At 37.8% G+C, this 272,459-nt stretch overlaps 27 protein-coding genes, 3 long non-coding RNA genes and 1 other non-coding gene across 58 annotated transcripts; 16 read left to right on the plus strand and 15 right to left on the minus strand.

The window, feature by feature from the left end:
* Positions 1 to 15,323: 15,323 nt before the first annotated feature.
* On the minus strand, positions 15,324 to 42,166 carry LOC136416231 (uncharacterized). Of its 7 annotated transcripts, XR_010752683.1 has the most exons (10): positions 40,426 to 40,598; positions 39,972 to 40,098; positions 38,077 to 38,206; positions 36,093 to 36,229; positions 29,609 to 29,751; positions 23,375 to 23,510; positions 20,864 to 21,029; positions 20,635 to 20,811; positions 20,377 to 20,582; positions 15,336 to 15,460 (listed from the first exon to the last, which is right to left on the minus strand). It is a non-coding gene; the product is annotated as an uncharacterized lncRNA (long non-coding RNA). The 7 variants fall into 7 exon arrangements; XR_010752689.1 differs by lacking the exons at positions 39,972 to 40,098; positions 40,426 to 40,598 and adding an exon at positions 42,113 to 42,166; XR_010752687.1 differs by lacking the exon at positions 38,077 to 38,206.
* On the minus strand, positions 18,714 to 19,426 carry LOC136416229 (uncharacterized). The gene is made up of 3 exons (XR_010752680.1): positions 19,188 to 19,426; positions 18,959 to 19,119; positions 18,714 to 18,906 (listed from the first exon to the last, which is right to left on the minus strand). It is a non-coding gene; the product is annotated as an uncharacterized lncRNA (long non-coding RNA).
* On the minus strand, positions 33,209 to 34,645 carry LOC136416232 (uncharacterized). The gene is made up of 3 exons (XR_010752690.1): positions 33,682 to 34,645; positions 33,459 to 33,629; positions 33,209 to 33,406 (listed from the first exon to the last, which is right to left on the minus strand). It is a non-coding gene; the product is annotated as an uncharacterized lncRNA (long non-coding RNA).
* A 4,582-nt stretch (positions 42,167 to 46,748) lies between the features above and the next one.
* Positions 46,749 to 48,847, plus strand: LOC136416085 (probable cytochrome P450 6a14). Its single transcript, XM_066401086.1, has 7 exons — positions 46,749 to 47,104; positions 47,158 to 47,424; positions 47,477 to 47,786; positions 47,842 to 47,954; positions 48,009 to 48,182; positions 48,241 to 48,492; positions 48,548 to 48,847. The coding sequence occupies exons 1-7, from the start codon at positions 46,873 to 46,875 to the stop codon at positions 48,709 to 48,711; spliced, it is 1,512 nt and encodes a 503-aa protein (XP_066257183.1). The 5' UTR covers positions 46,749 to 46,872; the 3' UTR covers positions 48,712 to 48,847.
* A 106-nt stretch (positions 48,848 to 48,953) lies between these two features.
* Positions 48,954 to 50,050, plus strand: LOC136416086 (TIP41-like protein). Its single transcript, XM_066401087.1, has 4 exons — positions 48,954 to 49,198; positions 49,246 to 49,425; positions 49,474 to 49,693; positions 49,752 to 50,050. The coding sequence occupies exons 1-4, from the start codon at positions 49,023 to 49,025 to the stop codon at positions 50,004 to 50,006; spliced, it is 831 nt and encodes a 276-aa protein (XP_066257184.1). The 5' UTR covers positions 48,954 to 49,022; the 3' UTR covers positions 50,007 to 50,050.
* A 51-nt stretch (positions 50,051 to 50,101) lies between these two features.
* Positions 50,102 to 50,820, minus strand: RpL21 (ribosomal protein L21). The gene is made up of 2 exons (XM_066401088.1): positions 50,552 to 50,820; positions 50,102 to 50,377 (listed from the first exon to the last, which is right to left on the minus strand). The coding sequence occupies exons 1-2, from the start codon at positions 50,785 to 50,787 to the stop codon at positions 50,134 to 50,136; spliced, it is 480 nt and encodes a 159-aa protein (XP_066257185.1). The 5' UTR covers positions 50,788 to 50,820; the 3' UTR covers positions 50,102 to 50,133.
* A 647-nt stretch (positions 50,821 to 51,467) lies between these two features.
* Jasper (JIL-1 anchoring and stabilizing protein) lies at positions 51,468 to 57,161 on the plus strand. The gene is made up of 13 exons (XM_066401462.1): positions 51,468 to 51,544; positions 51,743 to 51,890; positions 52,429 to 52,484; positions 52,542 to 52,722; positions 52,781 to 52,910; positions 52,973 to 53,029; positions 53,081 to 53,270; positions 55,491 to 55,632; positions 55,690 to 55,726; positions 55,779 to 56,392; positions 56,448 to 56,574; positions 56,634 to 56,683; positions 56,732 to 57,161. The coding sequence occupies exons 2-13, from the start codon at positions 51,816 to 51,818 to the stop codon at positions 56,744 to 56,746; spliced, it is 1,674 nt and encodes a 557-aa protein (XP_066257559.1). The 5' UTR covers positions 51,468 to 51,544; positions 51,743 to 51,815; the 3' UTR covers positions 56,747 to 57,161.
* LOC136416350 (small Cajal body-specific RNA 14) lies at positions 55,229 to 55,364 on the plus strand. The gene has a single exon (XR_010752701.1). It is a non-coding gene; the product is annotated as a small Cajal body-specific RNA 14 (non-coding RNA).
* A 50-nt stretch (positions 57,162 to 57,211) lies between the features above and the next one.
* LOC136416301 (KIF-binding protein-like) lies at positions 57,212 to 60,803 on the minus strand. Its single transcript, XM_066401423.1, has 7 exons — positions 60,620 to 60,803; positions 60,269 to 60,569; positions 59,957 to 60,217; positions 58,282 to 58,481; positions 57,932 to 58,178; positions 57,667 to 57,875; positions 57,212 to 57,619 (listed from the first exon to the last, which is right to left on the minus strand). Exons 1-7 carry the CDS (start codon positions 60,801 to 60,803, stop codon positions 57,393 to 57,395), a joined length of 1,629 nt encoding a protein of 542 aa, XP_066257520.1. The 3' UTR covers positions 57,212 to 57,392.
* On the plus strand, positions 58,870 to 59,933 carry LOC136416346 (uroporphyrinogen-III synthase-like). The gene is made up of 3 exons (XM_066401465.1): positions 58,870 to 59,323; positions 59,406 to 59,674; positions 59,751 to 59,933. The coding sequence occupies exons 1-3, from the start codon at positions 58,945 to 58,947 to the stop codon at positions 59,874 to 59,876; spliced, it is 774 nt and encodes a 257-aa protein (XP_066257562.1). The 5' UTR covers positions 58,870 to 58,944; the 3' UTR covers positions 59,877 to 59,933.
* Positions 60,804 to 60,913: 110 nt separating the features above from the next.
* LOC136416344 (uncharacterized) lies at positions 60,914 to 63,625 on the minus strand. 2 transcript variants are annotated; one of them, XM_066401463.1, is made up of 7 exons: positions 63,360 to 63,625; positions 62,492 to 62,587; positions 62,182 to 62,310; positions 61,986 to 62,129; positions 61,776 to 61,931; positions 61,534 to 61,710; positions 60,914 to 61,183 (listed from the first exon to the last, which is right to left on the minus strand). In XM_066401463.1, the coding sequence occupies exons 1-7, from the start codon at positions 63,556 to 63,558 to the stop codon at positions 61,110 to 61,112; spliced, it is 975 nt and encodes a 324-aa protein (XP_066257560.1). In that variant the 5' UTR covers positions 63,559 to 63,625; the 3' UTR covers positions 60,914 to 61,109. The 2 variants fall into 2 exon arrangements, with proteins under 2 accessions (XP_066257560.1, XP_066257561.1); XM_066401464.1 differs by having other exon boundaries at positions 61,986 to 62,123; positions 63,360 to 63,624.
* Positions 63,626 to 65,681: 2,056 nt separating this feature from the next.
* On the plus strand, positions 65,682 to 71,868 carry LOC136416214 (ATP-binding cassette subfamily G member 4-like). Of its 2 annotated transcripts, XM_066401285.1 has the most exons (12): positions 65,682 to 65,885; positions 65,940 to 66,086; positions 67,851 to 67,968; positions 68,714 to 68,903; positions 68,960 to 69,105; positions 69,163 to 69,286; positions 69,538 to 69,652; positions 70,296 to 70,703; positions 70,756 to 70,856; positions 70,909 to 71,064; positions 71,117 to 71,329; positions 71,389 to 71,868. In XM_066401285.1, exons 1-12 carry the CDS (start codon positions 65,750 to 65,752, stop codon positions 71,569 to 71,571), a joined length of 2,037 nt encoding a protein of 678 aa, XP_066257382.1. In that variant the 5' UTR covers positions 65,682 to 65,749; the 3' UTR covers positions 71,572 to 71,868. The 2 variants fall into 2 exon arrangements, with proteins under 2 accessions (XP_066257382.1, XP_066257383.1); XM_066401286.1 differs by lacking the exons at positions 65,682 to 65,885; positions 65,940 to 66,086 and having other exon boundaries at positions 67,865 to 67,972.
* Positions 71,869 to 72,105: 237 nt separating this feature from the next.
* senju (UDP-galactose transporter senju) lies at positions 72,106 to 73,788 on the minus strand. Its single transcript, XM_066401296.1, has 4 exons — positions 73,482 to 73,788; positions 73,182 to 73,299; positions 72,943 to 73,129; positions 72,106 to 72,885 (listed from the first exon to the last, which is right to left on the minus strand). Exons 1-4 carry the CDS (start codon positions 73,567 to 73,569, stop codon positions 72,226 to 72,228), a joined length of 1,053 nt encoding a protein of 350 aa, XP_066257393.1. The 5' UTR covers positions 73,570 to 73,788; the 3' UTR covers positions 72,106 to 72,225.
* A 383-nt stretch (positions 73,789 to 74,171) lies between these two features.
* Positions 74,172 to 76,706, plus strand: MSBP (membrane steroid binding protein). The gene is made up of 3 exons (XM_066401297.1): positions 74,172 to 74,627; positions 74,685 to 74,837; positions 75,785 to 76,706. The coding sequence occupies exons 1-3, from the start codon at positions 74,315 to 74,317 to the stop codon at positions 75,886 to 75,888; spliced, it is 570 nt and encodes a 189-aa protein (XP_066257394.1). The 5' UTR covers positions 74,172 to 74,314; the 3' UTR covers positions 75,889 to 76,706.
* Positions 76,707 to 76,948: 242 nt separating this feature from the next.
* LOC136416213 (uncharacterized) lies at positions 76,949 to 81,530 on the plus strand. The gene is made up of 9 exons (XM_066401284.1): positions 76,949 to 77,107; positions 78,262 to 78,426; positions 78,926 to 79,141; positions 79,211 to 79,406; positions 79,459 to 79,678; positions 79,917 to 80,184; positions 80,241 to 80,442; positions 80,495 to 81,229; positions 81,285 to 81,530. Exons 1-9 carry the CDS (start codon positions 77,105 to 77,107, stop codon positions 81,470 to 81,472), a joined length of 2,193 nt encoding a protein of 730 aa, XP_066257381.1. The 5' UTR covers positions 76,949 to 77,104; the 3' UTR covers positions 81,473 to 81,530.
* Positions 81,531 to 81,625: 95 nt separating this feature from the next.
* ArgRS (arginine--tRNA ligase-like protein) lies at positions 81,626 to 97,638 on the minus strand. The gene is made up of 9 exons (XM_066401287.1): positions 97,629 to 97,638; positions 84,261 to 84,377; positions 84,023 to 84,169; positions 83,550 to 83,757; positions 83,192 to 83,491; positions 82,875 to 83,141; positions 82,621 to 82,764; positions 82,359 to 82,566; positions 81,626 to 82,301 (listed from the first exon to the last, which is right to left on the minus strand). The coding sequence occupies exons 2-9, from the start codon at positions 84,306 to 84,308 to the stop codon at positions 81,626 to 81,628; spliced, it is 1,998 nt and encodes a 665-aa protein (XP_066257384.1). The 5' UTR covers positions 84,309 to 84,377; positions 97,629 to 97,638.
* LOC136416192 (dolichyldiphosphatase 1-like) lies at positions 85,602 to 87,674 on the minus strand. Its single transcript, XM_066401253.1, has 5 exons — positions 87,382 to 87,674; positions 86,654 to 86,754; positions 86,371 to 86,549; positions 86,060 to 86,287; positions 85,602 to 86,007 (listed from the first exon to the last, which is right to left on the minus strand). Exons 1-5 carry the CDS (start codon positions 87,485 to 87,487, stop codon positions 85,878 to 85,880), a joined length of 744 nt encoding a protein of 247 aa, XP_066257350.1. The 5' UTR covers positions 87,488 to 87,674; the 3' UTR covers positions 85,602 to 85,877.
* On the plus strand, positions 88,385 to 91,734 carry LOC136416216 (arylsulfatase J). The gene is made up of 9 exons (XM_066401289.1): positions 88,385 to 88,657; positions 88,718 to 88,877; positions 88,929 to 89,105; positions 89,156 to 89,455; positions 89,516 to 89,695; positions 89,745 to 89,868; positions 89,920 to 90,062; positions 90,431 to 90,698; positions 91,507 to 91,734. Exons 1-9 carry the CDS (start codon positions 88,550 to 88,552, stop codon positions 91,673 to 91,675), a joined length of 1,629 nt encoding a protein of 542 aa, XP_066257386.1. The 5' UTR covers positions 88,385 to 88,549; the 3' UTR covers positions 91,676 to 91,734.
* Positions 91,685 to 102,198, minus strand: LOC136416217 (uncharacterized). Of its 6 annotated transcripts, none has more exons than XM_066401294.1 (8): positions 102,042 to 102,198; positions 97,472 to 97,574; positions 96,464 to 96,595; positions 96,144 to 96,392; positions 95,121 to 95,360; positions 94,372 to 94,539; positions 92,318 to 92,494; positions 91,685 to 92,262 (listed from the first exon to the last, which is right to left on the minus strand). In XM_066401294.1, exons 2-8 carry the CDS (start codon positions 97,553 to 97,555, stop codon positions 92,197 to 92,199), a joined length of 1,116 nt encoding a protein of 371 aa, XP_066257391.1. In that variant the 5' UTR covers positions 97,556 to 97,574; positions 102,042 to 102,198; the 3' UTR covers positions 91,685 to 92,196. The 6 variants fall into 6 exon arrangements, with proteins under 6 accessions (XP_066257391.1, XP_066257387.1, XP_066257390.1 ...); XM_066401290.1 differs by having other exon boundaries at positions 96,129 to 96,392; XM_066401293.1 differs by lacking the exon at positions 102,042 to 102,198 and adding an exon at positions 101,875 to 101,993 and having other exon boundaries at positions 96,129 to 96,392.
* A 3,215-nt stretch (positions 102,199 to 105,413) lies between these two features.
* LOC136416302 (uncharacterized) lies at positions 105,414 to 108,468 on the plus strand. The gene is made up of 9 exons (XM_066401424.1): positions 105,414 to 105,512; positions 105,562 to 105,681; positions 106,331 to 106,531; positions 106,586 to 106,642; positions 107,015 to 107,077; positions 107,136 to 107,228; positions 107,347 to 107,409; positions 108,133 to 108,252; positions 108,310 to 108,468. Exons 1-9 carry the CDS (start codon positions 105,414 to 105,416, stop codon positions 108,427 to 108,429), a joined length of 936 nt encoding a protein of 311 aa, XP_066257521.1. The 3' UTR covers positions 108,430 to 108,468.
* A 3,624-nt stretch (positions 108,469 to 112,092) lies between these two features.
* On the plus strand, positions 112,093 to 116,732 carry LOC136416012 (uncharacterized). 5 transcript variants are annotated; one of them, XM_066400968.1, is made up of 4 exons: positions 112,093 to 112,237; positions 113,829 to 113,943; positions 116,327 to 116,527; positions 116,586 to 116,732. In XM_066400968.1, exons 2-4 carry the CDS (start codon positions 113,833 to 113,835, stop codon positions 116,730 to 116,732), a joined length of 459 nt encoding a protein of 152 aa, XP_066257065.1. In that variant the 5' UTR covers positions 112,093 to 112,237; positions 113,829 to 113,832. The 5 variants fall into 5 exon arrangements, with proteins under 5 accessions (XP_066257065.1, XP_066257061.1, XP_066257064.1 ...); XM_066400964.1 differs by lacking the exons at positions 116,327 to 116,527; positions 116,586 to 116,732 and adding exons at positions 114,732 to 114,821; positions 114,875 to 115,598 and having other exon boundaries at positions 112,111 to 112,237; XM_066400967.1 differs by lacking the exon at positions 112,093 to 112,237 and adding an exon at positions 112,244 to 112,449.
* Positions 116,733 to 116,866: 134 nt separating this feature from the next.
* Positions 116,867 to 120,866, minus strand: LOC136416011 (inositol 1,4,5-triphosphate receptor associated 2-like). Its single transcript, XM_066400962.1, has 7 exons — positions 120,557 to 120,866; positions 118,655 to 118,782; positions 117,934 to 118,165; positions 117,717 to 117,883; positions 117,466 to 117,663; positions 117,228 to 117,404; positions 116,867 to 117,173 (listed from the first exon to the last, which is right to left on the minus strand). Exons 1-7 carry the CDS (start codon positions 120,743 to 120,745, stop codon positions 116,957 to 116,959), a joined length of 1,308 nt encoding a protein of 435 aa, XP_066257059.1. The 5' UTR covers positions 120,746 to 120,866; the 3' UTR covers positions 116,867 to 116,956.
* Positions 120,867 to 121,536: 670 nt separating this feature from the next.
* Positions 121,537 to 126,803, minus strand: POSH (Plenty of SH3s). Of its 6 annotated transcripts, none has more exons than XM_066401319.1 (14): positions 126,561 to 126,803; positions 125,646 to 125,840; positions 125,459 to 125,590; positions 125,257 to 125,398; positions 124,849 to 125,199; positions 124,685 to 124,793; positions 124,478 to 124,626; positions 124,213 to 124,389; positions 123,811 to 124,014; positions 123,473 to 123,755; positions 123,198 to 123,361; positions 122,993 to 123,118; positions 122,671 to 122,857; positions 121,537 to 122,613 (listed from the first exon to the last, which is right to left on the minus strand). In XM_066401319.1, exons 2-14 carry the CDS (start codon positions 125,809 to 125,811, stop codon positions 122,500 to 122,502), a joined length of 2,304 nt encoding a protein of 767 aa, XP_066257416.1. In that variant the 5' UTR covers positions 125,812 to 125,840; positions 126,561 to 126,803; the 3' UTR covers positions 121,537 to 122,499. The 6 variants fall into 6 exon arrangements, with proteins under 6 accessions (XP_066257416.1, XP_066257415.1, XP_066257418.1 ...); XM_066401318.1 differs by having other exon boundaries at positions 124,679 to 124,793; XM_066401321.1 differs by having other exon boundaries at positions 123,623 to 123,755; positions 124,679 to 124,793; positions 125,257 to 125,590.
* A 180-nt stretch (positions 126,804 to 126,983) lies between these two features.
* LOC136416239 (uncharacterized) lies at positions 126,984 to 138,206 on the plus strand. The gene is made up of 12 exons (XM_066401323.1): positions 126,984 to 127,112; positions 127,183 to 127,225; positions 127,496 to 127,572; positions 127,645 to 127,768; positions 127,849 to 127,917; positions 128,018 to 128,215; positions 128,276 to 128,431; positions 135,626 to 135,757; positions 135,814 to 135,944; positions 135,996 to 136,186; positions 136,244 to 136,398; positions 137,307 to 138,206. Exons 1-12 carry the CDS (start codon positions 127,078 to 127,080, stop codon positions 137,481 to 137,483), a joined length of 1,488 nt encoding a protein of 495 aa, XP_066257420.1. The 5' UTR covers positions 126,984 to 127,077; the 3' UTR covers positions 137,484 to 138,206.
* LOC136416237 (immunoglobulin domain and leucine-rich repeat-containing protein 2) lies at positions 128,769 to 135,183 on the minus strand. 2 transcript variants are annotated; one of them, XM_066401315.1, is made up of 8 exons: positions 135,053 to 135,183; positions 132,381 to 132,717; positions 132,056 to 132,288; positions 131,414 to 132,006; positions 131,121 to 131,363; positions 130,487 to 130,646; positions 130,193 to 130,425; positions 128,769 to 130,120 (listed from the first exon to the last, which is right to left on the minus strand). In XM_066401315.1, exons 2-8 carry the CDS (start codon positions 132,685 to 132,687, stop codon positions 129,172 to 129,174), a joined length of 2,718 nt encoding a protein of 905 aa, XP_066257412.1. In that variant the 5' UTR covers positions 132,688 to 132,717; positions 135,053 to 135,183; the 3' UTR covers positions 128,769 to 129,171. The 2 variants fall into 2 exon arrangements, with proteins under 2 accessions (XP_066257412.1, XP_066257411.1); XM_066401314.1 differs by having other exon boundaries at positions 134,903 to 135,136.
* A 653-nt stretch (positions 138,207 to 138,859) lies between the features above and the next one.
* On the plus strand, positions 138,860 to 170,276 carry lilli (lilliputian). 4 transcript variants are annotated; one of them, XM_066401091.1, is made up of 22 exons: positions 138,860 to 139,036; positions 139,347 to 139,567; positions 149,629 to 149,737; positions 154,204 to 154,391; positions 155,148 to 155,409; positions 156,739 to 156,912; positions 157,107 to 157,143; positions 163,036 to 163,069; positions 163,473 to 163,565; positions 164,128 to 164,952; positions 165,004 to 165,270; positions 165,401 to 165,575; positions 165,634 to 165,782; positions 165,972 to 166,167; positions 166,221 to 166,520; positions 166,574 to 166,800; positions 166,850 to 166,994; positions 167,267 to 167,397; positions 167,453 to 167,884; positions 168,075 to 168,171; positions 168,226 to 168,526; positions 168,637 to 170,276. In XM_066401091.1, exons 2-22 carry the CDS (start codon positions 139,515 to 139,517, stop codon positions 168,750 to 168,752), a joined length of 4,311 nt encoding a protein of 1,436 aa, XP_066257188.1. In that variant the 5' UTR covers positions 138,860 to 139,036; positions 139,347 to 139,514; the 3' UTR covers positions 168,753 to 170,276. The 4 variants fall into 4 exon arrangements, with proteins under 4 accessions (XP_066257188.1, XP_066257189.1, XP_066257190.1 ...); XM_066401092.1 differs by lacking the exons at positions 138,860 to 139,036; positions 139,347 to 139,567 and adding an exon at positions 140,889 to 141,493; XM_066401093.1 differs by lacking the exons at positions 138,860 to 139,036; positions 139,347 to 139,567 and adding an exon at positions 148,374 to 148,860.
* A 2,204-nt stretch (positions 170,277 to 172,480) lies between these two features.
* RpS2 (ribosomal protein S2) lies at positions 172,481 to 174,664 on the minus strand. Its single transcript, XM_066401107.1, has 6 exons — positions 174,543 to 174,664; positions 173,970 to 174,071; positions 173,725 to 173,912; positions 173,299 to 173,532; positions 172,961 to 173,102; positions 172,481 to 172,759 (listed from the first exon to the last, which is right to left on the minus strand). Exons 2-6 carry the CDS (start codon positions 174,067 to 174,069, stop codon positions 172,593 to 172,595), a joined length of 831 nt encoding a protein of 276 aa, XP_066257204.1. The 5' UTR covers positions 174,070 to 174,071; positions 174,543 to 174,664; the 3' UTR covers positions 172,481 to 172,592.
* Positions 174,665 to 175,002: 338 nt separating this feature from the next.
* LOC136416069 (small ribosomal subunit protein mS27) lies at positions 175,003 to 176,401 on the plus strand. Its single transcript, XM_066401056.1, has one exon. It carries the CDS (start codon positions 175,066 to 175,068, stop codon positions 176,359 to 176,361), a length of 1,296 nt encoding a protein of 431 aa, XP_066257153.1. The 5' UTR covers positions 175,003 to 175,065; the 3' UTR covers positions 176,362 to 176,401.
* LOC136416068 (coiled-coil domain-containing protein 22 homolog) lies at positions 176,392 to 178,705 on the minus strand. Its single transcript, XM_066401055.1, has 8 exons — positions 178,571 to 178,705; positions 178,271 to 178,496; positions 177,949 to 178,219; positions 177,558 to 177,895; positions 177,293 to 177,507; positions 177,084 to 177,242; positions 176,717 to 176,882; positions 176,392 to 176,654 (listed from the first exon to the last, which is right to left on the minus strand). Exons 1-8 carry the CDS (start codon positions 178,618 to 178,620, stop codon positions 176,424 to 176,426), a joined length of 1,656 nt encoding a protein of 551 aa, XP_066257152.1. The 5' UTR covers positions 178,621 to 178,705; the 3' UTR covers positions 176,392 to 176,423.
* A 498-nt stretch (positions 178,706 to 179,203) lies between these two features.
* LOC136416196 (Golgi resident protein GCP60) lies at positions 179,204 to 181,827 on the plus strand. The gene is made up of 9 exons (XM_066401258.1): positions 179,204 to 179,393; positions 179,463 to 179,610; positions 179,667 to 179,807; positions 179,859 to 180,037; positions 180,091 to 180,242; positions 180,294 to 180,430; positions 180,828 to 180,955; positions 181,150 to 181,293; positions 181,348 to 181,827. Exons 1-9 carry the CDS (start codon positions 179,237 to 179,239, stop codon positions 181,539 to 181,541), a joined length of 1,380 nt encoding a protein of 459 aa, XP_066257355.1. The 5' UTR covers positions 179,204 to 179,236; the 3' UTR covers positions 181,542 to 181,827.
* A 3,939-nt stretch (positions 181,828 to 185,766) lies between these two features.
* Positions 185,767 to 270,912, plus strand: dac (dachshund). 2 transcript variants are annotated; one of them, XM_066401097.1, is made up of 11 exons: positions 185,767 to 186,692; positions 212,814 to 212,947; positions 222,727 to 222,934; positions 225,200 to 225,259; positions 236,735 to 236,814; positions 237,205 to 237,408; positions 238,171 to 238,398; positions 249,913 to 249,996; positions 265,082 to 265,225; positions 265,327 to 265,602; positions 269,941 to 270,912. In XM_066401097.1, exons 1-11 carry the CDS (start codon positions 185,782 to 185,784, stop codon positions 270,072 to 270,074), a joined length of 2,463 nt encoding a protein of 820 aa, XP_066257194.1. In that variant the 5' UTR covers positions 185,767 to 185,781; the 3' UTR covers positions 270,075 to 270,912. The 2 variants fall into 2 exon arrangements, with proteins under 2 accessions (XP_066257194.1, XP_066257195.1); XM_066401098.1 differs by having other exon boundaries at positions 212,820 to 212,947.
* The last annotated feature ends 1,547 nt before the right edge of the window (positions 270,913 to 272,459 follow it).

Consider the following 272,459-nt stretch of genomic DNA (forward strand, 5'->3'; position numbering starts at 1 on the left):
AGAGGGTCCTGAACTAACCTGAACTAACCTGAACTAACTGAACTACCTGAACTAACCTGAACTAACCTGAACTAACCTGAACTAACCTGAACTAACCTGAACTAACCTGAACTAACCTGAACTAACCTGAACTAACCTGAACTAACCTGAACTAACCTGAACTAACCTGAACTAACCTGAACTAACCTGAACTAACCTGAACTAACCTGAACTAACCTGAACTAACCTGAACTAACCTGAACTAACCTGAACTAACCTGAACTAACCTGAACTAACCTGAACTAACCTGAACTAACCTGAACTAACCTGAACTAACCTGAACTAACCTGAACTAACCTGAACTAACCTGAACTAACCTGAACTAACCTGAACTAACCTGAACTAACCTGAACTAACCTGAACTAACCTGAACTAACCTGAACTAACCTGAACTAACCTGAACTAACCTGAACTAACCTGAACTAACCTGAACTAACCTGAACTAACCTGAACTAACCTGAACTAACCTGAACTAACCTGAACTAACCTGAACTAACCTGAACTAACCTGAACTAACCTGAACTAACCTGAACTAACCTGAACTAACCTGAACTAACCTGAACTAACCTGAACTAACCTGAACTAACCTGAACTAACCTGAACTAACCTGAACTAACCTGAACTAACCTGAACTAACCTGAACTAACCTGAACTAACCTGAACTAACCTGAACTAACCTGAACTAACCTGAACTAACCTGAACTAACCTGAACTAACCTGAACTAACCTGAACTAACCTGAACTAACCTGAACTAACCTGAACTAACCTGAACTAACCTGAACTAACCTGAACTAACCTGAACTAACCTGAACTAACCTGAACTAACCTGAACTAACCTGAACTAACCTGAACTAACCTGAACTAACCTGAACTAACCTGAACTAACCTGAACTAACCTGAACTAACCTGAACTAACCTGAACTAACCTGAACTAACCTGAACTAACCTGAACTAACCTGAACTAACCTGAACTAACCTGAACTAACCTGAACTAACCTGAACTAACCTGAACTAACCTGAACTAACCTGAACTAACCTGAACTAACCTGAACTAACCTGAACTAACCTGAACTAACCTGAACTAACCTGAACTAACCTGAACTAACCTGAACTAACCTGAACTAACCTGAACTAACCTGAACTAACCTGAACTAACCTGAACTAACCTGAACTAACCTGAACTAACCTGAACTAACCTGAACTAACCTGAACTAACCTGAACTAACCTGAACTAACCTGAACTAACCTGAACTAACCTGAACTAACCTGAACTAACCTGAACTAACCTGAACTAACCTGAACTAACCTGAACTAACCTGAACTAACCTGAACTAACCTGAACTAACCTGAACTAACCTGAACTAACCTGAACTAACCTGAACTAACCTGAACTAACCTGAACTAACCTGAACTAACCTGAACTAACCTGAACTAACCTGAACTAACCTGAACTAACCTGAACTAACCTGAACTAACCTGAACTAACCTGAACTAACCTGAACTAACCTGAACTAACCTGAACTAACCTGAACTAACCTGAACTAACCTGAACTAACCTGAACTAACCTGAACTAACCTGAACTAACCTGAACTAACCTGAACTAACCTGAACTAACCTGAACTAACCTGAACTAACCTGAACTAACCTGAACTAACCTGAACTAACCTGAACTAACCTGAACTAACTGAACTAACCTGAACTAACCTGAACTAACCTGAACTAACCTGAACTAACCTGAACTAACCTGAACTAACCTGAACTAACCTGAACTAACCTGAACTAACCTGAACTAACCTGAACTAACCTGAACTAACCTGAACTAACCTGAACTAACCTGAACTAACCTGAACTAACCTGAACTAACCTGAACTAACCTGAACTAACCTGAACTAACCTGAACTAACCTGAACTAACCTGAACTAACCTGAACTAACCGGAACTAACCTGAACTAACCTGAACTAACCTGAACTAACCTGAACTAACCTGAACTAACCTGAACTAACCTGAACTAACCTGAACTAACCTGAACTAACCTGAACTAACCTGAACTAACCTGAACTAACCTGAACTAACCTGAACTAACCTGAACTAACCTGAACTAACCTGAACTAACCTGAACTAACCTGAACTAACCTGAACTAACCTGAACTAACCTGAACTAACCTGAACTAACCTGAACTAACCTGAACTAACCTGAACTAACCTGAACTAACCTGAACTAACCTGAACTAACCTGAACTAACCTGAACTAACCTGAACTAACCTGAACTAACCTGAACTAACCTGAACTAACCTGAATAACCTGAACTAACCTGAACTAACCTGAACTACCCTGAACTAACCTGAACTAACCTGAACTAACCTGAACTAACCTGAACTAACCTGAACTAACCTGAACTAACCTGAACTAACCTGAACTAACCTGAACTAACCTGAACTAACCTGAACTAACCTGAACTAACCTGAACTAACCTGAACTAACCTGAACTAACCTGAACTAACCTGAACTAACCTGAACTAACCTGAACTAACCTGAACTAACCTGAACTAACCTGAACTAACCTGAACTAACCTGAACTAACCTGAACTAACCTGAACTAACCTGAACTAACCTGAACTAACCTGAACTAACCTGAACTAACCTGAACTAACCTGAACTAACCTGAACTAACCTGAACTAACCTGAACTAACCTGAACTAACCTGAACTAACCTGAACTAACCTGAACTAACCTGAACTAACCTGAACTAACCTGAACTAACCTGAACTAACCTGAACTAACCTGAACTAACCTGAACTAACCTGAACTAACCTGAACTAACCTGAACTAACCTGAACTAACCTGAACTAACCTGAACTAACCTGAACTAACCTGAAACTAACCTGAACTAATCCTTTATATGATACCGAAATATGTTGTTAAAAACACTAGAAAACCACTATGAAATTACTAGAAAACCCGAGAAGTATCTCTGAAAATAGGAACAAACCCGAGAGAATACTACAAAATATCCTAATTCTTTATGAAATACTCTCAAGTTGTATCAGAAACACTAGAAAACTACTTTGAAAGTATGAGAAAACCCGAGAAATAGTCTGAAACTACCATGAAATTACTAGAAAACCCGAGAAGTATCTCTGAAAATAGGAACAAACCCGAGAGAATACTACAAAATATCCTAATTCTTTATGAAATACTCTCAAGTTGTATCAAAAACACTAGAAAACTACTGTGAAAGTATGAGAAAACCCGAGAAGTATCTCTGAAAATAGGAACAAACCCGAGAAATAGGCAGAAACTACTATGAAATTTACTAGAAAATTCGAAAAGTGTCTTAAGTATCATAACAAACCCGAGAGAATCGTATAAAGTAAAGAAACACCGAAAAGTATCTAAATTTACGAAGTTTATACTCGGTTAGTTCAGATCTCCTTTGTCCTTTTCAGAAAACAAGAAAAGTAGGAAACCATGAAAATATAAGCAAATCCTACAAAATATCCTAATCCTTTATGAAAATACTCTATGATGTTGTTAAAAACACTAGAAAACTACTCTGAAATTACTAGAAAACTCGAAAAGTGTCTTAAGTATCATAACAAACCCGAGAGAATCGTATAAAGTAAAGAAACACCGAAAAGTATCTAAATTTACGAAGTTTATACTCGGTTAGTTCAGATCTCCTTTGTCATTTTCAGAAACAAGAAAAGTAGGAAATTATGAAAATATAAGCAAACTCGAGAAAATCTACAAAATCCTAGAAAAGTACAAAGAAACACAAAAGTGTCTAAATCCGAAATAATCTCAATATCCTAACACACCCGAGAGAAGCATAGAAAAGTACAAGAAATATACGAAGAAACAGAAAAGTTGTTTGTACTCGGTTAGTTCAGATCTCCTTTGTCATTTTTAAGAAACAAGAAAATATAAGCACACCCGAGAGAATCCTAGAAAAGTACAAGAAACACACAAAAGTGTCTTAATCCGAAATAATCTCTAATGTACCAAGTTTCTAAAATTACCAAGAAACACAGAAAAGAGTCCCTTAGTTCAGGTCTCCTTTGTTATTTTTTAAGAAACACAAGAAATGTAGAAGTATCTAAATATCCTCATCCTTTATGAAACACTCTAAAGTTGTATGAAAACACAGTTAAAACTACTTTGAAAATACCAGCAAACCCGAGAAGTTACTAGAAAAAGTAATAAAAGTATCCCAAAATCGTTACAATTCCGAGAGACTTACTAGAAAAATGTTAAATAATCCCTCAAAAATCTCAGAAACTAGAAAATGTTCAAGTCTCTACGAATCACACACCGAAAAGTATCTCAAATTTCCTAGAAGCTCGAAAAAGTATGTTACAGTCGGTTAGTCTTGTTCTTTAAGAAAAATGTCAAAATCCGAAATAGTCTACGAATCATAGCAAACTACAAGAAATATACAAAAGTACCTAAATCTACGAAGAAACAGAAAAGTGTTTGTACTCGGTTAGTTCAGATCTCTCTTGTTCTATAAGAAACACTAAGAAAGAATGAAAAGTATCTAAATTCACGAAGTTTAGTTCAGATCTCCTTTGTCCTTTTCGGAAACGAGAAAAGTAGGAAACCGTGAAAATATAAGCAAATCCTACAAAATATCCTAATCCTTTATGAAATACCTAAATATGTTGTGAAAACTAGAAAAAATAAGAAATAGTCTCTCGTAATCTAAGCAAACCCGAGAGACTTACTAGAAAAGGGAAAAAAGTCTCCACGGATCGTAAGAATCTAAGAAACACAGTAAAGTATCTCGATTCGTCAAGAAAGTGTTATAAGAATCCTAGCTAACTTGAGAAATATACTAGAAGACGCATAAAAATATCCTAATTCGTAATAATCCGACACCGAAGTTCTAAGAAACACTAGAAATACCCAAATCCTACTCAAAATATATAAAATCATAGCAAATCCGAGAGACGCCAGAAAAAGTAAAAAAAAAGTCTACGAATCCTAGCTAACACAGGAAAATCATACGAAAGTATCTAAATTTACGAAGAAAGAAAGAGTGTTTATAATCGGTTAGTACCGGTTAGTTTTGTTCTTTAAGAAAAAATGTCAAAAACAGTCAAGTATCTAATTATCCTAGCAAGTCCTAGAAAAGTACGAGGAAACACAAAAGTATCCTAATCCTTCAAGAAATACTAAATTATGTTGTTAAAAATCACTAGAAAACTCGACAAGTCTCTCAAAATCAGTACAAACCCGAGAGAGAGAAGCATAGAAAAGTACAAGAAATCTACAAAAAATCAAGTGTCTATACTCGGTTAGTTTAGGTCTCCTTTGTTGTCTTAATCCGAAATGATCTCTAAATATCCTAGCTAACGCGAAGTCATATAAAAGCACAAAGAATGTACGAAGTATCCTAAATCCTTTTTCTAGTTTATACTCGGTTAGTTCGGATCTCCTTTGTTATTTTTTAAGAAACACAAGAAATGTAGAAGTATCTAAATATCCTAATCCTTTATATGTTACCGAAATATGTTGTTAAAAACACTAGAAAACTACTCTGAAATTACTTGAAAACCCGAGAAGTATCTGAAACTACCATGAAATTCCTAGAAAACCCGAGAAGTATCTCTAAAATCAGTAACAAACCCGAGAAATAGGCAGAAACTACTATGAAATTTACTAGAAAACTCGAAAAGTGTCTTAAGTATCCTAACAAACCCGAGAGAATCGTATAAAGTAAAGAAACACCGAAAAGTATCTAAATTTACGAAGTTTATACTCGGTTAGTTCAGATCTCCTTTGTCCTTTTCAGAAAACAAGAAAAGTAGGAAACCATGAAAATATAAGCAAATCCTACAAAATATCCTAATCCTTTATGAAAATACTCTATGATGTTGTTAAAAACACTAGAAAACCACTCTGAAATTACTAGAAAACTCGAAAAGTGTCTTAAGTATCCTAACAAACCCGAGAGAATCGTATAAAGTAAAGAAACACCGAAAAGTATCTAAATTTACGAAGTTTATACTCGGTTAGTTCAGATCTCCTTTGTCATTTTCAGAAACAAGAAAAGTAGGAAATTATGAAAATATAAGCAAACTCGAGAAAATCTACAAAATCCTAGAAAAGTACAAAGAAACACAAAAGTGTCTAAATCCGAAATAATCTCAATATCCTAACACACCCGAGAGAAGCATAGAAAAGTACGAAAATATCCTAATCCTTCTAAAATAATTCAAAATGTCAAAATTCTAGAAGAATACGAGAAACGTACAAAAGCAACTAAATTTACGAAGTTTGTACTCGGTTAGTTCGGATCTCCTTTGTCTTATAAGAAATAAGCCCTACGAATCATACATAAATATCCTAAGCCACTCGAAATTATCTCTCAAAATCAGTCATAGAAGAATATAAGAAACACCGAAAAGTACCTAAATTTACAAAGTTACTAAAAAAGTATATACTCGGTTAGTTCAGATCTCTCTTGTTCTATAAGAAACACTAAGAAAGAGTGAAAAGTATCTAAATTCACGAAGTTTAGTTCATAGGAAACCGTGAAAATATAAGCAAATCCTACAAAATATCCTAATCCTTTATGAAACACCTAAATATGTTGTGAAAACACTAGAAAAAAAATAAGAAATAGTCTCTCGTAATCTAAGCAAACCCGAGAGACTTACTAGAAAAGGGGAAAAAAAGTCTCCACGGATCGTAAGAATCTAAGAAACACAGTAAAGTATCTCGATTCGTCAAGAAAGTGTTATAAGAATCCTAGCTAACTTGAGAAATATACTAGAAGACGCATAAAAATATCCTAATTCGTAATAATCCGACACCGAAGTTCTAAGAAACACTAGAAATACCCAAATCCTACTCAAAATATATAAAATCATAGCAAATCCGAGAGACGCCAGAAAAAGTAAAAAAAAAGTCTACGAATCCTAGCTAACACAGGAAAATCTTACGAAGAAAGAAAGAGTGTTTATAATCGGTTAGTTTTGTTCTTTAAGAAAAAATGTCAAAAACAGTCAAGTATCTAATTATCCTAGCAAGTCCTAGAAAAGTACGAGGAAACACAAAAGTATCCTAATCCTTCAAGAAATACTAAATTATGTTGTTAAAAATCACTAGAAAACTCGACAAGTCTCTCAAAATCAGTACAAACCCGAGAGAGAGAAGCATAGAAAAGTACAAGAAATCTACAAAAAATCAAGTGTCTATACTCGGTTAGTTTAGGTCTCCTTTGTCATTCTTTTAAGAAACTAAGAAAAAGTGAAAAGTATCTCAATATCCTAGCAAACCCGAGAAAATCACATAAAAATCTAAGAAACACCGAAAAGTATCTAAATATCCGCATTCTTTGTAAATCATAAGAATGTCTCGTGAAACGCACTAGAAATAATCAAATCCTACTCTCCATATATATATATATATATGAGCAAACTGAAGAAGTTACTAGAAGTCATAAGAAATGGTCCCTACGAATCGTAGAATTATACAAAGAAACACCGAAAAGTACGAAGAAATACGTAAATATCCCAATCCTTCCGAATCCGACAGAAAGTTACGTCAAAAATAATCTAGAAACGGTAGAAGACTACGAATTCCATAAAAGTAAAAAAAAAACACAAAAGTGTCTGTCTTAATCCGAAATGATCTCTAAATATCCTAGCTAACGCGAAGTCATATAAAAGCACAAAGAATGTACGAAGTATCCTAAATCCTTTTTCTAGTTTATACTCGGTTAGTTCAGATTTCTCTTTAGTCTTTAAGAAACATAAAAAAAAAATCCTATCAGAATACAAGAAACATACAAAAGTGTCTAAATCTACGAAGTTACAGAAAAGTTGTTTTTACTCGATTAGTTCAGATCTCTCTTTAGTCTTTAAGAAAACACAAGAAATGTAAAAGTCTCCACGAATCGTTACAAATCCAAGAAAAGCACAAAAATGTCTAAAAGTACAGTTACTCAAAGAAATATCTCAAATTACAAAAAAGTGTTTGTACTCGGTTAGTTCAGATCTCCTTTGTCATATTTAAGAAACGCTAGAAAAGTAGAAAACTACGAATGTATGAGGAAACCCGAAATAATCCTAACAAATCCGAGAAATGTCAAAGTTATAAGAAAAAATGTAAATATCCTAGCTAACGCGAAAAGTCCCAAGTCATAAGAAATCATCTCAAAAGCAGTACATACCCGAGAGAATCCTAATCCTTCTAAAATCATTCAAAATGTAAAAATTCTAGAAGAATACAAGAAACGCACAAAAGCATCTAAATTTACGAAGTTACAGAAAAGTTGTAGTTGTAGTTGTTTGTACTCGGTTAGTTCAGATCTCCTTTGTCATTTTTTAAAAAACACTAGAAAAGTGAAAAGTATCTCAATATCCTAGCAAATCCGATCGAAAGTTCCGTAAAGTACACTAGAAATCCTAGAAAACTACTCTAATTATATGAGGAAACACGAAAAGTATCAGTACAATCCTGACAAGTTACTGGAAAAAGTGAATAAAGTATCCAAGTCACTAAGAAACACAGAAAAAGAGTTCTTTTCTTCGTTATCGGTTAGTGTCGTCCTTTAAGAAAATACGAGAAATGTCGAAAATAATGTGTGATCGTGTAAAATCCACAAGATAATAATAAGTATAAGTTTCTGTAAAATAATAGAAAACACGAAAGTATCTCAAATCACACAAAAGAGTTCTTTCTTTTGTTTATAATCGGTTAGTTTAGGTCTCCTTTGTCATATTTAAGAAACACAAACAATGTCCGAGTATCTAAATATCCTAATCCTGTATAATCCGACTCTGAAGTTATAAGAAACGCTCGAAAGAGTCATAATTTACTAAAATACAAGAAAAGACAAAAAGTATCTAATCCTAGAAATTCCTAAAAGTACGAAGAAAAGCGTCTAAAATTACAAGTTTCTGTAAATTCCTAGAAATATAATTAAGTATCCAAATTTACGAAGAATCACGAAAAGTATCTAAATTTACGAAGATACCGAAAAAAGTTGTTTATACTCGGTTAGTTCAGATTTCCCTTGTTCTATAAAAAGCACGAGAAATCTAGAAATATCTAAGAATCCTAGGAAACACAAGAAATGTGAAAAAGTATGCAAATATCCCATAATACAAGAAACTTCACAAAGTGTCTAATTTTAAATAAAGACGAAAAAGTATGTTTTAGTCGGTTAGGTTTGCTAGTCTTATAAATGCACAAAGAATCAAAAATAGTGTTTATCGTCGGTTAGTATAGATCTCGCGTGTTCTATAAGAAATCCAAATATCCTAGCTGACACGTAAAATGCAATAAAAGCACAAAGCATCTAAATTACTAAGAATCCGAGAAATCACGTAAAAGTACAAAGTCACGAAGAAGCACAGAAAAGTGTTCTTTTGTTTACAGTTGGTTAGTTTAAATCTCTTCTAGTCTTTAAGAAACACAAGAAATGTCAAAGAGTATGCAAATATCCTATAATATCCAAGAAATATCTAATTATCCCATAAAAGTACAAATATACTAAAGTATCTTAATCCTTCTAAAATCCAAAGAAAGTCTTGTCTTGTAAAGTTACTCTAGAAATTCAAAATATTCGAAGAATCACAGCAAATCCATCAAGTCCCATAAGAGCACAAATGTAGTTACTCGAAAAAGTATCCTAAATCACGAAGAAGCACTGAAAATGTCTAAAATCACAATAATGTGCGAAATCCCTAAATCACAGAAAATATCAAAAGTACTATGAAAAGTACAATTACTCCAAAAGTTGTTTATTCTCGGTTAGTTCAAGTTTCTTTTGTTCTTTGAAGAATCACAAGAAATGTCGAAAAGTGTCTAATTCTAGAAATCCTTAAAAAATATCAAAAGTTACAAAAGTACAAGTTCCTGTAAATTCCTAGAAATATAAGAAAGCGTCTAAATATCCTAGCAAATCCGAAAATCATCTCGATTACTAAGAATCACGAAAATATGAAATTCTCTACAAAAGACGAAAAGGATCTAAATTTACGAAGAATCGTAGAAATGCTAAAAGTACCGTAAAATCCCTAAAAGTCTCAAAAATTACTAAGTTTTTAAAAGTACGAAGAATCATAGGAAATGTCTAAAGTGCTATAAAATTCCTAAATCTATAAGAAGTGTGAAGAATCCTAGAAAATCATCGAGTTGCTCGAAAAGTGTTGTTAGTTATGTTTCCCTTCTTTTCTTTTAAAACTTCCAAATTCGTCTCTTCTCCCTTCTTCTCAAGAATAGTCGATTAGTTAAGGTTTCCTATGTTCTTATAAAATCACGAGGAAATAAAATAAGCAAATCCTAGCTAACCTGAGAATTCCTTCAAATTGTACAAAAAGTGTGTTCCTGTAAATTCCTAGTCGTACCGTTTCAGTCAGTTAATTCAATTTCCTTTGAGAATCCTAGAAAATCATCGAGTTACGAAGAAATAATCTAATCCTAGCTAACCCGAGAAAATATCCTTTAATCCATCCATCCCTTAAATTGTACAAAAAGTATGTTTCTGTAAATTGTTTACTTCGAGTCAATTTTGTCTTTTCTAAGAAATATCATAAATTCCAGAAATCCCTTAAAATTTCAAAGAAATAAATTAAATAATCAAATCCTGTACGTATCTGTTAATTCCTAGAAAATATTCAGTTACAAGTTACTATGAAATTCCCAAAAAGTGTTGTGTTAGTCGATTAATCATGTCTCGTTTCAAATCAAGTCAAGTCATCACGAAAAAATCCTGAAAAATAGCAGTCACTATAAATCCTAAAATTGCAAGAAATAGTCGCAATTTATCCTCATTTAGTCAGTTAATTCAATCTCCTTTGAGAATCATAGAAAAGTCGTGAAAAGTGTCTAAAAGGTAGTTTCCGTAAATTCCTAAGAAGTTTCAAAAAGTGTTGTTTTCCTCAAATATCCTAAAATGCTAGAAATGGTCTAATTTATCTTCTTTTAAAATTTATTGTTTTAGTTCAGTTTTCATTAAATTATGCAAGTTCCTATAATTACTTTGTTTCAATCAGTTGATTCACACTCTTCAAAAATAGCTGTTATCTTCCAAAGTTGTATAATCGGTTAGTTAGGGTTTATTGTGTTTCTTTTTCAGAATCCTAGAAAGCTCAAGTTTTTGTAAATTCCTTCGAAATGGTATTTCAATTATGTAGTTCCAATTGAATGCAGTTTCTTCAGAAGTCCCAGAAATCACACAAATGTTCAAGCATCTGTATATTCCTTCGAAGTAGTGATTTATTCATTTAGTTCCTATCTCTCCAATAATCCTAGAAGTCACACAAATGCTCAAGTTTCTTGTTAATTCCTAAAAGCACTAGAAGTTACAGTTTTAGATAGTTAGTTCAGATCTCCTTGTTTTCTTTCTTTTTCAATAAGTCCGAAATGTCCGATTCAATCATCAATACTAGTACTTATTTCCACCATCTCACATCTTCCTTATATTCCAGTAATTTCACACTATCCTATATCAATCTAATCCCTTCATAATATCTTCTGTACGTTTCGATACTTCCTTCCTTTCCATCAAATCCAAAGAAATACACTGATATCCATCCTTCCTTTCGAATCAATACTTCTCTCTAGCTACTTCCAAATAGTTCCTACATTTCTTATAATATCCATAGTTCGTTCATCTTTTCCTATGTTCTCATAAGTTAGATTAGTTATCCCCATCGCCTAATATCTCTCTCAAATTCAATACTAGTATCTCTATTCTCCTCATTCCCCACGCTGTAATATCTACAGTCTTCTTATAATATAGTCATCGGACCTATAATCCTTCTCGATAATCATCAATATATCCTTCTAATCTAGTAAAATATCAATGTTCTCATAGTTCTCTTAATAATCCATCATCTAGCTATCAATACACACTCTTATCTCTCTCTCATTTATCTAATACTTCACCATCCTCTATAAATCCCACAGTTCTTTTAATAATCCATCCGCTTCTTATCTCCCCTAATGCCTAAATCATCCGTCTCTCAGTAGTTCCCTATCCGTCAGGAATATAATCTCATAATAATATCCCATCAGTGTCTCTTCTAGTAGTTCCTTCTCTACAGTTCATATAAATCCCTAATCTAGTTCTCTTCTTCCTAAAATATCTTTCATAGCTATCCTCTCAATGCTCAGTAAACCATCTAGTCCCATCTAAATAGTCTTCTCACAAAGTTAATCATAGTAGCTCTCCTATAAATCCTTCACAAATAGCTTTCTACTTCTATCATAATTCAGTTACTTCCTTCCTTCATCCCCATCTCCTATCCCTACAATAATAGTTCCTTCAGTATCTCTCTCTCTCACAGCTTCTAATATCTCTTAATCCATCCCTTTCCTAGTTCTCTTCACTCTCTCATCTCCCCAAATATCAGTTCTCCCCTTCTCTCTAATCCCTACAATCCCCCGCTTGCGAGTTCCCTTGGAAATATCTCCGAATCCTTCCACTACATCCCAGTTCTCTAGTAATATCAATACTTCCTTCCCTAAAAGACACATCCCTTCTTTCCAATCTCTCCCCTTCACCCTTTCCATCTCATCTCTTTCCGTGCCTTCTCTTATCCCCGCTATAGCACTATAATCCCCTTCTCACTAGTCCCCTATTCATCATCCCTTCTAATAATATCTACACACTCCTGTCCCTCATCCCTAGTCCCCCCAGCTCACTTCTTAATCCCTTTCTTTCTCAATCTCTAGTTAGCTTACTCCTATCCCTCGTCCTCTGCTCCCCCCGTTGGAATACTCCGCACCCTCATCATTCTTCCCCCATTGTATCAATACTCTCTTCCCACACCATTAATAGCAATACTTCTTTCCCCCAATGTTCTAGTACTCCTGTCCCTCATCGTTCGTCCCCGATTGTATCAATACTTTCTTCCCTCACTGTAATATCAATACTCCTTTCCCTAATGTTCACAAATTCCTATCCTTCATCCCTTTCCCTTCCCAATTCAAATACTCCTTTCCCTCATCCCTATAGTCCCCCTTTCCCCACTCGCACCTTCTTAGCTCCCTTCCTAGTCCCCCAGTTCTCATCCCATTCCCCCATCCTTTCCTCGTTCCTTTTCCATCCCCTTCATAATCCCACCTTCCTTCCAAAAGCCTTCAATCCCCCTCTCTTTCTCTTATCCTCTCTTTTCCTACGCTCTTCTTATCCTTCATCCCTTCTAAAATACTCACCTTCTAGCCTTCCTTCCCTTTCCTTTAATGCCCCCCTTCCTTCATCCCTCATAAAAGCCCCCATTCCCCCTCCTAAAAATATATATCCTTCCTAGTCCCCCTTTTCTGCTTCAGCATCGTCGTCGTCTTCTTCTCCTATCCTGCCAATCCTCTCTGCTCCTTTCCTCCTTCTCCTTCATAATACTCACCTTATCTCTCATCCCTTTCTAGTCCCCCCTTTATCCTCTCTCTTAATCCCTTCTTTTCATCCTCTATTCCTTCCATCCCCTTTTAGTACACTCTTATCCTTCATCCTTATTCCGTGTACTCCCATCCCTCATCCCTTTTTTATAATATTCCCATACTCCTGTCCCTCATCTCCTTTTTTATAATGTTTCCATACTCCTCTCCCTCATCCCTTTTTTTTAATGTTCCCGTACTCCTGTCCCTCATCCTTTTTTTATAGTATCCAAATACTCCTGTCCCTTATCCTTTTTTTATAGTATCCAAATACTCCTGTCCCTTATCCCTCATCCCCCTTTATAAGTAAAACCCCCAATTTCCCTCCATAATGTCCCTTAATCCCCCATCTTCTTCTATTCCCTTTTTTCTAATATCCTCAGTTCCCCCTCCCAAATCTCATCTTCCCTAAGAATGTCCCTTTTTTTTTTAAATACTTTCCAAATCATCTAATCTCTTTCCCCGCAGTATCAGACAAATAAATAAAGTAATACATCATCTCAGCAATAAAGAAATACAAAAATTATCTCAATAGTTCTATCTAAATAATTACAAATTAATACTAACACCCGTGAAAATCTAAAAAATGCAAAATCACACTGGAAATGTCCCCCTAAATCTACTACACACTTTATGTCAAAAAATCTAAATCACTTGTTGGCCCTTTCCCAAAGAATAATCTCCCCTTTACTTCAAAATTCAAAGTTATTCAATTTCCCAATAGACAGTCAAATCAGCATCCTGACCCTCACAATACAATTTAATAATCAATATATACCACCCTTTAATGTGTCACTTTTTTTTAAATATCTAAACTATCCTCTAATTATAAATAAATAAGAGTACATGTCTTTAGAAACACTTTACTCATCTCTCAATATAATGCAGACCATGTATCTCTTCTTCATTCATAGAAAAACCAATAATATTCATCAATAAATACTAAATATACTAAATTTACAAAATACAAGCTCTAAATCAGTCATAATACTGCGGGGAATGTTTCCAAAAATATAGACAATACCTATAAAAAGTTACTACATTTCCACAAAATAAGACAATCCTCTCCCCAATCCCAAAAGACCACTTTCCTATTCGTCGGGTAACAGGTTTAGAAATAATCTCACACAAAATCCTTCAATTCTGCTTTTATTAGTTGCAGTCAGAAGAAACACCCTTCTTTTAGTTCTAAAAGCTTCTTAAAAAATAATAATAATAATAATAATAAATAATATACAGTTACCAAATATACCACCACTCCAATGTATCACCTCGACAAGTACTCTTTCGACTCATCAAAAGTAATACAAAAAGAGTCACAAATTTAATAAATATAATATCCAGTTAGTAAAATACAAACAGAAATGTTATCAAAAATCAGTTAAATAATACATAAACCATAGAAAATTAGTTATTTCAATTTTAAATTTCATCTTTTATCAAAAATAACACTTTTCATAATCATAAAATCGAAAATACACTCATTTCCTATCTAGGAACGAAAAGTTTCTTTGCACTTTTACTAAATTCATATGTTTCTCTCAAAAATTCATTAAGAAACTAGTACCCTGCAATGTACTTTCAAATCTTTCCATTTATTTATCCCTTAACCCCTTTTACAATTCAAAAGAATCCACCATTTCTACTTACACGAGCCATGAGCAATGCTAAAGAACCACACAATATCACAAACTGTACTGCTCGAGTACCAATTACACATCTACTCGACTCTCAAATTTAGAGGAAAAAGTACAATTCACTTTTCGTTCCTCACAAAATACTCTTCTTCTCAAATCCCTCGACCTATCACTACTTCTTACTTTTATCACTTACCTACCATTGGATCCTTCCATTTCTCCCTTTTTGCTTTCTCAGTTACTGTATACATTTCATCTGTTTTCTCACAAAATTAATTAAGGAGCTTCAAACCTCCAATGCTTTCTTGAAGACATTGTCCCCTCGACTTATCTTCTGGCACCTATCACCAAATGCAAGTGTTCCGAGTACTTCATCCTTCGGAATCTGAAACAATGACAATTCATTGCACCTAGTCCCATGAGACACCACATAATAATCTTTCGAATCCATCCCTCCTCAGTCATAATACCTACTTTCATAGCTCGGAATGTGCAAATTCTCAAACTATGCAAATCTAAAATACAAATAATCCTCAAATACTTCCAAAGGCACCTTTACGTGTTCCACAAATACCTTCATCCGCACACCCTGACAAAGTACGATGGGGTTATGTCCGAGGTGATGGAGCCATGGCTCGTATAACCTCAGTTCATCTTCGAGAATGTTATGTGGAATCCTTCGACCAATTCCAATTTACACCAGTGGGTTACTTCTTGTCCCCAGTTTTCAAAAATTACTTCCGAGACAATCGACACACGTAATCAAAGCCCCAAGGAACGAATTGGGACAGTGTGCAATTTTCACCCCACACAAGTTCTCGACAATGTCTTCAAAAGTATCAAAGTTCTGGTAAACTTCAACTTTCAAATGAGTGGACCGCGTTTTCCACAATTATTATCAATGTTTTAAACAATTACACTTCTTTTCTTAAAAAATTGCCTAAATTTTCAATCGAAATCTTCAAACTTAAAAATAGTAATAAATAAATTAATATAACCTCACTCTACTCTGTCATTCCAAATCGCATGATCGAATTGCGACTTACTTCTCATCTTCTATTTCTCTCGTGTAAATTACCACGGCTGACTGCTAATGCTAACCTAAAATTCGTCAATCGAAACCCGCCAAGAATTATACACCTACAGTAAATGTACAGTGTTGGGGAAATAACTTTGCTACTTTTCTACTACCTATTTTAATCGTGGTTAGTTCCGGTTAGCCTTTCTAATTTTCTAATTCTAAATAATAATTCCTCAATTTACAAACTTTGCTTTTTCCCTTTCTCTTCTTTCCAAATAAAGTTCTCGATCGTCGGTTAAATTTGACAAAGTTATTTCCCTATACCCTGTACAATTCACATAGAACCTACGTCCTAACAGTCTATTTCACACAAGACTAAAGCACTAATAAATTTCTAAAATAATACAAGTTATATCTCACCCACACAGTACGTGAACTACACAAAGAATCTACTACTATAGGAAACGCAGTATAAAATACTAATCAATCCTAAAATGTAGTACAAATTTGGAAAAGTAAACGAACAATTCCCTACCTCTCTTTTTCTTAACTTTCCCAGTTCTAATAAATCCTTTAGAACCGTAAAAGTACCTACTAGTAGTGCCAGTTTAATAATACCCCAATAATTTGCACACGTGGCCCACTTGTGTGCAAATTATGTGGGGCGTCCTAAAAAGGCCCCTTCAGTCTACATAAATATCCTACTTATACATAATTAACGCTATAAAAATATTATCGTATATACACAATATCTTAATTTAAAAACAATTAAGACCATTTCTTTAAAAATCGTTCAAATTCATCTTTCTTTCAATGCTTTCTTAAGAAGACCTTATTCGCTATATCGTTTAAATTCATCCTATCACTTTGCCCACTATATTCAAACCCTCCTCAAAATAAACCAATCATGTTTTCCACCTTTTTTCTTATCTCTTCTCTTCTCTTCTCCAATGAATACTGCACCACAGTGCTCCAATCTCTACTTCTCACTTGACTTGTCCACTGCTGGAAATGCTTTTTTCTTCCAAGTCTTTTTCCTCATCTTTCAGAATAAATCTTATCTCCATTCACCAGTTCCGGCCCCTTCCTAAGCCTCTTTCAAATCTTCCCCTTTGTCCTTAGTTCCAGTTACATCCTTTCTAAGACCTCACAATTTCGGTGAATAAATTTCGTTCACCATTTTGTCCAAGGATCCCCAAGTATTGCTTAAAAACAGACTTTTTTCCAAATATCCTCCGGGAAAAATTCCTCAAATGGCTTTTCTACGCCCTAAAGTTCCTCTACAATTTTAGGAAGCTCCTAGCTGACACATATCTAATGACTACATACTAACACTAATGAAATATAATAATGCAACTTCCCTTATTCTATCCCTCCAAACGTGTTTCTCACAAGTTACCTAATACCCTTATAAATATCACTAATTTTAATTTACATGTTCCTTCTAAAAGCTCTAATTACTTCCCTCTGAAATACATGTACTTTCTTACTCTTATCCTTGAAATTCACAAGAAATAATCTTTACTTTCTTATTAACTATAAATACATAAATAACCTAGTGGCAAATTCTACTTTTCCAATATACATTCCTTCCCATTTTTCTTACATATGCTCAAGTTATCCTTCCATATAATAAATAATGTCCTATTCTTATGTTTAAATCCCTCCTCTTCTTTCGCACCCACCATTTACTTCTAATTCCTATCTTTTCCAATTTCTCTCGAGTTTTGCAGTTTTACATTCTATGTGCATGTTTCTGTTACATTTTTCCACCTACATCCCCTCCCTCAAAAGAAAAATTGCCTAAAAAGTCCTTTCCTATGTCCCTACCTACTTAAACTTACTATGAATACCCCTAATATCTTAACAGAATTACTTCACCTAACATATGCATCGACAATTTCAAATTTACAATTCTCTTTTAAATACATAATTCCTGTACCTTCACAAAAATCACCAGTACCTTTACACTATGCTTTCCTATCTGATATAAATATTCAAATCATCTAAACAATTACAAAAATGTACCTAGTTTTTTCCCATAAAAAATAATATATCCAGTTTACTTTCTATCCTAAATTACTACATCTTTATCCCTAACACTTAAATAATAATCATAATGTAATTCACAATTCCTACAATATCTACTAATTTAAAAATAATATACTTTCCCTATGTTTATAATCTTCAATTTATAATACCCCCTGTTATCTTATCTTTTAAAACAATTATTTCAAATAAGCCAAATAATTCTTATAATGGTGAACATTTCACCATACATTTCCAAATATCAATCAAACACTCTATCTACTGTGCTGTTACAAATTCAAAATAAATTTACTATATACTTTATAATAATACCATCCTCTAATTAAATACTCTACTTTCTCAAATTTCAATTCCACAATAATCCATAAGTTATGGTACAATTTTTCACATATTTCCTTTTAAATTAATCAAATATCCTTCTGATACATCAAAATAACTAGAAACTAGGAAATTCTTAATTAACTTTCAAAATTAAACTCACAAATTACTTATTAACTACAAGCAAATTCCTATTCTTCTTAACATAAGAAAGCAATCTCGTAATAATCCACTTATTTGCAATCCTCCAAATCTCACAATCTCCTTCCTTGTGAAAAAATACTTTGGCCCTTATCTTTTTCCCTTTCCTGGGCCCCAGTCAGCTTCTTCGATCATTTTCACTTTTGCTGTTCTCGTAATTTCCTACTTCTCTCTTGCCAAAGTTCCATGTATCCATCTAGTGAGCTTCCTCTTTCCTTCCCTTATAAATCTTATTCTTTTTGCTAAGAGGAAATAAATAAACCACTGTCCTTCGATAAAACTACAAAGTACTACCTTGCTATCTTTTTGCCCTTAACTTAAGTTCTTTTGAATCCGACTACTCCGGTGAAAAATCTATCCTTCCTATCCTTGAATTTGGGCAATAATCCAACTTTCGATACAAGTTTTTGGTAAAGTTCCTTGTCTATATCTCTGGCCCCTCCGTCATTGGTGATCTGTCGAGGAAATCCACTATGATCTTAATGGTTCCATCATTTTATGTCAAAACTGTGGGGCAACCCACCTTCTTTCTTCCTAATTTGTAGGTTAAATGTTCGATCCTTCCTGCTGGGTTTTCTGTTGAAGAACCTCACTACTAATCTGGTGCTCGTAAACCTAACCTAAAAGGTATTTGCTCCAGACCCTTTCTTTCTGTGTTCTGTTTTTCGATGAGCCCCTCCGTTTGCTTCCTGGAAATTTATGCTTTTAGATCCTTAATTTACCTCTTTGTTGTAATATTTCTCCATCCACGATCCCATTTCGAATTCCACTGCTCAAGTTATCCTTCCATATAATAAATAATGTCCTATTCTTATGTTTAAATCCCTCCTCTTCTTTCGCACCCACCATTTACTTCTAATTCCTATCTTTTCCAATTTCTCTCAAGTTTTGCAGTTTTACATTCTATGTGCATGTTTCTGTTACATTTTTCCACCTACATTCCCTCCCTCAAAAGAAAAATTGCCTAAAAAGTCCTTTCCTATGTCCCTACCTACTTAAACTTACTATGAATACCCCTAATGTCTTAACCGAATTACTTCACCTAACATATGCATCGACAATTTCAAATACATAATTCCTGTACCTTCACAAAAATCATCAGTACCTTTACACTAAGCTTTCCTATCTGATATAAATATTCAAATCATCTAAACAATTACAAATCATGTACCTAGTTTTTCCTATAAAAAATAATACATCCATTTACTTTCTATTCTAAAGTACTACATCTTTATCCCTAACACTTAAATAATAATCACAATGTAATTCACAATTCCTACAATATCTACTAATTTAAAAATAATATGCTTTCCCTATGTGTATCTAAATAAAATCTAATCCTCAATTATTTCAAATAATACTTATAATGGTGAATCTTTCACCTTACATTTCCAAATATCAATAAAACACCCTATCTACTGTGCTAAGTTACAAATTCCAAATAAAATCACCCTTTACAGTAATATGGTGCCCCAATTAAATACTCTACTTTCTCAAATTACAATTCCACAAGTCAATCCATTAGTTATGGTACAATTTTTCACACATGTCCTTTTTAAATTAATCAAATATCTTTCTGATACATCAAAATAACTAGAAACTAAGAAATTCTTAATTCACTTTCAAAACTAAACCCACAAATTACTTATTAACTACTAGCAAAGTCCTATTCTTCTTAAGACAAAAAAGCAATCTCGTAATAGTACACTTACTTGCAATCCTCCAAATCTCACAATCTCCTCCCTTCTGAAAAAATACTTTGGCCCTTTTCTTTTTCCCTTTCCTGGGCCCCAGTCAGCTTCTTCGATCATTTTCACTTTTGCTGTTCTCGTAATTTCCTACTTCTCTCTTGCCAAAGTTCCATGTATCCATCTAGTGAGCTTCCTCTTTCCTTCCCTTATAAATCTTATTCTTTTTGCTAAGAGGAAATAAATAAACCACTGTCCTTCGATAAAACTACAAAGTACTACCTTGCTATCTTTTTGCCCTTAACTTAAGTTCTTTTGAATCCGACTACTCCGGTGAAAAATCTATCTTTCCTATCCTTGAATGTGAGCAATAATCCAACTTTCGATACAAGTTTTTGGTAAAGTTCCTTGTCTATATCTCTGGCCCCTCCGTCATTGGTGATCAGTCGAGGAAATCCACTATGATCTTAATGTTTCAATCTTTTTATGTCAAATCTGTGGGGCAACCCACCTTCTTTCTTCCTAATTTGTAGGTTAAATGTTCGATCCTTCCTGCTGGGTTTTCTGTTGAAGAACCTCACTACTAATCTGGTGCTCGTAAACCTAACCTAAAAGGTATTTGCTCCAGACCCTTTCTTTCTGTGTTCTGTTTTTCCGTGAGCCCCTCCGTTTGCTTCCTGTAAATGTTTGCTTTTAGGTCTTTAATTTACCTCTTTCTTTGTAATATTTCCCCATCCACGTTTCCATTTCGAATTCCACTGTTCCAGTAAATATTATCCAAAATTCCGGTATTTCTTTACTTTTTCTTACTCTGTAAATTTCTGGATCCCAATCTTCTCATCTCGAATCCCGTAGATCATCGATTCTTTTATTTTTTAATAAATTAACGTCCAAAATTTTACTTCTTTATTTACTTTTTCGGAATACTCGTGACGATCCGAGAGGTTATCCCGTTCTCGTCTTTTACCGTTTTAACTTCCTTTCCGAACCCTTAAAAGATGGAGCCACGCGAAAAACCCACCGCTTCCAAAGAAACGAGCGTATAGACATTCGCGATTTTCACGATTCCCTTCGTCTTCATCTACTCGGGATTCGAGACCAGTTAACGGCAACGACGCATGTCGCCGCCATCTTATCGGAAAGTGCCGGGAACTAAGGCATCTTTCATGCTGGCCCCATGAAAGATTCCCGCGTTCCCCCGCTTTCTAGGGGATGGCTCCGATGTGTTCTCGACGGTGTCGTTCTGCCGAATCCGAAAAACGAGGGTGAAGACCCCCAAAGAGGGGTCGGTCCAAAGTGGCCGACTCCTCGCCAGGTTACCTGGAGGCCAATCGCCTCCACGTAACTTTGCGTCGCGTCTGTCACTTTGCCGGGCCCTCTTTGGGCCCGGTGTCGTACAGTGTTGCCGGCTTGTGCAAGAAATCCTAAAATTTTAAGAAATTCTAACCCGGATCGAAATCCCCAGTTTCCTCTGCCAACAGTTCCCAATTCCCCCCTTTTCTCTCAAAATAAAAAATCATGTTTTTCAAACCTTCCCCAAATTCACGGTGAAATAGAATAGCACATTCGACAAATTCCTTGTTCCGGGATTTCATTTATCATCATATCTCAAATAGACAAAACCACCCCAGAGGTGTTTCGGGCAGTAAATCTGTTAAAAAACCACTAATAAATCGATCATGTATCAATTATTACCGTTCCTTCATCGGTATCCTTTCCTACACGTGTTTCTGTTTCGAAATTTTCATAATAATTGTCAAAAGATCTATTTAAATCGAGTAAATACAAATATTCATGACTCAACAGTAACAATTGATACATCTTCGGTTTATTAGGTGTTTTTTAACACGTTTACTGCCCGAAACACCTCGGGAATGGTTTTTCCTATTTAAAATAGGATGATAAATAATTTCCCTGAGCAATTAATTTGTTAATGTGCTATTTAACCGTGAAATTCAAAGATCAAATGAAAATTAAATCTTTCATTTTCCTTTTGGGAGAAAAGGGAGGAACTGGCAACGTCGCAAAAAAAACCGCGAATCTTCATCTAGGTTAGAATTCCTTCAATTTTAGAACTTGCAATAATAAAACACATCCATGCAATACTAAGCTAAATACTGTGGCCCACTTTTTTGTAACAAAACTTTAAGCGTACTTAGGTAATTTTAATTTAAGAAGGTTATAAATAAAAATAACCTCATTGTTCTAAAATTTTCCACACCCGATATCTTCAAAACAAAACGTTTACGAGCCTATGTTGGTTTGAAATGTTCTTCCCAGTAATTATTCTATGTACTCTTAAAGTCCTGCTACAAAAAAGCAAAAGAACGAATCCAGATAAAAGCTGTATCATAAATCACAAAAACCTTAAGCAATCTTACCTGCAAAAATTATAACTGCATGCAAGCAAATTCCAGTGAAAGCTTCGATAAATATCAAACTTTAAAAACAATTCACTTTATTCTTATTCCACAAATAATAAAGGCCCTTTGGAATAATTAACATCTTAATAAACAATTTTTCTTTGATACCTTTAATAAGGAAACATCTTTTTCCCAAAACATTTAGTAACGAAGCTTCTTTACTGTTTAGACATCATTTTTCCCAAAAACCTTTCTTAACGAAACTTCTTTACTGTTTAAACATTAATTTTCCTAAAACATTTAGTAACGAAGCTTCTTTACGGTTTAAATATCATTTCTCCCCAAAACTTTTAATAAAAAGACAAAACATTCTTTAAAAAATTAGGTATCACTTCACCTATTTAAAATCTTAGTGGTTGTTTCCACCTCTGCTAAAAAGTACTTGCAATTTAATAGAAAACCCCAAAAGAAAATCCTTTTGAAAATAAAATCCACTTATTTTTGTATATTTACACTTTTCCTATAACCCCAGAAATATCAGAGGTGGTTCGTTTTCATATTAACACCCTGTTAAAATACTCTTTCCAATTCTTTTCAATATTATTTTCGTCAACTGCTTAACCCTCAAATCTGACACAATAAGAATTTTAAATTCCTACCTTTGTCTGTCTTCTTCGGGAATACTTCCTTTGGTGGGCACCTTGCACTTTCCCAGATCACACCATCTTTATCGCTGCATTCGAGGTAGACACACACACACACACAATTTCACATCCTTTGGCTGCACTTCTTTTCCTGGAAGGAAAAGAGAGGCTACTATAGCACATACTTTCCACGAAGAATTTAATATTCAATATCCTTAAACATGAGAACTTTGAAATCTTTACATTTCATCGTGGCAAATCCCACTACATGACCCCAGAATATAAGACTCAAAACAATTAGATCTTTATCAAAAAGCTGCTTTACTTGTTAGACAAATTCCTTCATCCACAGCTCGAATAACCTTAGTTTGTCTTCGAGAATGTAGTCATTCCTTTCGTAAGTTCCAGTACCGAGCATATTTACCCACCTCGGCCCCCACGCCTGACGCCCCTGGGTGGGTTCCTTCTTGTTCCCAGTTTTATAAAATAACACTTTTACACCGTAAGCACACCTAATCAAAGTCTCAAAGGACGAATTTGAGCAGTGTGCAGTTATCACCCCACCGGTTCTCCGCGATGTCTTCGAAAGTATCGGAGTTCTGGTAAATTTGTACGTTCAAGTGAATGGACGACATTTTCTACAATTATTGTTCATTTGTCGAACGATTAGACTAATTTTGTTAAAAATTAGTCATACGCCTTAACTTCTTCGAAATACAAAGTAAATATGGCGACGTAACCTCTCTCCGCTCTGTCAAAAAGTTCTTTTTGACAGAAAATGGTCGAGCTACGCGATGCGTTCCTCGCGACCTACTTTTCGTCTTCCGTTTCTCTCGTGCAAACTTCGAACGTCAATTTTCGGTGCAGATGTCGGTTCTGATGGTTCCCTCGGTACGATAACTTCCGAAAATGCGCGGGAATCATCCCGTCCTCTTTCTTTTCGTTACTTCCTCGTCTCCTTGCTTATAAAAGCAATGTTGCAATTTAATATTAATTTCGTCGTCCTTCACAAGTAACTAACGATGACACCCACTTATCCTAATTGTACGGAGTGTTAGGGAAATAACTTTCCTACTTTCATTTCTCTTATTCTAAAGAAGTATCCAAATGAAACAAACTAAAAGACACATTGCCAATTCTTCAAATGTGTCTCTCTTTTTCCAAAGAAATCAAAATAGTTACGTTTACGAATCTTCTTCCTTTTTTCTATTCCGAAGTTATTTCCCCGACACGATGTATAATTAAAATAAAATGACAAATAATGATCTCTCTAACGAAAGACCAAAGCACTCGTGAAAAAATTCTTCCATTTAAAAATAATGTGTAAAACGCACAAATATAAAATACTTTTCCGTGTTTCTTCAAAAGCATAGAAACACAAACTAGCAAACTCGCCACCTGTTTTTGTCTCTACCGTCTCAACTTTACCAGTTCTAATAAATCCTTTAAAACCGTGAAAGTACCTGCTAGTGCCAGTTTAATGTTACCCCAATAATTTGCACACTTGGCCCACTTGTGTGCAAATTATGTGGAGCATCCTATTATCTCTTTTACCTTAGTTTACAATTACAAAAGTTAAAAACTAATAAATATCCTACTTATCCCTAAATAGTATTCTAATTTAGAAATAATTAAGACCATTTCTTTAAAAATCCTTAAAATCTCTAATGTTCTATAATCCATCTTCCTCTTAATGTCTTCTTAAGAAGACCTCTTTCCCCACTCTCCTCGAAATAAACCAATCTTGTTATTTGTCTTTTCTCTTATCTCTTATACAATGACTACTGCAATCTCTACTTCTCGCTTCACTTGCCTAATGCTTTTTTCCTTCAAGTCTTTTCCACTTCTCTTCTTTCAGAAAAAATCTTATCTCCACTGACCATTTCCCTTCCTTCCTGAACTTCTTACAAATTTTTAAAAGCACCGAATCCCTAAATCCTCTAAATTAATCATCCCTAGTTCCAATTAGACCCCTTTTAGGACTCCACAATCTCGGTTTTTTCCCATAGTCAATTTTCCTGACTCCACAATTTCAGTCAATAAATCCTGTTCACCATTTTGTCCAAGAATCCCCAAGTTATCCTGAAAAAACAGTGTTTTTCCAAAGATCTTCCAGGAAAAATTCCCCAAATGGCTTTTCTAAATCCTACAAATTTCTTCTCAAATTTGAAAAAACTCCTAATTGACAACGACTGCTTACTAATACTAATAAAATATAATAAAGTAATAACTTCCCTTATTCTATCATTCCAAATAGGTTTTCCATAAATTATCTCTAATTTTAATGTACGTGTTCATTTGTTCCTTCTAAAAGCTCCTCTTATTTACCTCTCAAATATACATAAGTTCTTCCTCACCTCTACTGTTACAATTCAAAAGTAATAATCTTTACTTTCTTATGAACTATAAATACATAAATGATCTGATGGCAAATTCTACTTTTCTAATATACATTCTTTCTCATTCATTCCCATTTTTCTTACAAATGCTTTTATTATCCTTCCATATAATAAATAAAGTCCTATTCTTATGTTTAAATCCCTACTCTTCTTTCGCATCCACCCTTCACACCTAATTGCTATCCTATCCAGTTTCTTTGAAGTTTTACTTTCTGTTTGCATGTTTCTCGTACATTTTTCCACTCCCTCAAAAGAAAAATACCCTAAGAAATCCAGTACTATATCCCTACCTTTACTTACTATGAATACCTAATATTTTAATACAATTACTTCACTTAGCATATACATCTACAATTTCAAATTTACAATTCGAGTTTATACACATAATTTCTATATCCTCACTAAAATTATTAGTACCTTACCACTATCTTTCCTATCTTATATAAATATTCAAATCATCTAAAAAATTAAATATCAACACTTACAAAAATGTACCTAGTTTTTTCCTATAAAAAATAATATATCCAGTTTACTTTCTATCCTTAACACTTAAATAATAATCATAATGTAATTCACAATTCCTACAATATTTACTAATTCAAAAATAATATACTTTCACTATGTGTATACAAATAAATTCTAATTTTCAATTTATAATAACACCTGTTATCTCACCTTTTAAACAAATTATGTCAAATAATACTTATAATGGTGAATTTTCCAAATATCCATGAAGCACCCTACCTACTTTACTGACATACAAATTCAAAATAAAATTACCCTTTACGGTAGTACGGTGCTCCAACTAAAAACTCTATTTTCTCAAATATTCAATTCCAAAATAATCCATAACTTATGGTACACTTTTTCACACAATTCCTTTTAAATTAATCAAATTTCCTTCTGATGCATCAAAATAACTGGGAAATTCCTATTCCTCTTAAGACAAAAAGCGGTCTCTTAATAATCCACTTACTTGCAATCCTCCAATTTCGGTATCTCCTTCCTTGTGAAAAAATATTTTGGCTGCCTTTCTTTTTCTCCTTACTCGGCCCCAGTCAGCTTTTTCGATCATTTTCACTTTTGCTGTTCTTGTAATTTCCAATTTTTGTCTTTCAAATTTCCATGTATCCAAGTAACCACCCTCTTTCCTTCCCTTATAAATCATATCCTTTATGCTAAGAAGAAATAAATAAAACACTATTCTTCGATAAAGCTACAATGTACTACCTTGGTATCTTTTTGCTCTTAACCTATATTCTTTTCGGTCCTCCACTCAAAAATGTGCCTTTCCTATCGATGAATATAGACAATAATCCAACTTTCCTTACAAATTTTGGATAAAGTTAAGTGTGTCTACCTCTGGCTGCTTGGTCATTGTTGATCTGTCGAGGAAATCCTCTATAATCTTAATGGTGTATCTTATTTATATCAAACCTGTGGAGCAACCCACCTTCTTTCTTCCTAAGATCTAGGATAAACTTTCGATCTAACCTCTTAGGTTTTCCTTTGAGGACCCTCACTACTAATCTCCTGCTCGTAAACCTAACCAAAAAGGTACTTGTTCCAGACCATTTCTTTCTGTATTCTGTTTTTTAATAACTCCCTCTGTTTGCTTTCTGGAAATGTATGCTTTTAAGTCCTTAATTTACCTTTTTGTTGTAATATTTTCCCATCCACGGTACCATTTCCAATTCCGTTGTTGGAGTAAATATTATCCAAAAATCCAGTATTTCTTTACTTTTTCTCACTCTGGAAATTTCTGGATCCCAATCTTCTAATCTTGAATCCCGTAGATAATCAATTCTTTTATTTTTTAATAATTAACTTCCAAAATTTTACATCTTTATTTACTTTTTCGGAATACTCGTGACGATCTGAGAGGTTATCCCATTCTCGTCTTTTACCGTTTTAACTACCTTTCCGAACCCTTAAAAGATGGAGCCACGCGAAAAACCCACCGCTTCCAAAGAAACAAGTGTATAGACATTCGCGCTTTTGCCGATTCCCACCGTCTTCATCTACTCGGGATTCGAGACCAGTTAACGGCAGCGGCGCATGTCGCCGCCATCTTTTCGGAGAGCGCCGGGAACAAAGGCCTTATTCATGCTGGCCCCATGAATAATTCCCGCGTTCCCCCGTTCTCTAAGGGGATGACTCCGATATGTCGACGTTGTCGTTCTGCCGAATCCGAAAAACGAGGTTGAAGACCCCCAAAGAGGGGTCGGCCAAACTGGCCGACTCCTCGCCAAGTTACCTGGAGGCCAATCGCCTCCACGTAACTTTGCGTCGCGTCCGTCACTTTGTCCGGGCCCTCTTTGGGCCCGGTGCCGTACAGTGTTGCCGGCTTGTGCAAGAAATCCTAAAAATTTAAGAAATTCTAACCCGGATCAAAATCCCCAGTTTCCCCTGCCAACAGTTCCCAATTCCCCCTTTTCTCTCAAAATCATTTTCACACCTTCCCCAAACCGGGAATTCATTCATCATCATTAGACAAAATCACCCCCGAGTTGTTTCGGGCAGTATGTGTTAAAAAACCACTAATAAATCAATCATGTATCAATTATTACCATTCCTTCCTCGGTATCCTTTACTACACGTGTTTTTGTTTCCAAATTTTCATAATAATTATTAAAACAACCATTTAAATCGAATAAATGCAAATACTCATGACCTAATAGTAATAATTGATACATCTTCGGTTTCTTAGGTGTTTTTTAATACGTTTACTGCCCGAAACACCTCGGGGATGGTTTTTCCTATTTAAAATAGGATGATAATTAATTTCCCTGAGCAATCAATTTGTTAAATGTGTTATTTAACCGTCAAATTCAAAGATAAAATGAAAATTAAATAATCCATTTTCGTTTTCGGAGAAAAGGGAGGAACTGGCAACGTTGCAAAAAAAACCGCGAATCCTCATCTAGGTTAGAATTCCTTCAATTTTAGAACTTGCAATAATAAAACACACCATGAAATACTAAATACACTGGCCCACCTTTTTGTAACAAAACGTTAATAGTACATAGGTCATTTTAATTTAAGAACGTTATGAAAATAACCTCATTGTTCTAAAATTTTCCACACCCGATATCTTCAAAACAAAACGTTTAGGAGCCTATGTTGGTTTGAAATGTTCTTCCAAGTAATTATTCTATGTACTCTTAAAGTCTTACTACAAAAAAGCAAAAGAACAAATTGAGGTAAAAGCTGTTTCATAAATCACAAAAACCTTAAGCAAACTTACCTGCAAAAATTATAACTGCATGCAAGCAAATTCAAGTAAAAGCTTCGATAAATATCAAAGTTTAAAAACAATTCACTTTATTCTTATTCGACAAATAATAAAGACCCTTTGGAATAATTAACCTCTTAATAAACAATTTTTCTTTGATACCTTTAATAAGGAAACATCCTTTTTCCCAAAACATTTAGTAACGAAACTTCTTTACGGCTTAAACTTCAATTTTCCCAAAACCTTTCCAGAAAACCAAAAAAATTTTAAAAAAACCTTTCAAATAAGGTATCACTCAATCTTGCTACCTATTTACAATTTCCAATTTTATTCTTACTGGTTCTTTCCCTTCGTACTAGAAAGTACTTGCAATTTAATAAAAAAAACTCCAAAAGAATGTCCCCCTTCAAAATAAAATCCCCTTATTTTTGTATATTTACACTTTTTCTATAATCCCAGAAATATCAAATGTGATTCGTTCTCAAATTAACTCACTGTTTTAATACTCTTTCGATTCGTTTTGAATATAAATTGTTTCTTTGATAACAATTATATTCTTCCTTTGCATAGTAACACTCCCTCAAATCTAGCAGCATAAAAATTTTAAATTCCTACCTTTTTCTGTCGCCGTCAGCTATACTTCCACCAGCAAACAGCTTCCACTTTCGGAGATGGCACGATCATTTCACTGCATTTAGGACGAACACAGACACACACACACACACACTATTTCACATCCTTTGGCTGCAGTTCTTGTCCTGGAAAGAAAAGAGAGGCAGCTATAGTACATAGGTTTCCACGAAGAATATAATATTCAATACCATTACTTAAACACCAGAACGTTGGAATCTTTGCAACTCACATTAAATAACCCCAGAGTACAAGTACCGATTAACTCAAAACAATCACATCTTTATCAAAAAGTTGCTTTACATTTTAGACAAATTACCACACGGTTATGTTCAACATAATATAACCACAGCTCTTATAACCTTAGTTTACCTTCGAGAAGTCAATCGATCGTTTAATAAGTTGGTGCACTAAGCATATCTACCCACCTTGGCCCCCGCACATCACACCTCTGGGTTGCTTCTTGTTCCCAGTTTTATAAAATAACACTTTTACACCGTAAGTACACGTAATCAAAGTCTCAAAGCACGAATTTGGGCAGTGACCAATTATCACCACAGAAATTTCGACACTGTCTTCAAAAGTATCAAAGTTCTGGTAAACTTGTACGTTCAAGTGAATGGACGACATTTTCGACAATTATTGTTCATTCTTTAAACAATTCGACCTCTTTTCTTAAAAAATTGCTTAAATGTTTAATCGAAATCTTCAAAGTTAAAAGTAGTAATAAATAAAGCAATATAACCTCACTCTACCCTGTCGTTCAAATTCGTACGATCCCGCTGCGACCTACTTTTCATCTTCTATTTCTCTCGTGTAAAATTCCACAGCTGACTCTACTAATGATTCAACTTCGAATGGCCATTTTAAATGACTCAGTTTAATAGTTCCCTTCTTTACGACGACGTCCAAAAATTAAATCTCCTCAAATATCACGGTAATTTCCCTATTTGCTTTACTTTCTCATTAAATACAAAAGCAACGTTACGTTTCTAGCTTCGTCAATCCCAACTCGCCGGGGATTACACGCACCCGCCGTAAATATACAGTATAATATACAGTGTTAGGGAAATAACTTTGCTACCTTCGTACTTCCCATTCTAATCCTGGTTAGTTCGGGTTAGCCATTCTAATTTTCTAATTCTAAATAATAATTCGTCAATTTACAAACTTTTCTCTTTCCTGTTCAAAAGAACTCTTCGTTCCAAATAATGTTCTCGATCGTCGGTTAAATTTGACAAAGTTATTTCCCTATACCCTGTACAATTAAAATAGAACCTACGTCCTAACAGTCTATTTCACACAAGACTAAAGCACTAATAAAATTCTGAAATAATACAAATTATATCTCACCAGCACAGTGTGTAGACTACATAAAGAATCTACTACTGTAGGAAACAAAGTATAAAATATTAATCAATCATAAAATGTAGTAAAAACACGAAAAAGCAGACTAGCAAATTCCCAGTTCTAATAAATCCTTTAAAACCGTAATAGTACCTGTTGGTGCCAGTTTAATGTTACTCCAATAATTTGTACACGTGGCCCACTTGTGTGTAAATTATGTGGAGCATCCTATTATCTTAAAAAGGCTACGTCAGCCTACCCTCCTCTGTCCCTCTTATTATCTCTTTTGCGTTAGTTTACAATTACAAAAGTTAAAAACTAATAAATATCCTACTTATACGTAAACAACATTATAAAAAATTATCATACATAATGTTAATTTAGAAACAATTAAAATAATTTCTTTAAAAATCTTTCAAATCTATAACGCTCTATAATCCATCTTCCTTTTAATATTTTTTAAAGAAAACCTCATTTGCCATATCGTCCAAATTCATCCCTTTATTTTACACACGATTCCACTTGTTCAAACCCTCCTCAAAATAAACCAATCTTGTTTTCCACCTTCTCTCTTATATCTTCTCCAATGAATACTGCACCCCCGTGCAATCTTTACTTCTCACTTGAATGGTCCACTTGAGTGCTTTTTCCCTCCAAATCTTTTTCCAATTTTCCTCATCTTTCAGAAAAAAATCTTATCTTCCCTGACCAGCTCCGACCCCCTTCCCGAGCTTTTTAAGAATTTTCAAAAACATCAAAACACTAAATCTTCCAAATTCGTCGTCCCTAATTCCACTTAGACCTCACAATTTCGGTTTTTTCCTGTAATTACTTTTCCTAACTTCACGGTTCCAGTGAATATATCTCGTTCACCATTTTGTCCCAGAATCCCCAAGTTATCCTTAAAAACCAGTGTTTTTTCAAAGATCTTCCGAGAAAAATCGCCCCAATGGCTTTTCTAAGCCCTAAAGTTCCTCTACAATTTTAGGAAGCTCCTAGTTGACAATGACTACATACTAACACTAATAAAATATAATAATTTAACTTTCCTTATTCCATACAAGTTTTCCATAAGTTACCTAATACCTTCATTAATATCGTTAATTTTAATATGCTTGCTCATTTGTTCCTTCTGACAGCTCTTCTTACTTCCCTCTGAAATAATTGTTCTTTCTTAGTCTTATCCTCGAAATCCAGGAGGAATAATCTTTGCTGTTAACAAATAATCTACTAACAAATTTCTCTATTCTTTTATGCAGCTATTTGCTTTCCTTCCCATTCTTCTTACATGTCTATATTATCCCTCCATATAATAAATAAAGTCCTATTTTAGTATTTAAATCTCTCCTCTTCTTTCGCATCCACCGTTTACTCCTAATTGCTATCCTACCCAGTGTTTCTTTAAAGTTTTACATTCTATATGCATGTTTCTCGTACATTTTTCCACCTACCTCCCCTCCGTATCTTTTACCTCCCTCAAAAGAAAAATACCCTGAGAAATCCTGTACTATATCCCTACTTTTACTTACTATGAATACCTAACATCTTAACAAAATTACTTCACATAGCATATACATCTACAATTTCAAATTTATAATTCTATTTTATACACGTAATTCCTGTATCTTGACAAAAATTGCTAATACCTTTGCACCATATTTTCTTATCTTATATAAATATTAAAATCGTCTAAAAAATTAAATATCAATAGCTACAGAAATGTATCTATTTTGTCTCCTTAAAAAACTAAACACATAGTCTATTTTCTATCTTAAATTACTACATCCTCCTTACCTATAACACTTAAATAATAATCACAATTTAATTTCCTACAATATCTACTAATGTAACAATATATTTTCACCATTTCTACATAAATCAATTTTAATCTTCAATGTGTAATACCTTCTGTTGTCTCTTACCTTTTAAATAAATTATTTCCAATAAGACAAATAATACTTATAATGGTGAATTTTCCAAATATCCATGAAACACCCTACCTACTATACTCACATACAAATTCAAAATAAAATTACCCTTTACGGTAGTACGGTGCTCTAATTAAACACTCTATTTTTCCAAATATTCAATTCCAAAATAATCCATAAGTTGTGGGACAATTTTTCACACAATTCCTTTTAAATTAATCAAATTTCCTTCTGATGCATCAAAATAACTGGGAAATTCCTATTCCTCTTAAGACAAAAAGCAATCTCCTAATAATCCACTTACTTGCAATCCTCCAAATCTCGTATTTCTCCTTCCTTGTGAAAAAATACTTTGGCTGCCTTTCTTTTTCCCTTTACTCGGCCCCAGTCAGCTTTTTCGATCATTTTCACTTTTGCTCTTCTTGTAATTTCCAATTTTTGTCTTTCAAATTTCCATGTATCCAAGTAACGACTCTCTTTCCTTCCCTTATAAATCATATCCTTTTCGCTAAGAAGAAATAAATAAAGCACTATTCTTCGATAAAGCTACAAAGTACTACCTTGGTATCTTTTTGCTCTTAATCTATATTCTTTTTGGTCCTCCACTCAAAAATGTGCCTTTCCTATCGATGAATATGGACAATAATCCAACTTTCCTTACAAATTTTGGATAAACTTAAGTGTGTCTACCTCTGGCTCCTTGGTCATTGTTGATCTGTCGAGGAAATCCTCTATAATCTTAATGGTGTATCTTATTTATATCAAATCTGTGGAGCAACCCACCTTCTTTCTTCCTAAGATCTAGGATAAACTTTCGATCTAACCTCTTAGGTTTTCCTTTGAGGACCCTCACTACTAATCTCCTGCTCGTAAACCTAACCAAAAAGGTACTTGTTCCAGACCATTTCTTTCTGTGTTCTGTTTTTAATAACTCCCTCTGTTTGCTTTCTGGAAATGTATGCTTTTAGGTCCTTAATTTACCTTTTTGTTGTAATATTTTCCCATCCACGGTACCATTTCCAATTCCGTTGTTAGAGTAAATATTATCCAAAAATCCAGTATTTCTTTACTTTTTCTCACTCTGGAAATTTCTGAATCCCAATCTTCTGATCTTGAATCCCGCAGATAATCAATTTTCTTATTATTTAATAATTAACGTCCAAAATTTTACATCTTTATTTACTTTTTCGGAATACTCGTGACGATCTGAGAGGTTATCCCATTCTCGTCTTTTACCGTTTTAACTACCTTTCCGAACCCTTAAAAGATGGCGCCACGCGAAAAACCCACCGCTTCCAAAGAAACAAGCGTATAGACATTCGCGATTTTCACGACCCCCTTCGTCTTCTTCTACTCGGGATTCGAGACCAGTTAACGGCAGCGGCGCATGTCGCCGCCATCTTTTCGGAGAGCGCCGGGAACAAAGGCCTTATTCATGCTGGCCCCATGAATAATTCCCGCGTTCCCCCGCTCTCTAAGGGGATGACTCCGATATGTCGACGTTGTCGTTCTGCCGAATCCGAAAAACGAGGTTGAAGACCCCCAAAGAGGGGTCGGCCAAACTGGCCGACTCCTCGCCAAGTTACCTGGAGGCCAATCGCCTCCACGTAACTTTGCGTCGCGTCCGTCACTTTGTCCGGGCCCTCTTTGGGCCCGGTGCCGTACAGTGTTGCCGGCTTGTGCAAGAAATCCTAAAATTTTAAGAAATTCTAACCCGGATCAAAATCCCCAGTTCTCTGCAAAAATATCCCCCATTCCCCCCTTTCTCTCAAAAATTATCATTTTCACACCTTCCCCAAATTCACGGTGAAATAGCACATTCAACAAATTCCCTGTTCCGGAAATTCATTCATCATCATATCTCAAATAGACAAAACCACCCCAGGTGTTTCGGGCAGTAAATGTGTTAAAAAACCACTAATAAATCAATCATGTATCAATTATTACTATTCCTTCCTCGGTATCCTTTACTACACGTGTTTTTGTTTCCAAATTTTCATAATAATTATTAAAACAACCATTTAAATCGAGTAAATGCAAATACTCATGACCTAATAGTAATAATTGATACATCATCGGTTTCTTAGGTGTTTTTTAACACATTAACTGCCCGAAACACCTCTGGGATGGTTTTTCCTATTTAAAATATGATGATAAATAATTTCCCTGAGCAATGAATTTGTTAAATGTGCTATTTCACCGTGAAATTCAAAGATCAAATGAAAATTAAATCATTCATTTTCGTTTTGGGAGAAAAGGGAGGAACTGGCAACGTCGCAAAAAAAACCGCGAATCTTCATCTAGGTTAGAATTCCTTCAATTTTAGAACTTGCAATAATAAAACACAACATGAAATACTAAATACCGTGGCCCACTTTTTTGTAACAAAACGTTAATAGTACATAGGTAATTTTAATTTAAGAACGTTATGAAAATAACCTCATTGTTCTAAAATTTTCTACACCCGATATCTTCAAAACCAAACGTTTACGAGCCTATGTTGGTATGAAATGTTCTTCCAAGTAATTATTCTATGCACTCTTAAAGTCCTGCTACAAAAAAGCAAAAGAACAAATCGAGGTAAAAGCTGTATGATAAATCACAAAAACCTTAAGCAAACTTACCTGCAAAAATTACAACTACTTGCAAACAAATTCAAGTAAAAGCTTCCATAAATATCAAAGTTTAAAAACAATTCACTTTATTCTTATTCAACAAATAATAAAGGCCCTTTGGAATAATTAACATCTTAATAAATAATTTTTCTTGAATACCTTTAATAAGGAAACATCATTTTTCCCAAAACATTTAGTAACGAAGTTTCTTTACGGTTTAAACATCATTTTTCCCAAAACCTTTCAATAAAACGAAAAAAAATAAATAAAAAAATTAGATATCACTCAACCTATTTAAAATCTTAGTGATTGTTCCCATCCCTACAAGAAAGTATTTGCAATTTAATACCAAACCCCAAAAGAAAGTCCCCCTTGGAAATAAAATCCTCTTATTTTTGTATATTAACACCTTTTCTATAATCCCAGAAATATCAAGTGGTTCGTTTCCAAATTAATACACTGTTGTAATACTCGTTCAATTCTTTTCGATATAAATTACTTCTTTGATAACAATTATTTTCTTTCGTTGCATAGTAACTCTCCTTCAAATCTAACACCATAAAAATTTTAAATTCCTACCTTTTTCTGTCGCCATCAGCAATACTTCCACCAGCAAACAGTTTCCACTTTCTGAGATGACACAATCATTTCACTGCATTCCGAGTGGACACACACACGCACACACAATTTCACATCCTTTTGCTGCGGTTCTTGTCCTGAAAAGAAAAGAGAGGAAACTATAGTACATACGTTTTACACGAAGAATATAATATTCAATAGCATTAGTTAAACACAAGAATATTGGGATCTCACCAATCTTGCAACTCAACACTAGACAACCTCAAATTACAAGTACAAGTTGAATCATAACAGTATGATCTTTATCAAAAAGCTGCTTTAAGGCGGTACCCAAAATAAGTTTTCCTTGCGTTAGAAAAAAGTCAAATTTATCTAATCTGCGAATACTACAATAGTTATTGAAAGTTGACAATTACTAAAAACTCCTTTGACAATTAGTTTCTTCTCTTTCTTACCTCTTAATTTCTAATTCCACGGATATTCTATGGATCGACTAAGATGACACCACTTTTATTGTTGTGCTTTTCAATTTTAAATTCCACATTTTCTTTTCAAACGCACGCTTTTAAGTTAATTTGTTAATTTCCACATTTCGATATAAATAAACAAACAAAAAACTCTTACAGTACAATTATAAAAAAATGTCATTATTGTCATGCACGATGCACAGAAAATTACCACAAACAAGAAATCTACAAGTTTACACGAAGAAGAAATCTGCAAAAACACACCAAAAAGAAATCTGCAAAACCACACAAAGAAGAAACTTGCAACCCAGATTCCCAGATGGCACCACACAGAAAAATCTCTCTTCTTTCGCATCCACCATTTAATCCTAATTGGTCCTGCTATGAATACCCATTGTCTTAACGCAATTATTTCACATAACATATGCATTAAGCAATTCCAAATTTACAATTCTATTTTATACGCATAACTCCTGTATCGTGATAAAAATCATTAGTACCTTTGCACTATGTGTTCTTATCTTATATACATATTAAAATCATCTAAAAAATTAAATATGAATACCTACCGAATCTCCTTAAAAATAATATATAGTCTATTTTCTATCTTAAATTACTACATATTCCTGATCCATAACACTCAAATAATAATTACGATAAAACGTTAATATTTCATAGGTAAATTTATTTTAAGAAAGTATGAAAAATAATTAAAATTTCTTCTAAAGTTTTCCACACCCAATTCATTAAACAAAACGTTTATGAACCTATATTGGTATGAAACGTTCTTAAAAGGAATTATTCTATTCACTTTTAAAGTCTTACTACAAAAAAGTAAAAGAACAAATCAAGATAAAAGCTGTATGATAAATCACAAAAACCTTAAGCAAATTTACCTGCAAAAATTACAACTACGTGCAAGCAAACTCAAATAAAAGCTTCAATAAATATCAAAATTTAAAAACAATTCACTTTATTCTCATTCAACAAATAATAAAGGCCCTTTGGAATAATTAACATCTTAATAAACAATTTTTCTTGAATACCTTTAATAAGGAAACATCATTTTTCCTAAAAACCTTTCATAACGAAACTTCTTTACAGTTTAAACATCAATTTTCCTAAAACATTTAGTAACGAAGCTTATTTACGGTTTAAATATAATTTCTCCCCAAAACCTTTTAATAAAAAGAAAAAAAATAAATAAAAAAATTAGGTATCACTCAACCTATTTAAAATCTTAGTGATTGTTCCTCCCCTGCTAGAAAGTACTTGCAATTTAATACCAAACCCCAAAAGAAAGTCCCCCTTGGAAATAAAATCCTCTTATTTTTGTATATTAACACGTTTTCTATAATCCCAGAAATATCAAGTGGTTCGTTTCCAAATTAATACACTGTTGTAATACTCATTCAATTCGTTTTCAATATAAATTGCTTCTTTGATAACAATTATTTTCATCAATTGCATGGTAACTCTCATTCAAATCTAGCACCATAAAAATTTTAAATTCCTACCTTTTTCTGCCGCCGTTACAATACTTCCACTAGCACACAGTTTCCACTTTCCGAGATGGCACAATCATTTCACTGCATTCGGGATGGACACACACACACAATTTCACATCCTTTGGCTGTAATTCTTGTCCTGAAAAGAAAAGAGAGGCAACTATAGTACATACGTTTCTACAAAAAATATAATATTCAATATCATTAGTTAACCACAAGAACATTGAAATCTCATCAATCTTACAACTCACACTAGATAACCTCAAAATACAAGTACAAGTTGAATCAAAACAAATTAGATCTTTATCAATAAGCTGCTTTACGACGGTACCCAAAATAAGTTTTCATTGCGTTAGAAAAAAAATACAAATTTATTTAATCTGTAAATTATACAATAGTTATTGAAAGTCTACAATTACTAAAAACTCCTTTGATAATGAGTTTCTTTTCTTTCTTACCTCTTAATTTCTAATTCCACGGATATTCTATGGATCGACTAAGATGACACCACTTTTATTGTTGTGCTTTTCAATTTTAAATTCCACATTTTCTTTTCAAACGCACGCTTTTAAGTTAATTTGTTAACTTCCACATTTCGATATAAATAAACAAACGAAAAACTCTTACAGCACAATTATTTAAAAAATGTCATTATTGTCATGCACGATGTACAGAAAATTACCACAAACAAGAAATCTACAAGTTTACACGAAGAAGAAATCTGCAAAAACACACCAAAAAGAAATCTGCAAAAAAACACCCAAAAGAAATCTGCAAAAACACACAAAGAAACTTGTAACCTAGGTTCTCAGATGGCGCCACACATAAAAATATCTTCTTTCGCATCCACCATTTAATCCTAATTCGTTCTACTATGAATACCCATTGTCTTGACACGATTATTTCACATAACGTACGCATCAAACAATTCCAAATTTACAATTCTATTTTATACACATAACTCCTGTATCGTGATAAAAATCATTATTACCTTAGCACTATGTCTTCTTATCTTATATACATATTAAAATCATCTAAAAAATTAAATATTAATACCTACCGAATCTCCTTAAAAATAATATATAGTTCATTTTCTATCTTAAATTACTACATATTCCTGATCCATAACACTTAAATAATAATTACGACAAAACGTTAATAGTTCTTAGGTAAATTTATTTTAAAAAAGTTATGAAAAATAATTAAAATTTCTTCTAAAGTTTTCCACACCCGATATCTTTAAAACGAAACGTTTATGAACCTATATTGGTATGAAACGTTCTTAAAAGTAATTATTCTATTCACTTTTAAGGTCTTACTATAAAAAAGGAAAAAAACAAATTAAAAGTGACGTCCATATGATAATTCACAACAAAGCTTAAGTAAACTTACCACTGCATGCAAGCAAATTCAAGTGTAAGCTTCTAGAAATATCAAAGTGTAAAAACAATTCACTTTATTCTTATTTGACAAATAATAAACGCCCTTTAGAATAATTAACATCTTAATAACTAATTTTTCTTCGATACCATTAATAATGAAGCTTCTTTATACTTTAAACATTATTTTTCCTAAAAAAACCTTTCAAATTAGGTATCACTCAACTTTGCTACCCATTTTAAATCTTAGTGGTTTTTTTCACCCCTACTAAAAAGTACTTCCAATTTAATAAAAAAATCCCAAAGAAAAACATCCCTCTTGAAAATAAAATCCACTTATTTTTGTATATTAACACATTTTCTATAATCCCAGAAATATCAAAAGTGGGGCGTTTTCAAATTAACTCGCTGTTGTAATATTCATACAATTTTGAAAATAAATTATTTCTTTGATAACAATTATTTTCATCCCTTGCATAGTAACTCTTGTTCAAATCTAAAACCATAAAAATTTTAAATTCCTACCTTTTTCTGTTGCTGTCAGGAATACTTCCACTAGCAGGCAACTTGCACTTTCCTAGATATGGTACAATCTTTTTCGCTGCATTCATGGTGGAACCACAATTTCATATCTTTGGCTGCAGTTCTTGTCCTGAAAAGAAGAGACAGGCAGCTATAGTACGTATCTTTCTACGAAGAATGTAATATTCAAAATATCATTAATTAAACACAAAAGTATTGGAATCCCACTAATCTTGCAACTCACACGAGATAACCTGTAATGACAAGTACAAGGTGAGGCAAAACAATGATCTTTATGAAAAAACTTTTTTACGACGGTACCAAAAATAAGTTTTGATTGCATTAGAAAAAAGGGATATTTATTACTAGTTTGTATGGTCTGTAAGTATTAGTATAGGTACTGGAAATAGAGAATTATTGAAAACTCCTTCGGCAGTGGGTTTGTTTTCTATTTTACCTCCTAGTTCCAAATTCTACAGATACTCTATCGTTCGACTAAGATGACACCTCTTTTGTTTTTTGCTTTTCAAGTTTAAATTCCACATTTTCCGTTCAAACGCACACTTTTAAGTTCATTTTCACATTTCAATTAATATAAACAAACGAAAAACTCTCACAGCACAATTACTGAAAAATGTCATTATTGTTATGCATGATGAACAGAAAATTCCTATAAACAAGAAATCTACAAATGCACACGAAACAGAAATCTGTAAAAGCACACAAAAAAGAAATCTACAAGTATACACAAAGAGAAAAATTTATAACCCACGCTCCCAGATGGCGCCACCCCTAAAAATTCTTTCGCATCCACCATTTAATCCAAATTGATCCCGCTATGAATACCTTATGTCTTGACACAATTATTTCACATAACATATGCGGCAACAATTCCAAATTTACAATTCTATGTTATACACATAACTCCTGTATCGTCACAAAAATCGTTAGTACCTTTCCATTATGTATTCTTATATACATATTAAAATCGTCTAAAAACTTAAATATCAATACGTACAGAAATGTATCTTATTTTTCCCCTTAAAAAATAATATATCACCGATATCTTTAAAACGATGCGTTTATGGGCCTATATTATTTTATAATTATTCTATCCACTGTTAAAGTTCTACTACAAGAAAGTAAAAGAACAAATGAACGTGAAATCTGTTTAATAATTCATGTTAAACCTTAACTGAACGTACTTGGAAGAATTACAGCTGCGTGTAAGGAAATTTAAGTAAAGGCTTCTATAAATATTAAAGTTTAAAAGCGATTAACTTTATCCTTATTTAACAAATAATAAACGCTATTTAAAATAATTAAGATCTTAATAAACAATTTTTTTCCAATACAATTGATAATAAAGCTTGTTTATACTTTGGACGTGATTTTTTAAAAATCTCTCAATGAAAAAAATATATATATTTTTGGAAAGGTAAATAAAACACCTTTCAAGTGGGGTATAATTCAAACTCCATTAGTGGATGCATGCAATTTATTAAAGAACCCTAAAAGAATATTCCCCTTGAAAATAAAATCGACGTGTTTTGGCATATTTACGTATTTTCTGTAATCGCTAAAGGTTCGTTTTCAAATTGATATACTGTATTGTAATAGTGGTTCAATTCATTTTATATGTAAATTGTTTATTCGATAACAAGTTTCTTCAGTTGCATAACTTTAACTGAAGTCTAGCACTGTAAAAATTCAAATTTTTTCCTTTTTACATCAGCTTCAGGAATGCCTCCACTATCGAGGCTGATAGAATCTTTTTCGCCGCGTTCTGATTGGAACGACAATTTCATATCTTTTGGCTGCAGTTTTTGTGCTAAAAAGAAGACAGGCAGCTATAGTACGTACCATTCCACGAAGAATGTAATATTTGATATCGTTAATTATACACAAGAGTATTGGAATCTCACCAATCTTGCAACTCAACACTAGACAACCTCAAATTACAAGTACAAGTTGAATCAAAACAATATGATCTTTATCAAAAAGCTGCTTTCCGACGGCACCCAAAATAAGTTTTCATTGCGTTAGAAAAAAGACAAATTTATTTAATCTGCGAATACTACAATAATTATTGAAAGTAGGCAATTATTAAAACCCTTTGACGATGAGTTTCTTTTCTTTCTTACCTCCTAATTTCTAATTCCACAGATATTCTATCGATCAACTAAAATGACATTCCACTTTTCTTTTTTGCTTTTCAAGTTTAAATTCCACATTCATTTCAAACGCACATTTTTAAATTAATTTATTAATTTCCACATTTCGATATAAATAAACAAACGAAAAGCTCCCACAGTACAATTACTAAAAAAACGTCATTATTTTCATGCACGATCTACAGAAAATTACCACAAACAAGAAATCTACAAGTGTAAACGAAGAAGAAATCTGCAGAGGCGCGTCAAAAAGAAATCTACAATGGTACGCGAAAAAGAAATCTACAAATCACACAAAGAATAAATTTGTAACTCGTTTCTAGATGGCGCCACACTTAAAAATTTCTCTTCTTTCGCATCCACCATTTGATTTTAATTATTCCTGCTATCATTTCCTTCTTCTCTAAAACTTTGCGTTCTATTATGTATATTTCTCGTAAATTTTTCCACCTTTATACACTTACCTACCCTCCGTATCTTTTAGTAACATTAATCAACTCCCTCAAAAGGAAAATTGCCTAAGAAGTCCTGTTCTATATCCTTCCTTTTACTTACTATAAATACCTATTGTCTTAACAGAATTATTTCACTTAGCAGATGCATCAACAATTTCAAATTTACAATTCTATTTTATACACATAATTCTTGTATTGTGACAAAAATTATTAGTACCTTTGCATTATGTATTCTTATCTTATATAAATATTAAAATCACATAAAAAATTAAATGTCAATACGTACAGAAATATATCTACTTTTTCTCCTTAAAATAATATGTAAAATTTATTTTCTTCTTATATCACCACATCTTCCTCATCCATAAAACTTAAATAATAATTACGACAATATAATTTGCTGCATTATCTACTAAGTTAAGAATAATATAATATTTTTACTATATGTATGTTCGAGTTATAATAAAAAAAAGAACTCTTTGATTAGTTAAGTTTCGATCATAAGTTAATAGTCTATATGAATTTTTGGGTAGTTGACTTATTTGTGTGGACGAAAAATAAATCTGACGTGATAAGTACGGCCAAATTGTTTTTGTAAGTGTTAGATTGAAATTTGAAAACAACTTTATTCCTCTTTAAAAAACATATTTTGAATACTTAAGATTTTACATTGATTTGATACTTAATAACAAAGCTTGTTTACGGTTTGAACATCATTTTTCCCATAATCTCTCAATGAAACGGAATAAGATACTTTATAAAAATAAATATAATACCTTTCAAATGAAATATTACTCAATCTTCCCACCCATTTAAGATTTGAATAGTTGTTTCCACCCCTGTTAGAAGATACTTGCAATTTAATAAAAAACCGCAAAAGAACGCCGCCCTTAAAAATAAAATCGACATGTTTTAGTATATTCACGTATTTTCTATTATAGCGAATATCGAAAGGTGGTTCATTTACTAATTAACAAACTGTATTGAAATAGTAGTTAAATTAATTTTATATATAATTGTTCAATACAAGTTTCATCAATTGCACAACTTTAACTGAAATCTAACATGGTAAAAATTTTAAATTCCTACTTTTTTCTGTCACCGTCAAGAATATTTTCCCTAACAAACAGCTTGCGCATTTAAAGGTGGCAGAATTTTTTTCTCTACATTCAAGTTGGAACCACAATTTCATATCTTTTGGCTTTGGTTTTTATGCTCAAAAGACAGGCAACTATAGTACGTACCTTTCTACAAAAAATGTAATATTTAGTATGTTTAATTATATACAAAAGTATTAAAATCTCACAAATTTTGCTTGAAGTGATTGAAAATAATACAAATGATGTGATCGTTTATGAAAAGACTGCTTTGCGACAGTACCAATAATAAGTTTTAATTGTGTTAGAAAAAAAAAATTATTACTAGTTTGTATGGTCTGTAAGTATTAAAATAGGTATTGGAAATTTATTAAAAACTCCTTCAACAGTAAGTTTCTTTTCTTTCTTACCTTCTAGTTCCTAGTTCTATAGATATTCTATCGATCGACTGGGATGACAACTTTCTTGTTTTTTTCTTCTCAATTTTAAATGACACAATATTTTCATTTAAAACGTAAAATTTTAAGTTAATTTCCACATTTTAATTAATGTAAATAAACGAAGAACTCTCACAGTCCGATTACTGAAGAATGTTGTTATTGTCATATACTATCGGCCACAAAAGTGGTCGACCAGTTTCAAATTAAAATCGCTTGCGGTACTGTGGGTCGGATACCTTTTTTTTTGTCACACTTGACCTACATTACTTTTTGTTGGATCCTCCTTTTTGTGTATATACATCAATATTTTGCGCAAAAACATGTATTGCTGGCCCAATTCATTGAGACAATTTTATTTTTTGGTATTTTCTCAGTTTATCATTAAGGCGCAATGGCTCCGAATCTGAGCAAAGACATTAAAAGTAATATAGTACTTCTGTAGTATAAGTAATTCTGCTTTTTTCTCTCAATAAGCTAGGCCGGTCTTGGAGTGCCAAGCAAAAAATGCAATTATTATGCCTCAAAAATTTATAATCGTATAGCTTGATTGATAATTAATTTGCCTGCATAACATTTTTGAGTCCCGGTGAACTGGCAATTTTTCAAACAAGGGCAAATTCTATTGAGTACGTTCGGATGCTCGACGAAGTTATGCTTTCTTTTGTTCGTACTTTGTATCCTGTGGCAGAAATGCCTGTCATCAATTATGTTGATGACAACTCTAGGATACATCGCGCAAACATCGTGAAGGACTGGTATCACGAGCATCCAGACATAAATAATCTTCCCTGGCCTGCATATTCACCAGACCTAAACCCCATAGAAAATTTATGGGGCCTAATGGTTCAAAGGTGGCACAATAACAATGAACGTACTACCGAAGATTTGGTGGCACGTTGCAACCAAATCTGGAATGCGGTTAGAGATTCACCCTTGTGTCAAAACCTTGTGGGTTTAATGGGCCGGAGGCTACAAGATGTCATCGACGCCAATGGGGGAGTAATCCGCTATTAGAATTGTTTATTTTTTATTTTGTCATTTATTTATATAAATTTTAAGTTTATTTCCTCTGGATCGTAGTGTATTTCCGAAAAAAATGTGTCTTGAAATTTTTCCTTTTAACGTACGCATTACAAAAAACGCCGTTTATGTCATCTTTTGTCTAAAGAACTTTTGCGACATAAAAATCACTTGATTGTTAAGTGAGAGGTAGGAAACAGTCGGACTAGTTAATTTCTAATTCTCAGCAAAATATTATTGTTAATAAAAGTCTTGAAGTTTAGTAAGTTGTTCTACAATGTTTTATAAATTGTTGGTCTTGTTTATAATTGAATTTAACATGTATTTTTTTAGTTTTTATCTTAAACAATTATATAGCCATATCAACTTTTGCAATTTACAAAATTCAATGTTAATATAGTGATGTTTTCATACAATTACTAACCGAATTGATTTATTTGAAATTAGCAGCCTTAAACTATCCTTGCAAACTTGATATTAGATATAAAATTCTAAATTTATTCGCTCGACACAACGTTTTTATTGTGGATCATTTTTTGTGAACTGATAAGGCGCCTTCGCTCGGAATACGCATCAAGCGATTTTGAACCTTAGCATGGTCGACCACTTTTGTGGCCGATAGTACATTGTACAGAAAATTACCACAAAGAAAAAGTCTGCATGCGCATATCATTCAGGTTTACAGATAACGCCACAAATAAAATATCAATAACTAGATTCTTTAACGATAAAATATATTTATAATGAGTAAATACATTTCTTATTTCAAAGAAAAATTCATTGAAAAAGAAATCAGAGGCTCTTTCGGAATTTAGAATTTCACACATCATGTTCATTATTATTATTATGTCAGGTTACTATTTTATAGAAAACAAAACACAAGTTTAGGTAACACTTCTTTATTTCTCTAGAATCGGGAATCCAATGAATTCCCTTTAAGATGCGTGGGAGTCACTCCGTGTGCATCTGCTTTTCTTCCAAATGACTGACATCGTACCTTCAACATTCTTTCCACGCTTGCATCCCTTAATCATCCTCTTTGCACCTCCATATGTTTTTAGGCGAGATGGTAAACAGACCTTTATCTTTTACCACAAATGATCTATTTTGACTAGTACAAGTTTAGTCCATTTCTAATTTACAATGGAACACCAGCAGGTGTCTGTGACATTCCGCATATGCCCAAGGATAAATTACAACACTATGAGATAACATGTTTTTTACACTTACATTAAATGGATTGATAAGCAACCCCGTATTACTTTGTTTATGAAAGCTCACATTTACAAATGCATATACAGTAACCGGTGTAAAGTAGGCGCCTTATGGATTTTTTTAAAATTTAACTATCAAAAAATTGTGTGCAGTTTCATTTGAAAGTGTACGTATGTTTTTTTTTCATACAACCAAGTGTGAATTATTCAGCTACCCAAATATGCAACCTTTGGCACAATTTTAACAAGATTGATCCGTAATACGGTTTGTTTGATCACGACACCGGAGCTATAGATTTAGCACGTGTAAGTCAAATGAAGGTCTTTTCATTGCTAACAAATATGATAAATAAGTACTTAATATTACTTTTATTTGGAAAAATCATTTCAAGCAAAACAAACAGAAGTTTATATCAAACACGAATTAAGATAATGCAGTATATAAAACCATTGTACTTCATAGGTAAACAAAATCAAACATTTAAAAATCGTTAATATTAGTTAATGTACAGTAACACCACAATGATCGGTTTCGTTATACTTCTTTTAATTGTACTTTTGGTGGCTTATCTACCCCTAAAGCGTAAACATTCCTATTGGACTAGAAGGGGCGTACTTCAAATCGAACCCAACTTTTTGTTTGGAAATTTCAGAGATGTCGCACTGGGCAAAAACATCAATCCCAAAGTTATTATGGCCGCTTACAAGGCGTTCAAAAAAGCTGGTGTGCAGCACGGTAATATTTTCGATATTTCAGTTTTTTAGGTTCCCCATAAAACCGCCTTTTAGGTGGCATATACATGACGTACTGTCCTCTATGGATACCAGTAGATTTGAAACTGATCAAGCAAATCATGAATAACGACTCTTCATATTTCGCCGGTCATGGATACTTCTATAAACACAAAGATGACATACTGAGTAACAATCTGTTTAGTGCAGAAGGGAGATATTGGAAAGAATTGCGTAGCAAATTGACTCCCACTTTTACTTGTGGAAAGCTCAAGCTGATGTTCGAAATTCTCAAGATTATAGGAGATAAATTAGAGAAGAAAAGTAAAGAAATTTCTATCTAAAATCACTTTGATTACGGTAATTCAACATTTAGTGGACAATTTGTATCTTCATAAAGAACCGTTAAACGTCAAAGAAGTAGCTGCATGCTTTTCAACGGACGTAATTGCCAGTTGCTTGTTTGGTGTGGAATCCAACACTTTGAACGAGCCAAGCAACGATTTTAGAAAGTACGGCAAAAAGGTATTCGAAACAGGCTTTTTCTGGGAACTGCTGCAGATGTTCGTCAATTGGAATATGCTCAATTTCTTTGGATACTCATGGTTGAGCAAAGACGTAAACAAATTTTTCATTAAACTGGTGAAGGACATAATTCAGTACAGGGAACAAAATTCCATTATCAGGTGATTTTTATATTCATGAGTTTATAAATTGATCTGTTAGTACAAGGGATTTCAGAAACGATTTCTTGCATCTCCTGCTGGAATTGCGGAAAATCGAAAACATAAAAAGGAGCAGCTCGTTTACTTTGAACGATATTACCGCCAACGTGTTTCTTATGTATGTCGCAGGTAATTAAAAATATATTTTAAGCGTAAAATGAAAAGGTGAAAATTGCATTGCAGGATTTGAGACAACATCCTCAACGATATCTTTTTTGATGTACGAGTTGGCCATACATCAGGACATTCAGGAAAAAGTGCGGAAGGAAATTTTGAAAGTTCTTGCGGAAGTTCCGGATGGCCACTTAACCTACGACCACTTGCAAAAGATGAATTATTGCGATAAAGTTATTCAGGGTGGAAATTACATGGACATAATTTAGGACGAGTGACTTAAAAGAAAAATTATTTATAGAAACTCTGCGTCGTCATTCTGTAGCGAGTCATATTCCGCGACTCTGCACCACAGACTATAAAATTCCAGACTCTAACGTGATTATTCAGAAAGGTACGAATGTGCTCATTCCCTCATGGAGCATTCACAACGATACAGAGTTCTTTCCGAACCCAGAGCAGTTTGATCCAGAAAACTTTAGCGAGGAAAGTAAAGCTGCTCGTCCGAAGCTCACGTTCCTTGCTTTCGGAAAAGGTCCCAGACAATGCTTTGGTAACAAACGTTTCTGATCTCTCAGTGACATATTTGCATTCAATTCAATTTGTAGGAATGCGGTTTGCTTATCTTGAGCTTAAACTGACGTTGGTGAAGTACTTGAAGAATTACAAATACTCTTTGAACGAAAAGACACCAAAGGAAATTGAGTATCATGCAAACCCCATTACTATTGAACCCAAGGGGAAAATATTACTAGATATTTCTCAGATTTAAGAGTTTCAAATAAAATGGAAAATTGATAAAGATTTCTTAGCACATTTTTTCCATGTCATTTTTTACCTTTCAAACAAAAAAACATCGGCCTCACCGAATAAGCTCCAAAATTCAATTTTAATTGATAGAACCAGTTTTCTCTCTTTGTCAAGACTATGTGAGAAAAAATGATAGATACACACTCGCATCGATAAACCGAAAGAATCAGCTGTAATCTGTCACGAATGTCTATTTAAAAAAATAATTTAAAACATACACACAAGATTAATCGACTTTTAACTAATTAGTAATTAATCAACTACCAGTAAATCATGTCCTTTGATAACGGAAAAGGCGAACTAGAAGTTAATAGACTCCCAACTGATGCCGAAGAATTCGAATGGAGCGGTTGGACTTTTAAATACACAAAATCCCATATCTTGCACTCACTGTGTAGCTCTTCAGAGAAATGCAAAAAGCAGGCAGCAGAACAGTGTTTACTGTGTTTGTAAGTGCTTTAAGATTTTCGTGTAAGTGTTAAAAGCCTGTTTCTAGGTACACAACATGCCTAGATCTACCTCACTTGCCAGAAATGGTATTTCCGAGAAACATACTCACTGTGGTCCATCCAAATGGGGGGAGAATTGAATTCAACACATTGGAAGCATTGAAAAAAGTCTGCAGTAGCAATTTGCCTATTCAAGTGGCATGCTCAGAAGCTTGGAAGGAATCACGGTAAATCAAATAATTTGAAGGAATTTTTTTGGGTAATTAAAAAAGTAGATCTGCAGAACATTTAGAACAAAAGATAAAGCCATTTGACTGGACGTTCAGCACTGATTATTCAGGCACTTTAAGTAAAGAAGCTCATATAGAAGAAACAAATGAGATAATAGATATGGAAATGTTAAAGCAAAAAGAGAAAATTCTGTTCTATCATGAGATGACACTGTATGAGGATGAGCTGCATGATAATGGAATATCATCTTTAACAATTAAAATTGTAAATTTTATTTGAAGATTAACAAACTGAATAATTGTCATTATTTTTTTATTTTTAGAGAGTAATGCCAAGTTCATTTTTTGTTCTCCTCAGGTTCTTTTTGAGAGTGGATGGAGTTATGGTAAGAGTAAATGACACTAGAGTGTTTCATGATTTCTCAAAAGACTTTGTTATAAGAGAGTTCACAAACAAGGAATGTGAAGTTAAAGATTTGAAATTACCCTTAACCCTATTTGGAGATCCCAACATGTTAGCACCCTACATGCCATTAAAAAAATCTATTAATGAAAAAATTACCTTTCCTAAAATTTAGCTGTAGAAATTTTATTAATAAACATATGTTTAAATTCTTGAAAATGATTTTATTTGTTGAGGGAATGTAAAAAAGAGGAAGAAAGGAACTTACAATTTATAAATTTAAAGTCTATATTTATAAAACTTTAAGCAATGAATTCATAAGGAATGGGGGCTAAACCAACAGCGCCATCCTTTCCACTCACAATATGTGCTGGTCGGGGCTGAGCAGGCTGTCTCTTTAAATTGACCTTGATGTTCTTTTCTTTAGCCTCACGACGTAGTTTTTCGTTTTGTTTCACTCTTTCAAGGAAATCCTGCCTGCACTTTGAATGATTGACATGCTCAATGCGAATGTTGATTCTCTTAGGGATGATTTTCCCACGGACCCTAAAAATTATTTTTATAAATATTTTCAATAGTAATCGTCTATCATTAAACTTTAATTTGATCTCTTAGAATTACGTCTACATTTAAAACTAACATTTTTTTAAAAATCAAATAATGTATTCATTATTAAGTTGACTGAAAATTTGGTTTGAACAAACATTTAAGTAATCTTACCTCTTATTGACAATAACTCCCAAAGCATGAGCGGTGACATTGAAGACACGTCCAGTCTTACCGTGGTAAACTTTGTAGGGCATGCCCTTCTGCACAGCTCCATTACCTTTAATATCCACAATATCACCGATCTTATACACTTTCATGTATGTGGACAATGGGATGACCCCATGTTTCTTGAATTTGCGTGAGAACAAATCTCTGGTACCACGACGATAACCTTTTGAGTTCGTCATTTTCTAGAATACAAGTAATAATAGGGTTTTTGTGCAAACGAGTGAATTTTCCAGTTTGAGGTTAAGTTGTCCACATGCTGATACTTGAAGGGTCTGTGAGCGACATCTTTGGTGCTGGGAAATGCGGGTGGATGTTATGCGGGAAATTTGATAATATGGAGTTCATTTTTAAGGAATATTTTGATATTTTATTGGATATATTACGAAAACTTACCTAAAAACGAGTTTCAACAGTCCTAAACAACCGAAAACCGTCTTTTGGACGAGAATTGAAAAGAGAAAGAACACGAGAAAAGGATGGAATAATGAGAGAAATAGAGTTTAGTGACGTTAATGACAATAGGTTTTTTCGTTCTGGCTGAATTTCTTGTGCTGTCTTATATCTTCTACACCGAATCGTTTTTTATCCCAAATTTGACAGAACTCAATCTAATTCGTGTAAATTTAAAGTGGCAAAATTTATATTAATTTAAAAATTAATGTCTGAAACTGTAGGACAAGATAGACCTAAATCCATGTATTATCATGACAATTATGGACTGGTTTAAAATTTTGTGTACTGTATTTCGACAGTACACTAACTGTCAGAAGAGAATCGGTGTAGATAAGTGCAATATAGAGAGTAAAAAACAAATCTATGGCAGTTGACTCATTTTATTGAGAGAGAAAAAGAGACTTATTAAGGAAGTAAAGTACGTGAAAAAGATAGAGAATTGAAACGATAGTGGTACAGGGTTGCCCATCGTGGTAAACAGGGGTAAAGAGCGGTTTTCCTGTTTGATTTTTGTTTATTTGAAATAGAAAAAGTATTGTTTTGAATTAAAATTTGGAGGCATTTTAGATCTTCCAGGTTTTAATTCCTTATTTAGCATTTAAACTCTTTTTGCGCCTCTTGTGCTTCATATTTCAAGCCATAATTCCATATTTTTTGTGTGATACCAGCATTCATTTACAGTCTTGTGCTTTGTCCTTCAAGAAGAATACTCTTCAGATCAGTCAACAGCAGGCTTCTGTGTATTACACGGAAAATGGTTAAAATCATTTACAAAGCTGGCGATAAAGTTTTTGCCAAAGTGAAGGGCTATCCACCATGGCCTGCAAAGGTGAGTATTCAGCATCATATTATCATTCATCATTAGGTTAAGAAAGGCCCTTGGTAACAGAAAAAATTCATAATAATTCAGGGGACTTTCCTACATTGTGATCATATATTTCTGCAGCTTCTAATCCATTTTTAATTCCATATTTTTGAAAAGTTTCTACCTGTTTTGAACATCTAGGATGTATGTTTAAACCAGCAAAAATTAAATTAAATGAATTGCTCTCTCAATACATCTTTTTAAAAATATCCCATTTTAATGAAATGAGATAATGTTACAGTCTAAATGAGGGTGAAAATATAGATCTCTGTGATTGTTAAGAAATACATTGCAGAAATACTTGGCACTATTTGTCTATATTTATTATCAAACACTTTATATAGTTGCCAAACTAAGGGTATAATTCTATAACATCTGATTTATCTTTACAACAGTGTATTGTTGCAACTTGCATAGTTTTATATCAAAGTTACAGCTGTATGTGGTCAAAATTAGATGTAAATAGTTTCCAAATCCAGGTATTAATACCTATTTCTTACAGATTGTAAGTGAAGCAGGCAGAAAATACAATGTCCTATTTTATGGCACCAAAGAAACGTAAGCACCCCTTGTACCAGTAGTATTTTCTCAAAAAATCTTGAATAATTGTTTCAGAGGCACTATTAAGCCTGAAGATCTTTCCTATTATTCAAAGTACAAAAACAGCTATGTTAAAAAGTATTTAAAGAGACTGGGCTATGAGGATGCAGTCAAGCAAATTGAGGAGGCTATTGAAAATGAAGGGGGGGATGGTAACCCTGTCCCAGATGAGGATGAATCTGTCCAAGAGCTGGATGTTTGTATTATCTTATTTAAGTAGCTTTCTTGAGGGACTTTCTGAATTTTCTTATTAGATGTCTGATACTTCGAGTGCCTCAAGTGTTGCAGATAAAAAAGTATCAAAGAGGAAACCTGTTATAGAAGGTGTAAGAAAAAGCACAGGCAGGGGCAGGAAATTTAGTAGTTCTGCATCAGAATCAAGGGGTATTAAAATTGTCTTCTTTAATGTTTAGTCTAAAATTAAAACTTAATTTTTCTGCATTTAGAAACTTCATTAGAGCCAATTGCCAAGAAACTGAGACGAGAATCCAATACCTCCACTAGTAAATAAAAAAACTTGTACATCGTGATGTAAATTGAAATATAATTTTCAGCTTCAAGAGATGAAAGTGAAAAGAAAGTTAAGAAAGCAGTTGAAGGTATTGACGAGGGTTCTGGAAACATTGAGAAGTTCAAAAACAGCCCAAAAAACGAATTGGAAAACCAGGAAACGAACCAAGTTGAGACAGAGCCTGAACAAGATCCTGTTGAAGAAATCACAAAGGATGAGGAAACCACAAAAGAGTAAGTTTATATGCCAAGAAATCAGTGCTGTTTGGTTAATGATATGCATTTTTTTGCATTTAATTTACTGTGTTGCAATTGGGATAGACATGTCGTTAAACAAAGTCGCATAAAAGAAAGGGTTATTGGATGTTTCTAGGGTTTTGAATTTTGGATATTTTTTTATCCATTTCAGAACCTTCAGTAAAACCAAGAGTTGTTTAAAGAGTCACTGTGCCCTCAGGTGAGTAATGATTAAAAGGAGCATATGATTCTCCTTATGCTGTCTGTTTATATAATAATATAAGGTCAAGAGTTACAGTTTAAAAGAAAATAATTCTAAAAGCCAAAAGAATAAATTTTATAATGAACAAATTAAATTTAAACTAAAACAAACAAACCAAAAACATCTTAGCTGAATCTACAAGTTCTGCACGTTCGCCGCCAAGAACTCCTCGACGCTGTACGGGCTCAAACTTGCCAAGGTATTTTTAATACGCGAAAAAATTTAAATAGTCAATATCCTATTTAAGTGCGGCGGTGAACCATTTTCTTCTGATTGTTATTAACCAATGTTATGTTAAGTAGTTTTTAAACAATATTATCACACCGCCGCCCCTAGATAATTAGTTAAATATTTAGTTGGACATTTGTAGCTATTAGTCTTTGTAGTGTTTTATTAATATGAAAAATTCTTTAAAAAATTGTTTTTAATTTAAACTGTCCAATAACCCTTTTCAGTGCAATAATGTATACATCAAAATTTAATTATTTTCTCGAGATAAAAATTGAGGGCCAATCTAAGGGCAGATTGCTGATAGATGTCAATACACCAAAATACTTCAGTGATCTGCCTTTTAGAGCCAGGTGGAGTAAGACAACCAAGAAATTGATAGATTTTGCCCAGTAGTATAGCAATTTGTAAACTGTGACTTACTTGAAATTTTTAGTGTTTAACGCAGAAATAAAACGAATATAAAAAAAAATAGAAAATGGAAATCGGTAAGCAAATATGCTTAGCGGTTAATTTGTAAATAAGATAAGCAATAAAAATGAATGTCAGTCGTCACAAAATAGAGCAAAGAATTGACGAAATTAAACATATGAAATTTGGTTCTGAACTGTGAGTCATATATCAAAACAAGTGAATAAAAAACTTACCCGTTCGGGTAAGTAGTGAGGACACTAAATGTTTTCCTCACTGACTTTCAAATGGCATCACACGGTTAAAATCAGAGGGTAATCAAACCGGAGTTGGTCGAAGTCTTATTGAATCTCTGGATACCATCAAAATCCTGCTCAATTGAAAACTTGACCATCGCCTTCATGGAACTTGGTATTGAGTTTAGAAAGAAGTGTTGAGACGTAGAGAAGATAAATATGGTGAATTTGTACTGGTTAGTGTGACAACTACTTATCTCTAAATCCCAATAAACTTGCGTTTTAGACTCTAAACAGACATTTCTTGATAGGATTGACAAGGGGTTTGAGCCTTAGATATGTTCTGTTAATTAAATTATAGTTGGGATTTCAAGTCGAGTGACTTTGTAGAGCGCTCTCAGAGCAACTAACCAAAGCTGATCGATACAAAAGAAAAGTGCAAAATTTTTTAGTATGTAGTTCCTGCCTCACTCAATTTGGCTTGGTAAAGAAGATCTATGTGCTTTCTCTGCCTATAATGTTATGCAGTTTAACTATATTTACCGATTGTGGTTAGTTAAGAAGTATTCCATGAGTTCTTATGCTCATTTTTAGTAAATTTAGAAATGTTATTTCCAGCAATTTATCGCAGAACTGGCAAAGTTATAGGGAATCAAAATAGGCTATTTTAAGGCCGTTCCACTGTGTCTGACGCTCAGTTTAATTACGAATTTCATGTTCTTTTTTTCTAAAAGCGGTCAGATTGTTTCACGTCTCAGTAAAGCCTTTTTTTGATTGGGCACTAGTTGCCGTCTTCACTCACCCCGAAAGCAATATTGGGCGTAGTTAAAATTGCAAGCCAAAACGTGAATACCCGAGTTTTGGTTTTTTTGCTGCGCCTCAAATATCATTCAATGAAAATAGCCGACAAACTTTTGTTAAGATTTAAAAGTTTGTGCGATGTTTTCATACATTCATTCCCTCTTTCTTCGTAAACCCACCGGAAATTTGAGCGGCAAGTAAAATGCCTTTTTATGCTTGGTTTTTAGCAAGGAAATGTGCCTCCTTTTGATTTATAACATTTCTTCTTTTAAATCTCAGACCGGAGCTCACCGAGATCGCAGAGAATCTTCAGAAATCACCAAAAAGCTGCTCGATCGAAAACGTGAACATCGTTAAGAAATTTAATGTGACCGCTGATATGATTGTTACTGAACAATTGTTAAACAATCATATTTTATATGTAAGTCTCAATTTGCCCTACAAATAAGCTCGTTTTATATGTGAAATAAATTTGCAGGCAGATTATGTTAAGAAAAACTCAGAATTATTCATAGGTAAGTAGCATTTCCTTCTAGTCGTTCCCTACACGTTCAAACTCTTCACCAGACAAACCCGTGGAAACTCGACGTGCCAGCAAAGACGACGTGCTGCCTGTCAAATTGCCTTCAGGCAAATTATGCTGTGTTAAAATACATCAAGTGCTTCAATGGCCTTTGAGCCATAAAGACGAGTACCAGAGAGCTCTCTACGATGAAAAAGTGGCAAAAGCCGCATTGGAAACTAAAAAGCTGTTGATTAGCGGAACCCAAACCCCCGTTCAAGTCAATCTAGAGGTAATTATGGATATTGGAAAAACCCCGGAGGATGTTAAGGAAATTTTGTACACGCAAGACATTGAGTCTAAAAGATGGCGCTTGAACCGTTTGAAGAAGGAGGCCGAATTGGTCACTTGGGACACCCAAATTAAAAATTCTCTTGGGCTAGATATAGCTATGCCGGATGAAGCGATAAAAAACATAAAAGATTTCTGGAAGTTTGACAAACATCTGGATCTTTTGATGTTTAAAAAGCATCCTCACGTTTTAGACACCATAAGAAGGTTGCGAAAGTACGTGGGAAATGTCTCGGAGTGGGTAATGTCTGCTGAAGATTCTGATATTTTTGCCAAGAAGACTGAGACCATTCGCACCGAAGCGGAGAGAATATACAACAGAGTCAAGGTTATTTGAAGCAACCTTAATCTCGGCTAATAAAAATCTTTGTTGCAATTTTCAGACTGTTCTTGACATGAACGAAAAAAGTGGCACATTTTGGGACAACTTTATGGAACTCGTCGCTGAATTCAGGAAGAAGTGTCGAGACATGGAGGAGAAGGATGTTTTGGTTTTGTGCGCAGAACCTGGTTAGTTCTAATAATTATTTATCACTTTAAGTGGCTATATAAACAAAGTTGCCTTTCAGACTCAAGACAGGCATTTCTTGATAGGATTGACCAGACAGCTGAGTCTGAGGTAAGTTTTACTGAACAAATTATAATTTCTAATTAAGAAAATTTATAGAGCACCACTGTATAACTAACTAAAGTCGTCCAATGCGAGAAGAAGGCACAGGTACCATGATTCTTTTAGCATGTAGGCATTGTACGTATGACTTATTGCCAGAAAGCCCCACAGGCAAAATCACGGCCCCAGGTGGCACACAACATCAAATCCAACTTCCATTCCAAAATCCAGTGTGGAGTTTATAAATCAGACTTTGAAATCAATGAGATTTGGAATTTTTAAGATTTAAAGCGTTATACTAAAATGGGTTTAGTTCGTTTACCAAAAGCATTACATGTCAATTCCGCTTAATTTTGTCACCCATCTAGTGCCATGATTTTTACTGTAATGTGTATGCTTTTTTGCCTATAACGTTGTTAATAGTTTCTGATGCGATTTAATTATATTTGCCGCCAAGTATCTAATAATTATCGATTGTATTGTTATAGTTACGTCATTTCTCATACGTTCTTATGTTCACTTACATTACATTTATGATATAAATTTGGAAATGTTATTTTCTGTAATAATGAATATTATTTTATTGTCGCAATACCATCAGCCACCCAAATTGTGTTAATTTTAAGAAATTATTATTTTTAGTATAAAATGTACGCTGTCGTTCTAGTCCAATGGTTGAGGTTCAGGCAGTGGAATTGTTGCTTTTTCGTCAACTTCTTTAATATCCGTCTGTCGGAAGAAACCAAGAAGTACTCGGGGGGACTTCTTGATTTCTCACAGCAGATTCCATCTCACCGTAAATTTTAGTAATTTCGTTTCCTTTCGTCAGCACATCGGTACCACTGGTATTCAAAAATGAAGTTACATTTTCCAATTGCTTATAAAAAGATGCGAATGCCTCGATTTTCTTCCTTAAAATATCTTCATTGGCATTCTTTTCAGGTCCTGCAAAACTACATTTACTACCTTTTTTTTTAAATTAATGTAAGTACCCTGAGGAGGAGAATAAAGCATCTTCAAATTCAAATTCATCAATTCCATCTGGACTTCTACCAACTCCTTCATGAGCTCCACATTAATAGCTACGTAACAATTTGGTCTGACTTCTTTTAAGATGCTGTTCAACATTTCTAGGGCGTCATATCGCTTTTTTTGTACGGCATATTGAGAATCTAGGTCTTTTTCATAGAAGGCCATAAATCTAAGATTAATCAACTTTTATCAATTTGAGCGTACAATATCACTTAAAATCGGCACCTGTACATCTCGCTCGCATCTAGACTGAGGTTTACATATTGCAAAGGGTAATCTCGCAAGGTATAAAAGAGACGCGCTTTTTTAATCCATTTCTGCATATAAGCAAAGAGTCGTTTTGCCTCTTCAATACTAGTTATGGTGGAAGTCGGTATATATTTGTATGATTCTACATTTAGGCCTTGAAAGGAGAATATCATTGGGGTTTCATGCGGAAGGGGGGTTGCTAATAGTTCAGCAGCATTATTCCCTGAAAATAATTAAAAGAGATTATAACAACTTAGTGAAGCATCGTATAGCGTTCGTAATTTGTCAAGAATATGCAATATTTTTGTAGAATGATAGTAAATTACCATCATGTTTAATTGAATTTTTGGATGTGTCCGCTTCAATCCCTGACGGAATTGTGTTTTTTCTGCTAAATCCAAAAAGTTGCAACCCGTAATAAATCCAAGTTCGGGCCAAATCGGCCTGGACTGCGTACCCTTCTGCATTCGGCACAAGAGAGACTTCTAAAGTGTTCAAAACGCTTTCGGCAGCTGTTAGGTGGTAACTATGAAATCCAGGTTAATTATGAATTTTTTTAGCTTTATTGAAAGTGAATAGTTTTGTAGTTCAAACGTAGTTAATGTTGGATATCGATATTTATACAGAAAGTATGAGCATACATCACACCAACTGAATTAAGGCGAGGTTGCCAAATTGTGATGAAATCGTATTTCAGGGATTTCAGCTTTTTTATAAGAAACATATATATATTTTTATTATTATAAGGAAAAACGGATAATTCATATGCTTTCATATAAATGTTACTTCTTCCGTTCTTAATTTTAGATCTGAAAATATGCGGAAATAGTTACCGACTTTCCCTAGTTCTACAACTTTCTTTAAGACATGACAACGTCCGCAAAACTTACGCTTTCAACTTTGACCTTAATATTGTTTATAGTTTTTTTGATAACGATTTATAATTAAAACCCACAATTAACAGCAAATAAATGTACGAAGTATAGACAATGCTAGCCAAAAATACTATATTACTCTTAAAGGCACAAGGCCCAGACAGTAACCATGACAAATATGAAGCTCTTCTAAAATCCAAAAATTTTGAGGTTAGGCAAGTCAAAACACTGGATTTCGAATTCAAAAATTTGGATAAATTGTCGGAAAAAGTGGAAAATTATGACAACTACAGTGGAATAATATTGTCCAGTCCCAGGTGCGTGCAGGCAGTGCATATGTGTATATTTTCATACATTTTGAAAGCATGGAAATCAAAGTTTAACTTTGTTGTCGGGGAAGCTACATATAGGGATGCCCTAGAGAAATTAGGGCTGGACTGTAGGGGCAGAGATACAGGAAATGGTTTAACTTTATCGAAATTAATATTGGAATGTAAGTAATTTGAATGGCTAGTCAAGATACTCATTTTGTGCCAACAACTAACAAGCAATTGATAGTCGTTATACATTTCCAGATAAACCCCTCTGTGCTAAACCATTCCTTATCCCACATGGCAATTTAAAATCTGATGCAATAAATCTTGAATTAGAGAAGGGAGGTATAGGAGTTGAATGCTTGGAAGTTTATGATTCAGTTGCAAACAATAAAATTGGACATGATTTAGCTGAAGCTACTCAAAACTTTCAGTTAATCCCGGAGTACGTAGCTTTTTTTAGCCCGTCAGGATTTCACAGTTCTATTGAGTATTTGAGGAGGCTGCCCATAGATTTAAAGGAAATCAAGGTAAGATACCCTCAACTTGCACTTTAAATAAGCAAAACTAGACCATAGGAATCAGCATCTAGTTAAAAAATTTTAGTTTATTGCCATTGGTCCAGTAACAGAAATGGCAATTTTAGAGAGTAATTTGCCAGTATGGGGAGTAGCAAAGAGACCAAATCCTGACGACCTTCTTGATGTGATTTTAAATCCTATTCAATGCTAAATTAAGTCTTTAAGGCTAAGAGAAAACTAGGAGAAATAAATTTAGCATAAATTGGGATTGTTTCTTCCTTTGATACGTACGCAGCATTTGGCCAATCCCCTCCTCTAACAAACATGCTTCCCAATTGAAAACATGACTCTGCCCATCTAAGCACATCCCGCTCTGCCATATCAGTTTCTTTTTGAAGTATATCATGTTGCAACTTGAGATTGGCTCTGGTGTCTTTTCCCTTTTGAGTATAAATCCAAAACAGCATTTGCATGTTACTGATTGTAAGACTCGAAAGTTTTGAGGCGCACATCTTCGGGCTTTCTCTGGTGTTCATAAACAAGTCGTCAGTGCTGCAAGATACTTCGTTTTAAATATTGCTCCTTGGTAGATGATTTTCGCACCTAAAAACTTCAGGGTTACACTTTTCGTCCTCCTCAACGACCCTTAAAAGAAGTTGCTCCGCTTCTTCGAGGTGTCCCAGCCTTGACAAGACGTGACTCAGGTGGTTAACTATGCGCATATATAGGAAGGCCACCTTAGGATGTTCCGAATGATCCCTTATAAGATTAAAAGCTTCGTACAGCACATCTTTGCTTTCATCTAGGAGATCGTCCATTAGTAGGATTTTCGCCCTTTCGTAGATAATCGAGGCCTTCATTGAAAGGATTTTTAAGTATTTTTCCGAGTCTTCGCTTTGCTTCGCTATGGAGTGTTAGATTAATGGCATCATGTGGGCAGGTTGTTATACCTACCAAGGGTCTCATCGAGTTTGGCCAGCATTAGCCCGAATTGTTTATGCAGGAGGTTAGGCACTTCACCTCCATCAATTTGCTCGCTCCGGTCGCACCCCAATTTGTAGGACATTGAATGCTTTTTGAGGTCGTTGAAACAGACTTGTAGTTCATCTGCACTGGAAGATTCGGGAGTTCCGGCCATGATTTAATTTTTCCTTAATTTTTCGTAGTTCTGAAGGCTCTGTCACTGCTATTTTGTGACGTGAGATTTCACCTCTTGACTGGGGACAGAGGTGAGTTTTAATCAAAAGCAACCTCAATGATTTTTTATTTAAAACAATATGAAATTGCCATAATACACAGTTTCTTCGAAGTAAATAAATAACATTAAACTATGTTCCAGCCTCTGACAAAATCATACTCATTCGAAGAAAAAGGGTCTTCGAGCAAATTTTTTAGTCCTTTTTGTTCAAAGACCCTCGACACATGAGGAGCTCATATTAATATGTTAATCTGTGGGTTCCTCTCTTTGCTCGTCCAAGTCATTGCTCTTCCCAACTGGTAAATTTGATGCCCCGTTGCCTGAAATTAAAGAAGTATCATTAATAGAGGCAAACTCTGTCGAGACATCAAAGGTAATGAAACTGACGGAGGAAGGGATCAGTTCGAGGATCGTAAAAATTTATGAGCAGATAAAACTCGATGAATTAATTATTCTAATTGCCAATGTTGATTGGCAGCCCTAATAAAACCCCATTTTCGTCTAATAATTGATCAATTAAATACTATTAAAGAATTTAAACAGAGATGATGCTCACTTGACGATGTTTACTCTCTTGATATTAGCTATAAGTGATAGTAGGGAAGTAGGTGTAAACAGTCTAGATGGGTCGTAAAAGTGGCTAATAAGAGACATCAGGAAATGACCCTACCGTTAAAAATAACATACGTCCAAGGATATTCTTCAGGCAGGCTTGACCGTCCTATTCGAGGTCCGAACCACAAATCTGTGGCTTTGGGGTCGTTGCGTTTGTGTAAGATGCTCCAGGTCTTGTCGTTCTTGCCCACTCGGGGGTTTAATAGGAACTGAGGTGCTGATCGCTTGAGGTCTAATAACAACAAAATCAAATTTTTTTAAATTAGAAGTTTCCTTTTAAAGGCTCACTATGAATACCTGAGGGGTTCAGGATATCCGAGAAAATATCATCGTTTTGAATACTAATATCCGGTTTTAATGTGTTTTGTGTAGATTGTAGTGTGCTTTGTTCGTTTCTTTTCCCCGTGCGCATTACCATGCGAAGCTTTCGCTTTGGGGCCTCGAAAGCCGCCTCTGAAAGCCCATACAAGGTTAATTTCTGATTTTCCGCGGAAATGTTCACAATACCGGAACTGTTAGGGTCAGTCTCAGGGCGAGGCTGAAGGGAGAAATTTTCCGATTGCCCGCTACGTTTACCTGGTGGAAAAACGACCGTAAGTCTTCCATCTGGGTTTAAAAATTCGCGCATGAAGCCCCATTTATCGACTAAAACTAAAGTTCTTATGACTGATTGTCTATCAGCGATCTCACCTTGTGCATGTACCTTCATAAATAGAATCGGCTGTTGTATCAGTGTGTGATGGATAATAAGTGTTTCGATCAGTGTTTTGCTCTGTCGAATCAGAAGTGCGTTTTCCTATCCGAGTTATCGGGCGAAACCGCCTTTTAGGGGCTAAAAAAGTTATGCCATTTTTGAAGTTTCCTTAAGAGTTGAAAAGTTATTTAAAACTTCTTTTCAGGCAGAGTTCGTTCATTTAGAGTTATTTATGTGGTTTTCAAAAGTCCTCGGCCCTTAGGCAGTCTTAACTCCCGTTTAAGAAACTTCCTTGAAGCAAAGTTAAGGTTTGATGTACCTTCATCGTCGTATTCGGGGTCCCCGAACCTCTTGCCCACTCGCATATTGACTCTCATAGTGCGTTGAGCGCGATTCCTGATTCCTTTGGAAGGCACTGAAAGGAATTAAGCAATATTTACCTTCAAGACATAAAAGTAAACTGAGTAAAAACCACCCTAGAATATGGAAAAATGCGTACGTGAACAATGATGAAATCAAAAAGAGTAATCATATTATTTGTCAAACAAACCCTCGCATGAAGCAATATAAGTACTATGTGATGCTTTTTGCAATTATTGCTCGCGGCAAAAGAATTTTAATGTAATTAGGTAAATAATGGAATTTTGGCATTATTGTCCTGCAGCTGGGTATTTTTCGTTATTATTAGCGTCAATTTCAACGCTCATGTTGATTTGACAAAGCCTAATTCATACACAAAGCCACTGAAGAATTACGTATATTTGCGATTTCAAATAGGTGAAATCCATTATGGATTATGCATTTTTTCCGCGTAGGCCTAGAGCAGAATTGGGGTCTTTATTAGGGAATTTTTAGACATGGAGAGCAATTTCACATGAAGTAACATCTTTTTTTACATGCAAAAAATATTTGTATGCTGAGTTATATTTCGCTACTGCTTCTTTTTTTACAAACATTTCTTCTGTTCCCCATCAGCCACACGTTCACGTTTCCTTTACAAATGTAAATTCTCATCGGGCGATTTGCGCTTTATTTACACATTATTAAAAACTCACACATTTTATGGAGGTATGCTTATGTGAGGAAAAACTCTGCAGGCAAAGCTTACGTTGCGACTTAAATACATTCGGCAGAAAGCCATCCAACTGGATGGTTATTATTGCAACTTATAGCTAAATGAGACTTACGTATGGATTCACTGTAGTCACTCAACACCTCACAAACAACGCAAAAGGCGAGCAAGACGACCCCTAAACAAAAAAACTTCATGTTTTTTCGGTGGGTTTCGTTGGCGTCTTGCACCACAACAATTGGCCCTGTCGGGGCGGTTTTTCCCCCTTTTATATAGAGCGAATGGGACGCCACAAGGTGTTGCGTCGGAGGCATGGATCCTCTTTGCGTCGACCTGCACTTTTACGAGGGGTGAGCTCCGGATGAATCTTAATAGTTTTCCCCCTTGAAGATAGCTTAAATAGTTTCCCCTTTTAAAGGTAGTTTTCTCATAATTTGTACGTTTTTAGATTTTTCATAGGAATTAAAACAAGAATGAGTTATGTGAATGGAAAAATCTTAGCTGCTAATTCTTTTAGTTCAAAAAAATTTTGTGTGTGTCCAATTGTCAAGAAAAATTGTGAAATCTCGATAATATGGTGGAGGAAGTTATTCCGTTTTAAAATCCGCAATATATATAAATAATCAAATGTGGATATAGCTACTTAAATATGTCCTGAAAAGTAACTAAACAACAACTCGCATAAAAAGCAGATTCAGCTTCAAGGATGTAATTATATTTTAATTAAGTAAACTATGTTAAGGGCACATTTACCAGGCTACTTAAATCTATAGAGGGCCAATAATCATTTCACTTACAACCAAATTAATTTAATGAAAAAAGTGATTTTTTAAGATTCATTTCCACTTAACTAATTGGCCTCCAAAAATCGGAAGGATATTTTTCTTACTTCGTTTAATCATACTGAGCATCTTATACGGACAGACAAATCCCCAATGATATAAGTCCGTTGCTATCAGTATTATAGTCATAGGTAAACTCGAGAACTTAAACCAATTATTACATGTAGTTTTAGACTAATTGAAAAATCTCAGAAAGAACATTTTTCAGTTCCCTTTCAAGCAGTTGGAGAAGGCTCGTTTTAGTGCCTGTTCCACAAGTCACAAAGACCTTTTAATTACGTAATGCGCTATCAATAGCGCATCACATTCTATTATTTGAGGGCAAAGAAACTTTCATTGGAAGTGTGGTAACACAGGGCCAAGTTTGGTTTATTGAAAAATATAATCGTTTTTGCATTTTTGCTTATCGAGAATTCTTGATTTAAAGACGGCGACGTTGTGAATACTCATCGCACATACGCGTCATCTTAAGGTCAACAAAGTTCACCAATATTTTTTCATGTTAATCAGCATTTGAAACAACCGTGTTAGATTCGTTCTTTAATCGGTTTAACTACGGTTAAATATCCTTATAAGGTCAAGAGCCCAAATAGCTGAAAAAGAATGTTTCGAGGGGCGTAATGCAAAAACCCCATAAAAAGAGGGAAGCAGAGGTATGGGCAATTATTTGGCATATTACGCAAATGGAACGAGGTGTTAAAATAAGTAAAAAATTCGACATTTTTAAGCCGAAACGTGTTAATGTGGAACAAAACACGGATTGCAACCCCCCGTGCCCGTGCTTCGAATAGGGCGATCGCACGTTAGAACATATTTGTTGGTGGCAAATACAGTTTTGTTTCTGCTTGATGGTAATCGAGCAAAAACAATAATTTATTACCCAGTGGAAACCGGACCATCCACGATTATGAAAAAAAACTTTGGTAGTCAGAGAACAGCCATCGGCAGAGAGCCAATAAGGAGACCGACCTTATGGTTAAAATTAGAAGTTCTAATTTAAAGCAGAGCATTTACACGAGCCCATAAACAGTTCAATTCGCGTTTGATTTGGCAATTCAGTAGGGACATGTTCGGAAATTGGAAATTTAAAACGTGTGCAGTCAGGTCGCAAAAATTAACTTTCCCGAGAGGCAGAGATGAAGCGAAGCGCTTTATTTAACTTAGAGCTTCTTTGCCGAGGACGATTGTTGCATTTGAGCATTTACACCTTTAGAATATTAATTAACAACATGTACCATTAACCTGCAGGTTCTTCAGTATTCGTCTAGGACAATGCTAGACGTAATGACAAAATTTAATGTGACATGAACTTAATTTTCTAAGACCGATTATAACGTCCTCTGCGCATACTTCAACCTCGTTCTTTAATCCCCAGAAAAAACTCGACATGAAGCTGTCTGAACCCACTCCTTTTCTGCGGTCTCCGCACCTTCAATTCCAGCCATTACTCACTCTACTCTGCGCCCACCCACATTAATTACTTGTCAAATTTTGAGCGTATTTGCCTGAGCCGAGAATGAACGTCGCTCTACTGCGAAACGCCTTAATTCAGATTTTTTTCTCTTCTACTTTCCATGCTTAATAATTGACGAATTTGACGAAGAAATGACAAAAGAGAAAGCAGCTATGCGCATCCATACGCATACATCAATTAGCCCCTCCGATGACCGACGAAATATTTCCGAAACTCCCATTATCCCGTATCACATCAGACGCAGATGTAGTACCACGGTACCGTGTGCTACTTTCGCGAAAGTTCCGCAGTCTAGCCGTATCAGCGAAGAAAGCAAACTTTGGCGGTAACGGTACCGTGGCGTAGATGTGCGGATTAATTTGATCGATAATTCGTTCAGGTTTCAGTGGTGGGAATATGGAGGAACAAGATCTTCCGAGACTTAACCAACCCTTAAAGCAGTTGAGTAGAGTCTCCAAGAGACCTCCCGTGGACATCGAGTTCCAAGATTTGAGTTACTCTGTGAGGGACAGCTATGCTGGTACTGGTAAGTGTTTGAAATCGATTTGTAGGTGCACGAGACTTGACCTAATATTTCCTAGTGAAAAAATCCTAAATAAACAGTCTCCGATTGACCCTGACCGTTGCAACAATGTGATCTGGTTACACGGAATTGATGATAAATCGCGACCTTTTGTGACCCGGTTTTGATTCTGCAGCAGTCGTGCATTCTATCACACTCTATAATGGGACAAAATACGTATCCACTTTTTTTCTTTCTTATTCGTCGGTGATACAGTGGGAAGACACTTGAATACTTAATCCCGGCATTATCATACTTTTCAGGCGTCGGGTCTGCCTGGAAGACCCGGGAAGTTCCCCATAGATATAAGCTATGCATTACACGGACGTTGGGTATGAATATATACGCTAAAGTCAATTAATGTTACCATTAAAAAATTGCTAAAATTAATTTAAATGTTAAATTCTCCTAAGAAATCTCTCTATAGGCCTGATTTAGAGGGCCTCAACATTTCTTTGGATCTCCTTTAGTTCCCCGTGATGGTTAATACCATAATACATTACATCTGTTCGCTTTCACCATTCAGATAGTTTAGCGTTATGTAAAGGGCCATTTACGTGAAAGTGATTTCGTCACCATGATGTCTAAGGTTTCCTTAAGTCTACTGTCCTGCAACCGACTTGTACTAATTTATTAATAAATGCCGCTTTATTCTATTATTCTGGTGAATATTAAATTGTTGTTGCTGCGATGAGGGGTAAAAATAGACTATACGAATACGTGAGATGACTTACTATTAATTGTGAAAAATTGGCAAAAATGCCGCGTTTGGGTAGATTTGTAGAGAAATTTGCATAAAAAATATACGGCAAATTAATTATTTCAATGCGCCCTGCAGGCTTGCAGCAGGAATCGGGTCGTAATCGTAATACCTTTTACAATTTCTGTTATAACGAATTTTAAAAACACTCTCGTAAGAAGGAGGCATGTCCCGGGCCCCAGAACCTCACTAATTGAGGGTCAGTGTGGGGCCCAAATTCACATTTCGATACAGCCAGATACTATGCCTAATTTTTTCTCCAAAAATTTTACCAATATCTCAGGACCCTGTAGAGCGATCGCCTTACAAATTAACTCAAATTAACAATTTTGTGCAGTTCTATGCGTCTAAAGAAGCAATGTCTTTGTTAATTTTTGAGATACGGCAATCATTACCCCCGTTAGCCTGGTTTACGAATATCAAAGAAATATCTGCAAATCCAATTAATGTCGTTTTCTTCGTAATTAATTATTTAACTTTTTAATGGCCTTAATAGACTATACTGCCTTCATATGTTGCAACAAGTAATTAGGTTATAATACATCTTTTTACTTAGAATTTCATTAAATTAAAACCACTTGAGTATACGAAGTACGCGTTGATCAAGCAATAGATTATGGCAATTAACAAGGGATATCTCGAAATTTATTGCAACAACAGCAATTATTATATTTGCCACCAGCGGTTTATGCTGGTCAAATCTCAGAATGTCGCAATGTGCACCTTTGATTCTTTTTGCTGTAGAATTTTAATGTTTCCGCATAACTTTTCAGCGTCTTTGATTACCCAAAGTAAAAAAAGTCGTGTCAGGACACGTAACGCTTCAAATCCAATCGCACCGTGACAAAAACAATTTGAAACCAATTTGCAAAAGCGACATAATTATTACACGATTGACACATAATCACCTCAAAGAATTATCATATAAAACATGCGAGAGTGTCACCCCTAACATTTATCTCTTATAGGATGGAGGCAGCTATTGAAGTTAATCAACGGCAAATTTCTATCAGGGGAGCTGACCGCCATCATGGGCCCCTCAGGGGCTGGAAAAAGCACCCTGTTGAACATACTGGCGGGATATGTGTAAGTAGCTAATTTATTCACTCGTCCAGGTGTTCGAATGTAGCCTTTGCCCTCACCAATTTAGTAAAACATTAAAGGGTGTAATTATTATTGCAATACTGATGTTTTGTTCGAGTAATTGCAAGTAGTTGATTTTTGTATACGTTTATAAACACTAAAATTTGCCTCTCTGCACAAAAGCTTTACTACGAGGGTCTTCATAAGTCGTATAATCTGATGTCCCGAAAGTAATCCGTCACAATAACTTTTAAAGGTTGAGGATAATCCCCACCTGCTCTTTGCTTTTTTTTGTAAGGGTGAAACTAAAGGATCGTAAATTTTTTTATTACTCACATAAGAAACAGTGTTGTTAAGCAAATTGAAGATTTTAACAAATTGAAGTTGAAGAACTGATGAATAATTCTCTCTCTAGGTTTCGTTTGATGTTCCACCGATATCTCCATTTAAATTTCCATTTAAATGTTTATGTTGTGATAAATTTAAATATTGAGTAAACATTTAAATTTAAATGTCGCATAACTCTCCAATGTTATAAAGTCAGACGTCAAACGAAAATCATTGAATTTGACTGTGAAGGATATGCACGCATTTCTGGCATTAAGAGGAGACACCGACAAATCCACACCGTTATATGCAATCTGGCGTTTTTCCTCACGGTCTTATAAATTATTCATCTTACGAATGGAGAATGTTAAGAAACACCAAGGTTATTTTTTGCTTTACAAGGTCTTTACATTTCTTACAGAACTGCTGGTGTTAAGGGGAGTATCAAGGTAAATGACCGTCCCCGGATAATGAAAATCTTCAACAAAATGGCAGCATACATCATGCAAGAAGACATTGTTCAGCCCCGTCTCACAGTTGAAGAAGCCATGATGTTTGCAGCTCGCCTTAAACTGAGGGCCGATATATTGGAATCCGAAAGAGAGGCTGCAGTAGGTTTTACTCGTTTCCCATCGCATTTTATCCTCAAAGATAAACCAATTTGTAGGTTCTAGAAGTAATTCAACTTCTAGGCTTGGAAAAGTGCTACCAAACTCGCAGCGAATTTCTTTCAGGTGGTCAACGCAAAAGACTTGCAGTGGCTTTAGAGCTGGTGAACAATCCACCCGTGATATTCCTAGATGAGCCCACATCGTAATAATTAAACACTTCACTTCTGCCCAGTTTTATCATAAAATTGTATTTTAATAGAGGTCTGGATAATGTTGCGATCAAGCAGTGCATGGAATTGTTGCAAAAAATCACCAGGCAAGGCAGGACGGTCATTTGCACCATACACCAACCACCAGCCTCGGTATTTCAGAATTTTGATCAGGTTAGTTTTAGGTTTGTCTGACGTGACAATTTTGGAGCTCTCACTCATTTTAAGACGCAAAAACTGCTTTTTATTTATGTAGATCACCCTGTATATTATACGATTTATTGTGGCTACTTTTCTTCGCGAAAACCATTTTCGCGATACGTATGAGATACCAAAACTCCACATTTAAAACCATTCCATGTGTTTATAACATTTTAATCCGAATAACAATTTAATGAGGGGTATAAGTGAGCGTTTAATTGCAGGTTTACGTTCTTGCCAGGGGATATTGCGTGTATAATGGCTCTCCCGTGAATTTGGTTCCTTTTTTAGCTAAATCTGGATTTGCTTGCCCCTCAACTTACACTCCTGCAGATTATAGTAAGTATTATAACAGAGTCATGAAATGTTTTGATATCCTCTCATATTGTTCTATGGAATTGGCCTTTCCTCCCACTGTTTTCACACAACCCGCTGACGTCATTTCATCATCGTGAAGTCACTGCCCCGTCCAATACGAGGGTAGCGCTGTATTTAAAGAGATTTAATGAGAAATTGTATATGAAAATTGATTAACGAGAAACCACTAGTACCTTCGGCATTAATTGTTTGTCTTAAAGGCCATTTGAAGGTCTTGAATAGTATGCAAATGCAGTGGACCAAAAAGATTGCCTGTGCTAGATAATCAAACATGCGCGAAATCTTAAAATCCTCTTTCTGCAAAGATTTTGAATTTTCGTGTAGAGATGAATGTGACAGGGAGCTTACACTGTTAAAATACTGAATTTTTAAAAAATGCAGAAAAAACGAGGCATAACGAAAAAAATTCGACAAAACAGATTAATCATATATACCATTAATTGTCAATGCACCTAAAAATGTATAAAATCACTAAATCTGTTCGATTTTTTTTGTTTCCAATTTAATATATTCGCAAATTAGCAGCTCAACGCTGACGTTGAACCACCACAATTAATTCGAGATAATCCGATTTAATTGTGACCACATTAATTCCTGTACTCAGTTATAGAAGTCGTCCAGTCCAATCCCGAAATGGTGAACACTTTAAGCGGGGCGATTCAGAATGGAAAGACGAACATGAACGTGAAAGCCAGCAAAAACCCGTGTATGCCCGTCATAGAAATGGATATATGCGAAATCCATAACGATCAAGCGCAAGAAGACATCATTTTCCCCCGTTCATTTTGTAGTCAGCTGGGCATCCTCTTGTCCAGAACGTTTTTGCAGATGAGCAGAAATCACAGCGTGATCCTTATCCAGTTTCTGCACCATTTGGCCTCGGGTCTCCTGGTCGGGAGCATTTTTTTTAAATTGGGCAACGACGGCTCTCAAACCATGGCAATTTTTAAGTACATTCTGAGCGTTAATGTGTTTTTTATGTACACGTACGTGATGGTGCCAGTATTAGTGTGTAAGTTACCTTGAGTAACAAGACATTTTAATCTAATATAAAAAGCTTGCAGTCCCCATTGAGGTGAAATTAATGGAGCGGGAATACTTCAATAGATGGTACAGTTTAAAGGCTTACTACATGTCGTTCACCCTGGCTTCATTACCGCTGATGGTATTAAAAAACCTCATACATCTAATGTTTTTCTCGACCCCAATTTTTTCAGATCCTATTTAGCATAATGTTCATAATAATCGTTTATTTTCTAACGGATCAACCTATGGACTTGTATCGATTCCTATGGTTCGCAGCAATGTCTCTGGCGATTGGTGTCACCTCTCAGGGACTGGGATATCTTATAGGGTCCATATTTAGCATTACTGTGAGTTTTTCGATAATAAACAAATAGAAACAATTAAATATGTTCGTTTTAGAACGGTTCAGTGGTGGGTTCCTCGGCTCTGGCCCCATTACTGGCCCTAGCCTGCTATGGGATGGGTTATAGGGCGGCCATTGAGCCCTTTATGAAAGTTATTATCAGTTTTAGTTACTTGAGGTTCGGAGTGGTCGGTTTTAGCACCACCTTGTTCAGCAAACGAGACCTGATGGATTGTGACGATATCTATTGCCATTACAGGAAACCCGAGGTAGATACTTATTATTTTAATGTAGAATTTTTCGTATCATAAATAATCGTTTAATTTAGCTCCTTTTGAAAGACATGGGAATGATAGGGGAAGACCCCAGAGTCCAATTTTCCATCATTATTGCCTATCTATTACTGTTTAGAATTTTGGCTTATTGTACATTGAAATATCGCCTAACTGCCGAACTTTCGAATAAGATTGTACATTTTGCGGCGAAAATCGTTCGCCAAAAAGAACGATAAATAGGAAAATGTTAAGACTGCAACACAATAAGTAAAGAAGAATCAGATTGTTTTGGTATTGTCGAGTTGTAAATAAGTATTTATTAAACCATTAGTGCTAAACTAGTACTACTACTAGCCTAATTATTCTTTTGAGTTAATAGTCTTTTTTCTTGCCTTATTTGTTTGATTTGTAAACTTTCTGTTTGTTCTATTATGGTTAGTTGCAATTGCAATAAGCCAACAAGCGATGGAATGTTAAATAATTGTGATAATTGTAATAGCAGAATAATGTTGTAATATAAGCAATTTTCCTTATTTAATGAAATTTTTTGACCATATACCAAACCTCTGGAGGAAAAGAAAGTTATTGGTGGGTACCTATGCTAAACAAAAAGTAAATATAATAGTTTATAAACAGCTTAATGCGTAGTGCTTATCACGTTTCAATAATCTGGTCTAAACGTGCAACCGCAATAGAAAAAACAATGACGAACGAAAAATCAGCAAATATTTATTGAACTGACTCTTTCCACATAACTAATCAAAAAGAGTAGGTACAAAAACGAACAATGATAGAATTAGAGTGGAAGCATAGTAAGTCCAACTCAGACAATTCCCAAAATACTGGCGAAGACTATCACAATGTTCCATACTAAATCAATACCCAATAAATCACACTTCTTCTATCTGCAAAAGCTCTTCCAAATCATGTTTTTCTTCGCCTTTGGATTGTGTAGTATTGATTACTGGGTTTTGAGAATATAAATAAATCGCGTACATAACTGTACAAATAGCTATAATAGTGTTCAAGTAAACGGGGATTCCGAATAGGATCCAGGACAAAAGTGCCGTCAACACCAGTTCTAATGCGCTGGCAAACGTTTTTAAAATCGAATTTAAGGTCTTCAGAAAAACGCTAGTTACTATCCCTACAGTGGCATTATTCAGCATTACTAAAAGCACCTTGTAATGCATGACTTTGACTAGATTGTCATACTGGAAAGCATTGAACAGAGTTCCATTTAGCATTAAAAGAATTATGTTGCAAATTATTGAGTCCAAATACATGAAGACATTCTGGACAAATATGTTTACGTCACTGCCTTGGTTTTTTAGTAAATACTCATTGTACACGCCAGCAAAGCAGGAGCAAAATATTTGTATAAATAGTAATATGGCACTAGTGCTTACGTCTAGAGACTGAGATTTTATACTATATGCAGCTGATGCAGAACCTGCATGGCTCATAGGAATCTGCTTCAACATACATCCAGCAGTCAGAATAACCAGGGAAATCCATTGTTTCCTGCTAAGAAATTTGCTAAATATCACCTATAAAAAATGTTTTAAAAAAGTCATGTTTCAATGTAAGCCATGTACCATACTCACTTGAAACAATACACCAGTTACCACTACTCTCAATTGCATCAGTAGATAATAAGTGGTAGGATCAAAGGAGGATAAATTGATAAAAGCCAAATTATTGTATAGGCAATAGAGAAATGCAGGAACAAAATATAATAACAACACCTTGCGATTCATCGCAATCTCTTTGATTAGTTGCGCAGGTTCATGCCTAGAATCTTTGCTGTTAGCAAATTTTGCAAAAATAAATAGGGAAAACTTACTCTCGGCAATAAAGCACTGAGGAAATAACAAGTTTAAGTACTTCAGTGAGCAGGACAACTGTTACAATATTATAATCGTATTTATTGTCAGATTTTTGGGAAGCAGTGACCAAAATGCCTAAAAAGTGAGGTTTTCTAGCAAGAATCGCAGGAAAAATGTAGGCTAACATAAAACCAAGATTTATTTACAGCTTGTATTGTATTCCTACATTCACAATTTACAACAAATAAATTAAATTAAAGCAAAACAGTGCAGCGCCCATGGTACTGGATGATTCCATAGTCGAGAATTAAACTTACCTTGGTTAACAAACAATAAAATATATGTAACAAAGATAATTTGGCTCAATTTTGAGGGGAATAGCTCTCTCCAGGATATTCGCGTCATATTTATCTACTCTTAGACACTTTGCTACAACAAAACATTCAATATTTCGCCAAACAAATTCTATTGTTGTGCATTATTTGTTATTATAAAGAGAACACAAAAATCAAGGTTTAAGAAAAGTGTCCGGTCCCCTATTAAACTGACACATGACTACGAGGCGTTTATTCAGGTCGGACATATAAGGTCTAGCCACATAGGCAAAAAGTAGCACTTCAACTTATTCAAAAATCTCTTAGTAACAAATTAAACAATTTATAAATATAAACGGAACATAACCTCACAAAAAACGATCTCTAATTTATAACTGACATTGAGAGCGAACAGACAACACTATGTAAACAATATCTTTTGGAGTATATAATTGAACCGGAGACATTTGAGAATAAAGCCCCACGCACAAATAGAGTTTGTTGGAGCGGTAGTATTGCATACCATTTTCAGCTAAAAATAACTCGAAATAATATTCACTGAGAAGCTGGTTTTGATTTCTAATTTTACACCGAAAGGTGCAAGAAGGTAAGAAAAGGAACATGCAACTTCTATCAGTTGATAAGTGTCAGTATCACCGTCATTGTCAGTCTTCAGCGCGCACCATGCGCATTTCTTGTGCGTCCTGCATCATCACGTTCGTCATCGTCATGACATTTTAATTATTCCATTTAATTAATAAAAATTACTATATCAAACCCACCAAGCAGCGCTAATTGCCCTCAGTGAGCAGCAAAATCCATTGGGCGTTTGAAACATGGCCGAAACCACCGAAAAAGTCGTCGAATCTTCCGGAGTATTGAGCACAATCGCAACTGAAATCTTCCAAAGCCCCATAAACGTCGGTCTTTTGGGGCTGATTGCTTTCCTCGTGTACCGGATCATCAAAAGCCGCCAGGACGACAATGCTCGGGAACCGGAGGAAAAACCTTTGCCCAAAATGAAGAAGAGGGACTTTACAGTTGCAGAACTGAAGAAATATGATGGTGTCCAAGAAGATGGTCGAGTGCTGATTGCAGTCAACGGAAGGGTATATGATGTCACTAAAGGGAAACGTTTTTATGGACCTGGTACGATGTTGCTTGATAGTTGATCTTGCAAGCCTTAATATGGTAAAGTTTTGACAGGAGGCCCTTATGCAGCATTTGCTGGTCGTGATGCCTCTAGAGGCCTGGCAACATTCAATGTAACTGCCGGAGAGGATGATCAGTATGATGATCTAAGTGATCTAAGTACTATGGAAATGGAGTCTGTTAAAGAGTGGGAAACACAGTTTAATGGTAAAATTGTCCATCTTTTCCTCATTGAATTGCATTTAAAAATTAATTATTGTTGCCTAAGTATTAACACACATAGCCTCAGCATAATAAAACTTACATTATTCAATAGATTACATTATAATACAGTTTGCTGGGTGAGTGCTTTAAGCAACATGTTTGTCCCCCAAGGACAAAGGTCAACAGATGTTCAATTTTCAATGAAGTCATTGAAATATGTTGAAATACATTAACGTATCTACTGAAATTAGCAGTAATTTTTGGCACTCTAATGCCTTTTACTTTGGTTAAACTTGTATTAATATTAAGGAAACCAACAAAGATAACATGAGTGCTATAAATAAAACCTCAAAACATGTTTGGTTTTCAATTGCACAGATTAATCATAATTAATCACTTTACGCAGGATTTTAGATTGCTTGGTGTAATCATTAAGTCCTGTTATCACCTTAAGTATATAAATTGTGCTGTTTCATTGTAATGTTAGGAAAAGCAGGTTCTTTCCAAGGATAAACTTTTTAGGTAATTTTTTCATGTAACTTATTTTCAACCATTTGTAATCAAACAGTGGCATTTGCTGGACTCTGATATGTCTTTTGTTAACATTAAGGTCACAGTAAATAAGACAATAATTCAGACTAAATTTCAGCAAATTGTGTATCATACTGGGGTGTCAGCGCAGCCCAATTCTATTGACCCCAAGTAATTGAATCTTTATTATTGTGAAATAACAGGCTCATTGGTGAGCAAGACTTGAGAGAGACAGCCACTCTTTGGTATGTGACAGATCCTCCTTGAGTTGCTAAATCTATCGATCTGTAAATTTTTATATGTGAAAACATATAATGAAGAGCGCAAACAACCACAAAAATTTGGAAATTCTTATTTTTTTATGCACTTTTATACAACTTTAAATTATCTTTCTATCATCACATCTTGATTTCTTGCAGAAAAATATGAATACGTTGGTCGTCTACTAAAACCTGGCGAACAATCAACTAACTATTCAGATGAAGAAGACGAATCAAATGCCGAAAAATCTAAAGAGGACTAAAGTGTCGTCGAATGAAGCAAAACTGTTGTTTTTTTTCTTTTCAAATAAGGCTGACTTAAGAAGACCTCGTCGTGCTTGGTGTTGGCTAATGTTTAAAGAAGATGAAAGTGTCTTTGAATAAGGCAAAACTGTTATTTGTTTTTTTTTTTTTTTTTAATAAGGCTGACTTGAGAAGACCTTGTCGCGCCTGGTGTTGGCTAATGTTTCTTCCTAAAGAAACATCATAATTCAGGCATTGAGTTCTCTTAAAATGATGACAACACCATGCACGACTAGTCTAGAATGCAAAATGTAGGTATATAATTATAAAATATTAATATATGTATATTGAAAGTTTTTAACAGGCATAATTTAGAGTACCTTGTTGGTTCGGGTTTGTACATTTTATTGTATACATTGGAGAGTCATCTACTTAATAGAGGCGAGAAATCTATTTTTGCTTTAATTAATTAACATTCCAAAACGTAAATCGGTGCCAATCTTGGCGCATGACTAAAAAATGCATTTTCAATAGTTTTTCTTGGTAATTTCCAGTATTTTCTCGCATTAAAATAGGTTTCTCAGATATAAGTTTTTCTTGAGAAAGGTGAATCGTCGCTTAGCACTTTAAGTTTCAACTTACTTTGAAGAGCGTTCCTTTATCGATTTTTTAATTTTAGATGTTAATTGATAGATTAAGGGTGTAATTTTATATATAAATTAGGTATTTCGTAAACGGCCAAAAATTTCGTTTTTGTATAAATTTGTACAAGAAATGGCTTTTTCTTCGAAACGATGCAAAAGTGTGCTTCTGTCCGCTTCAATAAAGTAACTGCGTTCACTCGTGTCTCTTATTGCCCCGTATTTTCATCGGTATGAAAAAAATGGTGAAAGGATTTTCCGCTTAAGACTTAAGGGGGGCTTAAATGCATGCTCTGGTAGTAATAACAGCAAATAAGCTCGTTCAGTTTGCTGCAGGTCACCTCTCGCATGCGACACAGGTGAAAGTTTCTTGCTTAACAATTCGCCGGCGAACACCTTGAAAACGTACTATTTGCCGATTAAAAGGCGTTCTACTCTAACACAATTTTTTTTAGTATCTCTGAATGGCGAATTGCCTTGAGAGTTGCTGAAGACATGATGAGAGTCAAGGAACACTCCCTTGGTGATTCATGTGTGGTTTTTAAACCGTTCTCGTAAAGTGGTAGTAAAAGAAAGTTCCAGAGAAAGTAGCATTATGGTGAGTATTGTTTTTGGATATTGCAAATTGAACAATAACGGATGGTTAGTCGATATAATAGAGCTAAAATTTACTTCTAAATAAATTAATAGTTCAATGATAACCATAAGAATAGAATTGCCTTTAAAACTGTTAATTGGGTAGGTTTTTACTATCGGTCATTTATGTAAATTAATTGTCAATTCATTTCGTAAAAAGTTTCATTATTCATTTAGGCAAAGGTCACTGACTTGACGATGATGAAATTCCTTCGGACAAGCATTGTATGCTCTTTTTAATTTTCATCTTACTTTAAGCAACACATAGTGACAATCTGAGTCAGTGGAGGGTGTCAGAGACGCATATAGTATGTTTTATGGCTCGTGCGTTTTAGGTGTAGTCTATAACATATCTAAGATGTTTTTGAGGGAATAAGTAACATCATCAGACATAACACTTGGGCATCAGTGGTGGGTCTCAGGACCTTTTTTGACTAATTTTCGTAACTACATTCGTTACAGACTCGCATAAGAATTTCGAAAGTCTGAAAATTTCAAATAACTTGCTTAATGGCCTGAAATCAATTGGAAGGTATAGAAAGACGTATTAGTTCTTCTTCAAGTCGTTTTTCTTTATTTTTAGATGACTAAAGTCGATGATTCGGGGAATTCCAACAATCCACAGTTTCACCAGTACTTTATGCTCAAATTAGGTCTCATTAAGAATGCATATTCTCTGAGAATTTAGTCAAATAGAAAGCGGTTTTGCCGGAATAGTGGCATTTTATTTCTGTATCTTTGACCAAATTGTTTAATGCAATTTTCGAATTTCTTACTTATGTAGAAGATTTGAGAAAATATGTATAAGACGTGCGATAAATTGACACCTTTTATTGCCTGCTTGCAGCTCTTATTAGCGTTAAAAACTCGTCTTTTCAACATGAGTACTATTTAAGGGAACCGTTAGTGTGTTTGCAATTACCGGTACTCATAACATGTAAACTGGGTTATTTTTTCTACGTCTCCCTCTGTTAGCTAATCTTTCTAGCAATAATTATCAAGTGAATATAATAAAATAACTACATAAAGAATACCAGAACCGCTAGCTAATTGTAAAGCAATTATGCAAGCGAGATGCAGTACAACAATAATTACTAATCAGACCTTTGTTATTAGCTTTCAAAATTAGCATGTATCCTGCTCCTGGCAGCTACAACTACAGCTGCCCCGCAACAAATCTCATTACCTGTCCTGCAAGACTTCTCTCCTCCTGAAGAGGTAAATGCAGTTCTCCAAAACAGCTTCCCCAAGGTCCAGAGATCAATTAGCAGTCATTCAGGGGTATATCACTTTACTTTCTATCTATTTATATCTCTAAACATTTCTCTACATCAAAGCTGACAAAAATGGCCATGTAATCCATTGAGGAGAAGTGGTCGAAATCAGGAGATCAGTATGTGCATATGAATGATTTGTTGCTGCTGTCAGACACTAAATAAAACTTAAACCCCCGTTTGGGTTGCTCAGTGGCCATGTAAGAAAACAAGTTTAAGGGACTGAATCTCTCCATCCCAGAGTTCATTCCCTTTCGTTTGGATAAAGCAATTATGTAACGACATAATACAATAAGTGAATTTAAACTCACTCATTTTATCATACTTATTCGCTGTACAGATTATTCCATTCGTACCTTAACTCTATTGTAAATATTCCCAACAGAGTTGAAAAGCCTCTATTAGGGTTTTGTGCGCGGTTATTGTTTTCTTAACATAACGAAGCAATTTCGTAGCTGGCTACATTATTATCATCTGCTTTATGTTATATGAATTGTGGTTTTCAGGTGGACAACACTGAGGACACCATAAGAGAGGTGGAGCGGCTTATTAAGGCTAATTCAGACCTGCCCAGGCTGACTAGAGGGGAAATTCTTGATATTCTGGAAAACATTACCAAACATGAACAAAGCAGCTTGATGAAGAGCATTGGAACAAATCGGGACCCTAAGGCCTTTATGGTGGTCAAGGCTTATACCCCTGCTTTGGGATCCGAGGAAGAGGTACAGGAAAATAATTGTGATTTCAAGTTATCAAATTATCAGTACATACTTAACTCAAAAATTATTTAGAGCAATATGGAATCCTTCTACACTAAACCTCCAGTAACAAGCATAATTCAGGACCAAATTATTGAGGTAGATACAGAGTTGCCTCAGACTGTGAAGACAACCACTGCAAACATAATTCACTTCAGAAGGAAAACTACGAAAGCCTATTCAGAAGTTAAGAAGCAGTATGACAGTACTAAAAGGAAACCCTCAAGAGGTGAGCTTTTTTTCTAAAGTTTGACTGAACTTTCTATTGAAAATATTTACAGGGAATAGTCCCTTTAAAACTACAACTAGTAGCACCACTGAGAGTAGCACTTCAAAAGGTAATAAGAGGATAATTACAACTGAGAGGCCCAAATCCACAATAGAAGATGATTACTATAAAACGAATACCACCAGGAGAGATCTAATTAAGAGACGACGTAGACCTATTGCAGTTACCACTAGTACCACCACAGAGATGCCTGCAACCACTTATCGTCCTAGGTAACAGAATAATAGTTATTGGCATTAAAATGGACGTGTAGCTTATCTTTGATATCGTACTACGCCTAATTGACAAAAAATGTTTTAAGTCAAAATGAATAATATTTCTGGAAAATATGGCGAATGCGATTTACATTTGAAAGATTTAACTATCTATTCTCAACAGATTTATACGGATAGTGTGCAATAAATTATCTTATTTAATTTTGTTTCATCTTTTTGAATGATTTATTTCTAGACGGCGCAAGCCTACTCGCAAAGAAATCCAGCATGAAAACCACAAATACTCACAGGACAATGCTCAACCACCTTCCTATTCCTCGCAAGGCATTAAATTAGTCCCTTCTCCGGTAATGACCAAATCATCCGGGCAAATAAGCTACGAACTTGAAGATTTATTGCCACAATCCATGGAAAATCAAGAAACTTTTATTCCAATGCCTTTGGACAATAAACAAAATTTAGTAGAAAATTCCCAGAACCATCAGATGTCCTTGGAAATCGAGGTACTTTAGATTTTAGAAATTTTTTAGGTGTTCTAGACTAATGCTTTTAAACATAGGTCCCGGAAAACCTAAAAAAGGTGGCTACAGATATTTACACAGAAAATATCAAGCTGCTTCCAGCTCTGCAGCACAAAGAGGAAAAAGCAAAAATTCCAGCTAAAGTCTTCAGTTTCAGTTCCTCAACCCCAGGGCCACTAAATGTTTTTGCAGTAGCAGACAATCTCTCTCCAGAAATGCAGGAAATATTAAAAAATTTCGGTACTATTTTTGAAATATTCAGAAGTAATCACTATTTAGAAACAACTTCTAGGTCTCCTTGCCGACACCAATGGAATCCCCGTACGAAACGACTCATCGGTGTTTAATCCTGAAAGAGCTGAAACTGACCCAAAATCATACAACGGCTTTAAGCCGCTGCCTCGAGACAAACAGAGTAGAAAAGAAATGGAGGCTCTTTTAGAAGGGTTTGGTTTAATAGATAAAAGGATTAGTAAATCTTTAAGAGAAAACCAAACCAAAGAGGAAATAATATCTTTAGACATAGTCCCTGATGATCTTAAACCGGTCCTTATTGATATGGGCTTTGAGGACGCTTCTTCAAGAAAGGCGAGGAAAATTCGCCAGCAGTCTTTAACGAAAACGCAAGAAAACACATCCGAAGATCCGCGGCATATTTTCAACCCTCAAAACACAGTCAAATTAAACGATATTGCGAAATTACAGAAATTACTACTGATTATGAGGAAATTAGAGACACAAAATGGCACTGTCACTGAAGAAAGCATGGATCAAGGTGATAAAAATGAGCTCAAGTTTCTGTTAAGCAGTTTAAAAGAGGAACAGCAGAAACTGGTGACTTTGGAGGAGCAAGAAGCACCTAATCCGAATATAGAATCTGTTGAAAGTTTGGAGAAGAATGAAGCTAAAAGACAGAAAGAAGAAAACAAGGAAAATGTTACAGAGGAGATTGTGACAGTGACTGCTCAAAGTTTGCCAGAAGGAACTGACGTTACTGCCTCAATTAAGGATTTAGAGGCCTCTTTTGGTACTTAGTTAAAGTGTATACATTCGCATGATTAAAAACTCATGATATGTTTTAGGTGGTAAAACTGAAACTGTGACAGAAACTCTACCAGAACCCACAACCCCTAGGAGAAGCGGGTTTTATTATCTTATGGATTGGAACTCATTCTTTGAGATTGACGACCAAAAGGGAAAGAGAGTAAACCTCAGATTCCAACCGAAGGTTGGAGACCCAAAAAGGTTCTTTAGTGTCAACATACCTTAATAATTTTACAGTTATTATTTATTTGTCTTATGTACCTTTAAGTAATAATTTTTTGTATATTTGTAGATAATAGATACTATAAAGTTCAAACGAATCTATTTACGCGAATAATTGTCAACCAGCAGTAGATTTTTGGAGATCTATTTTTGGCTCTTACATCTTAGAAACAGGTTTAAGTCCTAAAATGTTGAAACACCGTTCCATAGTCATAGAAGCAGCTTCTGCAAGTAAAATCCTCCCGGTGTTCACTTTGATTATATCTCCCGAGGAGTCTTTTTCAATGCAGTAGCACGAGTCGTAGAATTCCGTGAAAGTAGTTGCGATTTCGTACACGTATTCGCACAAATGGTGCATGCACAGATCGTCTGTGATCTTAAGCAAAACGTCCGGGAAACGTACTAAAACTTTCCCAAGTTTCCACTCTTTCTCATGGTCCAACGAGACTGAATTGGCACTAGCAAGCTCTTTAATTTTTTCCAGGGTAAAATTGGCATTTCTCGCTATTGACCTAATCCTAGTATAGGCATAAAGTAAATACACCGCAGTATTTCCTTTATCCTCCAACATTTTATCAAACGAAAATACATATTCATGATTTCTATTATGCGAGAGGTCAGCGTATTTAATACAACCATAAGCCACGGACTCTTGAGACTGTTTTAACTCTTCAGGGGTTAAAACCTTATCTCTTTCCTTTTCTTTCAGTTTATCAAGAGAGCGCTTAAGTCCTTCTTCAAGCAAATCGAGCAGTCGCACAGTGTCACCAGACCGGGTCTTGAATTTCTTCTTATCTTCCCCTAGAACCACCCCAAAACCCACATGATCCACCCTAAATAAAATGCCATAGATAAATTAATATGTTATTGGAATTACTTGGAACTACAACCTGTGGATTGCAGGGTTTAATATTCCAGCCTTACGAGCGCAAGCAAAAATAGTGAAGAAATGAGTTGCCTGCCCTGCATCTGTTACATAAATAATCCAGTCAGTTTTTTCTTCTTCGATGCGTTGTTTAATTGCCGCTATATCTGAAGTGTCGTAAGTGAATCCTCCGTCGGACTTTACTATTGTCAGAGGAATAGTGCCGGAGTCGCCTGATTAACAGAGGCTTAAGGAGCGCCTTTAGTAACATCCAGAATGCAGCTTACCCCACATGACTTTCCTGCCATCATCCTCTTGCAGATGACCAGCATTTGCAAGTTCTTTGACTATTTTTTCCATGTGAGTTTGATAGAAAGACTCGCCCCTTTCAACTATTTTAATATCCAAACGATCATATATTTTTTGAAAATCTGAAAAAGAATTGAAAGTCTCTGTATCTCTTCGCCCTTGTAATTTCTTCATACAGAAAAATCCACTTCCCAAAAATCAAAATACTAGTTTTTTTCTTCCAATTCCTCACCTTGTCTTGAAACATTGCAAATCAGCTTCCATGCCTTCACATGATTAGAATCAAATGACTGCAGCTTAACCACACTAGCATAAGCCCTCTTTTTAAATTCTTCATCCTCATCAAACCGTTTCTTTGATTCTTTATAAAAAGCCTGGAGGTCACTGATTGGAGGTGATTTAGTTAAATAATCTGGAAATTTATCCTGTAAATGGGCAATTAACATTCCAAACTGCGTGCCCCAATCGCCCACATGGTTAATCCGCAAGACGTCATGTCCTAAAAATTGCTATAAAGCCATTGTAAAACTTCCAAAGTAACTAACCAACCTAGATATTCCAGAAGCCGACAGATGCTGTCTCCTATAATTGTTGATCTTAAATGCCCAACATGCATTTCCTTTGCTATGTTAGGTGAGGAAAAATCAACTAAAACTTTAAGTTTTTGTTGCAGAAGAGGGGGTTTAACCCCTTTCAAAAAAACAGAGGACAAAGCCCTGAGAACATAGTCTTTACTGAGAAATATATTTATAAACCCAGGGCCTGCCACTTCAAGCTTTGCTATAAGGACATTTGATGGAACATTCTCTATTATTTTGGAGCAGATTTCTCTAGGAGCAACTTTTATGCCTGTAGTAACATTATGCAGAGTTAAAAACCAATTTAACACAATCTCCCAAGTGCTTACCAAGCTGTTTATACAGATTTGCCAAAGGCATGGCAGAATTGCATTGGTAGTCTCCAAATTTGAGATTTGTGCCTGATAATGCAATATCTATGGGAGGATTTGTGATATCAGGGCAAGCTGCAAAGACTGCAGCCGAAAATAGTCCATACAATGCTCTTAAAATGCTCTGAGAGTCTTGGCTTTCTGCTGTTGAAGACTCCATAATGGCCTTAAAAAAACTTAAAATAATAGGGCAGGGGCACAAATTGACACTTATAGGTTAAATGTTTAGCACTAAAGCAAAATATAACCAAATTTACCATTAGGTGGATCCAAGCCCTCAAAGTGGCCACACTATACAAATAGTTGGCTTAATACTAGAAGAACATAGGAGAGGCAGATACAAGCAAAGCTGCTTTGAAAACCTTATTCTACTTATTGTGCCATAAAGAATTTTAAATTTTGTTTTCCAGAAAAACCTTACAAAAACATACCCTGTTCAATATCGCTAAACGATGCTTGAGTTTCGTATTCTCAATTAAAAGTCTAGAAACCTCAGGGTCAACAGTTTCAACAAAATGCCCTTTGACGGAAGATTTCAAGCCTTCAAATTGCTGCTTTAGAACCTTTATTTCAGCTTCCTATGGGAGTAAAAACGGGAATAATTTGGTGTAGAGTTTATGGATGTAGTAAGATATAGTTTACCTCGAATTAATAAGTGAAGGTACTCACCGCATCTTGAGCTTCTTTACCGTATTTTTTTATGAGATCTGTTTGCATTATAAATTAATAAATTAAAGAAAAAAAGGTACAAAATTTACCACACCGGTTTGGAAATAATGAAAATATGGGATTTTAATTACGAAAGTAGTTAGGTTAAAAGTTGAGGGACATCAACGTCAATGTTTGCTCATGCGCTCAGACAAATTTACAGACCAAGAGACTGTGCACCAATTAAAACGAAGTGACGTCAGAAGACACTATTTTTTCTTTTTGAAAAACTCCATGAATTTGCCGCAAGAGGACATGACCTATAAAATTCAACATTCTGCCAAGGATTCCCCCAATTTCAGGATTTAAAATATTGAAAAATACTTATAGACGTTAAACCAGCTACCATTGTTTTTTTTGTTAAAAAGAAAGGCAAATACTATGGATTTAAGACAAGAAAGTATCCGAAGAAATACTGTAGAAACTATGTTTTAAAACAATTAATATTAATAAAATAAACATTTCTTCGCATCGTATTTTTCAATGACGACTTAAAGGAGGAAGGCCAACTCGAGGAAAATTAAAACTCTCAAGAAATACCCAAAAGTCTTATTTTATTAACATTTAAAAAAGTACATTTAACTATAATAGGTTATTTTAAGGTCTAACGTAGTTATTGCAGCTGCCACAGTTGACTTGACTACGAACAAGGCAGTTTTAATATCAATATGTTTTCCCTGATGATTTTATTTATGCTTTTTGCCCTAATAACCGTAATTGGTGTTCATAAAAACTTCTCTTAAACACTGAAAACTTTCTAGCTGGGGGGGGGGGGGGGGGGGGGGGGTAAGGGCGAATTATCATCTGTGGTATCTGAAGTCATAGAAGAAAGACATATAAGTCTTGGTTGTGCGTTATAACGTTTTATTTGTTACATAGTTCATTGCAGAGTATGAAAGAGGTTTTTAGAACGTTCCACACAACGATAACCTATAAATTATTACTCTTTTGGCACTCAGGGCTGTCCCTAGAGTTGAAGAATGTTACGTAATTTGGAGTAATCTAAAGGTCAGACTTAAGGCTATTATTAGTTAATTACCCTGGATTTTTTCTAGAAATATAAGACATCACAATAAGTACATTATAGCAAACTCTTTAAAGTTTGCCTGCTATAAAAGATCATCCATGCCCACACAAGCTGGGTTTATAACCTGGTGAACTATGCACCATACTATTAAAGTCGCAACACACTATACAAGGGCTTGCTGCTTCAATAAGATTCAATACAAAAGAACCTATTAATAGCAGTAAATAGACTGCAAAATAAAAGGACCAGTATTGGATATTTGACCCACTTTTTGAAACTTTGACCCAATTTATTCCTGCAGTTTACTACAGCCAGAGAAAAAATTAACACTCCGCTTTATCCATAAAAAATATACAACTCATCAACGTTCAAACCAACTAACACCAACGTCTTTAATACTATTACTCCACATAAATAGTTTCAATTTCTCAGTCCGATTGATTTTGTTTAATTACGACTAAACCCTACTTTCGGCGCCAGGGAAGCAATATTCGCAGACTTCTAACCACAAGGCGCGGTAAAGAAAAATTGAAACTAGAGTCCAGTAAATGTCATTGCGACTTTATAGTAACCAACTTACGACTCCTGGCACGGGCCTCCTGTCTGGTGTTTGTGTATTCAAACCACATTACATTCGGAATTAACGTGGTGTCTCTTATCATTAACAGTTCGGAAATTTTCCTTCAAAAAGTGTTACTAAAATTGAAATAATGTCAGAAGGAAAATCACTTACCAAGTGACTACTTGTGGGAAAAGAGGAGTAAAAACTAGTGATGTGAGGGCAAACCAGAGAGTTGCAAATAGGAATCCCACAATTATGCCCCAGAGCACTTGAGAATATGTGTGGTATTGCAAATATACCCGACTGATGCAGACTAAGACGGCCACTGTCATGGATGACGAAATTATGAGAATTTTTGAGATATTCTCAATAATTGTATTGTTGTTCATGTGATGTAATCTATTACAAAAAAAAAATTAATAATAGCAACAAATCAAGTCTTTTGGCTTCATAAACTCTAAATTTATCTAGCTGAAACTCACCTAATAAAAACAAAATAAACAATGTAAGTGGCAAAAAATGAAACAAATTGAGCATGTGAGGAGGGCATTCCATACTCCACATGAATGTCTTCCCTATGTAAGGGTCTTTTCTCACATATTAAATGCTTCAATATGTAATTCAAGGCCTCAGAAAAACAAGTTCCTAGGAAGAAGGTTATCTGAAAAGCAAAATAAGAGAGAAAGATCATTTCTAGACTACTCTTGTTTATTTGAAACAGTTTATAATGGAACAAAATAATACAAAAAATCTAGTTATACTTACTGTGTGCAAATCTCTTCTAAATAATATCAGTGCTACAAAACCTGCCCCAATGCCAAAGGGGGCCAAACTAATTAAGGCCAAGATTTTGCCAAGAATATCTCCTAAAACAGATGATACCATGTATATAAGATGATACCATGCCATAAGTATGTAACCCTTAATGCAATCTAACACCTCATAAAGATTCCAAGGAAGACAATTGTTATGAACAATTTGGGAGGGAAAAGGTAGGAGAAAGCAAAGAGCAAATGCATAATATACAAAAATTAAAGACCATAGAAAACAGATATGAAATCAACACAGCTCAGATAGCCAAAAATCTTTAAAATAAAATGCTTTATATAAAACTTTCTCAGATCACTTACCCTGATTATTGTGAATAACCTCAGGCCATTCAGCTGTAATAAATTTTAAATCTCAAGTAAATGAAAACCCCATAGTTCATATGGTGATTGAGTTAGCCTCAACAACTTTTTGAGAAAGCCTATATTGCCCTTTTTGGTTTTATTATAACCTACTTCTAGTGATATAACCAGACAATCAAGACCTAGCTTCAACCCAAGCATACATGCAATTAATCAAAATTAAGTCCTTGGCATACCATTCAAACAGAAAATATAGGAATGAAAAATACGCTACATTTCAGTCCCCTTTTACACGTCCCATTTCATAATATGCCCCTTTATGAGGCAAATGCTAAAGCAATAATGAAGACTTGCTTGTTTTACCTTTAGGGTACTCCACTAGAGTTAATGAAAGGGGTACCCATTGATCACTTTCACCACTCTCTGGGTACTGTTGCGGAGTATTCATCAGTGTATGAGATTCCTCCATTTTATGATTTTAGTCATTAAACTCGACAGATTCTGTACTACAAGCTAATCTCCTCTTTATTCATAAATTAACGTTAAATTAACTGAAATTTATTAAATTTTAAGTTGAAAACTCGAAAATTTAGCTTAAAGATACGTTGACCCCTCTTACTTCCATTGATGTTGTTCTGCTAATGTCAATGTCATAAAATAGGGGCTTTCGATTGTACTGTAGTGTGTCCATTATTACTGGGACTTGGATACATGAACAAAAAAAGTTGATAAATGCATTTTGGAAGTTGTATTTTTATTTAATCATAAAGAATTATTTACTTGTTGTTAAAATAGGCTTTTAAGCCAGTATTTGGTAAGTTTAAATCAACTGGTTCAGGCCATTTTAATTTGAAATAGGTAAATGTTTATTAATAATTAACAATATGTAAAAAACTATGAGATTATGAGCGCCATCTGTGTACGAAAGTGAAAATCAACAAATCTAGAGCACTTGCCTCTTCCATACCAGATTTTCTCTTTTTAGCACTAGAGGGTGACAAAAATTTTGCTTCTGAAATTGTATTACTTAAATCCTAACTTTCTCGTCATTTTGGCGAAGAAAAATTAGTTCTCTAACACAATATGTCTACTAATTAAGACTTCTACGAACTATATTTACCCAACTCATGCAGATTCACAGACTGTCTCCTTCTTAATTCACAAATCACAAAGCACATGCATAATAGCACAATCAAACTGTACCGCAATTATATAAGTTTCCTTATCTGATTTTTCCGCTATGTTAACTATTGTTTTTCACGCTTAATAAGAGCTCTTTTTAAGGGTAAAAGAGTGTGATAATTGATAATGCAAGATTTCCTATTATGTTTCATAATCTCTGAAGAAAATAGATAGGGTACAAACATTTTCGAGGCCATACATCACACCAATGTTTACCCAGCAACAAATTTGGTATTCAGTTCGTGTGCATTTTAGCTAGAAAGTGTATTAATGACCCGAGAAAAGATAATAAATCCGGGACCTCTTAAGCTCGTTTAAGTATAAAGTTCTGTACTACTGCAAGCTCAACATGTTGCCTTCTAGATGGTTTTTATTATTACTGTTAATAAGTGGAAGTGTCTTGTTATCAGCGACTCAAACGCCACCGCATATTGTGTTTATTGTTGCAGACGATTTGGTATTAAAATTGTTTAAATTGTGTTATTTAGTGAGTTATACAGGGATTTAACGTTAATAGGGGTTTAACGATGTGGGGTTTCATGGATCTAATCAAATTCTCACACCTAACATTGACGCCTTGGCTTATTCTGGGCTGATACTGAACAATTACTATGTCAACCCGATATGTACTCCCTCAAGAAGTGCCATTATGACCGGGAAATATCCCATACACACAGGTCAGTTAAAATACTTTAAAATGGAAATATATCCGCATTTTTTCTGTAAAGGAATGCAACACAGTGTTCTTTATGGAGCAGAACCACGAGGTCTTCCTTTGACCGAAAAAATCTTGCCACAATACCTTAAAGAACTGGGCTATGTGAATCGGATTGTGGGCAAATGGCACTTAGGTTCCTGGAAGAAGGAATATACTCCACTTTACCGAGGATTTGTATCCCACCTAGGTACGCAACTAAAAATCATTATTTTTTACCAACAATAGCGAGGTTTTTAGGATACTGGACTGGGCACCAAGACTACTTCGACCACACAGCAGTAGAAAACCCGGGATGGGGCCTGGATATGCGCAGGAATATGTCCGTAGCATACGATTTGCACGGCAAATACTCCACTGATATCTTCACTGAAGAATCTGTGAAACTAATCAAAAATCATAACACCAACAAGCCCTTGTTTCTATATCTAGCACACGCAGCAGTTCATTCAGGGAATCCTTACGAGCCCTTAAGGGCTCCGGATGAAGAGGTTAGCAAATTCGAGGACATTGAGGACTTTAAGAGAAAGCGCTTTGCCGGTGAGCAGATATTTGTTTCGTGGTTTAGTTGTAAATAAATTTATGCTGAAACATGATCAGCAATGTTGAGTAAGCTTGACAAATCAGTCGGAGCGGTCGTGGAAGCATTGTCATGCAGAAACATGCTCAAGAATAGTGTTATAGTCTTTACTAGTGATAATGGAGGTCCGGCTGCAGGTTTCAACTTGAATGCAGCCTCCAATTACCCCTTGAAGGGAGTTAAAAATACACTATGGGAAGGTGAAGTTTGAGTTGAGAACAAGTGTAGTGAATTTAAAAGGTTTTTTAGGGGGAATTAGAGGTGCAGCTTTCATTTGGAGCAGTCTAATCAAGAAAAATTCTAGAGTTTCCAGTCAGCTGATGCAAGTAGCTGACTGGCTACCGACGCTGTTAGAAGCGGCTGGCGTTACTATGTATGTTTCGTAGAAGTGAACTGCTCAGTGATACAATTAAAATAATTTTAGGAATTCATCCAGTCTGGATGGAATTAGCATTTGGAACGCCCTAGCTCAAGATACAGAGTCTCCTCGCAAGGAAGTCCTTCACAATATCGATGATATTTACGGAAACGCAGCGCTTACTGTTAGTTCTATGAAACTGATTCAAGGTGTGTTACAATAATAATAATTTTGTTGTTTACATATTCAGGACACATCTCTTCTAGATTTAAATTATCATTTGCGCTCTCCAACATTAGAGCCCGACATAGATACTACTGATCAAATTTTATTATTCAAACTCTCGCTTTCTTGATATGTGGTGGAGACAAATATAATAGGATAAAAAGGGTTTTAAAAATATGCGAGCTTGACACATTGGCGTTCACAAAATGTCGAGAAAGCGATGATTTAAATAATAAAATATCAGAAGTAGAGTCTATGCGGTCTTTCGGGTCAACTAATAAATAGTTTAAGTCTAGGAAGGATGTGTTAAATCTAGTCTTTCTCTGTCATGTCCCCCTACTTAATCTCATAGGCACAACTTATAACGCGGCATGGGACAATTGGTACGGTCCTTCAGGCCGTGATAACACCTACAATGTATCCCTCATCCAGGAGAGTCCTGCAGGACGAGCTTTAAAGGGCATTAACAGCTTGGCTAATGCGAAAATCATCAAAACCCTTAGAGCTGAGGCTACGGTGATTTGTGGAGATGTGGAGAAGATTAAATGTAATCCTGTAAAAGCTGCATGTTTGTTCAATGTCACCGAGGATCCATGTGAATACAAGAACATAGCTGATCGGTATGTTTTTTTAATAATATGTCTTTTTTCCTTGATTTTATTCGGTATCTCTATTTCTATTACACCTACATCGGAATATGAAAATGTAAACAAATTCAATGCCCAATTTCAAATGACATTAATGCCAAAATCAAAAGGACACGTGGTTTCACTAATATTCGTCATACGAGAGTGACGCTTTTTGTTAAGAAGGCTTTGGAAACATAACAACGTTTCGGTTGTTAGTATTAATGGTGTCTCCGCGTCTCTCCCCGTTTCGTTCGCGAAAAGTATTAAATTTCGAGTGAAAATGCGGAAAAAATTTGGAAAAGTTTTTGCGGAATTGAAGACTAATTTCATAGAAATAAAGTGAGTGTTCGCACGAGGTGGTGCCCTACTGAAAATAGGTAAAAATTGCACTTGTAAAATACGATTTGATTTGAATATTGAGAATATCGCGTCGTTTACGTTCGGGTCGCCGAAGTCGCACGACGACCGAGTAGACATCTTTGGTTGAGCTCCAATTGATTTTCAGCAAAAATTTCTTGTAACACGACAAAAAATTAATGGCGGACGTTTAACCGGTCAGAGGAGTTTATCGGTTGTTAAGAATTTGGAAAAAGAGTACAGGACGTTTCTTTTAACGAAAGCTTTCAGATTGTTGGAGAAATTTGTTTCCTAACCTTAAACAAGTCTTATTCCTTGCAACCTCCTTTCGTAGATCTTTCTGTTCTCGAATTTTTTCAGAATACTGTCCAGACAGACTTTATTTAATTCCGTTTACATTTTGGTTTGGTTTGGAATATGGAGAATTTACTGGTCGTCATAGGTTTCCAGATATTGTCAAGGAGCTGCAGAGTGTGCTCCAAAAGTACAATGCCACGGCTGTGCCCCCTAGAAACTTACCCTTGGACCCAAGAGGAAATCCTAAATATTGGAACTATGTCTTTACCAACTTTGGAGATTTTGATGTCCCCCAGGTTACTGCGAATAATTAAATTGCCGTCTAGTCTTCTAATTTATTAAATAATAATAAAATTACAAAATACCTACATTATTATCATTGTTAAACCACTCTACAAACCTTTAACAAACACAACCTTAGACTGATTTCACCATAAATGGGGAAAGGCGATCTCGATATTATGTACACTCTGCTACAGTACTGCTAGGAAATACGTAAAGTGAAGACACTTTGGAAAAGCAATCTCTTATATATACAAAAATACGGTCATGACGCAACATGAGCAATTGTTCAGCTTAATATTTACATTCTACAATTTTGTTTGAAAGAATGCCGTTGGTGCCATACAATTGAACTGAAGAGAGAGCTCAAGTTTGCGGATCAATTGCATGGCACAAGCTCAAGATGAATGAAAAAATAGAAATTTAACTATTTACAAAAGCTCTAAGTATTCGATAAATAATTTCCTAAAGAGAATGATTGACCTGACTCTGTCGACAAATTTGGATAAATTTCCAGTGATGGTACCGAAGAAAAACTGGGATGGCAACTGACTTAAATGAGGGCGGTGATGAGACGTGCTTTGAAGTTGACTAATCTCTCGCTGGTCTGAGCGAGACGCTGATGAGAAAGAAACACCATTAATCATGTTTTTAACCATAAAACAGAAACGTACCAAAATCAGATCTTGCACCAAGTTAGCTAGGCCCCTGTTAGCAATCACGAAAAGTCTGGTGATTGGGCCGGGAATTCCTTCTGTGTGGCCGTCAGTTGCTTTCTGGACATCCAACTCAGCTACACCTCCAGCGTCGTGTTCATCAGATTCTTCAGTGGCTCCAGATCCAGCGACCAGCTAAGATATGTAAAAGTATATGCCAATGAAGCAGTTTTGAGCTATTTAAAACAACGTTGCGGCTCATATACAAAAGTAATTTATTATTATGTAACAATCATGCAGCCAAGTTCCTTTCACCCTACTTAATGTAAAGTACCACCGGCTTATTCAATTAACATCCATATTACTCTATATTTAAGCAAATTATATGGACATAATATTTACACGGTTTGTGGGCCGATACGAATGTATTGCTGGGACTTAAATGGATTTGAAGGTCCAATACTCTTATTTAAGAAGATTCAATACAGATATAGAAAAGAATGGAGAAATCATCAAGACAATAATAACAATTATTGAAGAATTTGATAGGCGTATTCAAGTGGCAGTAGCGTTGCAGTTCGACGTAGCGCTAATTTAAAGCATTAAAGCGTGTTGTGATAGTCAGCTAGATTTTAAAAATTGTCAGATAGCACCAGTGAATTCAAGTTTCGAGTATTGCAGCGCTCGATCGCTATGAATGCCCTAAATGCGTTCGATGATTACACATTTGAAATGATAACAAATCGCTTGTGACGCCATCTATTCGCGTCAGCAAAAATCGTGGTTTAAAACCGGAAAATTCTTCTTCGAAATGCGACACTCGCATTATTGTCAAGAATTGGGTTAATTGGATGAGTCATTTTAATTATTTGTTATATAAGGACGTTTTCATGGTTGGAAAGGACCAATTTTTGGAATTAGAAAAAATCAGTTAACTTATAAATTATCAAGCTGTGCCCACGGTTTCAGTAATTGACGAAATATTAGTTAATTTAGTATAAAGGTAGTCAGAAACAGATTTTGAAAATTTTATCGTGCTGAGTTTTTTACTATCAAATAGATGTTATGGGAAATAAAACTGAAGTGTCTTGTTTGGTTGAAGCTCTTAATGTTCTAAAAGCCTAAAAAGTAATAAAACGTTCATGTTGCCTCAAAAACGAAGAATGCTGACTCTATGACAGTTTCGGCTTTTTGATTAATATGCCCGTGGAACTGGAAAGGGAATCCTGCAAATTTTAATAGGTATTTGTTATTCATTGCTCAAAGAATAAACTGTACAATATTCAGTGGAGGAGTCTGCCTTAAAACTTAGGGACATTTTTTTTTAAGTACAAAAAAAAACAGAAATAATTAATTTTTGTTTGATTTTATGTGGTCCTTTCTGGACGCCCCTGTAAATAAATCATATAAAAACCAATAACCTAGATTGTTTTTTTTTCAATTTATTAAAAACTGAATTGCTCTGGAAACAAGGAATTCTTGCTGTTCTCCGCGTTAGTATCCAGGACCTTTAAGTAATCAAACACAAATAACTGAAAATCAAATAAAAAACTGTTTAATAATTTCATTTTCCTTTATTTGAAACTATACTACTCCAGCACTACCAGCAGTTTTAGTCAGTTTTGTGTGGAATCTTCTCGGTAGTCAGTAACAGTTAAGTCCACTTCATGATTCATAGTAATATTTAAGTGTTTATATGACTGTAATAGTATTCTATGGAACTCAACCCCAAGTAGGTACACCAACCCCATGCATAAATCCCAAATTTTTAAAACCAGAACAGCTGTAAATATGTCTACTTGAAGGAAAGATTGTAGAAACTGTAGATATTTACAAAATATTCAAAATGTTTTCTTGATCCAGAAATCTGGATCTACTGTGGATACTTCTGGAGACAAACACAAAAACCATATGGAGGTTTAAGTACTAAATACACCTATCAATAGATAATATCAATCGCTCCTTCACCACATTGTCACAATCCTCAGTTAAGTCAGTCCACCAGAAACAGTCAAAGTCGTTATGTACAGGAAGAAGTAAAATCGATGCAGAAGTGGCGTGCTGGGCAGTACCTTGGCCGGCAGTACTTTAGTAGATACGCTGGAAGAGGCTGTAGCCAAAGACCTTGTAGATTCAGCTGCAGCCGAGGTCAACCCCCACAGACCTCCCCCATTGTTGTCTGTTCCTGCTACCATCCTGTAGACTGTGCCTACAGTCCTAGCTGCTCTGTCTGCTGTATTCTAAACACTTAATTGCTCAGTCGGTTTGGAGATGGTTTGGGTAGGGAGAGGGTTGAGGTCTTGTCTTGTTTTGGTCTATTGCAAGTACGAATTTTCATTGTCTTGAAAGCCAATATGAGATACTCAGTATGCGATTTTTACACGGTATGTTGCGTTAAACACGAAATTCGCATGGTCCTTATTTGGGCGTTAGTAAGTTCAACAAAACGATACAAAATTTATTTACAACTTACATGGTACTACAGAGCCTAGACGCTAGTATATATGAATTGATGCTAGTGCTGATACACGTGATACATAATATAAAAATTAGTATAACTCAAATCTGGGTTATACATTTGCGAGGGCGTACACAAGAAATTTGTCAATACGCAACAGTAATTAACAATTTACCTCGTTAAAATTTATGCAAAACTTATGAAAAGGGAACCCAATCGCGTTGTAATTGCTGGTAAACGTTAACTGTTTAAAATAATTAAACATAAAATTGGTTTTGTAACGGTCGCATAACCGAGCGCAAATTTGGCAATTCTCTCACGCAGCAGAAATACCATTCACACACCTGAAAGGGCCCTTCTTACCCTGATAATATCGAACAAGAAATTGCCGGAACCCGCCCCTGTATGGCCGTCGTCGTCGCTGCCCCCGAAGGGCGAATACCGCTTGTTGCGGTCCTGGTCGTCGACGTCATTTAAATCATGGTCGGGACTAGGAGCAGATTCAGCCCCTACTTGGTCCTCGGTCTTAGCCGACTCTGCTTCCCTGGCGACTCGTACGTGTCGTTTCGCGATTGTGTTGGCCGAGTCATCGATTTGTTCCGACTGGAAGAAAGAAAGAAAATCGGATTTAAAATTTTCCAGAATGGATGGGGAAACACCCTTAAGATCTTAAAGCATCATTAATTGTTAATGTTAATTATTCGGGTTTTTCTGCTAAGGGTTAAAGTCGTCTGAGGCTCCCAGACTGTCATTGTTGGGAAATTTTTTAAAAAAACATTTAGTTCAATTAGAAGAATGTGAGGAAAATATGAGTGAAGAATAGAGAAACTGCAATGAAGACATTGAGCTTTAGAAGTGGAAGAATGAGGAGGTTTCGTGTTAGAATGTCGAGGTTTGAGGGAAGATAGGGGAACGAATAAAGGTGCGGTACCAACAGTCCTAGAACCTTCTTTGTGGAACTTCTTTTCCGGGCTGTTTATCAAAAAGTGTGACCATCTCTCTTGCATGAACATTAAAAAATGATTAAGGAGATTATGACTAAAGAAATGGGAACAATATGAATCAGGAGCTTTTTTATAGGGACAATACCATCTTCAAACGAAGAGAAGGCGCGGATGAAAAACATAAACTATAAAAACATATAAAAAAAATATTAGTAGTTTTTCCTAGTATATTATCTGTATAGCGGAACGGAGTAACAATCCCCTAAAGCTCTAATAATGAGGATGAATCCTTTTCGGTCCTGTAGGAAATTATCATTAACACATTCCAAATTCGCAACCCAACCAGAGTCCTGCAAAGTATCGTTGCAAGATGGTAATGTGACACCATAAATCCTTCATCCACATAGAAACACAAACACGATCATACTGTGTATAAGTTTACCCCTTCCGCAGTTGAGGTCTCTATTGCTTCCAGAGCCAGAGCAGAACTAGTGCTAGCTCCAGTGCTCGATTCGCCGTCTTCGTCTTCGTAGTCATCGTCTGGGGGGAAGGTGGGCAGTACTACGTTGACACTTTGTCCGCCGGACCCTCCACTGGAACTACCTCCACCTAACCCCCCTCCTCTTAAAATCACCCTTCCGAACACTCGGAAAGCAGTGCTAGTTACGTTTTGGATAACATTGTCTAAGACCTAAAATTGCCCAGCCATTGACGTGTGAAGAGTTTCACTCATGGGCGATTATTGTTGATCATGAATTTTACCTGAGATAGAGGAGGGCAGAAGGCCCCTATTAGTTTTACGAAACTATTCACTCCTTGCAACAGCCCTGGTAAGTCAATATTGGACAAAATACCCGCCAATCCTCCTCCGCCTCCGCCAGCAGAGGCAGACACCTAAAGTTGTTTTTGAAATAGCTTAAATCTGACCAGACAAGAGAAAAACATTAAAAAAGCACTATAACAAAATGGGCGAAGAAAGTCTATGTGATAGTGAAAGTGATCTAGCGACGTCTATAAACCCATCTCTTATTGCAAAATCCGTATATTTACATTGTTTGTTATGAAGACGACGATTACTTAACTCGGAAATTTTCTGCCCTGTGATTCTATATAATGTAATATCGACAAATTAGACAATTTAAATATTAATATGTCATTCACATGAAATATCATTCTAAAGCACTTTGTATGTTGGCCATCTTCAAGGTAAAACTTAATGACTTACTGCATTGAAAGTAAACAAATTTACATTACTAACGACTTGTTCATATCTCCGACGCATTAATAGTAGATTAAGAAAGTAACCAAAAAAAAAACAAGTTCTTCGGTTTTTAAATCCCTTTAAATCGAGTTAAATTCTGGGTTTAGAAGACTTTTCTAAATAGCTTTAAATCCTAAGGTTTGCATCAGGTAAAATTATATGAAGATCCATTTTTTCGCAACGTCTTCAAATTTTTTTAAATCGATATACCTATATGTAGTTCATGTTCTAGTGAGTCGAGCTACGTCCTCGTAATTTCAGAGGAAAACAAAGCACAATAGAGAGATCAATGACATCAAAAAATTATGATAAATTAAAATTTTTAACATTTAAACAAATTTAAAGCCTGCGAAATTTTGATAATTTAAATCGATTTAAAAGAAAATGTAAAAAGTGTCAATAATTTTTCTTGTCCATTTCCTCATTTACTAAATTATGTTTTTTTTTAAATTTTAATAGTTAAATCGACGTTTGTCAGGTGGACTTGAAATCTAAAACAATGAACCTACCTGAAGACCCGTGGAGGCTGGTGCTGCATATACAGTGTACAATAGAACACTAAACACACACGCGGAACTTACTAACCACTTCATAATGACTAGACTGGGTTATCTGAAAAAGAAATAAAGACGGTTAATGTCATAATATCATCAATCAGCTTTATAAAGGATTTTCACAGCGTTTTAGCGAGTCTACTTGCTAAATAGTCCTGAGAGCAATAAATTACAAAAATGACTTCATAAGGATTATTTTGGATTAAAGAGTGTTTCACACTACAAGATGGTTGAATTTAACAGCAGAGTTATGTTCTGGGAGAAATAGTTTGAATTTGCGATTTTTGGCGTTTATGCAGAAGCAGGTATAATACAATGAATATGGAATAAGTAATAAAATTACACAATGGAATTTTATGCTCACTTCATATTCGTTGGACCTATTTCTGCGCAAAACGTTAAAAATCTCAAACTTAAAGACAGTAAAAAGTGCGATTAATTGTAGATCCAAAAAAAAAAAGTTCTTAAGTCTAAATACAACTGGTACAATCTGGCAACATCTGCCGAGTTTGGAGTCGAAATGCAGTTGTGGAAAAAAAGACCCAAAATAACGGCGCCCTGTTGCCATTTCCCGAAACGAGTAAACATTTACTGATTTTTCTGTATAGCTTTGGACGTACGTGTTCCAAAGAAGCACGTTTAACGACCCTCACGGAGAATTTTAATCGAATCATTTAGATAGTGAAAGTATAACCGAACACAAGAATTGCGGCAAAGCGTTAACCTTCACCGAAACCGACGGGTTTTTGTTTGTTTTTAACTCGCTATAATACGAAGACAAGAATCATTTCACTTTTTTGTCAGCTTTTACAATTCATTCCAATGTAACCGGCCACTTTAGACAAGGTCAATAAGATTAATTTTCAAATTATTAAATAAATAAGAAAATTAGGGGAACTCCTTAAAACGCCACACTAACAACCTGAAAATTGGGCCACTTCAGATTCTTATGTCTCCACTTTGCCTTTGCTTAATCTTTCCACTAATTCCTTTCTCGTTTCCTCTTACTACCTCGTCCGACTTTTTTTTTCTTTCTTGAAAACAACCTGAAACACTGACCGAGCAACTACATATGTGACCTGCACTTTAACGACCAAAAACTTTAGGCGAAATGCGGTCTCGTCAAAATGAAGACTTAGTGGTAGAGGAAAAGAAGTTAACATTGAACCATTGAGGTCGACTATTGGATAACATCTAAACAGAATTGCGTTAACCTGTCTTGCGGCTTCGTAATTGGTCGATGGGCCAGTTGCATACTACGACCAAATTCCAAGGTGCTCGTGCATCGTGTTATGAAGTAATACCTTTTTAATGTGTTATGCTTATTAGTTTTTAAATTGGTTCGGTTATATTTGAGGAAAAGTTGGGCCAATTACAAAAGATCCAAAATGCTCTAGGAAACGTATATGACAAGAAGGCATAGGAGGAAAGAGAGGCTGAGAAGTGCCCAAAAAGAGCTTAAGTGAAAAGGAAAATTGTTTCTTTAATTTGGACCAAAAAGCTCAAGGAGCAGTCAAACTGCCATATTCTCACATTAATCAGGATCAATTTTTTTGAGGATAATTCGAGGAAGACAGAATCTTTTACTCTGTTTTGGTCAAGGAGAGATACAGGATTCAGCAAAAAAGGCAAAATAAAAAAGAACTACATAAACTGACGATAGATGGCGCGCAGTACGAGGAAAACCACAAGGAGAAAAAGTTACTGGAAGAATAGCCATTTCATTAACCTAGAAACTCTTTGGTTGTAACTAATTTTTACCATTATGACCATTATTTCACAACAGAGGCGAATCAGTAATGTAATGTAATTAAGAACTAATGATCCTGAGCAATGTATGCAACAGGCGAGAAAGTTCCCACACCGATGCAATTATTAAATAATAATTTATTAAACGTATTATTATAAAGCTGTAGCGAGACACTTGGCAATGTAATTTCAGCAAAGCTCAGTGTAGGCAGGAAACTTTTAAGACTATGATTAGTTCAATGAAACTGGCAATTTCAGGCAACAATGTTAAGCGCATTACATAAAAGGCACTGAAGTGTTTAGAGGGTTCCCAACCGTAGAAATTTGCAGAAGTTCATTCTTGTATCTGTTTAACACACATTTGTGGGGAAATTCCATTTTTGAATTTATTTTCTTTGCTGAAAGAGAATGAGTAGAAAGAGGATTTTTCAAAGTTCATTTTGCCTCATTGTCGAGTTATATAAACCGTGTAATTCCAGTTTATAAGCGTGCAAAACGATTTTTTTCGTCGACAAACAACATTCAACTCAAGGGTACTTTTTCGCTAAGGTGACATGTAAACTTTGCCCAATCGAAATTCCATTTGTTAGACGGCCTCAAATCAGGTATGTACGTGGTCCGTCGGACTAATTCAGGGTCGCGACTTTATTAATTTGGCTCGATTAATGATAAAAATGATAATTAAAATAATCACATCCACGGAGATATATCAAGGATGTTGCGTCAAATAGGCTTACGTGATTTTTTCAATAGGAAATATTTGTGGAGCAATTATTGAATTAGGAATATTAATAAATGTGAAGGCCGATCTATTTTAATAGAAGTTTCGTTAGTTTGGCAATGCACTAATTATCATTTTCCTCTAGATGGAATTCCAAATTATCGATTGGTGTAGGAGAAAAACTGTTGCGCAAAATTGCCCACTGGCTGTATGGCGTGTCTTAACGATAAAGAGATTGTATTCACATGTCTTTGTCAGGCAAAGTAAAAGGGTTTTGTTTATTAGAATGACCTCTGTCCACGACTGAATTATGTATCACGAAAACACGTTCAATTGCAGTTATCGGAAACTGGGGTTGGTATGCGACTAAAGACTGAAATGATTTGCAAGAAAAATGATATTTTTGTGAGTCAGTTGGACTACGCCACTGAACTTGTCATAACAGCTTTGCAGAATTCCTCACAAGAAATCAGAAGCATATGTCTAAAGTATGATACAACTGAAGTTAGCAATTAATAGTATTAAAAAATTCATAAATCTTTAAAAGCTCGAGTTACGCGACTGGGTTAACTGTATCTGAGTCAAAAAGGTTCTTTACAAACATAATTCGCCGTAAAAAAAAGAGCGTATCAATTTCTAAATATTAAAACAAGTAATAAAAGCCACGCTACGCCACTGGATTTACTACACTTTAAAAGTCACAGAATTACTATAAATTACCTCCGAATTCTTCATAAAAAATCAGGAGTGTAGCTCCAACAACAAACATAGTTTCTAATATCAAGAAGCTTCCAAGTTTAGTAGGGTCCGAAAACCAGGGGCGTATCTGAACTAAGTTAGGATCCAATGAATTTAATCGTTCCTAAGCGACAACGGAAGGAATTCATAGCCACCTTAAAACTTAAGTTGCGTCACTGATTATTTCTCATATCAAAAATGTCCAGTAGCGTACATTTATATGAGCTATTGTTGGTGGACAAATTGTCCGTGGCATGTCAGGGACGTGTTTACCTAGCGGCGTCAAATTATATATATTTGATATATACTATATATCAAATTATATAATATTATTTGAGTAAAAGTCAGTTTTGAAGATCAAACTTAATAAGCAGTGTGCGCCACCTAACTCAACTTAACCACTCGAATCTCAAATTATATTTTTTTCAAGTACCAAACGTAGGATTTTTCTTGTCAAATCAGGGGCGTACCACTTAACTTTCATTGAAAATTTCGTTTAATTCGTTACACTTCGGGCTAGTTCTAAAACAATTAGCATTTGATCAATAATTTGGCCTCGTTTGCGGGCGAATTTGGGTCTGACTGCCTATAAAATTTTGCTTTTCGAATCGCACCCGTAATGAATACAAATTCTCGTGGTATGACTGTAATCTGAGAAAGTGGTCTCTTACGTATCGCTAACGATGAAAATCGCTTTCTGCTCATTCGATTGTTGAGAAAATTCCAGTGTAAAAAAGCATAAAAAAACACCAAAAACATAGTTATAATATTTGGTAACAGTTTCTGTATGATGTAAGTAAGTGAGTTAAACGATTCGTTTTCGGTAATGCTTTGCATCTGCTTATTTGTGCAACTGAGAATTTTAAATCAACAAAATCATAAATAGAAATCCATAGACTTGAAATATTATGGAGTGCAACAGTAATTAGCGACCTCTGTTAATTTGGCTTTCAACTACAGATAATTACGATAACGAACCTGACATCTGTCGATGCAGTGAGTTATTTAAAGGGGAGGGAGAAAACGCAGTTTCCTTTCGTTTTAACGTCACTTGTCATAATGACCGCGAAATACTATTTTTTGAATTCTATTTTTTAAGTTAAAAATCTGAGTTTTGAACTCGCAACGAAAAAGGGCCAAAAAAAAACACAAGCAGTACCCAAACCATAGACCATCAACCAGCACTTTCATCGCACGCTTCTTCAAACCAATTTCACCTGCAGTGTGAAACCAAAATCTTTACTCTTGCTTTCCGGTACCACCCGTCCAAGGTCATACGTAATTAATCCAAATAGAGGGGCAAAAAGAGACACTTACTGTTCGACAAAGGAGGAACTCACGCAACGCACTCCTCCGGTCAAGCACGAGAAAAAGACTAACTGTCGGAGAATAACAGACAGTTTTCTAAATGAATTCGAATGGTACCACTTCCACCATTCTCTCTCTCGTTTGAACCACCACCCAAGAGAAATGGCCTACTACCATGCGGCGGGTACCACGCTAAGAAAACCGTACCACCAATTTACCGGCGACATTGCTGGTTAAGTAACACCATGTGATTACTCCGTGATGGTAGGAAGATGGTTCTGTAATGGAGGCCATTCGATTAAATTTAACATGGAAGTGCTGGCAACGATTAAGAAGTTACAGGAGTTGGTCTGAAGTTTAGCACAAGCATCACAAATTTCAATTACTGAAAATTTATAGATTGAGGAATGTAAAAGCTGCGATGAGGTAAATTTTTAGGAATATGAAGGAAAAAGCGTTCTTTCAAATAAAAAGGTGTTTCATTGGAATGTAGGTGAAAATTCAGAAATTGTTGACATGTAAAGGCTAGTTAACTCTGAGATTTTTTAGGACAGGTGTGGACACTCATTAAATAAAAAACTGTCAACAATGAAATTTACACAAACTACAAAAAAGTGTCTTCTTTCGGCCAAAAAGATCGCCAATAACGGACAAGCGTCGCTTCAGAAGCTACAAGGTTTCTCACGCCAAATGGTTCAAATAGCGCATCTCATATAAAGTCATAGATGATTTTAATAATTCCGTAAGGAGTCTTGAATCAGATCTATTGATTATATTGGTCACCTAATGGCTTAGTTTAGTTATGCTTTTGGGGAACCCGAACCAGTGCTAATCAATATCTGGATTGTATTGTTCACGAGCAGTTATTAATCGAGAAACCAACTCAAGACTAATTAATCAACAAAGAACGGAGGTGATCATATCTTTACCCATGTTTAGCTTTATGATGGAGGTATAAGAAGGTATCGATTTGCCTACTGTTCATTATAACGATTATTATTGTTGATTACCCAACTGATAAAGCAGTACAAGGCAAAAATCCTTATTTATATTCATACATTCAGCTCGATTTTAATGAACATTGTGCGACTACCATAACTCTAATCGCCGTTTCATTCGGCCAATAAATCTTAATTGTTGCTGAATGGGAGGTCAAATGTCGACAAATTGTTGTAAACAAATTGCATCCAACGTGGAAGAAGCGCAACTTGGTAACACAGAAAAGTGGAAATGTTGCTTTCGTTTCAGCGATTTTGCAATGGAACGTGTCGTAATGAAAATTGTGCGGACTATCGTAATTTACCTAAAACTTCCTTATATTTTTTGATATGTCGTATTACATTTAAACAAATTGAGTTTCGAGCAATTAGCACCGAATTTGCCAAGAGCTGATGCGTTAAATGCACTTGCTGAAATGTGTGACGGACTTGCAGTTTGGCCATATGAAATGCGTGTTTGCGTTTGGAACATGGAAAAATGCGACTGAAATCACAAGGAACAGCTGCTTAATAAGCCGAAAAATCGTCTGATGTTATAGACGAGGTGTGAAAGTATTAACCTAGTTATTGTGCACATTTGTAATGGCGAGCAGCGAGTGACCGGCGGCCAAAGTGCAAGGAAAAGGCCCATTTTACATTTGTGCCGAAATAAAAAAATGTAATGTTTCCTTTGCGGATTTGGACATTGTAAAAGCTCATGTAACAGTTTTATGGCCACAGTAAAACATATTACAAATATTACAGTTGTTATTACATTGGACAAGTTCTCTTGTTGTTTGCTTATGCATTAAGCGAGAAAACCACCTCAAGACTAACACTTCTTGCCATAAACCCATCAGATCGTTAGCTAATGAATAACAAATCAAACCCAGGGTCCAAATCACTTTTCAGTCAGAAAAATAACTCAATAATCACCGTTTTTTCCGACCGCAATTATTTTCACTATTTCTGTATCAATGACTGTTATTGTTTGATAGTGATTCAGTTACTATACTGCAACTACGCGTTACTAGTTGCTTGTACTTAAGGATTTATCTATTCCTAAAAATCGACTTTGAACAACAATAATTCTTAACGATTATTATAAGTAAAGCTCTGATAATATACGAAACCAGAGCGGCTTAGAGAAAAATAGTACCGGACAACCTTGGTGCCTTGTTGAAAGTACCAGTTCAAAATGAGATTGTTGGGTCAACTATATTTCCCAGACCAACTGATTGATCGTAATAATTATTCTTGATTTATTTCAAGCCGTTTTGATCGTGGGAGAGGGAGTTGGTACGCAGGGTGCGGCTATGACAAATCACCGACGAGAGAACAAATGGCAGAAAATCGATGCGATTGAAAATTTGATATTTATTTTCACCCAAGCAAAAGCCTTTATGATCGATTTTTTACATGAAAATCGTATCTAATCTGGGCCTCACTCCCAGCTGTTCTCAACATTTTGGTTCAGATTAGACAGTTGTTTCCCTGGATGTTTTTCATAGCGCTACACGCGAAGATTCCTGGATTGAATTTCATGGTGTAACCATATCTATAAATAGTTATAGCTACCAACCAGTGGAAACTTTGAGAAATCAACTTACTCATGAGGAAAGTTACGAGCTTAGAAAATTCTATTAGTTGGCGAATGTCGCTGATCTTTACAGTCTTTCCCTCCTGTAGCGTAGTATACGTGAACTACTGAATGAAATTTCTGGACGAAAGCACTTCTATAAAGAGTCGTTTTCGCTAAATAGCTGTGATAATATACGAAATTGGAGATCTATCCAAAGAAAAATTGTACCGTAACCTTGGTACCTTACGTGGCAATGGGGAAATATGCGAAAACTATCAATGCCATGGAAGATGTGCTTATCAGCCTCTTCTATTGGCTCACGGCAGAAAGCCTCACTGCCAGCAACTGTGAACTCTTTGGTCACAAGTCGTCCTCAAGGTTTTCACACTCCTGAACTTTTCCGAGGGCCCTTTCATTGAAGTTTGAAGGAAAGACAAGTGCGTTTTTTTAGGTTTAATCTGTTTTCTCGAGGAGTTCCGGCGGCCACTATTGCGCATATCTATGCATAATAATAGTGAAAATACGGACAGTTTGGTAAAAAATTACAATTTCCATTCTTGACTGGTCGTGTGTATTGCAACGTACTAATAATACCCTAAGAAAAAGGAAGACAGTCGACCAACTAAAAACTCTATTATCATGTACATTGGGGTCTGCATTTGCGACAAAGGAACTGCTTTAGCGTTCGGTAACAAATCAAAGAAGCCCTCATTAATGAAATAATGACCATATTTATTTGACGAATTGACTTTTGTATTTGCAATTTTTAATCAGTCTTTAGCGAAACCTCGTCCAAAACAGTCAAAAATTTTCCAGGTAGTAATGATATCTTGGTACGTTCTGCTGGTCTTCACTGTTGTGCATTGCCATGGCCATCCAGCTTCATTATTGGAAACCCTCATCGGAGCTCAGGAGTTCAAGGTCCTCACAAAAACGCGGCGAAGAAAGGTTTCCTTAAGGATTGTTTCAGGATGGGGATAACTCCGTTGGTTCTTATGGGGACGAGTTCGCGGATCTGGACAAATATTTCAAAAATAAAACCAGCAAGAATTACACGATCATCCCTTTTAATACAGAGTTTCCCGACCAAGTGAGTATTGAAGACACATGATGCAACAATCCCGTTCATTTTCCATCGTTCTGGCCACAAAAACTGCGCGTAAATTAACTATGAAAAGCGTATATTTTGTAGCGCGAATTTCCATATTTTTTTCTAATTTGAATCGATTGAGCAACGACACATGATAATTAAATCGGCCACTGCAATTATTAATTTGTTTATCGTTGTTTCTGTGTGAAACTCAGGGCCTTGACTTATGCAAGTGTTTGTAAAACTGTCCGTTAATTAATGACTTTCAGTTTGGTAAAATGGTCAAAGGTATTATGAAATTTGAGGGTACTTGTCAGCAAGTTGTGCAGGCAATTGCGTTCACTTTTATCATTTCTATTAAATAGCGAAATTCGATTAAGTATCACTTGCAAAACTTTTTAATGGTGCTCATATTTGTGCCTAATTTGGTAATTTGCTTGGACATGTCTTGAGAAACATCAGAGACAGAAATGCATTAATTCCGGTGTTTTGTAAGCGGCATATAATAGGAAAGCATGACTGAAAGGCGAATATTTTCATCAAGCACGTAATTTTCAAATTCCATAGGGAAAAATCCCAAATCAAACTCCTCTTCAACAATCTAATCAATCCCCATAGTTTCCTTACATCCCTTAATTTTGTGTTTTAGAACGAGAAATCTCCAAATACAACTACCAAATCTCCCATCATCAACAGCCTAAACTTCACAACAAATCAGAGGAAGAAGTTGAATGAGAGTAGAATTCCTAGAAGAGAGCTGGAGGAAAAGGAGTCACAGGAAGAGGAGGAGGATGGTGATGGAGGAGGAGTTGGAGGACTGCTCACAGCTTTGTTAAGCGGATTGAGTGGGGTGATTAATGAGGAAACGGGACTGGAATGACTATTTGTTATTACGTGTTTTTAGCCTGATGGTAGCATAAATTTGGACGCCATAACCGGTTTGCTGGGGTCATTAAGCTCGGTAAGTAAGCATTCCGAGGCTTTCCAGAGGGTTTAGTGCACCACCTTCTAGAGCGAGAACATATCTATAGAGAATTGTTTTAGTTGTTAATCAGCGATTTTGAAAATATCATTAATTACAGAATTTAACTAGTTCCTGATATCTCTCCCTTCTGTAGAGTTGTATACGTGAGCTTCTGGGATTAAATGAAATGATACGAAATAATCTTGCAGCTCTTTTGAGCTTTGAACTCAATTTTGATGGACAATTTTTGGAAAGACTCATTTGAAAAATTTCCTTCGTCGATATCTCGGGAATTCGTGGAGCAGTTGATTATTTAAAGACATTCAGATAAATTTTCTTTGACTTAATTTGAAATAGATTCAATTTTAGCAAAATCCTGACGGAACTTACGACTTCACCGGCCTCAGTGACACTCTAAGAGGATTCTTCGGGGTAAATAAACACCCCAACTTTTCCTTGACCTAAATCAATCAATATTTAATGATTTTAGGGTGGTCCAGATGGGGGAGGCTCAGACATCGGTTCCTTCATGGGGGGGCTCCTAGGAGCCGTTATCAAGGGCCTGGCAAATCCTCCTGGTGCTGTACGTGTTCAATGTCGCTTACCTTAAGTCACACCCTGTACTGCGATAGTAAAGCAGAAAAACGAGCACAGTTTATTAGTCATGGATTAATTGATTATTACTAGTATGTATTTTTTAGAAAGGAGCAGGAATTCTCGCAGGGAAGGTGGTGACCGGGGTCCTGCCAGCCTTGAGTGGCCCGGTGAGTACCACTTTTAGAAGTGACTGGTCATAGTTCCTTAATAATCCTGGTTTGCGGTTTTCCGTCTCTTTTTCTATCGGCTTAAAACTGCATTTAGTATTGAAAAAATTTTTATAAAGTTGGTAATAAAGCTGATTCCTATCACGTTCGCTTTTTACCTCTTCCGCACATACCAACAAGTATCCAATTGCAACATTTACCGTTATGATTGTTTATTATTAGTGAACCAGAGGGGGTGTAAGATTTATGATTATTTGAAATGTCGACGTTAAATTTGTAACAGTGTTGAGCAACTGGACAAAGCCGCGAACTAATTTTTTCATTAATAAAACCTTCACAATCTTAATCATTACAGGGCAGGATTTGGCCTCAGCAACCATAGAAGAATATCAATTTTCTTACCCAAAATAAGTTGCTGCATGATAAGCAGTTTTGGTACTATTCCGCAATTATATAATAAATAGGTACAAGGCAAAACGCGGTTTTGGCCAAAAAAACGGCTAGAGGATATGAATACATTGGTGACACTCCTTCATAGCGGTGATTTCAGGAAATGGATTAATTTTAGAACGTTTTTATACTACTTTCAGGGTCAGCATGAGTGTCGGTCGAACCAAACTATTGTTCACCCAAAGAGTCCCAATAAATCCCCAGGAATGATTACTTTTCTTTGTTCCCGCCATTTGGCACTAACTATGATGTCAATTTTTATACCGCTTTCAGGCACCCTCGGAGGAAATCGACAGTGGCACTGAAACCAAGCTTGCACCTGCCCTGGACTCTGGATCCTTTGTAGTTGGGTTCCTAAAGCCGTTCTTGGCAGGTAGTGGTGGAAATGGAACGGTCAGACAATAATGCTTTTTTGTGTTGTGGATTTGCAATAAGCTAGGGTGTTTTTAGGGTGGGAATAAACCCTCGAAGTTTACTGTGGTCAAAGCAGTGATATCCATGGCCACTGGCCTGGTCCAGTCTTTTGCAACTGCTTCATCTTCTTCCAAATCGTCAGATTGGAATGATTAAGGTATTTTAAAGTAGAGGAAAAAGATTATATAGATGGTTAAAAATGTATTGTATTTTCATATATCGAAATATCACTAAAGTCATTGTGGTTTTCTTTATAGAAAATTCGAAAATTCTAAACTTTATTAGCAGTTTCCAATACTTCAATCGAAATAAGCCTAGAGATCAAATGCAAATTGGCAGAAAAAAATACACTAAATTTTTCCTACGAGCGTGCGGTAAGTTGCTTTGTCGCACGCATTTACATAAACAGCTATTGTCGTCTTGGAAATCAAAACATTTTACGATTTTTTACTTCTAGATGCGCCATTGAAGGCGCTCTTTTAGGTTGAAAAAATTCGAATTTCTTCAAAAAAATAATTTATTTTCACTTAAATGTCAGAAAATAGGGACGTGTCTCAAGGTATAGGAAGCATAGGAACAACGCAAAGTTAAAAAACATGTGTTATACCAGTGCGCTTAATTCCATTGGGCAGTAGTTAGATATAATGTCCCACTTCAATCATAGATAATTAGGGCTTGGGTCTCCTAAAAAAACAGAAGCATAACACTAGAAAATCAACTGAGTTTTCCGACGTTAACATAAAATCCAAATTTTGCGTGTGAATATTTCAAAAACTGCAAATAATGCGTTTCTGGAAGAAATTTTTGAGCTTTAGGGATTTCTCCGTCTAAGTTGAGGCAGGCAGCAAAACAATCCCTCCACAATCCTGAAGTCATGAATAACCTTTTCAATGAGCAGACATTCAGTTGAACAAATCTAGAGCGAAAGTAAATAGCCGATGTTCGCGGATGACATTGAATTTAAAAGAGAGAGTGACTCGACAACAACCTGACACATGAGGTCGAAGTATTTATCGAAGAAATTTGGTCTGGCTACAGTAATTCTCCCGGGAAATTTCGCGATTTCTGGACTATTTTCCATTTAGCGAGTGCAAATAGTGCATATTGGTTAGGCCCGAAGTGGGCTCGAGGCGTGCAGTCAAGGAGGTGAGTTAATCGAATATTCTCTCTTTTTCTGCCTCGGAATTTGCCAATCTAGAACTTACAGCTTAATTCAGACATTCTTAGCTTAAAGATATTTAGGTTTAAAGCAATCGGGTGGACAAAGCGGTTCTGTAGTAGGCAACGTTCAGTCACCACTTAAGGTCAATAGTAGGCTTAGTCGCTTAGTCGCATTGGGTGAAGGGGAAATTTTTTGTTAAGAACGGGTAACAGGATATTAAGAGTTACGTCAGCGGTACCACTCAAATGGACTTGGAAAGGATAGAATTTATGGCCCAGCAAAGTCTATTTCGCTACCCAATTGTCAAATGAATATTTCCAAATAGATCGAAGAAGAATGAAGATTGCAAGCCCGCAATTATTCTTTCCTCATGTGCACCTCTCGCCATCGTTGCGATACCAATTAAAAGCGATTAAACTGAATTTGACAACGGTTTCTTCATACTTCTTATCAATTACCGGTTCACATGACCATTAGGCTCATTTCCCAAGTCGAGGCTGCCAATTTCTCAAGAAACATCAAATATTATTGATAATTCCTTAATTGAGGGATACTGTAATAGTGAAATTATTAGAAATTCTGTTGAGAAGCGCGTATTGTTTAAACGTTAAAACATGGATAATGTCATGGCGATTGATTAGCAATTAAAATTAGTGATAAGCATTTTGCCTTTGATTAACCTTTAATAGTTCACTCTTACGAGCTAGTCTATGTTACATAATTGGAGCTTAACGAAATTCGGTTCTTTACTTGCACAAGAATTTTGAGAAAAATTAGTGGAAATTTCCACTGAAAAGAGTTACGTAAAGATTCGTCGTTAAGGGGGAAAACGTGTGTCGTAAGTTTATGGAACAAAGACGTTAAAATTCTCTAAAAAATGCTGCACAAAAAATTAACTGAGTCACTCTATGCGCCATTTCCCTTCCATTCACCGCGAACGCCTTGTCCACGTCTTTCCATTCTACCACATAATCATGGTAATTATGTCCTGTCTGTTACTGATTGATACAGCTTTTTATGCAATTTTCTATTATAATATAGTAATGTTTATCTAACTTTTAAGGTCAAGGCTGCCCCTATTTTTCAATTATAATCAACCGTGAAAGTATTATTCCTTTCCTTTCGGTGATTTTTGGCAAACTCATATCACCTGATACTTACTTTTTATTTGTCGCCACTTAATTGCTGCTTAAATTCAGCTATTAAGTGCTAATTAGCGCAATTTTTTCGCATAATTAATACAACAACAATTAACGCATTTTCAAATCTCAGCTCTTCGGGATGTTTGTCTTATCGATCAACTCCTATGAGTTATTCGACTACTTGGACCCATGGACTTTGTTAGTTGTATAATGTTCTATTATCGTTTTCCGTGTCGATATTTGAAGGCGCTACAGCTAATTGCAGGCCTGAGAAAATTAGCGCAGGAACTTAACTTCCCAACTTGTGCAATAATAATGTTTCATTAAATAATCGGCTAAATGTGAAACCGAATCTGGAAAGCTCAAATTTGCATAAAACCTTTATTAAATTTGTGTGTTATTTAGTGCGAATTTGAATAATTACTTGCCCTGCTTGGGCAAGTATTATTGTAATCGGAGGATTTTTGTTAATCAGGGTTTGAAGCAATTAATCACGCAACCCATGAGCAACCCACCAGGTCGATTTTCCAGCCGTTAGCTGAAAACCTTGATTTTTAGCATTTTTCAAATTTTGACCGCCAGTATCTCGGGAATCGATGAGGCAACTGCCCTATAAAATTAGCTTCAATAAATCACCTAACCGCTAATTTCTAGAACTCACAAACAAGTGCCCAATTAAGAGATCTTTAGCGACCACCCGAACCATGAATGCTGAAAGAACATAGGTGTTTGAAAATTCCAGCAATATAAAGTATATTTTGCTTGCGATGTGGGGATAAAATGGTTATTTCAAATAACTTAGTTTTGAAAAAATGCACTTTTTACGAAAAACTTGGAAAATCATTCACTGCTGCAAAAAAATATAATTTGGCAGTGGAGAAGTGGTAAACGCTAAGACCAAGAGTACAGTAATGCAAAGAATATGTATTGAAAATTCCTGTTTATACAAGGCGTTAATTAAGAACCTCTAATGCATAACTTGGACTCTAGAGTACCATTATTTTTCTCATTCTAAGGTAAAAAGACCATATAAGCGTAGCTTGGTGAAAAAATGCTGCGGGAAATGCGATCCTAGGAAAAAATCACCCTGCATATGCCAATCCACTGTATTAAAAAATTTTTGTCACGTCACAGAATGCAGGCTTTCCTCCCTGTATAAACTAAACGTGTCTAAGGAACGTCTGCTGTTTGTTCCTGCAAAGCGTTTTATAGATGTATATACTCCCCACCAATCCTACTAAGTGGTCAAATTTTTGGGCTCAGTAGTAATCCCTTTAACACAATATTTAGATTTGAGATCATCAAAAGATGGACTAGAAATCTTTAAAGTTGAAAGAACTAGACGGACGACCAAGATTGAGATACATTTGTCCATGTTCCACCGCATTTGACAATACCAGAAGTACCCACGCAGTTCCCATCATAACAGCAATAACTATTATGAAACCATTCTCCGCTGAATTGCACAAACCGCATCGACCCCCCAGTCGCCCCCATCATCCCCCCAACCATTCGGGTTGCAACCACACGACCTCGCCGGGTTTCGTTCGAGATCGCTCGTTTGTTTCTCGGCCTCCTTCGACCTACATACGTTCTTTGAAATAAGCTCTTTTACGTTCGACACGCCGCATTCACTAGTTAAGAGCCAGCACCGCATAGTGTAAGACGCCATATTGCTTTTTTTGTTTTTATCTTATCAGTAGAGCTTATCAGAGCCCCCTTTTACCCCCTCCATCCAGCCGTTTGGGTGATACTAGCCGCCCGCGTGGAAGAGTGCCTGCGACATTCGTTTGTTTTGGTTTGACAGTTGGTTGGTGCTCGTCGAGTGGTAACACGATCCGTTTTTTTGTTTCGTATTTTTTTTGTTTTTCGGTAAACTTATTTGGTGATCTTATTACAAAATAATATTTTTAGATAGATTTGGGTTAGGAGTTTTTTAATGGCCCAGTTTGGTGCTCATTCCCCTGTTTTTGCATTGTTGACGTTTTATATTTCCATATAACCCCTTTTGAATTGACAATTGATCCTAGAAATTAAAACGACAATCGTGACAGGAAAAATATTGCATTACGCGTTAGCACCTATGCTCAGTAGCTATATTTCTTATGGGGGCGAAGGTCGGTGCTCCATTTCACTTTACCAATTAATATTTTGTGATGAACTAAATGTTCTATTTAACACTTTAAATTGAACATTAAGCATTTCAGGTCTAAGTTCATTCGTTATCGAATCGAATTTTGAGTAGCAAAATTAGCATTTAAACTCGCAACATGCCGTATGAAATGTTTTTTTAATAGGCAGAAATAACCTCGGATCACTTTTACTTTCCGTGAAAACTGGTTTGCCACAATTTCATTAAGAAAGATATTCGAATACTTACCATTTTCGCAGGTGTTAAGCGTGGATGCTATAAGACTAGCAGGCGTATAGTTTCTATCGAAATATTCACTTTCACGTAAATGACGTTAATCTGACGTATGACATTGAAAATGACAAGACTGCCAAGGCATGCAATATTATCTTCAACTAACAGAACAAATATTTACCGACTTTTAAATAATTTATTCCACTTTTGAATTTATCAGTGGGTGTAATGGGGTAGGAGCCAAATCATCAATGTAAAGTCCATTTTAACTGTAGGCTAAGTTTCGTAGACACGTCGAAACAGAGCTAAAGTTATGTTTTTGGATTCTATTGAAATTAGCTTTTTTCATCAGATTGATGATTTTGGTGAATATTTTCATAAAATCTCAGAGACTAACTACAATTTGGCAATAGCTTCTACGACATACTGAAAGTCTCAGAACATGGTAACTTTTTCCCATTTAACCGATTTTGTAACTCTCATTGTTTCGAAGATCCCTCTTATTTGGATACCCCAATGAGATACCCTGTATAGGTTAAAGACATGTTTAATCAGCACTTTAAGACAGATAAGCTTACCGATTAGGGCGTAAATGAATTTATTTATTTTTATGTAATAATTAATAAACCGCCGTTAATTTAAATTAACCGGGGGTACATTTTACCAGACTGCAACTAATCCTAACGATGTTTCAATATTCCTAACTAAGACTGAATCACCAGTGACCCCATCAATATCCCGACAGAACAAAAGTCTAACTAACCCGAAATTTCCCGCTTTACCTGCAATTAACCTGAACTAACCTGATTCATATTTTGGTCGCACAAAACCCCAACTAACTCCAAGTAACATGAACGCTCTTAAACCGGTCTTTTTTTCATTCCAGAACAATGAAGCACCACCTCTGGTCAATCGCCCTCCTGGTTTGCTTGCTGGCCATACTGACCGGAACAGAATGCCGGACCTTGACCAAAAGATCTGCGGCCGTAGATTCTGGACCCGTAAGTACTCACGAGACAATGATCTTATTAGGCACCTTGTCCAATGAGCGTGACATCATCCTCCGAATTCTGATAACCATGACCCTAAATTGACTGGAGTTTCGTCGCATTTTAATTACCTTTAAGTAATGACGACGACGGTGCATATGTGTAAATTTCAATGGTTATCCCTGTAAGTTCATACGGAGATATGAGAGGGAAATATCGCGGGTATGCAGGTTGCACAAGCGAAAAGTCCGCTTGCAATCGAATTGATAATTATTAGATTGTTCTGGTTAGTGGAAAGTAATAGCCTTCGTCGACAAGAAAAAACGTCAAGTTTTGGCCTCCAATTCCAAGACAGTTTGAGCTGGAGTTGCAGGAAAACTGCAAGCAATTTATTCTAAATTTCACGCTCGTTAACTGGTTGTGTGTGCGGTCATTACACAGTGGTTCCGAAAATTACAAATGCTAACAAAGAAAGTAAAAGTGGTGAAGATTCTTGCATAATCAGTCACGTTTCGATGTCAGACATCGATAGATGCCACTGGCAAAATTTATTGTCTTAAACGTATGATCTTTATCGGTCTTCGTTATGTAAGCAGATGGAGATCTCGAGGCAATTTCCCCCGGTTTTGTTGCGTCTTTTACGCACAGATCGAAACTTTTCATATTTCACTTGAAGAGAAAGTGCGCAGCGTTCTCACCAATTAAATAATATTACATTAATACTGCAAGGCTGGCAATCTATAATGCAAATTTGCCCCGAGGCCGCACCAAACATACCATTAACATGCCTACCATTGCAGGAACCTAACCACCTAGAACACTATAAGGATAAGAAAAAGGTAGAAGTAGTTTTCGGAGTTAAGGATGCAATTTTAGGATTTGTGTTCGATGTAAGTACCCCGGATAATGTTCGTTCGCTCGCAATTTCTTTGATCGTCACTAGAAAATCAACAAATTTATCGACCAAAAAACCGACTGGATCGATCACCTGGACAAGCAAAACATCCTGAAGAACAAGGCCCATGGAATCGAACCGCCAAAAGACCCTGTCGTCTCCCTCTCCAGCATTCTCTCTGGAGCAATCGGTTCCAAGCTGGAAGCTGCTGCTCCCTTACTGAACATCGTGACAAGTAAACTGGGCAGCGGATCTGGGTCAGGGTCAAATCACGGAGGGTTCAATTTCGGGCAGCTTTTAGGCGGCCACAAATAGGCGCTTGCAAAAGTTGCCCAATGAGACCTTAACGTTCAAAAAAAGATTCCGTTGGGCCGTTAAATTAGACCTTTCTCTTTTTATGTGAATTTATGCAATGAAAGATCCTGAAATCTCCATATGAGGAGCGAATTTGTTTTCAAACCAGACCTCCTGGCCTAGATTTGTCTCATTAAAGATTACAACGATTCAGTAAGCTTAGTCGCTATCATACTCGTAATAAAAATAAGTTTTAAGATGGTTCTTGTGTATACAAATGGGAGTTATATTCTAGTCAAAACAATAGAATCTAAATTGAGCATTTCTTTATCTGCACTTACAGATAGATCGCTGTAATCTTTAGTTTAATTGCCATTATTTTCCTTTTGTGTAATTACCATTAGAATGCTTGTAAATAAAATAAGCGCAATTTTGTAGCTTATGTATATAGTTCTTTAATAAATATTTTTATACAGTACTTCCCCTTGTTTTCCTTGTCTATGCAGCGCAAATAAGCGAGACGAACGGGATTTCTTTGTCTCGAATGTCAATGGGAGGAGCAGCTTCAACTTAGAAACGTTCACATTGCAGATCATTCAGAGGAAGAACCGCCGGTTTGAACCGACGATTTTGACCTTAATTATTGAATCCCTTACTCCTTAAAGTACCTATAACCCCATGATGATCCTGTTTATTGAATATACAACAGGGCGTATGAGTACTTGAAGGCTAAAGCTATGCAGAGTCGTACTTTGAGACACATGGGAATGTTAATATACGGAATTAACTTTACTTGCTCGCCTCATGTTTACAAAAATGTGAGCTGTAAAATTTCCACTCCACTTTTCATTTTGCCACCATAAACTTGAATTAGTCCAGTCGAAAGGATAGCTCTGTTTCCACAGCAAAGAAAACCAATTCCGGGTTGTCGGAAGCAGTCAAAAATTTGTTCTAGAAGCACCAGTTAGTATGCTGCCGGTGCTAGAAACTTCTAATCAGCATGAGACCGTTTCGCTTGTCTAGATGAATCACAGAGTCCAAATTTCGTGCGCCTTTGTCGTCACCATGAAACCAGAGTAGTAGAGCTGCCCAGTTTTAAGTAATCTAGAAGCTCAAGAAGGTCACCAATTTTGTCCATTAGTCCCCGAAATAATAAAAACAATTGATGCCAATGCAGCACTAATTTTAATTTTACTTTTATTTCAGAAATCTAAACGATCTCCACTCTCCCCCTTTTACGGCTTCGCTTGGCAAACGACCCCCAACCCAAAAACACTAACAACCACCGAAGACATCGTCATGTTCACGCCTGGCAAACCGGTTTCATTAGAAGTGCCAGACGAGCTCTTCGGATCTTCTTTCACTTTAGTCACCAACCTATCCAACACTATTGGAGATTATATGGTGGTAAGTGATACGAATTTGGCGTATTTCGCTTCTGGCTGGACCTTTATTGAAATTGCAGAATTCCGCCATTAGAATGCAAAAGCTATTGGAGTCTATGCGGCCCTTCTTGCGGTTCGTTTTCGGAGCAAAAGGAGTTATCATTGAAGGACCAACGGACAAACCAATATTTTCCGACCCTAATGAAGCCAAAGATAGTGCCAGTTAACTCAATATCTATACGTCCATAGTTTAGTAGTGTGAAAGTGATATGTCTAGCAAATTGTACAGTATCAGTAGCACTATTCAATGTTGCCAAAGCTTTCACTCATATAAAATTTTTACCATATCATTAAACACTATATTTGACACTAAATAACAATAACACAATTGACAACGTTATATCTAAATTTGAAATGTTTTGCTTTTATGTAGAATTAAATTACATAATATTTACTTCCTGCTTAGCCAGTTAAAGCACCAGTAGGATGATATTGTTGGCGAGTTGGTTTGTTCCAGCAACATGTTGATCAAAGTCAATACGCTCACTGAAAAGCACAAAATGGCGCAAGAATTGAGGAAGGCGTGGAGGTACCCATTTTCAGACCATTTATTGAATAATCCAATGGACCTTTTCTGAAAATTGTCCAAGCAATAGTCAACCTTGGATCTAAATAACCACTGAATTAACCTCTCGTCTTTCTATTAAGCCTGTTTATTGTACCTAATGAGGAATGACAATCCTTTAAGTGGATGGAGACCACAATTGACTTGACTTGAGATGCAATGTCCATTACTCAGCTCAAAATCTGAGTCTGCGTCTTCTTTGGACACTTCAGGGCTTTCAACGGGCTCGTCTTTGGACGAGTCTTCACAGGAAAACTCTTTGATCTCGTTCAAACTACACAGAAATCACACTTCTTGTAAGACATCAATCGTTTGAATAAACAACTTGAACTAACTCTACTCTACTTTGTCTGCTCTTGTTCAATGAGGCTCGAACATTGAGATCGGACATCCTTCTGCTCAGTCTGAGGTTCTGATCAAGACTCAGATTAACCGAATCAGTGCTGGCTCTTCTCTTGCTTAACAGCGGCTTGTTTATGCTAGAGTTGGAAATTTTTGGTTCTGGGGAATCGATTGGTTCTTGTAAGACTCTTCTGGAAATGTAACGAATATTCTTTTTTAGTAATTCGAATGAAAAATTCTTTACTTGGTGTATTGCAGTTGTCGGCGAGCAGAATCGCGTTGCTGCTTCAATGCCTGGACATGGCTGACCATCAGTTGCACCGATTCAGTTAGTCTTTCTTCATATTGGACTGCTCCAAAGCGCTCTGCAGCCATCCACACCAAGGAGGCTGCATTACTTAATGTCTCCACCTATGATTGCATTTAAACTATTCACGTATTTAATTGATAAAATATCTCACTTGGGAATAAAAGTTGGATAAGAGATCAGCAGTTTCAACATCCGTACATAGGGGCTTTAACATGCCCAATTTATCCTTCAGTTTCTCCACTTCTAAGTTAAAATTGGTTTCCGTTTGGTCTCTGCTTCGCCTCTGTCTTTCGCATCTATCTTTGATGGTTGTAGCGTCTATGGTGAAGGCCAAGGCTAAGCTTGTAAATTTCTGTTCCAAAGACTCATCATTTAAGACTTCTCTGTAATGTACAAAGGAAAAGTGAACTAAAAAAAGAACTTTTGGGGCAATATTGTTGTATGTATGGAAAATCTCTCGAAGTAATATACGTATCTGCCAATAATAAAGAGCAATTCAAACTTTTATGAAGCTGTGTATTCACCATCTGATCAAGAAAAATCATCTTATTCATCTAAAATTAATAGAGGTAATTTTAGTATATACATATAAAAGTGGAAGCAAGATTTTGAATGAAATAATGCTAGAATTTGTCAATTGCAGATTTGCTCTATTAAATGAATGGTGATTTATGGTCTGATATGCTTAGATGCACATTCGGGCCGAGAGCGTTGAGGCCATAATTCCAATAAAATTTAGATAATACTCAATAGAGGGTAACACAAAAATTTTCATTCACTATTGTCAAGAAACTTTTATCAACATTTTGTTACATTTATCGACAAATTTTGTATACTAATTTAATACTTAAGGTTGTTAATTGGAAAAGTACCTGGAAGCATCACCGTACAGTCCCAGTTTCTCCAGAACTGCATTAGGTAGACTGGGAAATGCCACGATTGTCGCACTGCGAGCCTCTGCTGCCCCATCGGAATTGGACCTTCCTCGTTGGAAAGTTAACTAAAGTAAGAAAACAAAATGTTATAACTAATTCTACATTGGCTTATTATTTTAATCATTGAAACCAGATAGCCATAATTGCTTAGGACTGCAATTGCCGTTTATTACTTTAGGTCAATTATAATGGACCCTAGAAAATTTCTGATGGTTAATGGTCTAATTTAAGATTTGACTGCATGAATCGTTTTCCTATAGTTATAATCGAAATGTTACTTTCAATTAAGTCACCAACAATTTTAGAATGAAAATGATTGAGTGTGTTTTCACAAGGCTGCAATATTAGTTTATCTAGTGCTGTACGTGCTGATAAGTCAAATTGTGGGAATCTAAACGGGAAATTTGTTTTAATTGCCTTTATTGATGAGGATTCCAAATCAGTGCCTAAAATAATGTATCACAGATGTTTATTAAAATCCCTTTACTATTTGTTGTGGGTAAATATGATCAAAAATAAGCACCGTAATGCATATTTCTTTTCTTAAAAATTCTATTGTTTTTCACTTGACTCGCATTTAGCCAAGCAATTATAAGTGGAAAATTTTGAAAAAATTAAAATCTTCAAAAAAACTTACCAGGGACGTATTTAGAAAAAAAGTAGTTGACGATCGTTCTTTTTGAAATTCGAACAAGACCAGTAACGAGGGACCCCATGCTGAGCATCCTTATCTTGAACACACCGCAAAGCATTGACTAATAATAAGAACCAAAAATATCCTTTGCTTCGAATAATGTTTGTTTTTCTATCAAAAGTAAACTTTTAAAAATAGCTGATCCAGTCTTAAATGCCCCTCGTGTTCACATTTTATCTATTTATTTTCCATAAAATATACATTTATAACTTATTTACGATCTTCGTGCTCTTCTAAGCCAAAAAAACTCTATTCAATGTCTGTTTTAATTATCGTTTTCTGAATCTTACTGAAACAATAAACAAATGACTTTGTGAAAGTAAATTTAAATTTTCAAGGTAGAACTCGTATTCAAGGAAGAAATAAATTACTTAGAGAGACACACATTCTAAGGAAATTAGCATGGCTGCAAGAGAAACATAAAGATGATAACAATTTGACTGCCCACGATTCTGAATTAAACTGCGTTACCTTGAAAAATGGTCTGTTGTTGCTGATCAAATAATGCACCCAGAAAAAGGAGGCAAAAGGGACGTCTTACCGTGTAATAAAAATAAAAGAGAAAAAGTGATGTTTTAAACGCATAAAACTGTTGGCTTGATAGCTAAATTATTCTGGATCTGAAAACACCATGGACTTCGTGTTAATCGAGCCTTAATGTGTTCGTCCTTGGGTTGCAAATATGTTATCAGCACTTAGACTCATTAGTACTTTAAAGACATCTGCGATTTGGATCAGAGTTTTTTTTTTACTTTACTTTAAAAGAGTCCTCCAAGTTGCAGTCTTTGCTAAATAGACACCGTTCACTAAAGGGACGATATTTCAAAAACGGTGACAGCAGGCAAGTTAAATAAGAAGAAAATCTGTATCTGTGATTCTTTCGATTACACTAAAATCAGTACAAAAGATAAAACTAAAATAGGCCTCTTAACACCGAAATAAAACCGACACGCATAATAGTCTTATCGTTAGTACTTATTGATTACAAAGTTCTGCTGGGGCATCAAAACACACACAGAACACTTTAGCCTAATAAGGCACATAACTGTTATTACAGATTTCACTTGACTCTTGCTCCTAATAACCAGATACATCAGATCCCCCAGACTGCACAATAACAAAGTGCCTCTAAGAATAAAACTTACGCTCTCACTTTTACTTCTCTCTTCGACCCCATATAAATTCTGCAAGGACCGTTGCTTCTCCACCTTACTGATCACCTCATTTCGACTTTCCATCACCTGCCCATGATCAGACTCACTTACTTTGAGCTCTGATATATTGATATAATTGGTTTCGATTTTGGCATCAGCTGATGACCACACGTCCGACATTGCTCAATCGCAACTGAAGCTCAAAAGTTGTAAACTATAGCATTTTGAAACGATATGCAATGCGCCAGTTTTGGTACTGATAGTCGACGATATACCACGATAAAATAAGAAATTATTTTTTTATTAGAACTTCTTCGTGTGAAGTAAGGTGTACGTGTGAGTTGGTGGCTCGTGTAGATCCACAGTTCGCCTTTAGATGCATTAGAACTTCGAGATCCCAGCATGTGTGGAAATAGCTTTAATGCAAATTTAACGTTATCGTGCTGGTGCCCAAATAGATCCCTAATTGTTAATTAGCAATTTTGTATTAGTATAAACATGATATTCACACAGACTTCATTGTTTTATAGACATGTTTGGGGCAAAATAATATGGCGATATATTATTTTGTAAGTTGCTTGTAAAATTTATTATGGCAGTCATTAATAATAACAACTGAAATGTTTTGTTGCCATTGTATTAACCCAAATATCAATATACGCTTATTGTTCTAAGTCGAAATGTGAGAAAACCATAACTTGAAAACTTTCATGAGTGACCGAATTAGTTATTCTACTAATGGTCATCAAGGGTATTATTTTTAGTTTATTTCTCCCCTCGATGGGAAAGAATTTGTACGCAGTATTTCTGATTACATAGCATGGCTAGTATCTCCACCGGCTTCACGGGTCTCATTAAAATAAGCACATCGAAGCTTCTAATAGATGCAAAAACATACATATACATGTATACAACAGATTTATTACTGACGTTTTGGCAATTGAAAGGAAAAAAATACACATAGCAGCTACTTCCGTATATGCAGAAATTTTATTATCGGTTTAAACTTAACTTACTTTAATGCAGGAGTTTATTCAATTTTATATCTAAGAAATTTAACAGAATAGTAATAAATCAGAAATAATAGTCACATTTGAAGTCGCGTTAATATCCCAAATTAATTAATTCTATTCACGTTTTTGTCATTTTGTTTTATGCGAAGTCACGGAGTTTCCATGAGGAATCTCAGTTATGTTATGAGTAAAAAATGGCGGGTTAAATAAATTATAAGCAAAATAAATAACGAGTGCTAAAACTACCATCAATACAAATCCGCTAAATATACAGGGTGATTGGTTGCATTTCGTTCTATACTTATCTCATCAACCAATGACTTTGCTAAAACATTAGGCATATTAAAAACCCCATCCTGCAATAACCTTAGATTACATACTATAACTCTTCTATTTAATATTTCTTGATAGTTAACAACCGATAAGATACAAATAGGGAGAAATGTAACCAGTCATGCTGTATTTGCAATAGAGTAAACAAACGTGCCTACTTAGATTTAGAACTACTAAATTTGTTCAGTATTATATACGAAATATTAGGATTAAGATATTACCTAGATTATTGAATTACAAAGTAAGACTTTGCCAGTGTTTGATATAAGGGAGAGAGGAGTATTGGCAATGCTATAAATCATCTTATTAATAATTTAAATTGACTTATTAAATAAATTATTACAATGAACACATTATCTTGCTTCCACCATTCAATGCCACCATTCAATGTACTTAAACCAGCCAGAATTTCAGTCTTCTTAGTACTTTATGTCATTGCCGATGTTTTATTTAAATATAAGATTAGGAATATCAATATAATTGTCAACTTAAACGTACAAAATTAGTTACCAATAAGAAATTTTCATTATTTCGAATGGTTCCTAAGGCCGCCGTTTTGTTCCCTTATTCGACAAATTGAAATCGTACTTAAAAAGACTCCACAAAGCTAGCTGGAAACAGTCCAGTTTTCCCAGTGCGTTGTTGAGTGCCCTTATACCAACCATCCTCCCTTTTTTTATGAACATAGATGATATCATTCAACTGCAAATTAATGTTATAAATCGATAACAGTTACAATACTATATTCAATGACCAAACCTGTAGTTCCAATTCGTACTCGCTATTTGGGGGATAAGGCGTAATGCACCTAAATCTTTCACGAACAGTCTGAGTAGCTGTTTTACTGGATTTCACTGCAGTTGCGTCTAAGGAATGTGACTTGCGGTGTCTATGCACATCGGGGCTGGATTCGGAACTGCCTCCTTGGCAGGGGGTTTCCGTTGATCTACCACAAAATTCTGTGTGACTGTTTGAGCCTATACAACTTTGAAAATTAAATATGCAAAATAAGGAAGGAAAAACTAAGCCCACAGTCCCTGCTCACAGCTAACTACCAGGCAATAAAGGCCTAAAGACACACCTGGAACCATGATTCAAGATCGAAGGCCTCTCTTTGTGCTTCACCCGGTGCGAAGACGAACCGAAGAGTCGGTGGTGTTCTGCGGGTGCCTGGATCTGTAACAGCTGACTGGGGCAGGAACCTGATCTACAGGGGGAGGGGGTAAAATACACACACGAAGCTATGTTTATCCAAAGTGGGGAAATCATCTAAAACAGATATTTACCTGACGTGCACTGGTTGAACGGGAGCAGCCAAGTTAGACAAGGTTGAATCTTCAAAAACTGGATTGTCCATGGAATATGAAGAGGCAGGTGGCGATTTGGAGCGCTTCATGCTTGTCAATCGACGCATCAGCCCTACGGTGCCTTTGTCCTTACGATCTTTAGTCTGTTAGATAGAATAATCACTCAACAAAACCTTAGAAAAGCCACGCAAAAAGATCTTGCGAGTAATAGCACATCCACAAACCACGTTAGACAGAAACACAAGCAAACAAACCTTAACGTCACTCTTAGCGGGATTGTTAGTTCGAGCTGGTGATTCCACGTGCCACACCCCAGAGGGGGGAACCGTCGACCTGGGTGGGAGCTCAGGAGGAGCTGAGTCCGCAACAGTCGAGCGATTCCTCGTGCCTCTGGCAAAACTTACGGGCAATTTAGAGTCAACTGGCAGATTCAATTGAGTTCCTGGAACACCTCTAGCTTGAGTCACATAATTCCCAGGAAAAACTCCGCATTTCTGGGTGCGATTTGAGGTGCCTTTGTACCAACCATCTTGACATCTACATTATTATTATTTAATAAAATGACACACAAATAGAAGTTACAAAAGCTTACATTTCAGAAACCATATAAATTCCGCCCTTCTTCAACTCCAATTCGTCAGGTTTTTGGGGTTTGTAGGGATATAAAGCCATGAAGGCGGCGGGGAGAGGCAGATCTGAGGCCGTCGTTAATCGTTTGCTTCTATCTGAACTAGCAGAGGTGGAGACAGCGGAAGATTGTTGGACAATTTCAGCGGAGTGTCTCTGGACATTGCCGCTAATGAAAATAATTAAACTGTGCTGATAAATATAATTAGTTAAATGGCTATGTTTTCTTAAAGAGCAACTGAATCGATTTTTTTTACGAATAATCAAATAGTTTGGCGACCTGCCACTCTGACCACCTATTCAACACCATGGGGACTTTACCCCAAGTTAAAGCACGTCTTTAAAGCATTGAGAAGGTATTTTATACCTAATATGATGAGGCACATTCATGTTAGTGAGACTGTGACGCTTCTCTTTGCCGTGATGATGATGGTGATGATGTTGCGATCTTCCTTCAGCTGAGGCGCGATTGTGAGCTGTCTGAACGATGGGAAATTGTTGTTGCACGATGATGGAGGCACCTTTCGTTGGTTCGGGCTTACGACTAACAAACACCAAACATGAAAGCTTAAGCACACACTCAATCCTCAAACATCACGATCACCAAAAAATTTGTATTGGTTTTCACTTACCCACTATTATGTGGGGATACCACAGTTCGAGTGGGTGGGCTGGCTGGAGAAGATGGGGCAGTACTGGAACTTGAAGACGTATTACTTGAAGAAACGTTGGGAGTGGTGCTAGAACTGCTTGAAGTCAAATTGCAGCCCGAATCGGAGACCTGATGAATGACTGATGGTTGTTTCAAATCCAAATGCAATTATGACTATTACCTGTACATTTTGAGCAACTGATGTTACTGAAGTGGTATGGTCAGTGGGAATAAGTGGTGTAGTATCTTCAGAAGTGGGAGTTGGAGGAGCTACTTTAGATGGTCCTGGTTGAGCGCTGGTTATAAGAGTGAATAAAGATAATTTGAAGCATTAAATAAACGTTAACTAACTTGGTAGACAGCTTCATTAGAGACCGTGCCAGACTATTCATTTCCACAAATGCCAGAGGAAATATCCCAATTCGGCCATCTAACCTGCCTTCAGCCCAATTCTCATCCACTCTTCTAATGACATGAATAACGTCTCCTTTATTGAAAACAAGGCAACCTTCCTCATCGTCATTATTCATGCGAAAATCGTATAAAGCCTTGCACTGGGGCATCAGACTCGGAACGGGTGTCACAATTTGAACGTAACTCAATGGGAAAACGCCCTGTTTGCCCCCACATTCGCCCCGATACCAATGGGCATCTATTTTCCTTCTCAGAATTATTATGTCGCCCTTCTTAAAGGGCAAATCCCTATATAATATATTGACAATTAACAAAGAATATTTTATATGGAATTTTGATTCTAACCCAGGTTCCTTTGGAAGATAATCATATAATGCCTTTGCATATGGTTGATGTGGAATGACATTTCCAGTACTGTGCTTATTGTTGCTTCTATCAACATGTTGCTGCTGCTGGTTGTGGTGGGCAGATGGTTGTTGAACCACTCCTGAAAATAATAAAGGAGTTTTTATTATTTGAAATTCAAGGGAGTTTTGAAAGGACCTACCTGGATGATGTGAAGATTGTTTATGAGATTTTTGAGACCGCTTTGGTGGCACTGCAACTGCAGAATTCTTCATTCCCTCTAGAATTCTCATAAGTAGGACGTTGGGAGGAAGATCCTCAATTTTTCCATTGACTGTTAATGAAATTTCAATATCATTTCAAAAACAATAACTTTTTTCACAACTTACCTAATACTCTACATTCTGGACATCTCAGTTCTTTGTGTTTTTGTAAAATTTCCTGCAAACACTTCCTGCAAAATGTATGTTGACATGGCAATACTTTGCTAGAGGTATCCAGCCGCTCCAAGCAAACTGAGCACTCCAACAAATCATTGAGGGTCCCTTCATCCATTTTAGCACACACAAAGTTGTATTTTCAATCTAAATAAGATATCATATATGAATGCACGTTGAGGAGTGAATTACTGATACCAACATTTGATAGACAAAATAGAAGTAATGGAGAATTGATTGATAAGATAAATTTGAGTCACAATAAGAAGCAAAGTTGTACTCTGAGTGGTTTAGTGCTGATTTATGATGTAAGCTGTGTAAGAATACTAGTTAACGATTTCAGTAGTTGGCTTATGGTTTCATATTTTTCTTTAATGATAACCAGACCAGGTACTGAGTTAGTTGAATTTATTACATTACCAAAGATAAAGTATTTAACAAAATTTACATATTGGCAGTTGTGGAATCATATGGCTTTGTTGACTCAATATATTATGCAGAAGGGTATTAGGAATATTGAAAATACAAGCAGAGAAGGAAATAAATATAGCTCATAATATGGTGCATTAATAATCAGATAAAAATGGACAACCCCTATATACATATTTGTACAAATATTCACCTGTACAATGTAAATATAGCCCTGAATCAGAAACTACAAAGTCAATCACCCTCTGCAGGTCACAAACGTTGTATTTCAAATATACCTTTGTCAGCTGAACGCTACTTAGGGAACAAAGTAAAACTGAAAGCTTTGCTAGAAATGCGTTAATTAATTAGCATTTCTCAACCCGATTAACTGCATAAAGACTTCCGGCCGTATATAGCAGAAGTAGAAGGAAAGGAATTGGAATTCGTCATGCCTACCTCTACGTTGGGCGCGGTGCCAGCACTTCTTTTCTAGAAACTCGTCTAAAATCGCAGTTTTCCACGTTTCGTGAAAATTCCCGACACTGCTGTTAGTTCGTGCTTTCGAATTCACCAAGTTTTATCCATAATTTAAGATCAAAATGCAGATATTATGCAAATTTCAATCTAACAACCATAATACAAATTCCTGGATTGCCTCTTGTCACTTAAGTAACGTTCAATCAGTTCATCCGTAAGAAATAGCACACTTTTGACGATGACACTGACATGTGTTTGAAGGTGACATTAGATTAGAAAATATAATAGCGACTCTTTAACTTATAATCATTAATCTCTTCTTCTAAGAACTTATAATAGAAAGAGGCAGAACATAATCGCTCACTTGCCTTCAATGCAACGTTGTCAACTCATTTCGAGCGGTGGTGGGGGATGGAAAAGGAAAACATCAAACTTATAACGCCAAAAACAAACAGTTTGAGGAAAAGCGTTGACGGTAACAGTTCGTTAAACCAAAATGAAGGGCAGTTTTAAAGTGGGTGATTTAGTTTGGTATGTAGCTGAAATCATATACTATGAATTTAATGGTTTATTATATTAATTTGTGCGTTGTGATTTACAGGGCGCGGATAAAAAACCACCCGGTTTCCGTGTGGCCTTCTCGGGTAAGTTGACGATCTGTGATCTAGCGTGGTTACGTCACTGCATGGAGAGTTTTTGCCCGGATGCGCGCAAATTAATTGTGAATGCATCGTTTAGACCAATAGCAGTGGAGCTTTGGACGTAACGTAACTTGAAAAACGTATCGGGCGAGCGGCGAAAACTCTCTTTTGCTGCGCGGGTTTTGTTTTATGTCCCATAACCTCAAAAAGTAAAATTTTACAAAAAATTATCGCTTGGATAGGTTTAAGTTAATATTGCACGTCTTGGTTTAGATTGAGCCGCAGCCGGATAAGCCCAAAAAAGGACAAGTGTATGTTTTCTTTTTTGGAGCCAAACCTGAAGAGCAGTTGTAAGTAGAAAACCCATTGAAATCAACGTTTTAAGTACTTTTCCTTGACTCACAACTTTATTTATTTTATAGTGGTTGGGTAGCCAATAACGAAGTTGTCAAGTATGACAATGAATCGAAAGCTAAATTGGAGCAGGCCTCTAACAGGGCTGATTTTAAGTTGGGGGTAGAGCAAATTGAGGCTGAATATTTGAAGGCAAGTTCCATTTCATAAATCAAGCTTTCATAGTTGATGATTCATGAAAGAAAGCTCCTATCTCATCTATTGTTTTACAGTTCACCAGCTCAAATGATGAAGAGTCAGAGGAAATGGAGAATGCTGAATCTACCAAAAGAATACGTCAAGTAAGGAAATAATATTTATAGAAAATTTTATATTAGTTTTATTCAATCACAATATCTGTTAGTACAATTTGTGTGCTGAACATAATGTTATTATTTGTAGCCCACTCGAAAATTTAGCATTGAAACTGGGGAGACTTCTGCCTCTTCCCCCAGAGCTATAAAAGGCAAAAGGAAAATTCCCTTGGATTACAAAGAGAATGAAGGTCCCAAACAATATAAAATGGCAATTGTTGGGGATAGCATAAAAGATGATAGTATTTTCCCTTCAAATTCCAATTTAAATTCTGGTGACAAGCCTGTGAGTGCTTTTAATAGATCTCTGTAAAGGCCAATGTTCCAATGTGGTTGTATATTTTAGGATTTATCAATTATGGACTTTGCTGGAATATCGGATGTGCAACCATCCACTTACACCATCGGTTTCTTAGGTTTGGGTGTCATGAGCCTAGGCATGATCAACAATCTTATTCAAACTGGGCATAAAGTGAACTTGTGGAGCAGGGATAATGATAAGGTGAGTGCAAATTATACATTTATCTAACCTGAAATATTAGTTTTCCAATTACTTAGAAATGTTTAAGCACTCTACTAGATTTGTCCCCAAAAAGATATATTTTTTAGAAAATTAGAAAGGAATTAAACATTTTTTCAGGGAATAAATAAGAAATCACGGTTTTTCTTTTAGAGAGTAGATGATAATGGTAATGGTTTTTAGTACTTGGCCAAATGAAACTTTCCTATATTCGGATTAGATTTCTAAGGTTCAGTACCTGAATTGAGCTTAGTGAAAGGCAACGTGAAAGCAAATTAGGTTATAAAAACACAATAAAAACACATAAACAAATGAGAAATTTTCCTAACCCTTTTATTAAATAAGAATCACACGGTAAAAGGGGAAAATAGCCATTAACAACAGTAACTCTCATTCATCACAAAAATAGACTTCTTAGAACAACAATAGCAAACATGTTTCACGTTTGGTACCTTTAGAATATGACAATAGAAGGATTTGGGAACGACGTACTTCATTTAGTATCACACTGGAAATTTGGAAAGTGACTACAATGAATTTTGCCTAAATATTATGTTTAGTGCTTTACTATTATTAATTCTACTAAAGAGTGAACCGCGTAACTATACCTAATGCCAAAAAATTGTTGCTTAAGAATCTGGAATTAAAACTATTTAGTATCAGTCTTCCAGTGGTGAAGTAAATTAGTGCAATATGAAATTTGCACATTTTCGAAGAAAATCCTACAAAGAAGTTTCGTGATTCACTAAATTATTATCTCCCCCAGCACCAGTGTCGATCGCGTTGTTGCTTTGCCCAGAAATGTCCTTAAAGTCCTTTGAGATCAGTTCCTCTTCCTCCGCAACTACCACAGACACACTCACTAAGTCCTCCTTACAAGGACTGTCTGGGTTAATATAAGCATCTTTTGAGGTGGAAGGACACTCCAAAATAGGCATCATTGGTCTGTTTTCGATGTAGTTGATGTGCACCCCGGCCAAAACATCTTCTTCTGGAGACATGACTTTCGACCCCAAAGACCTTTCAGTGGGAGTGTAATAAAGTGACAACCGACTTTGAGTCAAGTTCTCTCCCTCATCCGCAATTTCGTCCAAATTACTCAGTTTCTCAATCTTTGATTTGATGTAAAAGTCGACGCTTTCCATATCGCTGGGATCGAAAACAAGACTTTCTGCCCGGCCGCAGGTACCTGCGCGACAATTCTCGAAATAGAGACTCGGCAGGTTTTCTAACACTTTATTTAGGGTTTGTTGTTGGTATTTATAAGTCTCGCGCAACTGCACCACCTTATGGGCACTGAATTTGCGGATTTTGTTGCGTTGAAACACGTAGTTTTCTCGCACCCAATTCAGTTGTCCCGTTGAGTAATCGCGCACTTTGCGCACTTGATCGCAATATTGTCCCCGTAAAGTGGAAAGGTGCTGACTGCCTATATCGCGGAAGTCTTTAAGGTGCTTAGTTTGGGATTGATAGCTATTTTGGATCCACTCCACCTGCTGGGTGCAGTTATCCTTAATTCGAGCCACTTGTTGGGTGTAATTGTCGCGTAATTTTTCCAACTGCTGGGACTTGTAACGCTCGATGTTGTCTAGCATGGTGTAGATTTGTCGAGCTCTAGGGGAGACACGGTCTCGTTTGCAAAAACTACAGAAGTTGTTTAGGATGCCGAACCTGAAATGGGAATTTAACGTAAAACAAAATTTAGTGCACGAGTTCTTCATAAACAAATGTATGATTACTCACTTGTTGAGGATGTAGCGTAGGAACTGAATAATAAGAGTAAGCCCTAGGAAACCGGCGGCACTTTGGGAACCCACAATAAGACTTACTATCCTGATGTGGTTCCAGTCAGTTGGATCAATATGTAAAAGTACGTCTTCAGTATGATTTGCCACAGGGTTACTAGCGTAACAATAGTAACGACCGCAGTCGCTACGCGTTACATTGCGAATCCACAGAGTTCCATTATCCAGAATCTACGAAAATGTAAAATATATGAAAAACGTGTCTCTTCTGGAACTAAATTCCAGAAATTACCTGGATTCTAGGGGGAATCACCCTTAAAGGCGTCATGAAGGAGTCATGAGAGTGTGGATGCTTGTGAAAAACATCCGGAATTGATGCGTCTGGATTCCAATGGAACACCTCCCTCTTGGGTGTAATCCATGTGATGGAAGGCGGAGGATATGCCGAATATCTAGATTTAAAGAAATTAAATTGCTTTCGAATTGCATATGATAATTATTAATGAAATAATATCCGAAGAAGTGTAAATGTCAATTAAATCGTTTAAAATTGCACTAAATATATTTTAAACGTTAAAATTTATATCTGCAATAATAAGTGACAAAGTGCATTTACTTGTGGTCTTTTAATATTGCAATAAAATGCTATTAATGTCCTTTAAGTCTAAAAAACCTTGAGATTCATGTTTGCGTGGGACGGCTTTCCCCTAAGGGACGTCGAACCCTTAATAAACGTAGGCGGAACTCGGTTCGCTGTAAAATACCTTTGAAGGGCATTCTCAAGTTGTAAAAATAGAATGGTGAAAAAACTGTTATAAATAATATGACCACATTTAGGGTTAAGTACTGACTTCATTTGTTTTCACGGAAACCAGAACGGTTTCTTCAAATTTGTAGTTGCAATTAACGGCACTAAACAGTCTCACCTGCATTCTAAGAGGGCATCGGATTTGAGCCTATAAAGCCTAGTAGGAGTTTTGTAGACAATTTGAGGCCTGGTGCAGTTCAAATGGCGCAACGTAGGCAGCATGTCGTTGGGATAAGCATCGGGGCCGCAGGTTAATTCAGACATGGACACATTGGCCCTTCTTGCATCTGCCCAATCCGCGAACCAGTACATGCGACAATCGCACGCCCATAGATTACCCGCCATATTTAGACGGTACAGCCTGCAAGATTGTGCATTATTGGCAAACCTGATGCAACCCTAATGGCAAACCTTGTTAAATTGGCAATGCTGTAGGGCAAGAAAGTCAGTGCATTTCCGCTGATGTCTAGTTGCTCCAACAGCGGAGTGTCAGCAAAAACAAAGTTTTCCACTGCTTTCAATCTCTTGTTATTTTTTAGAGATAAATTGCGCAATTGAGGCACTCCCAGTAACTCAGAATTGTGGATTTCCTCGATGCTGGTGTTATCCAGACTCAAAGAAAGCAAATGCGGACTGAAGTGCATCAGCCCGAATGTTAATTGAGTGAACTTATTCCCGCTTAAGTTTAACTCAACAAGATTTCTCAATCCACGAAAAGTGCCGCTGGCCAAATCAGTCAAGGGATTGTCAGCCAGGTTCAGGTACTCGAGTTTGTGAAGGGAGTCGAACAAGCCTTGCGCTATATGGCGAAGAGAATTACGGCCCAGATCCAGTTTTCTGAGTTCGGTGAGGTCTGCCAAGGCATTGGAAGTCAACTTCGATATTCTATTGCTGTTCAAACGCAGGATTTCGATGTATTTGTTAAACTTGAAGAAATGGTCGAGGAAGGTAGCTAAGTAATTGTGGCTCAGGTCCAATTCCGTCATGTGTTCCATGGCAAATACCTTTAGATTCGTTTGAGCAAGTTTTCCCTTTGAAAAAAAAAAAAATCACCTGAAAAGGAAGCGCCTGCAAATGGTTGTGGCTTAAGCTGAGCGTCCTCAACTTCTGATTCTGGAACACGTATCTTGGCAGATCACTAATTCGATTGAATGACAGATTCATGTGCACCAAACCGGTGAAATTGAGGAACTGGTAATTCTCTAGGTCGCTGATGATATTCTGGCTCAGATCTAAAGTCCTCAGACCTTGTGGATGAAGTAAGCACTCTTTCAAATGGGCCAAATCTATGAAATGGTAGATTGGTGTATTAAAAATGCACAAAAAAAATGGAGCTGGAAAGTCTTTGAATAAATATACTAAGAAGTGCGTCACTCACCGCTCTTAATCCATTGAAAGTGCCTCACAAACGTCAAATCTACCGGCCCTTCACTGACGTTTGTGAACTCCAAGTGGGTGACCTCATTAGGTAGGTTGAGACCCTGCGCAGGACGATCGACGCAGCGCAACAGGGCAGGTTTGACGAACTCGCACCCGGATGAAGCGGCGATGGTGGCGCCATGGCGCGTATGCATCGACGTGGAAGTGACAGTAATGGAGAGAAGAATGGCCCATGCTAAGAGATGGCGCCGCTGGGTAAACGACGCCACCATGCCGGCGCATGTCAGCCGGCCCAATAGAGGCATGGTAGCAAGATCATCGTCTTCAGGACGCTACTGCATGAAAAATGATGAAGTTGAATCATGTATTCGCCCCTAGGCGATTGTAGTAACTATTGACGTTGCCAGAATTCCTGTTTATGGGACACAGTCCAAGGAAACGGTATAATAAATTGATAGTAGTAACACTGGGTTATTTGATAAAATCGTCGATAGTTCGAAGGTCAGGTGATGTAATGTAATGACGAGCTTATCGGGCATTTTCTGCTTCTCTTTTAGTATTATTCGCTTTCAATTAATTCATGAACTGCTTCATAAATTTTTGTGGTGTTTATGTAATATTTATATGATGCAATGAACCCAGTTGGTGACTCAAGAAGTTTTCGAAAAAAAAACGACTTGTGTGTGCACACCTTTCTTCCAGGAAGCATTTGGATTCATTCCAGAATTTTGCGTAAAACCTTTATTTGTACCTTTCCTCTCCTTCCAAGGATTACACTCAATAAAAGCCTTTCACTTAACATTATCGATTCCGCGTTAAGCAATAAATAAATACGAATTTGAAGTCAAGGTTAGCAGGACGTAGTGATACAGCCTGAAGCCCCGCGAAAATTTTGCATGTAATCCGTCTGAAAATAACCTCTCAGATGTTGTTTGGTGAGTAACTCTGCCCACTGGGGTCATGACGAGTTTTCTCATTCATGACACATAATTCTTCCATGGTAATGCGGCCCTTGAAGGGCGCTGATTAATTGAGAAAGGTCAAGCAGGTCGTAACTGCGTCGGCATGTAATGAATAATTGTCGTTGAGTGGTAAATATTTTGCTAATCAAAACTATTGTAATTGGCGAGTTGTTGTAACCGATTGTGTAACCGAGTTAGAAACGGTTTCGTCTAGTTCTGTTGCTAATAATTGAATGGTTGCAAAAGAAAATTGTAATGCAGGGAAGCGGGCAAAGGCTGGCGGTTTGCTGTAACTTATTGTGGTAACATGTACGGTTCATATATGAAATGTTTTTGGGGTTCTAATAGTCGATGGAACTTTCACTTTTCATAACTAAAAATATTGATTTATAGTTAAAATTAAGGACAATAGCTTTGTTTCTCAAGTAAAAACTTTCAAACCAAACCAATTTCTCCGGTTCAGTCCTAATCTGCTTTCCGTTTTAACATTCCAGTAAAACTATGTATATCTAAGCATTTCGCTTAAGAATGTGATGAAGTTATAAATGGTCTATATGTAGGTCTATAAGTGATAAACCCAATAGGATTAAACTGAAAACTAATACTCCTGTGTCCACATATGGGGTTCCATATGTCTCTAGCGAGAAATGAATTCGGGATTTTTATATTGTTTACCTAAACATTAGCCGAGATATTCCCATTTTGTCCGAACGGGTAAACAGAATAATTAAAAACATTTTGCGTCTCAAGAATATTAATTTCTGGCACATGACTGATAAGAGGAAGCCTCGCTGTTTATGCTTCATGTGATATAAACTTAATTAATACCAGGTATCTAATTACGTGGCAGTTTAGGAAAAAATGAAAAGGTCCTTGATTAATTGTCCTATTAAGTTTACTTGGACTTTAAGTTACAGGTACAGAAATTGATTAAAACTAGTGATAATCACTGATTAAGTTTGAAAAAACCTAAACGTGCAGGTGTAATAAGTATAAAGTCATATAATGCTTAATTGTTAATTAAGTACTGGTTTGGATTGAGGTCATCCGAAACAGTGGCGAAAAAAGAACATGCCTATATGTGCGCAAAAATAATTTAAATCGTCATATTGAATTTTGAAAAAATCCGCCATCTTGAAATAATTTTTCTCTTACCTCCATCTTTAATTTTATTGATACTGTCTTAGGTTTCCTCTTTTCCGCCATATTGGATTTTAATTTTCTTATCGCTATCGTGGATATATTTTTTTCTGATCAACCTAACTTCCAAGTTTCATGCAGCTGCCACTAATTAAAAAACATTTATCACATCGTACAGAATACAAACAATAGTCAGTAATCTTCATTGTTTTGTTAGTAATCAGCGAATATTTTGAATAATTAATTGCATTATTATTATTATTTTTCCATTTTCCCCTTATAAACATGAACCAGTTTAATTTCCATCTAAACTGTCTTAAAAGTCGTGTTAAAGCAAGGTTATCATCCCGTGGCGAATTCGCCACTCCGGTTATATCATATCGTAGTCGAGAGAAAAAGCTGTTTGGTGAACACTAACCTAAACCAGATCGTCCAGCGCACACGGAAATTTAGTCCATTTTATCGCAAGATCATCCCAGTGCACAGCTGCCGTTTTCTTACGTCACTTGTTGTCAATGAAAACCCAGACAAAACACAATCGCCAATGGCGGAAAATGGTGAAAATTACCGAGGAAAAAGGTCGACGTGCTCACACGGCGTTTCACATCACCACACGGCCTACCACGGTCTCCTTTGACTACAGCTGTTTTGCGTTTCGCCGATCGGCCGATGCGCAGCAGCACCGGGCGAGTCCCATTCTGATCGATTGTCGCCCGAAGTGAGTGCATCGTTGTCAAGTTGAGCGTTTAAGATTACATTCTCATATTTGACACCGATCCACAACGACGATAAAAAAATATCATTTTGACGTTTTCATTGGACGATTTTACTTTCCACTGTCTAAGTTAGCACTTGTTGTCGGCATGCAGCATTGTTATTTAGACGTCATTTCCGGAGAGAAATTCACTTCCCTTTAAGCGTGACCATTTTTACAGACGCTTTGTCAAAAGGATTACAAACAAGATGGCGTTAAAATATTGGAAACCTAATAGGGCGGCAAAAGCTTAAAGTCGAAAAGATTTAGTAGCTGGGAAATAATACAAACAAATATTGACAACTTTAATTCAAAGTATCGGCCATTTCTGAAGAATGGCGGTAGGTGATTTTGATTTTTTTTCTCAACAAACAATTGTTGTTTTAGTGTCATAAATTGAAGGAAAAAGCCGATGAAATCGAGGAAGGAAGAGTGAACGTGTGCGTAGCCCCGTGCGATGTTATGAAGGAATCAGACATCGTCTTCAATTGCTCCTCTGATCCTGAGTCTGCAAAGAAGGTCTGGTTTTCTTCAATTACTTTCTTCTGAAATGAAATTTATTTTTTTCGATATAGAACGTTTTCAACAACTGCGGAGTGATCCATGAAAACGAGACGTTGGATGGAAAAGGTTTCGTTGAAATGACCGGAATAGATCCTCAGACTTCAATCAAGATCAGCGAAGCGATTCACGACAAGGGTGGCAGGTGAGTAACCATGATTCAATAACAAATTCCACAGAGAAAAAATATTTTTAGATATCTGGAAGCGCAGCTTCAAGGAAGCAGGGATGAATCAGTTGCAGGCACCCTGGTTATTTTAACCGCCGGTGATAACAGCCTGTTTATGGATTGCCAAAGCTGTTTTCAGGCTATTGGCAAATCTTCTCTTTTTTTAGGGGATGTAGGTGTGGCCAGCAAGGTCTACTTAATCTTGCAGCTGATGCAGGGTATGTACAAGAAGCTGGCGAATAAATCTTCTTGGTTTTTAAGTGGATGTTATACAGGAATTTCTTTGGTTGGCTTGGCCGAAGGGCTGGTTCTGGCGGATCGTTGTGGAATATCCGGGAAGGATATCATGAATATTTTCAATATGACTAATATGGCGTCGCCGTATCTTACCAAGAAGGCGAATAAGATTGTGGGCAAAGATTTCAAGCAGGTATGTAATGGTTTTAGGTTTTAGTTCACAAACTAAAAAACAAAAGACCACTATAAATCAGTCTAAGCTTTTGAAGACGTTTTGTAGACATCGTGAAATTGAATTTCCATGGTTTCTATTGCTTTAGAAATAGTGCTGGAATAAATACTTTTGAATCCAATCCGAAATATTCCTCAACTGAAGTTGAAACGCCCATTTTCCCTCATCTGCATCATAGTTTTCGTCGCAACCCAATGCAAGTAAATTCTGATCTTTAACAAGTACTTTAAAGTAGGTGTTCATCACTAGACTTAATTCAATCAACATCAAACACATTCCTTTGACTCTCTCTAAGACACTATTGAGATTCCATATAATTATTAGAACAGTTTTTTGACTTCTAGCTACAGCCCCGCATCGTTTGGTCCACAAATCGCGTTTTCAGGATTTTTCTGCGTCTCCATGTATAGTCTGACATTCATTTTAAAACTATTTAGATTGTTCAGCTGGCTTGGCATCTTGAAACAACCATTCGAACTACCTTAACGATTAGGACACAATGTCTGTCTCTTCTGTAGCATTATTGAGATTGTGCCGCCAGGACCTGATGCTTTTATCGACTGAATTGCAGTCTTGGCACTATTTTTCCAGGAAAATAAATGTTTAGGAGCAGTTCTAAGGTTTCTTCCTAATCGGCAGTCCATATCCTGTTCTGTTTTTTATTGTTTCTAAATCTATTTTTGAAGAACTGCTGCCGGATAGTACTTTTTCTGCATCTTAGTTCCATTTTAAACTTAACAGATCTCGGTATTTGGTTGTCCGGTGGAATGCCTTTGTTTACAACCCCAGTGAAAAATATTAATCTAATAATCACCGAACCAAATATTTAAATTTTATGAGATTTTCTATTGTGGTTTTGTTCGATTTAGGTGGAACAATCTATTAAAAACATGCAAAAGGACATACGTCTCGCCCTGGGCATGTCCGACGACCTGATGCAGCCCTTAATGCTGGCCTCGGCGGCTAATGAAGTGTTCAAACATTCGCGCAAATTGGGCTACGACGACCACGACTGCTCCTGTATTTATATGAAAGCTAGGTATTGATTTATCATCATTTTTTATTGCGACACTTCGATATAGCATTTTAAGTTTCAGTTAGTTGTTAAGGAAATTGTGTTGGAAGGTAAAAAACATGAAAGTGTTGTGCAGATTCACAGAAGGGTTATGACGAGTAATCATTTTAAAAAACCTCAAGCAGGCGTTAAAATATCATATCTCTACACATAAGTACATATGTTACAATATCATAAGAATGTCTTGGATCAGTTCATCTCTTATCCATTATCACTAGTTGATTTTTGATAAATAGTAAATGGCTAAATCAACGTCCTACATTTACAGTTTACCACCAAATGCGAGGTTTTTTTGTAATGATCACACGACAAGAAAAAGAATTGTTAGTTTTAGTAATTTGAAAGATGACTGATTTATGTTTGTTTAAACGGTATTCAGCAATCGAGTTCCGAGTTGATAAAGCGCAGAAAATCCCTTATATGTAATCTGCCTAGTGGAAAAATACACTGAAAGAGTGAGAGATGAGAGACTACACGGTAAAATTTCCAAGGCAATTTTCCGTAAGCATAGTCGATTTTTTTAAAAATATACTAATCATATAAGTTTTCAAATTTATAATTTAGATTTTATAAGAGTAATTTTCTCATTGTCGCGTTATTTGTCTTATTTAATCCAGCCCAATCACCAATGCATGGTACAGTCGTGTGGAAGATTAGAGACAAGTATTCCGAAAAAAATATTTTATTTGACGTATTAAGGATTTTTATTTAAACCTTCACAATTTCCTTAAAAATTCCAAACTTTGAGTAATTCCAATATCCTTATTCATAAATATTATCCTTTTTTAAAAATGTTATATGTACATAATTTGTCCACTCTCGTAGTTTTTGTGTTCGTGACACGACGCCATGATGCATAGCCACTTCGAGCGTTCACGGAAAATCTCGATAGTTCGGGTTCGACCAATTTCACCAATGGTATATTCAATAACTATCGATTTCTTATTTAAAAAAATCTATTAAAATACCAACTGAAATATTAATAGACTCCTTCATATGGTACCCGTTTTCGGCAAATTTGTCTCAGAAAACTATTTCCTATTGTTAGTTTCGACATAGTTCGAAACGATTCAAAATTTTAAAAATTAGTTATTTAGTTGTTCTGAAATATCGGCCTCTCGGTTGGTACTAATTTTCTCGCCATTCAACGCGACTGAAATTGGATAATCTCTCGGCGTCAGTCATCGAGATTCGATAATTTCTTCCAATCAATCTCCGACTCCATGGATGGCGACGGGTAAAGAGTCGAAAAGCGAAAGGAAACCCAAGAACGGGCATCAAGAGCGCGAATTCTTCGGCAACAAGAAATCGGGGCCCGTCACTCAGTGTTCGTGGGGCCGTGCCAAGGACACGGTTTTAGCGACGGTACGGGCCTGTAAACCACTGCCGCGTAGACAATAACCGATTATCTAAAATTCCGGTCGTTTCTGCATTCAAAATTCTCCACTAATTCGGTCTCTCGTGTGTTAGTGCGCGTGCGCCTCCGAAGTAGCTGCGGTAATAGCATTTCCGGATTAGACAATGGTGCGGTGATAATGCCCTTATTTTGGATTTCGTTTTGGCAAATGCTCTGCAACCCCTTCAAGTGAGAGATGCATGGCAACGCTGCAGCGTGCATTTGTTTTATAATCCCTTCCGGAAGCTGTTTGTTATTGGCTTTGTCAGAACAATGTTGCCATGTATTTGTTCCAACTTTATCAATTTTGCCAAATTGACCTTTATCATTATTATTGTTTCTTTATCAGGTATTCACCTTCCGAATAAATTTCGTAAGGCACAGATTAGAATATGGGCCTTTTTAATGATTTTTGCCTTATTTTTGCCCTTATATTAGCGATGAAGATATACTGGAAGCCAAATGAAAAGTGCGCACTTTGAGTGATAGAGAAGACTATTTGCGGTGAAGGAATATCAAAGTCGGTTTACTACATATGTGTCGCTTAAAGAACAGAATAAGCCTCCTTATTTGGATATTTGTGAGGATTTTAAAGGCGAGGACACCATGATCAGACCGTCCATCCATAAGAATCCCCTATTGAAGGCAAACAGATCCAGGTAAGTCATGATTAATTGATACGGAGTAAAGTGGTGGTGTTGCGTGTATTACAGATAAAAGTAAGGCATTTTAAAGAAAACATGGCCGTCCTATTGCGGCTGTGCGGTTTTAGTAGTATTAATTACGACAAAATGTGAAAGTTGTTAGCCGGAGCACAACAACATAACTGCGCGATTGGATTTTATTCACCTATTCGACTAAAATATGCGGGTTTTCTTTCGACTACTTTTACCGTTTGTCGAGTACGTCTTCGTTTTTTTTTTTTGAGGTTTTGAAGGAAGGTCTTTCAGTAGTCATAAAGGCCGAATGGGAAACCCGAAATTAACGTGGTCGAGTTTCGATTATTAAAAAGTAATGAAAAATGCATTATACTTCTGAAAAAAGTTTAAGCGTCAGTTTTATTAAGTACATAGAATTGAAATTGACCGCGGGCAATGGCATTTTTCGCATACTTAACGATTGTTTGACCTTTAATCGGTGCTACCTAACAATATGTATAACGACCTTGCCCGCATTATATTGGCCGTTGGCACCAATAAAATTTGCTTCTGCTCAAAAACCATATTTTTATGTCTATATACAAGTAGCAGCATAGAAAGAAGGTCCCTAAAACTATTTTTTGAAAGTGTCAATTTTTACCATGAGTTTTCAGATTTTGAGTATCTATATCTCGGGAATTCGATCATAATTACTTCAAAAAGACGTGAAATTAATTGCCTCTTCAAGCTCTACAAGCCTGCGAAACCTGGGTTGTCATATCTTGTTTAGTTTCCAACAAATAGGGAAGAAAATCGTCATTATTGGACACTTATATGCATCTAACAAACCCTATTTGCGAGATTGTTTTTTTATTTTCAAGATTTTACGAAAAACCCGTCGATATTTGTGTGATTTTGAAAGTATTGCTTCCAGAATAAACTATCCCGAACTGCATTTTCAGGCCTGAGTACCTCAATTGAGGCATTCAGGATCATTCAGGTTTCATCAGTCTCAAAAATAATAATAAAATTATATAGCCCACGCATCCACCAGTTAAAAAAAAACATATCACCCACGTACTGCTCTAACGAAAAACCCAACTATCGAAGTCAAGTGAATACCAAATATTATCTCGCATTAGTTGAAAAGGGACCGATATATCGCCATACCAATAATCGGAGTAGGCATTTAGCTCCATTGCGAAACTGACATTAAGTACGTTTGTCTCAGATAACAAAACGTCATTCGAAAACCATTTTTCTAGTCTCGGCCATGAGCATGGACCAGTTTTCTCAACTCAAGAATTCCCTAGCAATTTATTTGCTAAAAGCACAACTTTCTATTTAAAAAATCTATCAATCTAGTAATCATTCGGAACCAATCGTGTCGCCCTCTGTGTACAAGCTGGGCTACCACGGCGGAGCTCCGATTCCTTAGCCGCACTCACTAGACCTGCCATTCGGTTATTTAGTGCAAGATATTGAACCCATTGCGAGGTTATTCTTTTAGTGTTACGTTTCGTGATTTTTTTTATCGTATTTTCGAGCCAAAAGTTAGCCCTAGCCGAAATTAGACAACAAGGTTTCGGGTCATGTCCGAGATATCGTGAATCGGCCCCCAGGATCCGTCCATTTCGCGAAAAAAGGGGAAGACGGTTGCTGTCGAGGCGAAGTGAAATCTCAATGCGAACCAGCCGTGTTGCTTCCCTGCAGTTGTATTTTGATAAAATTATGTCGTCGGTGGTCGAGTGATCGGGTTAGGGCCGTTTGTGCCCGTTTAGGACGCCTAAAAAGTGCCGTGTCTGCGGGGAAAAATCGTCCATATTTGCCAGAGATGTCTCGTTATTTATAGACAAAAGACGGTCGTGTGTCGTCAACCAGCAAAATGCATTCCAATGGAGCATGATTTCGCTGAAAGCTGAAGAATTAAATGAAGAAACCACCTTGGTAAGAACAAACATGAGGGCTAAGAGAGTTAATTATTCTGTGGGAGTCTCTGTATTTTCTCCCTAATGTTAAATGTAATAGTGTCATTAGGGTGATTAAGGTGATAGATATCAGTGTCTTCTTTGCACCCTAAATGGTTAACCCTTGTACCCCCCCCCCCCCCCTTTTTTTTGAGGTTTGTATTAACAGGCTTTATGTAGCATAAGGTTTACTTACAAGATGTGTAAAGATGTCTGTAAAGTATATTTTCTGAATAGTAATACTTATTAAAATACAGCTCTAGCCTTGATTCTAACCCTCGAAAATGAATAGTCATGGGTAAAGTAGACTTCATTACAAAAATGCGAAACTTTTGAAAATTCCTCATTGAACTTCTTTAAAGACAGATCACTTAATTTTTGTATCCCATACCTCACGAGTAACTTGGGGGTGTACATCAAAATGACTTCTCTGTCCATTCAATTAAACTCAATTTTTGCTTTAATGTATTAAGTATTGTAGTAAGTGTTGTAACACTCCTTGATAATGACATCTAAAAGGCAAAAAGCCCTTCCCTGGTACTTGGTAACAATGCATCCTGTAATATAGTCTTTTTTTAAAATCTGAACTATCCTATTTAAATAACACATTGTTAAATTTTGTTGAATTATAACAAATATTCTCGATATATCTATATTCACACAATGTTTAGCCGATCCAGATTTCATTCACCATTCAATCTTAACAATTCCTGAGACTGATAGAAATATATAATTGTTTCCTTCAAAGGAACCTTCAAGTTAAGAAATAGATGATTATGGAAATAATGGTCTAGATACATTGATCCCAAATAATAGCCAGCTTATCCATTTGGCTGAAATTCAGCTGATAAGGGTCAATCTGATCTAGGTCACCATTTCTGAAAAGAACTGTAGATGATGTGACACACTGAGTCACAATTTAATTGTAATATTAATGCCTATTATAATCTAAATAATTGAATATCCATTCCAATTCACTGGTTTAAGGAAAGTTATTCTCAGGAATTGAAAATCTCTTCTATGATTATCTCTAGCAAGCAAGAGCAGATTCAGCCTATTACTCTTAAAAAAAAGTACTACATTTATTTCATATTAAATCCAGGTTTATCTATTAACCCTTGATATGCCATTTGTAATTATATCAAAGTGGTGATTATGTATGAGGAAAGTAGCTGTTTTGTGTTGTCAGGTCAAGTGGACCTGAGAGTGAAGCCTGCAGAAAGGTTCTGTACAATAAAGTGAAAACTTAATTTGCTATAAGTTTCCTGACCTAGTTATAAGTGGGGCATTTTCTGAATACTTAAGAAGAGAACCAACAAATATTCAATTTGATAGTAATAAACCTCCCAAGAAACATACCCCCCCTTCATTTATTTTTGTTGATACCCCTCTTTCAACTGCAATATAAGTGGTTTTACCTCAAAGTTCATGGAAATGCATCAACTCTCACTTTGATAGCATTTCAGTAAATAGGTGGAAACATTTCAGAATTCTAAGGGTTTGGGGTTAAGGTTAGTTCAAGTTGGTAGTTTAATATGAGTTAAATATAATGTGAAAGCGTTTCTTCTTGAATACAAGCTTTAGAGTTTTAACTGTGACTGAAGTATCACTTTTTGGATACAAAAAAATATTCTATTAGAAAAATCTTCTGAGATCCCTCCATCCAAGCCTGCATCTGTAAGGGATTGTGGCATTAATGAACTTGACAGGAATTTCCCTTTAAATTCAGTTTATTGTTCAAAATTTCATAGGAAGTTTGATCCAAAGTCTTAGTTTGATGGCAAACTTCTGTCAAGTTCCTTGGTGCAAGTGCCTATAAAAGAAAAAGTCTAAAATGGGAGTAAATGCTAAAGGGAATAGGAATGCCCTAGAACTTGAGGTAAATTTTCACACCTTTAAAAAGGGCCGTTTTATCATTCTCAAAAGAAACTTATTCTGTGGGGACATATACCTGAAGGAAGACAAAGAAGGGCAGAAGGGTGTAGTAAGGGTTCCTTTTATATTTTAAAAAATGTAGGAATAAAGCACCTAGTTGCATAGAATTAGTGGCTTTCTGTCTCTCAAACTCAAGTTGTAAACTGAATGTATAAAAAATCTACAGACCAGTAATTTTGCACATATTGATGTAATTTTTATTTTGCGCACATTTTAAAATTATTTTGAATCCTACAAGGTGACTCACAAAAATTGTACAACTGTCAGTTTTAACATTTTTAATGGAACCACTCAGTTTTTTTGTAATTGAATGCTGTTCAGAATTCTAGATATATTTCATGTAGCATTGCTTATGATTAAAACCTTCTAAAAGCAGGTATCCACCAGTAACTCCCTTAATTCAAGGTCTTTTAATTTTTTTAGGTGCTTCTGAAATCCTCTGAATTGTAGTAACCAATTTTTCTTAAATCTCAATATCTATTTGCTCACTTAAAACCCTGTAAGGGTTTCAATCAGGTAATACCATAAATTCAGAACCATAAAGTTTCCCTGAATTTGAAAATCGACAGGTGCAACAGCACATGTCGAAAAAAGAAAAAAGAAGAGTGTGGACCTCTGTTTTATAGAAGACCTCTTATTTAGAGGTGCCAGTACATAGAAGTTTTATGTATAAAATGAATTATTTAAGCCATCACTTTGTTATCTGTATGTAGATTAAAAAAATAATTGTGTATATTTAAATACATCTAGTTCACATTACCATAGTACCATAAAGTGGCTTGAAAGTTCGCCACATGTGAGCCCCTTATATTTTTCTTTGGAGATTCCTTGGGTGTTGTATTAAGGACAATGCATCAAAATATATATATCGTTTCTGTCAAAGCTCTTAAAGACGAAATAAGTAAGTACTGTGATAAGGCCCATTTAGCTTGAAGTAGTGTTTCATCTTTAGCAGGAGTTTTTTGATCATCCCGTACACTGCAGAACTGTAAACGGTGGTCACATCTATTAAAGTAGGCTTGGGCGAAACAATTTTTGTGCACTTTGTCCTTAATGAAAATTCAGAGAAATAAATCCAAGGGATGGGAGTTTAGCGACTTTGCCGGTCCCCTTTGGTACCATGTGTCTCCTAATCAAAAGTGGGTATAATTACGTGCCTTACAACACAAAAGTACCTTTAATCTGTTTAGAGATGACAAAACGATACAACCGAGGATATGACCTAAATAAATTATTTTGTGAATACTTGAATATCTTAAAAACTGTCAAGATCGGCTATAGGTCATGGCAATATATAGTAGCTGCGCAATGGATAAATTACACTTCTACTATATGTAAATAATATATGTATATATACCAGTAATTCCTAATTCTCATCCTAATATAAAGTCGCTTGTAATGATTTAATAAGACAGCCAAAGTACCTATTAGTACCTCTCCAGATTAAGTATTCAATGAAAATTTCACAAACTTGGTATCCTTATTTCCTATAAATTATTCATATTATTTATCATCATTGGGTATATCCTGAAACTCTTTACCACACTAAAATCACATTGCTGATGCTTAAGTCGTATCTCTGCTGATGACTGCATTTGTTCCGATTCTTTAATGAATTCATTAAGAGATTGGTTCATCTTTAACTAAACAAGGAATTTAGCGATTTCTAGATTATATCTAAGCGAGCTTCTTAACAAAGAGGACAGTTCCAATGTCCCTTATCTTATCAATTTATTTGTTAGTCATTCTTATTTGTGATAGCAAGGAGAGTAAGGTGCAATAAATCACTATCAGCTTTCCAACATTTAATTGCCGATTTTATACGCATTAATTTTTGTTTGGTTTCTAAGGACGAGTTACATAAGGGGTGAACGTTTGGTGCAGTGGAGTTTGTGAGTATGTAATTATATGCTACTCGGGTTTTTGGGAATTAAGCATTTGAAGAAATAATTGATTGATTATAGTCAAGAAAAGAGCTTCTCCAGCCCCCAAGAAAAGGCCGTTAAAAGACGTTGAACGAGGGTAATAAATTATAAAGTATGATTAAGTGCTGAAAAAAGGTTTCCTGCAATTGCCTTTCAAGCTGATTTTTGATAAAACCTTGTTTCGAGGAAATTTACTACGAGGGTTGAGTGAGTGTTAGGGTCAGATGATGGAGTCAGGATGCAGTAGTAAGACGAAAAAATGGGGTGACAGCCTTAAGGCGACGACCCTTAATCTATTTTCGTTCCTCATATTGTCTGATCGCTAAATATTTGAAAGCCATAACGCGGGGGGTTCGGTTTTTGTCAAATGCTAACCTCGTTAGCTATAAATAGTCAAACAAAAATAGCGGGACAAAAATACTTATATATCCGAGAAGTAAAATAATAAAAGGTCAGAAATTTTATGTGCAGGTTGCACTTAAGTTGACGTGAAGTTAAGGACACAGTTACCATAATTACACCTGTGGTTTCCCCATAGAGTCGATCGGATTTTTCACGTCTAAAATTGCATTTTCTGACTACTCAGGAAAGTTGTCGAGATCTGACAACAGCGCTGGCCTCAGGAAAGTGTGACGTTGCACCGGCTATCTACGTCACTCGCTGCCGCTGAACTGCTAATTGTGTAGGAAATTCGCATCGGGTTTACGTCAGAAGGTTGAACAATTATTATCTGAAAGGGCCGTTTGTTTAATTGTTTAGTGGGTCGTTGGGCGGCTTACCGCAATAGATTGATATCGCACGCACTGCGTAAAAGATTGAACGAAAAAACAACTTTGTCCTGGGGCGACAACAATAATTGTTATAAAGCGATAATAAACATGTTTGTTTATGTAAGCTAATCGGCGCAAGAGATAAAGTAACTCGTCGATCGGCCGATGCCACCACCGAAAAAGCACGTAACTCATTACTACACATTCAAATAATTATGGGTTGGTTGTGTATAGCGGCAACCGCGCGTTTGGAGGATAATTGGTTGCCAATTGTGTTAATTTTTCATCGGTTGTTTCCCGTAAACGTAGTTTGTTTATTAGACGAGGAACGTCATAGATTACGTGCAGGCAAGAAAATTCCTTTGTAACTACTCTCATTTACAATTGCACACACAAAATGGCGGTGCGAGCCACTTTTAAAATGAATTTGAAAATGACTTCAATCTTGGAGGAACAATGCATTAAATATAAAAAAATTACGAAGTGGATTTGAATCCAAGAATATTTTCAAAGGTTTCAAACAAGTGTTTACCAGAAACCAACTCACACAGACCGTTACTTGAATTGTCACTCCATCCATTCAACCTTGGTAAAAAATGGGATCGTAAAATGTTTATATCCGGCAAAATGAATATGCAAAGTTATAGGTAAAAAATGTTTAAAAACTGTTATTCATCGGTGATTGAGAAGAGGAATTTCAGAGTGTTCACGAAATTTACATATTCACCTTCCATACGTTTTTAGTTAACTGTTAAATTTTGTTTTTTCTAATAGTTTTGTTTAGGTTAATAAGGGCTTCTTTTCTGAGTCCCTAGTAAAGGGTGAACGTTGTTCTCAGTTAATCTAAATTGAGGGTAGTGTGTGCAATTCTACCCCTCTCACAACGCCTTATTGTCAATTAAAATAAAAGATTGCTACATAACAATGTCGGATAGCACGTTTCTTTTACAACATCGCCATAAAACTTAATTTATTATCCGCGCCACTGGCCGGAATTCGAGCCACTGTATTTTTCTTAGTGAATACGGAAATCTCGGCTCGATCATCGTTTTTAGCGTTGCCCAAGGACCTTCTGTGCGACGCACAAGTGATTCAAAACAATTGTTTGTTTATAGCTGGACGTGAAATTCCAGCACCACGTTAGGAAAAAATGTCAAAATATCCAACGTCGGGGCAATACATAAAACAGCATTTATTTGCGAAATGTGAGGATTTAGGTATAGGAATATGATACATCGTTTTAAAAGGAATTTAATTGTCTTTCAGTACATTTGCTAATTTACGGGATGTTATTTAACGGTTGGCGATATATTTATATATGTAAATGTTGCCTGTCTACATCACTACATTTTTCAGGGTTAAAAGTATGGAAATGAACGTATTACAAGCAAATCTGCTTTGGGGTTGTTGATTACTACAGATGGGTAGAGGTTGAAATTCGGTATAAATAACTACAAAATAAGGCAGCTAATTGAAGAAACTAAGCAAAAATGATATTTGAGCCAAAATCGACGCTTGTTTTCCATTATGTTGACTTTGACTCACGATTCAAATTATATTTATGCTCAATTTCATTCTCTATCTCTATTCGTAATAATCAATTGCATGACCGCAAAGCCGATTTGCTTGCAAATTTCCATTTTGTAATTTTATTACTTACTTTATATTCATTGTACCTACTTCTGCGTAAACGTTAAAAATTCCAAACTTAAACTTTGCTCATAGAACACAAATTTTCTATTATGGAGAGAGAATGAGAATACGTTCAAGGATTGCCGGCGCCGTATTGGTATTTTGGAAATCCGCTTGGGCCGACATTTTTTAACCGAATGTCCAGTTGCCTTGTATCACTGCAAAGAAAATTTTGGGCTCTTTCCAAGCCTTAATAAACCTCTTCAACCTCGACTCGACTGCTGAAAACTCCACTGTTTGGTACAATGCAGATATTCGGAAACCATACGAAAGCACACATCAAGACGATTTTGATTTTATCATTCGTGCAAATGCGATAATATAAATATCCTCATTGCATGCGGACTACTGCAGGGTAATGTACCAAATCGATACAATAGCGCTGCAATAATCCAAATTTACTAAGAAAATCCTAAATCTAATCCAAACCAAAAAGCGCACAGTTATTAATAACAAATTAAGCGGAAAAACATCGATGCAAATTCCAAGGATAATTCTGGCGTGGAGACGGCAACGTTGCCGGCGAGATCTTATTTTGGATTAGTCGAGGTCGGCACGATCCTTAGCACGGACAATTTTGTCATTTGCTCGTCGCAAAATGGCGTTTATGTCCTGATTAATCGGTGCGTAGACACGCGAAAACGGGTGGTTAACGCACGGGGCCGTAAAAGTGCGTGCGACATCGCCCTGACGGCGGGAAATTCAAACGCGCGCCCCCTGACGACATCGGCGGATAGATAGTGGTCGCGACGGGACGGCGACATGTTCCTATAGTGATCTCTAGTGCTATTTTCGAGTGCGAAAAGAGTATTGTCGATCAAGGTCGCGAAAAAGTTTGTTTTGCGCGATATTGTGTCGCCAAATAAAATGTGAATTCAACTTTACTCAGGTTGTGAAGGTCGCTGTGATTCAAAGTGGTTCCAACGCGGAAAATCCCCATACATAAACATTTAAGGATGTACTTGTCAATGCTCGAAACAATGGCCTAAATCGTGGATTTACCATACTACTCCTTTCTGCAACAGGTAATTCCATAACAAAAGCTGTTCCGAGTTCTATTCAGACCGTCGGTTGTACGAGTCGTAAACTTTTATGCCTCTTGCCACTTTGATTTAACACCTTGTATTATACTCAAATGGTCGTATTATGGTAATTGGGGTCTTCAAGGATTTTCGATACTTCTGGAAGGTGCGGCAACGCCGCAAAGGCAATAACAGACCTGAATCCTAATTATTGTCCATAGGGTGCTGTCAGGGGGTGAATTTGGGCTGTCCCTATCTACTGTATATTAGACCTAAGAATCCGGTAAATGCGGTGGTTTAATGTAAATTGATTACCTGCTGCAGTGTGCTTATTAGGGGCTTTAAATTATAGTTGAAAATTAGGGCGAAACCTCAAATTGCGATGCCTTTGCATAATACAAATATAGCGTTTTCGACTTAGAGGCAAAGCATTAATCCTTATCAGCCACCAATCAGACGAAATATTAGTTCCTAATGAATACGTTCAAAAATTGCAGTGTTCGTGCTTCTTTTCCCTTCCATTATTCCTCCAAAATTAAACTAAATTCATTCATTGCCTTCAGGGTCATTATTTGCCCCAAATTTCAATAAAGGTTCCTTCAAGACAAAATCTCGTTTTTAACCAGCCTTTCACTGCAATTTTCTTCAGCCAATTTCAACGGAATCCTGGTTGTTGGAGCGTCTCTATCGAGGTCTCTATACGTAGCTCTAAATGTCGGTTAATTATGTGGTTGCATGATAGAGGCAGTTTCTAGTTTTTTTTTTTTTTAGCGTCGAGCGAGACCGCCTTCGTGAGCGGGAAAGGCAGGCCCGAGCAGCACAAATGTCGGTGGTAGACCAAGAAGGGGTCTCTTTACCCCTTTTCAAGGAACCCCGTAGGGTAAGTACCATCTCCCTTTCAATCCTCATACTGAATTCGTTATATTATTTGCTCCTAGCTGAAAACTTATCCACTGGTAATTAATTACACACATTACACGTAATTAACGAGGCAGACCTTGACTCTCTGCGGCGATCGTGATCGGACATAAGACACAAACACCATTTATTTAGCATTAAAACACATTGAGCGTTTTAGTTTTAATAAAACTACTAAACATTTGTCAAACAGCCAATTAGCGTGCCCCGTGGGACAGGGTTGCCACTCTTCCATCACCTTGAACAGAGACGTTCACCCATTCTTTCAAGCAAACTTTTTGAATTATGATGTTATGTTGACAATCGCATTGTCATCGGTTGTTTGCCCAATTTGGAAGTTGCAACCATACAACTTGCTCTGTAAAAGAGTTAACTCAGTTTATAGCTAATTCGATCTTCTAGACTCATTTATAGCGCCGGAAATATGAAACATTTTCAAATCAGCTTGAAGCTGCATGTATTTACGTTAAATATTCTTTGTTAAAACTCAATTTACACCTCTTTACGTTATTGACACTTTTTAAAATTGAATTTTAACATTTGAAGAGAAATGCATTTCTGAAATATCAAAACAAATTCTGGAAAATCCGAGAATAAGTTTAAAATCACCCCCCATAGCTTAACGCCATCCTTCAAGGCATCTGTATTCATCTCTCCTTTACTTGTTGAGATTCACGTAAGTTCATCCTTATTACATTATTCATCCTACATACGAGGGACCTTTGTGATTTTCACAGAACCCAGGTGCACTACTAGTTTTAATCAGTTGCTGTGTTCAACAAGTTATTTCTGAATTGGGCAATATTTTCAATCATTTTCTCAAAAAGGCAGCGTCGTACGGGTCGAAAATTCAAGGGGTAAAAATCGATTAAAAATAGATTTTTTCGTATAAAATTCAGTTTTTGGAAAATGGTGATTGGTGATTTCCAATTTTTTCCTTTTTGTTAACCGGAGCTTAATTCATGAGTTGTTCAACGCTTCTAATAGCAGCCCATTTCGTTGCGATTTGGCGCGTGTATGGTTTCCGTTCGTTGAAATGCAAATTGCGCAGCTAATTTCTCCGCTGTTTTAATAAATTTGATAAACGGCCTGCATTTCTTAATTGTTATTCCATTTCAGCAAAAAGCACAAAAGGTTTCTATCGTTGTTGGTCGGTGCACACGAGAGTTCATTCTCCCTGGTCATTCCTTGTGTTTGGGCCACTTTCGACGTGCGCACTGTAAATGCCGTTAACGTTAACGACGATGTTAATTCCGTCAATTTCGCATCCCACTCGAACATGTTGCACCATGTAGAAGATGCATTTGTTCTCTGTCTCGTTTCTTGTCGCTTCGAGCGATTTTTTCAGGAAACCTCTTCATTTAATCATACCGAAAACTCCACGTGCTTTAGACTTGATACGTGACGTCGTGCATGAATTCCGACCGAATTCGACAAGAGCCTTTCTGGATTTTATCGGGGCGACCAACCTCTCTTGTTTGTTTCTCCTTTTTGTTTCCCAACACACTTTATGGCTCTTTCTTCGAGGTTTTTTCCTTTTCGGCGGCCTTATTAGCTACTGCCTAGAATCGGCATTGTGTATGCAACAGATGGAGATAATGAAACTTAAACTTGCGCCGATAAAAAGCTTCAAATCTTGTTTGCATGTGGCTTATTAAGCCACGACCCCCCCCCCCCCCCCTCATTGTGACTGTTGGGAATTCGAAATCGTTGGGCCCATGCCAGTCCAGTCATGCTTTCATCTCGCATTCTTCCCTATGATTCATATTTGTGTAGTTTTTTTTGTCCTCGTGGACATTGATTCGATTTTCCCAATTGAGTTCAGCACAATTTCTCGAAAAGGGAGATAATTGATTCGGACTGAAAATGGCAGCATTAAGTGAGAGACATTTAGTCATTTTCCGGCATCAGGCGGTTCAAAGGAAACTAAACCTTTTGCGTTCGAGTTAAATCTACCCCAACTACGGAATCGCTTTCCCTTTTTGGGGGACCACAATATGACGCACAAAACCCCAAATAGCTGGAAAAATACCATTCCTCGAAATATCATCGATCCGAGCATGTTAAAGGGACATCCTTGACATTTTAAAATCTCTGATTGCGGGAATTCATTTGGACTGAATAATTAATGCTATGAGGTGCTGCGATTCGTGTCAAGGTTCTTAATAAGTTGGCGTAGATAAGGTAAGGGTGGAAGGACAACGACGAGGGACGTTTGTTCCTTAAACGAGATTTAATTTTAAGTTTATCGATTTAAAACTCGATTTGTGGTGGCATGACGTAATGTTGTTTTGATTCAATATGGTCGCTGAAGGCACTGCAAGTGTCATTTGTTAAACACAGTAAAACTGTAGAGGGTGTCGTCTGCCGTCTGTCATCAATGTGGCCGCTGAGAACAAAGTCAAAATCATTGCCATCGGCGGTTATTTCGCAACACAATGTACACACCAATGTACATGAGCGTGAATAATAAAGTGACTTATTTAAGTTCGATAGTTTTGTGTTGTGATTTACGCCTTTCAATTTTGCCGCCTTCGCAAACACGCACGTCCAAAAATAACCCTGCTAAAACTATTTTTATGTTAATCCCGTTCAAATTTAATCTCCAATTTCCAAAACAAATATTGATACAAATCTCCAAATAACAATTTTTTGATATTTTTTAGCGGTTGAAAATCGTCCTCCTTGTCCTCCTCCCACGTGCCGTGGCTTCTCGGCCCCGGCTAATAATCGGCGAAGGTGAAGGCGCAAAGAGAGTAAACATAAACCCGCACTCGGAGCAGTTAAACCTCTATTATGTGATTAAACGAGTTCTAAACTCTGAAACCGTCTTTGTCGGACGGGCGGTGTTGCCGTGTTTGCGTCCCCGTCGCGCTCTATGAAGCGGAGTAGCCGACCGGAACATTAAAGATCAATACCTACTTTAACTGGTTGTGTTCGGGGAACGATGAGGTTTGACGAGGGGAGACGAGGATTTAATTTAAGTCACCAATCAGTGATGATTCAAATTAAATCCTTGGGTGTCAATTGTGAGTGACAAATTAAAATGTCATAATAAAACAAAAAAAAACAATAAGTTCATTCATTCTAACCTAAAAGCATTTACGAAATGGCGAATGCTGTCAATTGTTAATTCAATGTGTCAGTTGTCAGCTATATTAAGTGAGGTTAGTACGTCGCTATAAAGATGTGCAGAACTCTTGTGGATGTTTGTACCTTTTTAAAGAATTAAATTCGTACTGTGGTAATATGTTTGGGGGTTTTAAAGGGTCTGTTTTCCTTTTTTTTTTCTTTTGAATAAGGCTCCTTTTGAAGCGCCAAAAAGGCAAACCAATCCCTTATTAGTCCCTTTGTGGGACGTCGTGGGCCTATAAAATCCGCGAAATGCCCCGAGTAAAGTAAGCTTGGCACGTCATTTCTCGAGGCCGAATCCGCTCTCCCTGCTTTACATTTCTCGCTATACTCTCGTCTTTTCCCACCGAAAAATCGTTTGTCTCTCTTGTCAGCGTGACATGTTCTTTGAGTTTATTAGAGATGCCTGCTTTAATATGCGCCCAGATTTGCCAAGAAAGATTGATACGCAAAAGCAAACAGTGATATTTTGCAGATTTAGTGCTTTTTTTCAGTGTAGCATGAGATAACTTGAGAAACAGCGCATAACTAATAAAGTGGGGAACAGCATTTATTCTGGATACATTCATTCAACATTAATTCTCTTATTACACATACACATCAAATTAATTAATCGATATGGAATTTTCTGAGGCGTAAACGTTTACAGCCGCAAAGTTTGTATTTTCGTACCGAGTGCGACGTCTAATAATAATCTCCTTAGATCCAGATCATAAATCATAACCTCGCATTTGATCGGTAACGCATGCTGCCATCTGTAGACACCTAATTTATTTCGAACGCAATTGCTCATTATTATTCTCTAATTAACCAAAACTGGTCCGGTAATTATCAAGTAGCCGAATCAAGTGACAATTGTTAATCGTCTTGACGTAGACGGCGGGTAGGTGTTTTGGCACTATAATTATTATTGTAGTGACCGATTTGCATTAATGGTTGCTACTATGACTTTTGGCTCCATGATGCACGAGATTGTTCATTAAATGGATTTCCCATATATTTGTTTATGCGTTAATGTGTTAAAGGCCTAATGCCTAGAAATAATAACCTTAGCAAATACACCATTTTGGGTTATACACACAATACCGAATTTGTTGGAAAATCCACTGATGGGGGCGCTGTGAAAGGCAGACAACACGAAGCAACTAAGTAAAAACATAGCCTTAAATTGCATTTTGTTATGTCAAACTTACTATCAGAATTACTTACCCTCATATCTTCGCATTTAGTCTCCTAGACGGCGCAGTTATTTTTTTTAACTTTCTAACGTTTTTCGACATGTATATTTTTTTCCAGGTGTCACCTTCGTCAAGCGACCCCGTAACGCATGCAATCCAGAGCAAATTGGGCGACTTTTCGCGGGTGTTGCCGTATTTGGACCAGAAGGACTCGTCGGGGTTGATTGGGGTCGATGGGGTGCCCCCGTCCCCCGGTCCGATGCTTCAGAGGGCTTCGCCACCGTTGCCAACTATAACCTCATCAAGGTGAAACAAGATTTGTTCCTAATTAGGTTAAAATTTGCAAGAACAAGACCAACCTCTCCTGACCTCCCGTATCAAACTTTTACTTCTGAGAAGCGCTTACGCAACACTTTCGTCTACGTGGACCGTAACAGCCACGGCATTGTTCCTCACATAGAAGAAATCCTGCATTATGTGGGGTTCTCGAAAAAAAATTAATTATGTGTGTGTCTACACAAAACAGCGCTGAAATCGAAATTTGCGAAATCCTCTTTCTAGGTCAACGCCGCTTCGGATTTCATTCAAATTTAGCTGCGTATTACTTACGTACTTTCCTTTTAGTGCTTCTTTAAAGGCAGAGGAACGAGGGTTATGTGATGGTTACAGGGTGTAACCGAATAAAGCATAAGGCTGTCAGTAATTAGACAAGGAAAAATTGGGTTATTTTTTGCTGCTTTACTTTTGCCTGTGTAAAGACTTCAGAGCTACTAAATTGTGTTCTGCAATTTATCATTAACTCTTAGGGTTACGACACTGATTTTTGATATGAATTATAAAAATGCTGATTATATGCATAATTTTTTAGAATTAAGGTTCTCAGAAGCGTACCAAGATTTTAAAAAATATCTTAAACTCGAATAGTGCGGATTTAATTTATATATAAGCAATCTTTCGACGGACATTCATAATTTCTGATAACGGAATAAAATTGAATTTTAACCTTTCGCAGTCGATACCACTTTTAGGGTAAGATGTACTCAATTGAGCTTCTATCTGTAGGTTACAAACATCCCCAGACCCCCGGCACGAGTTCAAAAAGCCCCATCAGCACTCGATGCATCCTCCGCCACTGGCGGGGCACCAACGGGGAGGGTACGTGAAGCCAGCAGAAGGGAAACCCCCTTACGGGGGCAGGGGCGGCTATCCGGGACAACCGGTCAAGAGGGGATCAGCTGCGGGGGGACATCGCGCGAATGGCATAGTGCCCGCCAAGGGGCCTCCTCCGCCCCTGAATTTGACGCACATCAGGCCATATGAAAATGTAAGTAGCGATATAAAATCTATTAAAAACATTTTTTGCTTTTTGATTCTTAAAGAGAATCTCATCAATATGGTACTCATTTTTGGAAAACTCCTTAGGAAAGTAATTGCCACGGTTAATTCTGACGTATATATATGATATTGTCGTTCACTTCGAGAAAATTCGGGATATAGAGTATATATTGTGTATGAATGTTTTCGTTCATCTCTACTGCAAATTGAGTATTGACTTGTGTTAACAGTTGATTTTAAGCTCGAAATCGCACACATGCCTACATCGTAAAAACCCCGTAATAGCCCGACAACAATGTTGCAAATGTTGCCGATTACGTTGCTCGAAAACGCTCGTTCTTTAGCAGTATTTTCGAGATGTTTACCAAAACAATAGTATTATATGACAACAAAATACCGATGCTTGTTTTGCCAAGATATCTCCGACATTTTGGCCGAGAGATGGTTTACGTCGATGCTCTAATATTAAGCGCATTTGATCCTGTAATAAACCGATTAAAATTACAAATTGCCACGGTTCGAGACCTAATAGCTGATGATCCTTCTTTGCTACAGAAACTTTCACTGGTCTTTGTTCGAGATTGCTCCGCAATCTAAGCCGTGTGAAAATTCCTTAGCCATTGTGCGTTTTCAAATGGCCGCTAATTTTCTTAGAAAGACGGCCAGGCATAGTTTATCTTTCATTAACACGTTTGTTTACTAGCGGTCAATGCGAGTTCCCCCGCAAAACAATGCGAGTCAAATTTAAACCGTCATGTAAATGGAGCGAGATGGTTTGTAATTGTTGAAGTTTGTATTGAGTGCTGATGATTATGGAATAATGATCATTTTGAAAGTTGTTTTCTGAAAAAAAATCTTGCGTTTGGTACAATAAGCTAAATTAATGTAACCTCAATTTATTTCCCGCGTGCCTGAACACATGAATAACTTCAGAAACGGTTCGTTTCAGGTGCTAGAAATATGGTCTCTTTGTTTAATCTTCAGGAAAATATAAATTCCTAGATTATACTAAGTATTTGGATTAAACAAGGAGTATGGCAACGACGCGTTTAGTAATGGTTGTTTTCAAATATGATCACCTGTCTTTGACAGATTTGCGTCATTTTCTGTAATACTACATACAGTTGCCAGATTGTATAAAAATTTAAGGGTACGTTTTTTCTTAGGGAACTCTCGAAGCCGACACAATTGACGCGCAGGGTAGTTGAAAATATGAAATTAAGTAAAATATGCCACTGCTCGTAATTTACTCAGTGTAGCCCCCAATACCCACTCTTAAAATCTTAAAATAATCCAATAAAGAGTCTCTTCCTTTTAGAGTCAGGCAGCAACAGCAGCGCCCAGAGAGTCCCTACCATGCCAAACCCCCGTGCCTCACGAGGTGGACACCATTCTGAAGGAAATGATCATGCCGTCCACCCCGCTGACTGCCATCGCCGCCACCCCCCGAATAGATTCGGACAACAAGTACCAGTACAATCCCCTGGTCAAGGTGAGTGACTGTCCAATGCAATTTGGCGTTTCGACATAAAAGAGTACGATTGTGTCGGAATAAAATGCACAACGGGGATTAAAGATTCATTTAATCAGCGGCCCAAGGCCGATCTCAAGTAACGGGAATGGATGAATTAATCACTATTTTAAGTCGGATGAAGTGTAATAATGTGTGTAATTTTTTTCTTGCAGATGCCGGAAGCTGTTGCGACGATGACGGCCCCAGATCGTAAGTATGAGATTTAACCAGCAAATGAACAAACGTACGGATGAGTGTCTCTGAAAAGTCTGATTTGCTCCACCATAAAACCGAAAACAATCATTTTAATCGGTACTACAATGATTAGCACGTATTTAGTAACCCCGTACGCTTAAATCGTATTTCCTTTCCTTATCTCGTTCGGCGATTGAGCGCGCGCGATATCGCCCGTGTCGAACAATTCTATTAATATTATTCAGGCAGTGTATTAAATAACAGGGCAGATAAACATCGTTTATAATGCACAGGCAGCCATTAATATATTATTAAATGTCGCCTGTTGATGATTACGATTGTTGTTGTGGAAAGCGCATATGCTGTGGCAACGTCGGCTACGTCACACATACAGAGGGGCCGCCGCTCTTGTTTCACTTCCTTTCGAGCCGGATTTCCCACCGTTTGCTTACTTTACCGCGGCGAGGTTTATTTATTTTGACAGAAAGACATAAAGTTGACGCGAGGCCTCTGAGCGTGCCAGATCCAACACTCAGTGATTGGTATGCGGCACCCGCGAGGGAAAAGGACGTCTCACTGGGGTTTACTTTAGGAACGGCCCAAAAGAACAGTTTTAATTTCTCAATAGCTACTAGAATACGCTCTTTTGCGGTGTTTTTTAATGCTTGAAACGATCTCGAAGATGTGTTCTAAAATTCTCGACTTTTCTTCGCCAGGATGCCGTGAACTATTTCTTCAATAACTGTAAAATGGCTCTCTTTGGTTGATTAGGAAAAGCGGGTAATTCTCATATTAAATTTGACACTTAATTACATTCAAGGTTATTATTTGCTACTCGCTTAGTTTATCTTTCGCAGCGCCCTCATCGTTAGTGTTAGTTCTCAATACATTTTGACAAAGGCGATCCCCCGGCACTCCTTTTTCTCTTTTTTTTTCTGACATTGACAGGTGCTAATTTACTCTAAATTCTAAGAAAAGACAGAGCGTAATGGGGAAAACGAAGCGTAACAGCTGACCCTAATAATTTAAGTGGGGAGACTTGAGGGTTCTCCCCTCTTTACTCTACGGCATGGATAGTCACGTAGGCCTAATAGGACGTTCCCTTAAAAAACGTGGCAACCTGGCGGGATGGTTGTTGCCGTCAGTCGTCCGCACTTCTGTCGACATTCAACAAGCGCGTCTGACGCCATTCGGTGTTTACGCTTACGTAATGGCCGTCGGTGGACCCTCCGTTTAAAGTGGAAAAAGGCGATTTCCTGACTGGAAAAGGCCCGGTTCGGCGTGGAGCCAAAGTTTGCCGGGTGGAAAAGTCGCGTTTCGTGCCGGAAAAGACTTAGTCGCGCGTTGTTTATGTACAAAAGCGATTTTCCTTTGTTTGGTGACGACCCGCGAACACATGGCGCGCGGCGGTGCGCCACGTTGCCGCGTCTTGCCTTGTGCCGATTTCCCGCTCGGTCTGTTTACGTGCGGACTGCGGTGAGGATCATGTCGTCGTGACACCTGCCGGATAAGATTAAAACCACTTTATCTGGAAAACCCCCGTAATGACGGAGTTCTCAGTAGTGCAAACGAAGATAATCCTGGATGCACGGCAAAAATATTTTCCCGTGCACATCATTTGCCCCGTCTAGACTGTTCGATCCGGCGGTGGTGACGAAAATAACTGATGGTGAAGCCCTCCCTCTTTCGTCTTGATTAAATCTTTGAGAGTGAATATCGACCATTGTTCACCCGGAGGGCCATAAAGAGTTATTAAAAGGGGATTTGACCGAATGGCGACGGGATATGCTGGGGGGCTGTTCACCGCGCTGCAGGGGGAGGCGAATGGGGTGTACGAGAGGGAACAGCGTTCGGGGTATCATTTCTACGCGGAGGCTTCCACCACCACTTGCGATTTTTCCGAACTGTTCGGCAACATTCACGGTAAATTACAGCCAAACACATAAAGTGGCAGGAATATGTGGAATTATCACTTAATAAAAATCGAACGATGCCATGAAGTCAATTGTAATGTGTGACAGATCTGTGGGGTTAGAAATTTAACAAATGTCAAATTCGGTTACCGTCTCTCTCCTTTAATTTCATGGGAGCAAAACAATTGATTTTCACGGTATGTCCCGATTTGTAACAAGTTGGAATGGAATATAGGAAAAGCTACTTACAGTGTTGCCAAATTTTGAACGGCTTCCTAAACACTTGGAAAAATCTTCAGGATTTATGTAAAAACCAGAAACTTATCGCTCGAATTTTAAAGAAAGTAAAACCAAGCTATAAATTTAACTAAAACGTAGACGGAAGTGTAGAAATGCGACTGTTCCTCTCTTAAAACTGCTTTAATTTTAAATAAATGTACTCATAGTTTCGTTGAAAGACCAGGAACCGACTGCTTTTCATGAAAAAGTCAAAGAAAAGGTCCCTTTATTCATGTCAAAATGTGGAAACCACTTAAAATTTCCCAATGTTGTATGGAAAGGGTACGCATTATCATTAAACTAATAAATACAAAATGAGTTGTTCAAGAAATGTGCCGCTATATGAGATGGAGAAAAGGCTCTACTACCAATATAGGGTCTCAAAAAGTGTGTGTTACAAAACTTTAGGTTATGCTCGTACATGTGTAACATGACGTGGACTGTGCCAAAACACTTACTCTCATGTGTATGTCACATTATGCGCTCAACGAATGTCAAGCAACAAACCACATTTAAGAGTGTGAGAGTCAGCTTATCAAACTGTAGTTTTTCGTCGCCATTCAGTTACAAAATCAATGCGTATCGGTCGCCTGTCGCATTTGCATACAAAGCCTTTTGTGTATGTGTGTCGAGGGGTCTTTATTACATTAACTTCTTTCGAAGTCTATTCGGTACGATCACCAATCAAACGTCAAACTAGCTTCATGTCGACTACAAATTCCAAGTTCGAATTCGAAAAAATCTAACTAGAGAAAAATCAATTAAAAAGTACGGTCAAAGGAACAGCGACACGTTAACAAATTGAGAAACATATATAAATTGCCTCAGTTACCACTAGAAGTGACGTTAGTTGGTTGTAACTTGGTACTGTGGTTTTATTAGATGCACGGATATGTCAAATTTTTCATAATCATTAAAATCAATCGAATTATTTGGCATGCTCATTCTGCATTGCAACAACATTCGTCTAATGTGTACTAGTGTATTAGTGTGTACTAGATGAATGTTGTTCGGAAATGGGGGCAAAATTTGAGTAGCGGCAACGTAGCCTTGATGCAGGTGAGGTACCGCCGGGTGCCCCAACGAACGGTTTCTCGAGGTACCACCGCCGCAGCCACGTTTTCTTTGTTTCCGTGGCCGTCGGTACCCGTTTCCGGCGGTGTCGCGGGTTGTTGACACAATCGGCCACTTGCGGCGTAATCGGCCCCATGATTGCGTGTGGTTTTATGGGCGCAGCCTGATACGCTCAATCAACGTCTCTTTCCGATAAAATCGATGGGGCTTTTAGTACTCACTCACATGACAATTACCCGGGAAAATGGGTCGAAGAATCCTCTCTTTGCAGGTTGCTCGTGTAAGTGGGGACGTTACAGAGAGTGCGTCCGCACCGTGGGAACATGACGGTATTAATTGGAACGGTTCAGGGATTAGTGTGGCAGGCGGATTATTAATACATATGCGAGCGGATCTGTTATGAGATACGAATTATAGGTCAAATTGAATTTTGTCGTTGTTTTTTTCTGTGTGTAGAAGTGGGTACCACCTGTTGCGGTGGCGTGTGCACTGTGAGGCACCTGCACCAGGTGGTGTTGAGCCTCCACCGTGTAATCATCAAGAACATCTTGTTAATAGATCATATAGAAAACTGAAAAAGGAAAATTCTAGGGGTACCACATGCTGAAAAGTGGTAAAGAAGCCAATGTGGGTTGAGCTACTCGTCTCGGCTTTTAACCTCACAGGTTGTGAGTCTGGTAAAACTAGGAAAATGTATTTTTTTTTCTATGTACGGTTACCAAAACGTCAACAAAGATTTTCACCTGAACCCTTTGTAAAGATGAATGTTACTCTCAGTTAGCTTTAACTAAGAATGGAGTGCAATTCCACCCCTAGTGCGTGTGAAGTGTTCTTCCCAATAAAGTAGCTATAAAAAATGTCAGAGTTTGGAAACAGGACTCACTCTAATAGAAACCGAAATGATTATTTCATTACGCCGATAAATTGTTCCTTCTCGGAATCGGTCTGTGATTGGTGTTCGTGACGCTCGATTGACGGAGCGAACCTCGACGTTGAATGCCACGAAATTTCCATTTATTTTGTTTTGTTAAATTGATTTTGATCGTACAAATGTATTATCGTTTCGTGCGTGTCAGGCTTACGAGCGACCACGCATTCGGCCCAATTAACTGATTAAAAAAAATTAATGAAATTTATTGCCACCGCTAATATATTAAATTAAAACGAGTTTAGGTAACGACGACAAATAGTGGTCGAACGAGACGCTTTAAAGACACGGTCCGGGGGCCCCACAATGCACGTTAAAATGGCTTATAATTTACCATAACCTGAACTCCATTCTACCTGAAATGATTGGCAGGTTCGTCGTGAAACATTTATCCGAGAGGTGAACGTTCGTTTTTCCGATGATGTGTGGTCCTCCCTTAACTGGGCGAATGGTGTTGTCCCGGTTATTAATTTGTTACGTCGATAAATCTAATTGGCGTGCCTCATTGAATCAAACAAAAGTCAAATTTCTCAACGAGTGCAACACATCTGCCGTAATCGGGGCAGGTCCGAAGCAGCTGACAGGAACAGCCCCAATAAACATGGGAGCGCCCTTTATATGCGACGAAGGGCGAGTTCTGGGAGTTAAGATGCCCCCATAAAGCAATAAAGCGACGAGCAAAGTGAACGGTTTTTTTACGATCATGTCGGTCGTTTAAGTCTGCATTTTGGTGTTCTGTGATGAATAGTTGTAATTGTAAGTAATGTAAGGTATTGTATTGTCAATAGTAAAGATGTCAGTCTTCCAGGAGGAACATGGCCAAGAGTTCGTGAAATAAGGAAGAAAAAAATAATTAAGTGCCGCCCTTTGTTGCGGAGACTGTTTCCTTGCGATTGAAGGGAGTATCTCTGGAGGAAAACAAACTTTTAATTAACTCGGTTTGTTCCCTCTTCAAAACTCTTTGAAAATACTGTCAGAGCGGCAAGTAATAATTTAAGAACGTCGAGGAAATAATAATTATTAGGTGCCGCATTGCATGCAGAGAATCGTCTCTAGAAAACCCCATTTTGGGGGCGGTTGAATGGACTTTTGTCTATAGATAATTCAACGAAAAAACAATTTGCCGCCATTAAAAAAAACTTGGCAATATCCTGAATAATAAATGCTTTGAAACACAAATTTAAACGACTTAAATTTTTTTTTTTTCCCATTTTGAATTGGGGCCTAAAATACAAGTAGAGATGAAATTGCGTAGTGTTTTTAGTGAAAACTAACCAAGAAAACCTTTCTTAAAAATAATCTAACGGGATCACATCTGTAAAGCGAACTGGCCGATGAGATTCCGAGTGGGTAACTATCCGTCTTCCCAGAAATCTGTGGAAAAGATATTTAAAAGTGTAATCCCCATTTAAGCCACAGTCTAAAAGCTGTCAAGTCTCTTAAAGATAAAATCTCTCCAAGACAATAATACCAAGAATCCGTGATATTGGAGCTATTTCTGGAAATGCACAGTGCAATCTCGAGCGGAACGAATTGAAAAACTTTTCACTAATTTAGTTTGCTTAAGCTCTCCTTTATTTGCTCGCAACTTAATTTCGAGTTTGGGGGCACTTGAAGACTCCCGGTGGCAGCAGGTCTTTGACGCCCAGTTTAATATAGAATTTATTGCACATTTCGAATCGATTTATTAATTTCGTTTTCGTTTCGTTACAGGAACGGAACGGGCGAACACAAGGATCCCCTCAACGTAAGTAGAAATTTTCAAGAGTTGAAGTTGAGATGTTAGTAATAATCACCGAAGGAAACTAGTGGATTAATCGCTCTGGCGCGCTTGCGTTTAAAGAACGCGTAAATGCATAATGCATATACGCGTTCGCTCATTATGACGGCCGATATGCAGATGATTATGTTACCATTGAAGTTAAACGATGATTTAAGACCGCGATACTCGTTTTTGCATTGTTGTTGTACAACATTGGACGGATTTACAGCGATGACGTGTGCGACGTCTGAACACTTTCAATATTTATTAATGCCCTAGTAATGGTAATTATCAAGCGGCTAATTGTCAATTCTAACGAAATGATATACATATACATAGAAAGTCGAAGGTTGTTCCACGATCCCAGTTTGATATATATTTTTTCCAGAGACCTTCACAACGATCTCGAGCTGTCCGAGGAGAGTGATGATGAGATGAGAAGGCACCAGATTTTGCCATCCTCGAAACTAACTGTCGATAAGTAAGTGCGATATTGGACTAGCTGCATTTTGGCCTCCTCACTAGTCGTTTCCGAGACCTTAACACCGATTTAATTTACAAAGGTCAACTGGCGATTGCATGAAAACACCGTAATGGGACTGCTTTTCAAGTCGACATCTTGTGGATTCATATTGTAAATTCATATTTTAAACTCCAATATTCCGCTCTCTGCAGCGGATAATAATGTTTTGATCCCTGCCAGTGCATTAATCCTATCGATCGTTCAGCTCGAAGCCTCGTACACATTGTTTTAGTTGATTATCCGAACGTTTCTCATGACTTCAATGCCTACGAGGTCCGATGTCCGACCAAGATATCCGATCATGGCATATAACACTAAAAATAAAAGTGTATCACATATTGAGCTGAGCGACAGCTGTCGAGTGTTGTCTTAAGTTCTAGAATTTATTAAAGAAACCTGTCGCTACTGCGCATGTTACTTTTGATTTTTATGGTTACGAGGACTAGAAAGTTTCATTAATATCTACATTTTTAATAAAGTTTTCTATTCATCTAAAACACTTTCTCAATTATTTATATAGAATGCTCTCGCCCATTCACCAAACACCCGCACCGCACCAGTCGCGCCACCACCACGAGCGGCCGCCGCCTTATGCAGCCCCCGACCCACTCCCGCCCGATCCCCCACCGAACTGTCAATCTTCTCCTGCTTCCAGTTCGAGCGATTCCGGGAGCGACTCCAACGAATCGGACAGCGAATCAAGTAGCGACGAATCAGCGGGTGAGGAGAAGGTTGTAACTTCACAAGCGGAGCGGATTGTCCCTAAAGAAGAGAGGAATGTGGCGAGTAGCGCAGTGGTGCAGGCCTCTTCGCCACATCGCTTGGAGGAACAAGAGGGCAAAATGCGGTGGAATTTGGCCAGTTTTGTTAATAGCCAGAATGATCCCGCCCATTCTCAGCCTTCACCCTCGAAGCAGGTGCAGCGAGCTAGTCCTGATTCGCGCAAGCGCGCCGCTGAGTCGACTAGTGAGTCGGACGAGCGGAGCAGCGATTCCACGGATCGAGCGGTTGTCGAGGCACAGCAACTTGCCGCTTTGGGGAATCTGCAACTACTAAGCAGCTTTTCTGACACCGACGACCAGCAAGAAAAAAAGCAGCTGCAGGAAAAATCTTCTATAAATAGGAGACAACAAAAGCGGCAAAGGCATCACTCGATCGTTCGAGCTTCCAGTAGTGACAGCGATTCGAGTAGTGAAGTGGAGAAAGTGGTAAGAACTTCCCCGTCAAAAGCACCCAAACCGGTAGTGAGACCTAGTCCACGCACCAAATCAATTGATTCGAGCAGTGATTCAAATCACGGAGAAATGCAATTAATGCCCTCAAGGATATCTTTGGAGCCTCCTAGGTATTAATTTTCGAAGTCCAAAGAATGCCCATTTTGAGTGCTTTTTTTTAGAGTTCCAGTAATAATTGGGGTTCCAAAAACAATGGTCGACGCTTCAGATTCCGAATCGGACCGTCCTCAGAGAAGGTGTAATGCGCCTGCAGCGGCACCAGTGGTGAAAACAACGAATCCTCCGGCTATGACGGATAAACCTATTAAGGGAAAGGGGAGGGGCAGACCGAGGAAAATTCGGCCCGAAGGGAACGAAAGCGAGACGCCGCAAAAGCAGAAGCAGCGCGGGAGACCTCCGGGTACCGGCAATAAGCCCGGGGGAAAAAGGTAAAATCCGTAGCTTTATTTTAACGTCAACTTTTCCCCTATTTTTCTATGAAAGTATTTGAGAAATGTTTTAACTACTCGTAAGTTGTCAAAACTAGAAGTTTGAAAAATGTTTTTAAAAAATTTGTAGGGGTCGGCCGCCGAAAGTGCGCCAATCGCCTCCTCCCTCAAGTTCAGATGAGGAAGTATTCGAAAAGCCAGCAACGCCTCCCGGGAGGAGGACAAAATCCAAAAAAGACACTTCTAGCAGCGATTCGGATACTCCTAATCCCTCTCCCGCTAGACGGCGTCCCAGTTACCGTCAAGTAATCTATTTTAAATAGTAATTTTTGTCGGAAAATAACTCAAAATGATCTTTTAAAGGACTCGGACAGAGAATTGCCGCGTTCAGGCTCTGCAAGCAAAAAGAAGCCCGATGATCTGAAACGATTAAAACAAGATTCAGATGAAGAATGGGGTGAACGAAATAGGTCTAGCGTCAAGTCTCTGTTCCATGAAAGAAATTCTGACAGGTATGAACCTTTAGTGCCGAAAAATCAAAGTTTAGATACGTTATTGGGCAAAAATTTTCCATAGAAACAACCAGCATTGATGAATTCCTCAGTTTCCATGGAAAGTATCCTCCTAGTAAAGTTATTAACATGTCTATCTCTAGATCATTAAAAATGTAACAGTAAATACAAGATTAATATTTGTATTAGGAGCGAGACAGAACCGTTCACCCGTAGAAAGCGCGAAAAGATCAAGGAGATCACTTCTCCCTTCAGACGGAAAGGGCACAAAGACTACAAAACTAAAGCGATGGTGTCGAGCAGCGATAGCAGCAGCGACAATGAGAGAGCTGCGAAGAAAAAGACGCGTCCCACTAGAAGAAACAGCAACATTAATCGTTCAGAAGTAAGAGTTCACTCATTTTTGCCTGGAAAGATTGCTCATTGTAATGTTTTTAGGTACACAAAATATCAGATTCCGATAGTGAGCCGGACGCCAGACCGAAAAAGAAAATGGATGAGCATAAGTCTATAGCGGATAAAAAGAAGAGCGACACTTTGAGAAAACTCTTCACCCCGAAACGCGATTCGGAGGGTGGGGGTAAAGGGGGCGGGAAAGGCGGCAAGGGCGGCAAGGGCAAGGCCGGTGTTAATGTGATAATAGTAGACGGGGACTATGAAAGAACAAGCTCTTCAGTGGAAGACGAGGCCATGCCGACGATTTCTAATCCCAGCCTCTTATCTCCGATTGACCAAAAAGTAACTTTTCCATTGAAAAATATGTTTTCGTGTTTAATTAAAAACATTTTTAGCGCCCTCGTGCCGAGTCTCCCAGCGCGAAAGCATCCAAAAGCAGCAGCATCAACCAAAAGACTGAAGATGTGAATCGTTCCAGTAATTCAAGTCGAATGGCGGTTTTGGAAGTGAAAGAAGAACGAGTTCCGCCAATTCATCCTGCGGGCGTTTCATTGATAGTTCGCATCGACATTTCCCGGTTAGATCTCGGCGAAATTCCCGGGCTAAGGAAGCATTTCGAGAGGTAGTTAATTTCATCGTTTTGCTCTTCGATTCTTCTATGAGGTGTTTAGGACAAGGCAATGGCAACATGAGGATGCGAAACCAAAGACTGAACCCATTGAGAAGCGAGTGAGCGACTGTGAGGTGGGCAGTAGAAGGGGGAAGGAGCGGGATAGCAGCGGCGACAGCAGGAATTTCGATGCGAATGGTCCGAAGGTGAGAATGAGGTTCCGATTTACATAAGCTTTAATATATTAAACGCGTATAATGTATTGAGCCTGTAACTCTCGAAATGATTCTCTCAAAAATGTCTATTTTTTAAATCTAAACAGTAAAATCATTACATGGTACATGTTAAAATATCTTCCAAACTTTCGTTCCGTTTCGTTTTCCATGGTACTCTGATAAAACCTCGACAAATTTTCTTCCCACAAAAAATATAACAAAAACAACATAAAGAATTTATTGTTAATAAAAACATTTTTTAGCCTAAAGCCAAGAAACGCAAAAGAAGAAACAGTAACAACTCTGAATCCTCCATGATGTCCACTCTAAGTCACAGTAGCGCGACTAAAGGGGAAAGAAATAAGGAAGGCCACAACCAAGGCAAAATCAAAAGGTATTTAATCATCGTTCGTTGAACGACCACCAAAAACTAATCTTATTATATTTAGGCGGAAGGGCGAAGCAACACCCTCCGACGAGTACCAACGACCCCCCTCGCAAACCGAAACCCTCAATTCGATACACACGCCCCCGACCAATCACGAGCGGGACGCCGGCGCACCTAGAGAGTACTATTCGTACTTCGAGAACCTGGACCAACCCGAGCAAAACGAGGAGCGAGATCACAATCATTATTTGAGTGAAGCGAAGCGCTTGAAGCATCTAGCCGACAAAGAGACAGACGCCACTGTTCAATGTATGCTCTACTTGGAGGCGGTGCTCTTTTTTCTGCTCACGGGAAACGCGATGGAGCAGGAGGTGATTACGGAGAAGGCGGCGTTTACCATGTATAAGGACACGCTGTCGCTGATTAAGTACATTTCGTCCAAGTTCAGGGGGCAGGTGATGTCGGCCGTTCACAGCAAATTAGCTATTTTAAGGTAAGATTGGTAAATTAAGGGTAATTTGGTTGCGTTCTTCTGTTAATTCCTTTGCGAAATTATCAGAGACACGTCAGTGTTCTTACTTATTTGTAAAATTATTTGTGAGATGACAGCCATTTTTACTCAATAAATGTTTTTGTTTTTGCATACCATAGATTTATAAAATTTGTTATTCCTCATATTCCAGTTACCGGTGCCAAGCTTTACTCTTCTACAAGCTCTTCAAAATGCGTAAAAACGACTCGCGAGAGATCCAGAAAGTGATTAGCGAGTACTGCGGAAAGGTAAACTTAAGTTGGTAATTTCAACCTAAAAAACCTAAAGAATCATATTTACAGAATGCGGCCATCCCGATGGATCAACCCTGTCCCACAGGTCAGGGCACCCCTTCTCCTTTAAGCCCCACCCCGTCCCCGGCTGGATCAGTAGGGTCGGTAGGCAGCCAATCATCGGGATATTCAAGTGGTGAGCTGCGAGGAGGCTCCGCCCCGGGCCCAGCGGGTCCTGCCGGTGGAACGTGGATACCACTTTCGGTCTACAACGCCATGGTCAAGCAGAACCAGAACTTCACTTATTTGCTCAGCTTTCAGGACTTGTGGGAACTGGCCGATCAAATGGTGGTCAAGGGAAAATATACAGGTAAGCACAGTATATAAAAAAAAGACAGATCACCATTTAGCTAACGCCAACAATCTCTGTGGATGTGTTTTTTAAAAATATTTAAACCAAATGGACTCTCTTTCGTTTAGACTTCTTCATAGAGTTGGATCGTCACTGCAAACCCTTGACCATGCACAGCTCGCTCAAGGACTTGGTAAAGTACGTGCAAGAAGGGATCAAACGGCTCAGAGGAAATCCCTCTTAGTGTAAATAAAAGCCAAAGATGCGTGTTTAGCTTAGTCAATTGCGCTCCGGTTGGAAGGGAATCAATATATTCAAGTAAGCAAGTCTTCGCAATCAAAAGTTTTATGAGTAAAACTCCTTCCAAACTATGCGTAACTGTTACTTAGGACGAATTCGACCACTTAAAAGAACACATATATTTATATAAAATAGATACTTATTAATAGTGAATTTTGCGGACGCCCCGCAACGCGGCGCCTTTATATTGTACTTTGACGTCCCTGTACAAAATTCCTTATTAGCCACTTAAGTCTGACTTAAACGCTACAAGTGCGGCAACGTTGTAAGTTTTTTAGTAGTGAATTTCATTGCTGCTTGTGACTTAATAATTCTCCGAAGCAGGCCGTTTGTGCCTGTGTGACGCATTTCCAAGGCCTCAAACGGTCATTTGTGGCAAGAGACATGTATTGTATATATAGAGCTTTTAAAGAAATTGAACTAATGAAAGAGAAGTTGTAAATATAGTTTGCATTTTAATGCATATATTTACCGTTTGTACAACGCGCTGAGTAATATTTAGGCCTACTTAGGAGAATCAAACAAGAAGCGCCCCCCCCCCCCCCCCTGTTTGAATGGGCGCCAAATTACTAATGAAAGTAGTCAACTTGTTATTTTTGCATAATATTTTATATATATATTAGGGTAAGTGTGCATATGTACCATTTTATGTATATCTTTGTACATTTTATTACTCTTAAATTATTTGATTTCTATTGTTTTAGTTTCAATAATGTGAGGTTTTCGACACTTACGTTTATACTATTTAAACAGTCTAACATCTATCTAGCCACCTCTGTTTTCTTGTTATGTGGTTGGTTTTATGGGAATTTGTGTCCTCCGAAAGTTCAAAGTTCCATTAATTTATGTTATTTCGGTAATACTTATTTATATTCTGGTATAGTTTGTTAATGACTTTTGTTCATTTAAGTTTGATCTGATTTATTGGTTCGGGTGCAAAAACACGATCGTTATTAGACGGGATTTATAAAGATTTTTCAATTCCTTGAACGTTTACAAAATGTGATTTTTGCACCAAGTTATTAGCGCCGCACAGATGTTAGATGCGATTCTATTGAGCATTCAGCAAACGACCTTGAAGGCTTTTAACATCAAAACATCGATGACGGAACATTTGCACAGCCTTCATGTTTTGTTGAACGTTCAAACTATCTTGTATTTTTCTATGTGACTTCCTATAAAATTATTTTGTTAAGTAAAATTTCGCTATAAAATTACTATTTATTACGACCCGGTTTCCATAAAATGAGCAAATTAAATTATTTCTTATCAAAATTCTTATTTATCGTTCAGAAACAAAAATGATCTCAAGTTAAATTAATTAACTAGTCTTTTCTTCCCATTTATATGGTCGAACATCACCTTGCATAGCGAAATTTTTACCGTATTTTAGATGTACTCTTAATTTTATTTAAGAACGTGGGTCACATTTTTTGTTATTTTACAAATGAAACTTATTTTACATTGAGTTCTTAATTTTCCTTCCTTCGTAGTAATACAATGCGGAGATAAATATACCTCTTCGCATTTCTGCTCTCCTAATACCAGAGGTTGAATTTCCAGTAAAACACTGCCACATGTGGTGTAAATGCGTATAATACTTATATCATTTGAAACTGCGGAAAACCTCCTACCGGCGTACATTAAACAAATTCAGGACGCAGGCGTAACAAAAACTATATTTTTTGAATGATTATAACAAATAAGTTTAGTGGATACGTATTATTTTTTAATTAAATTTAAATACAGATTTCATCATTCTCGTCATCAGTGGAGTCATTATCAATACCCGATTGAATAATTATTGAGGTAACGGTAGATGACACATGATATTCATTTCTTTTTGTATAACATTACTTACACAGTTTCTCTGACTATTTTGTCTAATTCACTTATCACCTGCTGAATATTTTCCAAAACCGGGCCACTTAAAGTTGCTGAGACTTATTTAATTTTCTTAATATTTATTTTTGTAATCCTCCAACTTATTTCGATGGGATTAAAAATGCAATAATAAGGCAGTAACCGCAAAACTGTATGTTTTTATACTCCTTTTTGAAATTTAACGACTTTATCATGTTTAATCATTCTTTTTTGGAATACGTACATTTTTGTCCTTCATAAAGTTACACCTTGTTTCTTTGCACCATTATTAGGGTGTTGACTAGTAACTGGGAAGGATAAGGAGCGTTGTCTATTACAGTGACTGAGTTAGGGAAGCTGTTTGGTAATAGTTGTTCGGTGATTAATTTTTCAAATAGTTGAGCAGTCATATCTTCGTGGCAATCAGCAGAGCATTGGCTTACATTTTTAGTGGAGAACAAGCCGTTTGGTACAAATCCATTCTATTCCATTTTCACTGTCAGCGTGCAGAATAATAATTTGTTTGATCTCGAACATTGAGTACCTAAAACTGTAAATTTTCAAATTATCAACCCAACTATATTTAATCAGGTCGTGAGTGTCGAATTACGTCTCATTTAAATACATCTTCCTAACTGTCTATACTCCCTAATTTAACGTAAATATTCTCCCCACAAGCCAACCATTCGTCATGCTTCCATTACCACCATTCTATTATTAATTTTTTTTATATTTAAACTCACAATTCATTGTAACAACTCGCAATGTTGCCAAGCAATTATAATTATAATGTGAGTAGTTTTTTTAGCTTTTCTCAAATATTTCTTGTGTAGGTACCGTATTTTTTTAAATAAACGTTATAGATTTTTCGAATAACATCTCTGTCACCATCTTCGTAAGTCAATATTGACGCGTTATAGGGCTACAAACCACAAGGATATTTTTTATTCCTTGCAGTAAATTTTTTAATGTCTCGGGTCAAAAAGAATGATATATCGAGTTATTGGACTAAGCCACTTTTTTATTTCCATATTTTTTCGAATTATGTCCCGAGGTAAATACCTCATTTTGTTTAGAATGCTTCATCTTACAGGCAATGGCAATGCTGGAAAAATGACAAAATTTGGAAAAAGAAAAATTGTTGATTGTCTTCGTAAAGCTTTTAAACAGTACATTTCTTCAAAAAGACAGGTTTGAGATTAAATTTCTATTAATTTGTGACTGAAACTGGGCATGTCTTTGATTTTATAATCTATGTAGGGATTGCTGCAGAATTATTAAGTGGAAGCTACGAACCTCACGATATCGATGTCTCTGGAAATGTTATGACTCCGAGTCCTACTTAAGAAAAAGGCAAAACCTTGTTTGTGAACAATCAGTACACCAATCTAAATTTATTTAGGTGCCTTTTTAATCGAATTACAAATGCGTGCTGAAAGCTAAAAAAATCGGAAAGGGATACCCTCTCTATCACAAAATGTGAAAAGAAGGGAAATAGAATTTATATCTTTGAATAATCTCTTCGCCTTGAAGTGGTAAAACAAAAGAAAAGTGAGGATACTCTCTACGCTTCATAACAACGATATTATTTTCACTGACAAAACTGATAGGGATACAAATCGGCCTATTAAGAAACCTCTTTGTATCAAAAAATATGATGAGAATATGGGCGTTTTTGATAGAAGCGTCATGATCCTTACATCTGTTGAGTGTTCGAAAGAACATGAAGTGGTATTAATTTTTTTTTCTGTTTAATGGACTTATCGCAGATAGAGGAGAATTGGCAAGGGAAAGAATTAAAACTGGAAAAACTGACTACTGCGTAACTGCATTTAAATCCTCAATTTCACTATGTGGTTAAGAACTTAAACACATAATGAAATTATATATTATAAATAACTAACACTATAATTATAAATAATCATAGTGTTGGGACAATGATAGTCCTATGGTTTTTGGCCAAATAATCAGCAAACTCTTGGTATGGAGTACGGGTCAGTGGCATCTCCTTCCACAGATCAGGAGTCAAATATCCATAGGTTTTAGCGATGGCCGCATATGTCGCTTTGGCAAAGTTACCCAAAGTTCCTAGAAAAAAAAACACTAATGTGTAACAGAGAAAAGCAATAGGCCCTAAGTAATATTTTATTTACATTAAGTCAGAAATTTTAAGCCAACACTGAATAATAAACTTATTACTCTCTGGTAGAAACCGCGAAAGAAATATTTATTCATCATAACAATTATAGTTAAAATTGATAAGTGACATTTAAAATAAGTACAATTTACCAGTAGAGCCTCGAGCCGAGGTATAACAATCTTCAATACCAGCCATTTGCAGTAATTTCTTGGGAACTGGGGCAGATACAATCCCAGTACCACGAGGAGCAGGGATAAGACGTACTGTTACTGAACCACACTTACCTGTTACCTGAAATTAATTACTTTTAATTAGTAAGTTGATGAACATAAAAAACATCAACCTGAAATGTAACTACTAAAAAATCAGATATTCTTGGCCATCATTGGATGAATTCTCTGGTTAGAAACCGCGAAAGAATTATATCAAATCATCATGTAAATTAATTTTTGAAAGTGCATGAGAAAACATGCTGTAACCAACTTGCCTTGCAAGGCACAGTATGAGGCTGTCCAATCTTGTTACCCCAATAACCTCGTCTCACTGGTACAACTGAGAGCTTGGCTAGAATGATGGCTCCACGGATAGCAGTAGCCACTTCCTTGCTACACTTAACACCAAGCCCAATGTGTCCCTTACTGTCTCCAATAGCAACAAAGGCCTTGAACCTTGTGCGTTGTCCTGCACGAGTTTGCTTCTGTACTGGCATGATTTTCAACACCTAACAAAAACAATTTTTCATTTAATCTTAAATTTATATAAGTGACTGTATTTAGAAATTTTAAAAAATTATCAGAAATTCTAAACCATCATTGATGTTATCTCTGGTAGAAACCGCGAAAGAATTGGGAAAATCATCATGTAAGATAAATATTTTTTAAATAAAATCATCATAATGTGAAAGATTAACTACCTCATCATTCAAGTCACTTCCAATGAAGAAATCGATGATTTCATACTCTTTAATTGGAAGGGAGAACAGGTAGATTTCTTCCAGTGACCTAATTTTGCCATCTCGCACCAAACGACCAAGTTTGGTGACTGGGACCCATTCCTTAGAGTCTTCCTTACCGCGTCCACGGCCACGGCCTCTTCCTCTACCTAATAAAGATTTTTCTTAAAATTCTTTCTGAGATAGGGTTTAAACTTGTATTTTACCTCTTCCGCGTCCACGACCGCCAGGTCCTCCTCCAAAACCACCACGGAAACCACCACGTCCTCCACCACTACCACCACCGGCTGGAGCTGCGTCCGCCATTTCTGAAATTCACAAAATCAGGTAATCTTAATGAAATGCGGATGACGCCACATTTTCTGGTTGTAGATGGGAAGATTAATCAGAGATTCTGTTTCTTCACTACGTAATTGTTAAATTTTACTCTCAGTTAAAATCTGTAAAGAAGTTTCATCAGAGAACCAAATATGGAGAAAATAGATTTGAAAATTCTTCCATGGGAAAACAACATATATAGAAAAGTATGTGAAGCAACTGAAAGTAATAATAATTCTGTCGGAATTAAGAATTTTCACATTTTACTGTCTAAAAGTAAAACGTGGTTGCGTGTTCACAAGGCCACATAAAGTGGTTAAATTTAAGGAATACTTTCGAACAGGAGCAAACAAAATATTGTCTATAACATATACTCCGTGGATTCAATAGGAATTTAACTAAATAACAATAATAAACACAAAATAAATATAATTTTAACAAAAAAAAGATAAAGATCTCACCTTAAGATCCTTTCGCTTCGACGTTCACGAAAGAAAGAAGGAAGTGATGTTGTTCCAATACGTTGTTACCTCGGTTCTCTGCTTGACAGTATATAGTGACATATGTGACAATTCTGTAGCCGCGACATTACATACTGACGATGATGTGCACGGGTCACTACATGGGGCTGTTCAACTTCGTAGTTATTTTTGGTGTAAAAATATTCATGCGTAAACATAAAATATAAGAAACAATGTTAACTAGCGTATAATATGCTCAAGAATTTTTTATATGATCAATGTTATATCATGTGTTATGTAAAATTTCATTTTGGAATATAAAGCTGCATAAAAAAATTGCGGCATTGCCGTCTTATACTTTAGAGCTTATCAAGTTAAGTTGGCTATAATTCATGATGTAATAGTGTCAACGTCAATGCTAATTTTTGGTTATGTTTTTTTAAATCCTTTATCCTATTAAGAATAATTTAGGTTAATAAATGCAAACAAATTAACAAAGAAACTTACAAAACCAAAAGAAAAAATGTTGCGAATAATCCACCTTCTACCGAAAAGGCATATCTTAAAAACTATTGGAATCAACACTTACCACAACCTTAGAACCTTTCTCTCCGAGGCATATTACTGCCAAGAAATCTGGAACCAGAGGTTAAACAACCCTTTATTGCAAAAGATTAACTTAGAAGAATTTTACTACGAACTAGAGCAGAAGTTCACCAAAACGCAGCAGCTAAATGCCATTGACATTGATGTATTTGCTAATGCAGTACAAGGGAATCAATTTGGTGATGAACTACTCGATATAGTTTATAAGCTGCGACTTACTGCAGACACTGGGAATACCCCCGAATCTACTAGTCACGCTGTCATTAGAGCATTATTACAATTTGGCAAAGTTGAGGATTTACTAAATGTCTTAGATGATCGTCTGAATTATGGCATTTTCTTGGATTATTACACTGCAAATTTGCTAATGGACACATTTTGGAAGAGCAACCAATATGCTCATGGGGCTAGAATTGCCAGTCAATTAATGCTGCAAGAAGAGCTTGAACATCCATTGACAAATGATTTTTCTTTGCTTCATTGTTATAACTATCTAAAAAATCCCTCAGGATGGCCTGAATACAGTCCTCCATCTGAGCCAGAGGAAGAAGTAAAAATCAAGGTGAATTATTTAAGAAATCCTTATGATGATGAACATTTTGACCTGAGGAGTGACAAAAAAATGATTGGGAAAACTATATTTATGATCAGCAAATCTAAGCAGGACCCTCTGAATTTGAGCTTCCAAATTCTTGGCTTAGCCTTATTTGGAAAAGATAAAGAAGCATTAGATATTAGCAAGAATGTTAATGTAGTTCTCGTTAAGGAGATTTTGGACTTAATTCCTGAAGACAGCAAGGTAAAAAAGGCAATAAGTGAACTTAAATTAGAATCAGACACAAATGTAGGGGAAATTCTCATAAAAAATGTGAAACATAGCGTTGAAAAATGCTCAGAAAGTGATATTTCAAAGCAATGTGAAATGTTTGAGAAGTGGCAACAGGAGCGTGTGAGGCTTTTAGAAGAGCAAAAGCAACGATTAACTACAGCCAAACGCCTGGAAACTATTGAGGACCTCAAAAAGGCCTTGAAAGACAAGGAAGAAAAGCTATGGTTCTTTGAAAATGAGGAGAAAATTGACTTGGATATTGAGGCTAAACAGAAATTCTATCCAAGAAGGTGGTTTGGACATCGAAAACGTCATAGACAGATTGACACTGATTATGTTCCACCTGAAATAATGAAAAAACATTCTTCAGGAAGTATTGGATAAAAGTATCAATATTAAGTAATAAAGCTAAAATAGTTCATAATATTATGTATTTATTTTTCAGGTCAGAGCAACAACTGAATTTCTTTTTTAATTTCAGTCAAATCGCTCTGGACTTTTTCCAACTTCTCATTAACATTTTTACTTTTCTCAATTTCAATTTGCTCCTCCAAATTCCTTAATTCCCGTTCTGATTGCCCCATATCAGAAACGGCTTGCAATATGCCATCACATTCCTCCCTTAAAGCAGCTAAATATTTATAAGCCCTTCTCGCAGATTCGTCTCGTTTACAATCCTTTTTAAAACGATTTTTACTTCAATGAACTAATAGTAAATGAACCAGATAGTAAAACTTACATGGAATATTATTTCATCACATAATGTAAAAGACCTATCTAACTGCCCAGTTAAATTATGAATATCTTTTTGTACTTGTCTAGTGTCTGCAAGAATCTTCTGAATTTCTTTATTTTGTTTTTTAATGTTTCCTACTATCTCTAATATCCGTTTTGTATAGGCGGCTCTGTAAAAAAAATGAAGCTTCCTACAGACTTGGACATTCCAACGCACAACAAACCAAACGCTGAATTAAGCAATAGTTTGGATGATTCTAAAAAAACCTGTAGGGTTGGTAAATACAAACACCATCCAATTTGTTTTGTTGTCCAACCCAATGGTCAGGTCTGTGGGAAGCTTTAGGAGAATATGTATAATGAATTCTTACCTATTATTTTTTTGGTTTAATTCCTTGCATTCTTCCATTAAATTCTCCTCTAAAACGCACTTTTGCTTAAAATCAATGACTAAATTTTTGTAAGTTTTTTTTAAGTTTTGCAGCTTGGTTTGTTCATTATGATATTTCAAACCATCAGAACTTATCGAACTAAAAAAAATCTCATTTGCCAAATTAATGATTTTCATATATAAAATAACCTTTTCAAAGTTTTATGTTCTTCTAACAAGGGTGTTTGCACATCATTCCACTGTTCACTCAAATCAACAAACCGTCTTTCAGCTTTCTGAATTAAATTTTTCAGTTTTGCCTTGTTTTCGTCACTACTCAAAATAGCCAAAGTTTTCCGTTTAATTTTAGCCCTTTCCTCTGTTTCTTTAAGCTCATTTTCCTTTTTTTCTCTTTGTATTTTCAACTACAACTTTAATGAATGAAAAACTCAACTTTAGCCCATCAAAAACCAACCTCAAGCAGTCTTTCTTCCTCCCCACTAACATCCCTCTGCAAACACAATAAATTTTCTTTTTTCTGTTTAACTATGGCAAGCAAATTTTCAATTTTTATTTGATTATTAGACCCATCGTTAGACATGCTAACATCAGTTGTCTTATCAGGATTTTCAGCAATTTCATCCAATGTTTCACTAGAAACTGTATTAGACAAATATGAAATGAATTGCTTCAATTTCTCATCATCACTTGAAGGAAATTCTGCACTAGATGATTGAAATAACAGTGAAGGAATTAATTGTTTTGAGGAACATTGTTGTGTTATCCAAGGAATATATGCTTCAAATTCAGAACCTAATCAAGAATCAATATAGAAAAGAATGTATAAAAAATTCACAAAAACATACTAGAATTATTCTCATGAGGTACAAGCAACTTTATCCAATCTATAGTGGAATTGTAACCAAAACTATTGACAAACATCCCTTGATTGTTAATTCTTAACCCCTTGTCTAAAACCTCAACAGGCAGCCACATTTGCCCTAAAGACAATTTAAGACTCTTCTCAATTTGTTCCACTATTCTTGGCACATAACCCATAGGTTCTATTAATGCAACAGGGCCTGGTTCCTTAGGAAGTCGCTCCAAAAGGAACATCAAGACTCGACGAACTTCAACCTAAAACACCACTACTGAATTCACCAGAAACATTCAATTTATTACAGTTACTTCATTGCAATATAAAATGGTTTGATACCCTATATCCCCTTTGAAACCGAATTCTTTGATTTGTTGAGCTAAATTGAGGGCGTACTTAATGCGAGCACTCATTGAGGGAGGAAATTTTCGTGGCAATTTAATGTGGGAATTCATAGCTTCTAAGCATGTAGCTATTGCCAACATAAGCATATCTGAATCAAATTGTTTTAAACTGCTAATATCTTCATCTATATCGCTAGAAGAAACACGTAAAACGTTAAATTAAGTCATTTAAATTGCAAAATAAAGTGAAGTTTACAGGTACTTTACCAGTGCAAATTTCGTAGAGATTCTATAATAATTTTGTCTACTTCTTCCATGGTTTGAAATTAAAGACAACTTGAATAAATTATATATACTTTGTGTACTTCTGGTAATAATTAATTTTTTACTGCAAAATTACTAACAGAGTTCAGAATAAAAACAATAATCAGCTGCTTCTTGTTTCTTTTATCACTGTCACGTGCTGTCACCTCCTTAACCATCAATTTTATATGCAGCGAATAATAAAAGACAACAATGCGTAGCTTACTACTGATTTCATTTCACTATTACATTCCATTGATTATTGATATGTAACCACAAATCTTTTATCATGTTTTCAACATCATGTAAGACTTTTTTTGTAGCAAACTAATCCTGAATTGACAAATGTAAGTTGAAATTACTTACATTCTAGAAAAACGGTATGGAATCTTGAGATTCCGTCGAAATGAAGTGAAAACATACAGTAAAATGATATCCTACCTTATAAACTTTCGACGTTGCCAAATTACTAGATTAGGAACTAGGAAAGAAATATTTCTCCGAAGTTAGCGATATTCTTGTTTATCTAAACGAATCAGATAAAAGAATTTAGATTGACATTCTGATCGTCCTGGCAGCTGCCATTTGACGTGTTGTAAACAAACCGAAACGAAACGTCGTGACATCGAAATGGCCGAAGAAAATTCTGATGTGGCTAAAAACTTGGAAAATCTTAATTTAAACGAGAAAAACGAAGTGTTTGACCATGAAAATGAAGCTCCACTAAACACCGAAGATGGACTACCGCTTGCTGAAGTCTACAAGCTCGCACTTAATTTCTATAAAGGTAATTTCGACACGAAGACAGGGTGGCTATAGTACCCTCTTAGCTCTAAAATCTACCAATTTTATGCAGAAAAAGTGGGAAAAGCCTTTCACTTCAGCTACGAAGATAATCTGCAACTTGTCGCCTTCTCACAGCAAGTGGTTCATGGCCCCTTAAATGATGCAATTGATAAATTGCCTCCCCTAGGGACCTTGGACGTCGTTGGCAAAGATCGAAGGTAAACATGAATCAAGATTTAAGTATCACCAGTGGAAAGTTTGGGTTTCAATGCAGAGAAGCCTGGCAGAAACTAGGAAATTTATCAAAAGATCAGGCTAAAACTGGGTTTGTGGAACTTTTAAGCCGTAGATGTCCTTTGTTTTCCACTTATATTGAGGCTCACAGAAGAGAAAGACATGAACAGAAACGAAGAGAGTAATGGTCAATTTATTTAATATATTGCATTGTTTTATATGTTCATTTTAGAAGAGAAGAGGCTTCAAGTAGATTAGCACAAGTGGCAGAGCAGCGAATGAAGGAGGAAGAAGAGCTGGCAATACTGGAAAGTATGCGACAACAGGAAGCTGTGAAAAGGCAAATTCAACAGGCTTTAAATGAACAGACTTATGAGCAATTTAGGAAATATGCAGTGCAACAATATCCAGGTTAAAAAAACCTTTCCATCTGTATAAAATTTTACCAATGAAACATTGAATAGGTGATCCAGAAAAACAGGGTACTTTGATCAGACAGTTGCAAGACCAGCATTATATCCAATACATGCAACAATTGGAACTGTCACAAAGAGCTGAAGCTTTAAATGACAAACGGGTGTTTGAACATGAAGGAGATGTTAAGAGGAATGAGAATGTATGTTTGATTTAAGCTTCTAAAAATGGTGTGTAAAAGAAATATTTTCAGATATCTCATGAGGAAGGAGTGGACAACACTGAAGAGGGAAATAATACTGAAGAAACTTCTCAAGATGATGAACAAGAGTGTGAGATTGCATCTGCCAGTATGTGGACTTTGCCTGACATTGAAGCATTTAAGCAAAGGTTGGTGGATTTTTTGGGTAAAGGAAATCTCTGATTGTAATCAGAAAAAAATAAGAAGTGTAGCATTGGTTTGGGGGACCAAAAAATACGTGAGGTAGGAGCAACAATGTAATCACACCATAAGTAAGGTTTTTAGTTGCATTCTCAGACTTATAACTTGAGATCTTCCCTTAGTATACCTTTTCCTTTCTTATTAAATTTCCCTTAATTTATTTAAGCAAAGTGGTGACCACTTTCATGAGTGGTTTGCTTGTGGCAATTGACATTGGTGGGCAATATTCAGTCATGTATACTGTATCACTTATTAGTATCCTCATATTTTTTGCCTTCAGTCAATTCAAACTTTCTGTACGTTCTCTTTAGTTGGCGTTTTTGACGAATAAAAATAAATTTGCAGAGTGTCTCAATCTGAAGGCGATTGTGTGGTACGCGTAGGTCATGGGGAGACTGTTACAGTCCGCGTGCCCACCCATCCCCACGGCTCTCGATTGTTTTGGGAGTTTGCAACTGATCATTATGACATAGGTAGGTATTTAAGGCAATCGGATTGTAATTTTAAACTTTTATTCATTTTACATGATTTTTCAATTCGATTTTGCATTCTTGCAATTGTCAGGATATCCTTAATTTTTCCTTATTCATTTTAATAAGTAAACAGTTAAAGGTGTACAACAGAATTTTTATACTTTACATTTTTGAGTCCGGCTTTAAACCTGTAGGATTTGGAATTTACTTTGAATACGGACTTCCCATGACCGATGAAGTATCCGTGCACGTGTCTGAAAGCGACGACGAGGACGTGGATATCGATGAAGAGGAGCTTTACGCAGACGAAACTCTGAGATGTGACCTCGAATCTGGGGGTAAGAATACTTTTCCTCGCAATGTATAATATCAAAATTTATTTAAATTTACAGGCATAGATTTGACGTCGATGGAGAAACCGACAGTAATGGAAATAGTCCCCGTTTACAGGCGAGATTGCCAGACCGAAGTTTACGCGGGGTCACACGCGTATCCAGGAAAAGGGGTGTATTTGCTAAAATTCGACAATTCCTATTCTTTGTGGAGATCCAAAACGCTATATTATAGAGTCTATTATGCCAATTAAGGAGATTTTGCTGCTATCTTTGAATAAGTATTATTTATTGCTCGGAATACGTAGTTTTTTATAATCGGAGAGATGGGATTTTAAGCCTGTGATGTGAGGTAGTTGATGAGGTTTTGTGTTTATAGGTTGTTTTTCTTTGAAAGAGAGCCAGCCCTCAATAACAATTTTTATTAGAGGTTAAATTGTATCGTTACTTGCTTACCTTCATTTTGACCGAAAACAATCTTTATATATTTCCGATTGTTCCCAGTTCGACTAAATAATGCGTGTAAGCAAATTTTACGTGCAATATAAAAATATATTAATAAAATTGTGTTAAATTTTGATATATGCATTCTAATTTATCACCTTCTCAAGTGCCTGATGGCAATGACCGATAGTTCGCTTACAAAACTATCGCATCTCAAACTTAGACCCTCTCGAAAGTACGTTACGTTTGGGCAATTATGCGTGGCCCGACAATCGCTATAGAGATTTGGCGACAATATCCACGCTGACACTCCCATGATGGATCACTGATCTAGACAATAAGGGCTCAAGGGAAAAATTACTTCACAACAATATAACTAGAAATGGTCTGTCCTTCAAATAAAAGCAGAATAATATCATAGACATTTTTGAGCATTATGCAAGATGCTGCGCAACGCGATGCGCGCACACTAAGTGCATGTAGATTACTAACTGTTAATTTTCGTTTTTCAACTAATTTTTCCTAGGGCACTTTTTCGGCCAAAGCGTCAAGAAAGCGTTTCGTACGAGTCCTCAGAAAAGGGCGAATGCTATTCCCGTTACTCCCAAATAGAATGAAAGAAAGAAGTGATTTGCAATAGATGGACAGATTCTTAATAAATCATCGCTTGCTGCCTCTTTCCGATACAACGACGCCGAGTCGTGCCAGCAACAGATAGCGCTATTTGCTTTTCCAAACTCTTATTTGCCTATTTGTTCCCGGATTGGCTTGGGGTGGCTCAGTGCCAGTCATTGATCATCCCCGCTCAAACCGATTCCATCATCTTAAACTTTATTTTAAAGCAAATTATTCGCAATAAAGCGTCTTTATATTCTAATGTAAAGTATACGCGGGCAAAACAATGGACCGACCGACAAAAGCGTCACATAGAACGGGGGAACTAATCAGTGTCAAGCGTTGATGCCATCGGCCAAAGCACGTTGGCGTTCTCCATAAGCCAAATTAATGACATCCTACGTTTTACAAATTTTGTAATTGCCATTTTGATGGGACGATACGGGTCCCCATTGTTGCTATTTCCAATAAACGTTCTGGAAACAGAGCGAGAGGGAGAAGGTCCAGAGCCGCATAGAGATTTTTACAAATATAGGTAATTGTGTTTGCCTATCTGGACATTGCGCCATTGTTTACGGTACGAGTTTAACGTTTCTGAACGATAACGACGCCGGGGATACTTCATAATAGATGAATATCCAATTTCCAGGCATGTTATAACGCGTAAATGGTTTATCGGCGAATTCAGCTATCGAGTGTTCGAGCTGAGAGGGATGAAATTAAACGGCTGATCACCTATAAAAAAAGACAGAGTAGAATCCAGGTTCAGGCTGTGGAACGAGCATATACAAAGTGTCCGTTTTTGAAGCTCAACCATGAGGATCTCGGTAACCGCAAAAAATGCAAGGTCGATTATTTGGGGTTCAAGAATGGACCGAATACCTATCGATATTAACGAGTTGTGAGAGAAAATCATGACAACTTTGTACAATGTGATTTTTAAGGAATTTCAAACGCGACATTAAAAATATCTCGAAGAAGAGCAGCGAAATTTTGCTCTCTCATGCATCCGTCATCTGAAGATGAGATGAACTGAAGACAAGACCACCAGACCTGATTTCATATCGTTGGATGAGGGATGCATGAGACGGGAGGCTTTTACTTACTTGTGTCCGTCATGCATCCGTCATCCGGCCGAATTTCAATTATCTTTCTCGATCGTGTCCTCGATTTATCGTTCACAGTCGGCATATTTTAAAGTCCAGCTCCTTCCACCTGTGAGAGCAGAACAAACATAACGTTTTTGACATTTATGAAATATAAACAGTTTAAAGACGTCGCAAACTGAAATATATAATCCGAAATGGAACTTATCAATGTTTGCTCAGTAATAAAATACGCAAATGTGCCCTTAAAGTTCGCCACGAAAGGGTATTAAAGGCCATAAAAAGCGCACATTATTGCCGATATCGATATGGGATCGAGTAAATTTCCCAGTTTTACGACTCGAGATTTATGTAAATTCTCACTTGTGCGAAAATATGGCCGCCGATGGACCTTAAAAAGACCGAAATCCATCACGGCAAAGAGCCTCGAAGACACAATGTAGAAGGTGCTTATAGGCTATTTTCCGGATGGCGGAGCCGATTTTAATACGTAACGTGTCACATAAAATTACCCCAGTGGGGAGCGCATATGTGAGAGTGCGCCCCCCGAACACTGGCCCGTTCCGATAAAAAGCCTTTTATTATGTTATAGATGTGTATAGATTTTTAGGTCCGATTACGCTATAAAAATATAAATCCCACCGCTTCGTGCTTTCTCCTTTAATACGCAGAGAGTTTTATGACGTCGCTGTTGCTGCACTTGTCGCAAATATGATGCACAATAATGCAATTTCAAACAAAGAAAACAATTTTCATCAAAAATTGAACTGATTGGCATCAATGGAACAATTATAAGACGTTTTAAAATAGTTAGAGTTAGTGTTCAGAAGCGAACGGTCAGTAGGTACGTGGGAACTTGACTGACTCATACCATGCGGTATATGTGCTTTTTGAGGTCGGGAACAGAAAAAAGTTTTTGGAAAATTGATTTTAAAATTGAGGAATACTTTATTGAATGGAATATTTATTTTCCCCGAGACAAGGTTCGAGTTTAGGGTTTTTAACATTTACGCAGAAACAAGTACAATGAATATGAAGGAAATAATGAATAAGTAATGAAAAGTAAATCTACTTAGCAATTATTTCACTGGTTGCCATTAATCATTGCAGACATACAGAGAACAAAATTGAGCAAAAATGTCTTCAAATTAAAGCACATAATTGAGGAAATAAAGAAAGGAATTGAAATTTGACTATGAAATGTGAATCAAAGTAAAAATATATAAAAAATCCGTATAAAATGATGCGGATCATTTTTTGCACCCTTCTACTGGGTGTGAACTCGGTTTTGCTAGACTCATGAATAGGAAACTTCTTGATCACAGGAGATGGGGACTGGACGTTCAATGGAAGAGCGCTAGGTAACATTAGATCTAGCGTGCAAGGAATTAATACCGCCTCGACTCGACTGACGAGCAAGCGCAGACATCAAATGATTAAAAAAACATCTTGAAAATCTATTTATGGCATAACAGGGTAAATTATCGAAGAGTCTTTAAGTCTGGCAGGCGTGAACGGTTCCTATGAAGTGGAAAATAATTTTCACGGAAACCATGTTCCTGGCAAACTTAGTAGCACTTGGATAATTCAATACCTAACTTGACCTTAAATGAGCGCCTCTAAAATTGATCAGAATCGGGCTTAAAAAATAGTTTATTAAAACTCTCTATTCATCGGATTTCTATGGACTATTCATCTACATGGATCCATATCGTTAATTAAAAATAAACAAGAGCATTGCAAAAGAACGTTTTTTTTTTTATAAAAATGCCGGTGATACGGACGAAACACACAAAACCCTCGAGCAATGCAATAGCCAGATAATAAAATTTAATTAATAACCGTATATAGGAAACGGCAGAAACGAATAGCAATGAATAGGAAAAGAAGAAAAAAGGTAGCAAATAAAGGGGGTGCATACATAGAGAAACACCCGCGCGTCTGCAGACAAAAGCGACTCCCAGGCTGGCGCAATTTAAGAAAAACAAAAGAGCGCGGCGTACCGGGCGGATCGAAAGAGAAAACAAAACCAAAAATTAAAAAAAGGAATCCTTCGCACTCCCCTCCGCGTCCCCGGTCCATCGCTTGTATCGATTGCGTACAGAACGCGGTGACATTCTTTATCAATACGTCACAGCTCATATTTCAAGTTTTCCTCTCCGGCACCCCACACAAAGAAAATCGCAACTTCTTTCGGTAGCCTATGGGCGGAGCCGGCGCGTCCATGGTGGAGGGGCGGCCAATGGCGTAGGCGCGTTTCGTTCCGCGAGCCAATGGACCCGCCCAGGGACACGGGGGAGGGGCCGAGGAGTCTCGGGAGTTTTTCGGAATGTTTTTATTTATTACATTTGTAGTCGGTCGTCGGTACAGGTTACGTTCAGTGCGCAGGCATAGGAGGCCGAATCTCACCCCGCCTCATTCGATTTCGAGAGACAGACAAACAATCGTCGTGGGCGAATTTAGCCCATTCTCCGATTGTCGGTACGTTTCTACAGATGGACTTTGCAAAGACAGTACGCGCGGTGTGATTGTTGTAGACCCACGTCAGTTTGTAGTGATGATGATGGACAATTCCGGTGTAGACTCCGCAAGTGATCATAGTAGTCACGCATCCTCCGGGTCTCCGGCTGTAGCCATCAAACCGTCACCCTCACCCCCGACCAACAACAACAACAACATCGGCCACCATCAACTCCATCAGGTGCACAGTCCGCGACAAGCGTCACCTCTCGGCCCTCCGATGTCTATGGCTCACCCTCTGAGTCCACCCCCGGTGTCCAGTGCTTCGTTGGCGCGAAGCATGGCCTTGGGACACTTGGCTCCCCCGAGTCTTGGACTGTTAAACTCGTTAGGGGTGCTACATAATCCGTTAGATTTGATGGCCCACCATGCTCCCCCGCGCTCCTACAACTCTCCTCCCCCGATTTCCACCTCGGACCCCACGGCGAACGAATGCAAACTGGTCGACTACAGGGGACAAAAAGTGGCGGCTTTCATAATTGCCGGTGACACTATGCTCTGCCTCCCTCAGGCATTCGAACTGTTCCTCAAACACCTTGTTGGGGGGTTGCATACCGTTTACACCAAACTTAAAAGACTCGATATCGTTCCTATCGTTTGTAACGTCGAACAGGTGCGGATCTTGAGGGGATTGGGAGCGATCCAGCCGGGGGTCAACCGATGCAAACTGTTGTCGTGCAAGGACTTCGATACCCTCTACAAAGACTGCACCACTGCCAGGTATGTATTTGCGAATGAAGATATAGTTCGTAAGACTAAATAAAAAAACAATATAAGCACGTGCTTTATCTTCGAGGGAGCAGCCTCATCGATCGGAATTCCCGCACTGCATTTAATGAAACCCAACTCAATAAAACATATATCAAAACGGGGCAGATATGTAGGGCAAAAGGACTTTATCCACTCCAGTTCACCCTCCGTTTGTTTGGCATTCAGTTTTGTAATTATTATTTCCAGCAATGCTGATAGGGGAGTTGCATAGCGCCTATTGTTCGCGAGATATTATTATTTGCCATATTGGTTATTTCGGAAACGATACACCATCGAGAATTATTGTCGAGAATGCCACAGAATAACGCAGTGAAACTGTAAAAAATTAATTCTAAGAGAAATTAAAAAGAGAAAGAAGAGAAAAGAAACTAAAGAAGTTTGCAAGTTTTTAATATGGAGAAACAACGGCATGGTGGAGGGAGAACAACGCTTTTTTTTGCCCTAATTACCACGTGAAACACTTGTGTAGCTCTGTAGCCCAGAATTTTCTCTACAGATCTCAATGTAGGTAAGTCAAAAATAAATAGAGGCACATCAAGCACAAACCTATGGAAGAGATATCTCTGTAAGAAAATAATAATTTTAACTAAGTAGGCATGCCAAAGAATTATTTTAAGTAAAGAGTACTGGTTCGGCTGAAAGTTACATCGTTTTCACAACTTTAAAATTTTTTTAACAAAATTTGTAATTACTCGGAAAGAGTACCCAATGTCTATTACATCGATGTATTACAAAATAATATTTGGCGTGTAGGGTAAACGGTGCCTACACACGTTCCTTTTAAGGTACGTGTTTTTGAAACTTAAGGATGACCGTATTGAGAACTGGGGCCTAAGGAGCGCGAGAGCCAAATACAACATTCGAGATCTAGACCAAATACGAAGTCGAGACTTCAGACAAGTCTCGATCTTGCGAAGCTCCACGTGAAGCTCTGTACCGAACGAAATGTTATTATTAAGGAAAATTATGGTCTTTTTCCAGTCACTGCATTATCCATCATTTAATACACAGCAAGTAGCTATCTTTAAGATTACATAAAAGTTCCATCTATTTTGACGAAAATGCCGAATTACACGCCATAAATAACCTCTAAACTGTCTGAATTTTCAACCCTCCGAACAATTATAGAAACTCATTGTTTCGGCGTTGCAGGCCCCATTTCAAAGGGATGGGGATGGTTTATAAATAATCCAAAGCGGAACAATCTCCTCTCTCCTGCTTTCGCCCCTCATAAATTCCAAGTTATAGCGGGAATTACACTCATTCTTTATTAAATATTAGTATACATGATATTACTAGAATATAGACTCACATGCTGTAAAGGAGGAAATGTTATCGGATCTCATTGGAATAGTTGTGATAATTGTGACTAACAGTTGCACAAACATTTTGAAAGTTAGAACGTGGCAAAGCACATAAAGGATCATTTTTCTTGATCGAAAAGGAAAATTTGCCTTTTACACAGCATAAATGAATAATAAATTCCCGACAATACCAGGACGTACAAAACTGGCCATGCAGCAACTGGAACTAACTTAATTAGTATAAAATGATACCGATTTACAATGGAAGTACCTTGAAAATATATATATTAGGCAATTACCCACCAATTCTCTTGTTCGGTGTTTACGAGTTTGTCGCATTAATTTAGCTATAGAGTGGGCAGTGGCTCATGTAAAATTAATATTAATTGCCAAGGTTCTAGTATCTATCGCCCCAGCTTAGTTTATCCCGATAATGTGCCTCGTGACTTCCCAATATAGCGGCACACCATCCCCGGGACTGCCCATATAAATGGGTTTTTCAAAATGTGATTTTGACCGGTTCTCAGCCCGGCAGTCTTGAACCGGCACTCATTACATTTCTATGAATTTACCAATGTTTATGCGATGGATTTGGTGCTCGTGAAAATCAACGGAGAAAGTTCCTTCATTATCGCCATCCTCATAATTCGGGGATGTGAGACTTGATGTGTGATTGCGGTTCGATACGTACAAAAGTGAATCATCATAAATCTTGCTGTCTGGATCACAACAAATTCGCGCTAATTTTTTCATCAAAAGTTTCATCGGAGAAGAAGCCAGGTGACATTACCATTGCATTTACCAACTACAATAATTAAAAAAATGGCGCCTGATGGTACACATCCAGACACGTTTTATACGCGTAACCGCTTTGTTTAACTACGTCATAAAATACGGAATTGTTATTGTCGACGTTACCGGGCTTTATAATAGTCCGACGGGTTAAATTTATCTCCTTCTTTGCTTAAATATATGTAGGTATAAGAGGCAGATTGATGATAGGTTTTTTTAGTTAGTTTTCAAACAACGACCCTACCACATCGTCATCTTTAGCGTCAAAAACCTAGAGTGTATTAAACGTGCCCCTCAATTCATGTATAAGAGATATATGACAAATAAACTACATAAAATATAATAAAGATTTCATTTTAAATTGCCTTCGAATTAGCGCGAACGCTCCTAGACCCCCAAGTTTAATCACTTAACTAAAAATCACGCCTTTTCCTACTCGTCTTTAATAATGTTACACGAGAGGGTTGGCACTGGACGATTGAGTCTAAGAAGCTTTGAATTACGTCATGTCGAACGATAGAAGGAAAATTGCATCTTATTTCTTTCTCTGGCTTCGCACGACAAATAATGATAAATAATGACAGCTATATGATGGAATGAAGGAACAAATGCAGTGTTTTGCAATAGATGACATCCGAAGAGTGTTGGCAATTACAAATCTCGCGAATAAGAAAACAATTTTTATTCTTGATAGATTTTGACGGTTTGTCTGGGGATGCCAGGCTCAAGCGGCCCACGAAATTGAAAGAAATGTATGCGGCTTTTGGCGGGCAAAATGCGATGCGTGAGAAATTCTGACATTAAGAGAGGTAGGCGACACATATGAGATTATGTATGATATGATATGAAGTCATTGAACCTGAGGACACATAGTTATCTAAAAATTGGGATGTAAATGCCTCATTTCGAGTCAAAAGACAATAAAGAGTGAGGAAACATTTCGTATTCACATAAATTCATCTTCATCATTCATTAATCGCCAAGTCACAGTCGTAGATACAATTTTTGTCCATAAAAACACATGCCAACAAATTCAGTTTATGGGTATTAATTAATGATTCGAAACTGGACAATTCCGGTCTAAGAACTTGCTTACAAGAAGTTAGGCCTCGTTAGGTCAGATCAGGTATTGTGGCTTTACATTTTACAATTAGTTAGAAAACCATTATTGCAACTATCGTAATATGTCGAGTTCGTGAGATAGAAAAAGAGCTACTGTTCATGTCGTCGACAAGTGTAACGTAATATCGATGGTTAATCCAGTCGATAACGTTAATTACTTGGCTGCAGCCTAAAAAACCAATTTAGCCGGAGTCTAATCAGAATATTCCCCGAGTCATTTCGTCAATTTCTAACCGCAGTCGCCGAGGCGCCTAAATATCAATAAATTATGACGAATCATCTGTAGAAAAGAGGGCCCCGGCTGACAGAACCTATTAGCAGCTCGGCCTCTCTCACAAAGACTCCGTTTCGAATCTTCGAATATCCAACCGAGATTCTTCAGTACCATTGCTGCTACCGATCATTTATTATACAAATACCGACTGTTTACCGGCCATTGTGTTCGGCATAATGGGAAAGGTGTTGGATATCGACTGATTGGTTTCATTATTATGAGGAATGATTTGGCGGGCGATAATTTGCCTGCTCTTTCAAACTTTTTTGATCGTTCATTTGAACAGCAGTGGAAACGCGACAAGACCAATGAATATCTGGGTTAATCCGGTGGTATTTGTACGTAAAAGTGTGTGCACATTTCCACATTACTAATCACGTTTCCAGACCTACAATGGCCTCGTTTTTCCAGACGCTTCATTACCCCGAAGGGCTTATTTTTAAACGTCCTTCCGCCTGCGATTCGGTGGGGCGAAGTGACACATTGCCATTCGGGTTAACCCGCTGAAAAACTTCAAACGAACACGCTTTAATTTATAAAAATAATATCTAATGCACACACACCATATATGCAAAAGGGTTGGCGTGCTGGCAAAGTGCATCGCGTGATTCGGGACTCGATTACCGATTTTCGGCCTTAAAACCGGGGGCCCCAAGGGCCCAGCTGGACCCACACGCGATTCTTATTTGGCCAGGTCTTGATTGACAACGAGCAAATGTTCTCTTTGCAACATTGCATCAGGATAATGCATTCACTTTAACTTATTATTAGCGGAATTTTTGACTCTCCTTAACGAAGTGAAAATATTCCGGCAATTCGTGTAACAGAAGGAAGCAATTTCGCTCCAGTTATGCCCAGAATCGATGTATTTTACTGCATTCTACAGAAATTATTCTTCAGCGTATGGTCTCAGATAAAGACCTTTTGGAAATTATCTAGAATTACCAAGATTAAGACGCTACAGGACTTCAGAAACTTCAATCGCGATAGAGATTTCGAAATCTCATATCTCGGAATTACCATTATATTCTTTCCCGAACTCTGCGTTTATCGACGACAACACTCTTGAGCTTGTCGGGCTCAAATTGTCTATGACTTGGCGTTTATCGGATCAAACCCGGCGCTTGTCGAATTCCTTTTCTTTATCAACAATTATTCTTCATATTCATCACTCCGGCGCTTACCGGACTTTCACTTATTGAATTTAAATCCTTTATGATTTTCCCTTTCTGCTTCATTTAGCTTTATCGGGCCTCTTAGGTTTCGGCGCTCGTGGCTCTGAAACTTCTTTTTGGGATTTGGCACTTATCGAGTTCCATTTACTTTCTTCATTATTTTGGAATCGGCGCTTGTCGGGCCAAATCAGGCGTTTGTTGTGTGGCTGTGTTTTGGCACTCGTTGCTCTGAAGCTTCTTTCTCCGATTGGGCGCTTGTCGAGCTCCATTCTCAATGCCCTTTCTTCAGTCCCATTGCATCGGCTTTTATTGATGAGAGTCTCTGGCTCGGAGTTTGTCAAGCAATAGCCCAAAGAATCATGAGGGAACATGGGGATGTCCATTTTGGGAGAGGTTTCAAGGAGAAATATTTTAAAAAACCCATTGGCGTACACAATTTTCAGGGACACGTAAGATTTTTTTGAATTCAGGAAGGACTAAAACTAATTTTTCGCCAAGGACTACTAAGGGCAATTGAGTTATTATATGTCTCAGTGAAGCACGTGCTTCAAATTTGGAACAAATTCGTGGCTACGAAAAGGGAACTGAAAAGTGGCCCGCGTTGCCTCGATGTCTCGACCCGAAATAACATTCGCAGAAACGAATTGAATAACGTGGAACGACAGAGACGGCATGTCCCATTCAACAGACAGAGAAACAGAGGGGGATCCCTGGGGATACCGCCAGACGGGATCCCCAACCTGTGGATTCCAGGCGCCAGTCGGCAGATAAATCCCGTTTTTGTTGTGACGACTGTTTCGCCGTTTGTGAGCCCTTGAATTGGGGGGCGCAACAATGAGGGGAAAGGAAGAATTTCAATTTGGGGGGAAGAATTTCCAACACAGATTACTAAAATATCACTTTGTATAATATGGTACAAGAGGTAGTAAAAGTCTTCTTCTCTGTCTCTCACGACACATTATTTATGTTCTTCAATAGAAGAGAGGAATGGCAAAGGGGGGGCTGCATCTTGAAATTAATTGCGGTAGGTTGATTTTCTCTTGTTTTCATCTCATGAACGGCCGGTTTTGTCTCTCCCATAAAAGCCGTACTGGACTTTAATTATAAAGTACTGTTTACTCAAACCACAGAAAATAACTCGGTTTGTTTATCAAGATAGAAGAGCTTGTGCGCGGGCGAACACACAGTCCTTTTCAGTTCGGAAATTAGCTGCGGAATGGGGGCATTATAGGGGGCTTTTCTATACCCCCATACAAAGTGGTTCTTGGTTTGCGATAAATGATAAATGGACCCCCAAAGAACCTAAATCACCGCAAAGATAAATATTGTTGACAGTTACGCGGGGACCATTAAATGTTCTTCCCAATGGGCCGTTACCAGTTACTCGACCAGCGTTATTTATGGCGGACGGGTGCCAAAGGTTGCCAAAACCCGTGGTCGTGTTCGGGTTTATTGGTTTTTAGTGTAAACATTGTCAGTGCGGTAATTACCTTTCCAGAATCGATCGTAAATCTCGATTTCGAGCAGGATGATAATTAAATATGCGCCGGTGTCATTTCTTTGGATTCGGTGAGAGGAGAAAAATAATTGAAAATTCTCTGCTTAACACACATAAAACCCATTTACGAAGAATACGTTATTAGTGTAATGGCGAAATAATTTTTCTCTCCGTGTACGCGCGATTTCTTGAAACGCTTCTTATGCTAAACCACTAATTAGGCTTAGTAATAAACCCGAATAACTGTAACTGATGGCTCATGATGCACATACTAATGCCATTAAATACTATTGTGAGTAAATAACATATACGCGTACGGAATACTTAAAGGCATTACATTCTCACACACCTTTATCCATTAGTTCCAACAATAGATATTTCCAACAAAGCACAAACACACACTCATTGCGATCCGGGCAACCATAAAAAATGCTACAAAAGCTTATGTAAGTGTCATCTTCTCGGTAGCGATGGTTCGAACAGATAAGGGCCTAAAGGTGCAACTAGCGTCACCTGAGGGTGCCTAAAAAGCCTTTTCGCAAAAGAGCCGCCCCCTTTAATCCGGTCCTGTCGCTTCAGCGCATCGACAAGCACTAATATGTCATCGAGGCACATACAGGGTGTTTGTTTCTGGAGCTAACACGGTAACCATAAAAGTTACGAGGTTGGTTAAGTTGGGGCAAAGTTTCCGATAACTCTAGGAATTTTTTTACTCCAAGACGTGTTTGTTGTCGACATCCTTGGCGTTCGCGTGAATTCTCATTGGACCAGACACATCATCGTTTGTTTGGAATATTTCCCGGTAGAGTCATATCAAACAATGGAAACACGCGTTGGCCGGCATGTTTACCAGATTTTTCCCCTTTACACCATTTTTCGTTTTTGCCCCGATTTAACCGACCTCCTATTTTTTAAAGTTACTATTTTATAGTTGCGTTCCAAAAACGGACACCCTGTATGCGCGCCCGATTTTCCGCTGCGGCGATTTTTTCGGCCTCCTGTGGCTCTTGGTTGTTCAATAAAAGGTCGAGTGATATAACATGGAACAAGGGATCCAATCGATGTAAGTATCACATAGTCAATTTTTGCTGTCAAATTTGCCCATATTCTCATCAATTATTGCTGCTCTGGAGACCGCTCCGCTAAAGGCATCCCCCGACAATATTTATTGTTTCTGTTTTAATAAAGATAAGTTGAACATGGCAATATCCATCAAGTCGTTTTTTGTCTGCGTCTAGTCACCGAGTGTGGTAAACCCGAAACCGTATCAAATCGTGATCGACATTGGCGAATATCGCCCAGAATCGATCTGCCATGACCGCCGGCAAAGAACCACGTCCAAATTACACCCTGCGAAGCCCAAATTACGTTCTTGAACCGCGAACGTCGATTGGTCGCATACTTAAATTTCAGTGGAGATCCATCTTGTCCAATTTGGACTGAGCCAACGAAGGCCTCAGTGAATCGATTTGTCCTGCTATTAAAATTCAGGTTTTGCTCGTTGCCGACGACTTGGTGCATCATATAGAAAATGAAAGGATAAAAAATGTAAAGGCTTTAGCGTGAAAATATAGCGATATCTCCGGCACGATCTATATGAGCCACAAGAAGGGACCCTGTTCAAACACATCCGTGCAGAAGGAACCGAATATAGTGTCTGTTTTTATTTCTACAAGTGTTTGCGTTTCATCTGTCTTATAAATGCCAGTTTTGTTTTCGCATTTTGATCTAACTCCAGATAGCCTCAACTGTTTATGTTCGCGATGACACATAAAAGAACTTCCAATTGATATTGTACGCTCTCCCTCCTTCATCATCATCAAACATTTAATACGATAAATCCGCTCTGTAATTATTCCTTCATGCAGTCACTCATCTGCCTATCAGATCGGGCCGTTCAATACGGTTTTGTCTCGCTTTCCTTTAGATCGAGTGTGTGTTTTCCATCCTCATCTCCAACTACTCAATAATGGCGTATCCATCTGATAATGACGTAGCTCGGGAGTTCTAACAGTGCACGCAGCTTTTGTTAGATTCAATTATACACACAGTATGTTGGCTTTTGGTTAACGCTAGTGGCGTCTGATGAGTCCTGTTATCAGTCAATCTAAAATTGTAAAGTAGCGGCAACTGATCAAGCTGTGTGGTTCGATATTTGCAGATTGCCTTGAGGACTGTATTGAAACAGAAACTATCACAATCCTGTGTTAGGTTTCAAGCCGACAGCGCGGGAGGCGCTTTTCGAAAAATCAAAATGGCGTCTTTGCGCCATTACACTCATAGGAAATTGGAATAGCTGTAAGTTAACTGACCCTCGTGATATCAGAGACCATTTTTTTAGCACCGTGAAGTATTAACACTTCGATCACCGATTGGTATTTTTAAGATTTTAACCCTCGTTTTAAGCTGCATTTTTTTCTCTATTTTGCGACGTCGAATGCGCCAGCTCTTTCAGTTTGACAATTACACAGGTCCATGTTGTCATTTGCGACGCAATTATAAAGGTCTTCGAAATGTTTAATTTATCATCCTCTCGTTTTCCCTATCGCTTGCCCTTTTTCTCGTTTTTTGGGGTTTTCAAATAGTTTTCCCTTCAGTTCCGATGCCGCAGAGAGGAGAAAAATATGGGAGACTCAAATTTAACAAATGCATCCATCCGAAAAAGTTTGGCAACTTCGTAAAAGCAAGTATGATACACAAAGTTTTTCAAGTTTTTTCATTCTGGTGCTTGTGCGGCATTCAAATGCGTCAGCCATTGCAGTTTAACAATTGAGCCACGCGACATTGCCATTTGCAGGACACTTGGAAAAATCTCATGCATCTTTTACATATGTACAAGCAGTCTGGTGTTTATCTCTCGCTTAAAACGTATGTTCATCGATAAATTTCCCTACAATATCGACCGCAGAAACACTTGCCGTTAGCAGTTGCGGTTTAACATTCTAAATCCTGCAGGATAATATTATCTCACCTGCCCCTGTTTTAGCTTCGGCCATAACCGCAGCAACATCCCCTACGCTGACCTCTCCAAGCTGTGGCCACTACAAGTTTATTTGCTGCAGGAATTGTTTTGTGTGCCATCATATAAATCAGAGGCGTGCTCTATACCCATGAGCAGAAATTACCCAAATTCTTCCGGAGGTCAAGGATCAAAGAGGTGGTTTTTTGGTGTTCTAGCAAATTTTTTGGTCCGCGGAGAATTTATTAGAAGTTTTATTGGGAATTTGTCAGGTACTCCACTGCTGGTAATAGGGCTATTTTAGTTACCTATATATAGGGTCGCAGCAACCCAGTAAATAAACGTCTGGTGGCTTAATTGCGCAAGGGCTGCCGCCTGCAACGGTTTCCTAAAATGATCATCGATCTATTTTGATTTGATTTACGTCGCTTCTGCACGGAAAAAACTGCTCTTTTTTCACCGGCACAATGACTAATATGAAATCGAACTAATATTAAAAAGCAATTAAAGAGCTGTGGGATCTGAACCGGCAGCTGTTGAGAAGAATGGAACTAGAAACCGCAGCCTCATTTCGGACGTATTTAAAAAAACGAACGTAATATTTTTCGGGGGCAATGAGCCAAATCATATTGTACGGATGCGTGCCCTTCGTCAAAGGGACTCTGTATAATCGGATACATCCCGAGTACTGTGAGGGATGGATACTCTGTATCTTTCTATAATAGTGGACTGGCACCCCCCTGTTTTGCATCGCCCTTGGGTGTTTTTCGATCTTGTTTTCGTTTTCTGATGGGTTACGCAGTTGCCTAAGCCACGTATTCCCTTAGGACACTTAAAAATTCAAAAAATTATCTTTTCTGCACTCAACAATGCAAGAAATTTCCTAGTCCAGAAGGGTAAAAAATTTTGACTGCAAGAAATGATCAGGTAAAGTATTAAAATTGCATCGAAATTTACCTACAGCAAATCATTTTCGATCTTCAAAGATTGTTCTAGTTCGTCAAACAATTAGTCAAAAATAAGAGGTGATTTGAAACATGTCTACTTTTTGAAATCTGATTTTTGAGTAGCTACGCCGCTGATTTCTTGATGCCAATCGAACTCGGTACTTAAAAGCTGGGAATTTTGTCTGTTCTCACAAAACCCTTATGAATACAAAAGACAGAATAATAGGAACTTTTGAGCGTTTATCAAATCTGAGACAGCAAATCCTCTTTCTCTGTTTACGATCTTTTAATTCGGTTTTAATTCGTTGCAGGTTTTGTTCCGAAACTCAAATTAACAATTGTGTTACCCTCTATCATTTAACTTAACCACGTTTAATTTCCATTTAATGGCCGAAAGAAAATAATAGGCTACAATGCGAGGTAATTATTTTGTATTAATGTAACATGTCGGATCATTCAACTCAAACCACGTCGGTTAAACTCAATCCTCGATTTGATCTTCCTTGAAAAAAATTGACCGTATAGCAGAGCTTAAACCATCACATTTCAACCGTTTACGAAACGCCAAAAGGGCGGTATCTGCCATCTCGCTGCGCTTGTAATTAAAAGAAATGAAAAATTGCCCGTTTGTGGTACCTGCCAGGTGCCTTTCAGACTAAATAATTTTATAAGATTTTATCGGCGAAAATTGACCGGAAAACGAGCCCAATTTTCGGCTTACATTTTCCAGTTTCTATACGATTCAAAGTCGTCACTAACTCAATTCATCAAAATAGAAAAAAAAATCATCTATAGTCCTCTGTAATTACCCACGTAAAAAATGATATGGGGTAAAATGCGCTAGTCACACTATTAATGCAGTTTAGTGGCAAACAGTCCAGCTGTGGCTCGTATGCAGACCAGACTTAAGGTCTTCGGAGCGTTTTGCCTAATTCCCGGTTAGGAAATCGGGGCCCGAAAGGTTGCACCATAACTAGTTATTATTGCTTTCTATAGCATAATAAAAAAGTTGCCTTAATGGTCCTATATCGGTTCCCTTGACAGATGGGATCGAGATCGTGGAGTGTGATATTTGCTTTTTCGATGATTGATCAGCCTTCGGGCTACATTGTTATTACCAATCCAAAACGGCTCTATATGAGGGATAAATTCATTGTAAACTTTTATACGGAAAAAATGTAGTGGAATATAAATCACAGGCGAGGCGAGATCTTTTAAGCTTTTCCAGCGGAAGAGAATTAAAAAATATTAATTACGGCGGCCGCAAAAAGAAAAGGAAAACACAAAAAGATAAGGAACCGTTTCGATTTGAGCCCTCGGATAATTAATTAGAGCAGAAACGCAGATTTAACAACGGAAATTTATGGTTTCGAGCCCTTTTGGGCGGCAGTCCTACAACGGAATAAGATGTTTATTAAGCCCGAAAGTACATTTTTCTTTTGCGGATTCATTATGCAATGTCATTTCGCGATCGTTACACCGCAGGGACGTTAATTAAAAGAAGTTTAATTAAGCCAGTTTTTCCTGTTGTGTATTAGATATGCTTAATGTGACTTTTTGTCCGCTTTACATCGCTTAAAGCTGAGTAATGCAGATACACATTAAATGGGCTAATTATTATTTTTTTATGTAAATCATTTTTTAACCACTTAATTGACAATCGATAAAATGTATTACCAATAAAAGTCTTTAAGGCTCGATAGATTAATGTACTGGCAACTTTACCCGATGGAAGGTCGCTTCCATGGAAACCTACGCAACTGGCTGATGTTCGGTGTTTTTGGGGACATCATCGTTGTGGTAAACCCGCCAGGACTGCGATCTATCGGCCCTGCGGCGCGTCCAGCTACTTGGCAATACTGACCGAATGAGTGAATAAGCGAATGTCACCCCTGAACTCTACATTGAGGAACTTTATAGACAGTTCGTGCTGTAGTCTTTGATTGCGGAGGGGTTTCAGACAGATCATTTTTGTTAGTTAAGTGACCGCAATTTGAAAAACACTTCGTCTGTCGGCTAGCTATTAACTGGCAGCTGTCCCTAACTGTACACTGATAAAGCGGCTCTAAGGCTATTTTTGAGCAAGCACCAGTTCTTCGCTGCTCAGTTCGGGTTAAAAGAACTCTCTCTCTCTCTCTTGACCTGTTCCAGGAGCGATTCAACTGGTGCTGTTTACTACATGAAAAAGGCCGGGTATTTCTACGTACATAATTCCCCACAATAAATCATTACTCCCGTAATAACGGCGATAACGCCTGTTAACCCCTGATGTAAACCTGAATAAATCCATGGGGAACCGTGAAATTACCTATTCGTTTCGTACAATGATTATTTAATATTGAACTTATCTTAAATAAAAGAAACAGTAGTAAAAGCCTTTATCTGTTTGATGATTTGTCGAAATATCCTCGTGCAAATTAATAATCGCGTGTTTTATTAGGTGCGCGTTCGGCTGATAAGCTCCCGAGGAAATCCTCAATATCCAGAAATCGGCGAAAATCGAATTTGATTTGGCGCGAACCAAAGACGTTGCAAACACAAAGGTCTTTGTACGTGCACCACTTATCGCTTTATCAGCTCGTTCCTCCCTCACCCCCGACCGCGCCAGAGACAAAAAATCAACCCCCATCTTTTATCGATATCGCATTTCAATATCGCTTTTGAATTGCACCAGATAAAAGATGGATGACGAGAACATGCTAAAACAATGGAGAGTGTGCTCAGTGCTTGAGATCTTCGAGCTTCTGGTGTTACTGCCCTTTGTATGATGCGGGGGCTGAGGGTCCCTCATGGGGCCCTGCACTATAGAGAACCTGATATGTATATTATTATAAAGCTTTGAGTGTATTTTACATTTAATGAACATTCGGAGATACGCCGTTCCGTCAATTAGGTCGAAATGAAGAGCCCTTTTTTAAATCCATCCACTTTATTCATGAGGACCTCCATCGTCCCGAGTCTTCGACAAGTAAACATCTCGGAAATTATGCAAAGCAATAATTAAGTTGTCCTTTGCGTCTTAGACAGACGCAAAAATAATTACGCGTACCGGACTAATTCCCCGATTTTTAAAGGGAGAGGGCGCAATTTAATAAAGGGCACGTAAGAATTCATGGGCGGTCCGCGTTTATTTAAAATTTTTCCCGAATCAAGGCTGCTCCCCGGTGACGAATTAATTAAGTCGCTCGCCAGAACTTTTATTTCTCCCCTTTTTTAAATAAGTAGCAAAACGTAACGTTTCTTTCCTTCATTAAGTCTCCCCGGAGCTAATTTGCCAGGAATTCTCACCCCCAAAGAACATTCCTGGATCGCATTTAACTGGCGTGCGGATTTTTCCTCTTCTTTTTCTCATTCGTTTCGATCTCCCGAATATAGAGAGGAGACGGGGATTGATTAGCAGTTTTAAAAACTTTTTCCAGATCCGTAAGCCTTGATTAAAAATTCCTAATGGACTTTTTATATCTTGCTCTTCGACGTCATCGTCGTAGTCGCTTGCAGCTCTCTTATATTTGATTTTTCAGATTCCTCGTTTAATGAATCTTCGACAATATTAAATTTTATACGTTCAAGACTTTTTACCCGATTGGATATACCTCGGAAAAATTCTCGATAAACTAAACAAACATTCAAATAACCGTTTTAATGCCCGTAACGACCGGCCTCCGAGGCTTGGGAAAAAGCACATGTTCGCCCCAGTTCAAGAAGCCCTAAATATTTGGTCCACAGTGTGTCCTTGTTTGTTGTTATATGCAGGCAAACAAACCAATTGGTGTTTTCCTGTTAAACACCACCGACTAAGTCGGCAGGCAGGTGGAGATTTACAACATACAGTAGCCAAAATAGTTTTTTTTAATTTATTTGCGGTGATGGCGCAAGCGTGGGAACATGCTGGAAAATTTATTTAAAACAATAACGAACATGTGAAGGAAAAAACATTCATTTTTGTCGATGCGAGTTAGCAAAACGTATCTCCTGCACGGCCAACAATGGCAACAAAAAAAGCTGCTATTAAAATGCCACCTTTAAATTAATTAGTTTTTTTATCCGGTTTGTTCGTGCAATACAGTTTATCTTTTTCATAATTGATCAGATGTGTAAGGTCTTTTGCAGGCATTCCTGCATTAATAAATAATATTTCATCCCAACTGGTTTCTAGTCAATCCATTATGTTATTTCTTTGCTCTCTCCCTAAACATAATATAAAAGCTTCTTCGGCCGGAATATTGAACGGAACGTCCCCACCAAGAGCACAGTCTTAATTGATAGAAATTAGAGGAAAAGTAACCCTTTGAAGTTGTATATGTGCGCGTTTCTCATTATACCCGGAGAAATAGCTTCTTAATTCTCCCAAAAACTTGTTAACCGCAATTTAAATTTGCGTTAAAATTTCGTTCCCTGTTGCCTTTTGCGGCAAGGTCCCCCTTTTCGCTTATTCCGAGACTGCTTTGACGACGAAGGTTTATTAAAATGTGATTTAATCATAAGTTGTTGCAGACGAAAGGGCAAAAGTTACGTACAGTAATAAAATAGAAGTATTAAGCTGCGAAGCAGAACTAGGAATTTCTTGCTTTATGAGAGTCCCAATAACATTTCTTCATAAAACAGTTGCTTTAAGGCGATTACTCAACCCTGCGGAAAACAAAAGAATATTTTTCAAATTGTTTCAGAAAAACTTAATTTGTTATCTGCGCCACTGGCTCGAACTCGAGCCACTGTAATTTTGTTGTTGGATACGGAAATCTCGGCTCGATCGTCGTTTTTAACGCGGCCCAAGGACCTTCGATACGACGCGCAAGTGATTCACAATTGTTTGTTTACATCCGGGCACGTCATTCCAACACCGTTTTCGGCAAAAAATGCCGAGATACTCCTGTGCCAGAAGACCATACCCAAAACTGCATTTTATTTGCGAAATATGACGATTTAGCTCAATCAATATTTTTAGGTCAGCCGAGAGATGTTTGGTGCGTCACATTTCTTTGAAGTCCTACAGGTGCTGAACTTTTTCCAGCATTAATGCGATCCAAGGCCGCCTTCGGCAAAAACGTCAAAATACTTCCATGCGAGGAGACCTTTCGAAAAACTGAATTTATTTGCAAAACATGAAGATTTAGGTATAGGATCGTGATGCATCATTTTACAAGAAATTTAATTGTCTTTTAGAATACTTCCTAATACATCAGGTGTTTCACTTTAAAAAATCGCACTTTAAGCAGGTTTTTTTTAGAGAGAAAAAAATAAAGCGATTGAGCAAAATTTGTCTCGTATAAAAATCACCCGTTTTCATTCTACATGGGGTGAAAGAATTTTTTCAAATTCTGTATTTACATTGTAGAAACCATAAATTGTCTTTCAGAAACGAGGGGTTGACTAAATTACTATTTTGGAATCTTAAAGACATCGTCTGAACCACACCTGAAAACGGTGTGAATTCACGTTCTGACCGGATATACCAGAAGTAACAAATTTCCAACTGGTTTATTAAAAACTCAACTTAACTGAGAAATCAAGTAATTCCTAGCAATAAACCTGGGAACCCTGTACACATACATACAATGACGTAAAGGACGGTTAGAGTGAACAGCCAAATAAATCCATTCTCAAAAAAAATTTTTTGAATTTACATCTCGCTTCACCCCATTTCGAATGAAAATGGCATCCCCCATCCTACTTTTCCTACCATCTGTTCAAGCCTAAAAGTGCGTTTCAGCCGAAGTGTTCAAAGATAGATCCTTCATATAGTGCACGATTTTTTTAAAGTTCCAGGTGGCCCGTTGACAAGTTATGATGGATGTACAGTTACGGTTTTTTGGATTTAAGTATTAGAGAGAGCTAATGCCCTTTCGTTGTTTAAACAAGTTAATTGTTACTTTTTTCGGGGGTTGCGGCAAAAGCGCTTTCAATAAGAGCCGGAGTGATTGATCGAGCCAATAAGACTTTGTGTAAGCGATTGAGTTGTCGCCCTCAGAACACAATTTGCCTAATTTGCATCCTGATGCGTATTTAATCTCGTTTCTTGGGCGCAAAAATTTCTCTCCGCTTTGACAGTGATCTATTAGATTTTAAGATTGTTGCGTGCCCAGAAATAATAATATTCAAATTAGGTTTCGCGACGGATCAAACCGCCCTTAAAAACCCCCAACAGCACAAGAAAATGACTTTAAAATGGACTCCGACGCTATTATGCTCTATGCGTCTAAGGCGGATTGTTCATTTCTTTCTTTTTTTTTTTAGTTATGGGAATAACGCCCCGGTGTAGGTGGAACTGCGCACTATTCTTAGTAAAAACTAACCGAGAATAACTGTCGCCGCTTGTTGACGGCTAGGGCAAAGATATTTGTTGAACGATCAATCAGAGTTCGGGAAAAATTGTTATAAACAAATGAACATTAACGGAACTAAAGCGATTGTAAAATATGTGAACGTTCCGAGAATTCTCGTCACAATCATCGTCCACGACATCACTTCAAAAGGTTTGAGGTAACAGTGATTGGTGTCTGATCATCACGTGGTATTACAAAAACGCATCACAACGGAGCGACGTTTTTTGTCAAAAAGGTTTTCGAAACAAAACAATAACGCTTCGGTTGTCAGTGTTAATGGCGTCTTCCCGTATCGCCTCACACACCAGCAGGGGTTGTCGTGTGCGGTGTTATTCCCAAAAATTAAAAAAAGCTTTTATTGTGATCCCCGTCATATTGAACAGTTTTCTATTAGTTTTGTTTTCTCTGTCTGCCATAACATGCACGGATTGGATTACGTTTGGTAATAATACTTTTACTGTTATGTGCCCTGGAGGCATTATTGGCAAAGCGGACAAAAGGGCATTTTATGATCCACAATACATCTGTTATCCTTTGTCCGGCGAGGAGATGTGATTACGTTCGAAGGGGTTGATGCAACCCTTTGCGATATCGCTACATATCTGGCAGGACGCCACATTTCGATTTTGAGCGTTTTTGTGCTGAGAGTCTTTTTTACAATTTCGGAAAATCCAATTACCCAAGAAAAAAATGATCCATCAAAAAGCCCGCTTTCGAAACGTTGTTAAATTGAAAGCCCACTGTGAGAGGGAGTGAAATGGGTACATTTACAAATTATTTAATTTTCCGCCTAAAAGAACAGATTTGTTTTCCAAAGCGACTCAAGTCGACTGTGACTAACTTCCTTCTAAATAACAACTGTTAAGAAGATGCGATCGTCTTCAGCTCTCTCTCGATTGTTTTAAATTAGTTTGGCTCTCGGGCAAAAAATTCGAACTTTGTGTGATCTCTCCCCCCTTTCCAATTCCGCCCTTCAGAGGAATTTGATTTAGACGATTGGTATTTATGGATCATCAGAGAAAACAAATATTTTCTCAGGGCTGAAGAATGAAGATAAAGAAATAATAATTACTTGAAAAACTGCGCCTCGAGGCCGGTACTGGCTGCAGCCCACAAATTACGAGTGCTGTTAACCATTTTTACGTCTACAGATTGCAGCCTTCACGGTTCTTCGACCAGTACCAAGTCGTGAACGTTAGGACTATTATATTGCATGTTTATTGATGGTTCTTGATATGAGACTCCGTGGAAACACAAGTAATTCGAGATTACTCCTAGATAGCCATTCAAAACTCATTAACAATAATTAGCGACAATATACATACAGCAACATCGCACACAAATAATACAAATTGGCTTTTCGACAGTTTGGGTTCAATTTCTTAGCGGCGTGATGCTAATTACATGGCAAACATGCCATTAAAACAACGCACAAGGCAGGGCCGGAGCGACTTGATACCGCATTTATTGTCCTCAGTCAATAAGAGGGCTAATTAAAGTGGGAAATTCTATCTTAGCCGCCCTTCTCGCAAAGGCATTACGTACATATACAATCAACGGTCATTGTGGAAACGTATCGATTTGATCGGCGAAAAGATGAAGGAGATTGCAAGACAGCACCAGTATTCGATGGTTACATTCGAGGGGTAAACCGCTGATCTTCAATTTAGGTAATTAGGGCTGCAGTATTTCAGTATTGTTCACCTCAAGTAGGCATTAAAATATAAGAGGTATGTCTTGGATGAATTCGTCTGTTAATCGCAAATGGCTTAATGAACGCCCTACATTCATGATCCAACGTCTACTGCAAGGCTATTTTCTAATGATCACCGGTCAGTGTTTCTCGCATTCTCTTACTATTGTTGAATTGTTTTATTTTATTTGTATATCATTAAGTTCGTGTACAGGGCGATTGTTTGTGAACACTGTTTTTCTGATTACTAGGAAGTATTAAATGCTACGGTTCAGTCAAGTAAGTCAGTTGGGTGGAAACCAAAGGGGCCTGAGTTCCTTGGTTCACCCTTCACTTCTTGGCACAGCTCTATGCATCTTCTTACATTCTACATTGATCAAACTGCCCTTCTTCGCACCATTACGCAGGTCCAAACCGGGTTCCCGGTTCTATTGTATTATACTTTCTAATGCCTCCGACCCAATCGGGAGACTGGATGCAAAGAAGAGAAATCTGATCAATGTAGAATTTTACAAGACGCACAGAGCTGTGTTTGGAAGATGAATCCTTCAATTGCCTCTTATTATAACCTTCTGTATCTACTTGTTTCTTATTTTATTATTTTCAAGATACTCTGCAGAAGCAAAATTTTTGCCATTTTCACTAAATTGCAAACCTGAGCTTTAACATGTGATTTACCATCGCAATTGGGAAACAAATTTAATTTAAAAATGTAAAAATACAAGATGACGCTCGTAAGAAAAAACCTAGTTGATGATGGTTATCGGAAATCGAAACGTCAGAATTCAATTATGACATCGCCACGTTGCGGAAGGGGAAAACCTACAATGATGAAGTGGTATTAATTTTGAATTGTCACGCCAAGTAAACTGAGGAAAAATTAAGAGTATTTTTCCAAATTTTTTTTCCAGATTATCAATCAATATCTCTCATGCAGTCCCAACTGTATCTCTAATAGTTTTTCAGATATTTAATGTTTTGTTTTTACCAACATTGCAAGCGAGTTCTCAGCTCTTTCGACTAACACACGAGTGTGTTAACCCTCCTCTTCACTTCCACCAAGAATAATACAATGTTAAATATAAGTAACACGTAATAACTCTTGTAAATATTAACATAGGATATAATCGTTTACGTAATACGTTCCTATGTGTAAACAAGCCGCTACTTTTTCTTTTTACCGATTTGTCTTTTATTAAAACATCTTCCGATCGAGTTTATTTACACAAAATTGAATAAAAACAGAAATATTAAATCCCGCCGCTAACAAACGTCCCGAGTAAATTTTTAATGATCTTTTAATGGACTGTATGTCTGTGATTAAAGTAAATATTCCTAGTTATGAAAATATTAATCTAAAATAAACTTCGAAGCGAACATATGACACTAAAACATTTATTTTAAGCCGGAGTTTAGTTGTTTCTAACAATTTGACGAGTGATCCGCTGCAGAAGTTCTTTAAACTTTGTTTACACCCACAGGAAATATGAAATATTAAGAAGAATTTTATTAACTCTTAGCAGACGTGTTTCCACACAGTTTACACGATGTTTGAAACCACGAATCTGGCAACTGCACTCGTCAAGGGTGGCGCTAGCGATTATCTAAATGGGCACTTGAAAGAATAAGGGCTTATCTGACTGTCAAGCTTAAGGGTGCCATATGACGAATACAGAAAGCAGATGTGGAAACAAATTACCTTTGATGGCTTGAGTACCTCAGTTTATGACTTTTCCGTTATCTAAAAATCCGTCTGTTTTTTCTTAATAATACGATTAAGCTCCTTATGGTAAGCATATAGGGTGCTTTATAACAAAAAGGAGGTAGTCCAACAAAAAAAAATGGAGGTTTAAGTAACACCGAACGTAAAATCCAGAGGTGCTGGGTCTGGGCTGCGCGGAGGCCATCTCATGGGATCACAACGTCCGATCCATTTGCTAGGACAATTTTCATTTTTTGGGCTTAGCACTAAACTAGCTGCCTCACTAGTGAATAAATGTTTGCCAGGCGAAGGATCAGCTCTAATTATAGAAAAATGAGGAAACTACCTATCGTTAGTGTGTTTAAAATAAAGTAAGGCTCTAATAATCAGTTAAACGGTTGTCCAGCTCATAGCGGTAGACAGGCGACTACGTGGCTGAATGAAAATTGTCCGGGAAGAGGAGCGGTCACCATGGTCCCGTAAGTCGACCTCTGTAGAGTCCAAACAACATGTTAAACAATTATGCGATATTGATATCGAACAGTACGGTTCGTGGAAAATCGGCTCCGTGCTCATGTGACTTTTTTGTTGCAAACCTGATGTCAATCATCTCATAAAGTGTACAAGCTGTCCCAGAAAACTCTCGTATAATTGAGGGGTGTGTGTATTCAAGCACAATAAGTACAAATGCGAAAAAGAGAGGGCACAATCCAATAAGCAAACTTTAATTACGAAAGATTTACACAAAGAGCTTTGCCGAGGATCTTTTGCCAGGTTAATCGGGTGGATTCAGCCGGAAATAAATAATTGTTCCGATTTGTTTGTGTTAAAAGCGACTCATCAATCCGCGATTTTGAGCAATCCCTTTAGGGCAAATAGACACTCAATAAATCCAAACTTCATCGCACTTTCCCATTCCGGAACGTGTTCGTTTTATGCGGCAAACTTAGTTCATTAGTGGAAATATAAGCAGTAAATAATTTCGCTCTTCTCGGACTAATGGCCTGAAATAAGATATCGTGACACGCAATGATACCGCTCTCGTATAAGAAGTTATTTTAGCGTAATTGCGGGTTCATGAAGAGGCACTGTTGCCATTTTTTGGCAAAGGATAAATAAAATTAAATAATCATGGGGGTTAAAACAAAGGGCTAACGACTATAGGGGCGGCGGAGGAGCGTTATTAAAATGCAAATCCTTTGGGGGGAAATTACACGACATTATTTCACCTGAAGATGACATTAATGAAATTTTCCCAAGATACTCGAGATATATGATATCGAGGCGTCCGTTAGAAGACCTGTGTCCTAGCACTAAATGCACCAAAAAATTAAAAGAATTTTTAGGCAATATAAGAATTCAACACCCTATGTATGTATATCTCTTAAACACGCGTACCGCGATTGAAGCTGAGACCCCGTATACATCGATAATAGAGAGATTTATGAGAAAACCCACCAGCAACTAATAATAGACCTAATCTTTTGTGGATAAAAAGCACAAAGTCACAAAGGGACAATGATCCAAAATCCAAACACGTGACCCTCCTCGCGATTTTAATTTACCACTCTTTTTTTGGGGTGAAACTCTAGCTTTTTATAACGGCCTAGACCAGTGTCGCCCCTCGCGGGTCTCCCCCTTGCGGCATGAGCCTAAAAACTCCACTCGCCACCGCTGATGCTTCGACGCTTAGTGAATTATGTGGTTTTCTCCATGATCCATTTAACACGCCGGTTTTTTTATAGGTTTTTATAGGATCGAGTTTCACTAAATACGACGAGATCTGCTTTGATTTCGCCCCTCGGTCGGGGGTGAGTGAGAGATCTGGCCCAAGCAGATGGATATGCGCCAAAAATATCGGTCGAGATAAGATAAGCCTCGGCACATTAACTTTCGTTTCGGTGATTCTGAAATATCGTTCCGGGATATTATATTTTGTGCCAGAAAGAAAGTTGATAGAGATTCGGGTTGTCAGATCCAGTTATGTTAGCTAATACAGTCCACAGGGCTGGGAAGAAATTACACGGTAAGTGTTTTTATTTGAACTCAGAGAAGGAGAAGGAAGTTCGATTTCGGTCATTTATTTTTGTTGTCATGAGACATGACTAATAATCTGGCGGTGTGGACGGCGATGAGATGTATTGCTGCAACATTCCTGAAGCGTCCAGAGCGCCATCTCTGATACGCGCGAGGATCGGAAACTCAGTTTTTTTCTCAAGAGACGTCGCCACGTCCCAAAGGAATTTTTCTACTTAAAATCATATTTCCCCGCACAATCTGTTTATTTTCCATTACTGAGGCATCAAACTTCATTATTTGATAACCATACACACACATACACACACACATACGCCCCCGTTAAATAAATTTAATTGCATCGAGGATTTCCCTTTTTCCGCCATTTGAACCTGGCGTGTAAACATAAATTAACGGGGAAACCTCCGAGAAAAACAACAATAAAACTAAAGAAAACCTTTTTGTGCGTTGCGCTACAAGTGTCGGAAAACGGAAATGTATGTAGGGTGTTATTTTACACAAAATATGCTTTAGCCAGGAATGAAAGACTAATATTTTTTTACGGCGATGGAACGAGTTCCCACCGAGCTGGGGGGGTTGCCCCCACCCCCAAACCCCACCCCCTGTCTATACGTCACGTGCCTTTCTGCTTGCATAGGGAGTGTGGTCCCTAATAAAAAACAAATAATCAACCCCTGAATGTACATAAAAGCATAACTGTTTCTCTTTAGGATGTTGCAGGAAGTTTCTAGCAAACTCTACGGCCGTCTAAAGAGGTATTTTTCCTTCGTGCCGAGGCTGGCGCCAACGGGAAGTGCGCACAGCAATCAAAAAGACAATCAACACCTAAATATTTACTTTCGGGCAATTATGCCGAGGAAGACAACATTAAATTCTCCCAGCTCTGGTAGGAACGCAAAACCAGATACGAGTACCGGTGGCACCAGAAGTTGTTTGAATATTGCCTAAATTAAACAGGGAGTTCGTTTAGAGCTGATACACTTTTTTTTGTCTGCGATATGCGTTCTAAATTATTATTGTTTACTCAAGTGCTTCTGGTTTATGTAGCGGGACATTTTACGGGTTTCCAGCTGAGAGAAATATACGAGGAATCCAGAAATGCAATCACAGGCCACGTATTTTACGAAGGAAAATAAAGTGCCTCACCATTGTATGATACAGGGTTTTCTACGTTGGTCCTCGAGACCGAAAGCTTGGACCCGCTTTAGCCGGTTCAAAATTTTTTATAGGCCGCTACTGGCAATTTATAGTTCTTAGCCCCGTGTCACTGATTTACGTCTGATCTAACTGCCAATTTTTCCTGCCAACCAGACGACTGCACGTCAAAAACCTCATCCTCAGCGATTTTCCTTCAGTTCAAATGAATTGAAAATATTATAATCTGCGTGCTACATCATCCCTCGGAAATGCCCTCGCCCCTCTTTATTTAGGTCGAGCGATGCTCTTACGAAGGGCTGTTTTTGAGGGCGGCCCTATGTAGGCCAACAGGTCAGCTATGTGTTGTTGAAAATAATCGATGCTGTTAAAGTTGATTTGTTCCTATCCCGGCTGAGCGTATTCCCAGTCCAAAAACACCGTAAACTGCGACGGCCATTAAAGCCAAGAATTAGAACGAAATGCGTTCTGAGCGAAACCGATCGAAATTGGCATATTATCCCATTTAAATTAATCTAGAACGAGCGTAGCGTGGAGAATTACCTGAACTACCTTTACAATCGCTTTAATCGCTAATAGAAAAATCCAAAATTAGTTCGTTTGTATGTGTGGGGAATGAGATTGGTTTCATCAGAAGGGTCGTCGACTCTTTCCCAAACAGCCCTTTTCTTGAGCATCACGTCTTGAGGTCTCAATACATTTATACGTCAAATAAGGGCTCAATTTCAGGGCAAATACGGGAAAAGGGGACATTCTGCGACTGGTGTTTGCTGACATCTTGATCCATTAGACGGCGTCCGGCACAAATATCAGATATCAACCCCCATCGCCGGTGGTCGGTCGACAAATCGAACGACTTTTGATTTATTACTTTCATTTCTCGACTCATAAGTCTTATTCACATAAACAAGTCAATTTGCTTTGCGATTTCTATAACGAAGGATTGAAGGGCAGCCATCAAAAGTGGTTTTCGAGAGTTTCTCCCCGTTGGCGTTTTGACAAATTGCAGAGTTACCAATATCGGATTTGACTAATCAAATAGCGTAATAAATTATCAGGGCTCGAGCCCCCCCGGGTCATCGATTAAGCCCCGTTCGTCGATTCGTAAAATGAGGAATCCTTCAATTAACACCGACACGGGGACAGACAGACAGACAATCGAGCCCTGGAACCCCGGGGCTATTAAAAATAAATAAGCCAATTGTGGCGGGATAATTTTTCATGGCACGCAGATTAATTCGGATCGGTTTGCCAATTTGGATCCGATATTTCCCGAATTAAGGCCCTTTTCGGTTCGAGTTTGATTGATATTTGGTTTAATGCGCTTTCGGCCCGGTCCGGTCAATTATTCCCGTGTTTCGTCTCACTCAATGTACGATTTTTTTTGATTAATTACCTCAAGTTTAGGTAAATAAAACAACTCGACCAAACGAATCCACAGCAAATAAAAAATAAACTCCGGGTCTTAACCTGATTTAGGGCCTATATATTTCTTGGCGATAGTTCTTTCCGGAACTATATAAAACTCAATTACCCGAGGGACTTCCTTTATTGCGTATATATCGCACCCTGGCCGTTTATTAAATGTTCCGCTCTGATAAGGCAATCCGACTTATTTTTGGGGGTGTAATTTTTATGACTGTCCCGGCGACGTTTTATCCGAATATACTGGACATCGGACGACTGCCTTCAAACGGAAACGATGATTGTTTTGATACGAGGGACGTCTTTTTGGTGAAACATTTTTTGAGAGAAACAAATCCTTTTTGTCGCCAAGAGCGCAAACGAATGCAGTTTGTTCAGGGGCAATGCGGGTATGAAACACCCTGTATATGCTAACCCACATTCGACAATGGCGCTCTCCTCGGAAACGAACGCGCATCTCTACCTCCATTTTCATTATTCATTTTCTAATTTTTCCATCGGCATATTACGGAAAGTTTCTCGCGGTCGGAAACATTAAATCTGAATTTTTAATTACGCCATTCGGCGCGGCCAAAACAAAAATTCCATTTTTACTTTTAATTAGGGGCCCCGGCCCTGACACCCCTGAGCCCTTAGCTGTGAGCCGTTTTCAAGAAAGAAATTACGGCGAATTTGTGTAATTACGGGGTCTTATAACTGGCGTTGTAATACTTCTGGACGCAGGTGCTTTTCGGCTGCGTCTTTAATTACATATTCATCAGAAGGGTTAAAAACCTGCTCCAATTTCCCGATGGTTATTTGTGCATTACTTAGATAGCACGACAAAAATTCTGATTCGATTAAGGTACAAAGCGGGTTATTAAAGCGCCCCGTGTGCGGAGCGGGGAAAAGTAATATATCCCCGAGGATGATAGAAGGCGGAATCATCCAGGTAAGTACTAATCCCAGAGGAAGAAATAAAACGCGAACAAAAAAGATTCATAATCCGAGATTAAGCAAAGAAAAAGGGCCAATTTGGGAGAACTAAATGCTCGCTTCTTTGTAGTCGAAATTGCAATTGTCCCGGCGAGGCGTTCGGCACATTATGGCAGTTTAAAAAATCTGTCTCGCATAAAGGTATAGGGGAGGTTTTAAATTTGAATGCTTTCGTAGCGCATTTCGGTTAATCTTTTTTTTTGAGAACTTTGCCATAACGCGATATGGCGAGCTCACGCTCGAGTTGCCAGACCAGACGGCCTAATAACAGGCTAGAATGTGATTGACTGCCCTACACCAATCGCATTCGGACGAAATAACGAGGGGTCATTTAAGTACTAAACCAGAAAAAAAGCTAAAAGGAGATTGCGTTTTAGATTCGAGGGAATTTGTGTGCTTCAAGAGCGAAGCCATGAGCGCAATGTAGGCTGCTCCCAACAGAAAAGTCCCGACTGAATTCGCTGCCCTTGCTACAATGAATCGTGTCGTTGAAGCTGGCAACAGCATTCAAACGACAGCAAGGCTTGAGAAAAAATGGGAATATTTTGATTATTGATGCTCCCGACGACAACTTTCCCCCCCACCACCTATAGATTTAATTTTGTGGTTGACGGTTAGCTGGACCCTTCCCAGCCGACCATCAACTGATTTCCCGCTCCTAACCACAGTAATTCTCTACCATTTTGCAGCTCCAGGCCCGGCCGACCGCCAAAACGGGCCCCTGTGGGACTAAGTCTGGCAGCGTCGCATATGCAACAGCACCAACTCAAGAAGCAAAGAATGGACAACGGAGATTATCCCTATGAAAACGGGCATATGGGTGGTAAGTTCGTTGATGGAAGCGTCTTAAGTATCGAAGAATCAAAGTTTGGGTAGCTTCGCTAGGAAGATAATTTCCACAGAAACGGGCAGATCATTAGTCAGTTCTTTAGCTGCCATGGAAGTTATCGCATACAGATGCAGCTGCTACAGGCTTCGATTTATTGGCCCTTAAGAGCTAATTTCTTTGGTTAGAATTTTGATGACTTCGACTCCAACGTATAATATCTAATTAGTTGAAAAATGGATGTCTGACTTTGGTAACATTCAAGTTGACATGAGCGAGTTTCCTCAAACGTCTCGATGCTTGACGGAAATATGAGATGGTTGTTCCACCCATTGCTACACGTCTCTTGGACCTGTTGAGCAAAACATTCCAGCGGAATGACGTCAAAATGACATATATTTGTTGACGTTCTCTTGGGATGCGCAGTGTAGATTGAGTCATTTTGACGTCATCCCCTAGGAACGTCTACCCTCCTGACCTCACGCTTCCAAAGTTGACCCGATTTTGAGACGTCACCGCGCTTAATCTAGCTGGAATTGAAATTTTTGCGGCTCACTTTGATCTTAAGAAAATTTAAAAAAACTATTGAGCCACTGGGAAATGCGGCCAACCGCACCAAAAAAAGTTGACTTTGTGTTTAGTTATAGTGAAAGTGATCCTTCAAACGGCATTCAATTACCTCTGTTGAAATGACTGTCTTTTATCACGATTGAAGCACAAAAAAGCGAGTTTCGGCGTTGTTTCCAGCAACAATACATCTCTAATTACATTACCGATGAAATAATAATTTCAAGCTTGAACTAGTTTCAGGAATTTCAACAATGGATTTAATTATTTTATGCATTTATACGTGGTGGCCGCATATTGTATCTCGAAAACAATAAGAGATTATGTGTTGTGCTTCATTGCTTGAACATTATCGAAGTTTTGAATAATCTCCAGATATCTTTTTTCGTTTACTACTCGTTCAAACCCTTAGTAAAACCCATGAATATACCACGCTAGACGTGGAGGTTATCAAACCGTGAAAAAGGCAGCCATTAAGGGTACATGCATTGTTGCCGATATTACGATGGAAGGAAGGAATAATTTGCATTTTAACTAATGCTTTTTTCCAGGTCCGTATTTCAGTTACTTATTTCTAGACACACGAAGTTTGACGATGAATGATGATGCCCATTTCACATAATTACATTGAGTTTTATCCTGCAGCAAATTCTCATACACACGCCGGGAGAGAAATATTTGTGCATGTTAAATTCTAATATACCAAAAGCACCTCAGCCGGCCAAGCGTTGCTGCTTCTAATTAATGGTTTTTCAGTACTCATTAATTATTATAACAACAATAATTTTGCGCCATATTGTATGATAAAATGTTGCAGATGCACTATGCCGGTGTTCGTATTTTACATTACAAAACAGTGTTTACAGTCGCGATGGTTTACATAGACACGAACTATCATAATCCCTTTGCTGAAAATCAAGATTCGAGATAAGAATTCGCGTGAGAGCACCTAGTTTAGCACCATAATCGCAGCTATTTAGACAACAATTATTATAGAGGCTTAGAAACATCTTCATTGTTTAAGTAGGATTAACTTTGAGAGAGGTAGCTTTTTTCCGTGTTTCAAGCAATGAAACAGCATGTCTGACCTCTAAAGTGCGTGCCACAATTAACGACTGGACGGAAACCGCAAAACCAGCCGTCCAACCGCGAAGCTCGCCCATTTGCATTCTCGACATTGTAATAATTAAGTGGCTCCTGCCTTTGTTGTCCAAGCATTTTTTCGGCATTTAATCGAACAAGTAACAAAGTCACATATTAAATTATTGTTCACAGAAACACGCGCTAATTAGGGACGAAGGTGCTTTATACTTCTGTAGGACGACGCACGATCGGAATACCGCAAATCGTGTGTCTGGATTTATTAACATATTCCAAAAATGTCGCCGCTGCATCGGACATTCCGAGCCGGGCCTTAATTATCGCGATTGTGTTCCAAAAGGTTTAATAACTCACATACTTGTACCACTTCAAATGAAGGAATTTGTTAATTTTGTTCGGGATCGATTCGGCTTTGTTAGCAAAATTCGGACCAGAAGGTTGGAAAAACATATTGATTGGCAGTTTTCGGACTAAAATAGATTTGGGCAACAATTCCTGCGCCTCCAAAGGCGGTTGCTGAGACGCCTCGACGACCACCTCGATGGTCTCCTGCGAGACATTTCGCTTCCTCCCTCGTATAGCTCCACATAAGGCATTAGGTCTTATTAAGTACTAGTCTAAGAATAGAAAAAATAAGCATAGTGACACGAATCGCATGTTCCGCGAAGCTTGCATGGTTTCCACGAATCGAATGGAAAAATGAAAAAGAAATGGGGCGATACGATCCGAAATTTAAACTTAAGTTCATTACACAGGCCATTTTAAGCGCTGTTTTGCACATGAGTTTAAACGAAAAAAAAAATGCGAGACGTGGCATACCGTTTCCTTATTACGTTTGAACGCAAATGCGGCATATGGCGAATGCGAGTGCAGATTTCCGCCGTAACAATTCGATCCGTTCGATTGAGCAAAATATCGAGCAATAAAAACGAAAAAATTCGAAATCCAAGAAGGTCGAGGGGGCTTTGTGTAACCAGAAACGCAATGGCCGATGGTGCGTGAAAAATCTTCCTCTCCAAGAACCAGATATATTTTTTTTTTTTATATTATTTTAGCGACGCTTCAACGGGCGGAATCCTTTTAGGGCTTCGCTCTTTATTTGCCGATTTGATGGTTATTGTGGGCGACTGACGGTGGGACCGGTAAATAGTACATTTACAGGCTCCGCCACAAAAATACAGTCTCGAAACACGTTGGGGGTTAAAACTGTGAGCAGTGGCGTTGCTAAAAAAAATCTTCAGCCTGAACTATTTAGGGGTGTTCATGTCGCAAAATATGCGAAAAAGTTCATCTTTCAATTAGAACTCATTCTCTGCCATAAAGCTTAATGTATGCTCTTTGTTCTGATGTTTATGGGTTCTTAAAAGGCGTGAGCAGTCATGGACTTATACCATAACCGGCATCACCAGGAATAATGGCGTCAGTAGCGGCTGAATTCGTGTACTTTAATTCAAACAATTATACTCATCATGGTCTGGTTTCGTTATAGGTACGTATACAGGGTTATTCACGGTGAGTGTTCTATTAAAAATTTACAGGGCTCTAATATAGCTAGAGATCTGTCGCAATGGTACTAATATTTTAATTGAACAGATCAAACTCCATTACATCGGTATCCAAAATTTCAGATCACTAGCTATATTAGAATCCCGTAAACTTTTAATAGGGCACTCACCGTGAATGACCCTGTATATGTGAGCATAATCGATGGCCCAAAAAAATCTGCGGTCTCTAGATAGATTGATTCTCTTAAATATTCCTTGGCGTTGGAAATTTTATCCAGCATCGCTTGATGGATTGAAAGACCCTAGACAAGGCAACTTTTTTCCCATTAAACATATTTCGCAACTCTCATCGTTTCGGAGATTGCAATTGGGGGTACACCTAAATAAGACAGCCTCTATAGCAGTGATGTGAATCTTAGAGACGACTCGTTATTATGCCTTTAAAATATGCTAGAAGTTTCGGTTCGCTGTATTCACATCAACCATTGAACGACGAGCAGTTTGCGATTCGAAACCAAGGAATATGTTGTCGCTTATTATGCATCTAAAATTAAACTCATTTTTTTGCAATGACCTTTGGAGTCATTAAATGAGCAGGCGGTTCGCGGCGTTTTTGTTGAAACAAATGAACGCTGCCACGTTGCCATTTCGCCAATCGTTTGAAAACAAAAAACTGCAAAGCTCATGAAATAAATAAAAGCAAAATCTGGCGTTTACCTACTAAAGGGCCACCCACTAAATCGCTGAATGATTGTGCTTCTCCGAGACAAAATGAGCAATGCTGTGTTATCACTTAATCTGCATGTGAAACTGATATCAATAAGAACAAAAAAAATCTGGTAACGCCCACTTCCATTCACTATATGACAGATGACGTGCTGTCATATAGTGAGTCATGACAGTTTCACTCCACATATAAGAAACACGTAATTTGTCGTTGTACAAACACACATAAATTTTTTGCGATTTTCCAGTAACCTGAATCGATTTAAACTGATGCAATTTTTGCGCTATTTCATCCATTCAGTTAAATGAAAATGCATTTAATAACGGTTGGTCATTAAAAAAACGCGCAGTAGGCGGTGAACCGTAAACGTAAGACGTTGATTAAGTCATTTGCGATTTACCATCAAACATCTAAGCAGCAAATGAATTGATCCCAGACATGCCGCTGATATTTCACCGTCTACTTGAGGTTTCTTTTAATGATCATCTTTTATTTGTTGCATGAAAGGAAGCATCTTTGAATGGTTGACTACGCCTCTGTCCGAAAACCAAATATCTCGAAACTTTAATGGTAAAATAATACTTCGAGGCACTTAAACGACCGCTTTAATTTGTCACCTAAAATGCCTTTCTTATCTCGAAAAAAAGAAGAATCGGAATCGAATGAAATCCGAACGTCGGCTGTCACCTGTCAAAGACCGAAAGATAACTTGATCGGATTAAAGGACAGTCTTAAGAGGCCATTTGGGCAGCCCGAGTATTTATCATTATGAGGAATTATTATTTATCGTGAATGATAGTTATAAGTTGCATTATTTTAACGATCAATTTAATATCTCCGAGATTTTACAACTTCAAACAAATTTATCGCTCGACCATAAACGTTGAATCCGCGGAAAATATGGGGAGTATTATAATTAGTTTTTTAGGTTTATATGCGCTCGGTCTTTTTATTTGGATGCTTGCTTTTATAAGCCAAATCGCTGTTTCTGGAATAAAACAATAAATTTTAGGAATGTCTGTAGATGAAACGGCCACCGGTAAAGCCAATCGTAAATTTCCTGCACATACCTGCCTTTTTAGTCTACACTCAAGGAAAATTCAAAACGGTCAATTAGCATAAAAATCAGATCGATATCTGTCGAATCAATTGTATCGGCGTGCAGCAAAAGTGATCCGAAACGCCGCTGGACGCAGGGACTCCCGACAGGGCAGACTTGCGACCTCTTGGCCCGTTCCCATTCTCATTAGGAGAAATAATTAGACGCTTTTAATTGTTTCCGACCGGCGAAATATTGTGCCGATTTTGGTGTTTACGAGCGATCGCTGCGATTAGTTCTGTTTGGTCTCGTAAAGTTTCCAGATGGAAAAACTGCTCATAATTATAAAAACCATTCGGAGTCAGCGTATACACAGAATAAAATCGGCGATTCGCGTGACCAAAGCGGTGATTTCAACGTGGAAGTTAATAAGTTAATTTACATCGCGATCCGGATCCGATATTTTGGCATTTGCATTTCTAGTGTACACACACGTCGTCTTGCAACTAGATCTAGCGATAAACTGATTAGGGCTGAGTGATTTTGTCCAGAAACAAACATGGTCAAATTACTAATAGTCTTAGATTCAAGATTGCCATCACCACCAGCGTGGATTTGATTCGCCCGTGAGACCGTGAACATCGAGCAACGCTCTTCGTGAGTTCGTTCTTCAGTAGTTTTCGACCGACAAGGTAAAACACACACAAACATCGCCGAACCCCCGATAAGATGCTCGATAATTCATTTAAGGCGGCATAAAAGCTTTGACAGTCGTAATGCGGCGCTATTAGGGAGGAATGTAGATGGAAACAGACATCAAGAGGGTTGAAGCTTTAGGCATCAGTCAGTTTCAGTTAATTATTCGGAAGTGATTCGGCTGCTCATTCTGGAGCGTCGGAGCTCTCCACCACTGGATAATGGTTTCGTCCCCCCCGAATCCATCGAAATAAGTTCCTTTGGCGACCGGTAACGGACTGTCACCGACACAATCGTGGAAAAACCGTTTCCATTAGCAATGGAAACACCTGAACGCGTGAAAGGGAATTAATTAATTCCTTTACAATTGCCTTTGAAAACCGTTTTGATTCAATATACACACAGAGTTCATCGATCAAAGCTCTTGATGGACATTAATTAAAACAGCGGTGCGTTATGCCTTGGAAAAATCCCGTTAAGGAGCGCTCGTCTAACTGCGCAGATAAGGAAAAATCTCAAAACAAATAATACTGCTTGAAATTAGTCAGACAATTTAACAATGCGGCTATAAATTATAAAAATTATCAGGCTGCTTGTCTTCGCAAGAAATAAATTAGGTTTCACCTCTTTTTTCCTTAATGCACGTACTGGAGTAATTAACAGATAAGATCTGTGGCGTCGCTTCATAAAACAATTCGAGATCATTAGCCAAAACTATCACTTAATCGCAATTTGTTCCTGTCTTGTTCGCGTTTATGATTTAATGCTTCGTGTCGAGTAGAAAGTTAAAAATATCAAGAAAATTCAGCAAACGCGACAGGGGATCGCGCCCTTCCCGGCCCACTCGCGCCTTGACCCAGCCTCACCATAAACACCTCTTCATTCAGCCCAAATGAGGGATATTTCCCAACCGCGCATTTGGAACCTGCCCATTACTCGAAACTCATTTTTAACCTCTTAAGATGAGCCCGAACCCATCAATTTGAAACGTTAAAATATTGTGATTGATCCATCCGATGAGACACACAAACCGGAGCGGCGTTAAACGTTAACCTTATAAACAATAATTCGACCAATTCGTTATAATAATAGTTCGGAATTATAGAAAATTGCTATAATCTGAAGAGCCTGGGACGCAAAACAAATCGTAAATGGGGCCCAGTTTGGAATAATTACCAAGAGCAGAGAGAATGCGCCCGGAGCGCTATCAAAAGGTGCATGTCATTGAAGCGAAGGTATGTTTACACGAATCTTATTCAGGCATATTTCGATTGAAGCATTTCCAAAAGTGGGATATCGTGTTCCACTTGAAGGGCCTGGATGCATTATGTAAACGTCATCCATATTCATATTGGAACAGCCATACACTCAGCTTTATTAAATGCATTGATCGGCAGTACAATCAATCACGGCAGTCAAGTATATATGAATCTTGAATTTGCAGAGTTCTGGGTCGACAAAACTGAGCAATCAGGCTGTAGGACTAATCAGGCAATGGGCGGTTTGCTGCACTTTTCTGAGAAATCATTTTTTTCCGCCTCAGACAACCAGACAGACAGAACGAAGAATAATAAGAGCCGTGTTGGAGCTTTTCAGCCTCATCAGTGACACCCCGTAATTAAAATACTGCATGGGAATTTTTGCGTTGCAGCGCATTTGTTCACGGTTTTTGCTGTTTCGAGATGAGAGTTTATTGGAGTATTTGGAGCAAATTTTTCAAATAATAAATGCCAAAATAGTGTTTTTTGCCTAATAAGTCGGGCTGCGCCCTCCTTGCCCTGTGAGACTGGCGCGCTTCACGTCCCTTTTTTCCTGGCACTATCTGCCTCCCATGAGACGGTGTGAAGATCCAACCGTGATTAGTGCTAATAGAAATTTTTTTTTCTCCTTAAATTTGTTACCACTTAAAAATGCTACGCGCTACTGCACCCATAGTGCGAACTCGAAAGCGATATACGATGTTGGCGAAAATCTCTTTTTTTTTCTATTTAAATTTGCGATGAAGCACTACGCACAAGGGCCATGTCAGGAGGAAGATTCGAACGTAATGTGTAACGAAATTTATTTATGACTGACCCAAAAGTGGTTTCAAAAGTGGAATTTCGAACGAAGCGGTCTGAAGCAATTGGCAAATCACCTATACTGTCAATGCAAAATTATCGTCAGGTGCGTTCCAAAATCTATATCAGTCCTCGAGTTTTTATAGATGATTTCGGTCTGCGTCCGGTACCTCAAACTGATATGTTCTTTCCTCGTTTTCTTCATGGGGCCAAACAAAGACGAACCATACCAGTTTGGAGTACCAAACGCATGCCGCTTGCCAACCGAAATAACCTCATACAAGTCAATTAGTCCTAGCGTTCTAATGGACTGATATGGATCTTATATTGAACCCAATTTGAGATCCTGGAGTGGTGGGAATGTAGTTTAAGGCACCTCTATACTACAGATGAAAGTAAGTAATAGGTTGATAATGGTCGATACTACGGTATCAGAAAAATTACCTGAGGAATCTCCGATGAACAGGTTTTTTTATTTGCCGTCGAGCGAGTCAACAGCAAACTAAAAGTTCGCTTGTGACACCTAATAAAGCAACGAGAGATGTCATTATCTGTCTCAAATATAGTATCTTATGATGCAGCGACATTGACATTTTGACTTGTTTCGTCGTGACATATTGTAACTTGTCATCGGACTGTCAGCTGTCACATTGCCGCTCCCCCTTTTAAACGCCCGAATTCACCTTTAGTGTGGTATATGCCACTGAGTATCATGCCATTTTTGCGAAGTGCTTGATAAACAATGGCATATAGAGATTATTCCTTCCTCTTTTGGTTCATTAAAGATAACCTTAAGTAGGTTTTGAAACGGTTTTGCCAATATCTGCTCGTTTTATTGTTTCGGTCATAAAACACGCGATATAAATATAATTAAATTATTCCCCGAGATTTTATTGGTTTATATTAGATTCGTAATATCAAGTTAACGATGTGTCATCGCCTCAGAGTCGACGAGGCCAAAACAGACTCGTTATTAGCATTGGCCGATGATTAGGGTTTTATTGCCCGAATGCTCTATACGTTCGTTTGATCTCTACTTTAATGGCTTCGTTTATATTTCTGTTAATGAAATAACATCCAGATAGTAAAAGCCGAGTTTAATAGAGTTCTGTGTCATTTAGGAGTTGAGGCCTGCCGTGTTTTCGGGCAATTACAAACTCCATACAAAAATGGGTAAATAAATTGTATTTACTTGCTATCGGAGCTTCAAATCGTGGAACATGAGCCAATGGAGCTCGACCGGAAGCGGTCACTGGTTACGTGTTATTTTTGATAACTTTGGAAAATTGTGAGTTATTACCCGATTTTGCATTCGGTTTCGTTTAGGATTAAATGTGAAGCGTATACGAGGGAGATTGGTTAAGTTAATATGGTAACAACGGTGTTGTATACTAACGAGAAGTTTGCGGTTACCGTTAATCTTTCGCCATGGGTCGGAAGTGAAGCTTCCCAGAGGTGAAACTAGCGCAGGTCGAAAATGTTGTAGAGCGCATGTGTGCGGTGCTTAACGTAAGATTTGAAAAATGGTGTTTTTCATTCGATATTTGGGTATTAACGCGTGCGTAGTTACTCTGATTCGAGTATTTGGAGTTTCAACGGTCAGCTGTTATGGCTTCATCATTCATCACTACGTTTGCTGGTTTTTGTAGGTGTTGTGAGGCTGCAATGAGCCTAAAAATTGTGGAAACCTCTATTATCTCGCCAGTAAGTGAATGAAATTGCCAAATCGAGTACGGGAAAAATTTGAACACGCGCGCAATTAGAAATATAGGCATAACAGCATGTTACTGAAATAATAGTTTAAGTAAGAAATGGTTTTAATTTGAAATTTCGAGAAAAAACTAATTAGATACAAAATCGATATCGACATAATAAATTATATTCTGTTCGAAGGTGTGTCGGCTCCATTAAAATAACAATATACATGAAAGTTCCGTTTGCTGTAAGAGAAACCAATCGCAGAAATAATGGAATTTCGTTTTTTGTGCCTCATTTGTTGATGGTCAATCAAATTTCAGTTATTACGTAGCGTGAAATTATTAAAAATAGTTTCGCAATGAACGAATTTTTTCCTGTTTCAGCGGACATGGCGCGACTGGAAAAGTCCCCCCTGCTGGCCAACGGCTACAATCATCCCCCCCATCTGAGCCATATGCAGTTTATGCAACTACCACATCCAGCGGCGGCGCATTCGGCCCTCCTATCACCTGCTATGCCCCATAACCTGAGTCGACACGACGGTTCCATCATCAAGAACCAGGGAATGCCCACCATGGAGGCGATCGCCAGGTAATGACTCATTCGCATCTTTTAGTAGAAACAATGTTGATGATTAAGTTCGAAGAGATGCCTCTAATTAAAACCGAAATCGCGTCGGTGGAGCACCGCTAACGTCGTAATCGTATTGTTAGAATAGCACCGAGTGGTTCGAAGAAGAAAACAGACAAAGCGAGTCTACCTGGAGAATTAATGACGGCGCTTCGTCGTGACGTGTACACGCATTCGTTCCAACAGATTTGCATTTTAATTACCAGGCCAGTGCTGAAATGATAATGACGACTACGACCGATTCCGAGTGTAAACAAGAACTAGTGCCAACGAGCCCCTTTTCTCTTACTTCTTCGTGCGCCCTTCGGTTTGCAGCCCCAAGGGCTCTTTACGCCGGAACAGGCCAGTTGTTGATGGATGGAATGTCGAAACAAGTATATGTGGGAAATGTAAAAACAGCTGATGCAAAAACTGTTGGAATATCCAGTCCAAAACAACGAATAAAGCGCATTCCTATTCACAGATATATGACGCAATGTTATCAATGCCTTAAAGAACGACCGGCCTAAATATGATTATTGCTTAGGTTAGTGTTTTTTTTTTCTTCTCTGGCTTAGCGATAAGAGTAGTTAAGAAATCTAGAGTTAGTCTATCGCCTGTCGGGTATATATAACGATCGTTAATAATAAGAAATAAAGGTTTAATTAATTACGCCTACAATTTGATTTTTACTGTCACACCATTAGACGGTCTGGTTAAAAAGGATTATTCAACAAAAACGAATCTTGTACATTCTGTACGTGAAATATCAGAAATCAAACGGGCAGAGGGAGTAGCGAATGCGAAAGCCCTGTGGTTCCCCTTTCACTAGCCCAAACATGTTTCTAGTGCGACACGGTCACTGCTGACTACTCATTGCTTGATATTCGCATTTCTGTTTAAATTTGCGTTAAAAATTCGAGAAAGAAAAGCAGTTTTTTTTTAACATCCTGCATCCTGTTAAAGAAGCGGAAATGATCAAATATTGTATTGCAGTTGCAGTGGTCCGTAGTCGATTATATTATGTTACAAGTCGATCCCCTCATCATCCTAACATCAAAACGAAAAGTGAGGGTCGAGTCCGAACGCTTTGAGAAGATCACAGCACTGTCATAATATTCTCATTTGACTAACTGGCGTGGGTGTGGTAAAAGCATGACGTAATGGTGTTCCCTTAAAGTTTTCGCACTCTGTATATATCACCCGGAGCCTGGATCCGGGGGATACCCGATTCGTTCGCTGCATATTACCACGGTTGCCAGATTGCGTAGAGAGATGGTTCATAATCGATGCACCATTTTTTAAAGCTTTTAAGTTGATACTTAAGCATTTATTACATTAATTTTTCTACTCCTATACCGATAAATTAACAATGTTCAGCTGAGACACGTTGATAGATTAGCATATAACCGTGGCAACCACGCTACGATGCATGTGTTATGTGTTGCGTACTCGTGCATTATTGCACCTGTATGTTTTACACATGTTTTATGCTTAGAGTTCTTCTAAAATGTAAAAAAAACCTGTTTTATTATAGATTAAAAAACATGTTTTGAGCGATCCTGGTCAGTTGGTGTAGAAGTCGATTCTCGAAATTGCGCTCAAGCAAGTCGGTCTTTGAATGACGTCAAAATGACGCAGGTTCCAGAATGTTTTACATTTAATAGTACGAAATTTATGCAATTGTTGACGTCATCCGAATGCGCAGTTATCCAGCCGAATTTAGGGCCAGTCCCGAATGTTCTCTTCAAGTGCAAACATGTCGTTCAACGTGACATCATCATCATGTTCATTATGCACTATGAGAAATTAAAGACGCGGTCACACTAAACCCGGGTCATTAGTCCTGGTGGCGGCAAACTAATGACGCTAAGCTTCGGTTGCGAAGTTATAAATGGCGGCGTTTATCCGAAAACGGCGGCGCATCGTCCACCTAATCCAGCTCCCGCCCCCTTTACGTGTCACACTCAACGAGCTCCCGGATTTAAGTTCAAAGATCTGCCTCCCAGAGTCGAAAGTAGTTTCGAGTTTATGCAATATTTAATGCGACAAACATTCCGGGATTAGGAGGAAAATTAGTTTCGCGTGCGGAAGACGGATTCCGGGGCTCCAAAGGAGAGGTTTAAGTAAATAATGATGGAACGGAGGAGAAGGGCTTGTTTGCAAATTTTATGTCTCACGGGGCAGTGAGCTGCTTCCCGCCAAAGGCAAAGGAAAGAAATGAAGGATTTTTTAAATTTGTTTCAGATCTGGTATCTGGGAGAACTGCAGGGCAGCCTACGAGGACATCGTCAAACATCTGGAAAGGTAAGTCTTTTTCGGTAGGGTTCACGTGGCTTATCCGGCCCTTCGGGGGCTTGTTTCTTCGGGCAGATGATGGAAACAAAAACCGACGCAGATTTATTTACAATTAAACTTAAAGTAAATAAACGGTCGAGGCGTAAACGAAATCCGGAACTGTCCGAGCGATTAACGGGAAACGGAATTAACAAAACGCCGGGCCGGGACTCAAATTCGAATTAAGGCCCCCGAAAATTAATGAATTTCAGTCGAGACACGGACCCGGCCAATTAGCTAGACAAGGCGAATATTTCTTTGCCTCCTGCTCGTTGCAGATGCTGATGGAGCTGCTGGCACTGCTCCTGCCGGATGGATATTAATAGTTCCGGATTCGGTGATAACTGTGACGTATTAATAAATTACCTTTCGATTATAAAATTCAATTACACCTCCAGAAGATAATTCCTCCTTAATCCCGGTGAAGCAATAAACCACGGCAGAAGAGGTTAAAGCGGCCCAATTCCACGTCATCACCACGAGATATATAATCCAATCCGGCTGCCACAATAGGGACAATGCGAAATCATATAATTCTCGTGACAGATTTATGTAATGCCCTTGTAAGATTTTCTATTAACGCAACACCCCCCCAAGTGTGGCCCTGTAAATAAAACCAACCACTATAACTGCGGGCTTTATGAAGTTGGAGCACGCAGTTTGGTTGTCCAGGGAGGTTAAATTAATAACTAATATCGTTTTCGTATAGAGTTACGTATTATTTGAAGTTAACTAGAAGATTATTCTGTCGTTGAACATCCCGAGGAGGCATTTTGTCATATTATTTTGTCATATTAAGAAAAGCATTACGCCTTGCTGTCAAATAGAGGCTTGTACGGCCCTGTAGGACGAACGTGGACCCGAACCCATCCGAGTCCGATATAATGTCGAGTGCGTGGAATGAGATGAGCTGTTTTCAGACACTCGACGCTCTGTCGTACTTGGTTGGGTTCGGGTCTATGAAAAGAGGGCCGCACAGGCCCGTATTAAGACCATTTTTGAAAATTTTATAATTCAACTTTGTGAGCAATTGAGATTTACATGCAAAATATGTCTTTCACATGTTTCATATTTGTAATCAATTCTAATGTTATTTGATTTTATGAGAGGATAATTCTATAATCAAAATCGATGGAAAATCCAATAAATTGGTTCACCTCGTGTACATACACTTCACTGCTGGCAACACATTAAGTTGTTTCTGGAAATATTGGCAGAGAAAAATATGGAAAACCAATTTTGAAAGTGACAAAATGTGCCTTGACAAATTGGTTTCGAGTCGTTGATTGGCTACGCGTGAAAATTAACAAGTCGTAAAGGAAAAAAACTAAAAGTGTCGACGCTCGTAGATTAATTAGAGACAAATGAGACGAAAACAGAGCCGAACGGTCCATGAAATGAGTCTCTTTCATCATCAGGGCCTGACAGGCAACACGATGCTCTCTTGTTAAGGCTAATAAGCATAATACGGTTTTTTTCTTGCTACGCCCGATACCTTTGAAGATAGAAAGATAATAATTATCGACGAATCTCAAAATAAAGAAACGTAATATATCTGTCACGATGATTTATTTCCTCAATTACGTGGGATATATACGCGTTATTAATTGATTTTTAATTTTGACAAAAGCTGAGCCATGTTTCTTGTCCGGCGATGCTTATTATACCTCTACGGCTGCGCCTCGAATTATCATAACTTTATAGACGGGAAGATTTAAAATACGCCGAGAGAGAAAGAGAAAAAATGGTGTCTGATTACCTTGAAATAATTTATTTAATATGTAACCGATTTATCATGCGTCTGTGGCATTAAAATACCCGTGTATTTTAATTAAAACCTCGCTTGTTGGACTTGTACTTGCGGTTCATCTTTAATTAAACAAATAAACCAATTCGAGCTCTCTGTTGACCTGCCCACGCCCTCACTATGAACGCGAAAAAATTCAGCAGCACGAGAAAAAGACAATTGAGGAGGAGGAAAGGGGCTTTTTCTGCGAACATAAACCCCAATTTGGGGGTATTTCCGTTGTCAAAAACTAATCGCGCACCTTTAAAATAAAAAGCCGGAGCGTGAAATCAGATTTCGCATCACGTTTCCATTATTAACTTTCGCGGATGTTATTTTTTATTCAAATCGCGGACCCTACTGGCCTCCCCACACCCGCTCCAGAGCAAATTTGCGTCAGTGCGGTACCAGAATGCAACACTTAAAAAAACTATTTAACACAAAGATCACGTCTTATTAGCCATCGGATTTTTTGGCAACGTGGGAACGGGTTAATTCGGGTTAATTCACGTTAGGAATTTGTCTCGTTTGTTTTACGAGATTTCTTCTTCCACTTCCCAAACGGAGCGCCGCTGTCCTTGATCATTTGTCATCCGGCGTGTCATTTCTGGGTTTTTAATGTCGCCGGGACTTCTTAAATTCGGGCCGCGACAACTCTTGATGACTTGTAAAGCAGTCCTCGGAGAGGCGGACGAAATTTGTCTTTTTTCTCATTTTATTATTTAAATGCGGATTTAAAAGGCAATTTCGGAGACAAAGGGGGCGAAGCGCCGCGTGCTACTTTCCACCCCTTAATTTGGATATATTGGGTTGTTGAGATGGCATCGATTACGCTGATATGACTAGTATGAAGATATGACGCATAGATGAAAAAAGAATTGCTGACATTTCTAATTTTTAGCGTTTGTTCCCTTCATTTAGATGATAACTGACCCCAAGAAAGCCTATTGTGATATATTTGAAAACGGTTCAAATATGTGTTATATGTATACGCATTTATAATAGTTCAAAATTCTTACTGGAAAATTAATGAAAACATGCGATAAAATGGTGTCCGATTGTACAATCTCAACATGGCTGCATTTCCCATGGCAGCCTTGTCCAGTAACTTATGTATCAGCTATTGACATAGGTCATGCATCATGTCTGTCAACAGCCGTGAAACTTGAAATATGGCAATATCAAAACTGATCAAACTTAAACATAATTTTGCCTGCGTTTTATGAACTTTTTTATTAAATGCTCGTCTCTATAAAATCCGGCGAATATTTAAGTAGTTTCTCAGAAATGACCACGACTCACATGAAGTTGCGAGTATCGAATTTTTTTAAGGAAGAGAGAGATAGAAAATGAAAGTTGCTGCTGATACGACATACCTGTTTTCCATAATATGTCACTCATTCCAGGAATATCCAAATATGCCCGTAATATTGACAAATTCGAGTGCGGATTCATATATCAGAGCTGGGCCCGAATCTGGGGGTTTAAACTTGATCCTGGCTTAGTGACGATCATGATTTGTAATGGCGGATGAGTCGCGACATTCTGTTACGTGCCGTCGCATTTTTACCATTGCTAATCGAGGGGGCTCGATGAACTCGTCCCGGAAGGGTTGTCGGAGCTCCGAATTATATCCAAGCGATTTCCTGATTTATTTCCTTTTGATGAGAATTAATTGCGGCCTCATAAAGTGCTCTCGTTACACACTCAGTCGATAAATCCTCTGCCCAGACGCACGGTACATGCGTGAATTATTTCTGGGATTTCTTCTTCTTCAGTCGCGTGATGAGTGCAGGATCACGCTACTTCTTCGGTTCAAAAAGTGATTCATATCGCGGTCTTTTTATTTCAGATGACGGACATATTAAAGGGCCGTGGCGCAGCAGTAGCCACCGATGTTACGATCCATTTTATTTATATCGGGACGTTCCGCTTAAAAGTCTGACGCACGCGAATTGTCAATAACAATAATTAACTAATTGGCGCATTTGCATGTTACCATAAATCTGCCGGAGAAGCCGGTTATGGAGGTTTCGTTCTTGTTTCTGTCTAATATACATGTTCAAATGGGACTGCACAAAAAACGAGTAGGCGAAACAAACTTTTATCGTTTACTGGTCTAAAAATCAATGTCGGTTAAGTGCACGAAAAAATTACGATTGCACTAGGCTTACCGTTGCCGCCTTTTCAGTTTCACGCCTTGTCAAATGAGATGGCTGGTGTGTGTCCAGCAGTCAAGCTTCGTCAAAGTCAGGGCCGATCAAACCGGTCGCCATTTTGACGTATATATTTACAACTTTTCTAGCCGTTGAATGTACACGAACATACAAAAAACTAGTAGTTCGGGTGTTGTGTAAAGCGAAAAATTCGCTTATCCTCCACTGGTCCGAAAATCGATCGAAGAAGAGCGAAAGATATCGAGTTTCGTATACGCGGATTAACGAAGCATGCCAAAGCCGTTCCGACTCCCAAAGAAATTCGTCTAATTTGACTGAAAACCGAATCAAACCCTTGTCCCAAGGACCGGGTAATCCGAAACCAGTCGTGGAAAAACGGCTGATTAGTCCAACAGGGGGTTCGATTTTAAAAACGTCGAGGACGATATTAAATGTGTCTTCATTGACTTTTATATCATTTCAGTTTTCTCGTTCCCATCACGGTCGCGAAATCCGACCAGTCATCGCCCTCTCATCAGCAAATCTGGGAGAACAATCCAAGAATGCAATATGAAGATTAATTAACCGAGGACGGCGGCTCTTATCGCCCGCAAAACGCAAAACAGAAACGGTATACGGAGTCCTATTCAAACAAAACAGGAGTCATTCTATGTTTAAAAAGGGAGCTGTGGGGGATGATACCGAGCTTCTCCCTCACGTGATGCAACAACATCAAGAAGTTATTTATACAAAAATGCATGATTAAGTCTTCTTTTGAAGCAACCCTGGATGCCGATTTCGACGGCTTTATTATTTCAACCGAACTCGCTCTGGCTGACAGTGGATACGGTGACATCCAGGGTTCAGGCCTGTCATTCCAGAATGATTAATCGCCTCATTTTAATAATAACGCGGATGTAATACTGCTACTGTGTATCACCTTTATTAAGGGAAGATGTCTTTTTACCCTCCGCTCCCCCAGAAGGCCCGTCCGTCTACACCACCCGCCCTCCGCGAGACGTAACACCGCTTTGTTTTGACTAATTATCCAGAGTGTTTTGTTCCTTTATTAAATGCCAAATTATCAGTAGTTTAAAAGAACCAACCAAACGATAAAAAAACTCTCCTAGTGACTCTGATTCAGAAAATGTAGTAAACTTGCAGATTTCGAAATCTTTATTTGAAAATTTATGAAAATTTGCAAGAAAATGCTGGTTGCGCTAGTCACAGCGTGACCGCACTCTCAGTTTTGGTCTTGCGCGGTGATGCGGTAATCTCTCTTGGCAGGTAGTTTCTGCCTGTCAAAACAATGGCATTTAATATAAATACACTAACTCTTGTTTAGTATAGTCGTGAAACTCGAAATGTGGCATCGGGGTACTGGACGCCATTTTATCTATGTTTTTTAACGGATTAGAATTTTAGCTCAATCCGAAGTTGAATTGTTTTCAACGAAATCGAAAAGTTCGTCACGAAAGGTGCATCACTGGTGGCTCGTAGCTAATTCGCGCGATTTAATAAATTCCAAAGACGATCTTCTGCTTCTCATTAAAACCTTAATCTGACACGTACGAAGGACAATATCAGGACTCGCAGATCTAAACTGCCGGGCCATTAAAATGACAGATCAACAGTAGTAATCTCCATAATAATTTCTCCGTTCGATCTGTGTGTTGGACAAAAAAACCCGATAATGCGACACCGAAAAGACTCAAAAAGGTATAAATTTCACCATCGCCTGCGAATGATGGACGACATTTCAAGTCGGAATTTACATATTCCAACAAAAATCCGACCCTTGAAAAGCAGAAGTCAGCACGTTTTTAAGTGGATTTAGTTTGCTTTTCAAATCGAATCGGCGGGGTTCGATTCCGAGGGTGAAAGGAGTTTTATTTGTCAGATTTATAACCTTCGGCCTTTTTGCTGCCGAGGAACTTTGAGAGGGGAGAGACATGATTCGCTAATTACTGTACCTCTGCAAGTCCGGAAATGAGCTTCTTATGTATCCCGGAGGAGATTTCACTGTTGCTTTCCCGACTTCAGCCCGGGTATTTGTTAACAAGGCACAACATTTCGCAAAATACAATTATAATATTAGATTAGAGGAGAGAGGCTAAGACGTTCCGGGGTCCTTGCATTATTCCCGTTCTAGTGGAGAAAGCTCGCCTTTAAGTGGATTAATTAGCCGGAGGCTGAATTAAAGTCTCGGTGCCATTTAAACTTTGTTTGAAAACGGAGATTATTATTTGCGGAGAGACGGCGCCCTCACCGGTCAGTCCATCCATTCGTAATGTTAAGTCAACATGGGGCGTTGAGTCCATTTCCTTGCGGAAAACCACCTTTTTGCGGCCGTCGTGTTTACCCAACATATCCCGCATTACCGTGGAAACATCATTATTCCATATTTGCCCAAGGATGGGCGCCGCTCCAATATTCATGCCGGCATAATTTATGCATATCCTTGCGTCAGCCCCGTTCGAATGTACGGTGGAGAATGGAATTAGCGCCCCAACGTAATGACCGAACAAGGTACGAGGACATAAAGCCCAACCTTGTATTGTGTGACTCCGAAAACTATTAAAGGACTAATCAGAATAGAGTTAAAGCGCTCCGAAGACGATAAGAATCTATTTGAAACGGCTCTAAGAGGTCCTAACGCAATCTCGGAGATCCAATTATTTCGCTCCTTGCAGTTTGACTCTAAATTAAACGCCATTTCTAAGCTAATTCCGTTTATGTGGATGCTTCTCGAATTGGATCTTCCAGACCCTTTTAACTTCTCATTCAAATTTTCTAAGACTTCGGTTACAGGAGGTTTCCTTGAATCGAATAAATCAGCACGATTGTTCTCTTTTGGGCGGTCTGTCATAAAAATACCCATAAATGCTCGGGCTAAGGATGTAGCTGAAAGCTGATTTGTTTGAGCCGCATGCAAAGGGTGTCACAAGTGACAGTGCTTAGAATTTCTCACCGCCCAAAGTGAATAATTTTCACTAAAAATCTATTCAGCTGAGAATCAGGCTTTAGAACCATCCCCCGTTACGAATATCTTTGTGCGTTCCATTTTGGAAACACTCAGTCCTGCCCTGGCCGCTTTCATCGCATTTTTGATTAGTCATAGACACAATTTAAAACGCGAACCGGCGCTGATAGGAATCTGAATATGAAACGGTAGCCGCTATAGTCGGCGCTATTCGATTGAATTCCGATTGTAATAACTCAACGGGAGAATGGCCGATGGGCGTTCCCCCTTATTTTATCAAGATAATTACCTATTCTAAACGTATGTTTTTTCTTCACATTTCGGCACCTATCAGCTTCGGGACAAAAGAGGCCATTCGGATCGAACGTGCAGTACTATTAAGTTTCCTAACTCATTTTAATAGTAAAAAAGCGGTAGATGATGCCCGTGCGATGGGAAACGCGTAAAAACCGTGATGATGCTTAAGGAGGTCATACATGTAAATTTATTTTTTGATTAATACTTGATAATTCGTGGTATTTCCTGGAGGAAGCAAAGTGAAACATCACAGAGGGCAAAAAATGATTAATTATTGCTGCCATACATAATGCGCATACAGTAGCATTGGGCAGGTGTTAAACCGCTGTTATTCCGTGCCTGCCGGCCAAATTAAATTTGCAAATGACAGCAATTTTTCCTTTGATATTCGACCTTTTTATCACGCATTAGTGACCGGAATTCCCAAGGTTTATACCAATGAAAACTAATACCTTTTGTAAACCAAGATATGCCTTGTTTTAATTAAGGCAACAAGAACACGCAACCCCGAAAGTCTCTTAGTTAAAACCCCAATGGGAGGTTGAGTATCAATTTTCTCCAGTGGTGTGCCGAACTAGGCCCTGATGCGTGACCCGGATGAATTTATAATTTTACCGATTGCGGATGGTTACAGGATCCTCCTCCCATGGAAATTAAAAAACGACCATGGGCACAAGGATTGAGTGCGGAAATGAGGTTTATTTTCCCTAACTGCCCCTGATTAGCGCTCGCACTGCAGCTGCGCTCGTCTCAATGAATTTCGTTAATTACAGCCCTGCCGCGAAATCAAAACTCATCCCGGCGGAAAATCTTGCCAGGAATCCGGCGGCCCGAAATACAAGAAATTAATATTAAGTCCTCATAACCAGAGGGTGATTAGCATCTAACAGTAGGCACTGCTAATCATTATTTAATAACTCTCCTGTTCGCGACTTGTCCTGATTGGTCGCTAATTGCCCCGAAACGTAATTAAATTTTGATCAACCCAGGATTTCCGCATAACCCCCCCGGATAAAACCGCGTCGTGAGAATTAACTGCAAATAAATGCAACTTTTTTCTGGTTTAATTAAACTAATTATTAAGTTTTATTGCATTTAAAGCGGCAAAAAGGGCCTTCTCACCCCTAACAAGGCCAGATGCCGCTTATAAACGAGGCAGTTGTATCTCGAAATTTGGCAATGCGTGTAGACAGTTCAGTGTGTAGTGCATGTACGAAGAGGGCGTGTTCCCCCTGCACACTTTTTTCTTATTACAGGATAACAAATGTAGACAGGCTGATGATTTTTAAAGCGACCCAAAAACGCGCCCGCTAACTGAATTAAAACGCTGCAGCGTCGGAATTTCGCAGCTGCGACTCCTGCTGACAAATGACCGACTTCAGTTTCCCTTTTATTACGAATTTGTGTATTATGCGAAGTCGAACCTAGAGTCACTTAACTATAGATGCAACAAAGTGGCGACTCGTAAATTTGATGGTTCCAGTGAATCGTCTTTCGCCAAACCGCTTTGGGGCAATAAAGCAGGTGATAAATTGCGAGGCCATAAAACCATTCCATAAGGAATAACAAATAATATGTAAAATCAAATAATGCCGCTATAACTCCCTCCATAGGCAGACAAGTCTTTATGACTTCTTATACGATATGCTCCTGCAATCATTTTCAATTTGCTCTTCTCGGCGAATAACTGCAATAAGATAAATTTAAATTTATTGTCCTTGGGAAGATCCTCTTTTCCTTTTTCGCGTTCGCGTATTATTACTTTTTAAGCGAATGGCCCTGTGGGTCATAATGAATGTGTTAATTTTAAGAGAATGGCCCTCGTTCCAGAACGGGCAGGGGTTTGGGGGGATTCTCAATGTCCGTCCGAATTTAAGTCCTGGATCTAGCGTTAATTAAAATTTCCAGAGTGTTTGTTTTCCGAAATGAAGAGTGTCGCACGGGTTCGTTTCTTTGTAGCCCGACCGGAGGATTGATATTTAATACTTTTTCAGTGGGTTATTTTTAATAAAGGATTATTCGCCGATTTCACGGTCTTGAAATCTCGTTCACTAGCCTACATGCGGATAATCCACGAGTCATTAATATCAATTGAAAAGTTATTTAATAAGGAGCATCTCCACCCTTTACCTGAAATTTTATCAATCCCGCCTCTCCCTCAATTCCCCATTACGCCGAAGAATATTAAACAACGCGTCTGCAACTGAAATGAAAATAATGAAATAATAATGAAACAAGTCGACGAGAGGGGCAATGATTACATCAAAGCAAGGGTTAAACTACTGGAAAAGAAACAATGAGTCGGGAATATCTTGCTTGCTTCTTAATAATTCAGGCCCGGACTCGCCCGCTTTTACCGGCAATAAATACCGAAAATAATTTAATTAACGGAAAGAAACTTCGAATCCAAACATTGATGGCATATCCAGGTGTCGTCCCTTCTGCACCGGGAGCGACTTTTTAAAATTCCGACTTTATTGGACATTAAATAAAACCTGCACCTTTATACCTAAATAATACGTCGCGGGAAAAATTAATTAATTCCCCCTACTCCGAACCCAAACAAAAGACAAATGCATCGCGTATCGAGTGTCAACTGTCAAGGGGGGCACCGACATCCCTGACACTAACGACCCTCCCCGTAACGACCAACTTTTGTTTCTAAAATATGATTCTTTATAATTATTTACATGCGGATTAATTATTGTTGTGGCGATGGATGGTGGGTCGGGCTCGACGAACTCCTCAGGGAGATTGTTTAGGAGTAATTTAAGAAGGATGGCTACGAATATCGGTGTTATTCGAAACCGACGAGAGATAATGGCCTGCGTTGTGGTAGTCGTTACGTTTATTCATACAGAAAAAATCCCAGATGATTCCGTAATTCTCGACTGTTGTTACCCTTGACAAAATTGTTTCCATGGAATCTAAAGACTCAAATATTAACACTGAAGTAACCTATCGAGATTGGACCACCTCTACCCCATATGACTAGCTTTGGGAATTATACGACTGAAATATGTAAACGCCTTATCAGCTTGCGACGGTAAGGTATTGTGTCGCATTGTATCGACGCGCCACCTGTGTGTTGAGTAACTAATCTATATTCAACGGTGTCCTTAGTCCGGGAGTTTATGAATTACTTCATATTTCCGAATGCTGAACTGCGAATTTGAAGTTTTCTAAAGTTACTCCTGAGACGACATTTCGACTCTAAGTATTCATCATCAAGTCGGACTTTCCGAGCATTTGCTCTAAATTTGGTTTAGTTTTCGAGGAAGCGGTGGTTTCTTCCCCTCTAAAGATAAGTAATAAAAGTCGTTCTTAATTTCGATTTCTTTCTCCATTTACCTCGCGGCGGAGCGCATAAAATAATACGTAATGTAATAGAAAGCCATCGCTTAATTTTTTAATGGCCAAATGCTTTTAGAGACGTCCTGACTGACGATGAATATTTTAAGCCGCTCGCTAAGACCGCGGGAGAACAACATTAAGAGCCCCATCTACCGAGGGATGTGCGGGAGGGGTGCAGGAAGCTATTGCTACAATTTCAGCTTATTACTCCCAACTTGGGACCTCAGGTGTGGACTTGGTGTGGAGATACGATTTTAGCGAATTAGGAGACGAAAAAATAAGCGTTTTGAGGGTGTGGCGGTTTTATGAGCCAAAAAGGATGATTTGATGTGGTTCTCTCATTCGGGTAATTCCGAGGAGAAGCGCATTTGGAGGGCCCATCAAAGCTTTCATTTACAAACGTAAAACGCTTAAAGTAAGACTGAGGACTCCCGCGGAGATCCATTAACGGCCCCCCAAATCCCCGTTTATGAGATCTGCCCCGGAATATTGGCAGCGCTTTAATAAGAAAAACAGATGTACTTTCCCTTGGTCATGTCAAGTTTGATTATGTGTTAACGTTATCACGTATAAAATTTTCAATTTCATACAAAACGTTTTCGATGATTGATCGAGTTTCCGTTTTCTGGAGCCATCGTGCATGTGTTCCTGTGACGTATCATGTTTTCTTGATAAATGTATCCCGACTTGACGAAAGATGCTTTTGATATCAGCTGACGGTTGCCTTCAAATTACTCCGTTTCGAATCAAAGTGGGAAACTTTCGGGACGCGTACGTGCCCCGATTTCATAACTTACGCCGGATTTAATATTAAGTTTTCCCATTTTCTCCCGATAAAATCCGAGATTATGAGGACCGTTTTGTTGCAGGTTGAGGGAGGAGAGGTGCGATCCCGAAAGGCCCATACCGCTAGACCAGAAACCCAGGGACCTCAGCAGCCCCAGAAATGGTAAGTTTGAAGAACACGTTGCGTAATAACCCCTTGTGTAATAATCTCCGGGTACCGCTGACACTCTCATTACCTCCCGATAATACCCGCGACGTTCCGGCTTCGAAAACCGCAATCGAAAGGCTCCTCGCACCGAAATAATAAGCCCAAACAAGCAAAAGAAGACGAAGAACGTTTGCAATTTAAGCCGCAATATTTTACATTAATCTTCGGCTTTGACAGCGGGATGCCTTCGTATTGCGATCGATACAAAATAAATAAAAAGTTAACCACCGGCCAGTGCTGTTAACTCGCAGGCGATTTAATTAATGGCCCTGAAAAGTGGGACTTAGATCGATAAATTTCCGGGAGTCCGTTTTTTCCTTCACCAAGTGTTATCTTCTCTTGCAGGTTCGCCGACTGAACACAGTCCGGTCCTGAACCTGTCAAAAAGTGGGGGAGGCAGTGCCGGATCCCTGGGGGACATTGACCATTCGGGGAGTGAGGCCGATGGTCCGGACGCCCCACCTTCTCCGCGCTCCCCCAGATCGGCGGTGGAGGACGAGGATGAGGACAACATCTCGGAACCCGAGGACGAGGAGGAGAAGGATCAAGGTACGTGATTAGCAACAATTTCCATGGCCGCGCAACATTTACGTCCAGCTGAAGTCGTGAAATATGTCCGGCTAATTTGTTTGTTTTCGGTCATGGGAATGTTGTTAAGCGAGGAGGTATAGATGGCTTCTTGACATGCTCTTTCTTCTCGCTTTTGACGGCTCAACTCCGCAGGCTTGATTAATCACCGCTGATAACTAACCTGAATTATACTCAGCCAATTAACGAATAAAAAACGTAATTTGCACTTTAAATTTCGCTCTTGTGATGGCCATTAGACGACAATAATTAACTAGTTACAGGCTTTGATGTACGATTGAGCAATCAATAAGTCAGGAACCATTCTCATATGAAATGGGCATATTAACGGCTGACGTAAAGTAATAACTCAAAAGTACTGTCGATGTAGGAAATAAACGATAATAACACCCATTAAGGCCCGGTCGCGCAATAAAGAAAATTGATGCAAAATGCACAAGTGTACAAACCAATACTTAGGCTACGTTTAGGCGCAATTAACTCTATCTTGATGCTGGCTGGGATTAGTTTTGTTGGTTAAATTCTTCCTCGAGTTGAAGACAATCTTGGGAGAATTATTGTGGTTTAGTCATTCGAGAAATTTCAATGAAATCCTGCCATTAAAAATACAGAAAAAGTTGTGCCGCAGTGAGTGACTCAGAGAGCAAACGTCCTGAGCCAATTGTCAGATGCCGATAGTCAATCGTCTAATCTTTTTTTTAACGGAATTATTCTTGTTTTCAGACATGGACGATGGGGACCTGCCGCTTCCCGCCGCCCCTGGCAGCGACTCCCACCAACAAGCCGCCCTCAATTACTCGACTCTGGCCAGCGCAGTGGCGAACGCCAACGGGCCGGTGCCCGATCCCGGCATCTCGTCCACCGAAACCCTCCTCAGGAATATACAGGGTCTGCTCAAGGTGGCGGCGGACAATGCGCGCCAGCAGGAACGACAGATCAACTACGAAAAAGGTACAAATAGTAACATGGTGTACTTGCTGAGCCTCGCCCAGTACTACATGTACCTGGCGGCCACGCACAAGAGTTAATTGTGTTTGTAGTGAACTTCGTTAGTCTGTTTACATAGGGATGAAGAAGCGTGTACATATTTATTTATTTGGTTTCAATGAGCGTTAGGTGACTTGTGTAAAAAATCCTGCAGTATCTTGATCTCCTTTTTAACTCTTAGACTTGTACAATCTCACTGTGTAATATAAAATAGCGTGGACATATCGACCATTTTGGTTCTGTATTAACCCTGTACATTGTTCTACTATGTAAAAGCTTCTCGTGTTCGAAGCAGTTTACATGCATTCATGTCTATATACATACACACATACACACATACATACATACATACATACATACATACATGCATACATACATACATACAGACATACATACATACATACACACGCACATACACACATACATACACACATACACACACACACACACAGGGCAAAACCGCTTTTCACACACCTTTCCTGACAAGTAGCGTTCTACGAGGACTGAGTAATATATCTCCGCATTTGAGACTTGTGTGGAGAGTGGTTTTGCCGCCAGGGGGCTACCGCTATGGGCCTGACAAGCGACAGTGATGGATTTTGTTGTCTGTCAGCTGGAGTTAGCATATTATATAAATATGTGCCATTGCGACTAGAGTAGATATGTTTGATTTATTTAACTGAATTCCTATAGTTAATTTATGTTATTATTATTTAACGACGAATATACATAACGATTATTATAAATAATAATAAATAAATAGTAAAAAATGGGCTGGAAATTTTGATGCGACTCTGTAAATATTTGATTGTTGGTAATTGCTGTGGACGCGATCCAACATTGCTGCATTAGACGACAGTACCTCAATAGAAAATCAAAATTTTCTTCCCACCCTAAATTGATCAGTAAACCTCTGTTAGATAAGATATACTAAGTGTGATGTAAAATGTTATCTCTCAAAATTCATAAAATAATAAATAAACGAAATTATTTAAAAGTGCAAGTTTTTAATTGCCCCAACCCTCAAGACGAAGAAAATTGGCAAACTCCTTTAGATTTTTGGTTCAGAACCTTTAATGGCAGTTGTTACCCATAAAGTACTCAAAACAGATACGAAATCCACCGCTGTTGCTTTGATCAGTAGGTGATAGCGAGCAGAACGCAAGGAAAGTGTAGTACCACTCTCTATCGATCGTAAATCAAAAACCTTTTAACAACCTACAATTAGTAACAAAGTCGTTCCTTTATGTGCCACTAATCAAGAGTTCAGAAATGCTTCACGATTGCTCAAAGGTCAAAAGATCTCTACATTTTTTTTTGGACGTTTAAAATCGCTAGATGGAAGAGTGTTGAAGAGATCTTTTCGGATATTGATGAGCGGTTATTTCTCCATACTAAAAAAATGTGGTTTGCCAATTTTTGTTGTACTACACAAGAATATGTTCTGCAGGGCAATAAACCGTACATCATGTAAATGGACCGCATTCCCCGAATGAAACATGCGACTATAAAAACCCAAAACGTCGGGCCTTTATCTTTTTGTTTTGTTAATTTTACGACCGAAAATCCGAACTTCTTTCCGAAAAGGGCAATCTACATAATCGCCCATATGGACCGCTGTCTTAATGCCGCCCCGTTTAGGAGATCGCTAAGATAGCCCAGCCCGGCCCTGCGGGTGCAATTAGGGACTATTTTTGACTTTCGATGCTCGTATGGCCAACAGACCCATCAATCATTTAGTCAAAAGGAAAAAAACCGTTAAATGGGTCAGTTTTTTTGGGTTTATGTTTACTAAGCACAAAATTTTCGAATGAAAGCTCGCTTTTTTGCCGCTTTTAAGCAGCCACATCTCCGGAATCTGTGTACAAGCCTTCAGAGACTAGACGTTAATATTACTTAGTATTTCTGGGACCCGGAGCTACTCTGACATCTAGTGTTCTCGAGTGCCTATTTCCAGGATGAGACCCAAATTTGTTGATAAAAGCTGAAAAATATCCGAAAAATTTCCTAATAAGGGGAGAAAATCTTAAGCTCCAACACCTCGGAGACTTACGCACCAAAACATGTCTTGATGAGCTCAATAAATCCGCACAAACTATATCCTCATTAGTTTCCAAATACAGAATCAGTTTGATTACTACTTTCGGTTCCCCAAACCGCATTTGAACGATCCAAGAGGTCAACAGTGGAGGTCTCTGTATCTCCTAAATTTCTCGTAGAATCAGTCTGAAATTCGCTCCAGCTCAATTTCAAGTAGTGTTGTTCTATACGAATTTTTTCGACTGGGTTAACCACACGATCAGGTTAATTCAGATTAATTTTGGACTTTTTCAGTGTCCTGTTCCACGGGAAATCTTGGAAACCCAATTAAAACTTATTCTCTGTAATTAACCTACAGCTCCATGTCTTTCTTATTTTCTAATACATATGCATGTTAAGCTCTGTGTCTTATGAAATCTAAGTCGACGTGGCAACCGCGCCATCCACTGTAGACTGTGTTTTGTTATGTTTGTTGATAAGGGAATAGAAACCCCCTCTGGGGGATCTAGTACGACTGGTCTTGCAGAGTGGCGAGTTACCTGCACTGTCTCATTATTACTCGATTTTTGCCATATTGTTTAACATGTAAATCATTAGCGTTTTCCAGTAAAACTTAGCTAATGTTAAAAAAGGTGTTGGTTATTTTTGCACGGAACTATGCCTCCAAGACTGCTCACTCAAGGTGGTCCAATCGTCATTATCCAGCCCAAAATTGTCTTGGCGGTCATTCTGTTCATTCCCTTATACCGGTAGCGTCTGCGAAATGTAGGAACTTTGGTACTTCGAGCTGAAATCATCTTACTTTAGTCCTACGAGAAGGACACATACATTGTGGTATTTCTTCGCAGATTACTAATGTGGTCACGTCGAAGCCCCCTTTCTCGCTTTCGCAACTAGCTTGCATTAAAGGTACCATGCATGGCCTCTTTCAATCGACTTATGTGCATACTGCACAGCGCCTCAAAAATGTCGAAATTTTTCTATAGTTTCTATAAAGCAAAATGTGTTGAAAATAATCAATTTGATGCATATAATGGGTGTCACATCTAGCCACCTCATAACCATAATGGTGTCGCTTCAGCCCCACTTAATTACATCGAAAGGAGGCAATTTTTAACATGTTCCCGAAGAACAATAATTAAATGACCCCATGCACGAAATCGAGCCCATTTAGGATTTAACTTTTTGTGGACTGGAAATGATATAGAGGCGTAATTTGATATTCGGTAATAACATGGTGGGATTGATTGGTTGGCCCTCAAAATAATCGGCCCAAATTACTATTGGCATCTCTTCCGATATTAAATGATATTTCGTCTCTTTGAGGGGAGTTAATAAGGTGCAGTTAGCTTTATCGCTCCAACACCTGTTTCTCTGCCTTCCTTAGGTTTTTCGCTCTTCGGACTAATATGGAGAAAGCGCTCTCCTTTAATAAACCTACGTGGAACTTTGCCATTTGGCTGTCGACGCGATGTCAGCCCCTCTCCATCAAGAGCGATCCCGAAAGGCGACGGGTAGGCAATACATATCAAAATAATCCCGATTAGTACAATTAAAATATTAAATTTCCATCTCTGAGGCATCAAGATTCGAACTTATAAACCGCTTAGGGGAAACTTGGGTCTGTCGTGGAGGGTGCGGGGGAGCAAAGCCTAAGTAAGCGCCCGGGGGGCAGTTTTGGGCCGCTTCCCCGCATTCAAATAAACCACACAAGAATTTACTTATTCCATACCGCCCTGCTCAGCAGAAGACTTGTAAATTTTGATGGCATGTCAAATTTCGAAAAATCGATATGAGCAATCTCAGTCAAAAAATTATCATTAACAGACAATCAGATATTTTGGCAGGTTAGTTTGGGTTAGTAAGTCAAGCAATTAAGGGCTAGATCTGATTGATGTGACAAGGTTGGCGCAGGGCCCGCCCCTGTGCCGGCCCTGTCACATTAGTCATGTCAGTGCCCCTGCCCTATTTTCTATCCATTGTGACATACAGTAGGGAATAAATGCATGATTAATATAAATTTCTTTCGTTGTTTTTCATTTTCGCTTACACACTTCAATTTCAATAGATTAACCAAAGGCTCTTTGAACTTTTTTTATGCTCGTTTCTTCTTTAAATCTATAATGGATATGGCTTACAAGTGTCTTAACGCCTTTCTGGATTATCCACGATTAGCTATGCAGCTAAGATTTACACGCAAATACGATAAAATCAAAAACGTTTGCATCTGGAAATAAACATATTTGGAATGACATTTGTTGCTAACGCACGGCAGCACAACAGTTGCGTGCCGGCACGGCACTGTTAGATCCTCCGCCGTCCGCTGTCTGAAGAATTCGAATTAAAACATAAAAAAGTTTTCGAATCGGAACTAACCTTTGGTGACAAATCACTAAACAAATCTAATTTAATTCAAATAAAAAGCTGAAGGAGATTTTCAACGCACGGCTGCTCAAATCAGGCCGCATCCGCCTCAAGTTAGGACACGTTGTATCAGCCCTTTGCCGCCTTTAATTACACATCAATCCCAGTCTTATCTATGCCACGAACAACATATTACAAATACAAAATTAATAGATATCAATTTCCATTTCCCGTATTATTTGCCCGGGCAGATAAATTGGGTAAACATGATTAAAAGCTTTTGCTGTTTGTTGCCTCGAAAGGCTCAAGATTATAAGTCAAAATCAATAGTACCGGGGTACTAAAACAATAACAGGTGGATATTTGCACATCGCGTCGCTTGTATTATCAGCCTGGTGCAAACATTATTCAAAAAATGGCATAATTCCGGAATCTGGAGCAGAGCGAGTGATCTCCAGGCCCTCAGGCAACGACGTCATATATTAAAGATACGGGAATTAAAAGTGTAACTTTGAAAATTTCCACATCCACATGCGTCCCGCGGGATGTTAGCGGGAATTTAAAATAAACCTTGATAAAAATGCCGTCGTGCTCGGCGGGTAATAACAAAACTTTATTCGAGGCTTGATGGGGTGGAGGGCCTATAAACCGCAGTTACCATGTATATCTTTCTTTACGATATGTAAGCAAGCCCGACAATAAGTTGGGTAACCAATTTGCATATGTAACTATGTTTCGGATATTGCCTCTCCTTTTATAAGACGACGGAGCGTATGTATGGGCTCTAATAAGAATTGCCACTGGATGAGAATGTTCTTTACGACAATGGGAGAAAAGAATTGCGGATTAGGCCCCCCGGCTCATCAGCCAAACGAGGGGATGAATTTAGATCCTTAGAGTATGGAAGTTCTCCATTACGTTAACGTATGAAGGAATCGTTTCATTGCACCTGCTCAGAAATTCCTATCAATAATCGTCAATAAATTTACACTGGCAATATGCAAAAACGGGGCGAAGAGTGAGCCACTGCTGCCCAGTGGGCAAGTTGATTACTAACCAGGAATCTACGGGTTATTATCGACGATTTGTAGTGACAACTTAATGGTTTAATTGATACAAATTGGATTATTTTTGCCCCCAATCTTCGTCATTTGAGGCCTATAAAATAGTACCGGCCATGCATGGGGGGGCATCATGATTGGGCGGCAGATCAAGAAGGGCGACGGACTTTTCTTGGGGGCAAGGGGCGGTGATTAAAAATTTCGCTTAGGACTTGCTCAGGCCAACCCTACTTATAAATTAATCACCGTGGCTACCATGAGCTGAGACACAACCGAAATTTCAAATGTAAATCTCCTTTAATGTTTCGAGGTATACAGATTGTTCGTTTCCTAAACTCAACTATGAAGCTAGGGGAGATAGATCTGGTGATTGTGCCGGATAAAGCGTGTCTCAGTTGTTTGAAATGGCTCTCCTAAAAAATATTTCAGACCTGGGCAATATGCGTTTTAAAGGATTTCTCCACAAAATTCAAGACTGAAAAACTCAATCAATAGAGACGTACGTTGTTCGGCACGTTCACCAGATCTTGCCCCACTGGATTATTATTTATGGGGAACTACGAAAGAACTTATTTGCAAATTTCTAGGGCGTTTAATCGATCACTTATATCTTATGCTTACCGAAAGAGTCGTGGTTAAGCCCCAGAAAAATACCATTTGTTTATTTAAACAATTAGACTGATAAATTTTGCCTAAAACTCTGGTTATAAAGGTCCAAATTCCTTGTTAACAACTGTTCCGCGCCATGTCTTCTTTTCGGGGGATGATTGAGGGCAGCAGGTCCGGGCGCCACAGCGAGGGTGAATAAAAAATCAGCTTATTGCTAATATCGAGGCCGCAATTACACCAAATTGCTATAAAGCGGATTTTTCGGCTGTCGTCCGGGTATTATCTTTTATTTTATTGCTAATTGTCGGCGGTTTGTAATTTTTTCGGGTCCGAGAGGAGCGGGGGCCCTAAAAAGTTATTAGGCCCCTCTCCCGAACAGATAACTTTTTAATAAGTTTCCTTTTGCGGTGCCTTGGGAAATTTATACTTATTTCGGGAAAAGTTATTATTATTACGTACTTGGGACAGTTTGATTAAGTGAGGCTACTTTTTAACGATCGACTTACGACATATTTGGACGGATTACCTCCCGGATTAAATGAACCATTAACTGGCAGTGGCTCATCGATGGTCGACAAAAGCCATAATTAAATATCTTATAAACATAAAAACGATACCAAAAGTGACGATATGCGTTTCAATAACTAATGGCCAATTTCATAACTGCTGGTTATGGTTTTATTAAACTATCACCTCTGTAAGTAGGCAGCTAAACAGCACAGATGAGTAATTTGGGTGTGTGGAGCAGTGTAAAACGAGTCCCCAAGGCGCTTCCTAACAAAGTTGTTGATATAACAAACGATCGGTGTCATAATTTTCGGTTATAATAATAAACCAACATTGGTAGCAGTCGGGAATGATTCCAAATAGCCACTAGCGACCGCCGCTGCGGTTGGACTACTTCATACACATTGTCCGCCTACGAGGCCAATCTGCCTTTATATTTGTTATGTTTTAATATATTACATGTGCCTGCGTGATTAAATGGCCCTCAGGTCGTATTTCCAGTTAACAAATCGAGATTTCTGGTCGGGTCCGTTTAAACCTGGCGGCATGACATCTCGATTTCGCCGATAATTGATTTCCCCCCGAAGAAAAATCCCCCCTTCGTTTCCCCATTGGAAATGACTTGACAAAAAACAAACAAGTGTCGGATTAGGATAAGAAACCGAGCATTTTTCTCTCCATCAGTCGCAGAACAATAGCTCCCCCCTACCTATATAACATTACCCCCGAGGAAGCCAATTTGAATAAAAAGCCCCTCGTCCCTACCTGAGAGCAAATTTCATTTTAATGGAATAATCATTTGTGCAAATATTTGAATGTTTTTTGATATCGAAACGGAAAGCTCGTTTCTTAGTTGCTCTGCTGCGCATTCATGGAAATTTAATCAAAAAATTACGAAACACCGACGGCGCTTCTTTCGCCTGTGATCGATGAGACGTGCCGACTGCCTCATGGCTCACGCTTTTCAAATGAGCCTTTTTAACGTGTCTTCGGAGCAATTGAATTTGTAAAAGAAGTTCTCAATCAACGAAAATTAACCGTACACAGGGGTTAGTGCCGAGTACAACTTGCGTTCACGTTTTGAAGAAACCGCCATTCATTCAGGACTTTGCCCCAATCGATTTTCTAAACGATATAAATCTTCTAGTAAACATAATTTCAGGTTTTTTCAAAATATTTCCGAGTAAATATGGAAACTCACTAGGGGGGCATTGGTTAAAACATAATTTCTGGTTGCTTGATCGACGTCGATAAGTGCGGATGAATCGAAGTAAAAACTAAACAAGTAAGAGGTCCTCATTAAGAAATCTCTTTCTTTTCGCAAAAGTTCAAATGAGGCGAGAATAATAAAATAAATAAAAATCCGTCAACGATCCGCAGACGTATCTGGCCACCTTGGCAGTACCGCCACGCCGCCCAACACAGAAACTCTTCTGGGCCTTATCTGCGGCCATAAACTGCGCTAAGTACTGCGTAAAGCTCTTCTTGGCCTTGTCCAGGCCGCCGATCACACGCCGCCTTATCTCCAAACCAAATATTGCGGTTATTGCTTCGGAACCGAAGCAGGAATTCTTAAAATATCTAAAACGGCGTAGGTACTGCCAGATACGACGTCTGCAACTTTGCAGCTTCGCGATAACCATTTGAATGAATACTGGCCGTGGTGGATGCGCTATCGCGATCTGCCCTTTTGTAAAAACACCGTAAATAATGATTTATCTCGGTGTAATGACTGTTACATTAAGAAGTAAGGACTGGAGAAAGAAAAGAAAATTGAATCATCGCCGTTTGAAAATTTAGCCGCCTTTCTTCCGCCTCGCCGCCCTAAATGCAATCCATTTATCACTGGGAATTTTTCGCGGTTGATAAAGATTTACTCGGTTTTCTCCCTCGTCCCCGCTAATTCTATGACTTGTGAAAAGTTTCCTGTTTATCATTATCCAGAATATCGCGATAAATTGCGATACCGCAGCATCTCCGACTATAATCCGGGTAGATAAGTAAACGTTTTAATTAAAGCATGTAAATGGCAAGGTATAAGCAGGTGCCCGTTTGGTCGTGGTTGGAGACCATTCTATGTAAATGCGACACCCGCTAATGAGCTGCTGCGCTGCCATGCTCTATGGGGCTCCGATAGAGATCCGCGCGCTTCGAATCGCTCTGCCCGAGTTTTAACAGTAGCGACTTCTTATCTGACTTCGGTATCACACGTTGGAAAACATGCGGCTAAGTGGAGCATTGTTTTCTACATCTTCATTAAATCCAATCCGACTGTAATTATTTACAATACCAGCAGTTTTGCTCCTGCTGCTGCCTCCCACTACTGCCGATCCATCGGTATCGCTTCGGCGATTTAATCTCATGTGAGCAAAGGAAAAAAATAATAACGAAGATAAACGAAATAAAAATGATGGTGCATTAATATAAATAATTGGGGAAAAGTTCCTAATTGATGCAATTTAGCGAATAAGTATGTTGATTTATCGCTTCGATCTAATTGATTGTTAACCGCCATTAGGCAGATGTCGATTCTGCAGATAAACCAGACGTCAGCAGATGTTTATGCTTCTCTTAATCGAACGGAAAATGACGTTTCTTGTTTATCAATTATCATATTTTAATTGCCGAAAAAGCCAGGAAGTTGACGCATCATTCCCGCTATTGGTTTGCTGCTTCAGGACTTTGGAGTCGGTCTAACCGTATTCGTGATATGCTTTTTGATGGTTTTAATTATCCTTTTCTTCCTTGTATGCGCAGTTTTTCGTATTGTGACGCAAAATCTTCTTCTCGATACGTCCTCCAAGAAAATCGCCCAAATGTCCAATTTACTTCAAGCTGATTAACAAAATTTTTACCATGTAAAAGTTTCAGAAACGAACAACGAACGCCCCTGTGTTCCGATTTTTCTATTAAATTGAAATTTCAACTTTTCGAAGTTTTCGGTAATTCCCCACTTCAAATTGAAGTTTCCAGTGGCGTTCCACGACGCTTGAGGAATTTCTCTATAAGCTCTAAGCTCTATAAGCTCTCAGTGTCAACCTACATATACATGTAGCTTGGAATATTGTCCCTCTGGTGAAAAGTGATCCGAAAGATGAAAGACGATTTTAAAGAAAAATCAAAAGAAGAAATAAAATTTTAATTTCTCTTCGAAGTTACGAGATGTTGAGCGAAAATCTTTGAATTTCCTGCATTTGACACGTCTAATAGAAGACGCTCTTCTAGGCAAATTGCTGAATTTGTCCTTTACCCAGCTAGTAAACTTAATGGATAGTGGACGATTTCTTGTGAAACAAGTTAGATCCAAATACATAGCGAATGGACTTTAATAGTTTCTCAAATTAACTTTGAACAATAGCCGGCGGCTGTCCAGAGACCGGCGAACAGTCAAAATCCAATCTAGATAGGAATAATAATTGAAAGGGCCCACAGGTAGTCGGTCCATTATGCCCATTCGCAAATCCACGCCAATTCTATAAACCGGGAATCGGTCGCACTTGTTGATCTGCGGAAACGCAATCCAGGGACCGCTATCTCTGTAAATTATTTCCATTCCCCACGCCACACAGTGAGAGAAAATTTCCCATCGTGGACAAAAACTTTCAACAGTGAAGTAACTAAATTTTTTGGCATTTCCTCCCACTGGCAGTCATCATGGCAATCCGCATTCGGATAATAGATAGGAATAATATGGAAATAATGGAACATATGGAAGTGATACGTCGTTTCGTGGGGAATGATAGATACATTATTTGACTAAACGTGTGTTAACACACACATACTGACGCCGAAAGTGCCGAGGACCGTTATCGCCTGCCCATTGTTTGTTGTGATTTCTGAATTAGTTGACGTGCCGGCAATGCAAATGGTGTTTGCTGATATGATTGACAGCTGGTTTGATTTTCCAGGATGGGTCCATTCAAATTCAGTAATGCTCCATGCAGCTAAAGAGAAACAATTGTATTTACATATGGAGATGCTCAATCTGAGCGTATACAATGTTTCGGTTTCTGAAGCTCAACGATGGAGAGACCGCGATAATCATGGAAACTTTGGAGAAACGTTTTAATTTTTCCTGAGCTTATTTGGCGTGATAATTAAAAATGATTGACACTTCATCATTACAACTTTTCATTTTTCGAATAATAATCTAATGGGGATAGATCCGGTGAACGTGCCGGTCAACGTATGTCTCTATTGTTTGAAATAACTACCAGGAAATATTTTAGACAAGCGTATGATTATGTGTCTCTTACAACGTGACAATGTTATGTTAGAAATCTGACGTTTCGATTTTTGACAATCATCATCAATTTGTTTTTTTTCGCATTGTGAACTACCTCTCCAAAAAACTGAGGAAAAAAACGTAAATTTAACTTTTCCTCCATCGATGTATTTAAATCTGGTCAAAATTTTGGACTCGGGCAATAAATTTCAGTTTAATACGGAATTTGCCACATAATTCTTCATTAAAGGGACTTTATTTGGCGGGTTTAAATTTGTTCCATTATTGACATGCGGATTAATCGCATGAAGATTAACAAAACGAAGGAAACCCCGGTCTTAACAAATATGTTCAATCTGATCCCGAAATGGACTATAAAGTGAGTTAAGTCGATTGATCGAACTTGTAAAACTTTGATCGTTTAAGAAACGCGAAATATGTTTTTTTTGCGCTTTTACACAAATAAGCTTAAGCAGAGTTTTCCTTTCAAGCAAATTTGTCATGAAAATTGCAGTCCAAGCCCTTTTTAAGTGACGATGGGCTCGGGCAATTAAACCTGAATAATTAATGTCCTTTCTAAAGCGAAACCGCCGACTTAGAGTGATATTGGATTTTTATGGCCTTGAGGGTGAATTTTAATTCCCATTGCATTGAAAAGTTTTTTTTTTTCAGCCGAACTGAAAATGGACGTCCTGAGGGAGCGGGGCGAGAAAGACAATCTTGAGCGGAAACTACACGAGGAGCAGAAAATCCGGGGTAAGTAATCGAGTGCGTGTTTCTTGGAGAGGTTTGTTAATTCCAACAAAAGGCATTCAAACAATCGCCTCCCATTAAAAATCACTAATTAAACTTGTCCAAACAATGGGCGTTTTTCAACCTGGATTATTATTAATCCATTCAGGTCGCTACACAGTACAATATTTGCGTTCGAGACAATGCTGTCTGTAAAAATAACCCTGAGAAACATGGGCCTTAAACAAAGACAAGTCTTGGATCAATAAACGAACAATCTTTAGTTTAATTTAATGAGGCACTCGTTTCCTGGAAAAAATAGAAAACTCTCTATATGACGGTATTGAACACGTCCTGACCCTTTGTCTACGACATGACATAGATAACATCTGTGGTCTATGCACATTAAGAAAGGCCCTCCGAAGGAAATTACGTGTCCGAAATAGATATTAGACTTTAAGGGTAATTCGCATCAGGGAAATTTCAGCCAAAAAACACAAAGTCCAGATTCGGCCAAGTGAAAAGCCATCGGTAAACGTCGAGCACAGAAGGGTGTTAGCATCCAAATTAAAGTTTGCAGAGCTTTGTGAAAGCAATTGACAAGTAATTTACCGAGACCAATGGTCATTTGTGTCGGATAAATGAGTTAGACGGGAGAGAGCGAATAAAATTAGGACCACTGGCCGAGATCAAAGCCGCCAAAGACCCACCCGAATGCTTTTAGAGTGTGAATTTGAAATGTGCGTTTGTGTAACGCACTCGGACGTTTAGTCACTCTGTTTCGTTCGCATTTGCATTCGCAGTTAATACTCCGTTTTGGGGGATGAAGCGACAAAGCGACGTCTGCCAGAAGCATTTTCTTTCATGGGATAAAGGACTGTTTTCGTTTAAAATGTTGCCCAGAAAAGATTCGTCATTACCAGGGAGCGGGTTGGAATATTGTGAACGGAAAGAGCCTTAAAGTAATCGCTTAAAAAAACACAACATTTTCAAAAAAGATCCACATAAAATTATAATTATAATAAAAATTACGGCCCTACAAATCTATGTTTTTTTTATGATAAAAGTTAAAAAAAGTTAAAAACATTAAAGGTTAAATTAAAAGGCAAATGTAACGAACAGAAGGAAACAATCTATGCGAAAATAAGAATAGCTGAAAGACTGCTACCAATTTAGGCAAGATGGAAAGACAATTGTCACAGCTCGACCAATGTTTGAACCTTCTTTGCTCTACAAAAGAACCGGGGGACCACGGTCCAAAGGGAAAAAATTGGGGTCCTTTTCGTTTCCTTGACCGTGCTACTTGGTGGAAGAATTCTTCAACGATTCAAGTATTAGTCTTGGCCTTTCATTTTGAGTATTTTTCGACAATAAAGCGGATTCGATCGATCGACTGATTGGCTGGAAAAACGTCAGCTTAAAAATATCGAAATGTTTTTAAAGAGAAGGTCGGTCGAACAGGAAAACGACAATCTGAATGAATTCTACAGAGCGGGTCCTCCCCGGAAAAGCGGTTCATTCCGGCGTGAAAAACCTTATATAAATAACCCTCGAATTTCGACGGGGAAAATTATATTTATTTTTATCGTTGCTCTGTTCCGTACGTTGTTCAGATTGAGAACGAGATTATCCACGGTCCATTGAGGGAAAATTGCTTCGGGGCGACGAATATATTTATTTTTTAATTGTACCTACTAAGGTGGAAGGGCGGGAGAATTAGAGACGTTGTTCGCGCTCCATTCGACCAGATAATGGGTTGAATATTTCAAATTCGATTGAGATGTTCCTCCGCCAATATCGCTCCCTTTTTACTGAATCAGTGGCGTGCCAGAGCTCCCGCTCGAGTAAGTGCCCCTTAACTGGTTTTAATGGTGGGTGAGCACACAAATTAGCAATCTTTTTCTAAATTGGAACCTAATCAACCGTGCAGGACTAAAGCAACCGTACGTATGTGGAACAATAATTTTCGCTGGCAAATATTTAAATTGACTATTATCACCTCGTTAAACCGACAATTATAACGCCATTCGCTGTTTAAATACACGTTTCAAATATTTAGAAATTTTTATGGTCTATTTGCACAATGGAAAAATAAAATTTTAGACTTGGTCTATTCAATTACACAGGAGCATGGCAAACTTCCTCTTATACATTAAAACCAGGATGTGCGCAATAAACAAATATAGTGATGGGCTGTGTTATCTAGCTTCCTTCGTATTCAAACGTACACATTTACTTTATGTGGGAGCCCAATCCGCCCTGAGAGCTTTACGAGACAAAATCAAAGGAATATTTCCTTTTATGAAAATATGAATTATTCCCGTAAGAAAATTGCGGCTCCCCGGAATTTATTGTGACATTTAAGGGGTAGAAGAAGGGCGCCATTGTTCGTGGGTATTATTTTCGATGTTAAAGATATTCCGAAATCACCCTTGAAGAAGATATATAAGTGCAGGGGTTAGTTGCCTACTGCCTTTTGTAATGTCTCGGACTGACCTTTGGGGAAATGTCGTCGCAATATTATATTACGACGACCGTTCGGATTTCTTTATTTGCTCCTCGGGGGGCGGCAATTTTTGGCCCCTCAAAGATGTCACAACAAGCATTCATCGATCGGTGACGGCGACGACGTCGTCAAAGGGCCGACGCCCGGCCCATGTCAGATTAATGACGTGCAGTGTCGAAACCACAAGATAAATCGCTCCAAGTTCGAAATGTACCTACTTCTCACTGATATACCCACTCGAAACTAGAAGTTTCCAATCTCTCCGTCATCATGCAAACGCGAAACAAGAAATGGAGAGAACATTTGAGGAAAATCTCTCCCCAGAGCTGAGTAATTATTAAATTTATGCTGATTCCACGTCTTAGTCGTCGGCTGTTCGAATTACGGCAAGATTTACAATATTACCTTGATACGCCTTGCTTAATTCTAATTTATCTGGGGGAGCGTCTTTGTCTGAGCTACGACTATTGCCGAAAGTATCCGGTTGCAATCGTAAAATTAAATTATGACGTTTATAATGGGCTTAATGGGCTTCCGAACGGCCCTGTCGGGCCTCTAATTGCCCCACGAGTCTCGAATTAATATTATTACTCTTTGTGGCGCACAGAGTTCAATTTCTGATGGAAATGTTTAGGATCGTTTTGGCCAATCAAAGTCCCTCATGAAATCATGTTCCAGTTTTTTTCTTATTCTTGGGAGTAATGCCTCGCACATTAGTAGGGGTAGAAGTGCACACTTGCACATCTAGATTCAACGCAATGAAATTTTTAGTAAGCTCAGTTGTAACCTTTTAATGCTATAAATACTAAATCAGAGGAGTTGAAAAGGACGTACACCGTAAATCTATAATTCGCATTAACATAACGATAAAGTTTATATTTAGCAGTCCACTAGTGACTTTTTCTCGCATTGTAAAACATTTTCAGCGCAATTCAATTTGAGCTCCTTCCAGCTGTGTTGCTCGAATTTCGAAGACCCGAATGGAAGCGACGCGATATTCCCGGTATTGCCAAATCACGGTTACATACTTATAAAAATGCAATTTTTATCTGTTTTCAGCAGTGGAAGGTCTCGAAAGAATAGTCATTACATTTCTATGAAATTGGCCTTTAACTCGGTACAAACGATTCCCAAATTTTTGCCATATTGTTACTGGCAATTGATATTTTTTGCGAGCGGAGAGGGGGGTAAATGAAAGGCGTCATCGACAACCGAAAGCATTATTATTTTGTTTCCGAAGCCTTTTTGGCAGGAAACACCGCTCCCGTGTGAAATGTGAATTTTCATTTATTTATACAAATTCCTCCCGAGTTCCGTAGACGGTCACCAAAATGTCAACAAAAATTTTAGTCCGAGCCCTTAGTGAAAAATAAATGTTATTCTCAGTTTCAACTGTGGTGGCAACTCTACCCCTACTCATGTGTGAGGCGCTATTCTCAAAAATTAAATAAAGAATGAAAAATCAGACGTATACAACATATTTATCATGTTGCAGAACATAAAGCAACAAAAAAAGTGGAATATTGCACCTGTTAATAAAAGCTGAACGTTATCGAAAAAGGTGCATTCCGGCATACAAAACTCGAATTTCCCATAAATATGTAAATCGGAATGGACTATATTGATTTATGCCCCCCGGCTCGATGTATCAAACCTGTAATTTGTCTGTTTCAGCCTGGTAATTTTGTTTATCTTTTTTGCGAAATCAGCCCTGTTTTAATTTCGAATTTCATACTGAAATTCGCTAAACTCAAGGAAGTGAGGTAGTTTAATCCGAATCATAAAGTATAGTAAATGTTTTTCCTAGTAGGAAAGGGGGACGCGACCGTGCGATTCCATCTGAATGGCCCGTATCAAACCGCATCATTTATTCCGATCCCTCAAATTGAATAAAGAAAACGTATTGGAAAAGTCACACGTCGGGCTTATCGTCATTCGCAAATCACCCCGAAAAAGCAAAAAAGATACACTTATCGGCCTCTTTCTCTCAGATTTGTCTCCAAATCCCCAAAGGCAGGGAACGGTTTTATGTTTTTTTATGATATATCCTAATACGGGCTTTCTGCCTATGCAATACACTTTTTTACGATCGAATCAACGGGGCCGATTACCTTTAGCTTCAGAGGCGCACGTCGGAATCTCAAACACCTTTTTTCCATAAAACTTGACAACACCGCTCTATTATTTTTTGTCACCTTTGACATGCGCCGATTCAAACAAAAGAACGGCCCGATGTTGCCATCACTCACCTCAAAAATGAAAACTTCTCGAGTTTGTTGCAATGCCACTGGGTTTCTCATATAGAAATAATAACATAGAAAGAGATGAAATTTCTCCCTCAGTGAAAACGTCGAGAAGCTATTTATTTTTATGTGAGTGTTATCATTGATAGCTGGGACTCCGTCGCGCGATTTTTACTGTTTAGGTGCTTTTTGATTTTATGATACATTTGCCGAGAAAACAATATTGCCTTTAATGGGGGAAAGTTAAAATAATAATCGGTTTGTCGGATATTAAAAAGATGCCAAAGCTTGTAGGGAAGGTTTTTTACTACGCGGAGAAATTATCATATTCTAGACGCCCTGTATAATCAATCATTCAACCGATGAAATCGATAAATATAGCGAGTCAATAGAAACATCCCTTGGGTGCGGCGCGACAAACTCCCACTGTTTTATAGGGTAAATCCCGTCCCGATGGGGTAATCTTGAATTCGATGTTAAGGGAAATCCCGTGTTTTAGTGCAACTCTTAAAAAATGCCGACTGAGTGATGTTAAGTGATTTTCGGAATATGCCCTTTTTGACCAGATGAAATCAATAAATCAAATTTACTTTTTCTCCTTTGTGCGGACCACTTGTCAATGAATGAATTATCGTCAAAATATCATTTTTAAATTTGTTGATTTGATTCAATCACTTGAAAGCCGGTAGAGATAGGAATAAAGACATCTAATCATTAGAATGAATACTGACGAAACGCGAATCAGGAGCCCAGTCGAGCCGCTCCTGATTTAATATGCACCTTAACTACAAACATAAAAGAACTCACAGGCCTATAATGCGAAGTTAAGTAACAATTTCCATGCAAAAACCGAGAAAAATCTGAAACAATCATAAGTGCACTAGCGCCTCCATTACTTGCCGTGGCAATTTAGATCCATTCCCGTTGAGTTTGACGTTTGTGCGAGGCTGCCCGCTGCGCCTGATGGGCATTAGGGCCCCTTTGGCCCCCTCAACTAATTATAACACTCATTACCGAAGTTTATTAATCAACCTTCGACGGCGATCAGTGGCAGGTTCTTCGAAATTCGCCCGGTAACTTGGTTGCAAAGGTAGTTCGGCTCATCATCAGCGCGAAGTTGTCGAAACGAAAATAATGCAAAACCAATCGATTGCCGAAATTGAGGATTTGCGTTTGTTTCGGGCAAAGGGAGTTTAATGTTAATCAAAATCGAAATATAATTCGAATCGATATTAATCACTTCCATGGATGACGAGGCCACAAAAGAAGTTAATAACATTCGGTCCCGACACGCTCGGATGGACACAAGAGGCGCCACCTGGTGGGTGGTCGATTCGTAACTAACATCTTTTGTAGCATTGGTGGAGATGGTTCGTGACGTTCGGCCCGTGGAGGCACATGGCATCAGTTCTCTGTACGCCAATGCCTGAGCTTTATCCATATATGCTTCGAATGGATTTTATAACTGTTCAATCAGCTTCTCTTCTATTTTGACTACTTAATTTGTGTCTAAACAACCACTTTTTTGCAAATCTGAAGGAACATTTAATTTTGGTAATTGCTGAATAGGCAAAATCGAGTTTTAGCCGAATTTATTATCGAAACCGTTTATTAGTTTCCATACACGGAGAGAAACAACCGCACCAAATTAACGTAATTAATTAAGCCTTTGTCCAAAGCGAATTTGAGCATTATGTTTGTTTGATGACATTGTCGTGCCAGCTAATTATTGTGCGCACTATTATACAACGTTCGAATTCCGTATATTTTCAATTGACGATAATTATTGCCACCCACTAGGACAAAAAGGCGTAGAATCTGAAAAATGTCGAGCATGCCGGGCTCAGCCGATGCGAGTCAAGTCAAGTGTGAAGGCGCAACGTCGCAATAATGTCGCGGGGTGACTTATAAAATAAGAAACGTCGCTCGTTGGTTTGATGCGATGCGACAACCGTCACACTAGGTGGTACTGCGCTTTTCAATTAAAAAATATGAATTTCCTTAGAGGCAACAGGAAAAGATAGAGAAGTCACATATACAGGGTGTTTTGTTTTTTGGGTGTCGAAAATCGAACGATTTTGTCCAGAAGCTTTGCCCCAATTCACTCGACCTCGTATCTTTAGCGGTTACCGAGATCTTCATTCACTGCTGAGCTCCAGGAACAGACACCCTGTAGAGTGAATTAAAATCACTTCCAATAACGGGGCTGTTATATTAAATTCTCTCCCCACCAGGAAATACACATACACACACACACAATCCGGGATTATAATACGAAACAAAAACACAGGAATGAAACTTAGCTAAGAGGGAGAAATTATAAATTCGGGACTTGCTGCCGACTTACGTCGATCAAGGAGTGTGTATGCCCCCCTTATCCCCATGGCCGGAACAGCGCGAACAAAGGGAATGCTCGCGTAAGAGGGCAAACAGTCTTCCTCCGCTTGCAGCCGAAGTATGTGGAGTGTTTGAGGACAATTTGAGGCTCTGCTCATAGATCGCAGAGGAAAGATCGAAATCTGCACGAAACGTAAATTTACATGCGAGAGGGCGAAAAATCGTTTTTTCCACTCGACACAAAAGTCACACGAGATCGGCCGATGCGGTCATCGAAATCGAATTTACGGCTGCGAAATTGAAATGGGGCTCCGCACAGAGTGTGGAGCCCTGACTGCGACGATATATCTGTCGTATATTATTTTGAATTTGTCACTGAGGCATATGCCCGAATTTAGGGGAAAAACGTGTCTAGATCGGTCCGGAATATCTTTGAAGAGAATACAGGTAATAATAAACAAATGAATTTTTGTATTTTATGCTTTGTATCTCTTCTTTTATTCATCACGTAATACAGTATGCGCTGGCCAGGAGCAAAATGCAAAAATCTACTTTATTCCAAAGTCCATCGTGATGAATTTCCTCCCCTTCTTAATTACAAGGGGCCCGTTTTAAAAGCTTTAAATACACACAATCTCTTTGCAGGCAAATCCGCATCTCTCCTGCAAGTCTTTGGCTTTAATCCTGCACGGTCATTTTCACAGAATTCATTTTTCCCAATTTTTCCTCCCGTTAATCTCCCGAGCTAACGTGCTCCTTGCTACATAGTTTTAATGGAATTTTTCTTGCCTACCCTCTGTATTCTCCAAATGGAATTTTTAATTGTTTTCAAAGGAAACTCGCCATCACATCGATATTTCCCTGAGCCCTTTGTCAGTCTCGAGTATGTTTCTTTAAAGTGTCACTGTAAGTTTTCGATATTATGAAAATATTAAAAATCCTCCAGGCGGCCGCCAAAGGGCACATATATCGCTTTTAATGCCGCATTACCATGAAAATGCGCGTTTGACAGCTGAATGCGGAATATTTTGCGCACAAAACGCCTCCAGAAACGAAAACGCAAATAATTATTATCCATTCATGTCCGTTTGTGTATGTTCAGGACCGGACCTTATCTCCTGATACACCAACTTCCTCGTTGAAAAACTACTGAAACGCTCTCATGGTGTGAACTTTTTCACCTCCTCGCAGGTTGCTCCCACCGATTTTGAGATATTTTTAATATAGTTCGACGCCACACTTCTCTCCTATATTTTTCTTTAAAATCTCTTCAGTTTACGTGCTTTGAAATATGATGCGTGTGACTCCCATGAGTGATCTCGGGATGGTTATAATGCCACACCTCTATACATGGTCTAAGGTAATTGTTAATGATGTGACGTTATTGATATCTCCAAAATGGCAGAAAGTGTTGATAAGAGATTTTTCACCCGTGAAACATCGGAAATCATTTGTACATTCAGTGTGAACTACAATTATGTTTTAACCATCAGGAAGTCAATGATTTTTGTTAAAATTCGATCGATTTTTTTATGGAAAACGACCCTGCCTCCTTACAGAACGTTTTTGGGACAATGCCAGTCCTTACATGACACTACCGCATTATTAACGACTTTTATACGATAACTCAAATTTGACGTTAACGATGTCAAGGCAAAATGTAGAGCCGTATTCCATTAATTTCTATTATATTAGAACCAACGATATTCCGAATACATTAATAAAACATAAAATCTCAGTTATTGGGAATTTATATAACTAAATTATTGGAAACGTAGTATATCGCAAATACCCCTAAAACGACAATTTTTTTCCAATTCCGCCAACTTCTCTTACCATTCTCAAGGCGGAAACAGTCCAAATGGCATTTGAAACAGGCCATATAGGTCCTGTCCTACTTGGAGACCGTACTGTCAACAGTAGAAAAAAATGTCAATGGGTACTTCCATGGGTTTTCCCAGTCAGTTGACAACACTTAATATTTCGCTTAGGATCACATCCGACAGATACCGCTATTACCACGTAACTTAAAATAACATCTAACAGATGTCTCTAGGCCACATTACAACAACATTTACATGGTTCTATCTGAATTTGCCTCATATAGATCGAATCCGGTTCTGAATGGTTTTCGCCGATGTCCAATTATTATTGTATGGGACCGATTCTGTTTGCTCCGGCAGATTTGTATGCATGGAATAAATGATACTCTCTATGTCGGTGCGTTATCATATTATCCCTATCGTCGACCTTTTACTTTAATTGACTGGACTCATCACATATCGGCTATTTCGTTATGTATCGCCGACAAAATGGACTTTTAATCAACTCTGATTTGTATGCACACCCAACAATGACCGTATACGCATCGAGTATTTAACGTTTGACTAATTAAGGCCCATAATTTGCCATTTTGGTGTTTGGTTATGAATTTTGATTGCACAACATGTAGAGCGCAAGAAACGTGAGGTTTTGATGTGTGGAACTCGGAGAATGTTCCTCCAGTGCTTGTCAACGCCGTCTCGGGCAAATGTCTTGCGGCAGCAGGAATTCCTTGAAGGGCAGGAATGCGCCGATCGCATACCTGTCGCCCTTGCAGGATTAATCCTTTGCCTTCCAGGTCCGTTACGCCTGCTACATTTTAATGTTATCCTCCTCCCGTGTGTGGAAAATTTCATCCGACTTATGTAATTTGAATTTCTGGGTTAACAATGGAAAAAATAAAAAATTCCCTGTGCTCATGCACACACAAAGACCTTGTGAAATTTAAATAAATGGTACCAAACGGAGTGTAAATATTTAGACTCGACTATACAATGCCCAATAAAAATGATGGCGCTGTTAATTACATATTATTTGTTTGCCCGTTGTCTCGGCACAAGTTTCGCGGCCAATTACGGCGGTTTAACAATTATCTCGTGCGATTGCCTTATTTGCAATCTGGTCGCATACGTCCAATCGCGTTAGAGTGCCTCGGAGACAGTCGTGCCGCAGTACCATTCCCACCATTCCCGCCCCTCTAGTGTCTGTACCACTAATTATTCCAATGGAGGATAAAAATACAACAAAATGCTTTCGGTACTAAAGTTCCCTTTTCGTGTCGACAAGCAATAAGCCCTTATGATGGGCAAACATTTTGATGGCCGATGTGACGTGTATCCGTTCTATATTTTTCTTTAAGTACACACACGCTTTTTCATAGACGTCAATAAAATGCATGGATGTGTAGAAATTGCCAAGATCGTCTCTTTTTCTTATTTACGCAGTGTTCAGCCCATGCGCTACATACAAGGTGTCACAGAAATATGGTATAAATAAGTCCCGCGTACTAGAGGATAAAACTCTCTCTGCTCTTCTCTCTACTGATAGGTACAGATTCGTACGCTAATGACTTTGAAGCCTTCCAAAAAAGAAATCAAAGGGGTTTAAGTCTGGAGTTCGTGGTGGTCACAGATGTTCATTATCCCAACTAATCCATCCATGTGGCAAATTCATTTCACAACTCCTTTAAATATTTACTACGTACTTCAATAAGTACCGTTCCGACATCCACGTTAGTTTGGTCCCTCAGCTTTTTGCCGTGATGACACCCTATAGTATTGCTTTATTGATAGGTCTCTTCGGGTCACCACTAACCATTCAGAGAAATATCGAATCAATTACATAATTACCATCAGGGCTACAAATAAAAATAATACGTATCGATTCCGATTTTGATGTAATTTCCGGGCTGCGTGCAATTCGGAAATGAAATCGAAGCGTGACTCTGTTCGCCGGTCTCCCGGGGCCCCAAAAACCAATTTTTATGAATTTCCCGAAGAAATATGTGATACCGCTATTATGTCTATTGTTTCCGGCTGTTTATTTCCATACTAATCCCTTAATGAATTAAGTTATTGTTATCCCGCACGGCAAAATTCCAAAACTTCCATTCATTCTCTCCGCATCAAAGTTTCTCTTCTACGAAGAATCTCAAGCAGGGAACAATTTCCAGAGCGGTCAGGTCTGGAAATCGGACACTTAACAAATGATCAGGAATGTAAACATCATCTTAAAGCCGGGCCCGATAGAGAGCGATAATTAAAGTTCAACTTGACTCCGGTGTCAAAGGAGTCCGAGTCAGGGTCCGGTTTCTTTGATGTCCGCTGTCTTAGTGTTACACCGGACCTTTCCGGGAGGTGTTGCGGTATTTAGCAATGCACAGAAGCCTGTCGTTTGTTTACCCGGCGGCCCGAGGACTTTGTTTCAAAGCGGAAATAACTAAACTCCCGTAAAAAGACTTATAAACACCCTATCTTTGTGCTCAAACGGCGGCGAATGAAATGTCACTTGAAAGAAATTATTTGCAGCTCGCTCTGCACCTCTCTTTTTCGATGACGTGTAATTAAAAGTGGAATGGGAAATGCATCGGGGGTTGGTAATATAGAGACGATTTGCTTGAAAACACTCTGGATAAGTTGACCTATAAAGTAGAGGACGTCCCTCAAATATCAACAGGAGGAAATCGATAAGGGGGGTGCGGAACGGGACTGAAGGGAAACAACAGGGTATTTTTCTCATGATATCGCTTCGGCATCGCATTAGCAGCTGCGATATGAGAAATGGAGAAAGCTTGTTTTTAGGCCAAAAAATGGCTTGATTCAACATTTCTTTACACTTGAAAATTCATGACTTGAAATACTTGTTGATGTAGCTGCGAAATTGTTCTCGTTCGATTCCCCTGTTGTTGGTGCTTAAAGGCCGTGTAAAGTTAAGGGATCAATTCGGTCCCCACGGGCGATCGATCTGATATTTTTACCAATTGTTCCTATCACTCAAAGGACTTACCACATAAAATTTCAACTTCCTAAGTCTCACCATTCAAGGGTAGGACGGGGTTGAGGGTGAAAACTTTAAAACGCCATATCTCGGGAACTATTCATCGTACAGCGTGGGGCCAAATTGTGCGTCCTTCAGTAACCACCTTCTTATTTTCACATACTTGGAGATTTATCGGTTGATGCCAAAGGGCCGAAATCTCAAAAAAAACTTAGGTGATTTTAAAGGAGTTCGCACTTTGGTACACTAACCATTTTTGCACACTGTGTAGAGCGCCTCTCGAAGTATCTATCCGCGTTGAATCAGATTTGTATCAAATTCAGTATTTGGGATCTAACGATTCAAAGTATAGGTATACAGGGTTATTCACCCAACCCGTTTATTAGAAGTTTACTAGGATCTAAAAGTGATACGAATTTGAAAATTTGGAGTTAAGTTCGACATATACTATTTTTTTTAAATATTTTCAACTTGCTGTCACTTCCGGTTTAACCGGAAATAGCTGTAACTTGCTTATTTCAAATGGAACCCTCAGTATATTATTTTATTTTTAGATTCTACATAATATTTTAGGTACATTTTCTGTATAATGTTCTATACTTAGTTCTTACCGTTTTTGAGATATTTGACCTTGAATTAAAAACATGCCTCTGTAATGACCAATTTTAAAATTGCATATCTCTGTAGTTATTAAAGACATAATATCCATATTTTTCAGAATGTCAATACATAGTCTTAGGTTCACTCTTTCACTATTTACATGGTTTAGTATTATACAGGGTGTCCAAAATTCAACTCCTGACATTTACATTTTTGAGGTTGCAAAAGTCGTTTTTTTTTTTAATGGGACACCCTATAACTTTAAGCAGTACCAAGTAGAAAATGTAATTCTTTATCGAACTGTATTAGGGTTACCTATACCTATTCCAAACCATTTTCGAGATAATTAAGTTTATGTGAAACTAATAGTACATATTCATTCTGGTAAATTTTTATTCTTCGCGTAGTTGGCCATGGAAAAGAAATAATGACAGATATTACTTGCGTTGTACGTTTTTGTTTTTCGATGGTTGTTAGTAGCAAAATTAAAGTGAAACTTTGAATCAAAATTGAGAATATCAGCGTTTGTGTATTCATTCATTCACAGTGTGCAAAAATGGTTAGTGTACCAAAGTGCGAACTCCTTTAAAATTACCTAAGTTTTTTTTTGAGATTTCGGCCCTTTGGCATCAACCGATAAATCTCCAAGTATGTGAAAATAAGAAGGTGGTTACTGAAGGACGCACAATTTGGCCCCACGCTGTACGATGAATAGTTCCCGAGATATGGCGTTTTAAAGTTTTCACCCTCAACCCCGTCCTACCCTTGAATGGTGAGACTTAGGAAGTTGAAATTTTATGTGGTAAGTCCTTTGAGTGATAGGGACAATTGGTAAAAATTTCAGATCGATCGCCCGTGGGGACCGAATTGACCCCTTAACCTTACACGGCCTTTGAAAAGTTTCAAAAACTATTTATATGTATTTCGAGCCACTTTCAAAATCGAGACAATCGGCATTAATATTAATCCATATCTCGAGAACTGAAAGAAGTAAAGAGCTCTGTTGGAGAAGATCGACGCGATTAACATTGAGAAAATTCGCTTTATAACACCAAAAAATCAAACATCAAAATTCCACTTCCATCCGTGAAACCATCAAACTCTCCGTAGTTGGTCGTCTCGGCAACGCCCGACCATCGAACAATACAAATCAACCAGTAAAAAAACCCAGTGGAAATAATTACGAAAATTTACTATAATTGAAGTCGCCCGTTCTCGGATTTACATATGTACATTAGTTACAACCATCCAACTTAGTAATGGAGGCCGGAGACTACGGTGGGGGCTCCGACTTCCCAGATGGGCCGCTGGGCTATTGTCGCGGCCGAAAGGTGGAGCCTAAGAAGTCGATGGTACGACTATTGTCGCGAGGGCCAATCGTTGCTTATGTCAGGTGCCCGTCGTGATGGAATAATTGTATAGGACACAGGATCGGACTGAATACCGTCTAATATACGGAAAGAATTGTGGCATTCTTCGTTTATTCGAGAATGGAAGAGTAGGGATTAGCCACAATAAAATCATGATAAAACTTAAGAATGTGCAGCTGTGGTAAAATTTTCCTAAGAAGAACTTTATTTTCAATACTAAACGATTCTCTACATGTTCGCTGTTACTGCTGTTAACCTGTCGATGGCGACGGTTGACTGGTACTACATTAAAATTGATCCTATTTTTTAAACGGTACACCACCAAATATTAATGATTCTATTACGCCGTTTTGTCGTCAGAGCTTCACATTATTTGTTTATTATCTGTCAAGATGAGCAACGCATCACTTTGACAGATAACCCGTTGTGACGACACTAAGAGGCAACAAGACTGGACAAGCTTGCAACCAGGGTATCATTTAAACTGCATAGCCTGCGTTCAGTAGAGTCCGCAGTTGTGCATCTGTTAAAATGGATTTCTCTTAAATGACATGTGCAAGAGTTAAAATACATTTAAATGTCAAAGAACGTCATTTTTGCTGCCAATTTAAGGCAGTTGCCTGACACTTGCAAAACGGTTATCTCAGCTGAATGCGGCGACTTATTCCGATATGTTATTCCTCATTTCAACTGCAACCACTGGAGGGTGGTTTGCAAGATTTTCAACTACATAATTCCCTTGCACAAACCCATCCAATCTGGTCACCTCCGCCGTCCTGTGTGGTCTAACAGCATCAACCAACAAAGAAACACCCGTGAAACCAGAGACAATTTTATTAAATTAACCCAATCCGATGTTGGTTATTTCTGAACTCGTCGATTAGCTTGACTGTTCCAGTAGTTTTTGGACGATTATTTAATTTGTCTTGTTTACCACGGTGGTACCGTTCGGCCGAGCCATCGCGCTCAATGACCCGTGATGCGTTGCGTCGCCTGACCATGAGAACTATTCCGAACGGTTACTATTACTATTAGTTTTCCCGCTCATTTGCATACAGGAAAAATACTGTGACAAAAAAGCCCGCTTGATTGTTGTACCACCAGGTAATTACCTGTTAAAAGTGCTTGGTAATAAGTTTAATTTATTTTCGGTTGTATTAGATTAATAGAGGAAACGATTTCTATTTCCTTTGTGTCCTCACATTTCACGACGCATAATTACGAATTTGTTACAGCCACTCTCCAAAAGCGTCTTCGACGGGAGAGGAGGGCGAGGAAACGGCTGCAAGACCAGATGGAGATGGAAATGACGAGGAGGGGCCAACTGGAGGAGGCATTAAGGAAGGCCGGAGCAAGTGAGCAAATTGAGTCAATTAACGGTAAGTTTTCAAAAAATAATTTCAACCGAAGAATAGCGGGCAACATCAGTTGTTAGGAACTGTCCACCTCACAAAAAATGTCACTACTTCTTATGTTCCAGAAAAAGTGGCTCATCTTCACCAACACCAACCGATTCAAAAGCCTCAATCACCCCTAAGACCCCCCTCGTCTGCTCCACCGCAACCTCCAACTCCAGATAGAAACTCATCTGAACGTGTAGACAGAATCAAGCAAGAGGTAGAGGAAAATCCCCAGCAATATCTCCCGGTGAGAGATCAAGTTCCTCCGGCAATACCGCATCAAGAGGGCAAAGCCTGGGGCTATTCCGGATTGGACTTCATGGGCAGCGGGGCTGCCTTCTGGCAAAACTACTCGGGTGAGTTTCAAAGGCGTAGAGTACTGTCCTGTCAAGATTTGCCCAATCTAGCGTGACTTAATACGTTTAAGAGTGACCCTTGATAGTTCCGTAATCGTATTCAAATTGCAGTTGTTACATACTGTACGAATAATATTTCCAGAACATGCAATTTTTCGGCCGTAATGGCGCTCAAAATGGCCGTCCACCGTAATTGTAAATACACTTGGATGTGTGGCGTATGTTTCCGAGCGGGGTAATAATAATTTTACAGTTTCAAATTTGTTTTTTCCTGATGATGGTACGATTGAGAACCTAATTGGAGCATAATGGCCGCGGTATGACGAGGCGATATCGGGTCCCAAGAGTCGGTAATAAGTTATTTTCATCGACGAATCACGTAGGTAATTAAGGCCTTCCGACTGACCGGACTTATGCCCGCTTTAATGAAGTAATTAGACACGCGCGCCATGTTGCATTTTTCGAATTGCGAGACTCTTACATGTGTCCCCATGTCTTGTGGCTTAACGACAATGTTGCTGAAATTATGCAATAATTCTTGTTTTACGTTCATGGTCAATGATGTTGGGAAGATATTAAAAAAAAGCAACAAATCGGGTGATAAAAATTCCAGGGGCAAGGAAGGAAATTGTGGATTTTGGGTAATTTTTAAAGCAAGTTAATTTGAAATTTGCCGACGTTCTTTTGAGATATTTAGAGAATTTACCTTGAATTTCAGTTAATTCAGATTGATACAGGTAAACTCGAACTCGAGCTCACTCAGGTTAATCGTCATATTTTTCGTGCGATTTGCTTAAACTGTGGCAGTTTTCCAGGATTTGCTGTTTACCTCACCACCCAATCCCTCAATCAGTTTTGCTAAGAAATTTGCGGGTGGTGGTCAAATTTGGTAATATCTCAAACCTCGCGTCTTCCTGACCGTCTTGCAGGGTTCAGCGCGGGAACTTCCTTCCCGTTTCTGGAATAATTCAGATCCGAACTTGGCACTTTAAGCCTAAGTCTAATGAATAGATAATTGGTTGTTCCGTGGTCGGGGCTTCCTGTTGTCCACGCAGAACTCCGTCTTGGGACCCATTAGGCCAAGAAGACTGTGTGCACGGAAGGATCCGCGGAAACCCGAAAGTTGCGGCCCATTGTTCCCCGGGGTCCGGGAGATCGAATTGAATTAACTGTAATTACTGCGGGATTAATATGGATCGTCGGACTATGTCTTCGCCGACCGATATGCCGGAAACTATTGTGTAACTTCGCCAACTACAAGATTTACTTTGGGCCTTGTTTGGAGTGTATTAAGGAAAAGCCGGAGGTAACTAAATTTATGCGCCTCCTGGGGGAGATCGATCCGGGTGCGGCCCTCCCAAAGAACTCAAAATAACCATTCATAAAAGCCCCTGTATCGTTGTTAATGGACTGGCGAGAGATTTTTAACGAGATTTGCCTCGAAACGTAATGACACAGTCGGCGAAGGGCAGACAATCCGACCGACGACTTGTGAACAGAGAACGCCGGATGGGAAAATATGCCCGAAGGGCTTAATGCCAAAATTTATCTTTAGTCGCTCTAGTTTTGCATACAGGGTGTCCAATGATAAAAGATACGAGGCCGGTTATATTGGGTAAATTTGCGTAAATTGGAGATTAAGAATATGCCCTCAAGAAATTTTCGAATTTTTTTTTTTTTGTTGAGTTTGGCGAAGTAATTCACGACGCAAAAAAAATCAAATTGGTGATGATTGTTGAAAATTGAAAGGTTAAATTTCAAACATCCCCACCGGATCTATCCCCCTAAATTATTAATCATGGGGAACTATGAAAGACCCTATTTAAAAAACTGTACCCACTGATATCAATGAGTTGCGAAGGAAGATCATCACAACTTTAAGGAACAAAATAAGAAAAATCGTTACCGAGATCCCTATGGTCGAGCTTCTGAAACGGACACCCTGTATAAGGAGATATTTTTTTGGTAACGCATGTCAGCTGATTTTTCCGGGTACTACTCTATTATGAACTAATCACCGCCAACAACCGATCTCATCTCGGGGGCAATTAACTGTAGAAAATTAGAGATCTGTAACAAAGAGTCGGTCAATTCCAGTAGTCGACACGGACACAATACCGAGCGAATTAAAAACGAATTAAAAAATACCTGAAAAGGAATCGTTTGTGATTCTGAATAGGGGCCCCACACAATGGAGCCCATTTGGCTCGCCAGAAAGGACACTGAAGACGAAAAGGCGAATCATGCCACTGTAAATTAAACGCCTGTTAGATCGAGGGAAATAACGCTTTTGCTTTTGAAAGGATTCAATTTCGAATTCCTAAATATGCTTCGAGAAACAGGACCGGATTAACTTTCTTCTTCTTCAAGGACTTTTCTAATACGGGCGCCTGAATCTAATCCAATACAGCACTGTGTCCAAACAGTTTTCAGTCGGGTCTTATTTAAATCCATGTGCCCCACAGTGATTTGACGGAGTGACACCGAGTTTTGTCATCGCGGTGCTAAAACGAAATCAGTATTCATCGTTTTCCCTCTACAAAGCAGATAGACACTTTGTGAAACCAAATAAACGGAAAATTTGTTTCGAGTAGCTTTTCCACCCCTGCATTCTCGTTTTGCCCTAACAAACTGATGATACACATTTTGCCCGGGACCATGTTTCGGAGGTGTGAATATTTACGTGTTTACCTCTGGTTTATTGAGCGGAGAAGGGGATTAAATTACTTGTGAGGCATTTTTTTTTATAAATCGCGAATCAGCTAAGACAGTAAAAAAAGCCCCACTCACTAGTTTTTTCTTTGGTAGCCTGCGTCAAAAACCAGCGCTAGTGCTCTTTCTCAAATTAAATTCCATACATTTCTCAAATTTATGGATAATTTTTTCCCTTTTCGGCACCACACATTAAATTTGTGTACTTTTCCAAAACCGAGAACCCAGTTCCACATTTTGCTTCCTTACATGTTTAGATTCATTATCTACTAATGGCAAACTCGAATCCAAAACTGACCCTTGCATGCTCTGGATTTTCGCTACGATCGGCTTTTAACTTTAACGATGATGGGGAATTTCGAAGATTTCTCAAATCTGTAAAATCAGTGTTGTGTAGATGGTTCTAAAACGCGTATACTTATGAACTTCGTAACATTTTAAGTTTTTTATCTTTGCACTGTACTTTGGTATCCACTGCCCCTGACACACCACTGGGCTTTATTGCTATTAATAGCTTTTTACGTCATCGCCTGTCAAGTTATTGTTACATCACTGACTTAGTGACGTAACTGCTGTCAACAAGTAGAAATTGAATTTTATATAGAGCCAGCTCTAGGCAGTTTGTCGCCATCCGCAAATGCGCATTGTGCCATGTCTTGCCCCTAAACTAAACTTTTTTTCTGTTGGAGCTGAGGGAAAAATGTTTAAATATATCTGGAGCCTATTTAACACCCTGATACCCCAGATTTTCTGTTTACAAATGGATATGTCCTCAATATCTCAAGAACTCTTCGAAAACATCGTTTTGAGTACCCATTTTTCTTATATGAAAGAAGTTTTGCGATCCCATTTATTCTAGCAAACAAATCACCTTATGGAACGTTTCCTTTCCTTCAAACATTACCAGCAAACCGTCGTTCACTCATGCGCGATAAATGCAAATCTGCCAGTTATAAAATTACATAATCACCCTGGGCGGTCTCAAGTCGGCATTAATTAATTCAATTCCGCCGAAACATGGCGGGAATCGGGGGGTGGGGGGAGGGGGCGGCAGGGTGGGGGCGGCTCGAATCAATATTACAAACAAATATAAGACCGAAATTGAATTTCGCTTAGCGGCAACATTCGGTGCAAAGTTGCACGGCCAAACAAGGACCGACCCCGCCCATAAACACATTATGTAAACTAAGAGCAAACTCCTCGAAGGAAGGAGGAAATTATGCTGCGGCATAGTAAGTTCTGATTTGGGCAAATCTCCTTTTTGACCAGTGGCGTTCAAAGCAAACCACTTAACACCGCGATCCCTAATCTTGCAAGCTCAGACCAAAGGACTTTTAACGTAAATAAATTAAACGATATAGTGCGAAAAGTTCGGAAGACGATAGTCCTCCCCCTCCCCCTCTATGAAAAATTATTTGCAGGGGTGGCACTGGCTAGTTAAAGTTTACGGGGCAAAGGCGAATATCCCGCAGGAATGTTTGTTGCAGAGACAATTCTGCTTCCTGTGGGGTTTTGTATGTCCGGATTAAAGTGCTTAGCATTCATGGTGGGCCCTCTGGGCCAATGTTTGATGTGTTTAGCTATTCGGTGCTTTGCACAATTTAATCTCAGCGGTTTCTTTTCTAGAATCGTTTGCCCAAGAATTGGAAATGGAGCGAAAATCCCGGCAGCAACAGTCGGAAAGAGAGGTCAAATCGCCTTTGCAGGACCGCGCGGGATACTATCAGAAACCTGTTATGTTTACTAGCAGTGCCACGTAATTTGTACTCAGGATTACTTTGACTTACGCCAATTTGGCTGATTAACACTAAGTGACTGATGACATTTGTACATAGTGTTCGATGCTTAACTAGCGGATGGCAGGGCTGGGTAAAATCTAATTGGAAGTATTTTTCGCTGGGCCTCACGGGCGTTTCGCCCACAACTGCAGGAAGCATTCCGGGAAAATATTTCCAATGGCAATGCAGTGTAATTAGCTCACGAGTAATTGCTGTTCAGTTCTGACTTCTGTAGCAGATATTTGTAAATATATTGTGATTTCTATTAGGTTAGCTGGAAGCAAAGATTTTTCGTCGAATGTGGGACTTTACCTGCAGGTGGAACATTAGAATCTAGGAGCTATAGAATGTAGGCGCATGTCAGATATAGGAAATCATAGACACCCATGTTTATAAAGTATGTAAAATTTTCAAAATAGTGCCAAAAATTTTAGTTAATTGACCTATTTTGAGTCACCTGTGAATTATACTTCCGTTCTGCCTTAAGCACCCTAAAGAGGAATTTCCCCTGTCTCACAGGGAATGACATGTTTAGTTAAATTCCCCACGAACCCGTGTAAACCCCCCTTTAATCAGACACATTTACTTCGATTAAAAATAGCAGAAACCTACGTTTGATAAAACTGTAAATAACTAGTATAACTACTATTCATCATACATGTGTATTTCAATCTATAGCAGTTATATCCAAGTTAATCACTAAAATAGGAAGTTGCAAGTAGGCTTCAAATCGTTTTTATTAATGCCATTTTCCGATGAGTTATTAATGACAGGTGTGCAAGTATTTATTGTAAATATTTATGTGTGTGTGTGCCTTGTAGAGAATAAACTTATTACATATATTTGCTGATTTTTATTATTCAATCCATGAAGCGTTTAGTGCAATTAATGAGGGTTCCTTAATTGAAAATTATGATGATGGGAACTAGCGCCAAAGAAAAGAGTATAGAAAAATCAATTAAGACATAAAACCCATACAAGTAATAAGCCAATTTGGACGAAAACACGTACGCGGAGCCGAATTAACTTTGCCGGAAATTTCGCCTAATTATCGGAGAAATAATTGAAAACTTATCAGCTATTTTGAATACAACTCCTGGGCAATTTTCAATGGTAATAAGCGGCTCTAATAAGTCCATAAAACATGGGGTAAAACGTTAATTGCCATGCAAATAATTGCATTAAAACCAACGAAACCGTCTTGAGATGCCCATTTGAATATGAATAATAATTGCCCGTCCTGCTTTAGTGTCAGGAGCTTTTGTGCCATTAATCATAAACGTTGTGACATTCTGATGAATTCCCGTTTTGTGCAGTCATTTCCAGATTAATACGGCACAATTAGAGGAAATTTGATCGGATGGGTGTGATAGTGTAATGGGCGGACCTCGGCATGTTAGTACAAGTGCCCGTTCTTGGCTTGGCGAAATTAAATTCTTCTCGTCTCGTAACCAACCGAGTCAAATGACGAAATAAAGTTGTGAGTCCGCAGTACGCTCAATTTCAATCTGATGGAATTTCGCTGTCCTTCGGCCCCCCAAAAATCCAATTTATGTGAGGGGAAAACCGAAGTTAAAACATCATTATTTAATCTCAATGCGATTGGATTCTTTCGGAATATTACGGATTTTTTCAATGAACAAATATTTTTGTTCCGGCATAGAACTTTTTTAATGTAGATGATCCCGCACTAAAATCCTTATTACGCGGGCAAATACCAAACCCATTCGAAAGGGTTTGTTACTTGACCGTGCGTAATTTGCTGACTGTTTCTGTTCTTATCTGCGTTATGGAATCTCCACTTCGAGTTAATAATTCAACCCTTCTGAAGCGTCTGTTTTCAGCACTCTTCAATCAATACGTACATCCGCTATACGGATACTTTTCAGAGATAACAGAGAGAACTGTAATTACGAAAATACCTCTCCAATTTTTTCGAAAATGTCCAATGAGCTATGTAAAATTGTATCACACGAATAAAATTGGACTTAATTGAGAATTGTTCCGAACATCTAGCAACACTGTTTGACCTCTGATGAGCAATGCTGTGAGGCATTGCTCACAGTAATTTGACAGTACATTGAAAACAAACATGGCAGATGACAAATGGGTTGCGCAAGGTTGCCAGCATTTGTAATATTGCAAAACATTCAGGCAAAATACGTTATTAAAATGAAGTTAAATTGAAGCAAAATTCCTACGAACATTCAAGTCAAGAAGAGCCATATGTCACATTCGATTAGTTTCTTCGTCTTCCAATGAAATGAGAGATTTCCCAGTTGTTCAATTTTTAAAAAGTTACGTCACAGAGAGTATTCCAACATTTACTAGAAATTTCTGTCATTGATTCCCCTTTCTGCTGCAGCA

The sequence above is a fragment of the Euwallacea similis genome, chromosome 22 (genome assembly GCF_039881205.1).
Source record: "Euwallacea similis isolate ESF13 chromosome 22, ESF131.1, whole genome shotgun sequence".
Classification (NCBI taxonomy): Eukaryota; Metazoa; Arthropoda; class Insecta; order Coleoptera; family Curculionidae; genus Euwallacea; species Euwallacea similis.

Excerpts from the sequence above, each read along its gene's own strand:
- LOC136416012 (XM_066400964.1), top strand. The coding sequence starts at position 113,833 with ATGAAGCACCACCTCTGGTCAATCGCCCTCCTGGTTTGCTTGCTGGCC. Across the intron at positions 113,944-114,731 it reads CGGCCGTAGATTCTGGACCC|GAACCTAACCACCTAGAACA; the intron begins GTAAGTACTCAC and ends CTACCATTGCAG. Across the intron at positions 114,822-114,874 it reads TTTTAGGATTTGTGTTCGAT|AAAATCAACAAATTTATCGA; the intron begins GTAAGTACCCCG and ends GATCGTCACTAG.
- LOC136416069 (XM_066401056.1), top strand. The coding sequence starts at position 175,066 with ATGTTGCGAATAATCCACCTTCTACCGAAAAGGCATATCTTAAAAACT.
- RpL21 (XM_066401088.1), bottom strand. The coding sequence starts at position 50,787 with ATGACGAACTCAAAAGGTTATCGTCGTGGTACCAGAGATTTGTTCTCA. Across the intron at positions 50,378-50,551 it reads GGAGTTATTGTCAATAAGAG|GGTCCGTGGGAAAATCATCC; the intron begins GTAAGATTACTT and ends AATAATTTTTAG.
- LOC136416302 (XM_066401424.1), top strand. The coding sequence starts at position 105,414 with ATGATATCTTGGTACGTTCTGCTGGTCTTCACTGTTGTGCATTGCCAT. Across the intron at positions 105,682-106,330 it reads ATACAGAGTTTCCCGACCAA|AACGAGAAATCTCCAAATAC; the intron begins GTGAGTATTGAA and ends TTTGTGTTTTAG. Across the intron at positions 106,532-106,585 it reads TGTTAAGCGGATTGAGTGGG|CCTGATGGTAGCATAAATTT; the intron begins GTGATTAATGAG and ends ACGTGTTTTTAG.
- Jasper (XM_066401462.1), top strand. The coding sequence starts at position 51,816 with ATGGTTAAAATCATTTACAAAGCTGGCGATAAAGTTTTTGCCAAAGTG. Across the intron at positions 51,891-52,428 it reads ATCCACCATGGCCTGCAAAG|ATTGTAAGTGAAGCAGGCAG; the intron begins GTGAGTATTCAG and ends TATTTCTTACAG. Across the intron at positions 52,723-52,780 it reads AATCTGTCCAAGAGCTGGAT|ATGTCTGATACTTCGAGTGC; the intron begins GTTTGTATTATC and ends TTTTCTTATTAG.
- LOC136416196 (XM_066401258.1), top strand. The coding sequence starts at position 179,237 with ATGGCCGAAGAAAATTCTGATGTGGCTAAAAACTTGGAAAATCTTAAT. Across the intron at positions 179,611-179,666 it reads GTCGTTGGCAAAGATCGAAG|AGAAGCCTGGCAGAAACTAG; the intron begins GTAAACATGAAT and ends GTTTCAATGCAG. Across the intron at positions 181,294-181,347 it reads ATGTGACCTCGAATCTGGGG|GCATAGATTTGACGTCGATG; the intron begins GTAAGAATACTT and ends TTAAATTTACAG.
- LOC136416237 (XM_066401315.1), bottom strand. The coding sequence starts at position 132,687 with ATGCCTCTATTGGGCCGGCTGACATGCGCCGGCATGGTGGCGTCGTTT. Across the intron at positions 131,364-131,413 it reads AGCATTGCCAATTTAACAAG|GCTGTACCGTCTAAATATGG; the intron begins GTTTGCCATTAG and ends ACAATCTTGCAG. Across the intron at positions 130,121-130,192 it reads CTACGCTACATCCTCAACAA|GTTCGGCATCCTAAACAACT; the intron begins GTGAGTAATCAT and ends TTCCCATTTCAG.
- LOC136416085 (XM_066401086.1), top strand. The coding sequence starts at position 46,873 with ATGTACAGTAACACCACAATGATCGGTTTCGTTATACTTCTTTTAATT. Across the intron at positions 47,105-47,157 it reads AAAAGCTGGTGTGCAGCACG|GTGGCATATACATGACGTAC; the intron begins GTAATATTTTCG and ends ACCGCCTTTTAG. Across the intron at positions 47,425-47,476 it reads AGATAAATTAGAGAAGAAAA|TGGACAATTTGTATCTTCAT; the intron begins GTAAAGAAATTT and ends TTCAACATTTAG.
- LOC136416346 (XM_066401465.1), top strand. The coding sequence starts at position 58,945 with ATGCTAGCCAAAAATACTATATTACTCTTAAAGGCACAAGGCCCAGAC. Across the intron at positions 59,324-59,405 it reads ATCGAAATTAATATTGGAAT|ATAAACCCCTCTGTGCTAAA; the intron begins GTAAGTAATTTG and ends ATACATTTCCAG. Across the intron at positions 59,675-59,750 it reads TAGATTTAAAGGAAATCAAG|TTTATTGCCATTGGTCCAGT; the intron begins GTAAGATACCCT and ends AAAAAATTTTAG.
- LOC136416344 (XM_066401463.1), bottom strand. The coding sequence starts at position 63,558 with ATGCCTCCGACGCAACACCTTGTGGCGTCCCATTCGCTCTATATAAAA. Across the intron at positions 61,711-61,775 it reads GGATATCCTGAACCCCTCAG|ACCTCAAGCGATCAGCACCT; the intron begins GTATTCATAGTG and ends TGTTGTTATTAG. Across the intron at positions 61,184-61,533 it reads GACGTATGTTATTTTTAACG|GCAACGGGGCATCAAATTTA; the intron begins GTAGGGTCATTT and ends CTTTAATTTCAG.
- LOC136416239 (XM_066401323.1), top strand. The coding sequence starts at position 127,078 with ATGAAGGGCAGTTTTAAAGTGGGTGATTTAGTTTG. Across the intron at positions 127,226-127,495 it reads TTTCCGTGTGGCCTTCTCGG|ATTGAGCCGCAGCCGGATAA; the intron begins GTAAGTTGACGA and ends GTCTTGGTTTAG. Across the intron at positions 135,945-135,995 it reads ATTCACGACAAGGGTGGCAG|ATATCTGGAAGCGCAGCTTC; the intron begins GTGAGTAACCAT and ends AAATATTTTTAG.
- LOC136416192 (XM_066401253.1), bottom strand. The coding sequence starts at position 87,487 with ATGGAGGAATCTCATACACTGATGAATACTCCGCAACAGTACCCAGAG. Across the intron at positions 86,755-87,381 it reads TCTAGTGGAGTACCCTAAAG|GAGATATTCTTGGCAAAATC; the intron begins GTAAAACAAGCA and ends CATCTGTTTTAG. Across the intron at positions 86,008-86,059 it reads TTCCCACAAGTAGTCACTTG|GAAAATTTCCGAACTGTTAA; the intron begins GTAAGTGATTTT and ends CACTTTTTGAAG.
- LOC136416214 (XM_066401285.1), top strand. The coding sequence starts at position 65,750 with ATGACCGACGAAATATTTCCGAAACTCCCATTATCCCGTATCACATCA. Across the intron at positions 69,106-69,162 it reads TTCCTAGATGAGCCCACATC|AGGTCTGGATAATGTTGCGA; the intron begins GTAATAATTAAA and ends GTATTTTAATAG. Across the intron at positions 70,857-70,908 it reads TGGCTTCATTACCGCTGATG|ATCCTATTTAGCATAATGTT; the intron begins GTATTAAAAAAC and ends CAATTTTTTCAG.
- MSBP (XM_066401297.1), top strand. The coding sequence starts at position 74,315 with ATGGCCGAAACCACCGAAAAAGTCGTCGAATCTTCCGGAGTATTGAGC. Across the intron at positions 74,628-74,684 it reads GAAACGTTTTTATGGACCTG|GAGGCCCTTATGCAGCATTT; the intron begins GTACGATGTTGC and ends AAGTTTTGACAG. Across the intron at positions 74,838-75,784 it reads GTGGGAAACACAGTTTAATG|AAAAATATGAATACGTTGGT; the intron begins GTAAAATTGTCC and ends GATTTCTTGCAG.
- POSH (XM_066401317.1), bottom strand. The coding sequence starts at position 125,811 with ATGGATGAAGGGACCCTCAATGATTTGTTGGAGTGCTCAGTTTGCTTG. Across the intron at positions 123,119-123,197 it reads GTTCAACCAGTGCACGTCAG|ATCAGGTTCCTGCCCCAGTC; the intron begins GTAAATATCTGT and ends CTCCCCCTGTAG. Across the intron at positions 122,614-122,670 it reads AGTACGAATTGGAACTACAG|TTGAATGATATCATCTATGT; the intron begins GTTTGGTCATTG and ends ATTAATTTGCAG.
- senju (XM_066401296.1), bottom strand. The coding sequence starts at position 73,569 with ATGACGCGAATATCCTGGAGAGAGCTATTCCCCTCAAAATTGAGCCAA. Across the intron at positions 73,300-73,481 it reads TTTATTGTTTGTTAACCAAG|GCATTTTGGTCACTGCTTCC; the intron begins GTAAGTTTAATT and ends CTCACTTTTTAG. Across the intron at positions 72,886-72,942 it reads TAACTGGTGTATTGTTTCAA|GTGATATTTAGCAAATTTCT; the intron begins GTGAGTATGGTA and ends CATTTTTTATAG.
- LOC136416011 (XM_066400962.1), bottom strand. The coding sequence starts at position 120,745 with ATGTCGGACGTGTGGTCATCAGCTGATGCCAAAATCGAAACCAATTAT. Across the intron at positions 117,405-117,465 it reads AGCAGACAAAGTAGAGTAGA|TTTGAACGAGATCAAAGAGT; the intron begins GTTAGTTCAAGT and ends ATTTCTGTGTAG. Across the intron at positions 117,174-117,227 it reads GGATTGTCATTCCTCATTAG|ATCCAAGGTTGACTATTGCT; the intron begins GTACAATAAACA and ends GTGGTTATTTAG.
- LOC136416217 (XM_066401290.1), bottom strand. The coding sequence starts at position 97,555 with ATGAAGTGGTTAGTAAGTTCCGCGTGTGTGTTTAGTGTTCTATTGTAC. Across the intron at positions 95,361-96,128 it reads AAGGGGTAAACTTATACACA|TCGGAACAAATCGATGACTC; the intron begins GTATGATCGTGT and ends TCTTTCTTCCAG. Across the intron at positions 92,495-94,371 it reads CTAAAGTACTGCCGGCCAAG|CTGGTCGCTGGATCTGGAGC; the intron begins GTACTGCCCAGC and ends TACATATCTTAG.
- lilli (XM_066401091.1), top strand. The coding sequence starts at position 139,515 with ATGATCAGACCGTCCATCCATAAGAATCCCCTATTGAAGGCAAACAGA. Across the intron at positions 155,410-156,738 it reads ACATCAGGCCATATGAAAAT|AGTCAGGCAGCAACAGCAGC; the intron begins GTAAGTAGCGAT and ends TCTTCCTTTTAG. Across the intron at positions 165,576-165,633 it reads GGCGTCCCAGTTACCGTCAA|GACTCGGACAGAGAATTGCC; the intron begins GTAATCTATTTT and ends GATCTTTTAAAG.
- RpS2 (XM_066401107.1), bottom strand. The coding sequence starts at position 174,069 with ATGGCGGACGCAGCTCCAGCCGGTGGTGGTAGTGGTGGAGGACGTGGT. Across the intron at positions 173,913-173,969 it reads CGGTCGTGGACGCGGAAGAG|GTAGAGGAAGAGGCCGTGGC; the intron begins GTAAAATACAAG and ends AATCTTTATTAG. Across the intron at positions 173,533-173,724 it reads GAAGTGACTTGAATGATGAG|GTGTTGAAAATCATGCCAGT; the intron begins GTAGTTAATCTT and ends TGTTTTTGTTAG.
- dac (XM_066401097.1), top strand. The coding sequence starts at position 185,782 with ATGTTTTTATTTATTACATTTGTAGTCGGTCGTCGGTACAGGTTACGT. Across the intron at positions 222,935-225,199 it reads ACCATGGAGGCGATCGCCAG|ATCTGGTATCTGGGAGAACT; the intron begins GTAATGACTCAT and ends AATTTGTTTCAG. Across the intron at positions 265,226-265,326 it reads GCAAATTGAGTCAATTAACG|AAAAAGTGGCTCATCTTCAC; the intron begins GTAAGTTTTCAA and ends CTTATGTTCCAG.
- LOC136416301 (XM_066401423.1), bottom strand. The coding sequence starts at position 60,803 with ATGGCCGGAACTCCCGAATCTTCCAGTGCAGATGAACTACAAGTCTGT. Across the intron at positions 60,218-60,268 it reads TGTAACCCTGAAGTTTTTAG|CACTGACGACTTGTTTATGA; the intron begins GTGCGAAAATCA and ends AGTATCTTGCAG. Across the intron at positions 58,179-58,281 it reads AAATTCAATTAAACATGATG|GGAATAATGCTGCTGAACTA; the intron begins GTAATTTACTAT and ends AATTATTTTCAG.
- LOC136416068 (XM_066401055.1), bottom strand. The coding sequence starts at position 178,620 with ATGGAAGAAGTAGACAAAATTATTATAGAATCTCTACGAAATTTGCAC. Across the intron at positions 178,497-178,570 it reads TCTCTACGAAATTTGCACTG|CGATATAGATGAAGATATTA; the intron begins GTAAAGTACCTG and ends TGTTTCTTCTAG. Across the intron at positions 176,883-177,083 it reads TTAAACCAAAAAAATAATAG|AGCCGCCTATACAAAACGGA; the intron begins GTAAGAATTCAT and ends TTTTTTTTACAG.
- ArgRS (XM_066401287.1), bottom strand. The coding sequence starts at position 84,308 with ATGCAAACAGATCTCATAAAAAAATACGGTAAAGAAGCTCAAGATGCG. Across the intron at positions 83,758-84,022 it reads GTTTAGCGATATTGAACAGG|GCCATTATGGAGTCTTCAAC; the intron begins GTATGTTTTTGT and ends AGTTTTTTTAAG. Across the intron at positions 82,567-82,620 it reads TGGCAGGAAAGTCATGTGGG|GCGACTCCGGCACTATTCCT; the intron begins GTAAGCTGCATT and ends TCTGTTAATCAG.
- LOC136416216 (XM_066401289.1), top strand. The coding sequence starts at position 88,550 with ATGTTGCCTTCTAGATGGTTTTTATTATTACTGTTAATAAGTGGAAGT. Across the intron at positions 88,658-88,717 it reads TTATTGTTGCAGACGATTTG|GGGTTTAACGATGTGGGGTT; the intron begins GTATTAAAATTG and ends TAACGTTAATAG. Across the intron at positions 90,699-91,506 it reads TACAAGAACATAGCTGATCG|GTTTCCAGATATTGTCAAGG; the intron begins GTATGTTTTTTT and ends TGGTCGTCATAG.
- LOC136416086 (XM_066401087.1), top strand. The coding sequence starts at position 49,023 with ATGTCCTTTGATAACGGAAAAGGCGAACTAGAAGTTAATAGACTCCCA. Across the intron at positions 49,199-49,245 it reads GAACAGTGTTTACTGTGTTT|GTACACAACATGCCTAGATC; the intron begins GTAAGTGCTTTA and ends GCCTGTTTCTAG. Across the intron at positions 49,694-49,751 it reads CATCTTTAACAATTAAAATT|AGAGTAATGCCAAGTTCATT; the intron begins GTAAATTTTATT and ends TTTTATTTTTAG.
- LOC136416213 (XM_066401284.1), top strand. Across the intron at positions 79,142-79,210 it reads CTTTGGGATCCGAGGAAGAG|AGCAATATGGAATCCTTCTA; the intron begins GTACAGGAAAAT and ends AAAATTATTTAG. Across the intron at positions 80,443-80,494 it reads GGAAATATTAAAAAATTTCG|GTCTCCTTGCCGACACCAAT; the intron begins GTACTATTTTTG and ends AACAACTTCTAG.